This window comes from Brassica napus, chromosome A6, assembly GCF_020379485.1.
Source record: "Brassica napus cultivar Da-Ae chromosome A6, Da-Ae, whole genome shotgun sequence".
NCBI classification, from domain to species: Eukaryota; Viridiplantae; Streptophyta; class Magnoliopsida; order Brassicales; family Brassicaceae; genus Brassica; species Brassica napus.
This window is the reverse complement of record NC_063439.1, coordinates 18,849,841-19,093,947: the sequence shown is the minus strand read 5'-3', so window position 1 is coordinate 19,093,947 and position 244,107 is coordinate 18,849,841. Positions and strand designations below refer to the sequence as shown.

Below are 244,107 nucleotides of genomic sequence, written 5' to 3'. Positions count from 1 at the left end.
CTCACGTTATTTTGCCCATGGCTATGTCCTGATCAGACACTTAGCATAAGGACTACACGGTCGCGAGTCACCTATGCCAAAGAGCATTGACCGGCCAAACAGAGTGAATCTTCTCCTTTTCCCGACTAACGCGTAACGGATTAGCTACCCGGTTACTCGATCGTCACTAAGAAAACGGATGAAAGAACCTTCCACTCTTAAAATCAGTCCCTTGTTTTCGAAATTTGAATACTCACTTAGTTGTAATCTCAAATCGAAAATTGCAAGGAGACCTGAACGAACCCTTTTAGCGGTTTTTGTTTCTCTATCTACTTGCAAAGGCTAAGATTCAGGAAATTTAAGTTTCTAGCCGAGTATATCGCGAAACTGTAAAGATAACTGAAACATTACTTAGAAACAGCAAGTACGGATACATAAACTTAAGAGCGTGCTTAACACAGCAACTCGCCGATTAAAAAAAAAAAACATATGTTTAAATCGTACAACAACAAGATCTGTAAAAGATCACATCCACAGAAGAAAATCAGGCCGCAGAGTCTTGGTCATCTTCACTCCGTGAGACAGGGGGGTCGATCGTAGCGCCTTGATCGCCTTCACCTTGCAGAGTTGAAGGGTCAGCTGGAACCGAGTCTTCTACCTGGGTAGCCGCATCTTCCTTCTCGGCTCCTTCGGGAACTTCTTCCTCATTAGGCGGCGGCAGCAGCGTTGACGTCTCCGCGGCTCCTGCTCTGTTGTCCTCCTCGTCCTGCTCATCACCTTGCCCTTCAGAGGAAGAACCCGATATGAGAACGGGATCTTCGATACCCGCGTTCTCAGTTACCCCTTCTCGAACCAGGGTGTCATCCGACTCGGGAGCATCTTGTCCAGAAAGCCCTTCCAAATTCCCTTCCTCTGGGCGCTCAACAGAAGCGGCTCTCCTTGAACCCTCGACCCGTTCAGTTGGAGCCGACGTAACGTCAACCATGCGTTCATTGGACGCGTCCTCTGCGACTTCGCGCGAAGTGATGAGTTGAGAAGCGATCTCTGGCCTGATTAAACCGGCGTTCGACCCATAAGGATCAAAGGCTGATCTGAATCGATCATCCACAAACCGAGAATGGAGGATTAAGGGAGAAAGAACGAGGTCGCTATCGGAAAGCGTGTCTACGCGGAGCTTGTTAGCCTCAGCCTCATGGAAATTTTCCTGCTCCTTGAAGATGTCGATCATCTCTTGCGGGATTACTGTACCGCTTTCCTTTATCATCTCAAGGCACTTCCTCGTTCCTGAAGCCTGTCCGTGTAGGTTCTTCGCCTTCCCAAAAGCTTCCAAACGAGCAACACGGTCTCGTATGCGATCAAAGCAACGACCAGCCTTCTCGGACATAGCTGCTTCAACTCTCTCCCTTTCACGAGTAACCTCCAAGCTTCGCGAGTCCTTCAGGCGTTGCCTCTCTCGAATCAATTTCTCCACCGAGGCATCCCTTTCTTGAAGAAGCTCGGCCTTTTCTTTTTCAAGAGCCGCTGCAACTTGCTCTAAACGAGCCTTCTCGCTGACCAATTCTTTCTTCGCCGCCCTATCAGACTTGAGCTTGCCTTCAAGCTCTTCAAACTTTACTCAGAGAACCTCCTTCTCCTTAGCGGCTTTTTCATTGGCTTTCTTATGCTCGGCTCTCACCCTCTCGATAACCTTCAACCTAGTCTGCGAAAGCTTCTCCGCCGCTCCCAGCTGAGCCATCGTTTGCTTCAAAGTACTATCGTACTTCTCAACAAGGAAATTCATACTCCCGTCGCTCTGCGAAATAACGAATCTAAGTTAACAAATAACTTAAGTTAAAACCAACTAAGCTGGAAGAAGGAGAAGGACCAATGCATTACCCTTTTCCTCGCAGAAGCAGCGTCGAAATACTCGTTCTTGAAAAAAAGGTCGTCCAGCTGAGGCAACTCTCTCGAGCTACCACGGATCTGACGAGTCAGTTCAGCGCATTGAAGAGGGTTGAGAATCAAAGGAGTCTTCTCGTTGTAAGAAAACTCCACACGATCTGGAAACTCAATCCTCCCTTTCTTCACCAAAGAACCCCCAGAACGAAAACCCGTCCTAGTAGCAGAATCGAGAGCAGACCTCTCGCTCCCGGCAGGCTCGCTTCCGGATCCACCCGCTTCAGCCGTTGAAGCGCCTTTCCTTTTTCCTGAGGAAGTCGGAGGGGTCGCATCGTCTTCTATAGCAGCAACGGAAGGATCCGCCCCTGTAGGAGATAGGTGCGGCCCCGCCTCCGTAGACCTTTTCTTCGCTTTCTTCTTTGGGCGAGCCGCGGGCTCCGTTTCAGCCGCAGCAGCCTCAACAGCTTCATCCGCGACGCCCTCGACCGACACTCCTTCTCGGACCATGGGCGGAGCGACTTCCTCGCGGGGTCTCTTCTTCCCCGCCTTCTTCTTCTTCGTCCTCGAGCCATCAGAAGTCGCGTCAAGAGAAGCCGACTCGTCGTGCATAGCTTCATCAGCACTTTCACCTCGAGCCTTCTTGGTCTTCTTCTTCTTCTTTGAGCCTGAGGCAGAAGGCTCCGCAACAGTACCCGCGTTATGAGAATCAGAGGCACCACTCTTCGAGGCCCCTCCGTCATCATCGACTCGAGCACAACCCGAGTTAGTCGACCCGGAGGGACCAACATATGTCAATTTCCTCGACAGCAATTGCAGTTTCCCCTTTAGCAGAGGACTCAAGTCTGGCACTCCTTCCATGTTTCTAGCCTTGTTCAAAAGCTTCTGTTGCTTGCGGGTAAATAAAGAAAGACGCGACTTACGGGGACCGACTACACACGGAAGTCTCGATTCCCAATCAACTGCCAAAGATAAAAGTTTAAGGTTAGAGAATCACAGAACCTGGCCTCGACAAGTCAGAAGAGTTTTAGGAAAGAAAACAACAAAGTCTACCTCTAGCGATTCTAGCTTGTTGGCGACGGATCCACTCGACTAAGGTCCTCCCAACGAAGATGACTGTGTGCTGCTATCGCTTGCGCACTCTCAAAGAACTTCTCCGGGTAAGCGATCGTATTCGGGTGACGGACTGCACAAAAAGAAAGCAACAAAGACAGTTAGCGTTGTCGAGTAAAGAACAAACAAACTAAGAGATCTCTACCAAGTTCTTTATTCCATAAAACGCGGTAGTCGTCCCCAGGCGGCTCTTCAAAAGCATGTTCGTCAGATTTGACGTAGAAGTACGCACGCTGCCAGTCCGGCGTCTTGTTAGGATGCCCAGTCAAAACATTGTAGCTCGCACGCATTTTCACCGAGAAAATCCCATTCGGCTCCGCTTTCGTTGAGGTTAGCTCTTCAAATACCCTCACGCTCATCGAGATATCCAGCTCCGCCGCCATAACCATCAACATCACGGCTATGCGTATCGATCCATTCAACAACTGAGAGATAGCAATATCTCTGCGGAACGCGTACGACGTAATCAACCGAGGAATGGGAAACCAGAGCTTGGTCTGGTCTTTGAAGTAAGACTCGTATACACATTGATATCCCACCGGAGGCGACCAAGGACGCTGTTCGGTAGAAGGGATAAGATAAGTAACACCGGCGCCGCCACATCGTATCAACAGATCCTTTACGGTCTTGTCGGAGGAGCAGGAGCTAAACACGTTTTCCCACGACTGAACCCGCGGATCACGCAGCACTTCGGGGGGAAGACGGGGGAGCTCTTCAAAGATTCCGCCCGGATGATAAATAACAGGATAGCAGTCGATCTGGTCGTAGGGAATATTCCGAACCACAGGGAGATGTTCCGGTCGGTTAGAACCAACTACTCGACGAGCTCGCCTACTGGACCCTACGACTGTTCTAAGCGCTTCAGAGCCATTTCCAACATCGCCTTCAAGGCGTCCTTCGCCCTCGACATCTTCCTCGTCTTCAAGGCGTCCTTCTTCCTCTTCGCGAAACTGTCGATGGGCGTCGGCGACTAAGAGGCGTTGAGAAAGACTCATATTCTCCGTATCTCTAAGAGCATCTCGATGAATCAACTCGAACTCGTCAAGCGGATTACCATCTGTGTCTTTAGCCGGACTCGGAGAATCAGCGATATCTTTCCCTTTTTGTTCGCGAGACAATCTACTCTTCGAGGCCATGACTGTTGACTCGGGGACGACTAGATCGGAAATTAAAACAAATCACGCTATCCTAGAGACGTATCTAGAGAGAGAAAGTAAATCTAGAGAGAAGGGAGAGAAAGTGGAATACCTGAGCTTGCAGAGAAGAATGACGGAAGCAAAGAGGAAGAGCCTATTTATAGCAAAAACAAGGGCACGCCCTCCGAAGCGCAATCATTAGGTCTACAGAAGCCTAAATGGGCCTCAAGGGCCGCCTAAATACCCAAAGGCTTACTCGTGACGGTTCAGTTTCTCGCTCGAACCGACTTTTAATCAAGGCGCTCTACCAAAATCAATCCCCGATTTCGGTATAAACCGGTTTACTAACGCAAACCGGTAAAATCGGCTTAACTTCTTACACGAGAGAGCGCTATGACCGAGTTAAAACGTGTCTCCACAACCTCGACGAGTAAAACAGGTCATGAAGAAGCGCCACTCTAAGCGACTAGAAACGTCGATCAAACGGCATACGACTAAACACGTTAGGACCTGTTATCCGAACGAACGTGACCCACAAATTCACTGAGACCGCTACGCCGCTCACAAGTGAACTGGGGGGGACTTATTGTAGGAGATGGATTACATCCCTCCACAAGGTCCGTCAAATAACAGGCCCTAGCCCAATAAACTTAGCTAGTTTAGTCGGCTTAGCGGCTAGAGGTGTTGACCCGGCTCCAGAGTACTTTTAGCCGATCAGTCAAGCCGATCGATGATACTCGGCTTAGAGGGAACAGTGCCAAGGCCCGCATACTCGGCCTTTGGCGACAGGGCCCAAAAGACAGGGCGATTAGGGCATCACAGACAAGAGTACTATAAGAAGGGAGGAAAGGACAACGAGAGGAAGACTTTTGGACAACTCACACACTAAGCGGCTAGATTTAGGGTTTCCTAATCATCTCTTTGATCTTCTCGCTTAAACCTTCGACTTTGTCTCCTTACCTTTCATCAGTCTTGTAACCCATTGTTTTGATTCTAATAAAAACGTCTTTAATCACCCTATCTTAAAGTTCATCTTTCTAATCAGCTGAATCTCGTACAAACAGTTTTCAGAAGATTACTTAACTTTTAACAATGCTTAACGAGTATTGGATGAAATCATACTTATGACAAACCTATAAATAGACACTGCACACAATAAATAAAATATCTAATCAATCAAATCAAAGAAAAAGGGTTCAAATAAGAGAGTTTTTCCATGAGAAGGCAAAGAAAATTCACGTGCGAATGAGAACTTGCGGAGTCGGCACGGGAAGCGACAAAAACATTGGTGAAAAAGAGCATTGGTGAAAAAGAGAGTGGACACAACACGATCGTCCTTTCATATCGTGCCATGTCATCTCTTTTTAACACGATTTGTGTTGTACGTGTACTATTTTCCTAGATGTTGATGTTGTCCTAATTACGAGACATGTCTCAGTAGGCCTTCTCAAATGATCAAATTCACACATTTATTGCAATTGCTATACATTGTCAAATCTGCAACAACAAAAAACTTCAAATTTTGTGAAACTGGAAAATAGTTAGACTGGATTGCATAGTGTGCTAGCCTGCTAGGTACTTTGATTTGACCCGAAACGTAGCCTACTCGCTATATCGTATACAGTACTAATAATAGTCTAATACTATAAGACTAAGTTAAGACCCGCATTTTGCACAAAATAAATATTATATAGTACTTCCTCCTTTATTTAAATATTCATATTCTAGAAAAAAAAATTGTTTCAAAAAGATGCATATTTTATATTTTATTTAACAAAAAAAATATATTTCCAATGTAATTTTTGTCAACTAATAGTGAGAAATTGTAAAATTCAATGACATTAATTGCATTTATTAAAATATTATTGGTTTAAAAATATAAGAAATATAAAATTACAAAAAACTATGCATTTATAGTGAAGTTTTAATATGTTTTATTAAAAAATGTGAAAATTCTAAAACATAGATCTTTTAGGAACGGAGGAAGTATAAATTAGTTTTACGTATTATATTTTCTTTTTCATATTATTAAATAATACATATATATTGATAATTAAAAATTCAGTAAATATTACGTATATGATTAAATTGGTACAAACATATAACTAAATTTTATTAATTCAAACAAACACTTTTTTCTATTTTATATGATATAAAATTAAGTTTTAATGATATTAACATATATAGTATATTTTTAATATTGATATATGTTAAATAATATTTTGTACGCATATTTTTTTTTGATAATTTGTATTTTTATAACAAATATCACCGACCGATAACAATTTTTTTTGTGGGATGTTTAATAGTTTTAGTCATTTATAATTTTAAAAACATTATGAAAAGTTTTAAAACTAAATATTAAGTTGTTAATAATTGTTCAAAGTTTTTATCAAAAAAAAAATCAAAGCAAATTTTGAAATTAAAATACATATGTATTTTTATATGGTACATAGTTTTTTTAAACAATATTAATATATTAATATTTATTAAATGACACTTCTTATTATCTAATTTTGTAATCATTTATATTTTGTTATAAAAACATTTTTTAAACCATGGATAAAAAAAAAATAATTTGATATTTTTGAAAAGTTTAGTCATTTATATTTGTTTTTAAAAAAATCCAAAATATATAATATACAAAAAATCTAAATTTTCTATATACTTATATAGTTAATGTAGTTTATTAATTTATTTTAATAGGTTAAAATTTAAAAAATGATAGAAAATAGAGTAATTTTTATCAAATCTTTATTATTCAAATTCATTAATTGTCATATATATTTTAGACATATTTGGCAATTCTGTTATTTTTATTTAAGGAAACAATGAAGAATATTTATAATTAATTTATGTTTAGTTTAATAAAAAACTTATTATATATTTTGATGTACCAAAATATTTTTCTACGGATTCTAAGAATGATTGTGGTAACGACACATGGTTACAAAAAAATATTGTAATGCTTCTCTTTTAATATATTGGAGATATACGTTTGTATTTTGCGAAGTATTTATCTTGCTGAGTTAAAACATGTATTTTTTGCTATATCAATGTCAATATACAATAAAACTTCTATAAATTAATAATGTTGAGACTACACTAAAACTATATTTTTTTATTAATTTATAGAGATATTAATTTATCGTTATACTAATTGAACAAAAAATTCAATTTGAAACTATAAAATTATATTATTTTTTAGAGAGTTTTAACGTATATTAATTTATAGATTATTAATTTAAAGAGGTTATATTGTATATGCATTCATATACGATATACAACGATGATGATAAAATCTTTAAAAGAAGGATATTAATAATTGTCGTATTTATGGGATAGTCAACAAAGTTGGCCGAGTCGATAGTATTCTTAATTCGTTTCACAATTCTATAAATATTCACGTATGTTAAAATGAACATTCCCCTCTAGTTCCTAAATTTGACTTTATGAAAGGGTTTTGGCCTTATGGTGAGATTTTGTAGGCCGACTGACCCACTTTGGATCATCGTGTTTTGTAATATTTCCCTCTTTATGTGATTAGTATTATAACACATCGACACATGTTTAAGATAAGTATTGAAATGATGTTTCACGGAATAAACCATAGCCAAAACTATATAGTTTGCAAATTCAACGATGACGACTTTAACATAAACTATCAAACTATATATTTATGGTTGGTCATCAAAATGAGTTTCTAAGACCATCTTTAACGCAGAACCTTAAGAGGTTCTTAAAGATAAAAACTGATTTAATTAAATGAAAATTAAAACAATAGGCAATTACCGATCCTTAGTAAGGGATTTTGGTAACCGCTTTTAAAGGGGTTTTTCGAACACGTGTAAGCACAGGAAATTTTCTATTTTTTTCTCTTTTCTCTCTTTTCTTTTCTCTCTGTTCTTTCTTTCTCGACTTCTCTTTTGGCGATTGAAACCGTCCTCACGGCATCTCCTCCGGCTTCTCTGGTCTCCTCCGGCTTCTCTGATCTCTTCACGGCGTCTCTTTTTCTCCATTGAGAATCACAGGTTCGTCCACTTTTAATCTTGTCTTAATCCTGGTCGACTGATTGTGATATCGATGATTTAGGGTTGTGGTTTGTCTTAATTGGTTATCTTCTTAATTAGGGTTTGTAATTCCTGTTCCGGGTTTCATCTATCTCTTTGTAAGATATGAATCTATGGTTTATTTGAGAGAGTTCTGCTTGCTGTAAGAAATGTTTGCAATTGAGACATCATGGATATGTTTGATTACAAGTTCTAATCTTGTTGTTGTTTTTATGGTTTAGAAGAGATTGAGATGTCAACACCAGCAAGGAAGAGACTTGTGAGGGATTCCAGGAGGTTGCTGCAAGATCCTCCTGCTGGTATCAGTGGTGCTCCTCTAACAACAACATCTTGCTCTGGAACGCTGTCATCTTCGGGTAACAAAAAAAAAACACTTGCTTTCTTTTATGGTAAAACCTATGTGTCTTGTCTAGATTCTAATCATTTGTCATTCTCTGTTTTTAATGGAAACTACAGTCCAGATGATACGCCTAGGGATGGAGTTGAACAGAACTTACAGAACCAATGGAGTCCCATCTATGTATCTCTTTCTTTGTCGACAAAGCCGTTGCTATCATGTTGGATATGAAGGTAACATCTTGTTTTTTTTGTTTGTTTGTGAAGAGAGGCATTGCTAGAAGATACAAGAGTACGATTTAGGCATTGTTATTGTGTTACATGTAGGTCTGAGTATTGAACTGTTTTGAGTAACACTCAAAGTCCTATGACGAAAGTGAAACATAATAGAAGTTAATCGGTGTCAGTTTGAGGTGTGTGTGTGTTATATTTTTAACCGTAGAGTGCCAATCTTCCTTCTATAACAGGTTGATATCATATAAGATGTTCAACAGAAGTCAAAAGGCGTTCATTCAAATCAAAAGAAGTCACGAGATTTGTTGTATATATTTGTTGTATATGCAATTCACGAGTATTGTCTGTATGTTAGATACATGTTGGTTTTGGTTCTTCTCTCCTTCTCTATATAAAGTTGTGATTCACCAAGCATTTTATTCACACAGTCTCATTATCTCCTTCTCACCAAACAACTTTCATTATCTCTTCTCACCAAACAAGTTTCATTATCTCTCTTTGATCACAAATATTATTCACAAATGTTTTTTTCAGATTATTTTCGATTATTGTACTAATCTTTATTTTTATGTTGTTTTTCAAATCTATGTTTTAATGTTATCTTTTAATATGTTTTATTTAATAAATAAATTTTATCTTTTAAAAAAATTAATAATTTTTTTCTAAGAACCTTTAACTAAGAAACTCCCATTGGACCATTCAAAATGGAAGTTTCTTAACTTAAATTCTTAGGTTAATTTTATTAATTAAAAATTATTAAGAAACCCATAAGAGGTGATAGGGATAATCATGCTCTAATTGTGTAGAATAAGCAAGTGAGTTTCTTGGTTTTTTATTTGAATTTAAGTCGTGTAGTAATACAGTCATAGTACAGAGACGGTATTTTTTTGGGTCTTTATTAAACAAATAAGCTAAGTCATGGTTAGTTTTATCTGTATTTGGTGGAAGCAATCATTTACTTGTTTGTACGGTACTGGCATGCCCGATAGTGAAAATGTCAAAGCAAAAAATTAAGCATAATAACTTCAAATCTAAGTTTGGATCTATATGAACATTTTCAAAAGATAAAGCCAATTTTTTTATTTTCATATCACTCAACAACCCACCTATTTTTTTCTGCCACTCAATCATTCGCCACATCTTGGTTGAATATATAAAAAAGAACAAACATTGCTTTAGCTTACTATTATTTTGATCGAAATGGTGGCTTCTGGTTACATAGCTTAGACTATCTCCAATGGTTTACTCTATTTTTTACTTTAAAATAGAGTAATTTTATAATAGAGTTTGAGTTTGCTCCAATGATACTCTGTTTTAGAGTGATGAACAAAAAAAAAAAATTACTCTATATTTGGAGTAAACCTATTTTTCACTCAATTATAGAGTGAGAAATATAGTACCATTAGAGCATTTTTTACTTTAAACTCTATTTTAGAGTGAAAAATAGAGTGGGGTTGGAGATGCTCTTAAACCCACGTACGTAGCCATGATAAATCTATATATTTTATTGTGATGTATATTTCTCAACAAGTGGCTGATACAAGCTAATATCAAAACTATTAAGAACATGATTAACTTCGGTTTTTTAGTTGAGATTTTTAATTATGATTTGACATTTTTTATTTTTATTTTATACTTTTCGGGTAAGAGACAGTTCTTATATCTCTTATTTAAAAGACGGTTCTTTGCCTTTTTAATTAAAATCTAAGAAAAGTTAAAAACCATCTTTTAACCGAAATTAAGAACTTTAACTAAGAGAGTGAAGTTAATCATGATCTAAAACTAAAAGGAAAAAAGGCAAAAATATGTCATTTAGACTATTATATTTATATCATAGTAATATGTGTCAGTGTCAAATTGTTGTTATATTGTTACTATTGGCACCGGGTAAAGAAGAATCAAATAAAAATCAGCGAAGTTGTATTTTATTTTTCTTTTGTCAACATCAACAAAGTTGATATATTAAATTTTAAGTAAGGATTAGTTAGCCTTTATTAATCAATAAAAATGTGACGAACTCTGAGATTATCGTGCCGTGCATCGACCGCACACTTTTCCGTGGATGATCAAGTCACAAAACCAACCCCCCTTACATGTATCAGTCATATAATACGCCATACTCAATTACCATCATGTCATATTCATCAGTCACCACCTTATCCCTGACACTCAAGAGTCCACTTTCTTGGAATCTTCCCGATTTATTGTGACGAGAAATCTACAAAGTTAGGCAATAATCAATTCAAAATAAATCCATCGTCAACCGTCTAATTTATATCGATAGATATCGAAATGTGACTACTAAAAAACATAAACCAGATTTGTATATCATTCGAATTGATTTTGGTATCAGTCCGGTACAGCTCGGTTCTATTTGAGAAACGTAATGGGCCTTTTCGAAACAAGCCCAAATAATTTAATCAAAAGCCCAGTATGAGTTTTCTCAAGCTATCAGTTGTTCTGGTAAATGTAAAAGCGCGAGGAAGAAGACGATCGCTTGATCTTGAGAGTGATGACAAAAGCTTCGAAACGTGTTCGTCATCCCTTACGATAAAGACTATTAAAATAATCGAGAGCGAAAGAGCAATTCCGATTACGACTCTGTCTTTTCTACATAAAGAGACGAAGATAAAGATCACAGAGGAAGTGAAAAGACTATGGCTCTGAAAGGGATTCTCGGTTTCGAACACGGGATAGTTCAGGCGCCGTTAGGACCTGATATCTCCGGTCCGGAGCTTGTAGCTGCCGTCGCTAACGCCGGGGGGATCGGTCTTCTCCGATGTCCTGATTGGGTAATTGATTAACTCCACAAATGTTTTATTTCCATGGCTTGCTGATTAATATAATGATTTGTTTTGATTGTGAATTGTAATCAGGAGTGTCCTGATTACGTGAGAGAGATGATAAGGAAGACAAAGACATTGACTGATAAACCATTCGGGATGGGTGTTGTTCTTGCGTTTCCTCATGAGCTCAACGTGAAGACGATCTTGGAAGAGAAGGTTGCTGTGTTGCAGCTTTATTGGGGTGAATGTTCTAAGGAGCTTGTTGATGATGCTCATAGTGCTGGAGTCAAAGTTGTTCCTCAGGTAAAAAAGTGTAGAGATTCATGTAAAGAGTCTTCTTGGTTTCCTGATGGATGATCTGCTCAGTTCCACATTGATCTGGCTCCAAGTTGGCTCATCGATCTTGGGCATATGACAAAGTCATTTGGGAAGAGATTTTAACTAATACATAATATAAATTAGCTTCTAACCTAAAACTAGTTAGGGATAAGTAGATTAGTTAATCTATCTTATATATTACTTAAAATCTCTTCCCAACTTCAGATATGAGAGACTTTGTCTCTAATAGGATCAACAAGTCTGATCCTTTAGTTACATTTTTAAGGTGGGGAGTGTTGAAGAAGCTAGAAAGGCTGTTGATGTAGGAGTAGACGCGATTATTGTTCAAGGGCATGAAGCAGGAGGGCATGTTAGTGGGAAGGTAAGCCTAGTTCTCTACAGTGTTGCATAGCTCTTATTTTAAATGTTTGATATCATCAGTTTTCTTCTTCTTCTTCTAGGATGGTCTCTTTTCACTGTTACCAAGAGTAGTTGATCTGGTTGGGGAATGCGATATTCCGGTTATCGCTGCTGGAGGGATTGTGGATGCACGTGGTTATGTTGCGGCCTTGTCACTTGGTGCTCAAGGTGTCTGTCTAGGCACAAGGTGTGTGTGTGTTCTTCTTTTTCACAAGTTTGGTAAGCTTACATGAGTTTGTTTGGGCTGAGTTAGAGGATTTGCTTTGTTTAGGTTTGTGGCGACGCATGAGAGCTACGCACACCCAATATACAAAAGGAAGTTGATCGAATATGAGAAAACCGAATACACAGATATCTTTGGACGAGCAAGGTGGCCTGGTGCACCACACCGTGTTCTGGAGACGCCTTTCTTCGATGACTGGAGATCTCTTCCTTCCCATGAAAATGAAGTCGACCAGCCTGTTATTGGACGTTCTACCATACATGGCGTAGTAAGTTTCATTTTAATAAGGTTTCCTTTTTCCTTTACTCTATGGTCTTGCACTGATGAAACAAAGGGAATGTCACCACTACAGGAAAAGGAGATAAGACGATTTGCAGGAACTGTACCCAACATGACAACAACGGGTGACTTAGAGAGTATGGCGATGTATGCAGGCCAAAGCGTAGGCCTCATCAAAGAGATTTTACCGGCTGGAGAGGTAGTGAAAAGTCTTGTGGAAGAAGCTCAGCTTCTGATTCTCAAAAAGTTCAACAATGTTGCATGATGCACACAGTTGCAGTATCATATCGTGAGAGAACAAAAACTTTACTGCTTTTGGAATCTGATGTGAATAGTATATCATCTTAGTATAATAAGGTACCCCTTCTGGATATCCTGTGTTGTTTGCTGTCGATAGAAATATAGTGTTCTTACTGTGTACTTCCTTGTACAACCCATATATAGCTATTACAGTCTTCTCCACACATCTTTATTCATATTCAGTTTCTATAACTAATCATGGGAACCTCGATAGTTTCAATAGCTTTATTTATTAAAAGAAGAGACTTTGTTGCAGCTGTATGCTACAGACATATCATTACATGATTTATACACATAGATAAAGATGATGTATGCGTAGTAGTTATTTGCAGAATAGGTGACAGCCTTCAGAGCACAAACTTTGTAGCATATATGTCGAATTCCTCTGATGATGTTAGCAGTGGCTCCTGCAAGCAACTCAGGAAAGAAATTCAGAATAATGCAAAGTCTCTGACACTACAAGTTTTAATTACATACCGCGGTCTCTTCAGGGCTTGTGTAGTTCTCATCCCTGGCGAGGCGAGACTGGGCTTCTCGTATTGCAGAACACATGAGGTTAAGCAGGTGACCGTAGGTGGGTGCTGGTCCAGCTGTCTTCACCGCCTTTATGAAGCTATAAGTCATAGCTCCTGCGTTCTTTCCCGTGAAGACCTAGCAACCACGCAATGATACATGTAAACATACAGAGAGGTATTTTAAGATGATGAGATTATAAAAGTTTCTTTAAACATACAGGAGTGTAACCACTGGCTTCATGATCATCACAAGCACTTAAACAGATAGCTGTTCCACCATTTGTTCCTTTGTAAGTTCTCCCTGATGTTTGACGTTCCCATTCATAAAAACCATTCCTGATTTTTCATTTACACACACAGAGAGGTTTATTCTCAGATTCGGTCAAGTAGAAAGTATTGTTAGTGTACCTTTCCATCCTGCAAACGGATGGTAAATCAAGGACTGTCCCGCTGTTACATGCGTCGATGACAGCATGAAGCTTAGCTCCATGGACGAGCGGCCTCACGAGTGTCTTATTAATCTCGTCATCGATGATTTTTCCTTCTGTCTCATGGTCTAAAGGGGCCAAAGCTTCATCTTGACCATCAACTTCGTCTCCGTTGTAGTCTTTTTGCTGAGATCCATGACCGGAGTAATGGAACACAAGCGAGTCCCTTGCTCTGTTTCCTTCAACTAACCATCTCATCGCCTTTCTAATGTTTTTCTTCGTTGGTATTCGCTGCGGACTGGCTTCATCTTCTGCAACAACAACAAACACTCAGGACCGGTTCTGGGCTAGCTAGTTAATGAAACATTCGTCTTCGCCTCCAAAAAGTTTTTTATATAGACATGCTCAAAAAAATAATTGAATTTTTACTAGGATTTTTAAGAATGTTTCAAACCCCTAAAATTTTAGATCTGGCATCATCTAAATAAGAATAAAGAACTTGGCTGTAGAGAACTGGAAGAAAGAACTACCTGTGAGCATGAGAATAGAGTCAATAGGGAAACCCATTTGTTTAACCAAGAAGGTTCTCATGGACTTTGCATCACTGATGCAACCTTCCAAGCTATAGCTTTTCCCCTTATAGTCCAGGCCGCATATAACTGCTCTCTTCTTCCCAAACGGGGAAGGAAGAGGCTCGAGAAGCTTCGGTGGTGGTGGTGGTTGAGCCATTATTTGTTGTTGCGGTTGCTGTTGCTGTTGTTTATGCTGTCTCCTCGGTGGTGGTTGAGCCATTATTTGTTGTTGCTGTTGTTTATGCTGTCTCTTCGGTGGTGGTGGTGGTGGTTGAGCCATTATTTGTTGTTGTTGTTGCGGTTGCTGTTGCTGTTGTTTATGCTGTCTACGTAGCTGTTGAATCCCTTGAAGCACGCGGTTCGCACCACGCGCTATGTCCACGAGGGAGGAGGAGAGCTGCGTGACGGTATGGCAGGTAGAGCATTGGATGGAACTGACCCCAGGTTGAGCCGACATCCATCTACCACAACGGCACCGTACATCTCTCCGGCTAGCCATGACTGAGGTTTGTTTTGTCTTGTGTTCTACGTCAAATGCATGTGAGTGATGGGTTTCTTATATAGAAAGTTTCAGGTTCTTTGGGTGTATTGGTAGCCATCGATTGAAAAGAGTTGTGGAAGGTAGATATGGCCACGTAGTTAGATCAGTAGTTATTCTTATGCTTTCATGTTGCTATGTGAATCAATTCGCAAACGAAATATTTCAAATATAATATACTAAACGGAATATGATTCTTTGAAAAAAATGTAATCACTTGTGTTGTGTTTTTTCTTCAAAATATTCTAAAGTGTTTTGTGGGCTTTAATTTGACCCATGAGAAAGTTGACCATCAACACAACCCAAGTTCGAACGAGACTATCAATGGTAGGACATGTCACATGTCCCCCATATATTTCATTCCGAAAACAAGTGAATCAAAGTCAAGTCAAGAACACACTAGCTGAATCATAAAATCAGATTGGTTATGGTGCAATATTCATTTATTTGGATTTGGTTTGCTTTTGATGTGTTTTCTTTACAAGCCGACAACATGTGATGTTGGAATATTGAGAAAACCCCATATGACACATAACTAAAGAGCCGTTAATGTCAATGAACCAAATATAAGCCAGAATTCATTTAAAATGGCATTAGAATCGAGATCCTTTTTGAGTTGATTTGAATTCTTTCAGTACAATCACGTACTATACCACCAAACGTTGCTAAACCGGTACAAACCAATATCGGTACGATTCAATTGGATTGTAATTTCCTCTTTCTGATTAGCGCTACTTTTCTTACAGAAGGGCATAATTGTAATTAGCAATAAGTTATAGGGCCGAGTATAGCCCCGTCTCTTTTAGGTTTCGTTATTTCACAGGCCACAAGGAACCTAATCTCACTCCCACTTTCTCCGCCGGCGGTAAAACCATGTCGCACTTCGGAAGGTCAGGTCCGCCGGACATCAGCGACACCTACTCTCTTCTCGTCCTCAACATCACCTTCCGTAATCTCTCCCTCTATTTATCTCGAACTCGTTGTAACTGTTCATGGTTATCGTGGTTTCTGAGAGATTTAGGGTTTTGTTCTGTTGTTGTGTAGGTACGACTGCAGATGATCTTTATCCTCTATTCGCGAAGTACGGGAAGGTCGTCGATGTCTTCATCCCCAGAGATCGAAGGTCCAATTTCGTTTTCTCTCTGTTATAATGAGAAATTAGGGTTTCGTTTTTGTCTCGATTTAATTTGAATCAGCTCAGTATTGTTATGTGATTTAGGACTGGTGATTCGCGTGGTTTTGCATTTGTTCGATATAAGTATAAAGATGAAGCTCACAAAGCTGTGGAAAGGCTTGATGGTAAACTATCAATATCTTTTTCTTTTTGTCCTTGGTGAGTTTATGTAATGTTCAGTTTCATTAAAGGTTAAGTTTTTTGTTTCAGGACGAGAGGTTGATGGCAGAGAAATCACTGTTCAGTTTGCTAAATACGGCCCTAATGCAGAGAAGATGTAAAGCTTCTTTCTTTTTGTATTTGATTATTAAGAGTTTCTTAGGCTTATTGCCATTTGATTTTGGTGTGATTCACCATTCCTTGTTTTTGGACTGTGGAACTCAGTGTTTCATACATGTAGAAGGTTCTTCTTATACTTATCTTGATTAGTTTGTAATTATCGTGTTTCAGTTCAAAAGGAAGAGTTGTGGAACCACCTCCAAGGTCACGAAGGTCAAGAAGCCGTAGTCCTCGAAGGAGCCGTAGCCCTTATAGACGCCGTAGTCCTAGGAGAAGCCGCAGTCCCCGCAGGAGGTGAGTGATGTGAATCGCTGGCAGTTCATCTTATATTACACTATTACTCAGATTGACTTTTGTTACTTGATTGAGCAAATAATTTCATCCTAACAGTGTACGCCTGAATAATCCTACATTAATTCTAGGTCCCGAGATGATTACAGGGAAAGAGACTACAGGAAGAGGAGCAGAAGTAGAAGCAATGAAAGGCGTGATAGGCATCATGACAAGGATAGAGATTATCGCCGTCGTAGTAGGTCTCGTAGTGCCAGCCCTGATGACAAACGCAGAGTCAGAGGCCGTTATGATGATGAGAGGCGCAGTCGCAGTCGCTCCTTGAGGTCTCTTCCTTTTTTTTGAACTTATTTTTCTTTTACATGATTTTTCCCACGCTATGTAAAAATGATTCTGATTCCGACTTTATAATTTGCAGTGCATCTCCTGCTCGCCGCAGCCGCAGCCCTATAAGTGCCTCCCCACTAAAAGCCTCTCCTGAAAGGCGAAGCAAAGAGAGGTCTCTAACTCCTGCTTCCCGCAGCCGTAGCCCAAGAAGTCCTTCCCTGGAAAAGGCCTCTCCTGAGAGGAAGAGCAATGATAGGTCCCCGTCTCCTCGGGACACAGCTCGTAGCCAATCTCCTAATGCGGAGGTGGGCTGAAGGCATTCATAGCTTTATAAATAGATCACCAATGTAAAGTTAATTTCTGAATTGTTGTGTTTGGTTATATCACTTGCAGGAATGATCGCATGCTTGTGAAGGAGACAGTGTATCAAAACATGTTTTGCTTGTATTGATGATGTTTCATCTTTCAAGCATGGGAACTTCTATCCTCTGTAGTATTGGTTGAATTTCCGTAGGTGCTCTAAACTACTACTGTGTGTTTGTTTCCTGCTATCTTTCGAGTTTAGTATCTTGAGACTTCCTTAGTTGTCTATGTGCAAGGGTTACTGTATGAGATTTTAAATCTTTAATTTACTGTGGTCTTCTTTGTTTTTGTTTTTTGTCAAGTTGCTAATTCCATGGCTTGTCTTGAATTTTTCTAGTCTGGTTCGAGAAAAGAATTGACTTGGGAAGATGGCACAACCGTGTTGAGATTGTAGCTGTTGCTGCTGTCTATGAAACTGTAGATGATTGATGTCTTGATCGATGTTAGATGTGTCATGCTTGATGATAGATGCCGGTTTCAACACCCTGATGAATCTACCCTACCGTATATAGTTAGCATCTTTGTCTCACACTTGTTGTCAATACTAAGAAGGGTTTGGTTAGTCTATTGCCCTGTGTTTGAATCCAGTTTTGAAAATTAACTTAATCATTATCTTCGGTCGTAAATCCACTTTCATTAACATCTCTCTTTCATCGAAGGTTTTAACAAAAAAAATCTTAATTTAATACAAATAAGAGATCACAAAGGCTACGTATAACATCATCGCTGTGGTTACTGGTTAGTCGATGGTGAGATAAAGAAGCTGCGTAAAGTCCAATCTTCGAGTCTCATGGTAAAAAGTCTTATACTTATTTGGCCAATAAGTTAACCAAATAGACCCTTTAATCTCCCATTCCATTCTTCTCCCCATTGCTCCTTTACCAATCTTCCACACCACGCTCTCTCCATACTCATCCCCTGCGAATATCACTCCTCCTCTCCTCGTAAATGACCTATAAGCCCTCGCGTACCTATCCTTGAACCAAGACCTTGGGCTCATTATCGAAAACCTCGACGGCTTCGTCGTGAAAACCTCTCTTCCTCCAACGCTGCTGTCGTACAAGATCCAGTTTAGATTGGCCGTGTAGCCGAGCACGGACTGCTCGAACTTCCATGGGGTCATTGTCATGGTCGAGGCTTCTCGTCCAGCTACTCTTAGGCCTAAAGAGTTTGGTGGGTCGAACGAGCCTTCTATAGACCTCTCGACCTCGAATTCTCGTCCCGGGTTGTTGGATGATTTGCTGACAGACACGCTTATGAAGTCGGTTTGGAGAGTGGGAGTTATTTGCAAAGAGATCCTTGATGGGAAGTGCTTCTCGTGTTCCCCTGCTCCTTTTCTCGACATCAGTCTCTCGTTTACAAGCTTTATTACATCGTATCTGTATATGCACAAAATATTTTGTCACTTGCGAATGTTTCATTTAAAAAACTTTGGACAAATCTCATAAATAGCAGTCTTTTTAGTTTTTTTTTTGTCAAAGCACAGTCTTTTTAGTTATTGTTACAAAAATAGTATTCAAACATAAAAATCTATAGAATGTCATTTATTAGTCAATAAAAACATTAAATTACTCTACATCCAAAATTCTTAATCTAATCTTATCTCCTAAAAAATAAATTTGAACTTAATCACTAAATCCCAAAATACAATATATAAATAGATTTATTTTGTATATTTTATTGAATGCTATTTTGAGATTTTTTTTTCTGTTTTGCGCTATCTTTTGAACAAAACTCTGATTTAATGCTATTTAACGGTATTTTTCAAAAAAAAAAATTACGCCATTTTAAGTGTTAAGACAGTAAACTAGTATGCACCTGATGTTGTCTATCTTCACGATCACGTCGATCCACTTGTCTCTAACTACAACTTTATGATTGAACTGCATCACACCTTCGAGCTGATTAAACTTGAGAGAGAACAACAATCTCGAATCAGCTCTAGGGTTGCTCGATCTCTCCACTTCCATGGCTTCAATAGGACAATACAATTGCACTTTCCACAATCCATAAGTCGAAAAAGCGTAAGAGAACAGAGGAGTTGTCGTGGTCGTGTTACTCCGATTATCCTTACGCTCGATGATCCAATTTGTAATCGCTAGATTGACTGATCTCATCCATTGTTCTTCTAAATTAGACCCAAGAAGCTTCATAAGAGATGTTGTTGCTTGCCTTGCATGACAAGTAACCAAATGGTTCCTCAGGGTGATCAGGCAGTTTTCACGGAGATATAAAGGAGCTTCATAGACGCAAACGAGGAACGAGAGAGTGAGGATCACTGTATTGAAGATGTCTTTAAGACCATTGATCATCGAAGGATCAGGCTTAGGGACTTTGATGGTTGAATAATTGGAACAATTAGAGGTATAGGTTAAGATAGATTCGACAAAACCGAAGAGTAGAGAGGTGATTGTTTGTTCATCAAAAGGGTTTGGTGAGTTTGGGTTGATGCTAAGTTCTTGTTTAGAGGTCCATAGGTACAAAGGAGGATGGTTATTGGATTGGACAATGATGGAGAAAGTGGGGATTTTAGGGTTAGGGTTTCTTTGTGCTATGAGATTTAAGGTTGAATTTGGGAAATCAGAAGCTGAGTGACAAATACAAAAGGAAAGAGAAGTTGTGTTCCATTTGGTGATTTGGGGAATGTTTTGTATCCAAGGGAATACATCAGGGAACTCCTCGGACATCATTTTTTGGTTGTTGTTGTTGTGGGTTATGTTTTGCTTGCATACACACACATATTATATAGAGAGATGCTGCATGGGCTTGAACATATTGTTGCAGTTGTAGAATTTTGGCAAGAAGCAAAATTGAAGTGATAAGCTTTAAATTTTGCTAAAAGTAGAATAATAAAACTTTGTTGGAATATTAAATCTATGCATGGTTTGGATATACTTGTCGTGAATAATTATCAAAACTATCACTTCAAGAATTTTTTTTTACGGTCTCACATTCTATTTTTAGGGAGAACAATAGTATCTTAGTAGTTTCACCAGATACTGAATGCTAATATATATTATTTTTTGTTTTGTTAATTTCAGTTATTAGAAATGAAGCTTTTAAAAATTATACGGAAACTTCAAGCAAAAAAAAATATATACGGAAACTTAACATTCTTCGATAATCTTTTTCTTTAATTGATTACGATAATAATATTTGCATGTCAGGATTTTGATTGAGTTTTTCTTTCTGAATGATAGAGATATGGTTGATGTGCCATGCATGATTTGCATGGCAAGAGACAAGAGTTGACTAATAACCAGAAAATGAATTTCAGATTCTTTTCATAATCATTTTTTTTTCTTTCTTTCTAATCAACAAAGAAAATTTGTAAGAAAATAATTATTAGCCGCACATTATTTCAACCACTTCCGCAGCGTCAAGTAAACAACAATGGATTTTGCGTTAATTTACTTTACGTATTCCTTTGGTTCACCCTTATCTAGTCATCTGCATGGTAATTTTAGTTATAATCCCATTCCCCAACTTTTCATTACATTTCTAAATTTAGCCTTTGAAATATTAGAATACTATCAATATGCTTATACTGCTACAGTGTATATTTCTCATTTTTGGGAATTTTTCTATACTATTTGGAGAATATCTTCTCTTTTGATACAGTAAGATACTTTACATGCCAGGATACGATCAGAAGTCTAGAAAACTCTGTTTCGTTTGGTATTTTCTTTTTACTAAATTTAGTAAAACCCTTGGAACTATATCTAATCTATATGGATTTCTAGAAAATTAGATAATCTAAACACAGGTTTCTACCAAAAATTAGATAATTTAGATAGACATCCACACGCTAAAGCCATCCATCATTGCTTATACTTCCTCTTTTGTTTCTCTTATTCTCCTTTTGGGATATTAGATAAGAAGTTGCGGATCTTCAGCTGTCAAATTAACGCAGTTTCTTGCTCCACACGGCTGGAGATGCTAGTTTATGAATCTGGCATCCTACCATTATCCGGCCATACGTGTTTCAATTCAGGCCAGATGAGAATCGAAAGCATCAGGCACATTATAGGCCCATCCCATGTCAAGTTCAGTTCTTGGTTAAATGGGCAAAATATCATTTTGTAATATTTTATCTTGCAAGAGGAGTATCATTGTCATACATAAACTGTCTCACAAACTAAGCTTACAAAATTTCTACAAGTGAAAAAACGCATCATCCACTCACACCGCCTTTTTTCCCAATCGCTCTTTTCCGCCAAGCGTTTGGATTATAGATTCCAAGAGCTTAATCTCGTTATCGCGTTTGGATATCTGTTCTTGCATACCTCGGAGCTCTTCCATATGCAGCTTGAAAACCTCTGAAACATTAGTAACAAAACAGTCTTCGTTGAATATCATCGACCCAAGAAGCGCATTGATAATTTTAAAAGTTATACATACTTGTGGTGTTTTCAAGCTCTTTTGTAACCTCTTGGGCACGTAATTCAGCAGCTTTTTGAGAAGACTCAGCGTGGCGTTTCTCAGAACGAGCATGAGCAGCAGCTGTAATAGCAGCATCTAGTTCTCTTTCTAGTGTTTGTACCCTTTGCTCAAGTACCTAAAACAACACACAGGCAAAAATGATTGCACTTGGATATTTCATGGTGAAGCCTCAAAAGGTCGAGCCTTTGATAATTTGGTGATTATTAGCATCATCAGTAGACCACAGAATCATAGAACAACAAGACTTGGTTTAGTGCAATTTGGTGATCAAAGCACAGAGATTCTAACTTCCTAGCTCATATGAGTTTCCAGATTCACCATCTTATGCAATTCTAGATAAACACTATTATGAATCAACCCAGCTAATGAATCAACCTAGCTAAGATCAGATCACATGATCAAATCATCAAATAACAGAGGCAATCATGATCAATCAGATCGAATCATCAAAATCCACGAAACAAGGCTTTAACGGACCTTGATTGTTCGAGCTTGTTCGGAGACTAGAGAAGCTCTAGCGAAAGCGTCCTCTTCAACGAAGACAGCTTTCTTGAGGAGAAGCTTCTGTAGAGAATCGAGATTCGAAGCCATCTCCGTTATGTTCTCTAACGATCCCTTCCATCTATCCTCCCTCCCTCCGATCTCCTCCTCCATCGGAAGAATCAAACCGATCTCTCTCTGAACGATCAGCCCAATCTAAAGATTCTTTGGGCTTTATTTTACTTAAATAACTCCAGCCCATTAAGTACAGTACTAAACTTCAACCAATAAGAAGAGAGCACGAGTCCAGCTTCGAGAACGTACCAATGACGTGTACCAATGGTAACACTGGAACTGATAGGATCACACGCTGCTCTCTCGTCCACAAGTTCTGATATTAAACTCAGCCCGTTTAACCTTTTGATTGAGTATCCACGTGTCGAAATCAAGGTCACTTGTCTTTTGATTCTCCCGAAACAAAATCATTATTCTAATTAAAAAAATTGTAAAAGAAAAAAAGAAGAAGAAATTAGGAAGCCTTCATCGTCTTCTGCCCAACACTACTGCTAGGAAGGAAAGTCATCTACACAGTTTCTTTTAGATCTGGAAGTCGATACTATCGCCAGTAATCTAATCTTCGTTCTGGTTAATTATTTGATCGGTGAAGTTTCGTTGGAGTTGCTAGTGGGAGCATCTGTGTGCAGGTGAGTGTATTTGGTTGAGAGACTCTAGGGTTTTTGATCCTTATTACGTTTCGGTTGAATTTTAATTTGAATTCTTGGTTGTTATGCGCAATGATTGGATAGCAATCGCAGATTTGATTTTTTGTTGCATTTAGTGACTTAGCTTTCATTTAATGCTTCAAAACTTATGAAGTGTATACTAGATCATCATTAGCAACCAGAAAATAGGAGAATCGATTGGGAGAATCTATGTAGAGTTTTGAGTCTTTTGATAAATGATGAACAATTGGGAAAGAATATGTGAATTTTAGGGTTTAGGATTACCTTGAGATTTTGATGGGTTTTGAGGTCTGGATAAGAAAGATTTAAGTCTTTAAAATACGAGCTGGGTTTCGATATCTTCTGTTATTGGAACGTTCTTCAGCTGTTTAATATCTTATGTTTCTTATCCAGAAGACCAGTTCTAGTTGAGGGGGAGTTACATGTTTTTGCTATAGAGGTGATGTGTCGGGGTAATGTGCATGGTTTTTAGTGGTGATTTAAAAGAGTCTTGAAGTTGGGAGGAATGTCGGGCTTGTGCTTTGATCAGGTGAGTTGTGTCACTATCGTCTTAATTGCATATTTTTTTCTTCTTCTTCTGGAAATGCATCATATGGTCTTGTGATGTTGGCATATGTCAATATTTATTCGTGAGGGGTGACATCTGTATAGGCTATGAGATGTTGATCACTTGCAATATAGGGCCCTTTGTTTAGAGTAGCGCATTGATATAGCCGAAAAGTTCATAGCATAGCATATACTATTCTTCATCCCTGTATCGTTTTTCTCTTTCCTTGCTGATTTTTGTCTGTGTATCACTGAAGAGTTTGCTGCCATGTTGCTATCCTCATTTGAAGTTCTCGATATTAGATTGGTATCTTGCTACCATTGCTTCATGCATCTCTCTTTTTGATAATACTCTAGCACTGTATTTCATAAAATACTTCGTGTTATCGCTGCCACTTTGATGTGTTCTGTGTTCAGGTTTGGGAATTCTTTGTTATTCCAATTTTTCCCTAGCTTTTTTTGTTCGAGTTGCTAATTGGTAGCTGCGTTCTTTTCCTATCTTTTCAGCTAGACAATAATATATCAGAAGAATTTCATGGTAACGATGATGGTATAGTGCCAAACTCGGGGAATGAGGCTAGTAGCAGGAAGAAACAAAGACATGAAGATAAGGGTAGCGACAAAACCCACTTAAAGAGTAATACTTTTATCAAGAAGAAGGGCGATATGTTAGGAAGAAACCCTTGGCCTGAGAACAATCGTGCTGTCTCTCCGGTGTCTCGTGACGCGGGATCAGACAAAGATGTTCAGGATATGCAACTAGAGGATGCAAAGATCTCAGATCATGGTTTCAACGGTGGCCACGTCAACGAAGCTGAGAATTTCTGCTCTGCGGATCCCATGTTGTGTGACAGTTCCACTGCAACACATGATGGCGTGTATAATAACTATTCCGTCGACAACATTCCAGATGCTGAAAATAATCTCAGTTTTTTGAATAGTGGAGATAAAGAAAGCAATGATCTCTTCTATGGCTGGGGTGACATTGGAAATTTTGAAGATGTGGACAATATGCTTAGGTAACATTTAAAATATTCTCTTTGAGAAATTATGGTAACACATGGGGGCTCATCCCTTTTAGGAAAACGTACTGCACTGAGCTTACACTTGTTTTTTTGGATGCAACAGGAGCTGTGATTCAACTTTCGGGTTGGAGAGTATTAATAATGAAGATAACCTGTGCTGGTTCTCTTCTGCTCAGCCAAATGATGATACACAAATCGCGATGACAGATGATATAAAACCAGACACAATGGGGAACCAAAGAACCCCTTTGTTGCAGGTTGAAGACTTTCTGAACAATAGTGAATCCAACCATGGTGTTGAAGATGAATATGGGTATACTGCTGTCGGCGGCTCGACTCAAGGAAACTCTTCAGAAAACGTATATGATACAAGTATGCAGAAGAAGGATATATTGATACTGGATGAAGAGGTTAGTCAATTTTTTTTTATATTTTACATATTTCTTCCTTGTCTGATGACGTTGGCTTCTTACTACATGTTTGGCATACATTGCATGTTCTCAGTTAGTTCTTTAGATATGGCTTTTTGTACGATAAGACTAGTAGGTTTTCTATCAGATAAATATTTCCAGTGCTGAAGTCTTTGATACTCTTCCCGAAATTCATATCAATGCACTTTTTTTTGTTTTTTTACAGGCTAATCTTGAAAAGAAGCAGACTGGTGATCTTCATAATCTTGATGGGTACTCGGATAACAGTTTTACTTTACAGCACAGCGGTCTTTCCAGTGAAAAGATGGACACAAATCAGTATTATCCTCCCTCTGCATTCCAACAACCAGGTGTTCCTTACTCGCATTTCAGTTTTGAGCAGACTTCAAACCAAGTATCAGCATGTGAAAGTAATTCTGGTATCAAATCTGAGAACATACCCAATCCTTCCTCTGCTTCAAATGAGTCATACACATCAAATCAGGCACAATCTGTCGAGAGCTTACAAGGTCCAACTGTTGATGATGATCGGTGTAGGAAGGGATTGGAGAAGAGAGTGAGCTTGCAGGCCGGGCAAGATTTGCCTCCTTATGCCGCAAGTACCAGGAAGAGTAGTAAGACAAACCCCATGGTGTTTCCTGATGCTGCTACTATCCAAAAGATCGGGCTCGAGGATGACCACAGAAAAGTTGCAGCTAAAGTGGAAACATCAAACAAGCTGGAAAGTTCCTGTGTTAGCTCTGTAGTTGATGACATTTCACTGGAAGCAACAAGTTTTCGCCAGCTTCAACAAGTTATAGAACAGGTACAATTTGTCAATAGATAATGGATGATGTAACGAAAACAATTTTATGAGTTCTGAAGTTGATTGGTAAAAGTATGATATAAACTTACGTGTACATTTGTTTACTTTGTTTATGTGCACTCGCTTGCTCCAGTTGGATGTTAGGACGAAGCTTTGCATAAGGGACAGCTTATACCGATTGGCAAAAAGCGCCGAGCAGAGACATCACTGTATGGATCCAAATGGTGGAAACAGACAGGTGAAAGGTGCTGGCTCGCATCTCGAAAATGGTGAAACAGACAAGTAAGCACCAGTTTCATACTTCTCCAGTATAGTCTTCCTTTATCTCCTGTTATGTTCATCCAGTAGATTCTGTCATTGATGTCTGTATTTGTTCTTATTCAGGTACGTGGGATTCTTGGATATAGAAACCGATACAAACCCGATAGACCGATCCATAGCTCATTTGCTGTTTCATAGACCCTCAGACTCATCTCTTTCATCAGATCACGATGTTCTCTCCTATAAATCCCATCCCATGGTAACTTAAACAAACACTTCTTACGCACAGCCATTCAGACTTGTAAACTCTGTCGCATAGTGCCTCATTTAGTCATCATAATCTCCACAGATTCCTCAGCCCAACAGTAGTCCGAGCCTGAGGATTGAGAAAGAAGAGGAAACTCAAGGAGTTAGAACCGAAGCTGTGGCAAGTGACAACAAGTAGTGATGTCAACTGAAAACTGGCTCTTTCACTGCTGAATCAATCCAGATATGGTTGTTCCAGTTAGTTACAAAAGTCCTGACTGTTTCTTCCATTAGAATCATGGATTTTGTAACGCAGTTAGTTACAAAAGTCCTGACGGTTTGGATTCCATTTCGAATTTGATACGCTTGGTTGCTCGGGTATTGAGACATGTTCATTACCTTTGTCGTATGTTCTAAGTTGTTATTAGAGAGGCACATAGCCATTCTGTAGATAAAGATGTTTTAGTGTCTCTTTTTTGCAATGCTATAATCACTCTGCTGTGTTTCTCTCAACATTAATTACTAAGAAACTTAAGGGTTTTCACTTCCAATAATAGTTTTGAAACATGATGGATTTGGATGGAACAATGTAATAAAAAGAGAAGACAGTTTGGTAACATTCTAATCGAAAGTTTGCCTGAGTTGCATCTCAGTTTCACTTTTCCAAGAAGCGTGAGAGGATTGACCTCTCATTCTTTTGCTCTTCTCTTTATCTTTGATCGTCGAGCCTTTCTTCTTTGCGTCTACGTCCGGTAGTGGCCGGTCACCACAAAGTGGGCATACCATTCCTCTCGCGCTTGTATATGTTTTTGGTACTCCACACTGCAGACACATCCTAAACACAACAAAAGAAACACTAATCAAGCTCTGATTTTGCAGTATGAGTTGATGAAGAGACAAAGGGGATATATATTCATATACCTTAAGAGATCTGCAGCTTCTTCTGCATTTGGATTGGTTGCAGTAGATATCCGTTTTTCACCATTCTCTGAAGATGGTGGTGCATCAATATCGTTTCTGACTCTCTCATGGATCCCAACAAGTTGAGGTTTTGCTTCCATGACAACACCTATAAACCAATCGATAGAGACAATAACCCATCAGTGTTAAGATAGCTTTATAAGCAGAACCCAGAAAACCAAATTAGAACTCAGTTCCTGGTTTTCTAATGCACAACGTTTATGCTTCAAAGTACCCTAAACAAGCCAAGCTTCTAAAAAACTCAACCTTTCCCATCTATTTCGGGTTGTGAACCTAAACATGAGAACGTGAAAGGCATTGATGTGTACCTTAACAATCTAACAGCATCAAAAGATGAACCTTTTCATTTTTGTAATAACGAAAAAAGCTAGAAAGATGCAAACAAGTGATGGGTAGGTACCTTTAGGTTTAGCTTTCTTCTTTTTGCGGGTAATACGCTTAGCATGCTCTGCATCTCTAGCTGTAGCTTCTTCATCCGCTTCTGTGCGGTTGTTTAGAAACTCCGGTGGCCCTGATATCTGCAAAATCATTTCACAGAAGTAAACCAAACCAGTTCACAGACTTGCAAGGCCAATGAACCCTAACAAGTTTCACTACAATAGGATCTCTCTTAATGTTCAAACATAAACCTAAAATTCAATTTACAGATCCAAGTAACTATTTCTTTTAATCCACAACGACTAGTCGAAATTTAATGAGTTTTGGGGTGAGAAGATCAAAGAGAATGATGACCTGAGAGAAAACGTCGTTAGCTGAAGGAAGGCCAGAGTCTTTGGCGGAGTTGGATGCAGAGAAATCGAACACTGAAGAAGAAGATCCGTATCTCTCAACGCCATGATTCTCGTCTTCTTCGTCGGAGTTCTCGTAATCCTTCTCCTCTGCATCTTCTTCTTCTGCAGAAGAATAACCTTGGAGCAGCGTCAAGCTCATCTTCGAAGATCTGTCGTCTCTCTAAGAGCCGCAATATCGAAAATAAGAGCAACTTTTGTTTATTTATTTATGCATTCCAATTCTCGGTTTACATAAAACCAAACCGGAAATTAATAACCAGTCATTGTCCGGTTTAGTTAGAAATAGTTATAAACCGATTTGGTCTGCTGCTGGAGAGGCAAAAACCTTGAGATGATAAGAAGCTTGCGGTTAACCTCTTTGCTCTCTGCCGCTAAACCTCTCCGCTCTTTTGCTTGTTCATCTTCTCCGGCGAGAGAGACACCGCCATGCGCGTCGTTTGCAGAGGCAAAATCCACACCATCCCCAAATTCTCTTAGTATAACTCCACCCAAAACTCCACTATTCCTTAGAAAGCCGTCGCACGCAGCTCCTTTGTCGGAGGTTTGGAAATGGCACGACTGGGCGAAAGATCTCGCCTCCTCCGTAGAGGTTTCTTCTCCCAAGGCTGAAGATAGCCTTGACTCTATCCTCCTCCTCCGCGAGCTGAAATGGCTAATCGAAGACTCGATCGAAGACAATCATCCGGTGATTACCAGAACGGAAACAGAAGGAGAGAAGAATGTGAAGCTGAGAGCGTCGTTGGAGGAGCTATACGATCTATGGCGTCAGAGGATCGAGAAGCGGCGGCCGTTTCAGTACGTGGTGGGATGCGAGCACTGGAGAGACCTGGTGCTGTGCGTCGAGGAAGGTGTTCTTATTCCGAGACCAGAGACGGAGGTGATCGTCGATATGGTTGAGGAGGTGGTTACGAGAGACGAATGGTTTAAGAGAGGGACTTGGGCCGATCTCGGAACAGGAAGCGGCGCGATTGCGATCGGCGTTGCTAAAGTATTAGGTAGCTGTGGGAGAGTTGTAGCTACAGATCTCAGTCCCGTGGCGATCGCTGTCGCCGGAAACAATGTTAAAAGATACGGCCTTGAGGTTAGTAGGTTGGAGAGATTCTGAAACATTCTTTGAGCTTTGGTTTGTTTGTTACGATAGTGATAACGTTTTGGTTTGTATCCAGGGAGTGATTGAAGTAAGAGAAGGGTCTTGGTTTGGGCCTTTGAAGGATGTTGAAGGGAAGCTTGTGGGGCTTGTGAGTAATCCACCGTACATACCGAGTGATGACATTCCAGGTTTACAAGCTGAGGTTGGTAGACACGAACCGAGACTTGCGTTGGATGGTGGTGTTGATGGGACTGATAGTCTTTTCCATCTTTGTGATGGGGCTTCTCGGATGCTTACAAGCGGTGGCTTCTTCGCTTTCGAGGTCACTCCCTCTTAATAAAAAAATCCTTCACTATAAGTAGATGCACTATGTCTTAATTGTATTAATAATCACATGATTCACCATGAATGATGAATCTTTTGGGCGTATGATGATGCAGACTAATGGAGAGAAGCAAAGCAAGATGATCGTAGATTACATGACAAATGATCTCAAGAACAGTTTCTCTGATGTGAAGATAGTTTCTGATTTTGCTGGAATCGGTCGGTTCGTGACTGGCTTTCGTCTATGAGATTTAACTCTACTCGCTGTGGTGCCATTTCCCTATAATATTTGTGTACTAATTTGAGCTACAAAATGTATGGAGTTGTGAAATTATTTTTTCCTCAAAATCATGAACTGAGTTCAACGGAAGAATCTTCTTTGTTTGTCAATATCAAGGAGTATAAAAATAACAGCTTTTCAAATTGATAAATCGTCTTAGTATAAAATCATTGCCTCATTGGTAAATAAATGACTTGTGATTATAATTGTAATACGAATGTGGGCTTTAATAAGGCCATAGTAGTTTAGATAAGCTTGTAGAGGTGGCCCATTTATGCTTTATATAGTTCATCACTCAGCTTCCAGAATTTAGGTTTTTTAGCAGAATCGATTTCACGTAAAGCTCCCGCCGCCTCCTTTTACAGGTTCGTTGATAGCTCGGTCCTTCTGATAACGTTTTCGTTTTCGCAGCGCTTCTTTCGATCTTGGATCTTTCTTAGTGTCACTTAAAAGTTCGTATAAGCTTTGCGTGATGATTCTGGAGTCTTAGTTTCTTAAATTTTTCCCCATTGTTCCTGCTGCTCAATTGTCTATAGCACTTGTAGAACATTTTTCTGACTTACGGAGTCTGTGGTGCAAGAACAATAGTTATTGGTTAATTGTTGATTTGATCTTTGGTTGATATGGGGATCTTAAATATGCCACGTTTCTGTGAATGCAGAATGGATTCTCAGATCAAGCACGCCGTGGTCGTGAAGGTTATGGGGAGAACTGGTTCTCGTGGTCAGGTGACTCAGGTTAGAGTCAAGTTCACAGATTCGGACCGTTTTATCATGAGGAATGTTAAAGGACCGGTGAGGGAAGGAGACATCCTAACTCTTCTCGAGTCCGAGAGAGAAGCCAGAAGACTCCGTTGATTCATATGCCATTCTCTATGAAAGTGTTACCATGATCTACAGTTGCCCTCTTATGTTTCTTAACCTTATGGTTGTCTTTTTGTCTAAGAAATACTCTGTTTTAATTACTTGAATTTTGTTGAGACAATGTTTGAATCGAGAAATGAATCTTTTTTCATGCATTAAACTTTTAAATCGGTAAAATGTTTAGGTGGCAACATTTATCATCTATGGTATATCACACAATATTCTAAAGCTTCTTCATATATATGTGTACTAAATAGTAGTTGAACTTTTGATTAACAACCGCATTACATATTTAGTAGTTGAGATCAATCTTGGAGGCGTTGCATATGTTACATTAATCTCACTCTTTCTCTCTTTCACTCTGTACTCACAAAATAACTTACAAGTTAGAACAGGAGGTTTAGATTCACAAAATATTGAAATTTATATTTTCAAACATAAAATAAAGACATGGCCTGTGGTATAACAAACCTCCACTGGATTAATAAGTGTAGGCTTGTTTGGGCTTACGTTTAAGGAGAGCAAGCCCATTCAGTGTTCCAAACAAAATAACGCGGCAGGCCTATCTGGCAGCAGCTGTAAATTATAATAAAACGAGAATTACCAATTTAACCCTCTTTCTACGCGGATCTTGCGCCTTTCTATCTCAATCATCTCTCTCGTTGATCTCTTTGACAACAACACAGAGATAGAGCCAATCACAAATCCTTCCTCCTGGTTAGTCGATTCTCATTTTTGCCACATCGTTATCGTTACGGCTTTGTTATTATCAGCTTCGATTTCAAATTTGATCTGTTGATTTATGTTTGATTCTATTTGATTCGCCGTCGTTATTTTTTTTTGTGTGGGTTTGTGATCTGATCTCGTATTGAAATTTATATAATATCGCATTGTGGAGATCTGACTGACTCGCATCATCACATGGTTGATTTTGATTCCAATTCGACTCTAGATTTTGGTGGCGTTGAGGAGACATCATCACAATGTCAAGCGTAGAGGATGCGAAAGAGCAAGGGAACCTCGCCAATGAAGCTGAAAAGTCAATGCCATCATCACAGCAAGAGGTATCCCATCACACACAAAGCATAATAATCATCAATTAATAATAATGATGTAAACACTTCCTCTTGTGTGGTAGGAGGCTGCTGTAAAGAGCAAGTATGGAGGTCTCATGCCAAAGAAACCACCTCTCATTTCCAAGGTATGTTTATAATTTTATTCACCTCTATTTGTGAGTGTGTATGTTTCTGAGATGTGTTGTTTTTTTAATATAAGGACCATGAACGAGCATACTTTGACTCAGCTGATTGGGCTCTTGGAAAGGTAAAAACTTTGTTTCCATGAGTTTTGTTCTTTCTTTCTTGTTATCAAATATCAGTAATCTAAAAATCGGACCTAAACAAAACGATTTTCTAAACGTTCAAAAATTAATCTAGACATCCGACTAATCAATAATCCCATATAAAACGCCTATCTATCGTCTAGCAATTTATTAAAGATTTCTCTATGGTTGATGTTTTTAAAACAGCAAGGTGTTGCGAAGCCAAAGGGACCCTTAGAAGCTCTTCGTCCCAAGTTACAGGTAAACGTGCTTCTACCACGTTTCAGCTGTGTTTGTTTTTTCCTTTATGCCGGCTGTATCTTATCTCAAGTTTTTTTTGTCTCCATCTCCTACAGCCAACGCAGCAGCAGACGCGTTACAGGAAGTCTCCATGTGCTCCATCCGTTGAAGGTAATTATTTTCTTTTTTTCTCATCATATTCAAAGAAGACTAAGGACTTACTGTTCCATCTCGTTGCTCTGATATTATTACAGATGGAGGGGCTGCTCAGGGAGAATGAGTTTCCGACAACGAGGAGTAGAGGCCAGAGAGAGAGAGAGAGGGAGAGATATGGATACTCTTTATGTAATAACTTTGTTATAATCGGTTATTGTCTGTTCATTTGAAACAACAGATATGTTTTTCAATAAATCTTAACTCTGATCGCATAGCGTCTCCAATTGTTATAGTTCTAGCCTTTCTGTATGGAATCTCCGATTATACCTTAATGTTGTTTATGAGAAACCTTCCGCGAAAGACCTAAATCAGGGCAGTCTAATAACAAGTTCAATAGAGCTGTTGAAAAAGATTTGAATATAAAATATATAAAAATTTGAAAAGAATTATATAAATTATGGTCTAAATTTTTAATTTTTTTAGGTGTATTGCCAAATTTAAGATTTTATAAGTTTAAAAGTAACATTAAACATGTATTTATACTATTAAAAGAGAAACATTCTGAAAAAATCTACTCATAGAAGGTTGTTGGACCCTTTCATTAGATTAACATTTTTTTTGATATTCTCTTATTTATCTCAAACAATAAGTAACTCAATATTCAATAACATTATATATCATACCATTCACCTATTTTTACTCCTTCTATGAGTTAATTATATAATTTACAATATTTTTAAACGAGAATATACTTGCGAATTCACATTATCATTAAAATTATTGAAGATTTTGTCATTCATAATTGGTAAGCCCCATTCTCATCTACACAAATCTTACGTGTAGATGACAAATCAAATAGTTTTTTAAGTTTTGCGTATTATTATAAAATATATGAGAATTATAATCAGTTTTTTAAAAAATATTATCAAAGTTTTCTAAGTTTTTATCGGGTCAACCTGTGTCGGTTCACAGGTTAATGGCATGATTTTTGGTTTTATCAGATTTTTAATTAATAAGTTTTCCTTAAATCTGAATTTTGTGAAAACATATCAGTTGGTATAATCATGATAGAATATTACATGAAGAATATAAGTCAGTCCATATTATATACGGCCACCAGTTTACTGGTCCAATTGCAGGTCCGAATCAAATATGAAAACAATGCTTATATCTTAATTCGTCAAAGGAGTTAAATCATTTTCAAAAATAAAATATTTTTTTCGTACCATTTCAATGTTTCACGATTGGTTTCATTTTTTTGGTTCTAGAGATATAAGATTTGCTCGATTATTAATGAAAGTCAGTTTAATGTAGGTTTTGTTTTTCTTCTTCATTTTGCTACAGCTTAGTTCGCGGTTTGGGACAAATGTACACAAACCTATACACTATATATATTATGTAGAAATTCATTTAAATATATATTTAATTTTGAAAACAAACCCGGTCAAAATCTAGTGTATACTATTAAAAGGGAATCATTCTGAAAAAATCTACTTAAAAAAGTTGTTGCACCCTTTCTTTAGACTTAAATATTTTTTTAGTCTTATCTTATATATTTGTAACAATAAGTTAGTCAATAACATTATACCATAGATTTGCCTATTTTTAGTCCTTCCTTTTTTTGACCATATATATAATTGACCAAATATTTTTCTAAGATTACTTTAGTAAATTTGCTAACGTATTATACAACATGGTTTGGTTGACTAAAACACGAACCAAAACAATAATTGTATCAGCTCTCCAATAAATTCTTATGTCACCCGTCATTTTAACAGCTTGAGTAATGTATTTACGTTCATAAAATGCATACATATAATCACATTGTTATCACATTTTGATTCATTATATAAGTAGATTTCTATTTCTATAGTTTTAACATGTTAGCATCATACTATATGGGTTTATCTGGTATAACACACACTACAGTATTCCTATGTTTACTTTGTTTTCTAAACGATGATAAAACTCAAAAAAAAAAATTGAGATCAACAGAGATGATTTGAATAAACTGTAAAAAAGCTCATGTTGGTATGATATGGAACCAATCGTAACAGACCATTTAACTACAATAATTTAATATAAAGCTTAAAATCTACTATTACCTTACTTATTGATCAAATAATTTTTCATAATTTTCAGATGATTGAATATTTGAATTTAATTGAGATTTTTAGATATGATTTGGATTTTATTTAAACTAAGATTACTGGATCTTACCAAATGTCTAACAACTTTGGTAAACGTAACTCTAATAATATACTTGCATGATCTCATTATTTTTCAATATACAGAAGCATAAAATATATGTGAAATATAGTCTCATATTCATTATAAATGAAATAGGCCAAAATATACACATATAAACTTCAAACTACCACAAAGTTTCTATAATTAGTGAAGATTTACCACGGTTTAGTATAAAATTTAAAGAAGTTATTGTATCATGAAAATCAAACAGGCTTGGACATTTTACCCGGACTCGAAAATCTGAAACCGGAACTGATTCAAAAATATTCGATCCGAAACCAAATCGAAAATTTAAAGTATGTATTGGATCGGAAATTCTTCTATCCAAAAGAACCTGAACCAAAGAAAAAAACAAATTGACCCGACGTGATAAAAACCAATTAATACCTGACTTGAAAAGATGAATATTCAAAGCTATGATTTTTTTTGTGTTCTATTTTCTATATTTATTTTATGATTTAGTTAAAATATATTTTTACAAACAATCTTTGTTATTATTTTGTGACATTTTCAAGTAATCTGAAGCTTAAAATGTAAAATCTAGAGTTTAAAAATATTTTATTTTAATTATTAATAGTTTATTTAAAGTTATTTTGTAAAATTTTAAATATATATAACAAATTTCAACTAATTTTTATAGGGTTTGGGTATATCATGTACTTTTAAGATCCGAAAATACATGAATTCAATATGGATCCGAAAATTAAGAGTATTGTACATGTATTTTAATTATAGACCAGAACCAATCCAGACCTGAGAAAAACTGACCCGAATCCGAGAAGAACCGACCCAAACCCTAAAAAAAATTATGAATACCTATTGGATCCAAATTTCTAGGATCCAGACCCGAATTTTTTTGGACCAAACCCAACCCAAGACCCAAACGTCCAGACCTAAGTTTATGAATGAGCATCCAGTACTAGTCAGTTCTTTAGGGTATTAGAGTTTTGAATTTTTGGGTAGGGTTCGAGACGGTCCTCTCAGATACAGTTATGTTCAGTTATTATGTATATGAACCTGGAAATAACCAAATAACTAATGTATCTTAAACATGTTTGTCATGTTTGTAATACTTGAATCGGCCTGATTTTAAAATATAATTAATATATATTTACATTCTGGATATCTTAGAATACGCATTCGGTTTTTGGTTTAGGTCCTGTAATTTTTTTTTCTTTTTTTTAAATCTGAATTCTCCGAGTCCTTGACATTTAGATCCAATTAGGTATTTGAAATATTTCCGGTTATGGTTCAGTTTGGTTCCTTTTGGAATCGAGTCAGTTCGAGTCCATAATTCAAATAACCCTAAAATACATGTAATAAAGGTACATAATAGTCTAGCTCAATTTGGATATTTAGGAGCAAAAAAATATATTTTAAGTATCCGAAAAGCCAAAAGACGAAAAATATTAATTCATATCCAACTATTTATAACCCAAACAAAACGAAAGCGCGAGGTCAAAATCTAGTATATATATAAAAGGGAGAATTCTAATTTTGCCAGAATTTGTAACCATTTTTAAATTTTGTGATGAAAAATGACTAAACTAAATCTCATAAATTTTTTATAAATTTTTATAAATTCAATCCACTCCTTAAATACTAAAATTTAAACCTAAATGTTATGATATTTTTGATTGAAGATATTCTTAGAAAGTGATGTTCACTTTATTGTATTTCAAACAATTTCTCATAAAAATATTAGCCTTTAAAACTATTTAATTAAAACTATTGTTTAAATACCGTTAATACTATTTTGAACAGGGCCTAGAAATAATTTTAGACATCATTGGCCTAACTATTTGATGTATACAGGTTAAGTTTCATCGGATTAGGTAACATTGACAAAGTTTATAAGATAACTATAGGGAAATTTGGCTGTATAACCTTCAAACAAATTATAATTCATTCTATGTCTAAATACCCTAATACACCAATACACCATGCATCTTTTATATAATAATACTACTATGCCCTCTTACACAACCGGTAAAACCTGTAAACTAAAAAAAAATTAAATTAATAATACTTACCTTACACACATACAACGTGGCCTTTGGAGAATCACATACCTTGTAGAACGTGGGTTGTTTCTTCTCCATTTTTGATCCACTGTGTAACCACCAAAACCATTTCTGGAGTAGCTTTGCCTATGAGATGCCCATCTGCAATGACTCGCTTCGCTACTGACAAAAAGCTTTGCGCATCTGAAATCTATGGAGTCGCCGACAACGTAAACGGCACCGCCGCAAGGTTCGTCAACTCTTCCTTCAATCACCTTAATCTTTTCGGTTTACGAGGCGGTTACATGTACTATTCTCACGGATGTTGCCAGTTACACATATCTTTCTCGCTGTGTATATCCTTGAATTGATCGGAGAAGATGAACAGTTGTTGTAACATTGTGTTCTATTCTATTTTATGCGTATAGAATAGAAATGTAAAACAATATGTATTATGAATGTTTTATTCATGTTATGTAATTTAAAATAGTCTGTTACTATATGTATTTATCATGTATCGTTCCAGTTGATGATTAATAAAGAAGGTGTTATTTTCTTCACCAAGTACTATACTATGTATTTTTTTCCATTCTATTTGGGTTTAGAGTTTATATTTGGGTTTAGGGTTTAGTGATTAAGATTTAGGGTTTAGTATTTGGAAGGTGGGGTTGAGGTTTGATGGTGACCCTATCATGTATCGTTCCATTTGACGATTAATAAAGAGTGTTCTATTTTGTTCACCAATATGTACTATACTATGTATTTTGTTTCATTCTATTTGGGTTTAGGGTTTATACTTGGGTTTAGGATTTATACTTAGGTTTAGGGTTTTTACTTGGGTTTAGGGTTTAGTGATTAAAATTTAGGGTTTAGTATTTGGAAGGTAGTGGTTGAGGTTTGGGTTTAGTGATAGCCATAGTATTTAGGAGTTGGGATAGTGTTTAGTATTTAAAGATTATGGATGTGGTTTTAGTATTTCTATAATACTTAGTGATTAGGGTGATTAGTGACTAGAATTTAGGGTTTAGTATTTAGAAGGTGAGGGGGTATGGTTGGGGTCAGCGTTAACTTCTTTCATGCAATCATAAACATTTTATAGTTTCACCAATATGTACTATGTTATTTATTTTGTTCCATTCTATTTAGATTTTGTGTTTATATTTGAATTTTGGTTTATAGGTTCTTGCCTAGGGTTTAGATTTACTAAGTAAATGTTTGGGTATAGTAAACCATATTATATACATTCTATTTGGGTTTATACTTCTTTGATTAGGGTTTAGCTTAATCTATTTATTTAGGTTTAGCGTTTAGGGTATATTTGGATTAGGGTTTAGTGACTAGAATTTAGGGTTTAGTATTTAGAAGGTGAGGGGTATGGTTGGGTCAACACTAACTTCTTTCATGCAATCATAGACATTTTATAGTTTCACCAATATGTACTATGTTATTTATTTTGTTTCATTCTATTTGGGTTTTGTGTTTATATTTGGGTTTAGGGTTTATATTTGAGTTAGGGTTTAGTGATTAGAGTTTAGGATTTAGTATTTAGAAATTTATATGTTTTTTTGGGTTTAGGGTTTATACACTTTTTTTTTTTAAATTATGTTTCTATCCGCTCATTCTACTTCATATAGTAAATAAATATGTTATAAGTAAATTTGTGACATGAGTTCTTTTACGTGATGTGTTTGTAAATAATAGTGATTCATTATTGACCAGCAATAAGAAAATTTTGGGTGGATTAAATTGGTACGTGGCTGCATGTGTTTATATCAAATAAAGTAGTATTTAATTTAATCTTTACCCTACGTTATTTTGACCAAGTCATATCTAGCAATACAATATTACCGGATGATTACAGGAAGAAGGGGCAGAACCGGATAACAATTGGCATAAATGATAGATATTACATTACGTCAAAATCAATGCTACTCACTTAATTTTGATGCCAAAGTTGGTTATTCAGCAAATTAACCCTTAACTATAACTATTAATTGAAAAACTGATGTTAATGTTGCGACGACGTTGGAATCATAAGGCGACGTAGCAGATATCTTTTTTCGTGTAACTGTCGTAGCAGATATCTTCTCCATGCAAATTGAGAAGTATGGTGGTATATGTACTTTCTCTCACTATTTTAAGATAATGATACTTGTTTATATCTTATTGAAGATAAATGGGTTGAGCTGAGCTCATTTATGAAATATTTGCTTCACGAATTTGAGTTAAACTGAGCAACTTAGCTCACTTTGAAAACTCTAACTATGCTAGAGGTGTCTCTAAAAGGAGAATATCTCAAGCAACTGATTTTCAGACACTAAATACATAGTGTTAAGAAAATGCATATGTAGTCAGAAATTTATCCTATCAACTCATTAGACATCATGCATGGTTTGAAAAAGGAATAGCACGTGCTTAGTAATCAAATCAAATATATATATTTTCCCTGGAATACACAAAGTCAGCTATTTCATCAACTTTGTTGATAGGCATAGAATTGCTGAATGAAAGCCGCACAATATAACACACATACGTTCGCAGATATTATAAGTAGTTACTTGCCAAATATATTAAATCCAAAATATTGGTATACATCCATATATATACTATGTTCATTGGAACTTCAACACACATGATGTCAAGAAAGCGAAAATATAGAAACCGGAAGATAAGGAAGATTTGGTTGGATATGGAAATCGGAGAAGTTTCACCGGAAGATACTTCCAAAACTGTCTCACTAATTGCCGGATTCCACAGTCGGTGTCCGACTTATCTTATGATGTCTTAGTCTTCTCAAAAGTCAGCTTCGCAAAAACATCATTACTATTCGTAATTTATTGTATTTATCTTCAGTACATGTATTTTGGTAAAACTTTATGGCCACCCCGAAGGCTAACTTATCAGGAAAGACATATATATCATTTTTCTTAAAAATATATCAATTATATTATTTTTCTTCTTTTTCTTAGCATATATATACGTTTTCATTCAAAATTTTTAAATGATAATTATAACCAGTTCAAGATTCAAATACAAACATCAAACAATAATCAATAGTTTGAAAGAATCGTGGAACTCTTGATCTTGTTTCTTTGGTTGGCAAAACGTACAATATAGTAAAATAACGTATATATTTAGTCAAAACAACGTATATCGATGACCAAATAAACGATCAGTATTCAGAGGAATACAAAAATAAGGCTCATAAGTTTTAGGATATATATATATATATATACTAGATTAAGATCTGCGCCTTGCGCGGAATGAATATTATATATATAAATTATTTTATATATTATATGTTTATAACATATTATGAAATAATAAATATATATTAAATAATTAAATAGTCATTATCTAATACTTATATAATTAAATTAGTGCGAACATATAAATAAATTTTATAAATCGAAAAAATATTTTTTCTATTTGATATAATATATAATTAAATTTAAATGATAGTAACATATATATGGCATATTTTAATATTAATATTTATTAGATGATGGTTTTTGCTCATATTTATTTTTTATCATTTGTATCTGTTATAGCAAAAAATCTAATTAGTGATAATAAAATTTTCACTGTGGGATTAATGGTTTAAGTAATTTATAATATTTTAAGAAATTAAGTTGTCAATATTTTTTCTATTTTTTTTATCAAAAAAATGTTCAAAGTAAATTTCAAAATTAAGATATTTATGTATTTTTATATGGCATATAGTTTAATTTAAAATAATACACATATTTATATATCTTTTATTTTTGAATACTTATTAAATGAGACTTTCAACTTATATTATTTTTTAATTATTTGTATCATGTCATAACAAAAGTTTTAAATTATAGATCACAAAATTTGAATGTGAAACTTTTAACAGTTTTAGTAACTTATACTCGTTTTTAAAAATTCAAAATATAATATAAATAATTTTTTTAATTTTTATTATATGGTTACTATGATTGTTTAATTTATTTTAATAGCTTAAAATTAAACAAATATAATTATAATACACACTTATTTTTATCAAATCTTTATTATTCAAAATTATTAATTGTCATATATACTTTAGCCATATTAGGAAATTCCGTAATCTTATTTAAGGAAATAATGAAGCACATTAATAATATATTTATTGTGGTTTAATAAAAAACTTATTATATATTTAGATGGACCAATCTATTTCTCTAAAGATTCTAAGAATCATTCTAGTGATGACACGTGGCTACAAAAAAATGTTGCAATGCTTCTCAAATAATATATAGGGGATGTCCCTACACTAATCTTTCTTTTAATTACCAGAGTAGTGTTCGATATTAACCGAAATTTTCTCCCTAAAACAATCATTTTCTGGTGGCAAGTTTGAAAAAACAATCATTTTCTCAACCATGTTTTAATAGTTATATTCGCCAGAATATATATTAATAGTTAGCTAAAAACATCTATACTATTAAAGCAAAATACTTCTTATGAATCTACCCCTGAATTTTTCTATTAATTACAAAACATTTCATTCCCTTTTTTAATTGTCTTAATTGTTTTAAATATTTTTCGAAAATGAAAAGTCCAACTAATTTGCTACTTACATTTTTGTTTTTTAAGCCCATTAAATCGTTTTAAATCTCATTTTGTATTCAAAGATTTACAGAATCAAATCAAATAAAAAGAAGATCCCCCAACTTGAGGAACACGCAGAAAAATATTTTAACTGTTTGACATGATAATTGAATTTTCCAAAAACTAATATTAAAATATAGAGATATTCGATTTTAAAGAAAAGATCCCCCAACTTTCTCCCCAAGTTTCTCCTAAAACCTAACACCTCGCTTTGAATCCGATCAATATTATAAATAGGCAACACCGATTTTCTATTCAAACCCACACCTTCGAACAAACCAACAGGATCTACGTAGGATAATATAGGACAAACATTTTTATTTTAATAATAATTAAAAAAATAAAGAAGACAATATTATAAAAATTGACTATAAACAAATAAAAAATCTATTAAAATATAGATTCGACAAGTATTTATTAATTTAAATGAAATTTTAAAAAGAAATGATTCCACACTTTGAAAGCGCGGATCAAAATCTAGTATATAACTTAAACTATAGAAGTCAGAAAATCTACAGCTACAGTATGTAACGAATGAAGGAGTTAACATTTACACAAACTAATAAAATAACGAATGGATAAGGTTTTGCATTTTTTTTTGGTACTACTTTAAATAAATTAAATATAAAAAACCAGGACGAGTTAGTTTGGTGGTAAACGGCTTGTGGTTGCAAGTATGGACCCAGATTCGACTCGCACTGGTCACTAGGAAATTTACATGTGGACTTGCTCTGGCGCCCGAAACCAGAAACCGTTGCCTGACCATGACACACCCTCAGATGTGCGTCCGTGCCACTAAAGGGAATTTACATGCGGACTTGCTCTGGTTAAGTTTAGGTTGTTTTCGCATTGAGCTCCACTTGGAGACCAGTCCACTTTGTTATGGTTCGTTCTCATCCTCTAATTGATATCCACAAACTGTTAACAAAAAAAAAAGATATCCAGAAATTAAAAATGGATGAATCCTAATTACAAACACTATGCCCTTATTTAAGTATAATTTTTGTAACAAATAAAGTAGACTTGAACCAAAATTCAAAACTCCTACGTAAACAATACTTATACCACTACATATTCAATCATTCAAGTTCATAGAATGATCAAAGAGAACAAATCCAAAAGAAAATGCTTTTAAAGTCAACGAGTGGCCCAGCTAATACCGCACTGGCCCAAAACAGCACGCGCTTTCGGAGTTTTGAATATCTCACAAACAACGTCGTTTTATCTAATCCACAGCTAGTGTTCCAAAAAAAAAAAAATCTAATCCACAGCTCCACACAGACACTAGCAAACACTAAAAGCCGGTTTGGTTGACTGACACGTTATTCATTGACTTGTCAACTCCTTCTATAAATAACACCCTAAAACTTACTAATTCTACTCACTCAAAACTAAAAAAACACACTTGATCTTCTCTAGCTAAAAACCCTAAAATATAAACATATCAAAGATGAATTTTGTTAGATCATTGTGCGTTTTCATTACCTTCCTCAGTTGTCTAGTCATCTCGGTCCATGGCCAAGCTGCCGCAAGGCCCGGTCCTGGTTCTGGCACGAGGATAGGGTTTTACTCAACCACATGTCCTAACGCCGAAACCATTGTCCGAAACGCCGTGACAGCTGGATTCAGCTCTAACCCTAGAATCGCACCAGGAATACTAAGAATGCATTTCCACGACTGCTTCGTCCAAGGCTGTGACGGTTCCATCCTTATAACGGGAACTAACACTGAGAGAACAGCCGTTCCGAACCTCAACCTCCGTGGATTTGAAGTCATAGACAACGCCAAAACCCAGCTCGAAGCTGCTTGCCCTGGAGTCGTCTCTTGTGCTGATATTTTAGCTTTAGCCGCTCGTGACTCCGTTGTCCTCGTAAGTTCTAATTAATTAGTAACGTTGCATGCAGTTATATTATTTTATTTGTAACTTTTAAGTAACGTTTTTTACGTGCATGGAATAATTTTCATGCAGACAAGAGGAACAAGTTGGCCCGTACCAACCGGACGTAGAGATGGTCGAGTTTCTTTGGCTTCGAACGCTAATAATCTCCCTGGTCCCGGTGATTCCGTCGCCGTTCAACAACAGAAGTTCTCTGCTTTGGGACTCAGTACCCGCGAGCTCGTCGTCCTCGTCGGTCAGTGGTTTACATTTTACACAATCCAAGACCTATAAATTACCAAAAGTTAACGTTAAGAAACTCTTATATGTGTCCAATTTTTGCATAGAAAGTTTTATTTTAAAATATAGAAAATGAAAACCTTATCCGAAAAAAAATCATCTGCGACTTTTAACAACAACGTATAGTAAACCAGTTGTGTAATTTTAACAGGAGGACACACGATCGGAACAGCGGGGTGCGCTACATTCAGGAACAGACTATTCAACAGCACCACAGGCCCTGCGGATCCAACCATTGACCCGACGTTTTTGGCGCAGCTTCAGACACAATGTCCCCAAAACGGTGATGCCAGCGTGCGCGTTGATCTCGACACCGGAAGTGCAACTACTTTTGACACATCCTATTTCAACAACCTAAGCCGTGGCCGTGGAGTCCTCCAATCCGACCAAGTCCTCTGGACCGACCCCGCAACTAGACCCATTGTGCAACAGTTGATGAGTCCTAGAAGCACCTTCAACGGTGATTTTGCCAGGGCAATGGTCAGGATGAGTAATATTGGTGTACTTACTGGGGCTAGTGGAGAAATTCGTAGGGTTTGCTCCGCGGTTAATTAAGTAAATTATTAAAACAGTGGTTAGTCATGGATAAACTTTCATGGCTGGCTAAATACTTGTTTCTATTATGATTTTAGTTTCAATAATAAATAAACCAATAGAAAACGACATAAGAAAAGCCCAAAAGTGGGTTGGTGAAAAAATGTATCTATAAGATGTTTGTATTCGATTTCTTTTGGCTTTACTTGGTGAAATTAGTAAAATGTCACTTCTTCACAAATAATTGCATGACTCGTGATGAGTTTGGCTCTATTTTGTATTCTTATATTTTATAATTTCCGTTAACCATGAGTAGACTTCCGAGGGTAATGCTCATGTACCACCAATGATTTAACTGTGGCTAGATAAACTGGCTAAGCAGAAAAATGAGATTTATCTAAATTTAGATCATTTACGAAAGTACAATAAATATGGAATACAATTTGACTATATAAAAAATGAAACAAGGCGTCTGATACTTACTTTTCTGTATTAGATTATGTATATTTTGCTACATGTTCTCATGGATTTTGAGAGGTAACAAGGTGACGAAAAATAAATGAGCGAATTAAACCGAAACCAGACTACCACATCTAATGGCATATGTATCGAAAGGTATAGTCGCATACACACATTTGATGTACGTATACTTCAAAAATGATGGGTTCTTAATTAACTTTTTATGCTCATCAAATTTATTAAAATAATGACTAGAAAACATAGTTTAGTGTAGCTTTGGTGTTACGGTCCAATTATGCATACATGTTGAAAAAAAACAAATAATCAACTGTTAAAATTCTGGTCAAATATTCACCCCTTATTAATTTGCAAATATGTTAGTCAATTAATCAGGATCTTTATAATTTTGAACCCCCAATTATTTGTTGCGTTATCAAAATTTATGAGCTCTTAGTGTGTGTTTTTAAACACTTTATGAGGTCTTAGTGTGTTTTGTATCTGTATTTAAGTGGATGTATACGCATAATTTCTATTGTACCCAATGTTACCCCCCAAATATCATTACATTCATGGCGGTGCACATAACAAACTAGTGAATAATGTCAATGATTCGTTAAACTCTCGTGTTCCAGTCTTCTCAAAGTAAAATAGATAGTTGATTGGGCAACCAATTAAGGATTTATATTTGATTAGTGTATAGTTGATAAAAATAAATAATTATTTGTTTTGCAGACAAAAGAAGTTTAACTTTATGACTTTATTTACTAATGTAAATAATAAAGCAAAATAAAGCATATTAGCCAATGCAACAACAACAAACAAAAGAGACAAAAATACAATATATTAAACCATATATAATCATGAATTTGAGCATATCTTTATCTTTGTCACTGACATTTTTTTGCAATGCAACTGTTTAATAAACTTTGGCAATCCTACAAGCTATTATAGTTAATTAATATGGTACATGTACGTGTATTAATTAAGTTTGACTGTGTTATTAAGTGAATGCATTAGCTGTATTGATGTAGACCGAGCAAGCAATTATTTTCACACTTCAAATGATTTATTAGATTTTTAGCTGATGCCTTCTTCACTATATAAGTTGTCCTTAAATTGCATATGACTGTAATTTTATACATAATTAGTGTAGGTTTTTTTTTTTGGCAGAAATGTTAAGATAAAGAGAAAAGGTAAGATGGCGTGGTACATGACTCACGAGTCTTGTCAATATTTTGATTCGAAACTAAAACTTCCAAAACATCTCGAGTAGAAGACAACATCCGTGTAAATGGTCTATTATTTCAACGATTCCATTTATATTATATTGTTTCAATTCCTATTTCCTGTTTTGATAGAATAAAATAGATGCCACAATCCAATCGAGTAATTGATTCTATCAAAGTTCCATATCTCCACTCCACCACCGCAAAAATACATTATTTTTCGATCTTTGATTATAAGTATACAAGTCTTTTGTCATCTAAAATATTATTGATCAACTTAAAATATAAAGGTAAGATACAGAAATAGGCAAATGAATATTTTGATTATTATTTTTGGTGAAATATCGATTTAAAAAAATAACACTTCATATAAATGAAAGTTTGAATTTGTGATATAATTAAGAAAATCAACTTTTCGTAAACAACCAATTTTTTAATTAAGTAATTACAAGAAAATTTGACAAAAACCCGCCTTATTCACCACACGCTCCTATTTTTAATTATAGATCTTCAAATGCAAGTAATACTTTTATACGAGTATGAATTGTAACAGCTAAAGAACAGATCCAGCTTAAAGTCCGAAAAAAAAAAGAATCATTTTTAATACAAAACGTAAAAGGACGTAGTATTATTCCGTAGACAAACATTCGCTAAGAAGACAGATTGAAAGAGGTGTCCCACTCTTCTAGTCAAATATTCATAATATTTAACTTAGTTCGTAATTCTCATGCACTGTGCCTAAATTAACGCCTAGTGATCATTCATTAAAATATAGTGATTTATATAAATCTTCACTAGACAGTTATGATATTCTTAAATTGTGAGTATATGTATATCAAGACAACTACACAAAAGATACATACTATATTAACTGCTTTAGTTTGTGTAAACACCGATCATTGAATTAGATATTTATGTGTTAAGGAAAAATAACATGTGAACAAGTTGTTTGTATTAGTCTTATGTATCCCCCATAATGCGTATTAATATCGGTTAGAAGAAATAATTTAACGGTGGAAAGCCATGCATGCAAGATTTTTTTTTTTTTTATACTAACTTCACCGTCTAATGTTGGACGTTCGTGATGATAAAACTAATTCACTGACCACTCTTTTGTTGCGGTTCAACTAATACTATTGTTTTCCCATAATTTACCTAATAAAGCCATCGGCCCCAAAAAAAAACTAGGTAAAAAAGAAGAAGAAATTCACAAATCTAAATGTAGGTAGTTAGGTACATACAAGGACCTTATTCATATATGCTAATATTAATTATAAAACAAATCTGTTACAACGATTATAAAATACAATATCGGTAAAACGTAGCTCCAATTAGTTAATTAATGTATTCGTAGCCCGGCTTTGTTTACTCATTTACAGCCACGAATCTATTACTCTTTTCCAGTATAAATACATAAACCAAAATCTCAAACTATATAACACAACATATCCAAAGTAATAATCTGAATTGTTTTCACAAATATATATGAATCATCTAGTTAAAAACTAAGAAGAAACTAATATATATGGCAAGTGTTACTAATTTTAACCCCCACGGTGTTTTCTTACCGTTATTCCTTGTCCTGGCCGCAACAGCAACCGCAACCACAAGACCGTACACATTCCTCCCAAGGCCACGGGTCGGGTATTACAGTAGTGCATGCTGGAATGTAGAATCGATAGTGCGGTCCGTGGTCCAGTCTAACTATTTCACAAATCCAGCCAATGCTCCGGGCATTTTGCGTATGCATTTTCACGATTGTTTCGTCCGTGGCTGCGACGGTTCCATTCTCCTCGACGGACCTAACTCTGAGAAAACGGCGATTCCAAATCAATCGTTGAGAGGGTTTAACGTTATCGAAGAAGCTAAGACTCAGCTTGAGATCGCTTGTCCTCTAACAGTCTCTTGTGCTGATATTCTCGCACTAGCTGCTCGTGACTTCGTCGTTCTGGTATAACCTATATTTTATTTTATATTTTAAGTCTAACTATTATTTATAACTTTACGTAACCTAATGGAAGTTTGATTATGCATGAATAGACAGGTGGACCATGGTGGCCAGTTCCATTAGGACGACTCGATGGTAGGGTTTCATTAGCCTCGAATGTTGATTTGCCGGAACCTACAGACTCAGTTGCGGTGCAGAAGCAGAGGTTCGCTGCGAAATATCTTAACACCCAAGATCTAGTTGTCCTTGCTGGTACGTAAATAAATTTAGTTTAGGCTTCTCCTAGTTTCAATCCTAATTTTTCGATTTTTTTTAATTTGAATGTTTTTTTTAATATTAATCCATTATAAATACCACATAAAGCTTTTACTTTTCTTTTCTAAAAAAAAAAGAATTGAATGATATGCATGAAAGTGTAAATTTTAGGGTAATAAATTTATTTAGTTTTAGATTTGCATATAACTTTCAGGTTCTATCCATTGGAGTTCTAAATATGAATGTGTGTATGTATATATTTTATATATATATATACATATTCATATTTAGAATAGAACACTCCATTGGAGGTGCTTTTACTCTTAACCTCTATATGTATAGCCCATATAGAACTAAGTATGTGTTACATGTGTAAATAAATTTATATATAGTAGCATGGTATATTGGTATAGATTTAACAATATTTCACAATTTATTACATCTTAATTAAGTTAAGCTAGAATTTATAAAATACGTTGTATAATGTATTGCAAATTACACAATTTGAAACTATCTTGAGATACACTCCAATTTACATAGTGGGTTTTGTGTATAAACAGCCGGACACACGATAGGAACGGTGGGGTGTGGTGTGTTTAGGGATAGGTTCTTCAACTACAAAAACACAGGAAGTCCTGACCCAACCATCAACCCGAATTTCGTCCCTCAGATCCAATCTCAATGTCCTCTCAACGGCAACGCCGCTACTCGTGTCGCGCTGGACCTGGGAAGTGAAGGCCAGTTCGACACTTCGTACCTTAACAACTTGAGGTTTGGTCGAGGTGTCCTTGAGTCTGACCAGGTCCTATGGAATGATCCCGAGACTCGTCCCATCGTGGAGCGGTTGCTGGGACTACGGTTTCCGTTTTTGCTGTTTGGACCCGAGTTTGCCAGGTCGATGTCTAAGATGAGTCTGACTGAGGTCAAGACCGGTTTGGATGGGGAGATTCGTAGGGTTTGTTCTGCGATCAATTGATAAAACATAAAGGAAACTATTATGATGTCATAAAAGTAATAAATAAAACATGGAGATATAAAGTTCAATAGACTCTCCAGCTTTCCAAGGATAACAAACAAATAATGATTAAGCATTTTCTAGCATGATTATAGTGTTTAATTACGTCGATGCATGAATATGAGGAAATAAGTGTTACAGAATCATGTTACAAAAAAGTGTTATAGAATAAAACTAAGGAAATAGTTTTGTAACATCCGTGATATATGAAAACGCTTAGGAGAATTGATTTGGCTACCTATGTTACCAAAATCGACTTATATTTTTTGTCAGACATCCGTTTATAATTCTAGAGTTAAGCGTGTTTGGACTGGAGTAGTGAAATGGTGGATGACCTATCAGGAAGTGATTCGCGATACCGTGCGAGTGAGGCAAAAGCACGGAAAACAATCGGTGATTGCAAGGTCAGTAAACAAGAATTTTGGACTTTGGAAAATTAATGCACCACCCACCCGTCAGATGAAATAGGGCCCACAGGCCGAGTGAATGGGGTGGGTAGCCATTAGCCGTGGACGGTCGGGCCGTTACAAGTTTCCTTTGATTAGTCATGTACAGTAAAACATCTATAAATTAATACTCGATAATTTAATAATCTCTATAAATTAATAAATTTTGACAATTCCAACTTGGGCCAGTTCAAAATTTGACACAAATCGATAAAATAATAAGATAATATTTTATAGAAAATTCTATATAAATATATGGCCCCATTAAAATTGTAAATTAAAAATTTATATGTATACATATTTTATATAAGTAAGAAACTATTATTATATCGTTTTTTTATATTCACACTAAAATTATCTTTATATTTTCTTAACACTTAATAAATTTTTGATGAGATTTAGTAATATTATATCTCAAACCACATTTAAGTTCTAGGAAATATATATTATATACACCAAATAATATAATAAAATTAATATAGATGTCAAATCTCAAAAAATAAAAATTAATTTATATGCACTAAAATCAAATATTTTTCTTAACTAATAAATATATCTTAAAATAAAAAAATCTAAATAATTTTTTTTGTAAATTAATATCTTTATAGATTAATAAAATTTTAAAATCCCAACATTATTAATTTATAGAGGTTATACTGTATATATTAAAGTTGAAGCACGGATTATGATTCATTACACTTTTCAAATTTATATTTTCTGTTTATCTCCAATTTTAAATGAAACTGGAGTTGAATATAACTTATAAGAAGATAATAGAAAATATGTGAAAGTCAATAAAGATATAAAGAATCAGTTTGAATTCACTGTACGAAAATGAATCTAATCATTAGTGGAAAATGATTAATGGAATAACAATAACATAGTGGTTGACTTTGATAATAAAGAAAAAGCGAGTCAATGATATCATGGCATCGAAGTTGTCACTTGGTGGTTTCATTAAACAAGACATCTCTTGTCAACTTCGTTTAAAAAAAATACATGCATCTCTTGTCAACTAAAGGTTGTATATGCTTTTTCTCTCTTCTACCGGCTAGTATAACCTTTTCCAATTAACATCATACATTTATCATAGTTTTAAAGACCTTGTTTATCACTAATATTTTTAAAAGTAAGAAGTTATCTATGGATTTAAATTCATTGTAACACAAAAAAAAACTATATGTTCGTGATTCTGTTACGTACAAATAGAATTCTACAACAATTACACCATTTTTGCCTGAGTTTCGTAAGCTTTGTATAAAATATTTGATTGATAACACATTCAAGAGGAATAAGTGTTGAATTTATGAATGTAATAGAAAGTCGACTATACAACTATGCATACTTCGTCAAAAGGATAGTAAGATAATGATGTTTAATGGCATAGACTTGGTCCTTTTCAATATACCGGCTAGGCTCATAACATTTTCGAAATGTTTTTTTAGTGAGATTTTTATTTGGTTATTATATCTTAACAAATGCAGAGTTCCGCAAAAAACAAAATGCAGTTAGTTTGGTTGATTTTAAATACTGATTATATTGACCGACATTTTCATATTCAATTTAAGTTAATTTACTACGTTTTAGAAAGAAAGAAAAAGTGTAATGTGGTTTTATACGTGAGAATTATAATCTATGATCAAGAAAAAATATTCAAGCTGATTGAAGACCATTACTTCGATCTAAATACTGTACTTACTTAAACTAAGTAAGCATCACTACACAAGCGGGATCGAGTGGTATTGCGAGTTTGAAAATGTGTTAAGCATTTTGGGACACTAAATTCAGATTTATTCGTTTTTGTGGAGGTATGATATGGATTTATGGTTCCCATTACGTATAATCGGATCTGTCTGTCAACAAATTTCTAGAGTACTAGTCGGTTGGATCGAAATCCAACCAGATACTTCTATTATAAAAAAAGTTAAACTAAGAGGATGGTTGGTTGTGGTTGTGGATGCTCTGGACAGTCAAAATTTAGTCTAAAGTTATATATGTCAACCAATCAAACTATTTTTTCTTTAAAAAACTCGCATCAAAAAAATCTCTGCAAAATCAAAATATAGCTGTATAGAACTTTATTTTCAGAACAAAATTTTAGTACTTTAAAAAGTTACAGCAATGAAAACTACATAAAATAAATCTACGGATTAAATTCTACAATAAAAAATATAAAGTTACAACCTTTACTAATCATTCCCTAAATATACAAGTTTTTTTGGGGTGCACAAGCAGGCATACAAGTTGTTTTTCAAAGTTAAGAAAAAAAAAAAGTTGTTATTTAACGGTCACACGCGTTTTATCGTCATCAGGAAAAAATAATTTCGTCATAAGAAAATTTACACATAAGCAAACCAGCTGTCAGTATAATATAATGATTGTATTCGTTTAATTACTTTAATCATGGGAAGTGATTAACTACTGATTAAAGTCATCATTATCGTATTCTCTTCGTTTTGTAGCCTACCCATGCACGCACTTCTTCTCCGATAAGTTGAAAGATTCCATGGCGGTGAATACTTTTAGATTTTTAATTCCTCATAGAACTCTTGTTTTAATTTTAAAATTAGCATTGAGCAAGTATTGAGAAATTAATATTTTAATTTCAAAATTTCCATTCAATTTTCAAAACAGATTATAAATTATTAAAATATTAAAAAACTCACACTAAAAGTTTTGTTATTCATAGTTTAAAAAATTTGTTAAAAAATACAAATGATCACAAAACTATATAATTAAGAAGTTTCATGTAATAAATAGTCATATTAAAAATATGCTATATATCCATATTAATATTTTAAATTTATTTACTTACAATACAAAATAGAAAAAATAATTGTTAAATGTATTTACCACAAAATGATTTTAAATAAATAAAAGTGTTTTCTGTAATTTGTGTATTTGTGTCAATTTAGTTACATATGCAACAGTTAATAGTTTGTCAATTATTCAATATATATATTTTTATTTTTTTTCATAATATGTAAAAAACGTTAAACAAATAAAAATACATAAAACTAATTCTTATATAAAAGGTTCATTCCGTATAAGGCGCGGATGTTAAACTAGTATACTATATTACTAAGCCAAAAACAATATTAAGAAGTTAACTCAAAACTATTATAGAATATAAATTTAATCATTTTAAAAAGTCAACTATACCCTGTACAATTTCATTATCATTACCATGTTCTGACCAAACACTCGAAAACTATATTATCGCAACGCAATAATTATACGTACAATTTATCTCCATATGATCGGATTATAACTATGATTTTATCAAAATTTTGAATCTATTATCAATCATTTATAACTTAAAGCGAAGGCGCTTCGATATATCAAGGATACATAAACAATGAAAAATGCATAATATTTGTTCAAAAAATGCATAGTACATATATGTTAAATGGACCGACTCGTCAAAACCAGAATGCAACTAATTATTATTTCATGATTAACTATAGCAACTTATAATAATATAACTCCCATAAAATTCGGCGTCGCGTGCCGAAGTTGATCGTTGCAATTCTTATTACCAAGACTTTTTTTGCCTATAAATACTTACCCTTTAACACCAAACTCAAACACGCACAACAAACAAAAACAAAGCTCGAATACTTTCTTATACATTAATTACCAAACAACATACAAAATGGGTCGCAGTTATACCTTACTATTCATTCTAGTAACGATTTTAGTATTGGTTGCAGCTGCAACTGCACAAGGAAATCGTGGTTCAAGCCGTGGAGGTGGTGGTCGAAGACCACGTGTTGGGTATTATGGCAATAGATGCCGAAACGTAGAGTCCATCGTGGCTTCGGTGGTTCGAGCACATGTCCGGTCCAACCCGGCTAATGCACCCGGGATTTTGCGTATGCATTTTCACGATTGCTTTGTTCGTGGCTGCGATGGCTCAGTTCTCCTCGCTGGTAATACTAGCGAGAGAACCGCCGTTCCAAACCGTTCATTGAGAGGGTTTGAAGCTATTGAAGAAGCTAAGGCTAGGCTTGAGGTTGCTTGTCCTAGAACTGTTTCTTGCGCTGATATCCTCACCCTTGCTGCACGCGAAGCTGTTGTTTTGGTAACATATTTAAATTAATTATATTGGTTTAAATTGTCACACGCACGTATAAACATATAGTATCTAACGTATTTTGTGTAACCGAATGCAGACCGGTGGTCAGGGGTGGCGAGTGCCATTGGGACGTCTGGACGGCCGAATCTCGCAAGCCTCAGACGTGATCTTACCCGGACCGTTCGACCCCGTCGACAAGCAGAAGCGAGACTTCGCTGCTAAAACTCTCAACACAATAGACCTCGTAACTCTTGTTGGTATGTTTTCATTACATTCAGCGAGTATAAAAACATTCAGTACTAGCTAATAATGCTAATATTACGAGTTTTGGTTTGACTAGGCGGACACACAATAGGAACTGCTGGTTGCGGTTTGGTAAGAGGCAGGTTCTTTAACTTCAACGGCACCGGACAACCCGACCCATCAATCAATCCGAGGTTCGTACCATTGGTTCAGAATCGATGCCCTCTAACCGGAGACGCATCAGCCCGAGTCGACTTAGACGATGGTAGTGTTGGCAGGTTTGACACATCGTTCCTAAGGAACGTGAGGTCAAGCCGTGTGGTTCTCCAATCCGACCTAGTCTTATGGAGGGACCCCGAGACTCGAGCCATCATAGAACGGTTATTAGGCTTACGCCGACCATCACTGAGGTTTGGAACAGAGTTCGGGAAGTCGATGGTCAAGATGAGTCTTATAGACGTTAAGACAGGATCAGATGGGGAGATTCGTCGGGTTTGCTCTAGGATCAACTGATTAAGAATATGAAAGCACAACAGTGTGGTTTGGTTTTAATCTATGATGGTTAATGAATAATCATTTGTTTTATACAATAAGTTTGCTATATCATCTTGTGGTTTGATTGTTACGTTACGAATATTCAAGTGTAAGATTGTACTTGTAACATGAATGTATTATACTCTAAGATTGTCATTTATTTCTTTACTCGAGTACGGAAGGTATTTGCATGAACGAATTATATAAAGAAGAAGACGTTTGATTACATTAGATGAATGAAAACTAATATCAGTAATGATTATCGATTCATAATTAAATATGTAAGTTAATAACTAATCAAGATTAACCAAAACATTAGATGATTATATATTATATGGTTTGGTCAAATGCATGAATTCAATATGTTGGATTCCGATTTCCGGCGAAGTTGCAATCACTAATCATGATCCATTGTTTAATTACTGTATCGTAACTACTTAGGTGATAATTGTTTCAGTGATTTTTAGTTTTAGTTTTACTTTTTGGTTTTTAGATTTTAGTTTTTGGTTTTTAAATTTTAGTTTTTAGTTTTCAGCTTTTAGTTTTTGATTTTTGAATTTTAGATTTTGATTTTGGTTTTTGGTTTTGCTGTATTTTTTTATTTTCAAAAATTAATCAATACATTACTTTAAAACAATACAACAAAATAGCAATAAATATTTAGATTTTACAATTAAAATTAATCAAAAATACTGTGATTATTATTTTAAAATTAAATACAATAACATATTTAAATTATTGTATTTTTACGAAAACATATTATAGTAAAATATAAATCATAAAATATATATTAATTATGCAAAAATCAAAATATTAAATTTCGAAACTACTTAGAATTTTTTCTTATATAAATTATTTAATTTTTAAAACTTCAAAAGAAATATTTTTTCTTATATAAATATTATAAATTATACAAAAATTAAGTACATAGAATTTTGAAACTAATTATAAATTTCTTACATAAATTATTTATATTTTCTTAAAGTTCAATGGCAATTTTTATATTTCAGGATTATACAACACATTTTATCCATAAAACATATTATGTTCTTATAATTTTTTTATATTTTTATTTACAAATATGAAACACAAATTAAAATATTTCACATTTTAAATTTAAATGATATCTAATGTACAAAATATTTTATGATAATTTTATTTTTATGAAAATATTAATTATTAATTATTAATGAATTAAAATGTAGTAGTTTCTACAAAAAAAAAATGAAAATTTGTTTTTTTCATAAAAGCTCACAAAAGTTGGTTTTTGGTTTTTCTTCATAAATTGGTTAAACTTTTCAAAAACTAGTTTCCCTAAATTTTAGAGCATCTATTTATTGAAAATCTTGATTGGCAACTCAAATGGTTTTTACAAAAACAAAACAAAAACCAAAAACTTGATTGGGGTGACGATTGTTTTGTTGGTTTTTAGTTTTTGGTTTTTGGTTTTTAGTTTTTGGTTTTTGGATTTTAGTTTTTGGTTTTTAGTTTTTGGTTTTTGATTTTGCAGTAGATTTTAGTTTTTTGAAAAACTTGATTGGTAATTTTAGATTTTGGTTTTTAGTTTTGGTTTTTGCTTTTAAAAATAATAAAATATTAATAATAATAATAAGTTTATTATGGAAAAATAAGAAAGAAGATACTATTATCAAAACACTCTCCAAACTTATTAAAAAATTATTGTAAAACAACAATATCAAACATAAAATAAAAACTATCTTGAATCCCACAAAGATGCAGAAATTTACTTTATTAACATTCAGATATTTTATGATAGTTTTATCAAAATTAAGTTTTGTTATAATTAGCATAGATGTAATTTACTCTATTAAATAAAAAAAATGTGACCATCAGTTTATTATTTGATCAAATATTTAAATAGCGTCATAACTTTAGTAAAACTATGTTGTGTTATAATTAAAATATATGAAATATGCCTTAGGTTTATATAGATGTGCTCAAGAATTATTATTAGTAATCAAGCATGAAAGTGCCTTAAGTATTAGCCTAGTGATTTATCTATTTGGCTCACGTGCGTTTACCAAAACAAATGCATCGCACGTGGTATATTTTGTAATAATAAATAAATGTAACAAAAATTCTAAGCAAAAACTTGAATAAACTGGTTTTTGGCTTTTGTTTACAAATGAACAGTTATTTTAAAAACTAGTTTTCCTAGATTTTAGGAAAGCTACTTTTCAAAAAGCTTGATTGGATGAAAAATAATTTTTGGTAAAACAAAAATCAAAAACTATTCCAAAAACTAGAAACAATCAACCTCTGGATGAAAAATGGTTTCTACAAAAACAAAAACCAAAAACTAAAGCAAAAACCACAAACAATCAATCTCTTAGTTAGAAAAAGACTTTTTTTAATTAGTGTTTTTAAGTAAAATCCAATTTAGTCGAGGCATGAATTTTCATCTTGCTATTGCAAACAACTATATAGTATACACAACATTCACGTGTAATTAGATATCCTGATCAAACGGGGACGATTAAATTCGGAAACTACAAAGGATGACGAGTCAAATCGTAATAGTGTAATCTCTTAAGATTTATAAATTCACAATTTTAGTCTAAATATAGCCGGATCATAAGTATTCGGTTTTTGGGTATTTCGGTTTATAAATAGTATTTTTAATATTTATAAATATATAAATCATATTATAGAAATTTGGATATCTATTCGGTTCTTGCTTTGGTTTCAATTTGTTCCGGTTTGGTTTCGGTCCGGTTCTGGTTCTTAGATTCTAAATATATAAGATCCACTTGGGTAATTGGTAGGATCTCGAACCAAACATTTTTTCGGTTCGCTTCGGTTCTTCGGTTTCCAGATTAATGTACCCATGCGTACGTTTAAATTTAAAGATTTTTGAAATTGAAACTCCTAAATGCTAAGGAGAACTTATTGGATTAAGGACTTCAGAAAATTTTAGGTTTTTTTTTTCTTCTAAATCCTCTCTTATTGAATAATAGTATTTATAATTTCTATCAAACACCGGGTTATTGGATACAACATTTGTAGAAATTCCGTTAAATTTTCTCTTATTGAACAACAAATATTTTGTAAAAAATATTCATCAAAATTATTTTGGATTACTACAACAGATTTACATTTCGAATCCAATTAAAAAGAATACCACCTAAAGAGATGAATTTTATTTTCAAAACAACTAATTCATTTTCTTCGTTGACAAGAGAGCATGGTGCAGTTGGAAGAGAAGCAACTCAAACTTTATTTATTGTCGTCGATCTGAGCCCGACATAGCTGTTGCAATTGATTCCGTTGATCGATGAAAAGCCATCAAATATCGTTGTACTGCCAAATAATGTGTTCATTCTGGTTATGCATACACATGGATACAAACCAAACATTGTTTCATACACAGCTCTGTTAAATGGAATGTGCTGAACATGGAAATCGTTAAGAGGCAAAAGAGATGAGAACATGAGTGAAGAGCAATGGTGGAGTGCAAATTCTATAGTGGATTTCGTAGGGAAAAGAACCGTATGAGGCTTGTGATGTGGTAAGAGAAATGGTGTAAAAGGTTTCTTCCTAAACTCAGTTGAAATTAATTTAAACGAATGACCAAAGCCCACAGCTGAATGAGCAGAGTGTATACATGAATAATCAGAAGGTCTGAGAAAACATTTGATTACTCAGAAGCCCACAGCTGATAGAAGTTGGAACTTTAAAGAAAATGGTAATATAGGGCCAAGTTACGTGGGCGTCCAGCTACGGCCCAATCATGCTGATGTTATGATAGCGCCAGGTTACGTGAGTTTCGAATATGTGATCTTTACACGTGTACCAATCACCAACCGGATACTTTTATCTTTGGGGAATAAGAATTGATGCTTCTAACATGCGATGGAAAATCATTCTAGATATAAGTTATAGATGCATGTGTTGAGGTGAAGAGTAAAGAATAAACATACATATGTCATTTATTATTCTCTACCTTCCATATTAAATATTCGAACAAGAAAGTCTTTATTTAGAGTTATCATGAAAACTGAATAACGTTTTTTCAGTGTTTTGAAACCCGACCAGACCCGCAGTTGAACGGATAAATCCAGTGATCCAGAAAAAAATCTGATTTGAGTTTTATGAAAAATCCAATATTTAAAAATCCTCAAAAATTCGTAAAAACCTACTAAAACCCGGAAACTAGTACCGGTTGAACCACCGATTGAACCAATAAATAACTTTTACTCTTTTTTTAGTTTTTAGATTATGTTATATATTCTAAGTTTTTAATTAAAAAGTTAGGTGCTGAAAAAAAAAGTTAGGTTTTCCTATTTCAGTTTTATATTTGTGATTTTTAGATTTTGATGAAAATTTTTCACTATGCCACCTAAAGAAAATGAAGTGAACAATGATAGAGAGAACCAAAATTAGTTGATGTGATTTGATGTTAGTTTATTTATTTTATTGATTATTTATTACAATGATCTTTTACTTTTTGTTTATTTTGAATTTGAAGTTAATTTATTATTCACATTAGATATTTAAATATTTGTGAATTTTATATCTTGATTTTTCAGATGTCATAACTCTTACTTTATTACAGAAAACTTTAAATAGTCTAAACTATTTTTTTGATATTATGTATGTCAAATGAAAATAAAAATATAAAAATATAAAAACTAAAGTTAAGTATTTGCTTAATACTTTTTAAACATAAAGTATATACATATTCAAACTATTATTTTATATTTTAAAAACATTTAGAAAATATTCAACTTTATTTTTATATATTTATTTTCATAGCTAATATATTATTATATAAAAAAATTAACTGATTTATTAATTGATTTATTAACCCGCGGTTCACCCGCAGTCGATCCAGTGACCCAACGTCCCTGTAAGTCATCCGGTTCAATGTCCGGGTCGGGTTTAAAAACATTGCATTTTTCTCTATTTGTTGCATTTAAATAAAAAATAGATCTACACCAAGTGAAAGTTCTACAAACTAAAAATTTAAATGGTCTAAATATAAAATACACACTTTTTACCCAAAAATGAAAATAAATTAACTCTACACTAATTTCCGATTCAATCATTATTTTTCAATATATATATCTATATTAATAAAGTTGCCCAGAAACTCTACTTAAAGTGCCACCTCATCACACCCTATTCCTTTTGCCGCCACGTGTCAAAGAGGGAAGAGCTTCACTTTTTTCTTACGGGAGAGTTTGGTTTACGGGAGAGTTTGTTTTTTTGGGCTTTAGTTTTTAAGAAGAAAAGCCCAATCCAGTATTCATGCTGCTATGTTTACGTTTACTTATGTTTTGTTTTTTGAAAAGAACGTTTACTTATGTTTATGTATCCTATTATGTTATTTCTCTTTTTTCCTTAATCAGCTTCTTATTTTGCATTATGTTTTAATAATATCTATGTGAGGTTTCCTTTTTTACTATCATCATTTTATAATAATAGCATTACATTGTCCCTTAATACATTCGTTAATGAAAATAAAGAAAACAGCTTTACGATCAAGAGTAGAACCAAGACCTAAGCTATCTTATACGTACACATACGAACTTGAAAACCAGGCCTATGGCAAATCATAATTCGTTGATCATAAAGTTATAATCGAGATGACAAAAAAAAAATACAAAATCAAACCTGGCAAAAAAAATTTGGATTATAAGACTATAAAATTTTACAGACGTAATAAACAAATTAAATATAATATAAATATGCACATGCGCTATTTTACTCATGATACCCCGTTTATTTAATTTGATATCCCGTTTATTTAATCTTTTAAATTGATACCCCGTTTATTTAATTTGGACTCCAAACAAATACAAGTCGATGCATAACCACAATGTTTAAAGATTATATTTTAAATCACCTACCACAATGATACACACTTTATTATCAGAATTAAAATTACAAATACTCATTAAATATTTCCTACAACAAACCGAAACTGTTAATCAAATTACAAAATAATATTTTAACCAAACTACAAACAAAAAATATTAGACTTTCCGCGTCCTTATCACGTTTGCCTATGATTTTACCATGCATGGAAACTTAAGAAAACTCATTAAACGGTTTATGCGCATGGGCTCAAAACATGTGTTCATTTTCTGATACTTAGCCTAAAGCTGATTTTTATAAATTAAAACAACCTAATAATAACGTGTACTAAACCACCAAACTTGATTTAATATATTAAGCCCAAAACGGGTTTCTTCTATGCATTTTACTTATAAAAATTAATCTTAGTCATTCAAAATTCATAAACAAAATCTAAGATTAATTACTTATAAAAGCTAATCTTAATCATTCAAAATTCAAAAAAAAAAAACAAATCCATTAATCTAATTCTCATATTTTTTAAAAGATAACAAAAGATAGTCAACACCAAATTTAAACTATACATGGAATCCAATATATACGAAGTTCAAATGATTATCAAAAAAATATAAAACAGTTACTATCAAATAAGCATACTTTCCGAAATTACTTTAAAAAAAATCAATTACAAAGACAAGATCACGTCAAGCAATAAACATTGCTCAACATATATTTATCAGACCAAACCCTTGCCACCTACATATAAACTCTGAAACTTCCACAAGCATTAACCAGACGAAAAAAACACTCAGATCACAATGGCCGGAAACAGAGATCTCTCTAACCTCGAACTCATGCCAATTGATATGCAAACAGAAATCATTTCACGTGTAGCAAGGCACTCCAGGAGAGCAGTCCGCAATCTCTTGGCTGCGGTTCCTCCTCTTGCCCGCTCCGCGGCAGTTCCTATTGTCTATAGGAACCTCAATATCCACCCGTTAACCGTTCATCCACAAGCTGCGTTACAAAGGTACCAAAGTCTTATAGAAAATTGCCTCGCAAGCGGTAACTTGCAAGCTCATTACGTACGGGGGATACAACAATATTTCCACCACCAAAACGTCAATGGAGGCTTGCTACATCTTCAGATCGCAGCAGAAGGATCGTACGAAAAAGTTGTTTACCTTTATGGTGTAATAATGCTAGCTAAGGGAGAAACGGCAATTGGACAAGCAATGTTAGATACCCTTGGATGGAGACAAAGCAAAAACCGAGCTGACAGGTGCTGGAGAAGGGTCAAGCGCTCACTCCATGGAATAAGAGTCACAAGACTTGAGTCTTACATGACTGCTTACCATAACACAAGGGAGACCATCGCATGCCACATAGACAATATTCACGAGCGATGTGATACGTGCTACTGTTATGAGCAATTAACAAAGTTTGTTTACATGATGTAAACGAACAAAACGTTTGCAACTGAGAGAACCAAGCATTCCAGCCTCTCTTTTTTTCATGTTTTATTCCTTACTTTTCATCTAAGTTATTTCCATTTAAACTCTATCATTTATGTATTTTGATTTTAAATAATAAATTATGATTAGTGAAAGTTTCTATTATTATTAGAATTACCAACAGTTATTATATTAGGTCATTATCGTTTGCTTAAAGAGAATGAAATAAGGTTTTACTTCTTCGTCAAGTCATTGGAATATAAACAGAACTCTTCATGTTATTATTCATTTGACGTTTGTTTCAACCAGACAAATTTAATTCAAACATTATCTAATTTTTCAAGTTTCATTAATCATCAAAAGAGAACAGAAGAATATCTATCCCTCAACGTATATTTAACTTTCAAAAATGAAGTCAATTCAACACAAACAAATAACTTCAAAACATGGCTATATCAAACACATAAGAATTACATCAAAATACAACCGCCCCGCCCGCCACTAGTATATAGATATATTGTAATAGTGTTTATAAATGGACAATATTGGAAAAAAAGTATTTTGGGTTTTGTTTGCTCAGCAAAAAAAAGAAAGGAAATAGAGATTCATTTATACGTTTTCCCATTGTTTGAAAGTTAGCAAATTTTGTCAAAATAGATCAAATAAATAAAGTTACATATAGTACTAGTATAATAAAAGCATCAAAGGCAGGAAAGATGAAAGGGCAGGTCTCTTCGAATTTAGACCCCACCACGATCACGCATCAATACGAAATGCATGACACGTATACAAAACGTCGCCGTGTTTCGCGCAACACCCAAAGCAACCGACATACAAATTTGCCCTTGACCTTTCTTCTTCTTTTTCTATTTCACTCTCTCCAGATTCCACAACACTTCTTCTTCATCGAAACTCCTCTCTCTCTCTGTCTTTTACACCTCACCAAGAACACACGAAGAGCAAGAGAGAGAAGAAACCCACAATGGCCACTTCCTTCTCCGCCGCGACGCCTTTTGTTTTCATCCTCCTCCTCTCCATCTCCTCCGTCACCGTTCACGGCGCATCTCACCACCACACGGCGGCTCCGGCTCCGGCTGTAGACTGTTCGACTCTCATAATCAACATGGCGGATTGTTTGGACTTCGTCACGGCCGGAGGCACGTCGGCGAAACCGAAGAGTTCGTGTTGCGCGGGGCTTAAGACAGTGCTTAAGGCTGACGCAGAGTGTCTTTGTGAGGCGTTTAAAAACAGTGCTGCTTTTGGAATCACCTTGAACATGACCAAGGCTGCTACACTTCCCACCGCATGCAAGCTTCATGCTCCTTCTATTTCTAACTGTGGATGTAAGATCTGTTAATTTGTTAACCCTTTTTTTTCTCTTTTTCCTTAGATCTCTTCTGATTCTATAGATCTATATTATTATTGTTAATTTTTATCAGTTTCTTAGCTCCCCTTATTTTTAGTTCATTTAAGGATTTTTTGTGAATAACCATCTGATATTGTTTCGTTGATAGATTAACATTATTTTTGTTTTGTTTGCAGTGTCTATGACTCCTACTGTGGCTCCAGGTATTTCGTCTTTCTTCTTTATTCATTTTCATTTTTCTTTGTTTTTTACTCTTCATTTTTGTCTCATGCAATGTTTTTTTCTGGTTTAAATGCCAACTTATAATCATTTTTTTGTTTTATTTATAAATTGAGACCATTTTAGAGATGCTAGCTCATGAAACATACAAAAGTTTGTGTGGTTATAAATCCTATTAAAAGATAAGACTTAAGATCAGTTGTCGATATGTTGCCTGCACTTGTAATGTTTTGTCTGAAAGTGAGCATGTTAATTGTAGTTGTTGAGGTGTTTATGTGTTTGAAGTTACTTAATTTTGGTATCAATAATGTACAGGTCTTGCTCCAGGAGGTGCGGTTGCTGCTGGACCCGGCGCAGCTGGAACAACCCTAGCTCCAACCCCGTCTCAAGGGAACGACGGATCTTGCTTGATTCCGATCTCGCTCACCACCCTATTTAGCGCTTTATTCTTCGTATTGTTCTTGTCTCGTGTGTAAAAGAGCCTGCGCCTTTCTCACCATCTATAGATTTGGCTTTATGATATGCTTTAGGGTTTTTTAAGACTGAGCTTTGTGTCTTGGAGTGTCTTCTGTTTTAGACAATTTCGGGTTTCTGCAGTAGTTTTACTCTCTTAATTTATGTTATTATTCTGTCGCACATTGGTCTTTTATATTAATGGTATCTCTCATTCCTCTCCTATGGATGACTGATTTATTGACAATTTGCTGGTTTATTTAAAAGATGCATTGGGTCATTTGGTGGGAGCAATATATATAAGAAGTTATTGGTGCGAAAAACTATATGAATTTATGATGAGATATGATTCATACATTACGCAAATGAGGTCAACCCAAAAGCTTGATCGTCTGAACAGAGTTTTGCTTTGTCCAAAAGAAAAAAAAAAAAGAATTAAGAGTTTTGTTAAATTGCATAACGGAGAGAGAGGTACCATATTTTTTATTTCCAAAACATATTTGAAATTTCTTAAAACAAATTATTTGGTTTAAATTTTGTGAAATAGTACTGTTTTATTTATTTGTAGCATTATATATAGCTTTAATTTTTTCAAAAACTTTTCTTTTCGGCTCTAAATTGAACTGATTAGTAGCTTTCTTTTTCCTAAAATTACTCCGTGTCTTGATGTGAGATTAGTTACTTAGCTTATCAGATTCAAAATTCAAAAAATCACATGTAATGATTTGTCATCCGTCCGCGTGGACGGATCCACGTTTTATAACTTTCCCACACGAAAATTTTCAACTTTCAGATTGCGCGGACTTTCCAGCGCACGTTAGTTCCCTTCCCTCACCAATACAAAAATAATACACTATAGTTTTAATAAAATAAATTAAATAAATAACTAAGGACCAAAATTTAAATAATTTTAAAAGTATTGCGAACAATAATTACTTTCTCCTCTCTCTCTCTCTCGTTGTCTGCGAACAACAGCCAAGGACGACGACCGTATCCACCACGACGACCGCTTTCGGCAGAGACGACGGCGATCGATTCTCGCCGTGTGGCTACTCGTCTCTTCTCTGCTTTTGAATTGATTTTTTTCTCCAAGCAAGCTATCTCAGAGAAGACGAAGAAGGGATTGTTAATTCGAATTAGCTGATCGCTAGATTCTAAGGTTTGATCTCGCCGAAGATCCAGATCGCCTCCAGTTTCCGGCGATTGGATTGAGTAAGACACTAGGAATCTCTGTCTCCTGTGGTTCTTCGCGATTAGGTTTGCTGGCATAGCATTGTAAACCCCGATATTTGAGCTTCTGAGAGAAGGCGATTAGGTTTATGAGTGAAGAAGGTTTACGGATAATCCCAGGGTTTAGTTTATATCGGAGAGAGAGAGATAGATACTCTGTTTAGGTTAAGAATCTCCTGGATCTGGATGATTTGCGTCTGCGAGCTAGGGCTTTTTGCATTTGACTGATCATCAGCAACGAAAATGTCGATGGGAAGGTTTCTATCTCTGGTCAGAGGAGACTCGGCTGAGTCACCTCGTGAGATTACCACACACAGTAATCTCATTGGGGAGTCAGGTTCTAATGGCTGGCTTATTAGGTTTTTCGATTCTGCGTTCTTCTGCGAGTGGATTGCTGTTAGTTATCTGTACAAGCACCCTCATGCTGGTGTTAGGGATTACTTATGCAATAGGATGTATACGCTTCCCTTGTCAGGTATCGAGAGTTATCTGTTCCAGATTTGCTATATGATGGTGCACAAACCGAGCCCTTCGCTTGATAAGTTTGTGATTGATATCTGTGCTAAGTCATTGAAGATTGCGCTGAAAGTGCATTGGTTTTTGTTGGCTGAGCTGGAGGATTCTGATGATAATGAAGGTATTAGCAGGATTCAGGAGAAGTGTCAGATTGCAGCTACTCTGATGGGTGAGTGGTCTCCTCTTATGCGTCCACAGAATGAGGTTTCAACTCCTGGGAGCAAGAATCAGGTCCTAAGTAGACTGTTGTCATCGAAACAGAAGCTCTTCTCGTTGAACTTATCTCCGCCTTCCCAGAAGTCTTTGTCGTTCTCACCGTCGCCAGGGAGAAGCACGCAGGATGATGGTAGTCAATTACCTTCTGAGGATAATAAGATTTTTAAGAAACTTATCCCAAGTCCTAAAGTTAGAGATGCTTTGATGTTTAGAAAGTCAGTTGACAAAGATGATGAAGAGAGTGAAAAGGAAGGATTCTTCAAGAAGCTCATGAGGGACAGCAAAGGTGACGGTGATGAGCCAACATCTAACTCGGAGGGTTTCTTTAAGCGCCTTATGAAAGACAATAAATCAGAAGACGAGGAGATAACAAACAGTTCTGAGGGGTTCTTTAAGAGGCTCTTAAGTAGTAAAGGAGAAAATGAGGAATTGACATCGAGTTCAGATGGGCTGTTTAAGCGGCTGTTACGAGACAATAAGGGCGATGAAGAGGAACTGAATGCAAACTCAGAGAGTTTTTTCAAGAGGTTATTACGGGAGAATAAAAACGAGGATGAGGAGTCAAATGCAAACTCAGAAGGGTTCTTCAAGAAACTATTCCGTGACAGCAAAAACGAGGAAGAGAAAGGTCCTAAAGCAATGGATGATGAGGACAAAGATGGGTTTCTTAAGAAACTTTTCAAGGATAAATCTGATGACAAAAGACAGGCTAATGAAAAGAACGAGACGAATGGAGCAGTGCTTGCTGATGATAAACCTGGTGAAGAGGATGAAAGGGAGGGTTTCTTTAAAAAGTTCTTTAAGGAAAAGCCTGACGACAAGAAAGACATTGTCAAAGCTGATGACGGGAATGAAAGCGAGGGTGATGAATCTCCAGAATTTTCTCTGTTCAAAAGATTATTCCGTATACACCCAGAAGACGCAAAACCTACTTCAGAAAATGGAAATACCAGCAATGGCTTAGCTGAAAGCAGTCCTGGGACGGAGAACTTTTTCCGTAAATTGTTTAGAGACCGTGACCAGTCTGTTGAAGATTCTGAGATATTTGGATCAAAGAAACACAAAGAGGTTTGCTCTCATTTGACTTGCTCGTTATGTTTCTGTCATCTGCACTGTCCTTACATTCGCCTTTGTTCCGATCCATATCTACAGATTCATTTGTCAAGATTCTTGTAGGATATAATCATATATCTCGACTTTTTGTGAAATTTTCTTGACGCAAATATTAGCTGAAACAGGGTGTTCTCGACTGCAATTGATTACTTATCTATGCGGAAATTCTTTACTGCAATATGTGTTTGATTCTGCTCATACCAATCTTTCTAAATGTAACCATTGCAGAAGCGGCCAGGTTCACCTAGACAGCGGGATGATACTCCATCTGGTAAGCCCCCACTACCAAACAATACCGCATCACACTTCAGGAAAGGGGCTTACCATGAGTCGTTGGAGTTTGTACAAGCGTTATGTGAAACATCGTATGGCTTGGTAGATATTTTTCCCATTGAAGATCGGAAGATTGCTCTTCGGGAGGTGATCATTTCTGCCTGACTTTCCATTTTTATGACTAAGTTTCAAGTGTTAAATTTAAGCAACTGACTATATTTCTTGTTTCTTCCGTTTGGTTTTAGTCTCTTGCAGAGATTAACTTTCATTTATCTGAAGCTGAAATCACCGGAGGTATTCTCTTAAATTAGATCTTAAGGGATATCATTTGGAGGTTTACTTTACTTGTGTAACTCATATCTCTTGAGCTGGCATACATTATCTCGGTCACGTATGCTTTTCTCTGAGAGAGTATGTGAAAACATTTAGCCCGTTCTATATTGCTGAGATCTACATCATGTTTCTTGTCTTTAAAAAGTAGTATCTCCTCTGTATCATATTTCTGTTGTCCACACAAGTTCCACGTAGGGTAGATGTTGGTCATTGTCTTGTCTTGTCTGATTAGATTTTCAGAACATAATACAGTCGTTCCACCCTTGTTTGGAGATTTTTTTCCTCGTTCTTGGTTCTCTTTTATCATTTATCTTATATAGGATTTCCTTTGACCTTGAGACAATCATGTGGTCCAATCCTTTTAGCATATACACTTCAACCTTTGGAAGCATTTTTGGGTTCATGTATTTTTCTATCATCTACATTGATTGTGTTGTGGTGACTGTCTTTGTTATCAGATACTCATTTTCTTTCCAATAACCTTCCAGGAATTTGTTTTCCAATGGGGAGAGGAGTTTATCGTGTTGTTCATATTCCCGAAGACGAATCCATTCTTCTGAATTCTAGGGAAAAAGCGCCGTACATGATCTCCGTAGAAGTTTTGAAAGCAGAAACACCCAGGTAAATATAAAATTTCTTAAATGTAATCCTTGTCTACTTATCTATTACTTTTACTAGGAAGTCATCTTCTTTTCTATGCCCCATTATTAGTTCCAAGTGTAAAATTATACATGATAATACTCACTTTGTTCTTTTTTCTGAAGTTTGTTGTGGCAATGCTAAAGATAAATCTTATAGGAAGTTACCATCTTTTCTTGGTTTCGTTAATCGTATCGAGTGTAAAACGTACATGATAACACTCTCCCATTGCTCTATTTGTTTTTGGAATTCGTTGTGGCAGTGCTAAAGATACATCTAATTCCCAGAAGCTTTCTAAAGGGGGCATTCCATTGGCCAACGGGGATGCATTCTTGCAAAAGCCACCTCCATGGGCTTATCCACTGTGGACAACTCAGGAGGTTTATCGCAACAGTGCTGACAGAATGTCGCTATCCACTGCCCAAGCAATTGATCAAGCAATGACTCCCAAGTCAGAGGTGAAGGTGAAGCTTGTCAATGTGAGCCTCTCAGTGGAGAATTGTACTTCAGCTCTTGCATCACTGAGTGATCCATTTGATGATGTTCTGTCTGAGGCCCCCAGTACTGGTCTCAACACTGATCTTGAGTGGGTAAGGGTGGTCGTGACGGCTGACCCAGGACTTCGAATGGAAAGTATTCCTGATCCAGCAGTCCCACGTAAAAAGGAACATCGTCGTGTTCCAAGTACTGTTGCCATGGAGGAAGTAAGGGTGAGTGCGTCTTAATTGATAACTTATAGACGGCAATTACCTGTATGTTTTCGCCATTTGAATTCTATCTGATACATGATGTCTCTTTTTAGTCATTGAATTGTTGCAATAACTCTGATGCTCAATTCATTTGAAATTTTTGTGCTTGTACGTGTTGTTGTTCTTTTCATTTACTTAGAAAGGTACCAAGGTTGGAAAGCCATATTGCATGTTTTCTGTTTGGTGTTGTTTCTACCCGTCAGTAACTTTTAATTTAATCACTTATGCAGGCTGCTGCAGCGAAGGGAGAGGCACCTCCAGGCCTTCCTCTCAAAGGGGCTGGTCAGGAGGATTCCTCAGATGCACAACCAAGGGTAAATGCGTGTTTAACAGATCTTTCTTTTCCCGGTCATGTTTTAAATGTTGAACAGTCTATTCAATTTTTTTTTTGTGATGTTCACCAGGCCAATGGCGGAATGTTAAAGGAAGGGGATGCCTTATCAGGTGAACTTTGGGAGGAAAAGCGAGAGAGAATTCGTAAAGCTTCAATATACGGAAAATTACCCGGTTGGGACCTGCGTTCTGTAAGTGCTGCATAAAGCCTTTCCATTTGTCTTTGATACTTGTGTTCTCCCTATCAAATATATTCCTCTAAATAGTTCATTATTGAACTTAGAATAGGAATTTGTATCAACTAGCCCAAATTTTATGTTATCCGGGGCTTTACCTTTATCTTCCTTGTCTAGAGGACTGTACATTTGTAACTCCTGATTCCAGAATTTTTTTCTTTTGAATAATATTATGCTCCTGATCATAGCGTCTAGTCTTTTAAACCTGCAACAGTGTACTGTGTAGACATCAAAATAATAACTAATGCAGGAGTCTTTGCTAACACTTTGAAAGTCCCATGATAATCTTCTGCTTTTGGTCTCTTTCCATCTGCATTTGAATATATTTTTATTTGTTGACATTGAAAAGCTGTTGTCAAAAGCGTTAGATACTTTACTTGCTTAATCTTGACTGTATTGTGTCCTTGTGTGTTGACCATTTTTTCCGTGTGATATTCCTTTCTACCCCTATTTTTAAAAGGCTTAGCTCTTCGCAGATCATAGTGAAGAGCGGTGATGACTGTCGGCAGGAACATCTTGCTGTGCAACTCATTTCTCACTTTTATGGTGGGTGATACTTTCTTGTATCTACTAATGTCTGTTAATAATTTAATATCCTATTTCTTAAGGATTATTTTATATGGCTTTCTAATTCTGTTATCTAAATAGTGAATTGTCTTCTCTGTGTGCTAGACATATTCCAGGAAGCAGGTCTACCCCTCTGGTTACGTCCTTATGAAGTTTTGGTTACATCTTCGTATACTGCCCTTATAGAAACAATTCCAGATACGGTAATTATGTAAACCAGAACCTCGTTTAGTTACGTTGTATCCTGTCATCGATCTGTTTAAATTGAAAGCGTATGTAATAAGTTCCATTTTCCCTTCCTGCAGGCTTCTATTCATTCTATTAAAAGTAGATATCCCAACATCACGAGCCTACGTGATTTCTTTGCTGCAAAGTATAAAGAAAACTCTCCGAGTTTTAAGCTCGCCCAGGTAACGAACGTACTGCCAACATAGATCTTAATATTTAATTCGACCAGCAAGTGGTTATTTTCTTTCATGAATTTGCTTGACTTTAGTCTGTTAAACATGTTATCTTTGAAGCGGGAGAGGTGCCGGATCTACATAAAGTGCATTCTTGAGAATATTAGTTGCATTGGATTTTTTAAGCTAGTATCTTTTGTGGATCATTCTAGGGAAAGAACATGCTTGGTTCAAACTCTTAGGAGTTTTATTTACGTATATTAAATGACCCATTCTTACTATCTTTTGTTGTATGCCATTTAATATATTAACTTCCGAGCTGGCTTCTTTTGCAGAGGAATTTTGTTGAGAGTATGGCCGGATATTCTTTGGTGTGTTACCTTCTGCAGGTACATGCCCCTTCTCTCAGTACATTGTTTATTCATTTAAGTGCGTTGTAAACAGAGGGACTTATAGGTTTTACATGTACTCATGCCGTTCATTTGCTTCATGAATAGCATGTTTTGCTATTTTAATACTCATGTGCCAATGGTTTCATTTGTTTTAGATAAAAGATCGTCATAATGGAAACCTTCTCTTGGATGAAGATGGTCACATCATACACATTGATTTTGGTTTTATGCTTTCGAATTCTCCTGGTGGTGTGAACTTTGAGAGTGCTCCGTTTAAGTTAACACGTGAACTTCTTGAAGTAAGATATTCATTCATGGTCTAATAATAAACTGGATTTTCGTTTCCACAGATTCTTTTCTACTTAAATTTCGTCCAAACTTAACACTTGTCACAACTAGGTCATGGACTCTGATGCCGATGGGGTTCCAAGTGAGTTCTTTGACTATTTCAAGGTATCCGCGTTGCTCTCCCTCTCGCCTTTCAATTGTATTACTTCTGTCTTTAGCTATTTTGTGGAAGAGGAGTTTCTAATTGTCAATTGTTCTTAGGTGCTGTGCATTCAAGGATTCCTTACATGTAGAAAGCACGCTGAGCGAATTATTCTCTTAGTTGAAATGCTACAGGTATCATAATCTCATGCTTCGTTTCTTTATGAAATCTGAATCTTTTATATTTATATAATATGGCAACAAGCTCGTGAACTACATTTTCTGGTATTGTCTTGATTAGGACTCGGGTTTCCCTTGCTTCAAAGGTGGTCCACGGACCATTCAGAACCTAAGAAAACGGTTCCATCTAAGCTTAACCGAAGAGGTAAGAGTCTTTGTTTTATGTCTGTTGAACTCAACTTTTTGCATGATCCACTGTTGGTAACATTTTTTTCTCTTTTTCTTTTTGATTCGGTTGAATCACGAAACCAGCAATGTGTCTCTTTGGTGCTTTCTCTCATCAGCAGTAGCTTAGATGCTTGGCGCACACGGCAGTATGATTACTACCAAAGGGTCTTAAATGGAATATTGTGATGTTCCTTTCCATTAGCTATTTCACAGAGCGAACCAGCATAACAAGGGGTAAAACTCAAAACATACATTGGTATGTTGGGTTAAAACGCCTAATGACCATATGCGTTTTTGAGGAAAACCCTTTTGTCATAGTTGTAGCGATCAGAATCCTTCCAGAGGCAGAAAAAGCCTTTCACCTGAAGAGAAGCGATCAGCGTGTGTGCGCGCACGCGTGAATGGTAGAAGAAACTAGTCACACGTGTGACGTACACGTAGGAGAGAGAAATCACACTCTGTACAGAATGATTTTTTTGCTGAGGTTTGATTGTTTATCTTTACTTTGCTTACTACTTGCAGGAGAAAAGCAAAAAGGCAAAAGCCTATCTTACTTCCAAAAGTTTCTAAACAAAACCCTTTTAGAGAGAACAAGAAAGGGTTTTATTTTTATTTTGTTTTTCTCCCCTAGTGAAAACTGATGATGTGATATTATTGTATAAATTGTGTATTATCTTTTGTTAAGTTAGAATCTGAGCAAGAACAAAATATAGAACATATAACATATAGTTGAAGCTTTACCAAGATGTGTGTTACTTCAGAGCGTCTATCCCTCGTAGTTGCTGAAATATATGAACAAACATTTTAAGGCACTTCATCAACAGAACATTATAAATAACATTTTTAGAGGCCGTGATGAGGATGATACACGTTAAGACTATCTAAATCTAATTAAAATGTGTCTGAGGATTACACACGTAAACATTCTCTAAAAGACTCTATCTAAGGAAATATTCTTGCTGTACACCTAGTTAACTTTTGAGTAAAGATTGGTGGTAGCTTCGTCAGTGTGTTTCCCCCCATTTAACATCTAAGCTCCTTCATTTCCTTTACTAGGCCAGACAACCTCACTAATCCACATTTTCTTATTTAACATTATTTTTCCTCCGTATATCGTCCTTTTTTAAAAACAACCCCCATATACGGATTTTTTTTTTATCTGGTTAATTATATTATTATAAATTATGAAAATATTATACATCATCTAGGTGTATAAATCTTTAAACCTTGACCCCTAGACCACGGTACAATCCCATACGGTACAACCTCGTATACTAATCTGGAATCAATTTCTTCCAAGGTTATGGAACGTTTTTATGTACATATAGACATTGTGAAACGTACCGTTTAAAAGTTTTATCAAGTTTTTGAGATGAATAAAATAGCATAGAAAAACAATTAATCGTAACGTAAAGACTTATATTTTGTGTGTAAACGAACCAATAATCAATTTGTTAAAAAATTTAGTTTTTATTTTAAGAAAGTATTGTGGACGAAAGGGAAAAACTGAGGTGAAGTCATCGGGCCAATGAGGGAAAGTCATCGGGCCAAAAAAAGAAGAAAAAAAGTCATCGGGCCAATGAGGGGGATGTGCTCATTTGTCTCTTTATTTGTTTCTTGATTACAAGACTTTCCTTTTTAAAACACTCATCATGCTATATGGTTTAGATAGATATTTTACAAAAGTACTATAACTTTATTTTATAAACTGATGACAATAATAAATAAGCATCATTTTATATAACTTATCAACTAATATACATTGAATTTTAATCCAATTATATAAAAACAATAATACTTAGTCAAGCTTTAAAAAAATAAGATTAGCATTTGGAGTATAGTACTCATTTCCAATCTAATTTTTGTTTTAAGATGCATCTTTTTTTGTTTGTTTGACAAATCCTTTTCTTGGATTGACAAAACCCATAATTCATATACTAATAATTATAAAAATTCAGTTACAAAAATAATAATAAAAATGTTATAGCTTAGTGGAGGTTAGTACGTAACACACGAAAACATTCACTCTTTTTTCTTTTCTTTTCTTATTTTTTTTTGCAAAATGAAACCCTAAACTTTCTCTAATAAAACGCGTAATTAGATGTTTATAAACCCTAACAAGACACAACACTCTCTCACTCCTTCTGGCTTCTCTTTCAAGCTACTCTCTCTCTCTCTTCTCTCGCTCCGACCACCAGTTGTCTGTTCCTCCGGTTCTTCTTCTCCACGGGTGCGATTTCGATACTCTTTATCTTCTCTGTTTTTTTTTTATGATCCGAGTGTGATCTCTCGTCTTCCTTACTATCAGTTTCCAAAGATTTTACTCTGCTTATGATTTCTGGGTTTAGTCTAAAGTGGACTTACACTGTTTTTATAAGAGATTTCACGATCAAAATCGACATTCTTAGTTATTTTCTAGGGTCTTGCTGAGACATCATCTTCTTGTTGCTTAAAATCAAAATCGAATTTTGCAGGGTTTTAGGGTTTATAAGAATTAGTTTGATTTTCTCCAAGTCTGCTCGTTTAGTGACACTTGTTTGAAGCTTATTGTCTTACAAAGTTGATCAGTTTATGCAATCAAAAACCCTAGATGTTGTTGTTCCATCAAAATGAACTTTGCTTACTAATTAAGTTTCTCTTCTTTTATATGTACGTGTTCAATGTCTAACAAATGTTTATTTGTTTGTTCTCTTCATATTACACATCAGATGTCAGTTGATATCTGCAAGAAGAATCCATCGTGCGACTATGGTTATATGAGCAAAGGGAGAGCTTGTGTGTGGTGTTCCTTCTTCAAACAGTAGACTTGGACTTAAAACCCTGCAAAATTCGATTTTGATTTTTTAGTTTCTCTGCAATGGGGAAAAATAGCTTGGCACCTGGCTTTCGGTTTCATCCCACTGATGTTGAACTTGTAAGATACTACTTGAAGAGAAAAGTTCTTGGGAAAAAGTTCATGACTAATGCCATTGCTGAGGTCGACATTTACAAGTTCGAGCCACTTGATTTACCCGGTAACACCTTAAACTCTCATGCTTCTTTTTTTTTTAATTTCTGTATGTGGTTTGGTTACTCATCCAACTCAAAAAGACTTTAAATCTCTTTTACAGAGAAGTCATGCTTAAGGACAGGAGATCTAAAGTGGTACTTCTTCTGTCCGAGGCTTAAGAAGTATCCCAACGGCGGCAAGGCAAACCGTTCTACTGAATCTGGTTACTGGAAGACCACAGGGAAAGATAGAGACGTCACTTACAATGATGAGGTCGTTGGGAAAATCAGAACTCTTATTTTTCACTACGGGAAGACGCCTCGTGGGGAACGTACTGACTGGGTCATGCATGAGTACAGACTTGAAGACAGAACATTGGAACAGAGGAATATTCCTCAGGTAATGAATCTTAATTAAGCAATTTTTTTATGTTTTAGTTATAAGACATAGTTAAAATATGTTTGTTGTTGTTGTTGTGATCTGCAGGATACTTATGTGATTTGTAAACTCTTTAAGAAGAATGGACTTGGACCAAGGCATGGATCTGAATATGGAGCTCCGTTTAAGGATGAGGATTGGAGTGATGAGGAAGATATAGAGAGTCTTGATCCTGGTCCTAACAAAGAAACCAGTGTAGTTGCTTCCGCATCACACTCACATCGTCCTGAGGATTGTATCACTGGAGTGATATCAGAATCTTGCGTCGTCTCTGATGCACCGCAACTAACTGCCGCCACAGTGCTTCCACCTCTAGCAAGTGATGTTGTAGCTCACACTCCCTTGTCTTCTTCTTCTCCTCTTCTTGAGGTTCCTCATGCAGTACAAGATGATGATGACTTTTATTCTATGCTGGATCTCTTTGTTGTTGATAACGACGAGTCTTTACATCTTGACGGACTCAACAACCAGTACGAGGTAACTCTTTAAATCATACTTTTAATGAACCAAGATTAGTCTTTAAATTTATAATGATCTTAGTGGTTGTTGATCTGTTGTTTAAAAGGCTGAGTATTCTTTTAAATTTACAGGTGAGACAGGAGACTGAGGTTCCTGTTGTGGAGGAAGCTCATGTTTGCTTAGAAGATGTCGATATGAGCTGGATACAAGACTTGAGCGATGAGCTATTCGTAGGCATAGAGGAACTGATTGAGCCATCTACTCCTCCGGCTGCTCAGGGCGGTCATCCTGGTGACTCATGAGTCTATAGTCAAACTTAAAACCATTGCTGTTTTGAGAATCCTTGTTGATTTGCTGGCATGGAAACAGAGACCAAAAATTTGTGAAGCTTTAACCAGAATGTTTATTCTATCGCAACCTCTAGTTTGCACAAATTGAGAAACTAAACCATGACTAAGTAGTAGTATTAGCTTTTTTTTTAGCAAACTCCGTAATAGTAGCTTAAAACCATCAGCTGTTGAGATGTCGAGCTAGCTTCTATGTTGTGTTGCCTTAACTAGCATTCATCATCATCATCATCTATGTATCCGGAAAAAATCATTTGAAATTATGTATTTCTATGGATTCTTAGCTTTAAATCAGAATGCCGCATTACACTATCATTAGTCTGAAATCAAAGGCTACAAAGATTATTTATATTGAAAGAATTGGAATTTTCATTAAGTTGTTATGTTTTTGCAGTTATATGCAAATCCATGGATTTTTAGCTTAAATGGTAAAATATCATGAGTCTGTAATCAAAGGATACAAATATTAAATGTAAACGAGTAATTATAATGGGTGTACAGATGCAAAAGAAAGTTTCATTTCGAGAAGCAGACATAACGCCGTCGTTTCCTTCATCACACCACTATCCACGTGTATTTTTGGAATAGATCGAATTTGCGTTATAACCGAGGGTCATTATGATGTCAAATAGAATATAGGGATGTAAATGTAAAGCTACGAAAGTTAGAAGGGGTCTTTTAGAATTTATGCTTTTTTGTAATTGAAAGCAGACGACTTTTCTTCATACTTGTCCGATTAAATTAAAAAATCCTTTTTATCCTCTCTGAAAATCGCAAACGAACAATGACGAGCCTCGTCTTCAACACCCCCTGGCTTAGGGTTAGGTCCTTACCGGAGCTCGCTCCCACCTTCCTCCGACGGCGTCAATCTCCACGGCGATGCTTCTCCGTGGTTGCGTGTTCGTCGCCGGGCAGCAACGGTGGTGACTCTGTCAGAGTCCGTTTCGCGCCTTCTCCCACTGGTAATCTCCATGTGGGCGGAGCAAGGACTGCTCTCTTCAACTACCTCTTCGCTAGGTCGAAAGGAGGGAAGTTTGTGCTGAGGATTGAGGATACGGATTTGGAGAGATCAACGCGTGAATCTGAAGCTGCTGTTCTTCAGGATCTCCAGTGGTTAGGTCTTGATTGGGATGAAGGTAAGGTCTTTACTTCATATGCTGAGCTAAGACACTAGAGTTTTGTGTAATTGAAATTTGGATTGAGATTGCAGGTCCTGGTGTTGGTGGAGACTTTGGTCCTTATAGACAATCTGAAAGGAATGCTCTTTACAAGCAATACGCAGAGAAGCTTTTAGAGTCTGGCCAAGTTTATCGATGCTTTTGCTCCAGTGAGGTTGTTGTCTTAAAATTCACTTAATAACGTGTTGTCTCTATAGGGGTTTTGACTCTGTTGTTGGCTTTAATGTTTATTGTAGGAGCTTGTAAAGATGAAGGAGATTGCGAAGCTAAAACAGTTGCCTCCGGTGTATACTGGTAAATGGGCAACCGCTTCTGATGCTGAAGTAGAGCAAGAGCTAGAAAAGGGAACGCCTTTTACTTACCGGTTCCGTGTGCCGAAGGAAGGCTCTTTGAAAATTAACGACTTGATTCGTGGTGAGGTACGTTTTTGTGTGTCTATCTCTCTCTGTCAAGGGTTTAGATAAGATTTAAGTTGAAACCTTTCGTTGTGATCTTGTAGAAAGGTCTATCTATTGATGTATTGTTATTGAGAATGTGTGATAGTGTCTTGAAGGTATCTTGGAACTTGGATACTCTCGGAGATTTTGTGGTGATGAGGAGTAATGGCCAGCCTGTTTACAACTTCTGTGTTACGGTAGATGATGCTACCATGGCTATTTCACATGTCATAAGGTTAATACTCCAGTGTCTTTTCCTTTCATAACATTTTTGAATGTGGTCTTGATCAGAGACCTTAAATTTCATATCAGGGCGGAAGAACACTTACCGAATACATTAAGGCAGGCTCTAATTTACAAGGTAAGCACTAGTAGCTTATGTCTGTTTCTTTCAGTTGCTCTACGAAGTTATGTTATCCTGAAGATATAGGAAAAAATAATTTGATTTAGTGTTGTCGAATCAATGGCAGGCTCTGGAGTTTCCAATGCCTCAGTTTGCACATGTTTCTCTAATTCTAGCGCCAGATAGAAGTAAACTATCAAAGCGACATGGGGCAACTTCTGTAGGCCAGGTGTTTGAAGCTGTTATTTGCCTTTACTTCACGTTTGATTCATAGGTGATTCATCATCTAACTTCTGCGTTACGTTGATAAAACAGTACAGAGAGATGGGGTTTCTACCTCAGGGAATGGTGAACTACTTGGCGCTCTTAGGTTGGGGAGACGGCACTGAAAATGAATTTTTCACACTCGAGCAACTTGGTAAGTCGTTCTTGTTTGACTATAACTTTACAGTGCATGATCTTAGTTTATCTTCATCCTTCAGTTTTCTGACTTGAAGATTGCATGTTTGTTCGTGATTTGCAGTTGAGAAGTTCTCCATTGAACGTGTCAACAAAAGTGGTGCGATTTTTGATTCTACAAAGTTAAGGTGATCATAGAATTTGTTTAGCTGTATGATTAATCCGATCTTCTTCTTTTTTATTTGCTAATAAAATAGCTTCGATTTTGCATGTCTATAAACTGGAAGATGGATGAATGGTCTACATCTGAAGGCACTTCCATCTGAAAAATTAACAAAACTTGTTGGTGAGCAATGGAAGAGCGCTGGCATCTTAACGGAGTCTGAGGGAAGCTTCGTAGATGTAAGGTTTCTAGTTACGGATTTAAGAACAAGAGATGTTTTCTGTATAGACTTACGGAGCTTGAGCTTATTGTTGGAAGTGCAGGAAGCTGTGGAGCTTCTCAAGGATGGGATTGACGTGGTGACTGATTCAGACAACGTACTTTTAAACTTGCTTTCATATCCTTTGCACGCTACACTGGCTAGGTAACTATCAAACCGTTTGATCATCATGCATTGCCTTGTTCCTTTCAATAAACCCTTCTTATGGATTTTGCAGCCCTGAAGCTAAGCCCGCCGTTGAAGACAAGCTTCATGAAGTAGCAGCCAGCCTCGTAGCTGCTTATGACAGCGGTGAGATTCCAAGCGCTTTAGCAGAAGGACAAAGTGGTTGGCAGAAATGGGTGAAAGCCTTTGGCAAATCAACGAAACGCAAAGTTAGTCATCTCTCTGATCCAGTTTTATACCAGATAAAACATCATCTCTCTTAAAAATGAACAAACCTTTACAAGAGATTGTTCTTGGTTACAGGGGAAATCACTTTTCATGCCACTACGTGTGTTGCTAACGGGTAAACTCCATGGACCTGAGATGGCCACTAGTATTGTTCTGATTTCCAAAGCTGGGAGTCCAGGTATTGTGGCTCCTCAGGCCGGGTTTGTGTCCATGGAAGAACGGTTTAAGATCCTTAGGGAGATGGATTGGGAAGCTTTGAACAAAAGCGAGAGTGTACCTCTTGAATCTACCGCCGCAGCATCTACCTGAGAAAGTTTCTTAATCTGCGTTTTAGTTGGTGAAATGACCACCCCGAAGATTGATTTCTCGTTCATTTGTAGAGTATTTTGTTCTTGATCAAGCTTGCCTTTTTTGCCTGAAGTTAGGAACAAACCAGAGAGCAGAAACATCTTAAAGCCAGTTTAAATTTGCTTTCTATGCTGTTTTTTCACATTTGTTGTTTAATTTGTTTTCATTCTCTTAAGATAATCTCACAATGATGGAATAATCTCTTTTAGAAGCACAATTTGTTCGGTTCTAAAAATCGGTATTGGTTATAGCTGAAATGATAATCTTAAAATCCGATTTAAGTGGTTCAAAATGGCTTAAACTATTTTAAGAATCAGTTTAACATGGTCTAAATCAATTTAAATTGGTGTAAATCTGTAAGTTTATATGATTTCTGTTTTTTTTGTTATAATTTATCAAAATAATTTTATAAATATTAAACAAAAGCCAAAATATTGAATTTAAAAACCAAATATATAATAAATAAACTAATAATTCCGTATAGGTTCTGAATAATCGCTAGATCTATATAAAGATATCTAGATGAGAAGTGGGGACTGAAGTGAAGCTAATAATCACATAAGCACTTGAAAGAGAATCTGGAAGACTAAAAAAACTTTAAAAGCGTCAAGTTTTGTGTAATAACTTTTGCCAATAGGACTGAAGGGATATCTCACCTTATCCACACTCCAACCACAATCCCTTATTTCATTCACGTCCACGTCATCATCATCCTAATACTAAAACATAATTTCCTCCTTCTCCAGTCCACCAATCAAACCCCCAAAAACTCTCAATGGCAGCCATGAACTCAAGTGTTCTCACCTCCAGCTACACAATCTCTGGTGCTGGCTCAGTAGAGCTAAACCAGAAAGTGGGTTTGGTGAGTTCCTCAGTTGGGTTTGGTCAGAAGAAACAGACAATTCCTGTGATCAAAGCTCAAAGAGCTGGTGGTGATGATGTTGATGGGTCTGGTGGAAGAAGATCCGCCATGGTGTTCTTAGCGGCTACACTCTTCTCCACTGCTGCTGTGTCTGCTTCTGCTAATGCTAGCGTCTTCGATGAATACCTCGAGAAGAGCAAAACCAACAAAGTAAACTCTTCAAACATTTTATGAATCTTGTTGACATCTCTAAAGAAACCTCTTTATGTAAAGTAATGGGTTTATGTTGAAATTTGTGATGATAGGAACTGAATGATAAGAAGAGATTGGCAACAAGTGGAGCAAACTTTGCGAGAGCATTCACTGTCCAATTCGGAAGCTGCAAGTTCCCTGAGAATTTCACTGGTTGCCAAGATCTCGCCAAGCAAAAGGTTTTTTCCTCTAAAACTTAACCTCTTTTCATTCTTTCCTTGGGAGGTAGTTAATCTTTTAAAGAGATGTTAATGTTCTTTTGTATTTGCAGAAAGTCCCATTTATCTCTGAAGATTTGGCGTTGGAATGCGAAGGCAAAGACAAGTTCAAGTGTGGTTCCAATGTTTTCTGGAAATGGTGAAGAACTCTGTTGTTTGTTATCCAATTCTTATATAAACCCAACAATGTATCTCCCTTTATTCATCAAAGTTTTCGTGCCCATTTGAATCTACCAATTTAACCTCTAATTATGTATTATGAAAGATTATTATGCACACATAGATAGATCACTTTGGATGAGAATCAAGTATTAACATTAACAAAACAAGACCTCAAGAAAGTTCTGCATCTTCAAGACGAGAAACAAGTGCGAGTAGTACAGACAAACGACTCAACTCAGACTTAATACACTAAAAATGGGAAGAATAACCCTAAAAGACGACAAAAAGGAAAAATGATATAACGAGTTAATAAGAGTGTGTGTGTGTGTGTTTACGTACAAAAGCGTGGGGACTCAGGACTAAGTTTGTTCTCAAGCGGCAATAGCGTAAGTGAGAGTTTGTACATCTTCGGGTCGCCAAATTGACTTTTGAACAGAAAGCAAACCTTCTTTGCCTTTAGAGTAAGTCATATGAACTTCCCATTTCATTGCTTTCACCATTGCTTCCACTTCTTGTACGGTTTTTGCATCGTCTCGGACTATTAGTGTCCCTTCCGGTCTCAGAACCCGATCCACTTCCGCAACAATCGCCGTTAGATTGCACCTGTAAGGTACAAAAAAAAGAGGAGAGATTGTTTAGTTAGTTATCATAAACATAGACTCTGTTTCTTACACTACAGACCTTTGTTTGAGTTTGGACAATAGATGATCAGCGTGAACGAGATCGTATGATCTCGGATAAGTGCTGAAAGATTCACACCAGTCATGGTAGATACCGAAGAGTCCTCGTTCATAGATTATTGCTAGTGTATCTGGTGAATCTATTGGAACCACATTCATCACCCACACTTTCAAGTCTCTTAGAGCCGCTGCAAATCTGCAAATAGAACCAAACCACACAAACATTAAAGATGCGTCTAAAATCGGTTCTAATGAAAGACATTATGTTTTGTTTTGTTTTGCTTTACCCTCCATAAACGGCTTTCATGTCCATGACATTTCTAACAGATGCCCAGTTAATTCCTAGACCATTAAGGTATGATTTGGTCACTACACGTTTCCAGTGCTCATAATCAGCGCTGAAATCATCTGGTGCTGCTTTTCCATAAACTCCGGTCTGGGAACTTGATAACCAGAATGGTGGTTTCTCTAATCTCGCTGGCCACTGCTCGGGCCACTGAGATCCACGCTGCGTTGTGTCTTCTGGTGCTGTGTGCATGCATGCTTCAAGTGGCACCTTCCTGTAACAAACCACACCCAATAAACATGTATGTGATACAACGTACACTGGCTGATTCTTTTTAGCACGGTACCATATATTATAAAAGAAAGGCCTACCAAGATGCATTCGGGTCATCAGAGTCCGCACATATCGGAGGTTGCTGTTCTGATCTGCTTTTGTAGCATTCGTTTGAAGTGGGCTTTTTGTAAGTAGCTACACCAACTCCGTTGATTTTGTCCTTGTTGATGGATATGAGTTCCCAACACATTTTCTTAGTGAGTTCAGTCATAGCTGCAAAATTGGCCAACATGAGGTAGATGTGAGAAAACATGTTCAGAAAAATTATAGATGGAGGATAGCGTTTTTCTACAACCTTCCCATATTTCAACATCTTCGGTCTTCTTCTGATAAACTGGAGTAGCAGACCACACAAAGAAGCCACCGGGTCTCAATACACGGTTAAGCTCCAGAAGGAGTTTTCCACCTGTCCATGTATAGTGGACACAAACATCAGATAGGTAATAAAGATTTCAAAGAATTTAATAGAAACAGATGGTTAAGATCCGGGAGGAGTTATCCATTCAAAGCTACATGCATGGCGGTTATGCCACTTACCTTCTATGTGCCATGGCACTCTACAGCGAGCACAGTGAACAATGTCAAAGACTCTGCCAGGGAAAGGTAGCCTTGTAGTGCCCATCACCGCAGAAATGGCGGGAATGCCTCTCTCAAGAGCAAATTGCACTTGAGCTTCATGTTCATCTTTAGGCGCCAGGGACATGGTGGTCACGTCTCTGTCAAAGAGGAAACCTCCAAAGCTTGCAACACCACATCCAACATCCAAGACCACTCGAGAGCGTTTACCCCAAGAAATATCAGGGACAGACTGTAAAGCAGATTTTTCATCAGAAGAGGAACTCCATAAGCACAAATATTTACCCCTTAAGCAATCAAAGTACAAACCAATTCACATTATTTAACACAATAAGGGAGTAGAAAACAACTGGATACATATAAGAAACAACGGGTAAAAAAAGGATTATATTTTAGAGCAGTAATCCAATTCAGACGTTCTAACAACAAAATTACCAACCTCCTGTATAAAGTCGATGTAATGAAGAGCACCATGCTTGAATTGGGTTCCTCCTCCAGGGAAAGTTAGAAACTCACCGGTAACTTTAACCCAATTTTGATGCCCCTTATACTCAGCAAGCTTGGTATGAGGGACGTTAGTGTACCAAATCTGCATAAACGAGAAATATTTGTATTAGTTTTTTTCACAGATTATAAATGATAAAGTGAACAAAGTCAGCAGACCTTTTCTCGACTTTTGGGCCACTCAATTGGCCGCTTGTATCCTTCAGGCAAAGGAACAAGGCAGGTGGGTGGGGTGACTGGGCAATGCCTCTCACGATGCTCATAATGTTTAGTAGTCTTAAGACTCTTAATGGCTTGCACATTATCGAGACAGGGAATGTAATCCGGTCCGGCAGTTGTATTGCAGAGTGTCCATTTGAAATCAACTTGATCACCAGAACCCTTCTGAGCTTCTTTCTCATTTTTGGACTCCGTTGCCTGGGTTGTAAATGAACCATTTTGTGCGGTAGTTTCATTCAGTAGCTCTAACTGTGCCACAGGAGGCGAAAGATCCCCTGATGTCTCGTTTTTAGCTATACTCTCTTGCTCCACAATTGTCTCGGTGCTTTCCTTCTCGGTCTTCGTTTCAGCTCCTTCATTGCCTGTTTTGGTTTCTTTATCACCTTTTGCCTCTGTATCATCATCACTGGACTTTTTCTCACTTTCATCAGCTGTAGTTTTCTTTTGGTTTTCACCAGACTCGTTGTCCTCCGTCTCGGGTTTGGTTTGGTTATCATTGGAGTCAGGATTTTCTTCATCTGGGTGGTCTTTCAAATCTTTTTTCTCACCCAAATCACTTCCATCAAAACCATTCTCTGACTTGGACTCAGGATTTTCTTCATCTGGGTGGTCTTTCAAATCTTTTTTCTCACCCAAATCATTTTCATCACCATTCTCTGACTTGGAGTCATCGTTTTTATTTTCCCCACCTTCGGTCTCACTTTTTGTCTCGCCAGATGAAGCAGTCTCTTCTTTCCTCTCTTCCTGGTCCTCTTGTTTGGTCGAACTCTCATCACCAGATGAAGTAGACTCTTCTTTAGTTTTCTCGTCTTTCTTCTCTTCTTGGTCCCCTTGTTTACTCGCGCTCTCATCACCAGATGAAGTAGGCTCCTCTTTAGTGTTCTCTTCTTTCTTCTCTTCCTGATCCCCTTGTTTGCTCGAGCTCTCATCACCAGATGAAATAGGCCCCTCTTTAATTTTCTCTTCTTTCTTCTCTTCCTGGTCCTCTTGTTTGCTTGAGCTCTCTTCACCAGATGAAGTAGACTCTTCCTTAGTTTTCTCTTCCTGGTCATCTTGTTTGCTCGAACTTTCATCACCTTCAGGAAAGCTTGCATCACCATCTCCTTTTTTTTCCTCATTAGGTGTTTCACCAGCTGCCTCTTCAGACTTCTGGACATTACCCTCCTCCGCAGGCGGGGTCATCTGTTTCTTTATCCCATCATTGGTGTCAAGAGAAACCTCATCAACGTTCTGAGCGGGTCCAACATAGGAGGATGTCATCATCCAGATCCCGACTAAGCATAGGGCCACAAACACAACAACAGTCACAGTCGAACAGTAGTTTGAGGAGGGCCTCCTGTTATCTAACCTAGTGTACCTTACTTGTGCCATGATTCCAATAACAATAGACTACAACAAAACGTGTACACACGCCTACACAGATAGAGAGAAACAAGGAAACACACATGTTAGGCAAGCAATCAAAATCATATCCTGAGAGATATCAAGACAAGGCTACGTCAGCTACTATATAATATTTCTTCCAGATGCATAAATCAAATCGGCGAGGCCTTGTGCATGTTTTTTTTTTTTTTTTGATCAATCCTTGTGCATGTTTGTTTAATTAAATTCTGGATAAGAACGAGTTGAGATGTAAACAGAGATCGAAACAAAGGTAATGTCACCCAGATCTGCTTAAAGCTCTGGCGATTACAGTTCAAAACACATATATATAGACGAACAGAGAAGAGATTATCGCACGGCCACATAAATCTTCAAAAGAAACACACTCAAGAAGTTACTCCGGCGACGAGGAATAAACGACGCCGCGCTGAGATCAACTTCATCAACAACAAGAAACCTATAAGCTTGATGACGAATGAAAAAAAACAGCAGATCTCCGTATAATAATCATTGTTCTACATTATCGAGATCATCACTAAGCAAATACAAAAAAAAAATCACAGAGTGAAAAAATATGAGGAATGTGTATAAAGCGTACCTGATACAGGCGATAAGCAATGTGAGAAGGCGAGAGAGAAGGGGGAATCTGAATCTCGAAATTTCAGCTAGGGAGCCATTTTCCGTCAGTTTCTCGGGAAAATTCGAGAGGTTTTTGAGATTTGTGAGGAGAGAAGTGTATTATTTATATAGTAGAGATATTTGATTTGATTATGAGTTTTGATCTAAAAGTGTTTATTTTTAATTTAGATTTCAATTTGGAGGGAAAAATACTTATTTTAGAAAAATGCTTGACGACGATTAGTCGCGGAGAGAAAGAAGAGAGGGAACTACGGAGCAGGCGTGAATTTAGTAGTGGTCGAAAATCTATTCAAATCTTCTTTTTTTAGATTATTTTGGTTATGTTTAGTCAATTGCTTATTACACAACCTTAACCATATTTTTGTATATTAACCAGAATTGTATATACTCATCATATGATAATAATATTTAACAAAGCAAAGCTGTTTTTTTGGTAAAAATAAAGCAAAGTTGTTGTGGGGTGGTGTTCCTTATTATAGCATGTTTTTAGCTAAAAGTAAAATCCACACTTTTTGACCGGGTGATTGTGGTCGAGTGGTAAGGAGACGGGGCTGAGACACCAACATGTTTCAGGTTCGATCCACCTGCTGCGCGAAACTAAGTCACAATTATCCTGGTCACCCAACACGGATATGGGCCCATGCTTTAGGGCCCATTTGAATACCCGGAGAGAGGGTCTATCCGTGGGCTGCACCTCCCCTTGGGGATTAGTCTGGGCCTCTCCATGGGCCTGGGATACCCCCAGGTTAATCAAAAAAAAAAAAAAAAAAAAAAAAAAAAAAAAAAAAAAAAAAAAAATCCACACTTTTTTAGCTTTTCTCTTTCTTTCATTCATTTAATTTACTCTTTCGTCTTGGTCACCTCTTGTGTAGATTAATAAATTTCCATTTTAATTAACAAACACAAAACGCAGCTACGTTATTTGAACAATTAGAATTGAAAAAAGACTTGTGGAAATTAACAATCTAGCCAGTTACAAATTATCTAAATTTGATCGTTTAAAAAATGAGTGTTTATCCTTTTACGACTCTGTTAACTATTGACATGTTTTACTAATTTTCATGTGACGTATAAATTATACTACCAAGTTTCAATTACTAATATGTTCCAGCGATCGCTTTTATTCGAGTGAGGGTTTGAGCGTAGTAATTTGGATTACCTCATACAATCATTTTGGCCGTGAAAACGAGTGAAGTAAAGACTAAGGAGGCGAAGGACCAATAAGCTCTAGAGACTGATCCCTTTAATCTCACTCAATGTTGCCAAACTTATTTATTTAACTTGAGAGGGGAAAATTGATTCCGTAAGTTACAATCACGATCCCTACAGTTTCTTAATTTCTTTAACCCGCAGAGACCCAAATGTTCACGTCTTTGCTTGTTTTATAACCTACTATCCCATGCAGGCATGTGCTCTGTTTTGCTCATCTTTGATACACTTTCCTCACCTAATAAAAACGACATCTTATCTAAAACTTAACTTTATGATCTATGACATATCCAGATAAGTTAATAACAATGTAACGATAGTATAAAACTATTAACGATGTTTTGAGTATATTTTGTTTTTAATACGAGTGTTGCCGGATCTGGTGGATCTTAAACGAGCATGCTACCGTAAGAAAGTGGACAGTGAACGTAGCCATGTCGGCAGTGCCGTGCGAAGGTTTTTGGAGGCCCGAGGCGAGTTAAAAAAATTTTACATGATTTTTTTTTGAAAATATTTTTATTTAAATTCGAATTATATAAAATTTTTTTTTGAAAAAACATATATATATATATATATATATAACACTAAAAAGTTTTGATATATTACCTTAACATTTTCTAAATTTTATGCACCAGACTTTTATAAACTAAAAACCAAACTATATATTTTTAGCGTTTTGGATTGAAATGTTGGTCGCTGCTAAAAATTTTAATATTAGCATTTAAATTAAATACAATAAACTATATATTCAAAATATTATAAATTTTTAATCAAATTCTATAAATATATAAAATAAATTTAACTCATAATATATACAAAGAAGACAAATATGGATCAAATATTTATAGTTAATTTGAAATAGAATCTTTATAGTTTTATATAAAATATTGTAAAATTGATCACAAATTAGTTATTTTAAACATAAGTCAAATTTAGAATCAAATAATAATAAAAATCTAACTAAAAAAATACATTAAATATCATGTAAATTTTTTTTTTTTGTAATTAGGGACCCTAAAAATTTTACAAAATTTGGGGGCCCTAGGCGAATGCCTTTTTCAATAGGCTGTAAGCACGGCTCTGCATGTCGGTGTCTCATGAAGTTTCCAACATGTCAAAGTAGTGCACAATAAGTGATACAATTGTCAAGGCTCATCAAGTCTTTTTTTTTTTCGGAGCTTTTACTTTTTTTTAGCAATTGAACTGGTGAACTTTAGTTTCGTGTGGCCTGTTTTTTTAATACGAGCCCCAAAATACGCTCCAATTAGTGGTGCGTGAACACGGTTATATCTTTATCTGCATATTGCAACCTCCATAGTTTTGGCCTTTGAAAGCTTCGTCAGATTATAACTTTGTTTTTTTGACAGGCATCGCTTAGTTTTGAATGTAGTTTAAACATTGCCAACATGTGATAAAACAGAAAAAAAAAACAAAAAAGCGTCGTCCAAAAAACAAAACAAAAAAGTGAATAGATTTCATCTATTTATTTTAGTTAATATATATTAAATCAAATTGTATAAAATTAAGAATTTTTTTATTAAAATATAAATTGGATAATTATCAAAAAGTAAAAGTAATTAGTATTTCTACAAATTTTAGATATTAAAAGGAAGAAAAATTCTCTTAGATAGTTTTTTTAGTTTATTTTCACAAAAATAGATCTCAAAAAAAAATGACCCAAATAAGTTTTATTAAATGGTAAATATGCATTTATACCCAAAGATTAATTAATCTAGACTTAGGTCATTTTTGGTCATTTTATTTTTTGAGTGATGTTTTTGTGACAAAAACTTAAAAATGTTTACTAGAGAGAATTGCCCCTAAAAAAACAAATAGTATTATGATTATAATTTTATAACTTTTTAAAAAATTTCATTAAAAATTTAGTGATAAAAATTATATAATTATAAAAATTTAAACTAAAAAGTATTCAAAAAATGTAAAATATAACTATATTTCTATTTACACTATCATATTATTTAATATTATACCTGAATATGTTTAATTTAGTGATGATGTATGATTTATTACTATATTATAAAAACTTACATAAATATAAATATACATTAAATATAGATGTACATGTCATAGTTCACTTCAAGATGTGTCATATTTTTGTAAGAAGCTATGTCATATTTTTTTTTCCAGGAAAAAGTAATTTATTTCATTCAAAAGAAACACACAAGAGCCCACATGAAAATGGCTACAAGAACCCACACAAGAGTGACTCAAAACATAAACTCGGAGATAAATGAACAATCTCCATCCACAAAAGCCCACATAAAAGCGGCTACTTAAACCCACACCGGGAAATCTTACAATACCAAAAAACCAAAACCGACACTAATACTAGATAAGGGTAAGCAACCCGAGCGAATGAAGATTTTAAACTTTTGTAGAGGCCAATGATCGGAAATTGCCGCTGCTGCTGCCTATAACTCGCCACGCGGAAAATTTTACCTCCTACACCACGACTTATCGATGCTGCTACACGCACGCCAAACGATACCGCCCAAGAACTCAAACCCTGTGACTTCATGACACGACAGGAAGAACCGCTACACGGTCCACATTGCCTTCAGATAATGGTGCGACGCACATCGCGCCCACTTACTCATAGATAGAAGCCAAGACATAAACTCAACTAAGACGAGGCCTTACCATACGGACCCTCCATAACCACTGCCTGAGAACCGAAAAAGCAATCACTGCACCCACCACTCTACGAATAACCTCTGCTAATCCAACTCTCACCATGCTTTAACACTACCACCACTAACGGATTGATGTTAGGAGTTTTCAAGGCTCCTAAGACAAATGTTGTAGTATAAAAGATTGTCGAACCAGTTCTGAGAGATATCAAAGCACCGAGAATGCAAGTAATCACTTAATCTAAGTGCAACCAATGATTTAGATGGGTTTTTAAACTATGACTGATTAACAGGAATAACTAAACGATACTTTCTTAACTATTGGAAAAGAGAACTCATGGATATAGGGATTAGACCTCGGGTGATCAAGTTTCGAACTAAAGATGGCAAACGATCAATCAATCTATTAACCTTAAGCTTAGACCCAAACCTAAACAAACTCTATGTCAAGATGAATGTTCATTTACTTAACACAATTCAAGCATCAAATGTCTTTGGTTGAATATATGAAAGCAATCATTACTAACAAGTCTATTAGCTATCTTAGCATCTTTAACAACAAATGTCTTTGGCAAAGTATGCTAAAAGCCTAGGAGAGTTGTCTCGGGCATTTCAGCGAACACCTTTCGGGGGAGAAATGCCTAAGGATCAACAACTGAGTGGCCAACTCAGAAGATGCTTTATGTTCACTCTACTAGCAAGGAAATATGAATGATCTACACTAAAACATCCTAGTTCTAACCTAATCACCCTTAATCTCCCTAACCCATGAATTCAAAAGGTGATTACTCACTAATCTCCATGATTCCTCTTAAACCCATGGTGGATTTCAGATTAATCATGTAGAGAAACACAGAAAATAAATAAGAACACAGAATTTCAATAGTAAACTGATCAATTGATTCAAAGAGATGACTTTCCAAAGGTTTTTGGTGGTTTTTTCTAAGAACAAAGATGATCTCCTCCTGGTGGCTTACAGAGTAATAAAACATAGGTTTAGAAAATAAAAACGTGCATAATGAAATGACCAAAATGCCCTTGAGAAATCACAAGTTCGAGCAGAAATAGAACACGCAGCGACCTCAGCCCGTCGCTCCGACAAGTCGCTCCAGGCTTCGGGAGCGACCTCGCTGTGTCGCTGCGAGAGGTCGCTCCGGGCTTGTTCTCGCGTCTCCGGGTGATGAACACGCGAGCGACTTCTCCCTGTCGCTCTGGTATGGTCGCTCCGAGCTACGGGAGCGACTTCAGCACGTCGCTCTGGAAGGTCGCTCCGAGGTCGAAATGCGTGTCTCCGGACGTGAAAACGCGAGCGACCTTTTGCAGTCGCTCTGGATGAGTCGCTCCGGGATGTGGTGCACAGCGACCTCATGCCGTCGCTCCGACAAGTCGCTCCAGGCAGTGCTCGTCCAAAGACCACTCTAATCACCTCCTTTTGAGCTCCAAATGCACCCAAATGTCTCCAGAAACTCCATGTGGTACTCAAATACCTGATAGAGACATATGTATGCAAAATGCAATCCAGACATGGCTAAATCCTAATCTATATGATGAAAATGCACATGAATAAATGGATAAAACAATGTAAATATGCAAGATATCAACTCCCCCAAACTTGTTCTTTTACTTGTCCTCAAGTGAACTTTCTAGAACTTGCAAGGAGAGAGGTTTGAAGGTGGGAGCTCATAGCCAAAAGAAACACAACTAGCAAATATAATTAGCACACTCTCTTATTACACTCTAGCTTCTCTAGGCCTATCTCAAATCCTTTTGTCCCTACACTCATCATCAAGCATCCACACATTCAAATCAACCAACTCTCACATTCATTAAGCACAAAACATCAGGTGAATTCTTGCAAATGGTCCGTTGGTCCAAGTCACTTGGTTGGGTAAGGGAAGGCTTTTATTCAAGTGATTCAAGAGGTTCAAAACATATAATCTTTAAGGTGGTTTACTCTCAAAACAAGTAGCCTTAACATTGCACATAATATATCTAAGAAATGGACCAACTCATGCATACAATGCTCAATCTCCATTGTTCTACCCTTTTCCCAAACATACAATTACACAATCATTCCCAAATGTCAAACCCAACTCACATCTCTCACCAAAAGATCATAAGAACTTTAACTCTTTCTTTTTGAAATCTACAAGGGATTTTTTTCTACAACCTCAAAACATTTCTTAGCTCCCAACAACTTTGCTAGCCCCCTTTTCTTTCTTTTTTTTTTTTTCGATTTCTTTTCCTTTTTTATATTATTTTTTTTTTTTTTTTTTTTTTTTAGGTTGGGGGCCAAGACTTTTCAAAACTAGAGCTAGAGGTTCTCTACTTATCCCAGAAAATCAATTCACTTAAGCACAAAGAGTCTATCCTTTTTATTTTTCATTTCTCCCAAATCATGATCACAACACTCACCCTCCCACCTATAGCTAGACAATACAGTGCAATCTAGCAAAAATGTAGATCAAGCATTGTCGTTCCCGATACTCTCAACATTATGCGCATGTAAGACTTTCCGAAGAAGGCCTCACTCATCAAACAATGAAAGCTTAAAAGGAAGGAAAGGTTTTGGGAGTGGTCTACCACTAGAGTGTGTCAAAAAGATTGGCATAAAAGATGTGACAACTCAAGTGTGTATAGCCATGACTCAGTACACAAGGGACCCTAAGCAAGAAGCATTAAGTTCATTCATTTCAAATAAGGTTGTAGTTGGCTTCAAAGACTGAGTTTCAGCAATCAATAAGTTTCAAGAAGAGTTTTCAAGGCTCGCAACATACAAGTCTTTCTGAGAGGTGCGTGGCTACTCAATGGTGCAACGTAGTGTTCTTTACAAGGCATTTAAAATCATTGCTCCCAATGCAAGTGAATGCAACCTATATGCTCTAGACTCTCCTAATGGTGCAAATGATGCAAACTAAATGAAAAATCTTTTTTTTTATGCAAATAGGCGTGCTATGCATGACTCAAATGAAACACAATCAAAGCAAACATGATCAAATGCTTGGTACCTCCCCCAAACTTGAGTTACACAGTCTCTGTGTTGTCAAAGAAAGAAGGAGATACCGAGAAGAAAACTAATATGCAAAAATGAAATGGTATATACAAGGGAGTGAGAAAAGTACCTCCTATGGATAGTAGGTAGGGGCAGATGCCCCAGCATCGTCGTCGTCAGGAGGGAAGGTGGTGTAGTAACCACCGGATGCTGTACCGGAGCCTCCATACCATGGCTGGCTCTCGACCTCGTCAATCTCATCCTCACTGTCTGAAGAAGCGAGGGATGGGGATTTGTTGCCGGAAGTGGAAGGTTGAGTGGGTGGATTCCTCCACTTACGCTGAAGCTGCGCAGCAGTGAGGGGGAAACCAAGAGCATCAGGCGGGGGTGGGGGCTGGGGGTTTGAGGTGTTCGCGAAAGCGAAATCGGCTGAGCTACATCCAGCTATTCCTCCCCTAGTTAAAACATCAGCTACTTTCTTCATGAACTTTGCTGAAGTCTTTGCCTGCTTCTTCACAGTCTTGCTGAGTGCCTTGCACTTATCCTTCAGCTTTTCTATCGTTCTGTCCTGAGCTTTGTTCCACCTCTGGAGACGACCAATGTGGTCATGAGCATCACGGAGAGCTCCAGGAGGAAGGACTCCGTCATGGGGCTTGAAGTAGTAGCGCGGAGGTCCATAGATATGCTCAGAGGTGTCTGCAACAGGCGAGTCAGGTTGCGTAGGGACACTCCTTCTCTTTGATGGAGCTGCTTGAATTGGATCGAGAGGTCCGTGTTCTCCGAGAAAGTACTCCTGGGGAATGTTGAAGCTGACAGCTCCAGGTATCTCTAAACTTGTGAGACTCCGGTTTGGAAGAACCACCTCGACTGGCTTGCCCTGCAAGTAGTAGTGGTAGACGTAGTCGTTCCCATACATTCCACTGAAATAGGTGGCTATCCTCAAGTAGGTGCCATTAATGAACCTGGGCCCCGCTGCGTCCTTTCCCAAGGGAACATTCAGAAATTGGAGCAGTGGTGTGATCATTCCGCCTATCCCCATCTTTGGGCGCGAATCAGTGGTGTACCACGCCCAGTCTCTGTAGTGTTCGAGACGGCCCACGAAGAAACTGACCATCCCAAATGTAGCATAGATATCAGTGCTGGGAAGGGGTAACACTCCAGGTTGAGTGTAGGGACGGATAGCCGGGCAGAGCAGTCGCATGTCTTCCTCAGTAACCGTACCAGCTTGCTTCCGTGGGTAGAAAGCATGGACTAGCAATCTGTGGAGGTATCGTACAGACGGGTGTCGGATGTGTGAGTTCTTGTCAGCCCCTGTGGAGTGTCTGTTTCCAGTGATCAACTTCCAAAGCTCTGTGGGAAGGTTCTCACACTTGGGAAGGGAGTGGTCTTCTAGGTCTTGGAACCCCATGACCCTCCCAATGTCTTTGAAGTTCATGTTGTACTCTCTTCCATTGACCTTGAAGCTGATTTTTCTCCATCCTTGCCTCACATGCGCTGTGTCGTGGTAAGTGACCACAAGAGAGGATAGGAACTGACAAGTGACATCCTTGTAGAAAGGATAAGCCATGGTGAGGAGTTTTGGCATCTTCAAATGTCCCAGCATCGCCTCAATATCAGATTCTAGGCCCAACTCCTTCAGCAAATCGAGGTCGGCGAACCTGGTTGGAGCCCAAGTGACCCCATTCTTCAAGTGATCATACAGGTCTTCTACAGATGGAGTTTTTGCCCTGTCTCGATCAACAGCAACCCCTTTGCCCTTTGACATCTTGGCTTTCTTCGTAGGTGCTGGCTCATCATCACTCTCAGTTTCACCTTCCTCATGGGTGGGAACTGCTACACTTTTCCCTGCCCTCTTCTCGTGTTCTTTCGATTTCCTTGCAGCCAACGTCTGCTGTCGCACAGTCCTCTGCGTCCTTGAGCCAGTTGGCTCGCTGGTTAAAGCTTTTCCTCTTAGTGCAAACTCTTGACTTTCGGCTTCTTGCCTCTCAGCTTCCAACCTGCCCTTTGTCTTCTTAACCATTTTCACCTGAAAAGTTACAAACTTGGAAAGGGATAAGTAGATGGAAGTGAAGAAAAAGAAGACTTTGCAAGCGAACATTTTGCAAGAATGAACTTAACAAATGAATTTTTCAGTTTAAACTCAAGTTCAACACAATGCAACAATGTAACATCTTAACGCATCTAGTGCACCCGCAAACACACCCAATTAAGGTCAAATTCGAAAAACCCCCAAATCCATGAACCCTAATTTTGCCAAAGTGCAAATTAAACTCAATTTTACAGTTAATTCAACAACCCAACATGATAGATAAGCTTTCCCTAGTCTATTTCACCACAATCTAGCAAGAAGAGGACCAAATTTCGACTTTCAAATTCTAGGGTTCATGGACCTACGAATTTGAATTTAAAAACTCAATACATTGCTCTGGATGAAAGGAAATGGTGAATGGGTGGTGAGGAATAGACTACAGGGGCGAAAACTTGGATTTAGAAACAAGAAGTAGTTGATTTGGGTGAGAATTGAGAAAGTTTTGGGGATTTTGGTGTGGATGAGTTTGAGAGAGTTTGTGAGTTTGTGAGAGGAGGGGAGGGGGATAGAGTTGGAGTCGCAGGGTTGGGGTAGGTTTAGGGTCGTCCGGTTCGGTTTAGGGTGGTCTAGGGTCGGTTTACTTGAATCAAACCGGGGTTTAGAGTTAGGAAACTTACCTGGACCGGGTCGGGAGCGACGTGAGGGTGTCGCTGGGAGAGGTCGCTCCCGCGTCGTTTCCTCGCGTCGCGAGTCGACGAAATCGCGAGCGACCTTGGAGTGTCGCTCCGGAAAGCTCGCTCTGAGCTGGAGCGACTTGAAGGTGTCGCTCTAGGACGTCGCTCCGCGTCAGTTTTTGAGCTCCGTTTCGTCGAAAACGCGAGCGACTCCGAGGTGTCGCTCCCATAACGTCGCTCCCAGCTGGAGCGACCCTTCGACCTCGCTCCGAGACCTCGCTCTGAGGCGATTTTTTCTCGATCCGACGACGAAAACACGAGCGACCTTGTGGTGTCGCTCTCGAAACCTCGCTCCCAGCTGGAGCGACCTCGAGGTGTCGCTGTGAGACCTCGCTCCCACGCACGACTCCTGCTCAAAACTGAACCGATCAGTACCTGCACACAACTTCTCTCCTCTTTTTTTTTTTTATGCAAAAAGATGAAAAATGAAAATACCAATGCAATATATACAAGGATACGCATGGGACTTCCTCCCAAGTGAGCTTGTTTAAAGTCCCGAGCTTGACTTTGCCTCCTTTTAGATTAGGCCGGGGTAGGATCAGACAGTGGAGTTGAAACCCCATCTTCCTCTGGTGCAGTAGCCATGTAGAGCTTAACCCTTTGTCCATTGACTGTGAAGTCTCTTCCATCAGTGCTCCACAAAACTATTGCTCCATATGGTCTAACCTCCTTGACCTTGAAAGGACCGGACCACCTTGACTTAAGCTTTCCTGGAAACAACTTCAGCCTAGAGTTGTAGAGAAGAACTTGGTCTCCTTCTTTAAACTCTCTCTTCAGGATGTTCTTGTCATGGAAAGCCTTAGTCTTCTCCTTGTAGATTCTTGAGTTCTCAAAAGCATCCATTCTTATCTCATCAAGCTCGTGTAGCTGAAAGAGCCTTTTCTCCTTGGCACTCTTGATGTCAAAGTTCAGCAACTTTATTGCCCATAGTGCCTTGTACTCAAGCTCCACTGGCAGATGGCAAGCTTTCCCATACACTAGGTTGAAAGGTGTGGTGCCCAGTGGTGTCTTGTACGCTGTCCTATAAGCCCAAAGTGCATCGTCAAGCTTATTGGACCAATCCTTCCTTGTAATCCCCACAATCTTCTCCAGAATAGATTTGATCTCCCTGTTAGAAATCTCAACTTGGCCACTTGTTTGGGGATGATAAGGAGTTGCCACCTTGTGCTTCACACCGTTCTTCTTGAGAAGTCCCTCAAGCAGTTTGTTAATGAAGTGGGAACCTCCGTCACTGATTACAACTCTTGGGACTCCAAACCTTGGGAAGATGATGCTCTTGAACATCTTGATTACAACTCTAGCATCATTGGTGGGGCTTGCAATGGCTTCCACCCATTTGGAGACATAATCAACAGCCACAAGGATATATTTGTTGCCAAAAGATGATGGAAATGGTCCCATGAAGTCAATACCCCAGACATCAAACACTTCAACTTCAAGGATTGGATTTTGAGGCATCTCATTCCTCTTGGTGATGTTTCCTCTTCTTTGGCAAGAATCACATTTTGAAACAAAGGCTTGTGTATCCTTGAACATGTGTGGCCACCAGAATCCAGCTTGTAATACTTTTGCAACTGTCTTGAAGGTGGCAAAGTGTCCTCCATAGGATGATCCATGACACTGTGCAAGGATCCCATCAATCTCCTCATTTGCAACCACTCTCCTATAAAGCTGATCTTTGCAGAGAATGTAGAGGTAGGGCTCGTCCCAGTAATATCTTTTCACATCCTTGTAGAACTTCTTCTTGGCATAGCCTACAAGATTCAAAGGCTCTCTTCCTGTGGCTAGGTAGTTAACCAAATCAGCATACCAAGGTTCTTTCTCTTCTGTTGCTTTGACCTCTTCCAGCTTCCTACCAGTCTCACAAACTGCTATCACTGCTTCGATAGCCATGATCTGCTCTTCAGGAAGTCCTTCGTCAATAGGGACACCAGACTCTATCCTCAACCTGGACAAATGATCAGCTACTCCATTCTCAACTCCAGGTTTGTCCTTGATCTCCATATCAAACTCTTGGAGCAAAAGGATCCACCTCAAAAGCATGGGTTTTGCATCTTTCTTGGCCAGAAGGTGTCTCAAGGCAGCATGATCTGTGTAGACAATGACTTTAGACCCAACCAAGTAGCTCCTGAACTTCTCAAAGGCAAAAACAATTGCCAGCATCTCCTTCTCTGTTGTGGCATACCTCATTTGAGCATCATTGAGGGTTTGGCTGGCATAGTAGATCACATGGGTTTTGCCATTTTTCTTCTGCCCCAGAACAGCTCCCACAGCATAGTCACTGGCGTCACACATGATCTCAAAAGGGAGATCCCAATCAGGTGGCTGGACAATTGGGGCACTAACGAGTTCGCCTTTCAGCTTCTTGAAAGCTTGTAGACATTCCACATCAAAACTGAAGGTAGCTTCCTTGCACAGCAGCCTGGTCAAAGGTCTAGTGATCATGGAGAATTCCTTGATGAACCTCCTGTAGAATCCAGCATGACCAAGAAAACTCCGGATGTCTTTCACTGTCTTTGGTGGAGGCAGACCAACCATAACATCGATCTTGGCTTTATCCACCTCAATCCCCTTCTCTGAAATCTTGTGTCCTAGCACAATCCCTTCTTTGACCATGAAGTGACACTTCTCCCAATTCAGCACAAGGTTGGTATCTTCACATCTCAGTAGGACCCTGCACAAATTTGACAAACAAGCAGAAAACGAAGATCCGTAGACAGAGAAATCATCCATGAATACCTCCACAACATCCTCAATCAGATCAGAGAAAATTGACATCATGCACCTTTGAAAGGTAGCTGGAGCATTACATAGACCAAATGGCATCCTTCGATATGCAAAGGTGCCATAGGGACATGTGAATGTCGTTTTCTCTTGATCATTGGGATGTATGGGGATTTGGAAAAATCCTGAGTATCCATCAAGGAAACAATAGAATGGGTGATTTGCAAGTCTCTCAAGCATCTGATCAATAAATGGTAGTGGAAAATGATCCTTTCTAGATGCAGAGTTTAGTTTTCGGTAATCAATGCACATTCTATGACCTGTGATGGTTCTTGTTGGTATCAATTCATCCTTGTCATTCTTGATCACAGTGATACCACCTTTCTTTGGTACAACATGCACAGGTGATACCCATTTAGAATCTGAGATAGGGTAAATAACACCAGCATCTAGGAGTTTAAGAATCTCTTTCTTTACAACATCCTTCAGGTTAGGATTTAACCTTCTTTGATGCTCGATAGAAGTCATTGATTCATCCTCAAGATGTATCCTATGCATGCACAAAGAGGGTGATATCCCCTTGATGTCATCTAGTGAGTAACCTATTGCCTTTCTAAATCTTTTAAGTGTTTTCAAAAGTTCAGATAGCTCATTTTCAGTAAGTTCACTACTCACAATGACAGGGTAAGTTTCATTAGGACCAAGGAATGCATACCTTACACCATGGGGGAGAGGTTTAAGCTCCACTTTAGGTGCCTTAAGTTCACTCCAGTCATCCTGCTGGTTGTCCTCTTGTTGAGTGATTGAGACTTGTTGGTGAAACATCTGTGGAAGCTCCTCGTACTGGTTCTTACTGAAAAACGCCTGGTGCGAATCCAGCATCATCCCATAGGCAGTACTCTCCAGGTTCTCAATCACCTCAGCCTCTTTCTCTACAGTTAAAGCATGCTGTAGAGGGTCCTCTAGTGACAACTCTTCAAGGAGTTCATCAGCAAGGGCATCCATCTCTTCGATGTAGAACACTTGTCCTTGAACTGTTGGCCTCCTCATTACTTCCTTGATGTCGAAATGCAGAACGTGCCCTTTACCCAGATGGAGATCAATCTTGCCTTCTTTCACATTAACAATAGCTCCTGCTGTGGCTAAGAAAGGTCTTCCAAGGATTAAAGGATCTTGAGCTTCTTCACCCATTTCAAGCACCACAAAGTCTGTAGGGATCTCATAATTTCCAACCATCACTGGGAGGTCCTCTAAGATACCCACAGGGTACTTCACTGAACGATCAGCCAATACCAGAGAAAGTCTACACTTCTTGTACTGAGTGAAACCCAGCTTCTTAGCAACAGATAGGGGCATCAAGCTGACACTAGCTCCCAAATCGCAGAGACATCTATCAAATACCATAGGCCCAAGAGCGCAAGGTAATGTGAAGCATCCAGGATCTTCTAGCTTCTTTGGAATGACCAGCCTCTGAATGATAGCACTGCACTCATGAGTGAGAATCACCATGCCCTCCATCTCTTTCTTCTTTGCAGCTACAGCATCTTTGAGGAACTTGCTGTATTGAGGGATCAGCATGAAAGCATCTATAATGGGCATTGTGACTTGGACTTCACTCATTTGCTTGTCAAACAAAGCTTTGTACTTCTCTAGCAGCTGCCTCTTGAATCGACCTGGGAATGGAAGCTTGGGTTCATAGGCAGGAGGAACAAAAGAGTTTTCACTTGCAGGAGTGACGACTTCACCATCTTTAACTGTTTTCTTCTCTTCTCCAACCTTTCCTTTTCCTTTTGCTTCCACTATCTTTTCCAAGATCTCGTCATTGATCTTCTCATCAACAATCACCACTTCATCATCTATGGTGATGGCAACCCCCTCACTTTGTTTCTCAGCATCCTTGGTGAGAGTTCTCTGAGGTAACTCCTTACCACTCCTGAGAGTGATAGCTTTCATGGTTTCCTTGGGGTTTTGCTCAGATTTACCAGGTAGAGAACCTTGTTGGCGATTTTGTTGAGTGTTCATGGCAGCAAACTGGTTCTCCAAAGCTCTGAACTTGTTGTTGAGCTCATTGTAGCTCCCATCAATCTTTGAGTGAAGATTCTTCAACTCATAGCCAACATGCTTCTCACTTCTTGTTTGAGACTCCAGGATTTGTTTCAGTAGAGCATCAGTGCTGCTGACTTGAGGAGTGGAGGTAGAGGGATTAGATTGTTGTTGGGAAGAATGGTTGCCCTTGTTGTTGAAACCAGGAGGAGGGTTCTGCTGAGGTTGATAGCTGCCTTGCTGATTGTTCCGAGGCTGATAACCACTCTGCTGGTTGTTGGAATAGGACTTCTGTTGGTAGTTGTTGTACTGAAAGTTGGGTTCTTTCTTGTACCAGCTACCATTGTTGTTGATGAAACACAGCTCTTCCTGACCTTCCAAACCCTCAACTTCATGGACAACAACTGGTGTCTCTTGGCTTGGGTTGCCGACAAAGTGCAGCTGCTCTTGGGTAGCTTTATCAGCAAGGAGGATGTCTATCTTATCCTGTAGAGCTTTCAATTTCTTCCTCGTTTGCTTATCCTCAGTTCTACTGCTTCTGTCGTGGTCTCCACTGTAGACTGCATCACTCTTAACCATGTTGTCAACCAGCTCCTCTGCATCCTCCTCAGTTCTCCCCAAGAAGAACCCATTACTAGCTGTATCCAGTCTGGCTCTGTACTTAGGGAGAGCACCACGGTAGAATGTGCTCAGCAAGCTCTCCTTAGAGAAACCATGGTGTGGGCATTGAGCTTGGTAGCCCTTGAATCTCTCCCAGGCTTCACTGAAACCTTCCAAGCCCTTCTGTTGAAAGCTGGAGATCTCGTTTCTCAGCTTAGCAGTTCTTGAAGTAGAGAAGAACTTCTCCAAGAATGCTTTCTTGCAGTCATCCCAAGTGGTAACGGAGTCGCTGGGTAGAGACTTCTCCCACTGACGTGCCTTATCCCCCAAAGAGAAAGGGAATAGCTTGAGCTTTAAGGCATCTTCGGACACACCATTGGTTTTTGACAACCCACAGTAGCTGTCGAACCTGTCCAAGTGATCAAATGGATCCTCTAGAGCCAAGCCATGATACTTGTTGTTCTCAATCACGTTGAGGAGTCCTGACTTGATCTCAAAGTTGTTGGCTGCCACGGCGGGTGCTCGGATTCCCAATCTATGACCATGAATGTTGGGACGGTCGTAAGTGCCAATGGGGCGAGCTGCTCGCTGTTGGTTAGGTGGACCATTGTTGTTAGCGCCATTGACGCCTGCATCTTCTTGATGAACGTCTCCCATGTCAGTGTTCAGTCTCTGATGTTCTTCTTCTCTTCTCTTTCTAGCACACTCTCTCTCTAAAGCTCTGATGTCTGCTGCTCTTGGAACTAGGTTTGATGGACCTCTGCTCCTCAAGTTCATACACCTGTAGATTAAAGGGAGGTGAAGAAGAGTCAGTAACAAAATAAAATAAAAATGACTTAGTCTCAAGCAATTGACTAAATCTCAATGTTCAAATCTACTCAGAATTTGGCAACGGCGCCAATTTGATGTTAGGAGTTTTCAAGGCTCCTAAGACAAATGTTGTAGTATAAAAGATTGTCGAACCAGTTCTGAGAGATATCAAAGCACCGAGAATGCAAGTAATCACTTAATCTAAGTGCAACCAATGATTTAGATGGGTTTTTAAACTATGACTGATTAACAGGAATAACTAAACGATACTTTCTTAACTATTGGAAAAGAGAACTCATGGATATAGGGATTAGACCTCGGGTGATCAAGTTTCGAACTAAAGATGGCAAACGATCAATCAATCTATTAACCTTAAGCTTAGACCCAAACCTAAACAAACTCTATGTCTAGATGAATGTTCATTTACTTAACACAATTCAAGCATCAAATGTCTTTGGTTGAATATATGAAAGCAATCATTACTAACAAGTCTATTAGCTATCTTAGCATCTTTAACAACAAATGTCTTTGGCAAAGTATGCTAAAATCCTAGGAGAGTTGTCTCGGGCATTTCAGCGAACACCTTTCGGGGGAGAAATGCCTAAGGATCAACAACTGAGTGGCCAACTCAGAAGATGCTTTATGTTCACTCTACTAGCAAGGAAATATGAATGATCTACACTAAAACATCCTAGTTCTAACCTAATCACCCTTAATCTCCCTAACCCATGAATTCAAAAGGTGATTACTCACTAATCTCCATGATTCCTCTTAAACCCATGGTAGATTTCAGATTAATCATGTAGAGAAACACAGAAAATAAATAAGAACACAGAATTTCAATAGTAAACTGATCAATTGATTCAAAGAGATGACTTTCCAAAGGTTTTTGGTGGATTTTTCTAAGAACAAAGATGATCTCCTCCTGGTGGCTTACAGAGTAATAAAACATAGGTTTAGAAAATAAAAACGTGCATAATGAAATGACCAAAATGCCCTTGAGAAATCACAAGTTCGAGCAGAAATAGAACACGCAGCGACCTCAGCCCGTCGCTCCGACAAGTCGCTCCAGGCTTCGGGAGCGACCTCGCTGTGTCGCTGTGAGAGGTCGCTCCGGGCTTGTTCTCGCGTCTCCGGGTGATGAACACGCGAGCGACTTCTCCCTGTCGCTCTGGTATGGTCGCTCCGAGCTTCGGGAGCGACTTCAGCACGTCGCTCTGGAAGGTCGCTCCGAGGTCGAAATGCGTGTCTCCGGACGTGAAAACGCGAGCGACCTTGTGCAGTCGCTCTGGATGAGTCGCTCCAGGATGTGGTGCACAGCGACCTCATGCCGTCGCTCCAGGCAGTGCTCGTCCAAAGACCACTCTAATCACCTCCTTTTGAGCTCCAAATGCACCCAAATGTCTCCAGAAACTCCATGTGGTACTCAAATACCTGATAGAGACATATGTATGCAAAATGCAACCTAGACATGGCTAAATCCTAATCTATATGATGAAAATGCACATGAATAAATGGATAAAACAATGTAAATATGCAAGATATCACGGATTCAAGAAACCCACCAACACACTAAGGAAAATTTTTAAGGACCAAGCTATGACAGTACACCAACTGAGAACTAACAACAACAACCAACCAACACAAATACCACAAAGACAAGCCACTAACACAGACAAAAATAACAACAACAACACCGAAACCAACAACAAAGACAACAAGACCTAGAACTACGACACTCAGGATTGAAAGACAGCAGGCAGCAGCAAAGGGAATAAGCTGGAACGATACCGGCGGGATGAGACTCCGTCGAAAGACACCAAGAGACAGAACTTCTCACGTGCCACCACCTCACCTCCTACACTGGTCCTTCAAACAATGGATAGAGCTATAACACACCGAGGCCGGTGAGAGAAACATCTTCAACAGATTCACGTGCCGCCTAACGGAGAGGAACACCAGAGATCTACAAAAGGAAAACGAGATCTGACAAACCTCAAACCTTAAAAACCGACTCCCTGAACTGACCAACCTTACACGCCTCGCCGAGACTCCAAAGACTGACGAACTCCACAACCGAACGAAACCTCATGAGCAGATCGCTGGAGAAGTGATGTCGTAAGAAACCAGAGCCCCTTGCATCTCGGACGGAGGAGAGGAACCAGAAGCAGAGAGCAAACAAAGACGAGGACTAGAGGCTAGGAGAGACGCCTCCGACACCGTCTAATCCGGCGTCGGAGTAAGACGGAGGTTTCTATTGTTGTTAGGAGAGAGAATTAGTGTGTAAAACTTTACTGTCTTTTTCTCGTGTAAAGAAAATCCAGTTTGACTGAAGCTATGTCATATTTTCCTAATAAAAATAACCAAATCTTAATTGCTCCCAAAATAGTTAAAAAAGGCAAAACAAACACATCAATCGTACAAAAGGATAATTGTTTATTGCCGAACATGTGAGTGATCCAGTCTCCACTAATCACTCAGAGGTGGATTCGTAAATTGCACTCTCTCCAGATCTACAGACTTCACTGGAAGATCCGATCATCAACCCGTTTATCCGGTAAAGCTTCTATCATCTTCTCGCCTAAAATTCGGAAATTCACGAGCTCGAGCTTTTGTTGTTTTTACCTTTACCATCTCAACCGTCAGAATTAGAGACTTGGATATGAGAACCCATTTGATCAATTCTCAAAAAGATTAAACCTTTTTTGTTTTGTTTTGCTTTTGGAATGATTCAATCACAGGTCCCTTCAAGGACCTTGAACTTCAACAACAGAGCAAAGGACCTATCTTTGTTAATGTTATCTCTCGCATTCAATCTACTAAGATGCTTGGTGGTAAAAGTTACATACTCAGAGGCAGTGTATCACTTGCCTTGGTCACCCTCATCCTTTTGGTGATTACCCTCCTCGTCTCCGAGGATAACCCGCTTCATACTTCTCTCTTTGATGTTAAACGTCAGTTCACAGCTTCTTCTTCTTCAGGTATACTATTCTCATTTATGTCTTCTCTAATCCAGTAAGATAAAAATCCAGACTTTTAGAACTCAACTTATTACATTTTGTTTTTTTCTTTGTTGTGCAGTTTGTAACTTTGCAAAGGGGAAATGGGTTAAACACAAGAACCGACCATTGTATTCTGGTTTTGAATGCAAACAGTGGTTGTCAACCATGTGGTCCTGTAGAGTAATGGGCAGGCCAGATTTCTCATTTGAGGGTTACAGGTGGCAACCGCAAGGTTGCAACATGCCACACTTTGATAGATTCACCTTCTTGAAAAGGTATGCAAAGATTTTTCTCCAACTTCTTCACTGAGTGATTCATTCACATGGCCTTCTTCTTAATGTAATGTATATAGATTGGGTGTAGTGGAGCAAGTTCTTAAACGTTTACTGCAGCGTTTTCTTTTCTTTTCTAGAATGCAGAATAAGACGATAGCATTTATAGGAGACTCGTTGGGACGGCAACAGTTTCAGTCTCTCATGTGTATGGCCACTGGTGGTGAAGATAGCCCAGAGGTTCAAAACGTGGGATGGGAGTACGGTTTGGTGAAACCCAAAGGAGCTATTCGTCCTGATGGTTGGGCTTATCGGTTCCCCACCACAAACACAACCATCTTATACTATTGGTCAGCTAGTTTATCAGATTTAGTACCCATGAACAACACTGATCCACCTCGTCTTACTGCAATGCATCTAGACCGTCCACCAGCGTTCATGAGAAACTATCTCCACCGTTTCGACGTATTGGTTCTAAACACAGGTCACCACTGGAACAGAGGCAAGATCGAAGGAAACCACTGGGTGATGCACGTGAACGGCACACAAGTCGAAGGAGAGTTTCTCAAGGACATCAAAGAGGCTAAAGATTTCACAATACGCAGCGTTGCGAAGTGGCTAGACGCACAGCTTCCGTTGCATCCGCAGTTAAAAGCTTTCTTTAGGACGATATCTCCGAGGCATTTTAGAAACGGAGATTGGAACACAGGTGGGAACTGTAACAACACGGTTCCTTTGTCTAGAGGAAGCGAGATCACAGGGGATGCTGATGGATCGGTTGATAAGACGGTGGAGAGTGCTGTGAATGGGACAAGGATCAAGATTCTTGACATAACTGCACTCTCTGAGCTGAGAGATGAAGCTCATATCTCAGGGTCTAAACTCAAACCAAGAAAACCTAAAAAGGTTAGTAACGTGACGTCCACTCCTCCGATTGTCAACGATTGCTTGCATTGGTGCTTACCTGGGATACCTGATACTTGGAATGAACTATTCATAGCTCAGATTTAAAGTACTCCAACACCATTCATTACACACAAAGTGTAGTTCAATGTATTTGGCTCTGTTATAGAAATTTTTGTTTTTTTTTACATTCTTTTTAGGAGAAAAAAACAAAGGCTACAGTTTGTCATACAAATAGTGTTACAGGCAGCGTTTGCTGCGGTTGAGGATGAATCACGTTTGATAGTTCTGCACTCGACTGTTGTATACTTGTATTAGTCCTGCGGTTTTGAAATTTTAGTTAGTTCAGTTCAATTCGGCAGATTTATTAAAATCAAATTGAACTAATCGAATTAACCAAAAATTCGAATCAAACTAACCAAATTTTTAACTGAAATCGAACCAAACTAACCGTAATCGAAACTAAAACTTCGGTTGGTCTCAGTGAAACCCAACTTACGAGGGCTAACGTAATAGACGTAATTAGTTAGACCAAATTAGTTTCCTTTTTTGCTTTTCATAGTTTCCTTAATCTTACATAGTTAGTCCAAATTAGTTTCCTTTTTCGCTTTTCATAGTTTTCTTAATCTTATACATAGTTAGTCCAAATTAGATGGTCCCACAAATCAAGAAATTATTCAACTTTATGGAAAATTCTAACGGAAAAAGGAAATATGTAAACGCAAAGAAGATTAGGAACTATATAATAAACGTAACTCAGGTAGTATTAGGATAAATGCAGAAACAAAAAAAAAGGAAATAAGCAAAAAGCCCTACACTAGTATAAGTACATCACTTGTTACCACCTCTTCATTCGTTCACTCATCGTAAACTCAAAGCCGCTCACGCTACAAGAACGCAACAAAACAACAATCATGAGAAACAGCAAGAAGAGACCACGTCCAAGTACGAGGAGTCAGGGAAGACCGTCAAGAGACTTGTTCTATCAATCTCCGACTGATTATTCGGATGAAGAGACTCAAGGAATCTTCGAGTTCATGAAGAAACTGAAACAGGCCAATGATGAAACATGCATGTTCAATCGATTCTGCTGTGCGATCGAGTGTTATCGATCTGGTAGTGGAACCTACATCAGTCTCAAAAACCGTCTTCTTTCGATTCTCCGTGGTCACAAAGGTTTACTCGACGAGTTCCATCAGCTTAAGTCGAGTTTTGATTCTCCTGTAATAAGAAACAACGAGAAGAAAGAGAACATGCAATCAGACGTGGGACGCACGGTAGGGTTCTTGAAGAAAATCGAAGCCCTAGGCGAGAGTGCGTACAGAGCGTTTATTGGTGCGTTAGCGTTTCCCGGCGATATCGAGATTCTGGTTGAACAACTAGACGTGATTCTACGCGACCACACGTCTCTAAAAGAGGAGTTTGAAACGTTCTTAGTCGATTCCCGTTTACTCGAACGCAAACGCGAAGAAAGCGTGGAGGTGACGCCATCGTATCAGATTAGACCTGAAGCTGAAGAGGGGTCTTCTTCCTCCGGTGGAGTTTTAAACGAGAAGTACTATTTGGTCAGTCCGTATGATCCGGAGGTCGCATGGCAGAAGAAGCACCAGCGCTGCCTCAACAAGAAAAGGAATTACCTTGAGGACAAGTACATGAAGGAAGACATGCTCATGGGTGACATAGCTGCGGTTATTAGGTTTGGTAAGGATGCCTTGAAACTCTCTGAGAAGCCGCCACTAGGATTTAACAGAGTCTTGGATTGGTTTTGCGGAGGTAAGGATGTACCACAAGAATATAAGACACATCCGAAACGTGCGGCAATATGTATGTTACCTATGTTGCAGAATACGCATGAGGAGATGACAAGGGCGAAAACAAGTAGGGTGATAAGTGTCTATAACCGTGCGAGTCAGAAGGGTAATGATAAGTAGTGACGAGAGTTTTCTTTTATATATTAGGTATGCATCTCGTTTATGTTTTAATAGAGCCTCTCCCAGGTTTCATGTATAATATTTCAAAACTGTGAGTGATTTTTAGTTTAAGATAGTGTAGCTTTATTTTTGTTATGAGACGTTGAGGGATATTAGTTTTCTTCAACTAGTTTAAATATCAGACTTCTTCATGGAGAAAAAGACCTAATGATATCAGTTTACAAACTTATGTAAACTAGCTTTGGGCAAAAATACCGGAACCGAAAAACCAAACCGAATGATCTAAAACTCTAAAATATCCGAATGGTTTCAATATTTTCATATCTAAATAATCGAATCGGAATCGGAACCGAGAACTGAACGGGTACCCAAATATCCGAAAAAACAAGTTTCAGCTTTTTAATATAAGGTAAAATATCATCAACCCCACTTCGAATCCGGGTTAGACATGAAGAGTGAGAATATTGTTACTACCAAACCACGTAACTTTTTATATACTCTATTATATTATATATATATTGTATTCTATATTAAAATACAATAAATACTTCTAAAATTAGTACTTTAATGACTCTTAACTCTAGTTAGATCGAAGAACATGTAAGTGTGTAACCACTAGACCACTTAAATTAACATGTTAACTAATATATTTATATATATATATATATATATTTGATTCATATATTAAACATGTATCCGAAACCGAAGCGAAACAAAACCAAGACCGAACCGAAACTGAACCGAAATCTCATAAATACCTATTGGATATAAAATTGATTTATCTGATATACCCGGAACCGAATAGTTCCTACTCGAAACCAAACCGAATACCTGCATTGCCAGGTATCAAACTATTGGTTTCAGTAAAAAAAAAAAGAAGCGGAACTACCCAAGTATTGGACCAAACATTTTTTTGGTTTAGTTCGGTGAAACGTTGGTCGAACCGAACTATCTGAATCCCAAATTACCCAATTACCTGAACACACGCACGCATATACGTTTGATTCGGTATGAAACTTATGTAATGGTTACCATCTGGTTGTAACATCAAACCAATCTTTTTAGAAACTACCAAACCGGTACGGATTAAACAGTTAGTATTTAAATGGCTTTTATAAACCGGTTTAAGGGAGGAGGCGACCTTCTTTTTTAGACATGGCGAGTTTCGAGGGATTCGAACCCGTATTCGGAGAAGTCGTACCCGAGCGTTCGGATCCGGGTTCGGGTCTACTCCGGCGGTGTCTCTTCCACGTCTACGCTTCCGATTCGTTACACCTCACCGTCCATGTGACGGACTTTATATCCGGCGCCTGGGAGACGATCCTCTCCGTCTCGCAGCTAGACGATATGGTTCGTTTACTCTCTCCTCTTTTGATGAAGAAAGCGAATATATCAATGGCTTGTTATTTTGAAACAGAGGGATAGTGTGGGCATTGGTGGCTCGTGGTCTGAGTTCCTTGATTACACTGTCGCTTCTTTGAAATCCGAAAACGTGAAGCTTCTACTTGGTGATCATTCTGTTTCAAAAGGTAAAACTTTTTTAAGCTAATTGTCAAATTTGAAAACTTTATTTCACTTATGCTTGACTTTGCAGTACTTCAAGTTGAAGATGTTTACTTTATTGAATTCTCTGGGGCTTAATCTTACTGAATCTACCTTTTCGTACTAGCTTGATCTCAAATTGAAGATGCTGCCTTCATGTTTCATCACGTACTGTTTATTAGGTGTAGAGAGTGCGAGATTAGTTTCTCAGAAGGCCAAAGGAATGCCTCGCATAGTAGTTACTCTAACGAAGATGGCTGAATCATCTGCTAGTGAGGCGATGGCAACTCTGTCTCTCGAGTTGTTCAGATCATTCAAGAGAAAGCAACACTTACAAGGTATATATATATATATTCTTTATCTTAACTCTGATGTACCTGCAGTGAGACCAGAAACTGATTTACAAATGATAAATCTCAAAAACAAAGATGACTCTTATTTTGCCATGTAAAGTTTGAGATTAACCTCTCAAGGTTCTATTCTTTTGTTTTTGTTTGTGCTTTCAGGGGAAATGAGCACTTCAGCTGCGGCAAACGATGAAAAGGTAGCTTTGGTCTGGAAGTTCTGTCTTTCTAAAAACAATTCGTGACACTGTTCCTTCTTCCTTACCTTAGTTGAAAAATATCCTCTGCTATGTGATCAGGATAAGATGGACTCTACCCATAACCAACTAGATGTTATGGCTCCATCAACAGATCACCGGCAAGACTCTCCCGGTTAGTCCTGTCTGTTTAACCACATTTACTCATTTTTTTCCCCAATTTACAAAAGCTCATATTTAAACAATGATCATCATTCATCAACATCACCGGTTTTCACCTTGTATTGTTTTACTGCAGCCAAGCAATCTGCCCGAGAAGCTAATACAATTAAGCCTTCTAAACGAGTACCTGCTCACCGGAGGTTTGTACATATCTTTGTCTCCTTAAACCTCATATGCAACATTGGTATTAATATCTCGATAATCTTGTCCTAAAAAACAATCTACGGTTTTTGCAGAACCCGTAAACGAGGTGCTCTTCTGCAGGACTCGGATGAAGAGGACGGCTAACGCTCTGGATCTCCTGGGGAGTTATGCTTAATGCTCATTAATTTCCCAGGTTTTTCTCCTCGTTGGGTGAATGGATTTGTGACATTACATGTAACGTTAAAGTAGCTTGCTAGTGGACTCATATTAGAATCCTTCTCTGCAAGATAACGAATAAATAAATTGAAATCTTGCTTAGTGTCATTATTCATTCTTGTAGTGTTTCCTCCAAGCACAAATTATTTTCATATATGACGTTTCCAATATATGAACAAACTATACACACCAGTTACCAGTTCAGACATATACAGATAGAGTACAGTTTCGGTTGTGCGTTTCAGAAATGAGCTTCTCCTCTTCCATGGCTTCTCTGACTGCCTTCAAAACGCATGGCTTGAGTTTCTTGGTGGTAACAATGATCCCCGTTTTGTGGGCAAGATATTTTCCTTTCGAGAAGTCCAGAGACTTCCCTGCAGCATCGCAAACCACGCCTCCAGCTTCTGCACAAGGTTATATTTTGTTCATTTCCCTATTTAACCCGTTGCAGTATAATGTGAATCAGAGCTAACAGTTATCAGTGTTAAAAAAAGGGTTTCTATGATATACCTGTTGTGATGATGAAACCAGGGGCATGGTCCCATATAGTCTCACGGTGTCCACTGAGAGTGAAGCGCAAGTATATCTCTGCGTCTCCTCTGGACACTGCTGCATACTTTGCTTGGCTATCCATCCTTACCGGTGATGCTGTGATCCCAAGTTTCTGCTCAAACCGTAAACAGACCGGTTTACTAAATAAGAATCCTACTTGGTTATGAGGCACACTGTAATACAAGTAAGCTAGATCTCACCTTGGCAATGGAACTATGGAGGGGAATTGGTTTGTGGTATGATTCTAAAAATTTTGCTTCTTCAAGATTCTCATTGCTACTCACTCCTACCTGTCAACACAGCTTTCACTTTCTTTAACACTTATCCAAGCGTTGCAAGATTATCACACGGTTCAGCTTTGGATAAGGTAAACGATACCTTCTGCGGCAGAGAATTGCCTTCGAGAGGTTGCACGTAGGCCCCTGAACCAGATGTAGCAAAGAAAAGACAGCCAACATTCTCCTTGGAAGACTTATCTGTCTCACAAACGACAGAAGCTAAAGGAAGATTCGGACAAGCCATGACACCAAGCACCACCTTGCCTTCCACAAGCAACGCTAATCCCACAGCGTACTGCTCTCCTCTCACAAATCTAAACAAGCAGAGAATCTTAGTACTGAGAAAGGTAAAGCATAGCTAAAGATATTGATTACAAAGGAGATGTGTTACCCTCTGGTTCCATCAATAGGATCAAGAACCCAGTGGTAACCACTGCAACCACCTTCCGATTTACCGCAGTCTATAGCGTTCAACACATCTTCTGTGGATAGAGGAGGACAGTATGCGTATGATTCCTCAGAAGCTAGAGTATCTTTCACAAGCTTCGTAATACCTTCTAGAAACACCTCACTTCCCTTCTTCCGCAGTTCTCCGGTTTCCTGCAAGAATATGATAAAAACATTTAACACTTATAAGACATCTGATTAACGATTGTATTTTAGAGTTACTGCACACCTCTTCTGCTACTAATGAAAAGGTTTCAGGTTGGAGCTCCCTCTCTAATACAATACTAACAAGAGCTTGTGACCCTGAAGAAATAAATCCATTAATGGTAGAGTTAAGTGAACCTTAACTTGAATTTGAATTCAAGAGTGTGCAAAAAGCTGAGGTACAAACCAAAATCAGCTGCAGTAACCGGAGTTCTGTCGGATTTTGTCCATACTTCGGATTGCAACAGAGTCTTCTGTACTCCCTGCCTCATTCATTTAAATACAGGTTTGGAATCGATTCTAGCTCCAAGTGATGATTAATTCAATGATAGATGGTAACACTTTCTTACTTGGCTGAGACGAGCAGCTAGAGAAACGGCTTTCTTTGCAGCGGCTAGCTCTTTCTCGTAAGACATTTTACAAAGCTTCAAGAATATATATTCGCTTATGCTATATATGAACCCATTCATAGACGTTTGTCTGTACATATATATATTCTTTTTCCATTAAACTGCAGATTATTACGTCTAAAACGGAGATTGGTGCCAACCAAACCGTCTTCCACGCAATGACATAACAAGTTGACGTTTAAAGAAACTTAGAAGATAGAATATGTAGTATGAAAGGTTTTTCTGTATGGGGTCATCATATATTTTAATAAAACTCCTTAACAAGACAAGAGTTATCAGTAATCGTTAAACACTAATCAAAGCGGCTATATTTCAACTAGTCTTCTCCCTATATGCTTAAACATTTATACAAGAAACTTCGCAGAAGGTTGTTATATTCGTTTCATAATTATCAATTTGATTCTTCTTTCTTATATGCGAAAGGTCCTTTTTTTAATTTGTCTTTTTATAGTACCTGACAGTAAAAGAAGCATTGTCTTTTTATATTCCCATGCGTTGCAATCAGTTAGCTACATACGCATTTCATTTTCTCCCCAAGATTTAGTTAACTTCACACAATCGCCCCTAAAAGTTTTTCAAATTACATTAACATAAACAATTAGGAAAACTATACTATTCAAAAGAGGATTAGTGTTTTATTATATATCAGAGCTTGAGTTTTAATCTTTTTTTTTCAATGATAGTAGTCTGTGTGAGAAAAGCACAGAGAGCGTAGACCCCAAAGGACAACAATAACAAGGTATATTACAGTTGCGTGTCAGTGAAGTTTCAAAGAAGCAGCTTTCTCTTCTTCCTCTTCCTCTTCTTTAAGTGATTCCCTCACCGCTTTCAAAAGCCTTGGCAACAGTTTCTGCGTCGTAACAACGATACCTCTCTTGTAATCAAGATACTTCCCTTTCGAAAAATCCAATGGATTCCCTGCTGCATCAGTCACTTTGCCTCCAGCTTCTGAAAGATGCAATTCAAGACGAACGTTTGTGTGATCGTTCATGAACATTGGAGAGCAAAAGCTAGTCAGATAAGAGGTTTAAAGGGTGATTGATTACCTGAAACTAGGATTGATCCAGCGGCGTGATTCCATATTGATTCGGGTCTAGCTTTGCGGGTGAACCTCAAGTACACCTCTCCATCACCTCTAGATAAAGCTGCATACTTTGTCTGACTGTTGATCTTAATTGGTGATTCCTTTATCCCCAGTTTCTGTCACAGACACAAGCAAACAGAGTCAGACTCAGACCGAAACACGAGAAGATATCTATACGAAGAATGTGAGGAAGATGTTTACCGTAGCAATGGTGTTATGGATAGGGACAGGTGTGTGGTATGACTCAAAGAAACTCGCTTTAGCCGGATCATCATTGCTACTTACCTCCACCTGATAGCGTACGAAGAGAGTCAATCACATTGAGCAAAACATATAGAAACATAGTGTCTCTCTGAGTAGGTTTTACCTTGACAGGAGGAGAGTCGAGAGCATTGAGTGACTGGACATAAGCCCCAGTGCCAACCGCGCCAAAGAAAAGGCAACCCACTTTCTCAGGTGAAGACTTGTTTGCGTTAATACCAGCAGCAGTAGAAGCCAAAGGAAGCTTGGGACAAGCCATTACACCAAGCACTACTTTGCCTTCCACCAGCAATGCTAATCCTATTGCATACTGTTCTCCTCTTATAAATCTACACAATTTGGGAAATTCAAGGGTCGTAAGTAAAGTTCTCTGACTACAAATACTCTATGGCAGTTCAGTAATGTGTGTATTTAACAAAAACAAGAAAACAAATACTACAATTCTGAGACTGATTACAAAGAAGTTGCAATACAAATCCAATTACTAGTAGCAAGTAACTCTAAATGGCATTAGTGACTAGATACTTTTCCTTAGGGGAACATTTGAACAAGTAAGAGGACTCACCCTCTGGTGCCACCAATAGGATCCAAGACCCAATGGCGACCCTTAGGACCTCCTTCTGATTTGCCAGAGTCAATGGCGGTGAGGACATCATCGGAAGACAAAGGAGAAGCAGCGTAGGATTCATCAGTGGCAAGAGTATCTTTAACAAGCTCTGTAATACGTGCCAAAACTGTCTCAGCAGCAACTTTCCTAAGCTCAGCAGAATCCTACACACAAATTAAAGTAAAAAAGAGTCATAAACATGAAGAAAAAACCAGCAATATATATATATATATATCTTGTTTGCAGATAGGCACCTCTTCAGCCACTAATGAGACAGGTTCATTCTTAAGCTCCCTTTCAAGAACAATGCTAACCACAGCTTGAGACCCTGAAAGAACATTCCTTTGTCACATTTACGAGCCAAAGAGAGAGAAAGACAATGAAAAAAAGGTTAAGCCTTTGCGAACCATAATCAGCAACAGTGACAGGACTATCATCTGATTTGTTCCAGACGTCAGACACCAACAGAGATTTCCTCACTTCCTGGAAAAAACAAAAAAAGAAGATCTGAGTTAAAGACTCATAACATCAAGTACGTATCAAAGATCATTAGAAAATTAATCTGCACAATTTATAATCCATCAAGATTCAAGATTTCAAGACTCAAATATCAGTTGACGATTTTCCAAGGAAACAACCAAAAAAAGTCGCATCTTTTCTACAAAGAGAGAGTTTTTAGAAGAAAAACAAAATCTGACACGCATCATCGCAATGTCAACCATATAAAATGAAAATAAATCTAGAAATCAATCATGTAATGATCATCAAAGACGATAGTGATCGTACGTTGCTTAGGCGAGCAGCGAGAGAGACGGCTTTCTTCGCAGCAGCAAGCATCTCATCATAAGACATTTCAAACACTAAAGAGGAAGAAAGAAGGACGAAAGAGAAGAAGATACTCTCTCTCTCTCTCTCTGTGAAAATCTCGATTCGTGACGATATATGAACCCAAAAACCTCTCGCGACTCTGAACCAACTTCTTCGCAATTTTCACTTATTTATTCGTCTTTAATACGTGAATATATATATATACTCATTCTTTCTTTATTAAATTCTCATTTTTTTTTTTTTTGGGTATATATATAAAAATATTATTTTCACATCTCAACCGTTGTAGAGAAGACTAGTCCCCTACCGTTGAGACCATGAAAGTTTCGCTCACGTTGTTTATAAATTCCTTCTCTTGTTTTATTCACAAATTTTTTTACATAAATTTACAAATTCGCCTACTATAAATAAATAACTGTTTTCTATTATTATATTCTGCAAATTGTAAAAAGCCTTATCTTGTAAGTTACAATCCAGATGCATTTATATTTAAACAATCCAATAATGAATTGGTCCAATAGAAAGATATTTTTCTTTAGAAAGAGATATTTTTTGAAGTAACAAATTGTAAGCTCAGTATCCTTTAAACAGTTAAATATAATTCTTCCTTTTGTAGGTGAGCATAATATCATGTTACGTTCTCTGTCTGGCAAGAAATAGTATTTGATTGTTACCTCTCCATTTTATATATTTACCAAATTATTTTGTTTAGCTTGACCTTTTTAAAAAATGCTTTTACTCTAAAGTTTATGCTTATTTTTTCTCTTTGCAAGGAACGGTAAAGAGGGAGAATAGGTTCCTTCTTTCATTTTTATAGTTAATTAGAGAGTAGTGTCATCTTAATAATTGACGATACTGCAAATTGCTTGCTTATAGTACGTTGAATATGACATGTGAACCTTTGTCCGGATCTCGTCAATTAGAGGTTGTGTCACTGTTATCATTACCACATAAAAATATCTTCACTAACAGAAGGATTATCAATAAAATATACCATTCACATTAAAAAGCTTGCGTCTAGTACTTAGCTTATACTCGTTCATTTTTATTGTTTAAGTTTGACCTATATAAAACACATGACCGAACGAAAACGAATCCTTCATCGTGAATGGGAAATTATTTTCGGGAATAAAATCTAGAATTTCAACTTTAATCTTATGGATTAAAAGATACTACAAGATAATTATTATATATTTATACGGTGTTTAATAAAAACAGTAGCATGGAAAGATTCTGCCAACGCGCTTACCCTTTTTTATGAAGATGAGAAAGTAGATAACGCGCTATAGACACGTCGGGGACCGTAAACCTTAAAAGGCCTTTTCTGCCTCATAGTGGCCCAAACTAAATACTCTTGATCATGTTGCACTCGGCCCATATTAGACATTTATAAATGTTTTATTTTAAAAAGAAAATCGAAGAGATTCTCAACTACGTAATGAAAACATGTTTAGTTGTAGTGGTGAAAGGAAGTGAAACAAGAGTTACAGCAAACACAGAGACACTACAGAAGAAAGAATCAGAGAGATGAAGAAGCTTTCTCTTGCTCGGCAATGGAGTCACGAACTGCTTTCAAAAGCAGAGGCATAAGCTTCTCATTAGCAACGATGATGCCAGTGTCCAAATCAAGATACTTCCCTTTCGAGAAATCCAATGGCTTTCCACCTGCATCCGTCACGATTCCACCTGCCTCTGTGCTCCCAAAAGATATTGCAATTCATAATCAAAATCACATTCATAAAAAAAGAAAGAGAAAGGCTTTATTATAATGTTACCAGTAACAACAATAGCACCAGCGACATGGTCCCAAATCTTTTCACGGTAACCTTTATGAGGAAACCTTAAGTATATAGCACCATCTCCTCTAGACAAAGCTCCATACTTTGCCTGGCTATCTATCCTGACAGGTGGCGCTTTGACACCAAGTTTCTGTATTATATACCAAAGAGATCATCAGTTAGTTACTCGCTGGAATCACATGAGAATGTAAGGGAGAAGCCGCTTACACTGGCAATGGAGCTGGATAAGTCGTGAAGAGAGTGAGCTCCTTCAAATGACTCGAAGAAGGATGCCTCTTCAGGATTCTCAACGCTAGATACATGTACTTTGACTGGTTCGGATTTCGAGTCTAAGGGCTGCATGTATGTCCCTGAACCAATCGTAGCAAAGAAGAGGCATCCGATTTCGTCTGAAGAAGAAGAGTTCTTGTTTCCTGCTATGGATGTTAATGGCAAGTTTGGACAAGCAAGCACACCTAAAACTACTTTCCCTTCCTCGAGCAATCCTAGTGCTACCGCGTACTGATCTCCCCTCAAAAATCTAAAAATTGAAAGCTTATAGATTCAAGAACACAACATCTGATCTTTGAGGGTAGATAGTTTTGAAACGTACCCTTTGGTGCCATCAATAGGATCCAAGACCCAGTGGCGACCATTAGGACCACCTTCAGATGTGCCACAGTCAATGGCTCTGAGTAGATCATCTGTGGTTAAAGTAGAGTCAATGGCTTTGGTTAGATCCTCAGTAGCCAAAGTGTCGTTAACGAGTTTCGTGATGCGCTGAAGAATATCCTCAGAACCATCCTTGCGTAGATCCGCTGAGTCCTGTAAACATTATTTAAAAGACAATGTGAGTCATCAAAACATAAATAATCAAGATAAGTATTTGTGAGAGAGACATACTCACCTCTTCAGCGACCAATGAAAAGGGTTCAGAAGTGAGTTCCCTTTCCAAGACTAAGCTAACAACTGCTTGTGAACCTGAAAACTCAAAAACAAGGTCAGCTTCATTACACTAGAGATACAACAAAGACAGTGTTACTTGTAAAAACTAACCATAATCAGCAACGGTGACTGGACTTTTATCAGATTTTGATTGAACATCCGATTGCAACAAAGCCTTTTGAACTTTCTGAAACAAACCAAATAAAATAAAAACACATTCTTTTAGAGAAATTCGAATCGAAATTGGGAAGATTACAAAATGGGTTTTCGAAAAGAATCAAACTTTAGAATCTGGGTCATGATTGAATCAAGAAAAAGAGACCTGACAGAGACGAGCTGCGAGGGAAGCAGCTTTCTTAGCAGCGTCAAGCTCTTTCTCGTAAGCCATGGATGAGACTACTCTTAGAGTAACAAACGAAGGAGACGACTTCCTTCTCAATACAGAAACGATAGGGTTCGGTGAATATCTGAATCTCGAAACTGATGCGAATGTGTGAAGCGGTGCCTTTGCTGTTCGAAAGCAATTTATAGATGACATCTCTCTCCTTTTCAACGAGAAGAAGATAAAGTGTCTTCACATTTTTCTAATTGCAATCTGACAGTCCATTATTATTTTCAGAATTTCCCGTATATACCCTCGTACTTATTTATTCTCTTAAATTAAACCCTAACTTTTATTTTGATGATAAAAAGACCATAATAGCTCTCCTTGTTAAGGCGTTCATTTAGTACCAAACCTGAAACACCAAAAGCAAAGGGTCAAAAACGAAAATCAAAAACTTTGACGTTTATAGATTGGTGGTTGTTGTGCTAATGGAGATCGCACGTGGATGTTGTGTCTGAAACAAAGTGAAGATTATAGGTGAGTGAAGATTTATAAAAAGCCCAAGATGATCAAAAGCCCATATCTTATTAATCTTCAGAGACGAAAAATCTGGCGACGGCTTGGCCACTATATCCACATGGATACTCTTCATCTAGACATTTGTTTAACAAGTTTGGGTTTTGGATATTTACATGATTAATGACCAAGAGACCAAAAAAAGACCAGACTTTTCAGATTTGATGTCGTGTTTTGAAAGCAAAGTTACGTAGTGGTTATTTGCGGGCGCAAGCAAAGAGGTCATGTTTCACTACCTTTCAAGATGCAAACAAACCTGCTTTTATGTCTTCTTTCTTCTTTTTATTCTCTACAATCTCCAATAAAAGTATTATTCTACAAAAAGTCTTCTTGGTCTACCTTCCACATACTCAAGGTTTATATTATATACTTCCTTTACTTATATATCTATTATTATGAATTTACATATATCCTCACTTTTGAGTCATTTCTTGTGGAGAGAGCAGGTACTTTCCAATGAACAGATACAATCAACGTAATCAGCAACCTTCTTTTATTGCTGATCATTTCCACAGCTTGGATCAGGTTTCCAACTTTCTTTTTTCTTGATTTCTTTATTTGTTTATTTATAGTTGATGAAGCAAAGTAGTAATGAATTCATAAGACGACTTCTTTTTTTTTTTACTAGGTGATAACTTCTCTGAGAGAAGCTGGACTTGAATCCTCAAACTTGATTTCAGGAATTGACTTCACCAAGAGCAACGAGTGGACAGGTGATTTAATAATATCTACATGTTGATAAAAGGTGATTTCAAATGGTTTTAGTGTTTGATGTTCTGACTCTCGTTGCAGGAAGACACTCATTCAGTAGAAAGAGCCTTCACGCCATTGGTAAAAGACAGAATCCATATGAGCAAGCAATATCCATAATTGGCCGTACATTATCTCCATTTGATGAAGACGACCTTATACCTTGTTTCGGCTTTGGAGATGGTTAGTTTCTTTATCTTTCAAGACGAAGATTTTTTAAGAAAAAAAACTCTAAATGGTTTTATTATATGTATTCTTCCTCATGTAGTAACAACACGAGATCAATATGTATTCAGCTTTTATCCTGAGAACAAAAGCTGCGATGGATTTGAAAACGCAGTTAAAAGATACAGAGAGATTGTTCCACATTTGAAGTTGTCCGGTATTTGTGTCTACACACCAAGAGATCGGGTTTAGTTTCTGTCTTAATCTAAAACATTTATCATTTTGTTTTCCTCTCTCGCTCAGGTCCAACCTCGTTTGCACCGATTATTAATGCAGCCATCGACATAGTGGAGCAGAACAATATGCAATACCATGTTCTTGTCATCATAGCAGATGGTCAGGTCACTAGGAATCCAGATTTGCCATATGGTCGGCTTAGTCCACAGGAAGAAGCTACTATGAACTCCATAGTGGCAGCTAGGTAAACAAAAAGACTATTCAATAAGCTCAGATTCATGGAATCATGGTTTTCTTTATACTAATGTTGTTTGATATATATAATTTCCAGCCATTACCCGTTGTCCATCGTCTTGGTTGGAGTAGGAGATGGACCCTGGGACACAATGAAACAGTTTGATGACAATATCCCTCACCGCAAATTCGATAACTTCCAGGTAAAGTATTACAAACCTAGAATAGCAATCTCATTGTTTTTTTTATGTGATATGATTGATGATAATTGCAATACTCTTTTGTTTTCACAGTTTGTGAACTTCACAGAGATAATGTCAGAGCACAAAGACGCAGCTAAAAAGGAGGCTGCTTTTGCACTCGCAGCTCTGATGGAGATTCCTTTCCAGTACAAGGCTACATTAAGTCTCGAGTAAGTGGAGCACAAGTTTGAATTTTGGGGGAATTTACCGTATAATTATTTTTTATAGACTTTATTGCATTAGATTCTTGAAAAGTTGGCAACTTTTTTTTTTGTCAAACTAAACTGACTTTTGATTGTGCTTGCGAACAGTAGAAAACAAGTGCGTGCTTCCCGTTTGCACCACAAGCCACTCCCTCCACCACCGGAGGTTATAGAGCGTGACAATGCTGTTAGAGCAGTGCCAAATCCAGTAACAGAAACTGCAGAGAAAAGTGAAAGAACGGCTCCAGTAACACAACCGGTATGCCCGATTTGCTTGACGAAACCAAAGGACATGGCCTTTAGCTGCGGCCATACTGTAAGTGAATATATGCAAATATATTGAAAAATCTTGCTTGCTCCATAAGCAAGATCGATTTTGTGATATCTTTGTGACTTTTTGTTTTCATATGAAGACGTGCAAGGAATGCGGTGTCGTTGTCAAGACATGCCCAATGTGCAGACAACCTATCACAACGAGGATAAGGCTGTACACTTGACTCGATGAGGCAAAAGCCCATATGGTTTAGGCAGCTAAGCTCCATGTCCATACTTTTGTGTACCATATTGAATAGTTCAACCAGAAGAATAATAAAAACCTAAAATCATGTGCTGTCGTAGTTTGTAATAACCGAAAATTCTTAACTTGACAAAAGAATGCGAGAAGAGTTTTCTTTCTGACAGTAATAATCAACAGCTACGCACCAAGAAGCAAAAGAAGTGATCTAATGAAACGGAAACTTACAAGAGCAAAGAAACAATCGAAGCTAAGAAAACTTAGAAGCTCCAACGGTCGAGTTGTTGCTTGGCTGTGGCCATGTCTTTTTGTGCTTTCATTCTCCGGTAAAATATTGGACAATCTCGACTGTCAAAGACCAATAAGAAATCCCAAAAAAAAAAACAAGTTGGATCAGTATCAATTTACCTGTGACAAAGACACAAAATTAATGCATATGTCGATGATATAGAAGCAAAACCTGGTGCACAAGACATCTTGGTGAAGAGAGCCTTGGCATTCCTGACACTGTGTCCACAGCCTTCCAAAGAGCTCTTCTAGGTCCGACACTGAGTACAAATGTTTTTCAGAACATTAGTGACGGATCTAGAAGTTTATACAGAAAAAAAGAGGAATATGTAGCTTACCCTGTGACACGTTTTTGCAGTATAACTCGGCTTCTCTTCCCTTGCAACGTGCACACAATGTTCCAGTGCTGGTTGAAGTTAAAAGCAAAAAACTCGATAAGAAGATCCCACATATACAATCAGATAAGCTAGAGACTAAAGGGACAAAGGAACTAAATGATGAGAAACTTTGAAAACACAGAATCAAGTAGAGCTTGCAGGATCCTAATATTCCTGAAAATTTACGTAGGATATTAACCATAAAGTACCTGATCGGCACTTTGCAGCCAACACAGCTCAGTTGTTTCTTGGCAAATCTCATTATGCCGCTGTTCGAAGGAGTAGTAATTGATATTGACCTCATGTGATCTCCATGGAGAAGTTCACTGCTAGCGTTTTTTAAGACCGGGTCAAAAATCCTAAGAAGCGGCTGAAAACAACATCTTCTTTAACCTCCCCGCACCAGAATAAAAAAGTAGATAAAGAAACTTATAGGCAATCCCCATTTCTAACTTACCTTGCTAATCTGATTCTCTAGGTAATACTTTGGGTCTATAGGGATGTTATTCTCAAGTACGTAGATCGGATCTTCTGACTTTTCATAACCCTATTTGGCATCAAAATGACATAAGTAGGTAGAATAGAAATGATCTCCACATCTTGCAGAAAAGATAAAGTAAGGTTGATATGAAAGCTACCTTGGCACCTTTGGCTGCTGTAATAATAACATATGGTACCCGGTCGCCAACATTTGGCGCTGTAGCAGCATCCCTCTGTCAAATTTCACATGATAGATCATCAGACTCTGTAAAACAGAATAATATCATATATTCACAAAAACGTGAATGAAGGAAAAATATCCCTGCACTTGTGCACCTACTAGATGACACTTAAAGAATCAGATAGGTATTTTAAAAGCCAAAAACAAAATCAAACTTTAGCATTTTTCATTTTTCAGTTTGAGGGTGTATGTCAATGTGATGCTGAAACTAGAGAAAGTAAAGGAATGAAATTTCCCCTACAGACGTCTTATTCATATATTTTGATGATGAATGGAAACTAGTCAAGACTTATGTTAAACGCTAGTCAAGAGTTATGTTAACATGTAGATTAAGAAACACTAAATAATTGCAAATCATAGATAAACAAAAAGTGATAAAGAGTAACACAAACCTTACGCATGCGTTCAGCAAGCTCACCATGAGCTGATTTAACTTCATAATCATCTCCTGTTTTAGTTAGACCCTATGATTTGAGAAACGCATCAGTAGCATATAGGTCGATTCCAAAAGACTGCTAAAAATGAATGCTTTACAATCAGATCTAAAGACTTCTAATGAATCAAAGCATCACTAATTTGAGCTTCCTGTTCAGTAGCCTAACAGTTAATAATCGGGGGAAACATAATTTTAAAGAATCTCATATGTTTCTTGGTTCCAGATAAAGCGAAAACATATCAATGTTAAAGGAATGCCATACCAAGCAAAACATATTAATGTACCTTAGTAATCACCAAAAGTGATAAGTCGATACGGTTCATGAGAAGATCCGCAATTGTATTTTTAACATACTCAGCTGCGCCTTGAACATCTCTATCGATTAGTATTTTGTTAAGACTCTCAGTGACAAGGTTCTTAACCAGTAAACAATTATCCCTTCGTACTGTCTCGATTCCCTTGGTGTCCATTTTGTCAAACTTTTGAGGATTAGTCCACACCAAACCAGCATACCTCTTCTTGTTGATCAGCAAATATGGAAAATAAACCTTCTCAAACTCCAATTTGATAGGCTTTACGACATCATACAAAATCAAGAAACGAAAAACGATTAGCCTGTTAGAATTTGCATTCAAAATATCATGTAATCTTCCAGACCTCCCATGGATTAAAGAGAAGTTTACAATATGCTCCTAGCAAAACTAATCACTCACTTTGATAAAAGTTCCACTAATATATTCTGCAGCTTCCTTCCCCAAGGTCATCGCAGCTTCTACATCCGGTACGCCAAATTGCACCATGACTGAATCCGTGTCTCCATAAATGACCTAATACATTATTTGTCCATCAAATTCAAAAAAATCTAAGACCAAGTTTATGCTTCAGTCAGACTTTTCAATAACACGATTTAATCAATTGAAAATGTACCTCTGCATTGTATTCATACCCTCCCAATGTTGTGAATTTATCTTCCACGAATTTCTTTGTTTGTTCAATCATCTGACGACCTTCAAAAAGATAGACATTCATCAGATTAATCATAGAAAAGTACGTGTCTACACAATTTGTAGCGTTCACAAATGAAATACCATAGCTAGTCACGCTTGATGATATTTCTAAGCAAGGTAACTGCCCAACAGTGGCTCCTGTAAACCCGTAGACAGAATTTGCACTGATCTGAGACAACAACAGAAAAGGATAAATTACAGGGAAATATTTTTCATAATTTCCGAAAATATTAATCAATTTTCCTGAATGCGCAATATAAATAAACTGGCAGTAAGAAGTTTACCTTTAATGCCAATTGTCTACCATCTAAAACAGCCTTCTCAAGCGGATCCTTAGCCTCCTATTAGACAATACCAGTTTTGCTAGTAATTGTTAAAAACTGCATATAAGTATGCACATATGACAAGAGTTTCTTCAGAATCACAAGTAACCTTTAAATCTGCTTTAGCTCTTTTACGGGCAGTAATGAGCTCTTCAAGAATCTCTGGAAGTATACCCTGAAATAAATTATTCGTTTTGCTCGTAAACTGATGTATTTCCTGAAGAAAGTACCCAACAGAATTTGAGAATAATCAATCCAAAAAGTGGCAACCTTTTGTAAACTTTGCTTAACAAATGTTTCCCCTGATGGAGTTTTATTGATATGCTCAGGTGGAAGATTCAGTTTGCGCACATCTTCAGGTGTCACCTACAAAGATAAGAATATGGGAAATAATTATCGCAAATTAGTAAGATGTATGAACAAAGGATGATAAAATAAATAAAACTTAAAAAGAAAATGCCTAAAAAATTACCAAGGTGCAGTAGCACAAATTATATGCCATCATAATTGACGGGTACAATGAAGCAAAATCCAGAGTTGCAATTGGCTTTTCATAGAAACCTGTTCTTGCTTCTAGAACCTGGTTATCATTTTAAACATCCAGAAACAGATCACTGCCATGTGCTTTCTCAAAATATAGAAACTAATACAAACGAGAGGAAGAAAGTAAATGTTACACCCGTAAACCAACTTACAGTTGCGCCTTCAAAAGTTCCTTGTTCAGACCCTGACTGTTTAGCATTCGGAAGAACCATGTTCTTCTGTTTAGCTTTCCTAAGAAGCTGAGATAGAACCTAGAAACAAAATGTTGCGATACAAAATATCAGTCACCATACTCAACTGATATTTAATCCAAGTGTCAGTTGAGACCTACCTTGATACTCTGTCCTCTAGCAAGAAGAAAAGAAATAGGAACACCAGTCACACGAGCCATTTCGACATAATTATATATACACATCAGTTTGTCGAGAAGCCGCTGAGGGAGATATGCATCCTGTAACAGCAAAGAAGATCGTAGTTAAGTTTTTACATTTTCATAAGATTCAAGTGGTTGACTATTAACAGAGAAAAAATAACTGAGACCATAAATAATGAGACCACCTAGTTTCTGCAATTAACAAAATGATCCCTAAAACAAAAAGGAAAAATCTTGTGACAACATGCAATAGGATCTTAAGCTAATAAGACAAGCCTGAAAACTACTTAGAAACTCTTCTATATGTCTAACAGCAGGCAATGCAACAATACTCCAGAATAAAAAAAAGTAGGTACCTTCAAACAATAAACAGCAAGACGCCTCCTGGTTTCCGCATTCCCATTCTGAAGATCGGTTATTATAGAATGGTGGACATCCTCTTTCTGTAGAAGACAATCATGTTAGCCACACAGCAAAAGGGAAATAATCTAAAAGTCTAAGCGTGATTACTCATTTCACCTGCTCGGATAGAAAGTGAGCTGAGACAGAATTCAGCGAATAGGAACTTAATTTGTGGTCTCTGTGAATAGCCTGCAACAAATGAAAGAAGGGGTAAGTTGATGTCTTTGCAAGGAACTACAAGTAAGAAATCTAAGAAGGGATCAACAAAAATAATATGCCCGGGACAGGAACCTGAAAAAGGTCAAACTGAAATCGTCCTTCAATTGTGGTCTCCTTACTTTCCCTTGTTCCTTGTTGTCTGAAACATGGTACGTGTTACTATGGGAAGTAATATATTAAGCGAACTGAGTGTAGAGAACTCATGAGCCACGAAAGGGATGAAGCAGGGAAAATGATGGCAGTTTGCAAGAACCAGTTACTCCTACATTACCTTGATGAAAACGTTGAGTCCCTCATCCGGACCCTACTGTTCTTTACACGACCAAGAAGAGGAAATTCCTCGATTCCCAGTGCTGCAGCTCTCTGAGAATCAGAAAACAGCATATTTTCCAGGTAAAGATTCGTGATATTCATGTACCATTCAGCGCAGTAGAACATATCAACATAATACATAGAATGCTCAAGAAATGTAACAGCACGCTTCTTTTAACCAGATGATCCGAAAATAAAAAAACAGAGGTCAATGTTCAAGTACCTCAATCAGATAAGGTAAATCGAATTTGCAGATGTTATAGCCAATGATGATATCAGGATCAACATCACGAACAAAATCCTGCAACCAATACATCTTACCCATCAGCAGAATAAATGCTTCACCAAACCCACCACAAAATTCCAGTGCCAACATAAAGTTAACTAAATCATTTACCGAGTCCTTCCGGAAATTTTATATTATAGAAAGGGTAAACTGTAAGAGAAAGATGGTAATGAAAGAGGTAAAACGAATTACCTTCCAAGCTAGTAAGACCTTTCTTTCTGTTTCAAAAGACATAACATCTACGCCTACGATTGGAGCACATGAGTTAAGAGTCATGACATTGCGTATAAATGGTTGATCCTCTCCCTGAAGAGTTACAAGATTGGCTATCTAGAAAAGCAATGAGAATGTTGTTTTCAGAGGGATGATATCAAAGGGATCAAATATTGAGATACAAAATCATAGCAAAAACAGCTAACCTGGATCACAGGATCATGCTTAGCCTCTGGAAAGTGTCCTTTACGACCAGCACACTCAATATCGAAACTTAGCACACGGAATGGAGCCATTTTTGAGTATTCACCTTCTGGAGCATGACTGATCAAATCTGAGTACCTTAACCCCATGTTAAAGAAAGTGATGACATAAACTAGAATCTGTTACTGTGACAACACACAATCTTGCTTCGAAAAGGAAACTCAGAGAACTAAGATGAGGATACAGGCAATGAAACTCCAATTGGCAGTAAGACAAAGTCCTTGCGTCCTTCTTATATTTCCCAGCAGGCACTTCGATCCAGTTTCCTCCCACGATATCGCGGTCAACCATGAAACGGAGAGCAAAAACAATATTGCTCTCGTAAGTTTGGAAACTCTTCATACCCAGTCCATCAATCTGTATGCCTCTATCAAGGATGCCTGCCAATGTAATAGTTGCATTCAGAACAAAAGAAAACAAGTAAAGCAGATAGTAGACACATAAAGCACAAAACATTTGGAAAACCATACCGCGACAGCTAGCCACCATAGTCGGTAACGCAACAGTAATCTTGAGAAAAGTTTGGGACTTTTGCTGTTGGTAATACATAATGCTTTTCTTTTGCACCATTTCTATATGACGTACGAACTTCGGAACGTTGGCATTCTTATTGGATTCCCTCATCCTTCCCTGAATTAATCAATGAATGTTAAGAAAAAAACTAGAACAATCTCCGAGATTTTGTTTGGGCTTCAAAGTAAATAATACCTCAAGACTCTGATGGAAACGAGAGATATCGTCAGGACCCATGCCATGAGGGCAAGCAATGTAAAAGTAAGGCTCAAACCCATGAACAAAGCAACACACACTATGACCTGGAAACACAACAGTTCATGAATACGCCTCTCTATTTACAAATCGCGTCAAGAATGGTTAAATAGATACCTTCTCTGGTTACCCCGAAGATCCTGATGACTGCAGCTTGCCCAGAGGAACCAGGTAAAAGCTCCTTATGAATCTCTTTGATTACATAATCAATCTCCAACTGCTGAAAAACTAAGAGCACAAAAATCGAAACAATTAGCACTTCCCCAGCAATCGAAGAAACCCTAGAAAAATTAATTCAATTTTAACGTACTGATACTCTGCGAGTTCGCTAGATAAGCGGGTGAGAGAGGAGGCCGAGCCCAAGTGGATGAGCGTGCGGATAGGGCTTCACGCTCCTCCATATCGCGAAGGATTAGGGATTCCTCGTCGATTTCGTCGACGAACACATCCTCGTCAACGAATTCGTCTTCTAGGGTTCCGACGACTGGGGACGGTGACGGAGTACCCGTGGCGCGGTGTTTCCCCGGGGGTAAGGTAGTCGACGGAGGCGGTCGCTTTTTGGAGTTTCCCCCTCGATTCATTGTTCGATGCGCGGGAAAATTAAGATAGAGAGAGGAAAGAGAAAAAGTGCGTTAAGGTCTGAATCTCTGAGAGATGAGAAAGGGGGTGAGGGCTTGTAGTACCACTACGATTCCCGCCAGTTTTAAGGGTTTTTTACTGTTAGATTAAGACATCATAATTAGAGATGTCAGCCCAATCCGTGACCCGCGGGTTCGGCCCATGTAAACCCATCACGGGGCGGGCTTGGACAAGTCGTTTGATGTCCAGGAATTTGCGGGTTTAGCGGGTCTAACCCAAGCGGGTTTGCGGGTGGCCGGGTCATAACCCGTCACGGGTTAGCGGGTTCGCAGGTTGTCCGCAAATTAATGGGTCAGTTCTTCGTCTTCTCTTACTAGATGCATCAAACCGATTCTAACTTTGATCGCCTTCAACAGATTTCATGTTTGAGCTATTGCATGCAAGAGATTCGATAAGATCAGTGATTGCAAGCCTTCGATGGAGATTATGTCCGTCTCCTGCAGAGATTAGAGAGTTAGTGTTTCCTCTGCCTTATTCTTCCCTCACAAGCTTTAAATTGTCAAGCCTTCGATGGAGACTATATCTGGTCTCGTTTACAAGGTTATTGCTTTGCTTTGCTTTGCTCCCTCAGAAAGAAAATATGTCTGAATGTTATTGTTTTGGTTCAGCATTTTGGTAAAGAGATCATAGCTAAGGAACTTAACGTCGACCAAGATCACCCTGATGTCCTTCGCTTGTTTCTAGCTGTCTACAAGAGCTTCATGGAGGTATCATTGTTGCCTTTCTTTCTTCTCATGCATTTTTTTTTGTTTAATGTTTCATCAACTTCAGGCGATTGATGCTGTGGATAATGGAATTAATCGGTATGATACTGATCAGCCTCCGAGATATGTGAACAACACGCATTTGTCTTCGAGGGTTGGAAGGTTAAATCTTGATTGGATAGACCCTGACCAGTCCCAGGAGAAGGAGAATGAGGCTTTCAAGCTTGCCATGGCTCTTGCTGGCAAAGAGTTTCTCCAAGTAAGACTTCTCTGTTCCAAGTGTCAGTCAGGTGGGTGGTTTCTCAAAGCTAACTTGTGTATTTTACTTTGCCCTGTAGAGTTTAAGATTTCACGCAAGGTCGTGGTTGTCGGCTCGATCAATCGTGATGCAGTGTCTTGAAGAAAGATTCAAGACTGACCCTAGTGGCGAGATCATGGAACTTAAAAACTTCTGCCCTGTAAGTGCTTTCACTGTCCATTCCTCTTGTCAATGCTACTCACAGTGATGATTCTTAGTTATTGGTTTGTATAGATTTTGGTGATCATGTTAGAATAAGTTTGCTTTGGCTTGGTTCTTAGTAAGAATTTTTTCTGAATGTAAAGTTTTTGTTGTGTGGAATCTGGATTGATAGCCTGATAGGAAAAGTATATATACGATGTCTAGCTATTATAAATATGAATTCAATACTTCTAGTCTTGATTCTCTTGAAACTTGAAAGCTTCTGTAGTTCTGTAGTAACTAGAGGTTGGACTGATTAGTATTTACTAATGTCTAATGATTAATAAATTAATGAATCATTAATTCATTAATTAACTAAAAACCTAAATGTCTGCAGCCTTTTTTTTAACCTAATAGTTACGTTTACGTAACCACTAACCACGTTTCCTGAAGTCTAAAAGCAAAAAACTGCCCTTGAGTTTTGACTGCAACGCGATCTCAAAGGCTGATTCAGAAGGGAGCTATGGATTCTGGGGGTTTCTCAAACTTGATGTCAATAGATTTTGAGACACAGGGAGTTCTTGACGCTGCAAACGCTGAAGCAGAACGTACCAGATATAATGGATCTCAGCCATCTCAATCTCGTAGAAGGAGAATCATTGATGTTGAAGATGAATCAGATGGTGATGCCATGGAAGATGATTATGAACCAGTAAAAGAGAGGGTTTCTGCCAATGCTGATGGCTATCTAAATAAGAGAAAGAAACAGCAGGTTCAGGCTGAGGGTGATAATGACAAAGGGATGTCATCTAAGGCGCAACAGAGAAAGATGCATAAGGGAAAGGGTGATCATGGTGGAAAAGGGAAGCCGCAAAAGAAGAAACAAAAGACTGCTGATTCTGAAGACGAGTCAGGTGATCATGATAACGGAAAGTCACCGGCTCAGAAACAGAGGAGACAATACTCACCTGTGTGGCAAGATTTTGTAGTGGTTACTAAGAAAGATGGCTCTGAAAAAGCACAATGCAAGCACTGCAAAATTGAATACGCACATGACTCTCACAACAATGGGACTAATGTTATGAGACGACATCTACTGAAGTGTAATCTTAAGGCTACGACTGGTGATGTTCGTCAGATGGTGCTCAATGCAGAAGCGAAACTGCAAGCAAAGAAGTATGATCACACTGTTTTTCGTCAGATGGTAGCAAAGTGTATCATTCTGCATGATTTACCATTTTCATACGTTGAATATGAGAGGGTCAGATCTATTTGGACATACTTGAATGCAGATGTAAAGTTTATCAGTCGCAACACAGCTGCAAAAGATGTTTACAAGTTCTATCAGAGTGAGACAGATATTCTGAAAAAAGAATTGGCTACTCTTCCTGGAAGGATTAGCTTTACTTCTGATCTGTGGACGGCAATCACACATGAAGGTTATATGTGTTTGACAGCACACTACGTAGACAGAGACTGGAAATTGAAGAACAAGATTCTTTCGTTTTGTGCTCTACCGCCTCCACATACAGGTTTTCAGCTAGCTATGAAGATTCTTAATGAACTGGAAGAATGGGGTATTGATAAAAAAGTGTTTTCAGTCACACTTGACAATGCTACAAACAATGATTCTATGCAAGATATCTTGAAATCTCAGCTTGTGCTGCAAAATGATTTGGTCTGTGATGGAGAATTCTTTCATGTAAGATGTTCTGCGCATATCCTCAACCTTATTGTTCAAGATGGACTCAAAGTAATCGGCAATTCCTTGCATAAGATCAGAGAGAGTATCAAGTTTGTCAAAGCATCTGAATCTCGTGAGCTGCTCTTTGCTAAATGTGTTGAATCTGTACGTAATAAAGAGAAGGCTGGGTTGCTTTTGGATGTTACCACAAGATGGAATTCAACATATAAAATGATTGATATGGCCCTGAAGTATCAAGCAGCGTTTGGTCATCTCAAACTGATTGAGAGGAGTTACAAGTTTCACCCAAGCGAGGATGAGTGGAGAAGATTGAAGGAGATGTGTGATTTCTTGAAGCCCTTTGATGAGATTACTCGCCTCATGTCAGGATCGACATATCCTACTTCCAACTTGTATTTCATGCAAGTGTGGAGAATTCAAAACTGGCTGACACAGAATGAAACAAGTAGAGATGATGTTGTCCGAAGAATGGTTATACCGATGAAGGAGAAGTTTCAAAAATATTGGGAAGAAGTCAGCGACATCTTTGCTATGGCTACAGTTTTAGATCCACGTCTAAAACTAAAACTTGCAGAGTTTTGTTTTGGTAAAGTTGACAAGAACTCTCTGGAAAGAAAGATGAAACATTTGCGTGAAAAACTGCAGACCTTGCTTAGCGCCTATGAGAAGAAGGAAACATCGAATTCTCCTTCTGCAGAAACACATGAAGCTGGTCCAGACCAAGTTGCAGGGGATAAAGAAAGTGGAAATTTCAGCAATTATGATGTGAGTTTGCTTTTGACTCTGATTTTTTTTAACTCTCTCTTAAATAGTGATTTAAACAACACCTTAAGAACATATAATACTTGATTTTCAGGACTTCTTTTCATTCTGCAAAGCAAATGTTGTTGTTAGTGGAAAATCACCACTGGAGATATACCTCGAAGAACCACCTATAGACGGAAAGGTGTTTGCGAGTTTGGATATCCTGGACTATTGGAAAGATAACTCGAAACGTTTTGGTGCATTGGCTTTAGTGGCGCGTGACCTTCTTAGCATACCTATCACAACCGTAGCTTCTGAATCGTCTTTCAGCATTGGGTCCCGAGTTTTGAACAAATACAGAAGTCGTCTGCTACCAAAACATGTTCAAGCACTGATATGTAGTCGAAATTGGTTAAAGGGATTTGAAGCTTACGAAAATGGTAATATTTTTTTTATTATAACAGCTAATTATGTCTACTATAATGCTTCTTGGTCTTCATTATAGTTAGCTAACTCATTTTGGTTCAAATATGTAGAGGAAGATGAAGAATATGTTGATGATGAGACATTACCATCCTTTGAATCCATTATCGATGAAGAAGATGACGCTTGAGGAGAATCGTTTTATTAGTGTTTCAGTTTAGCTTGTTGGTTTTCATATTCCATTTAAAATTTTAAGTTTGTTCACTGGAATTTATTTGGTGTTGCTCTTGAACTACTACAGTTTGTTGCTTTCATGTTCTTTACGTTGATTTATTGGATTTATGTTTAGAGAACTAACATGTTTTTTAACCTGCAAATCAAATGTTATAAGGAGAATAAACAGGTGCGCTTCTTTCTTACGAGTTGACAAAATTTAGACTTTGTCTTCTGAAATAAGCATGTGCGTTAGGTGGACTGATTCCACGTGAGAATATGTGTAGTTTTTTTCTGAGTTTGAATTTTTCCTACCTCACGTAGGAAACAAAAAGGCACAATTATAAATTAACCAAGATAGATATGAGCAAAGGTCAAAACAGAGACCCTATTAGTATTAGTATTATTAGACATTGAGCAAAGCCGTCATAACACGTTTTTTTTTTGTAGGTAACCCGCGGGTCGACCCGCAAAAAAAGTAAACTAAGCTGGACGGGCTTGGACAAGACATTTCTGGCCGCAACCCGCCACGGGCCAACCCGCACGGGCTGATGAACTGACTGAACCGCTGCGGGTCTGTCCATATGGACGCGGGTCAATCCGTTTGACAACTCTAATCATAATCATGGTTTTTTTAACCTTATACAGTTATACACTTATACTCTATGTCAAAAAGATTTTATTGACTTTTCATGTAAATCGAAACTATATTCGGTGCGTGATTGCTTTGAGAACGGGCTTGTTTCGGCCTTTCAAAAGGAATTGGAAAGGCCCGGCCCATATTAGTGGTTCACTGTCGCAAACGCTAAAAAACGCAAGTTCCGCGGGCGCGTTGCAGTGCACGAGAGTCTCCCTTTGTTAGAGACCAAGTCAAAAACAATTGTTTTTTTTTTCTTTTTTGCGTTTCGCCTGTTGAATTTAATCTTCTGTACTCGAACTTTTGCTTTGTTCTTTTTTATAAGTTCTGTATCATATGACTTTTTTTTTTTGGCTAAACTATGACATTATTTCTGAATGAATAAAATTAATTCAACCAAAAAAAATCGTTTTTTACAATATGCAGCCCAAAGTTGAGATCTATCAATAGCTCAACACTTAGCCAACAAGATTATATCATAACAACACACCCCAACAGAGAATGAGTTCACCATCTTTCGATTGCCCTTTTAAAAACCCCTTCCTTTCCTCATCTGTGCAAGAGCCGCGCGGGGTTCGAGGGTATGTATCATATGACATTAATACGAACGATTAAACGAATATGCTCTAGAAAAAGACTAGAATAGCACTAAACCAGTTTTTGTTCTCAAAGTAGCACTCAAGGCTTAAAGTCACAAAAATAGGTTTCATTAAAGATGTAAATATACACTTTTAACTCTTGGATTAATTAATCCAAAGCTTAGGGTTTAGAGTTAAGGGGTGGTGGGGTTTTGAAATTATGGTTTAAAATTTTATAAAAAATAAATACTAAAATAAAAAATAAAAATTTTAAAAACAGTTTCAAAAAGTATTTTTAAATTATAAAAAGAAAATTTGAAAAAAAATAAAAAAAAATTTCAAAAAAAAAATTTCAAAAAAAAAATATAAAAATTTCGAATCTGAAAACATATAATCTGAAACTATAAAACAAATTTCTTTTTTTTTTTTTTTTTTTATTTATTTATTTTTATTTATTTTTGTTTGTTTATTTAATTTTAAACCAAGGGTATTATTAGGGATATTTTATCCTTTAATGAATGTCATTTTTGTGACTTTCTCTTTCTAGTGCTATTTTTGAGACATAAACTTCAAAATGTGCTATTATTGACAATTGCCCCTATTATAATACGGTAGCCCGCGCCTAAAACAATCCAGCAACCAATGAAAAATTTCAAAAAATCAAATTAAAAGCATAATCTGAAAAAGAAAAAAGGAAAACAATATTTTTATTACCGTTAAACAGCAGATACGCAGCCACTCGGCATTCATTTTTGTGTATTGGAACTCTCAGAAAATCTTTCAAATTTCAAAAGCTCCCAAGGAAAGGCGGGATTCTCTCCTTTATTAGTACAATCCATTCCATCATCGGGAGACGCAAACACATCTCCAGAGAACAACAGGAGGCACTGTTGCGATGGCGGATAACACGACCAGCACTAGAAGAAAGCCTCAGAGCTTGAACGATCGTCACTATCGTCTCCTCCAGGATCTCTCCGCGCCTCCTAAACACGCTCCTTCTTCTTCTTCCACCCGTACGATATTCATTCCCTCTCTCTTTCTTCGATTGTTTGCCTCTTGTCTCCGATTCGATTCTTTTTTTTAATTTTTCAGATGAAGAAACGAAGATAAAGCTCGCGGGACGGCGTCGTTTATGCAAGGCCTCGGTGAAGGAAGATGTTTCGGAAGAAGACGACGATCCTGATTTGGCTGATTTCGATTCCCCAGGTAGTTTTCAACTCGATTTTAGGGTTTGTTCTTATTAGCTTTAACATGAAATTAGGGTTCTTCCAAATCTGGGTTTGTATCTTTTCTTTGATTTTCGTTAGATAAGCTAACTCGAATGCGTTTGTCTTGCATATGATGTTCGAATCAGGTAAAGTAGATACACCACTGGAGAGAGCTGGAACTGGGAACAAGTTCACACCTTGGGATGAGGAATCGAAGGAAGCTAAGACAGAGGTGGGTGACTTGCCCAGCTTTTCGATGATCACAGACTTTGGTTCTCCCTCACCTCATCTTGAGCCAAAGGAGGAAAGGCATGGTGGTGGAGGACAGAATGAGATTATGGATATTTTGGATGATTTGACCTCTAAGCTTGGGACAATGTCTATTAAGAAGAAAAAAGATATCCAAAGCAGTGATTCTGAGAGTGTTAAACCCTCATTTTCCTTGATATCGGATCTATCTGAGTCATCAAGTAAAGCTGGTGCTGATAGTCTCAGTGACAGGCAAGGGAATGTTGGTTTTTCAATCCGGGAAGAGAAAGCTAGTAATGTGTTTGCAGGAGAAAGGGGGGAAAGAGTTTCAAACGTTGGAAAGCATCAACCTTTTTCTGGTCAGCAGCACTATGTTGCTAAGTCTGAAGGGTATAGACCGGACTACAATCTTGACCGTGGGAAGGGAAAACTCGAAGAAGTCGACCGAAGTCTGAAGACGACTAGACATGTAGAGGTCAGTGAGAAGCTAAGATCAGTGGGAAGGTCGAATGCTGCTAGGCTAAGAGACTTAGACGACGATGATGATGATGATTGTGTTGTGTTGACTGGTAAAAAGGCGGCTGAAATGAAAATCCATCTTGAAAAGCCTACAAAGCCAGCTCGGAGTCACAACACTGCAACACATGCTTATGAAGAGAAAGTGTCGGAGGATGAAGGGTCCATCACTTTCACTGGCCCGAAATCTTCTTACACACTGCGTGGGAAGATTGCAACAATTTTATATCCACATCAGAGGGAAGGGCTGAAGTGGCTCTGGTCATTGCACATCCAAGAGAAAGGTGGAATACTTGGAGATGATATGGGTTTGGGTAAAACTATGCAGGTAAGGGAATTTGCAACCGGCACTTTTTTTTTTTTTCGGTAATAATGTAACTTTGCTGATTTGGTTTGATTTGCATTGCAGATATGTAGCTTTCTTTCCGGTTTGTTCCACTCGAAGTTGATCAAACGTGCTATGATAGTGGCACCAAAAACCCTGCTGCCTCACTGGATGAAAGAATTAGCTACCGTGGGACTTTCACAAATGACTAGGGAGTAAGATCAGTTGTCTCTCATTGTTATTTACTGAAGTGTAAAGATACTAATATCCTGTTATTTATTTGTAGTAAATATTGTGTTTCTGATTTTTTTTTCTTCCTCTTTATAGATACTACGGCAATTCTGTAAAAGCCCGAGAGTATGATCTCAACCACATTCTACAGGTACCTGTTCTTTCTTCCATTGTTAGTCTGAGAGGTATCACTAAGTGCCTTAACTATGCAATCATCTTTCATTTGCATTTTGACTTGATTTGGTGACGAGAAGATCAACAAGGAACTTGTATGGAAATTTATTTGCTCTATTGTTAAAACTCAATTGCCTTAAACTGTTACAGCCTATCCTATTTATCTGTGTTGCAGCACTGTCCATATTATTAAGCTGAGAAATATTTTATCAGTTGTTTCTTGGTCTTGTTCTCGTCCAGATAGTTGTTTTTTTATTGTTTGAAGTATGGGGTTTCAAGCTGAGATATCTCTAACGTTTGTAGGGTAAAGGTGTTCTTCTTACGACTTATGATATCGTGCGGAACAATACAAAGGCTTTGCAAGGTTATCAACTCTATACTGATGATGATGACGAAGATGACATCAAATGGGACTACATGATTCTGGACGAGGTAAGGCATATTAATCTTTTGTTATTTGTGAGGTCTGCATTTTGATCAATTAATCGCTGAGAGGCTATGTGTTTTGACCTTTTTTCAAGTGGTAACATAGTGTTGTATTGATATTGTCTATATTTCTAGGGACATCTTATTAAAAATCCCAGCACACAAAGGGCCAAGAGTTTGCTTGAGATTCCAAGTTCCCACCGTATAATTATAAGTGGTACACCAATCCAGAATAATTTAAAGGTATTTCACGTTGGTCAATGTCTTTTTATCTATGAATATATTATTCCAATGCTAATGACGTCGACTGATTCCATCTTCTTTTTATTTATAGGAATTGTGGGCTTTGTTCAATTTCAGCTGCCCCGGGCTCCTTGGTGACAAGAAATGGTAATTATCTTCTCCCTAATCCATACATGGCAGATTACATATGCTAGCTTTGTATTTAATCCTTTTAAGTTTCAACAGGTTTAAGGACAATTATGAGCATTACATTCTTCGTGGAAATGACAAAGATGCCTCTGATAGAGACAAGCGAATAGGCTCAACAGTAGCAAAGGTGAGGATTTCATTAGTGGCTATTATTTTTTCGGACAGTAGCTGAAGATGTTTTTATTAGGTTTTGTAACTTCGGTGCTTCCTCTTATATTAGCATGCCTTGTGAATCTAGCTCTTTTCTATATCACTTTTCACCTATTAGGCAGAAAATGAAACGTCTTCAATGGTAGTACCTGTCTACCATGTTTACAATCTCAATGCCGATGTCTGTCTACCATTTTTAGCATGAATCAATTATACATGAAATATAGCAAATATTGAAGTTAGTAGTCTTTTCACGTATCAGTCTTAGTCTTGAACTCTTTTGTGAGATTGCATTTTGTGTGTGATATTGCTACCGAAGGTACACAAGCTAAGTTCCTCCGAAAGAAGAAAATAATCTATCAATTCGCTTATGATCTTACTATTACCTTGTTTACCTCTTTTTGATTAATAGAAATTGAGGGAGCATATTCAACCTTTCTTCTTGCGGCGCCTTAAGAGTGAAGTCTTTGGTGATGATGCCACAACCTCCAGACTTTCAAAGAAGGATGAAATTGTTGTATGGCTACGGTTAACAGCTTGCCAGGTTTAACTCCTTAACACATTAACGTAGTCGTTGGTCTAATATTTTCAATCAGACAGACTCACTGATACTTACTTCTTTGTGTTGCAGAGGCAAATATATGAGGCTTTCTTAAACAGTGAAATTGTTCTGTCAGCTTTTGATGGTTCGCCATTAGCAGCTCTTACGGTAACTTGAAGCTCTATTCTTGTTTTATTTTTTAAATCAAGTATAAGCTACGTCTTGTCTTATCCAGTAATATTATGGTGATGATTGTTAGCCTTGTCTTTTTATTTAGTTTTTGAATTTTGAATTTTCTGTAGATTTTAACTTTTCAAAGAAAGTATGGTGACATTATATTTTAGTTTTTTGTTTTTTCAAACAAAATGAAGTTATTAAAAATAAAATATTTCTTTTAAAAACAATAAAATACAAAATATTATTATTAACACTAAAAATAAATAAACATATTACAAATTTATTCAAAATAATAGCTATATTTTAAAATAAATTTAATTTATATCTCTAGAAAATTATACAACTAGTAGTTAAGATTTAAAGTAAAAATAATAGCTATCATTTGAAAATCAACGTAAGAAAAAACCAGGAAAACTTAGGTTTTTGTGTGAAAAACAGTTACTTGAAAAAAACTAGTTTCCCTATATTTTAGGGAAGTTATTCTTTAAAAATCTTGGTTGGTTGAAAAGCAAAAGCCAAAAACTACTAACAATTAACCTCTATATAAACGTGGTCTCAATTTCAGATATCTATCCATTTTGCTTAGGCTATATGTTACTTGGGAAAATGGTTTCCTTTCTTCTGTGTTTTAATGCTTCAAACATATATTTCTGTTACAAATCTTGTCTGTTCAATATCTGGGAGCTTACATTGACTGTTTTGTTATAAATAGATTTTGAAGAAAATATGTGATCATCCGCTTCTCTTGACTAAGAGGGCTGCTGAGGACGTCCTCGAAGGAATGGAATCAACATTAACACAGGAAGAAGCAGGCGTGGCAGAGAGATTGGCTATGCATATTGCAGACAATGTGGATACAGATGATTTTCAGACCAAGAATGACAGTATCTCTTGCAAATTGACATTTATCATGTCACTACTGGTTAGATCACATATATGGTTCAGTTGGTGACATTCATTTTGATGCTTTTCTGTTCGACTGACATTTTGTGCTTCGGGTTTTGCTCAGGAAAATTTGATTCCAGAAGGGCACCGTGTTCTAATCTTCTCCCAGACACGCAAGATGCTAAATCTCATTCAGGTTTGCTCCCAACTTCACCCTTAACGATTATCCTTGAAATTTTATGGATTCTTTACAGGTTGCGTTTGGCATTTTCAGGATTCTCTTACTTCCAACGGTTATAGTTTCTTGCGGATTGATGGTACAACAAAAGGCCTTGACAGATTGAAGACTGTTGAAGTGAGTTTTTCTAACATTACATTTCATTTTGAGTTTAGTTATTCCCTCTTGTCTTCATGCTATCACAGTTCTTTTAAACCTTAATCTATTACAGGAATTTCAAAGTGGTCATGTGGCGCCTATATTTCTTCTCACATCTCAAGTAGGTGGTCTCGGCCTTACTTTGACAAAGGCAGACCGCGTGATTGTGGTTGACCCGGCTTGGAATCCAAGGTACTTCCTTGTTTTGAAAACTGTTTGATATTCTTACTCTATTGAAAATATATGTTCATGACATAATTTTCTGATTTCTGTACAGTACTGACAACCAGAGCGTTGATCGAGCATACAGAATTGGGCAAACGAAGGATGTCATTGTGTATAGGTTAATGACCTCAGCAACTGTCGAAGAAAAGATTTACCGAAAGCAGGTCTGTTAGATTTTTTTTTCTTTTTTCTTTGGTTAGCTGAGTGATTTGATATGATCATTTTGTATGATGTAATGCCAATGGTATTTGCTTTTGTAGGTTTACAAGGGAGGCTTGTTTAAAACCGCGACTGAGCAAAAAGAACAAATCCGCTATTTCAGCCAACAGGTTTAGTCGCAGTTCTGTTGTCAATGGCGGTCTAATTGTTATCCTACTTTCTAATCGTTTTACCAAAAAAAAATTTTTTGTATATCTCAGGACCTTCGAGAACTTTTCAGTCTTCCTAAGGGAGGATTTGATGTTTCACCTACACAACAGCAACTATACGAAGAGCATTACAACCAGATCAAACTGTAAGGAAATCATTGATTCTGATAAAAGAGAAAAGAAAGTGTTCTGAGTTGATTCACTTTTGCTTGTTTGTTTCTGTAGAGATGAAACTCTGGAATCACATGTTAAGTTCCTGGAAACTCTGGGTATAGCTGGAGTGAGTCATCACAGCTTACTCTTCTCCAAGACTGCTCCTATTCAACCTATACAACAGGACGAAGTAGAAGAAATAAGGTGAAACTTCTCTTTCCTCTTATTCATAAAACAGAGTAGACTTTCTTCATCTGCACATCCTGATTATGATTATTTCGTAAATATTTGATGCAAAAAAGGAGAATAACAACATCATTCGTGGGAGGTCCATCAGCAAAATCTTCACAGGAAAACATGATCAATGGGTACATCCACAACCTTTTGTCAAATTAAACTGTTGTGTTTTGAAAAACTTGTTTCTGTCAGGGCTGTGTATGCTTTCAAACCAAAGGACGTGAATTTGGACAAGAGAATCAACATTTCTCCAATCGATGAGAGTGAATGGTCGGAAAGCGAGATTAAAGCAAGAATCAGTAGACTATCTATGCTATTCCAGAACAAGGTAAAGACATCATCAACCAATACTTGTTATGCCAATGTAATATCTAGTAAAGCTTCAGGTTTCTCTAAGTCTTTGTTTTTGGGTTTCATATGTCGCAGAGTATGGTCGCAAGTTTACCTGACAGAGGAGCGAAAATACAGAAACAGATTGCTGAATTGACTCGAGAGCTAGAAGAAATAAAGGCAGTAAAAAGCAACGATATGCCTCATCAAGTTATTGACTTGGAGGATATAAGCCAGAAGATGCACAAAGGATTGAATCTGTTGGAGTAAGATGAGAAAAATGCGATGACCAACGTACGCTTTATTGCTATTTTTTTTGTTCCTCGCCAGATCTTTGATTGGTTGAGGTCATGAGTTGACAAGTCAATTACCAAATGACTTGTTGCTCAAGCTATAAACGGCTATTGATATTTCTCCGGTGTATTAAACCAGATTTTTTTCTTTTCATCTTGAGCGCAGACCGTAATCAGTAAAACGAATATTTCAACACCACATTATATAAATCTGATATTAAATTTCATAATTATTGAAGAAAATCTAATTTATTAGTAACAAATTTAGGTGCGAAATTTGGGTTTCAAAGGAAAAATAAGTGTACAATTTGTTTCATGATAATGTCTCAAATGATGGGTATATGTGTTACGTCCCCTATATATTAACAGAAATCAAAATCTCGAAGTCTATGGTACAATATTGTTATTCTTGTGAAAAATCCAAACATGCAAATGAAAACGTTGTAGATCTGTATTTGTAGGAAGCATAATACGTGTAGAATAAGTAATAAATTTAGAGAAAATGTGTAATTAAATACCAAACTATCTCAAATTCTCCAAAACAAATACAAACTTTTCATTAACCCAAATAAATCACAAATTTATAATTATTGAGCCATATTGAGTACAAGTTTTCTCACTTTAATTTATCATCTAACCTCCGTTTGATATTAACGGTTAATGATGTGGTGTCGTTTTAAGAATAGAACAAAAACCTAAAGAATCAAAAACGATACTTCTAATATACACGTACTCTTCTTTCTCTGCTCATTGTAAAACCCTAACTCATCTGGTCTTTCTCTTTTCATTCATGCTAAAACTCCATATCTATCTCTTCTCCAAATTGTTATCATCTCTTCTTCTTCCTCTCCTTCATTTTAAAACTGCAAATCGTTTTTTACTATCATGGTGATAAGGAAAAAGCTTCCACTACGTCGAAGAGAACCTGAACCTCAACCTGTTGCCGAAGGTGATGAAATACGGTCGGCTGTATTTATAGACTATGACGGAGATGAGTGTGAACCTGTACCCGGTGATGATTGTGAGGCTATTGTTGATGATCCTGCTGATGAGATCGAAGAATATGAGAATGAGGTTTCAGAAGAAGAAGGATGTGGCGTACAAACTGAAGAAGAAGCTTGTGAAGTTTTCTCATCCCACTTTGGAGATGTCGCAAGTAATGATGGAGACGAAAACGATGACAGTGGAGATGATGATTGCTGGAATGAGGATAATACGCCTGATCCTGTATCATCTGATGATGAGGAAGAAGATGCGCGAAGGGAAGCTTGTGAGGATGCAGCATCAGCCGATGAGGTCTTAGCATTGGGGAAGACGTTTTCGTCTGCATCAGAGTTCAAGCAAGCTCTTCTTAGGTATTCTCTGAAAACAAGATATGATATCAAGCTATACATATCAACACAAATGAAGCTTGGCGCTGTTTGTTCTGACACTGAGTATGATTGTCCTTGGAGAGTGTATTGTTCATATGAGAAGAGGAAACATAAACTGCAGATAAAGGTTTATGTTAATGAACACGCTTGTATACGTTCTGGTTACTCGAAGATGTTGAAGCCTTCATCAATTGCGCAGCTGTTTGCGGAAAGGTTGAGGGTGAATCCTAAGCTTACAGCTAAGGAAATTGGTGAAGATATCAAGAGAACATACAACTTGATTGTTACTGAAGACCAATGTCAAAAAGCTAAGACTAAAGTCACAAGAGAAAGAAGAGCAAGCCATGAAAAACACTTTTCTCGAATCTGGGATTATGAAGCAGAGCTTCAAAAGACTAATCCGGGAACCATAACTGAGATAGTGACCATTCCTGGGCAAACACCAAGAAGCAAGCAAAGGTTTGATCGTATCTACATTTGTTTTGAAGCACAACGTGCAGCTTGGAAGTCGACTTGTAGACCGATCATAGGACTAGATGGTGCATTTCTAAAATGGGATGTGAAAGGCCAATTGATTGCTGCTGTGGGAAGAGATGGAGATAACAGAATTGTGCCGATTGCGTGGGCAGTTGTAGAGATTGAAAATGATATTAGTTGGGCATGGTTTGTGAATCACCTAAAAGTGGATTTACAACTCGGTGATGGGAGCAACTTCACATTCATATCCGATAAGCAAAAGGTAAAGATCTTGGTGTACTTTGATTGTTTTGGTAAACTCGTATCTTACATGTTTTTTTTGTTTGAAAGGGTTTGGTGAAAGCTGTTCACCTCGAACTTCCCAATGCAGAACATCGTATGTGTGCGCGACACATTCTAGGAAACTGGAAGAGAGACAGCCACGACCCACAACTAGAGAAACTGTTCTGGAAAATAGCCCGTAGCTACACCTTAGGAGACTTTACAGAGCATATGAATGCATTGAAGAGCTACAATCAGCTAGCACATCAAACTCTACAAGCCACCAATCCACATACATGGTCTCGAGCTTACTTTAAGGTTGGTTCTTGTTGCAATGATAATTTGAACAACCTGAATGAATCTTTTAACAAAACCATTCGCGAGGCTAGGAGAAAACCACTACTTGACATGTTAGAAGATATTAGGCGACAATGTATGGTACGCACAGCAAAAAGATCTATCATGGCTAACAGATTGAAGACTAGATACACAAAGAGGGCACATATTGCGATAGAAACTGCTATAGCTAAGTCTCAAGATTGTATTCGATACATGGCTACGGGGGATGTTTACGAAATTGACTATCATAACGGCTCGTATAGCGTTGACATGGGTCTGAAAACATGTGGTTGTGGGATGTGGCAATTGAATGGAATTCCTTGTAACCATGCTGCTTGTGTGATAACAGCAAAGAAACAGAAAGTAGATGACTATGTTTCTGATTATTACACTACCATAAGATGGAGAAAAACTTATGAGTGTAGTATTAGGCCTGTGGAAGGGATGAAGTTATGGCCTATGCTGAACAGGTTACCAGTCTTGCCTCCACCAAATAGGTTAGGTAACAGAGGAAGACCAAGCAATTATGCCAGACGGAAATGTGCGAACGAATCATCCTCTTCCTCTAGTAAAACCAAGTTAAGCCGTGAGAAGCGTGTCATGACATGCTCCAATTGTAGAGAAGAAGGACATACCAAGCCGAGATGTTCAAAACCAAGCGTTCAACCTGAACCTAAACGTCCAAGGGGCCGGCCAAAGAATGATCAGGTGCCCTTTTATTGTCTGTCTGATTTTATATCAATATCGATTCTAGAAAATCTCAAAATTTTATGTTTTCTATTAGGGAGGATCACAAGGTGGATCACAAATTGGTTCACAAGATTGATGGTCGTATGATGCATCTGATTTTTTTTCTTTCGTTGTTGTTTTTATCTGTTTCAAACTATCATGTGTTGCTGAGATATTCCTGTTTCCAAGAGATCGTTACTTATCTTGTCAAAGTTGGATTCCTTATGTTTTATGAAAACTATTTATGTGTCCTTTTGTTACTGCCCTTTGTGATGGTCTTTCTTTGTATCAGTTGTAAGGTTGGCTTGCGTAACAAGTTTTGAGTTTCTTATTTTCTTTTGCATCTTCTTCTTATTCTCAGAGCATAATCGTTAAACAAGAACAAAAACAAACCAGAAAGCTATTGTTATTGCATGTCAGTTTGTCATTACGAGAAAAATGTCACACTGAAATTAACAAATACAATTCGTGCATGTCCAAAAATGACAGAAAAACTTTTAAAAGAAAATAAAAGTCAATTTGCTCGTGCCGGGAAACACTGCTTCTTGAGCTTCCTCATTCATCTCTTCTACTAGAGATTCCTTGGTGTCCACGTATCTTATGTAGTTCAAAGTCTCCTCAAAGAATGGTTTTCGGATTGTGACCAGTAAAACCACTCGAACATATATAAAATCCTTAAACTGTTGCAGGAAATAAAATTATAAACAAAAATATATTTCATATCTAGCAATGTCCAAAGAGAAAAGAAAGAAGAGATAATTAGTTTAGATGGGAGATTATTTGCAGAACGAAAGAGAAGACAAAGAAGACATGGTTCTAAAATGGATTAAAAGTATCAATTTGAAATTTTTAGCTTTTTGGTCTATTCTCAAATGACATCATATCAACAAACGGAATATTAGATGGAGATTTAACGGCAAATTAAGTTGACCAAAGGTGTACCTAATATAACCCAGTCAATATAAGTTTGTGATTTATTTGGGTTGATGGAAAGTTTGTATTTTTTTTAGAGAATTTGAGATAGTTTGGTATTTAAATACACATTTTCTCAATAAATTTATATTTTTTTTGTAACTGTATTTACAAAATTGTGTTCATAATAAATTCTTATCTCTAATTTCTTTAACTAACAAAGAGAATATGCCATGAATATTGATATATTGTTTAAGTATCCGAATTTAAATGATATATCTTTATTATTATTTACAAATTGATTTTTCACATTCGAGTTCTCACATTAAAAAGTAGAACTGATCGTTACTACCCTTAATAAATAATTAAAAAAATTTATTAGATTTATAATTTATTATTGATTATAAATTAATATAATAGAAATTAGCAAAAAAACGAATTTTAATTTAAAGTAACAAAAATTAGGACAATTCTCATAAATAAATCATAGGGGTGGGCGTTCGGGTTCGGATCGGATATTTCGGATTTTCGGGTATTTCGGTATAGAGGTGTAGAACCCGTTCGGATATTTCTGTATTTCGGGTCGGGTTCGGATATTTTTAGTTCGGTTTCGGTTATTTCGGATCGGGTTCGGATATTTAGATTTTGAAGAAAAAAATGAAAATTTTCATTTCTCAAATTTCTTGTATTTAAATATATAACTTCACTTAACTAATTTTTTTATTTTTTAATAGATTGAATGGTTAATAGATTTAGACATAACATTTTCAAACTAAAAAGACATTAATTTGGTTATTGTTTTTAAATTTTGGATGTAACTTTTTGTTAATTGTTGAAATAAAAAGTTTGACATGAATTTTAAGTGAATAGCAAATCATTTTCTACGTAATTGTATGTATATCATTTGAATTTAAAGTATGTGTAGTATCAATATAAATATTTTATATAAAATGAAAGATGTAAACTAAAAATATAAGGTTAATTATACATATGTTTGGTTATTTTCAGATATCCATTCGGGTTCGGATATTACCCGTTCGGGTTCGGATATCCAATCTCTCCTAATTCAATACCCGTTCGGATATTTTGCTACTTCGGTTCGGATTTCGGTTCGGGTTTTTCAGATCGGGTTCGGGTGCCACTTCGGATTTCGGGTAAAGTGCCCACCCCTAATAGATCATTTTCAAGTTTTGGTCACAAAAATAGACCACACGAAAGAAAATGACCAAAATGTTTCATTTAATAGGTAAAATGACACTAATACCCTAAATATATATAAAAAAATTTCTGTTTTAGATTAAATATTTTCAAAAACGAACTTTCTTATAATTTTTTTTGAATTTTTTTTTTGTAATTCGAAAATACTTTTTCAAACTATTTTTAAAATTTTTGTTTTAAAATTTTTAAGATTTATTTTCTATTTTATAAAATTTTAAACCTCAAACCCAAATCCACACCCCTCAACTATAAACCCTAAGGTTTTGATTAGTTAACCCTAGGGGTATAAATGTATAATTACCTTTTTAATGAAACATTTTGTTCATTTTAATTCTTTTTTAGTGCTATCCTACAAAAATTGTCTAAAAATATAAAAAATATTTTTTTAAAAAATAAAAGATAATTCATATATTAGTTGTGTTTAATGATCAACTAGATTTATTCATCATATTATCATTATCTAACAATATTATCTATTATGTTATTATCCAAAAATTACTATATATTATTATGTAAAAATATTTTTATTTTTATTTTATTATCTAAAATTAATAAAAATAAAAATAAACTTATATATTTATTAAATTTTAAAAGTAAAATTGTTAATAAATTACTAACATTTACTAGTTTTTAGAGATCTGCTAGATCTCTCGTAAGCAAATCTTCTCTATTAAAAGAGAAGTACCATTTTTATCTATTATATAGAAGTCTACTAGGACCATTTCATTAATCACATAATATGACATAATAATTAATAGGAATATTAATAATAAATTAATTTTAACTATATATTTGAATTTTATTTTCAGTTATAACAAAATCTGTTGAGAAAAATCTAACAAAATCCTACTAAATTTTGAAATAATTTTTATTAAATATTGCATTAATGAATTTCGTAATTATGTAATATAATGCTTTCATTTAAATAAATTATCATCTACCACTAAAACGGGTTCAATTTGTTAATCATGTGAGATTTTTTTATACAAATGAAGTTATTAACATATGTTAAAAATTTATTTCTACAGCTATATATTTTCAAAAATCATATGTTGAAAAATATTTTTTATTTGATTATTTGAAATTATGAAAACTTGAAAACGTAATAAAAAAAGTAAAATGTATTAAACAAACTCCTATATTAATAAAATAATAAGAAATCTAAACAATAAAATTAAAATGTTATAAAATATATAACACTAAGATATAAATTGTATATTTAGATTTATATAATAATATCAAAATTAAATATTTATAAAATAAAATATACCCGCATGATGTGCGGAATAAACTCTAGTAAGTAATTAAAAGGGTGGGGTAATGATCATCTATAGATGTATGGAACGATCCATGGTTCCCAATCACTCGTCCGAGACCAGCTAGTAAAAACCAACACAACTAGTACCCATACTTCACCGTGGATTCTCTCATTGATTCTATTTCGGGAACTTGGAATTCGAAGGCACTTCAGACTTTGGTGGACCCAGATGATTTTAAAATTATAGAAAGCATACCACTGAGCAGAACTCAGATAGTATATAGGGATGAATCATTTCATAAACAATGGAAAATATACGGTTAAATCAAGATATCAGGTAGAACGGGTTTACCAAGACAGGGACAAACCACCATTAATGTTTGGACTCACGGTTGATGCATTGAAGGCGTTTTGTTGAAAAATGTGGTGTCCACCAAAGATAAAATATTTTCTATGGCAATTGGTGACAGAGTGTATAGCAATCAAGAAGAAGCTGCAAGCGCGGGAAATACATGGGGATATACGTTGTGCACGGTGTGGAGTCGATGAAGAATCGATAAACCATGTGTGTTTTTAATGTCATCCAGCACTTCAGGTTTCAGATCTCTCAAAGATACCTTCAAATCTAGCTATTTTTCCAACAAACTCTCTCTTCACAAATATGGATCATCACTTCTGGAGAGTTTTCCCGCGATGGATGATCGTCAAGTTTCATGGATACTACGGTATATTTGGAAAGGAAGGAATAATAAAAATTTTAGTAGTCTCGACATTAATCCTATGGACACGCTTAACTTAACAGAAGCAAAATCAATATTTTGGGCTCAGGCACATATATTGAACGAACAGAGGAATGTACGACACATAGAGAATACGACTCTACCTGTTTATCAAAAATTGTTCACGTTGAAACATTTTCTAATTGTGCCTTATGGACTTGATCTGCCTTTAAGGAGTAATGATGTTCTACTACTGGAGATTTACATTGAGCATATGACTCTGTCAAGTTAGACGTGATGTGAATATGTGAGGAATATAGTGGTATGCCTCAGAACATGTTCTCATGAGTCATGAGGTTCCTAGACCTTTTCCTTCTCAGTTGTTATTATATATTTTGCATCTTCTTGTTTTGAACTCAATCTTTCTATCTTCACAGATCACTTGTGTCATATTTTGCTTCTAACTGGAACTACTCTGCATTAGATGTTCATCCTTCCTCTATATACCTCTGTTCCAGCGAGAAACCTTAACAAATTCATGACTTATCCAAAGATTTTAGGTTACTATATCCTTTGTTCGATAATATAATATTTCTAGTATCTTAATGTTTGATTATCTGATCTATACAGAAGTCAGAAGATCTGTGATAATTTTTTTTGGGTTTCCTAGGGCTGCTGGTGTAAGAGGGCTTAACTAAACTCTAATTCCTTGATACGGTTTAAAAGTAAACCAGAATTACAATTTCTATTCATATAGAATCTTAAACCGAACTGGAAATGCTTACAATTTGTATCCTTAAAACCGAACTGGAAAGAGAGAAAAAAAACAAGTGGAAAGAACGTTGTATACACAAAGCAAAAAAAACATTCAAAAAACAATAAAACATTTTCTACTCTTCACAAACACAAAGAACACAAAGTCAATACTCTGGTGGCCTCTCTACAAGAGCTCTTCACTCTTTCTAAACTGACGCATTCTTGAAAACCTTAGAAAAATCCATTACAAATTTACACACAACTTGCATCGTCAAAACAGCTAAAATCTAGTTATTAAACTATTAATTAATTATTAGTTGAAGCTGAAGCTAGCAGTGCGGCTCCATCTCCCTTTCAAGTAGTCCTCAACGGAGATACTACTAGCTTCAGGGCTACTATCGGAAGCTGCATCATCTTCCAAATCAAGCAACGCAAGGTTTATGTGTGATTCTATGTTTGTCAAGTACGCCGTTGCATCTTCTGAGGCTTTTACTTGTTGCTTTCCCCATTCCGTTGCATCTTCATCGCCTTGTAATATCTTTACCACCTGTAATTTAATAATGAATTAACATCACCCCCCCAAAACAGAGCAATTAGAAGCAAAGAAAGTAGAGATGTAGCTTACGAGGCCAATTTGTGGACGGTCATGAGGTGCGCGTTTAATGCATAGTGTAGCAGCTAACAAAAGCTTCTCGATTAGATCATTACTGCTATCATCAGCTTCTAGACTTGGATCCAGTAACTGAGCAAACTTGCCACTCTCTAGGATTGGATTTGCCTGGGAAAGAGATGCAGTTTAGTCATTTCAAAGAGTAACATTGCTTCTCCCAATGGCATAATTTGCAGGATAGAAAAATGTGAAAGTTATGGACTACTATGCTTACCCACATGACAAGGCTCTCCTGGCCTTTAGATTGGTCAACGCAAATTGGTTTTCTACCCGATATGAGCTCGAGCAATACAACACCAAACGCATAGACATCAATCTTGTCGGTTACTTTACCGTGCATGAAGTATTCTGGTGCTAGGTAACTGTCAAAAGAAACGTGAAAGTTTAATGAGGATGATTAATAGAGTGATGATGGTTATCAGGGAAGGACTAAAGATACAAATTAAATACCCAAATGTTCCCGCAATACCCCCACATGACACATGCTGTGCAGCACTTGAAGCCAGGCTGGCAAATCCGAAATCTGAGAGCTGAACCAGTAAATAATTTCAGTGTCAGTCACAAAAATTAAGATCAATTTTTTTTTTCATTGCATCTGTGAATGAACACTAAGATTGAGATTGAAATGTATCAGTCGGTACCTGTGGCTCAAAATCATCTGCCAGAAGAATATTAGAAGATTTGACATCCCGGTGAATCACTTCTGGATCATGAGTATTATGTAGATAGTCTAACGCCTCTGCAACACCCACTGCCACTTTATATCTCTCCAGCCAGCCAAAGGTGGCGGCATCCTTTCTATTACCTGAACCAATAAATGAGAACAATCAAGATAGATAATTCAAATGAGAATCCAGAGGGAATTTGAAAATGCAGTTTATATACCATGCAGGTTTTCTTCAAGGCTTCCTCGTGGTACATAGTCATACACCAGCATCAAATTATTGTTCTCAAAACAGAAACCAAAGAGTGACACTATATTCTTGTGATGCACACTTGTAACGACTTCAATTTCCAGTATAAACTCTTTCAACACATCCAGACAAGGCTTCAATGCTTTGACTGCCAGTTCCCTCCCATCTGATAAGTCTCCTCTATAAACATAACTATTACCACCTTCTCCAATCAAGTTATCTGGAAACAGAAGAAAAAAAAAAGATGTATCCATTAGCGAACTCATGCCAAAACCAAACCCAATGTTAGAACAAGGAAAGGGACATACCGGATGCAAAGTTTGAGGTAATTGTCACAACTTCATCGTATGTGAACAATCTACACGTGGAGGAGTATTTTTCATGTAGACCCTCCAGCTCCTCCGGAACGTTGTCTGATCCAAGGCAGGGAGAAAGAGGAGACAGCATATGCTCAGAACCAGATCGTGAAACGGAGACGTCTTCACCGTCGACGCTAGAAGAGCAATCTTCATCACAACCAGAATCACTCCGTTTCCTGTCAAGATACGCTACAGCTTCTGAGTTTCGACCCCTTAGCCTCGAAACCCACTGAAGCACAGCCCTCTTAGCAGAGACTTTGGTCCAGCTACTTCGTTTACCGTAAAACCCCCGGAAGAAATGCCAACCTTGTCCTGACTCAGTCTCGTTCGTTTGTACTGGCACTAAAGCCAAGGAATTGTCTACACCTGAGCTTTCAGTAGACTGTAATGATGAAGTGCGACTAGGTTTTGTACTCCAGCGTGAGCTCGTCCTTGCAGGGCTAAAGCTGTTCACAATCTTTGCCGCTTCAATAGCAACGTTGGGTGATCCACAGGGAACAATCATGTGTGGTCCATCTACACATTGAAAGCACAAAACTTTCTTTATCTAAACAGAGAACAAACCCAAGTAATCATCTAACCCTTAACATACCATTGTTACTAGGCACCCTCCGGAACATAATCTTGCCACTCTTAACAGCGAAAACAGAGACATCCTTGGCAAGATTCCTAGCGCAGTACTTAGCTAAGGAAGCTGAAGAACGGATCGTGTGATGTCTCTTAGAAGAACCAACGATTAAACTTGCTGCTCCTGAGGATTTCACCTCCTGAACAAGAACTTTCCTCGCTGACTTCCCTCTGAAAACCTTTAACTTTAAATCCACCTGTTTACAAACATCCAATCGAATTTTCACTAAACCTATCCTCAAAGTTTCCACTTTTATAAGAATAAAACGAAACATGCCTGTTTTAAGTTGCAGAAGCTTTCATAGACACCAAGCATAGTGTCGAAAGTCCTCACCAGCGAAACAAGCGACGTTGAGCCTTCTGCACAACAATAACAAAAATAAACATAAATTAAAAAAAAAAACAAAATAAACAGAGAGAGAGAGAGAGATCTAAAACGAGGTAGAAACCGAGAGAGTAGTCGAGAACGTGAAGAGCAACGATTCGATCTCCGGGACGAGCTACATTCACTAAAGACCACGTTAGCACCTCTCGGCTCCATTCGTCTGGCTTCACCCCGATTATCACTAACGCCGAACCCTCCGCATCTGACGCCGTCGCCGGTTCTTCCACTCCTCCTCCGCTAGGTGTCATCTCTTCTCTTAGCGATTCACTCACTCTCGCACACTCTCTCTATCTCTCTCGCTCTATCTAAGTAGCAAATCGCTCTCTCTCTCTCTCTCTCTCTCTCTCTCTCTCTCTCTCTCTCTCTTTCTCTCTATCGTGTTTGTCGTTTTGCGATTAGGCAAAGAGGAGAGAGCGAATCAAGTTAACTGTCTCCGGGAGAAAAGTGGGAAATAGAGAGAGAGAGAGCCATGTTTTTGTGTCTTCTGGTTTGAATGAATCTGAGCCGTTGATTACCCTCTTGATCCGATCATGACTTTAATTTTTTATTTTTATTATTAATTTTAATTAATTAAGCACGAGCGAATAATAATGAATGGTTAATGGACAACGATATCTTCCATTCTCTCTTTTATTCCGCACCCAATAAATATCTTTTCCTATATATCTCCCCCACTTTATTTATTTTCCTTAAAACTTTTGATTTTTACTATTTTTTTTTAGTTATTAGTTTTATCATTTTAGCTTTCATTAAATGTCATTTTCGTACATGTCTCATCGCCCGAAAATATTCATGCATGTTTCATATTCAGTCAAGTGTGTAGCCACGCCTCCATTCTTTTATTTCTGAATTAAAAAAAAATCAGCTAAAAAGTAGAGGACATTAATAGATCCGTCCGTGAAGACCAAAAATGTCTCTGTTATATTTGGTTTGATTTGATTTTGCTTTGTATTTTCCCCCAAACATTTTGGTAGGTATTGTCAAATCATGTGTAAATATTTCTGTTCTATCTATGTAGCTGATATTGAATATAAAAACAAAGAAAATTTGTTTTTAACAACAACTATATTGGTGAGATGTTAACTTTGTGATTAAAGTTTATTTGGATGGATTAGAGACTGGTGCAAAGGTTTTCTTAATGCTTTGGAGCTACCACGAGTTCAGTTTTATGTGGTAATCAAATGTTAATCATAGTAAATATGTTAACAACCCATTTAACATTGGGATTTGGGAACGACGAAGCAAAACTACATTTTATTCCTTAGATTATGTCTCAAAAGCATCACTTAATTATTAACTTACATTATTTGCTCCCAGTCATATAAAAGTGTATGATGGAGTTAGGTAAAAAAATTCTGCATATCAGCCTTCCACTAAAGATATCGCACTGGTACTGATTATTAATCAAGAGACGAATCCTAAATCTTCTTTGTTTTCTTTCTGACGTGACCGAATCCTATGTCTAAACAGTATAACAACTCTGGCCATTTGTTAATGTTGAAGTTTGGGTGTGAAAATAGCTTTTGCATGTTATCAGTATCTCGCTATCACATTACCATCGTGATTTAAACCAACGGGATGAAACGTAAAAATAGAACCCAGCAGCTTATTAGTATCGCTACAACTTTTATTTTAAAATTGTTTTGGAAGATAAGAAATAAAATACCTTTCATGGTGTACTAAAATAAGTCTAATTTGACTCGAATCTTTGATTTAAAATCATATCCCTCGAAGGTGAAGAAGACCACGATGAGATATATAAAACAAACAAAATAATAACCAAAGAAAATGGATCCACATTAACTCACTACAACATACAAAATCATTATAGATGAGATATATAATCTGGTGAGCACGATTTAGAATAGCACGTGAAATATAATATTTTGAGAAATCCAGCTAACCGGGATCTACGCAAATCATGATTTCCAGAGCAAAAGTGGTAGTTAATTATTACTATTGTAGTGGTCATTAACTAAGAGAAACTACAAACCTAATTACTTGAAAAATAATGTAATTCACAAGTACATCGATAATTTTTGTATAATTATGAGCAAAAGTGGCCGCTAATTATGAGGGTAGTGGTCACTAAACAATAGAAACTATAAACCTAATCACTTGGAAAAACCATTGTATAATTTCATAAGTACATTGATAAATATCATACTAAACTGTGAACCAAAGTGTCCGCTAACTATTATTGTCGTTGTCGTTAAATAAAATAAATTATAAACCTAAGAGCACCTCCATTAGTGAACCCCATGAAAGGGATTCACAAAGTATTTTTTTATTATTATTTTTTTGTTTGATTTTTGTTTAAAAAAAAAAAAAAAATTTCGGACCAATCGCGGGCTACCACGTGCGGTGAGGCCTGCGCTACAGTGATGAATCAGGTTTATTGGGAAGAGGTGGAGAGAGACAAGTTCATCACTATTTATTATTTTAATTTTTTTTTTTTTTGGAATCTTTGTGAACTTCCCCATAAGTTCACTAATGGGGTGCTCTAACCCTTAGAAAAATCATGTATAATTCACAAGTACATCGACAACTTAATTAGTATTCAACTATGATTAAAGTTCATCCAATTAACTGTGTTGACCCAAGACTGAAATCCAATGTTACTATGACAAAACTTATAGTATTATATATTACTCCCTCTGTTTTTAATTATAAGTAGTTTTACTTAAAAGCACAAATATTTAGAAAGTTGTTATCTAAGAAAATATATCATTTAATCAATTAATTCAACCAATTATAAAAAGCTTAACATTATTTTATTGGTCACACAATATCTAATAAATGAAAAATGTGCATTGAAATATGTAAACTACTTATATTGTGAAACAAACTATTTTTGCTAAAACTACCTACATTTAAAAACAGAGGGAGTATTCGATTAGAATTTACGTAGTAGAAAATTATTTTTTGTTTAAAGAACGTTGGTCTAGTAAAGACAACTGCAAATATGTTCTTACCGTTCAAGTCCAAGGATGTTGGTCGGGTTCACACTAATAATTCATACTAAAATATACAAAGTAAAGTAGCTTTACTAGAAGTTACCGTTAGAGTTACGATTAGGGTAAGCGTTGGCAAAATGTGAAGGATCACCACATGAGAAGCACCTTCTCCCACTCACTGGCTCTCCAGTCGCAGAGACGAAGCTTGTTCCACGGCCACGAGCACCGTAGCGTCTACCGCGTCCACCACTATTATAGCCTGTCGTCTCATTTCCAGTACCGTTGCTGATGCTATCTTCCCATCTGTCACAAGGCATTATAAAAGGCGAATTTAGAGATTCACAAGAACAATTAAAATGTATTAATAAATAGAAGCCGTGAGTCATTAATAAAAGGCGAATTTAGAGATTCACAAGAACAATTAAAATGTATTAATAATTATGGAAGCCGTGAGTCATGGATTTTTTACGCGAAGAAGTTGCAGCCTTGTGATGGACATGAGAAGAACTTCCTTCCCATGTTTGTTGGCTATACGAAGGGGAGATGGTGTTCCGCAAGTGTTACATGAAAACATTAGTTTCATCTGCATTATGACAAATGAAATTCACATCATGTCGATAAGGAAGATTTGATCTAGACGATTTACTTGATATATATTTGCTGTTACTTAATGGGCCGGCCCAAAGTCTGTTTTTATGTAAGGCCCAAAATTATTAGAATGTTATCTTTCGAATATTAATCAATATAGTAAAGAGAGCGACTAAAATTATAATCCCACTATACAATATGGTTTATAGACTATGGTTTAAGCGAATAATGTAGAATCGGTAAGAGAGAGATGACTAAGATGATGAATCTCTCTCCGGAAACAGTCTCCCTTCTCCTCCTCATCGCTCTCCTCTCGTCGAGTCTTCTACTTTGCTCCGGCGATTCAACCACCGTCGAGGATGAATCTCCGCCGACTGTATGTATCATCGGAAGCGGGATCGGAGGCTCATCCGTCGCTCACTTCCTCCGTAACTACTCTGCATCCACAAGCTTGTATCGATCCCGGATCCTGATGTTCGAGCGTCACGAGAGAGTCGGCGGGCGCATGAGGACCGTCACCGTCTCCGGCGATACGTTCGAAGCCGGCGGCTCGATTCTGCACCCTAAAAACTACCACGCGCGGGACTTCTTGAAGAGGTTCAATCTGACGGTTCGATCGCCGATGGCGATCGAAGAGTCTAGCGCGGTGGGAATCTGGGATGGGAAGAGGTTCGTATTCAAGACGTTCGGCTCGAGCGTCAAAATTCCGTTTGTGGATAAGATCGTCTCTTGGTTGAATGATGTGTACATGTTTGTGCGTTACGGGCTCTCACTGTTGAGAATGAGTAACTTCATTGAGGTAACCTAATGAAAATGATTTTTCCTTCAAATGTCTACAACCACCCCGCACCGCAATTAACAATAACAAAAATCTCTACATATACTATATATTTATACGTTTTTATAACTGTTAAAACCACCCCAGTTGAACGGCTTGTCCTGCACCGCTCAAACCGCAATCACCGTTGGGAGCCTTAGTCTTGCCTATGTGTGGACTTGTGTTAACCATTGTTTAATTAGACGGTTTATATGAGATTATTGATTAGCCGGTGTCTAAACCGATTTTTTTTACCGTTTAGGCCTATTTTCTAGAAAATTGGTTTGGTTTAGGTCGAATTTGCCAACTAGGCACCTATTTTTAGAACACTGGTGTTAACTGGTGTGTACATTCTATGCATGTAGAGTATGATTGATAACTTCTTGAAGTACTATGAAAGCCTAGAGTCAAGACCTGTCTTCGACAGTGTTGAAGGGATGCTTAAATGGTCAGGCTTGTACAATCTCACTAAGGTCACTCTACAGGAGAAGTTATCCGAAGCTCAGCTATCTCCTTTGTTAGTCAACGAGCTTGTTACCGTGAGTCATTCTACTCTCTTACTTGCGACATGGTTCCTCTGTTGACAAAAAAATTCAATTTTTTTCAGGTTATTACGAGGATAAATTATGGACAGAGTGTACTTATCAGTGGACTAGCAGGTGCAGTTTCTTTGGCTGGTTCTGGTGGAGGTTTATGGTCTGTTGAAGGTGGGAACTGGCAGATGGCTGCCAAGCTGATCAATCATTCGGATGTTACCTTACACCTGAACGAGCAAATCGAATCCGTTTCACACCTTGGTGACTACTACGAGCTGAAGTCCGCAAAAGGAAACAGCTTTAAGTGTGATGTCACGGTGGTTTCCACACCGTTAGACGAGGTGGATATTCAGTTTTCACCCGCGATCTCGATTCCCAAGAGGGACTTACAGCACACACACGCAACATTCGTGAGGGGACTTTTAAACCCTGTAAGTGTGTCAATCATTGTGGGGTTGATGATGAACTGATGATGATTTTGTTTGCATCTACAACTAATTCTTGATGGGTTTTTTATGTATAAAGGGATACTTTGGGATGAAATCGGTTTCGGATGTACCAGCTTTGGTGGGAACTCTTGAAGACCCTCTAATTCCATTCTCATGCATCTCGATTCTAAGGAAATATAGTGCAACAGATATGACATACAAGATGTTTACACGACAACCAGCATCAGATTCATTGCTTGATGAGCTCTTCAGGTAGCTACATCACACCCCGTGTCAGATTCATTACTAACTTAGATCTCTTCAGTTTCATTTAGACTTGCTTCTCTTCTTCATGTGACAGTGCGAGAACCGAGACCGTTCGCATAGACTGGGGTGCATATCCTAAGTACCACGCTCCTGAAGTTTTTGCACCGTTCATATTAGATGATCATCATTTGTACTATGTGAATGCTTTTGAAAACGCGGCTAGCACGATGGAGACAAGTGCAGTGGCTGGTGAGAATATGGCGAGGCTAATAGTTTCCAGATTCAGGACAAAAGAATCATCATCATCATCACCTTCGTCCGACACAAAAAGCTGTAGCTCTGGTCTGCACTCAGACATGTGAACAAACTTATTATCTCCGCATGAACAAGGTTTTTGACTGTGGTCTTTGAAGAATAATATGCTTTGATGTGTATATAAAGAAAGAACCAAAAAGCTGTAAAAAGTGTAAACTATGCGTTGTTTGTTTTCAGTTATTGATTGAGACCATTATCATGAAGTTTATAAGAGTTGTGAAAACAGAATTCCACACTATACATCACATAGAATCAATCAATATACATCACAGAAAGGTATCAGGATTGGTTTCCACCGGTTGGGCTTGACTCTTCTTGCTCTTCTCTTTCCTTGAGAAACTTATGGCACATTACAGTACCAACAAAATCAAACAATCCATGTTTCAGAAGCTCCAACCTCTCAGAACTTTCCATATGTGAGAACCCAAACTGCTGAGTCCAAGTGTGCACATCATCTGCCAAAGCCGGTAAGACCAATCTACGAACTCCAATTTCAGACATTTGCTTCTCCAACTCATCCATAAGTGCTCTACATATGCTACTTATCCTGTCATAAGAATCTCTAGTCTGTGTCGCCAACAAAGGGATCTCAGCTACATCTTTGCCAACTCTCATTGCCACCACAATGATAGGGTTATTATTCCTCTCAACTGAAAACGTGTAAAACTTGCGTCCCACGCCATCTGAGTCTTTGCTGAATATCAATTCCTCAACAAGATCTCTCCCAGAGAAACGGTCAGGTGTAGGCTTAAACGACCGTTGAAGCATCTTAACAGCAGAATCCAGCTGTTGTTGTTCACCGTCATTAGGAACTCTGATCAAACTCCAGACCAAACCCTCGTCGCCTACTAATGCAATCTTAGTTCCTTGGAGTTTCTGAAGCGCGGAAAAGACACTGCTGCATTGTGAACTACAGAACCATGGCAAATCAATTAAAGACTCAGGTGGTTCAAGACAACTTCGATGGCATCTTCTATGGCATTGCTCACAAGTCAATAACATGCTGATGATTCCTGGTGTTCTCCTTTGATTACAGATATCGCAGCAGCAACAAGTACAGAAGAACCAATCCTGTTCATCGGGAGCAATCGACGGCAAACCGGAGCAAGCAGGGTGAAATGACGAAGGACAACCATTGCATAGAAGCAAATCATCTCCACCAAGATGACAAACACAACACACATCACAGTTCGTCCTCTTCGATTTCCCAAACCTTGGCGTTGGCGTTAGCTCAGCCTCATCAGACGTCTTCTCCTGTTCGTTGAGAATCTTCTTGGCCAAGTGAGAAGAGCGGTTCTTGTCCCGTGCCGTATCACAAACCTTCGTTCTCTTCTTCTTCGGTACACCACCGGAAGCAGGCGCTTCTTGGTTATCATCTTGTTCTTGAGTACTCGAGTCGTCGTCGTCTTCATCTTCGAGACAAGCACCACAAGCTGTAACTAAAGAGTTATACCACTTACCCTCGGGAGATTTGTAGCGCAGCTCTCGTGACGCCCCTTTGCGAACGTAAGCGAAACGCCAACCGAGAGCAGAGAGATGCTTCTTCGCCTTCGTCGAGAATTGGTGAGCTCCTTTCGTCGTCGTCTTTCCTTCTTTTGCAATGGACAGCCATTTTCGGAGTGATTCTGGATTCATTTCCGCTTCTACAGTGATGAATAAAAATGAGTCCTCCATCTTCTTGGAATCTTTCCAAGACTTTACTTATGATAGCTCTTTTTTTCTCTCTACTATGTAGGGTTTATGAGACGTCTCTGTTCATAGGGTTTATTTATAATTTTTTTTTTTTAACTCTTGTGATATTTTATAAAATTAATGATAAATCACACAACTAGTAGAACCAAAACAACAAAAACAAGAACATATCTAACTCCACGCAGCCGACAATCAAACGAGAGTTTCCATAGAACCTGAATAAGCACGAGCTGAAACCATAAGAACTAGAGACTTGAGGAAACCACAAACTATATAGGCCGAAACCACAATCTCAGCCCTGAACTTTGATTCCTCCAGCCGCCACGAGACGCGGTGGTGGTGAGACGAGAAGGAGACGCGGTGGTGGTGAGACGAGGAGGAGACGCGGTGGTGGTTAGATGAGAGAGGCGTTGAGAGAGATGGGAGAGAGGCGTTGAGAGAGATGAGAGAGAAGAGATATATGAGATATGAGAATGAGAGGTTAGAGTGGAGAAGAGAGAATCGGGAAAAAAAAAAAAAGCAGAGAAGGAGATGATATGAGATCTGTTGTGAGAGAGGGAGGGAGGGAGGGAGAGAGAGAGAAGAAAAAAATAAAAATAAAATTGAATAAATCTCTACCTTTAGATCTAAGTTAATCCAATGGTTAAGAGTGTGATCTATGTATTTGAATCTGATTGGCCAGAAATTTTGTCTTTCTTTTTCTATTTTTATTTTTGTTTTGTTCTTAAATATTTGATAATTTGTTTTCTAAGTAAATTTTCTTAGTTATATCTTATATAAAATTTTGTATTTTCGAGTTTATAATTTAAGTTTAGAGTTTTCTTTTTTGAACATAATAAGTTTATATTTATTTTAAGAATTGATGTTTAAGTTTGAAAATATTTGATTAATATCAAGACTATGATTTAAGATTTTGGATCAGAGTATGAAAATATTAGATTTGAATATTAGATCTAAGATTTGTAGTTAAATTTTTCAAATTTTAGTTTTGAAGTTTATATTTAGAGTATTGTATGTATAGTAAAGTTTAGTGTAAATGGAATATAAAGTTTTGAGTAAGGGGATTTGGGTTGAAGATAAGATCTAAAAGTAAAGTTTAATATTTTAAATTTTAAAATATAAGATTTTATGTTTAGATTTATGATTTGGGGTATAGTGTTTATGTTTATAGTTTAGGGGTTGGAATATAGTATTTGGGGTTTAAATTATGATTTGAAATTAAATTATGAATTTAATTTTAAGATTTAAGTTAAATTATGAAAAATAATAGAGTTTTAAGGTTTATATTTAGGGTTTAAAAGAATTTTAGGGTTTAGGGTTTTAAGCATGTACAAAAAAAATCGTGGCATTTCGTGGCTATTTTATAAAGACCTACAAAACATTTCGTAGCTAAATCGTAGCAAGAAAATACTCTTTATAAATTGTCTTTTTTTCCTTCAATCTTTGATGATTTGTTTTGTAAATAATTTTTCTTACTTATATCTTATTTCAAAATGTATATTTTGTACTTTGGAATTTAAGTTTAAAGTTATTTTTTAACATAATAAATTGATATTTATTTTAAGGATTAATATTTAAGTTTTGAAATATTAGATTAATATCAAGATTATCATTTGGTCATCATTTAAAAAGTTGTATGTTTACACAGAATGTATAATTTATGTTTGAAGTTATGATTTAGGATATAGAGATTGATTAAAGATTAAGGATATGTGGTTAGGAAATTATAGTTAGATCAAGAAGATTAAATTTTAAGTTTAATTTTAAGATTTGAAGTTATAATATAAAAAGATTATAGTTTTAAGGGTTGTGTTTAGGGTTTAAAACCATGTTTAAGGTTTAGGGGTTCAAATAGCTTTTCTTAGCATTATAAAAATGCTATTATAAGTCTTTCGTAGTTTTATTAAGCCACTTAAATAATATTTTTGGCGCTTAAATCTAAATTTCCACTAAGTATTGGTGAAATGATGATTTTATTTTTTCCGCTCACGTAATTCTTAAAATAGCATTAATTAAGTGCTATTTTAGGTTTTTCTCTATCATAGCGTTTATCTAATGCTATTATATAATACGGAAATTTCTAAATCATCTACGATAGCAGTTCAGTAAAACGTGCTATAATAATGTGCTATCAATGTAGACTTTTTTTGTAGTGTTATGAACTTTTATTATCATTTTTTGTCAGAGGTTTATCACATAAATCTGATCAGTAAAGGCCTAATCGCAATAGACGATATGATCCATCATCAAAGCCATCTATTCTGACCCAAAGGTGTATTCAATATATGTACTATGTTGTTGTTCTGCTTGAGGTTGTGGAGATATGTACTGCCGGAGTGGAAGCATGTGATAGAAAGGTTTCTTCTTGTGATTCATTATGTATACTCAAGAGATATCAAAACGAAGAATGGAGTATATCAGAATGCTGACGGAAAGTTGGCCAAGTGGAAGCTTATCAGGACAACATGGACTGAGTGCGTCTGCTGAATCATAACTTTGCATCGCCTTTTCTGGTTCTCAAAACAAAAGATTGATCTTTTGATGATCAACTATTATCTTAGAATTTTGAAGAAATACAAGTAAGGGCTGAAGAATCTAGAGGATGGGCTGAGGTCCGCTAAGGATGTTTCAGTTGCCAATGGGTTTGCGAGTGAGACGATATAGTCTAGCATTTTCACTTTTGGAAGTATCACTTTGATGAAGAAGCTGGATAAGAAACACCAAGAGTGATACAAAATAAGATTCTTAGCGAATAGTTTGGGCCTATTTCTGGTGATACTTTGGATATGGAGATAATGCCACTGTCCCTACATTCTCCTTAAATTTCAGGGAGGAATTAAGAAGGAGCTGACAAGGAGGTTATGAGATTAGGAGTTGAGCTTTCGATATTTGTGGCTCAATCCATGTTCTTGACGTGTGATGACATTCACATTATTTGTGGTTCTGGTATAAGTTATGAAGAGAAGCAAGAAGTGTCTTTTGTCATGATAGTCCCATGCTGGAAAGGATGATTAACGTCATTCATTATGTCTACTTCAAATTTATTGAACCCAAGAATGGAGTATATCATATTAATGGCATGTCAGTCCTGAGACTGGACATATTAACTTTGTGGAATTATAATTATGTAATTGTATCTCAAAATATCCTTGTTTGGATTCTCAGAGAGAAGCAATATTTACATGTGACTGGGATTTTATGTCTAGTATTGAAGAACAGCTGAAGCAATCAAAGGAGAAGTTGAGGTGTGGGAAGGCTGTTTCCGAGGCTAATGAGATCAGGAGGGAAGCGATAGAGTGTAACATTTTTGGTTTGCGGAAGTCTCTCTTTGATATAGAATATAACGAAGCAACACAGACTCTGAAATCAATAAAAAATGGGATTCTTCACGACCTATTTGTCCCTCAACAGAACCAAGTAGCCCCACAACCCAATTAGCTACTACTAGTTTCTTGTTTCCTCTATCAGATTGGAATAATTCATCAGACAAATAAAATTCTCTAGCTTTGACATGTTACAACCAGGCAAATCTCAAAGTTTCGAGTAAAGAGTTGTATAGTAACCAAAATCACGATCAGTCATCCCTTAAATGTATAATTTGGGTTAGCGATTCACCTTGATTGACGAGTCATGCTTGCAAAAGATGGAATGACGCCACTTGTAGAGCTGCTTTTGCTGCAGATATGTGCGTTTGACAAGATTATAGATTGTAGACTGAATCTTTTTTCAGTTTAATATAAATGTCAAAAAAATATACATTTTCAAAAAGAGACCACAATTCAAGCTATCGATCACAATCTTTATTCATAACCACCTCCTGCAGTATGGTAACCGATCTAGTAACTCATTTCGCTGTAGATTCATTTGAGCTTACCTCAAGACAAGGGAGTACTAATATAGTGCCAGAAAAGGTGATTTTTTCATAGATTAAAACTTAAAAATAACAATCTAGACCTTGATAGCTATGAATTACGAATATTAGCTTTTTATTCAAGACATCTTTCTTTTAGGATAACTAGTGGCGGAGCCTCCGCGCAAGCGCGGGGTCATTGACGGAGTTGTGCTCTATCTCATGTATGCAAGTGAGATATCATGTTAAGTTGCGTTTTGCTGTGGTCACTGATTTACTTACACGCTTGCACGTTGGTTCATTTGTTTGTTGTTTAAGTGTTGTTTTGAATAATGTTCATGTTTCGATATATAGGTGGTTTTTTGTTTTGTTGGAAAAATCAAGAACGTAAACCATATAGCTTTAAGACGGGCACTTCATACCAGACACAGCGGATACAGCTCAGTAGCATCTCAAGATACTTAATCAAAAACCATATCAAGTCATGTCATATGTAATTCATACACTTTGTACCAACAAAAGTATGTTAATATAAATTTTTATTTAGCCAAATAAAACTAACATGTATTTTAATTTTTTAGATGATATTTATCCTTAATCTCAAGTATTGAGGAAAAAATAAAAAATAATAATGAAACATGTGATTAATAAATAAATATCATTTTTAAATAAAGTTTAAAAAATAAAAGAATATAAGATATTGAAAAATTGGAAAAAAATCTCTGTTGCATTGTGCATACGTGAGTTGAGTTTGTTTGGGCATTTAGGACTAAAAAGGAAGATATATTATTGCTAGAAAACTAACTGTTTTGTTTTCCCGACGGTGGGCCTGAAAGTCCAAATCCATATGACGTAAGTGAGGCGTTTTTCGTGAATTTGCCGGCCTTGTGTATGTCGGAATAGCGTCTGATTTTTCTCTTGTGCCCAGTGGCGAAGCCAGGGCAATAACAATGGGGGCACGTGCACCCATAGTTTTATGACAATAAAAAAATTTGTATGTAAAAACACAGAGATTCAGCTAGAAAATATGGTTAATGTCCTCTTGTGCACCTCCTTGATGGCTCAAGTTGGATCTTCTATATAATATATTTCGTTTTATATTAATTATGCACCAACTAAAATTTTTTTCTACATTCGCCCCTGTTGTGCCTGTGTATGATTGTGTTCTTTAGTTGGTGTAATATATCTATTAAGGTAAGGTTTTGGGTTATTGTTCAGAATTGCTTACCTTTGCCCTTTTGTGTTTCTCTCAACTCACTGATTTTCTTCGACATCTTTGCCTTCATCATCAATACCTACATAATAAAGTTGGAAATTGTTAAATTGCTGTACGTGGTGTATAGTTTTAGTTGAACTTAATTGTTATCCGTTGAGTTGATTTTTAGTTCAGCTGACTAACATGTATGTATATGTATGTTATAAATTTGTTTTTGAATGGTTAGCAGGGGGGAGAGGTGATCGCTAGTAGAATAGGTTTTACTTTGTTAATATTATTCATAGACACTCTCAGTAATAGAATATGTTTTACTTGGTTAACTTTATTCATAGACTTAGGATAGCACGCTCCTATACAAAAATTTAGTTAACTACCAAAGACATAACTCTCAGAAATGGTTAACTACCAAGCACTCTTCTTTGCAGACAAAACACATAACCTGTAATATAAAAGTAAGATTTATATATAAGGACACAAGTCAGCTACTGGGAAAGGGTTTATCAAGTAGGACAAGTAAGTCCTATTATTTTAGCCAAGTAGACAGCTTTCAAGCAATTAATGTAAAATTCCAAGCCGAAAAACATACAGCACGACTCCTGGAATTCGGGAGCTCTCGAACAAATTTCTCAAATGCATCTAATCTGACTTTACCCTTGATCTCAAGCAACATAGATCACTCTTTTGTAGTAGTCTTTTGACCACTGTCCAAAGAAAAATATCAGATTAGTAAATATGATATGAGTGAGTGTACATACTTTGACATAAAAATCAAATGTCCTATAATGCGAATGAGAAGCTTATAACATCCCCCATGCAGCTGAGAAACGGTGTAGTAGTATAACATCTTAGATCAGTCAGCAAAATGAAAATGTTTCAAATATGCAAACCCAACTTTGGAAATGTAGATGAAACAAAGTAGTGAGGTAGGTTTGCTATCACTAATGGAACCTTTGATTACAAACCTTTTCAGAATGCCGATGACAGAGATCACATAAAAAACACTCAATTGGAGGAAGAGACCCAGTGGCAGCATGCATCTCACCATCTACTCTGGCACCGTTAATTAGTGCAGAGCCACCACTATAGTTGCTCAACTCATTTTTGACTCCCAAGTGTTTTCTTCTTAATGTTCTTTGGTCGAGACCAGTTAAGCGAACTTGATCCAACAGAGATCTCCACTGAGCCACTATCGGCTCCATTTCCACTTGGAACTCTCATTTGTGTGTTTTCCTTACCAAGCTTCTGATATCCACCTTTGTGTCCTGCAGAACAACCAATTGAGCCATCTTGAAAACAAATCAATATAAACTAATATACAAAAAAAAAACTATACAATAATGCACTAATAATACTGAATCAAACATGATCAAATTTAGTCTCAGCCACTTACCAAGCAAATCACATAAAAACTGTAGACTAATATACATAAAAACTATACACATATACATAAAGAATATACCTTTGTCATCTCCAATGAGCAGCAGCACGTTTGTGATAAAGAGATATCTTCATCATCAATTTCTATGGTTGTGAGTAATTCTTGATAATTGTTTCAAAGGGCCTTGTAGCCGCATACCCATCTCTATCTCCTTTAAAGCTTTCTGCTTCCTCTCCTTACTCTCCTTTTCTTCTCCCAACTTCGACTGAGGTTCATGATCCAGTTTTTGTTTCTTCTCTATCTCAGGCTCCTTCCTTGGAGGCACAACCATCTCATCCTCCCTGATCCATCGCTGCTTCACCTGCCTGAATCCTGAAATTAACATTCAACAAAATTCCAAAAGTTGCATCACTATCTAGAATTTTAATTAAAGTATTGAAATTTTGACGGTGACTATGGATCTCCTACCAAATATTTATGAAATTAGGCTGCTTAAAGGAAAAAGGACCTCTAACTGAAGAATCTGTCGTTAGTTTCTTCGACATCTCATGGCATTAGAAAGCATCCCCAAATGGATCCGAGACGGCGTGTGGACTCGACCCAAAATCTTGAGCGTCTGCCAAACATGATTGTATCGGTGCGTTGCTTGGATCGATTATAAACGTTGACGACATCATAAAGCTGATTCAATCCTATCTGGGTAATCTGAGAATCAATGCTCTGTTGTAACAACGTTTGTGGATTTGAAGAAGAGGAGAAAGAAGAAATGGAGAAGAATAACTGAAAAGGCAAGAAAGAAAGGGTTAAGTATGTGATCTAATTTAAAGCAGCCAATGAATAAGAGAACATAGGTTTCATTTTTCAGATTGGGAGAAGACGAAAAGATCGAAATAGATGGAAATATCGATTGGAGATATTTGTTTTGAATCGAATAATTTGATTATTTGGCTTTAATAATTTTGTGGGACCCATTGAGATGAATAATTGCCTACGTGGATAGGTTTAGGAGAGACTAAAAACCCTTGTTCAAAAACGCGCCCGCGTTGCTGATTAATCGACCGAGTACTCCCAACTCGTGACCTTACCGTGGCGAATAGGGTCTCTTCGGTGATGCCAGGCGGTGCACCGAGTTTTGTCCGCGTTGACCGATTTATAACACAAATCACCGAGTTAATTGTCAAACCGATTACTTTTTTTTTTTTTTTTTGGAAAAGGGTTTTCATTAATATTTTTTTGTTTTTTTTTTTTCAACAGAAATTAAATAAAGCCCAACTACAATCCCAAATGGGTCCAATTAGACAAAACCTAGAAGAGTAACAAGCCCAAAAGAGCCCAGAAGCTTGCGAAAACCCTAGCTCCGAGCCTCACCCTGTCACGATGAAGCCGCCACGCCGGAGATCAGGAGACCGCTGATGCCAAGACCAGAAACCGACCTCCGCCATAAGTGCTACCGCCTGGATAGAGAAGAACTTCACCGGAAGGACTATGCAGGGACTAGGTGAACGCCGGAGAAAAGAACAGAGAACCCAAGAATCCGAGAGCCAAGCAGATCCAGTCCAAAGACCGTTGCCGTAATCAGCCGCCTCCGGTGATCTCTTTCACGCCTCTCCGCTGCCCTCAAAACGGAAAGCTTACTTGAGGCACCGGAAGTTCATGCTACCATATCCCAGTTCCGCCTTGAAAACCATCTCCTCACCGAGAGCCACCACCCCCCTTCACAGATCTGCTCCACTCGACTCCAAGAAGCGAGCTCTGACCAGATCTCCACCGAAAACCCCTGAGGAAGCGATGACCTAACTCCGTCCTCAAGAACTAGGAAACGCAAAGAGCCGCCGCCATCGATCTGACAGAAACCGAACCACTCACAACTTCAAATCTGAATCGCCACCAAGTCCTCTTCTAGATCTGTTAAATCGCGGATACAAACCCAGGCAAAAAGAAAAAAAACAAAAAGAAAGATGCCTCTCACAATCTCACGGTAGAAATTGGAGAGGGAGGTTGAATCGATGGCTTTGTGGTCAGGAGAGAGAAGAGAGGTTTTTTTTCCTGGAACGATTGTCCTTTTTCGTAGTCTTTTAAAATATTATTCCCTAGTCCCTAGCTAAGACATTATTTAAAAAGTGATTTACCACCTATCCTTTTTACAATCATTTTCACACAGAAAATGACATGGTTACTAAAATTGATGACACGGCTTATGGCTAAAAAATTGTCAAACCGATTACGTTCATATATTTTAAACACACGAAGCCCAGAACCCTTTTTGCTATTATACTGATTTCATTTATTCGTCGGGAAGTTAAATAATTGTATTTCCACAGAAAACTATGACTTTGAGAACTATCAGCTTCGTTTTAAAAGCAATTCAAGTGTTTTAGTCCAAAATAAATTGAATCAAGTTCTTTTCTCATATTATCTTTATGTTCTAAGGCAAAAATCTTTTGAGCAACTGTTTTAAAATACAGATTTTCACAGGGGAGAAGATGAAGTTGTAATTACCAATTCGCCCTCCATTTATAACTTGAAGTGTGAACACATAACCCAACACGCCAACCACTGCACCAGCTTCAAATTACTCTATCCAATTGATATTAACATAGACATACCAATTTTTTTACATAAACATGTATTATAAATGTAAAAGAAACATGTATCATACATAAAAATGGAGTATAATACATATAAAAGTACAAAAAATTCTTTCCCGCGTACTCCCCGATTTTTTTACGTTTTTTTAATAAATCGCTAGGCCTAGGTGTGCCGCACGCGTAGCGCCTAGCGAGTTTCCGAACAAGGCTAAAAACTCTTCTATGGTCTGGGCTGAAATTACGGTTTGTTGGTTGCTGATTTATTTTTTATTGGAAGCCCAATCCGCCAGTGACGTGGCAGAATGAATGGTTGAGAATATTTTGCTTATGTGGCATCCTTTAGAACATCCAAAATTAGCTTCTTTTATATAGTGGGATGTATGATTCGTTGTTCACAAGAACTAGAATAAGGGAATCAAAAACTGAATATGAATTATCATCCCATTGATCTCTCTATATCTCTATGGTTAAAGATTTATCAAGAGGTAAAGTTCCCAAAGATGAATTAGAGACTAATTAGATTCTTCTCTCGTCTCACTCTTGTTTAAGGGAGCTCTGCTTTTGTTTTTGTAACAAAGTGACTGTTATATATTGTCGATTGCAAACGAGAAATCGAATATTCTCCAAAATCGTGAATGGATAATAAAATTGTTTTTGTAAGAACAAAAACCGAAACCGTTTTAAAAAATTAGAAACAATAAACACCCAAATTTTAATATATTACTTAGCTCTCATCATTATTTTTCCTCTCTACTCACTCAAATCTCATATGATATAGTTGTATTCTAAAATCAAGAAATGAAATTAGTAACTTGTTTACCTTATAACAAACTATACTCTTGTGATGGGCCCAAATATTATATATTTAGTAGAATAACCTAATCTGCTATTATTATATTATTATCAGTTCAAAGGACACCCTTGTTACTGGCCTTGTTTTTGGCCCAATAACACCTATATCCATTTTAAAGCCCATAAGAAGTCTTTCTATGATGTAAGTGGTAGAGTGAGAGAAAGAAAACACGCCACGTGTAATTAGCAAGTCAACCATCTCCTTCCCTATTCGCCGGCGAACACACTCCTATTTGAGCAAACCCGGTGAGAATGTCATTCGATCTATCTCGTCTCTCCCTCACTTCCTCGCCTCGTCTCTCGTTTCTCACTCGCACTGCTACTAAGAAAGGTAATATAATCTCATGAGAATTGATGTGTGGGTTACTTTCTGTTCAGATGTCTAGATTCTCTTAAGCTTTGATTTCGACACTGATGATGATGATTCAAATGTTCCGTCTTTGCTCAACCCAACGCCGCGAAATTGCTTACTTTACAGGATACGTTAGGTGCTCGATGAAGTCGTATAGATTATCTGAACTTAGTTTCTCTCAAGTTGAGAACTTGAAGGCACGCCCTCGCATTGACTTCTCTTCCATTTTCACCACTGTAAGCTTTCTCTCTTCTTCTTGCTTAAGAGTTTCCCACTTCTCTCATGCGTTTGACATTAGCTTGTTACTATCAGGTTAACCCAATCATCGACGCTGTTCGTAACAAAGGAGATACTGCTGTCAAAGAGTAAGCCCGACTGATTCTTTTTTTTTTTTTAAAGATAGAAACCATCTTAGCTTGGTTATCTTTCAGGTACACTGAGAGATTTGACAAAGTCCAACTCAGTAAAGTGGTGGAAGATGTGTCCGAGCTTGATATCCCTGAGGTAGTAGATTGACACCGTTTTACATAGAAATATTTGAATGATCTTTTGATGTGTAGTAAATGAGTTTCCTTTCTTCTGTTTGTGTTCAGCTCGACTCCGCAGTTAAAGAAGCATTTGATGTTGCGTATGACAACATTTATGCGTTTCACTTGGCTCAAAAGTCAACTGAGAAGAGCGTTGAGAATATGAAAGTAAGTCGATTTGGTAAACCTATTTAGCTACTCAAAGTATACACACTAATCTTCACTCGTTTCGTTTTCTTAGGGTGTCAGGTGTAAAAGGGTGTCGAGATCTATTGGTTCTGTTGGTCTTTATGTGCCTGGTGGAACTGCTGTTTTGCCATCTACTGCTTTGATGCTTGCAATTGTAAGTTCTCTTCTGTTCAATACTTTTTAATTTTTTTTTCTCATTCTTCTTGTAGTTGTCCAATAACGTGGTCTTCGTATTTATTTAATTTCCTCTCTCAGCCTGCTCAGATTGCTGGATGTAAAACAGTTGTCCTCGCAACTCCACCAACTAAGGAAGGAAGCATATGCAAGGTAGCACTCTAGCTGATTTTGTTTCTGGGGATAATATTCCGTATTACTTACGTTTTTTATCTCATCTTGCTGCTGAGCTGATAAGTGTGTGTTTCTTGTTGATGCAGGAGGTACTGTATTGTGCTAAGAGAGCTGGTGTAACTCACATACTTAAAGCTGGTGGAGCACAGGTGTGGTTGTGTTAGCCTTTTCACAATTTTTTTTTTCATGCTGGGGATTCTTCCTTATTTGTCAGATTTTGAAATTCTCCATTTTGCCTTTGCAGGCTATAGCTGCCATGGCCTGGGGGACTGATTCTTGTCCCAAGGTATAAATAGGGTTTATGATATGGCTTAGTAGCTTATGTCAGACATTTTCCAGCCAATTACTGAATTACACATAAATTTGGTTTTGTTATTATTGGCAGGTTGAGAAGATATTTGGTCCTGGGAATCAGTATGTTACAGCTGCTAAGATGATTCTTCAAGTAAAGATATCGTTCCTCTATATCTTTTTGGTTCTAATTTGGTTAGACTACTCTTCATCATTCTGGAAAGCAGAAACAAAAAAGGAGATTATGAATCGTATTGGATCGAAATTTTCCTCTCATCTTGTTTTTGCTTTCCTTGCTTCAGAACAGCGAGGCAATGGTTTCGATTGATATGCCTGCTGGCCCTTCAGAAGTTCTAGTAATCGCTGATGAACATGCTAGTCCAGTTTACATTGCAGCCGACTTGCTTTCTCAGGTATTTCTCTCTCACTGGCCATAAATTATATCTTCAGTTTATCTTTCAATATAGCACATTCTCAGTTTAACAAATCAAGAATGAGTTTGTGTCTGCCTTATTTCTTCTTTTCTTATCGAACCTGCTATGGTTTCTCTGCAGGCTGAGCATGGTCCAGATAGTCAGGTTGTTCTTGTTGTTGTAGGAGACGGTGTAAATCTCAAAGCCATCGAAGAAGAAATTGCCAAACAGTGCAATAGCCTTCCTAGAGGAGAGTTTGCTTCAAAAGCCCTAAGCCACAGCTTCACAGTATTTGCTCGAGATATGATTGAGGTACCCTCTCTTTTACTGTCACACTGTTACTAACTCAAAACAGCATGTGTAATGTAAGATCACCATTTGTTTCTTAATCCTCCAGGCAATAACTTTCTCAAACCTGTATGCACCTGAACACTTGATCATCAATGTCAAAGACGCTGAGAAATGGGAGGGACTGATCGAGAACGCAGGTTCTGTCTTCATAGGGCCGTGGACTCCAGAGAGTGTTGGTGATTACGCCAGCGGGACAAACCACGTTCTTCCAACGTACGGGTATGCGAGAATGTACAGTGGCGTCTCTCTCGACTCTTTCCTGAAGTTCATGACTGTACAGTCCTTGACAGAGGAAGGTCTGCGTAAGCTTGGTCCCTATGTGGCTACTATGGCTGAAATCGAAGGTCTAGATGCACACAAGAGAGCCGTCACTCTCAGACTCAAGGATATCGAAGCCAAACAGACCCAAACAAAGTGAATGAATGCCTGCTTTCATATTCAAATGGGGTGACATTGGTTTGAAGTGTTTGAAGATATAATAAGTATAAGAATAATATAAGAGATGTTGTAACTCTTTGTCATAATCTGCAATTTCTTTCAATTTTGAAACCTGAATCATTTCACGTGTAATATCATTGAACCAAAGAGTAGTTAGTGAGGTGGACTTTCGACGAAGACACAGTGGGTTCCACAAAAACTTTGTTCTTTACAAACGACAAGGACTTCAACATTGTACAGTAAACTTCAAGAGCATTACAAAGTGCTTAAAGAATGATATAATCGTTTGGTGATCAGTTTCTTCTAGCTCAAGCTGGCAAAGGTTCTTCGAGAACTGCAGAGGGAAAGGAACCGACCAAAACATGTATGAGTTTAGCTCTTGCAAATCTAAAAGACAATCACAAGGAAAAGAATGAAAGGGAAAAACCTTTTCTCTTTGTGGCTGATTCAGCTGGTGTGATCTCCGCATTGGAAAGGATAGGTTTTTTAGTTGGTACATCTGGAAGATGCAACTTCTCAGATTCTTGGGGCTCAGTTGTAGGCACATCAGGCATCTCATCCACAGCAAGCTATAAACAAAACATACATCATCATGAGTCTCTCTCTATCTCCCTATATTAAAAGATGATAACAAACAAGTTTGTTTTCCGATTTGACCCATGAAACATACCAGACTTTCTAAGTTGTCAAACTCTGCTAATATCTCTTCTTCATCCTCTGCTGATAGTTTCTCTCCCAGTATAGCATTCAGCTCCTAACATCCAAAACATGTTAAAGAGTCAGAATCTTGACAACATGATTGATTATAGGGGATTTCAAAAGTGAATATAAACATTTTCAAAAGAGGAGATTACAAACGCAGCACATAAACGATACAAACAAATACAAACTTTGGACTCACATCTTGATAGGCTTTAGCATCAGCAGTATCATCCATAAGTTTCTGAACATCATCGAGGTCTACCTCGCTTTGAATAGCTTTAATAGCACTGCTACCCTGCTTTAAGCTCTCAAACACTGCCTTTTGCTTGCTGGTAAGTTCAATATCTGCCAACTGAATCACAAGAAAAGTTTGAGCTATGTCACTATAGGTTTCAAAAGAGATGATGCTGTACATAAACAAGACACAAAAGTGAAAAGGGCTTAAAAGGAGAAAAAAGTCTTTACTTGTTGTTCAACATTGATGACCCACTGATCAACTTGCTTCAGCAACTCTTCTTGCGTCCGTTTCTTCCTCAAAGCTAACAAAGCCCTCTCCTTTCGATGTTCGCGGATTAAGTCTCTTGCAGCTTGCTTCTCAGCTTCAATTACTTTCTCAAGCTAAATTTAGAAACGTCAAGAAGATGGGTTAGTTAAAATGGAAAGAGCCAATAACTCAAAAAGCTTGAGTCTTTTTCTCATCAGCAGTACTAACAATCAAAACCTCCAATCTCCAATTCACTGTTCTTTAGACTTTGAGAGATTCTAATGAAACAAAACTACAATGGTTAAACCTGTTTGATCTCAGTTTATCAAAATAAAAAAAAAAGGACATGAGATTGGATCAAATCGAAAACCTGCTGCTGGTAGTGGCCGAGCTTGCGTCTCTGGGTTTTGAGAGAGAGAATCGCCCGATCAACGTCCGTGATCTGAGGTTTCTTCACGAACAAATTCCCCATCTTTCGTCACTTTTGCAATCCAACTATGAAGAAAAAATCAAAAGATTACAACGAAAAGAAATATAAATTGATTAGTCTCCGAAGAAGGACGCCGATTTCAAACCCAAGTCCTCCACAATCTCTCTCGTCTTCTTTCTTTCTCTCTGCGCTTTTCAGTTTTGATCAACAAACAGAACAAACCAAAGGGAAAGGCAATAACCGGATCCACAATAAAATCTAAATCGAACCGATCTAAACGGTTTGGGTTTCATCAACGTAACCAATAATTAAAAATCGAACCGAAGTTTATTACAAAACGTGTGATGCGGCGAGAGCGCGGGATCGCAAAACGCAGGTGCAGCGTCCCGACGAGGTCGGTTAGCTTCTAAAAGAAAACCGGTCGGTTTGGGATCGCGAGTCTAGTGAAATTTGAATCCTTTGGCTGGTTAGTGCTTTAATAAGCCACGACAAAATTTAAAATCTCGACGACGGGACTCTCTGAAGAGAGGAGAAACCGACGTATCTATCTAGGTCCAAGATCGGAGCTCGGAATTGTCTTCAACGCCGTGAGCTTCTCACTTTCTCCATTTGTGTGTTTAGATTTTGATTTAGGTAATTCAACTACTTAGCATGATTAGATTTTGAGCTTGCTGCTACTCTGGTGAATCTAAAGATGTTATTTTTCTTTTTATATGTTCTTATGGATGGAACAATGAATGATTGTTATATAATAAAGATCTTCTTTTTCCAGAATCAGTGAGCTTGAAGTAAATGCAAAACATGTGCTAGATCTTCTTCTTCTATGTACGGTTTCGAAAAAGAAGTGCTTACAAAATACGGTGACATGTGTACCGCAAATGCTTAGGTTGCTTTGAAGGTCTTCCTTTGGCTTCAGTTATTTCAGGACGTGTCTATACAGCACACGGTGGGCTTTTCCGCAGCCCTGTTGTGCCTAAGAGAGCAAGGGGAAAGAAGAACCATCGCGTGCTTCGTCAAGAGCCTGAACCGAGCTCTTTGAAGCTAGGTACTTTAGATGAATTGATGCAAGCTAGAACATCAGTTCTTGATCCTCCTTGGGAAGGTTCCAACTTGATTCCAGGAGATGTTTTATGGTCTGATCCTTCATTGACTCCAGGCCTTTCTCCAAAGGAACAGAGATGCATTGGTCTTCTTTGGGGTCCTAACTATACAGAAGAGTTTTTGAAAAAGTACCAACTAAAATTAATCATCAGATCACATGAAGGTCCAGATGCTAGAGAGAAGAGAGCTGGCTTAGCTGGTATGGACTTAGGATATACAATAGATCACGATGTTAATCTGGAAAGCTTATCACTATCTTCAGAGCTCCAGACTATCCACAGTTCCAGGTTCTTAGGATATACAATTGATCACAATGTTGAATCTGGAAAGCTTTACACAAAAGAAAAATGGAACCAAATCTACATCAGTTGTTTTATTAAAGTTGAGACTCGCTGTAACGTTTTACATACTTTATGGATTGAATCTTTCAAGGAAGTATAGAACAGATGACTTGTTCAAGAAAAAGAGTATAGAACAGATGCTGGTTAATATACTAAAGCTTAACCAGCATCAGTCTCAATTTAGTTCTTTAGTTTCTTATATTTTTTTTACATAAACCGAACTAACCGGAAACCAAATCTAGGTAAATGTAGGAAAGCTAATCTCCACGCTAATTACGGCGACAATCCACAGATAGTGGTGAGTCTCTTTGGTTTAGTTTTTAGTGAGATAGTTGTAGAATAGGTAGTAGTACATTGATAGTGTCGATTGATTTGAGGTTTCAACTAATGATTGCAGAGTAGCTGATAAAGTTGGTAAAGGATGCCTCACAGAACACGGCCATTGATGGGGCTGTTGCTTTTCACAGGAATAAACGCGGTTCTGGTGCAGACCATTACTCCAGTTTATGACTTTGTCTGCTTCTTGCCTTACTGGGAGAAACGGGTATGTATGTTTGTCCTAGAGTAACTTTGGAGACATACTTCTTATATTCATAGTAATAATTATGCTCTATTTCTTCGTATATTAATTGTTCATCTCCAAGTAACATCTAATGTGCATTGCTTTCTCTTCACTTTATGTTCTTGTGGCTGAGATATTCGTTTGTGTATATTCAAGTCTAGCCTAAATATTGAGGACTGTAGATCAGATCAAACTAGCATTAGCGTTGATTTGCTTTAGCTGCATTCTGAATGATATATTTGGTTCTTACTGAAAGATAGTAATAAGATGTGGTTGATGCCTAGCTATCTTCTGGTTCCTTAGGCTGTTTACTCTACTTTAAATCATTTCTTGCAATTGCTGTTTACCTTTTTCGATTTTATCACGGGCTGCTGAACTAATAATGTATCATTTATTTTGTCTAAAGAGAGAACGAATCCGGCAGGGGCTTCAAGCAGCTTCATTGTCAGTTGCCGCAAACTCAACACATAAAGCTACTACTCAAGCATCTGCTAGATGATTCTCTCCATGTCATTCATTTTCTAAAATCACGAGGCATCCAAAGTACTAACGCTTAAAGATGATAAACTGTCCTCTCAACAGATAGTTTCATCACTCATCCAAATATTCACATGATCTTCCCCATACCTCAATTCCAAAAAGGTTAGAACATTTTGCTTGCAACCCTTGAATGTTAGTTAAACTCGATCGACACACTTTTGTCTTTCGATAAGATGTTTTGAAGAACCTGAATCGGTCTGTTATATTTGCCAAAATAATGTCCAAGACGAAAGTGGTTTTAAAGTTTTGAGACATAAATATACAAAGACTCGTTCCCCCCATGTGGGTGTTGGTTTTGAGTCTTTTGACTGTACTTTGTTCATCGACAAACTTCGACATGTACTCACCTCAATGTTTTTAATGCTTTCATGTGCATAAAGTTAGTGTCACAACAATAATAGTTAAAACTTCATCTCAAGCCTAAATTATTGTAAATATTAGAAAGAAAAAGATAACGAAAAACATATGTGTTGTGTGATGGAGGCGAGACCATTCTGGAAGAGGTCACAACAAAATGTCGCAATTAGAGACTATCTTGATAATCTGGAGTTGTGTCTTTTTGACTTTAATGCCATAATCGGACAATACCTATGAATTATGATGTATCAGGCAATGCAATAATGTCTTTGTTCAATTATTTTCCAAACTAGAGATGTGACAACTTGTCACTGACAAGCATATAAACTTGTGTTTAAGTCGATGTGATGATAGCCGGTGGATATTTAACTGTATCCATAGTTGCATACTTTAAGGTTATGTGTATCCTATCCAATCAAACATCTTGTCACTCATGTAATTTCTTTGACTGTTTCAACAAAACACAAATATAAAGATAATTTGAATTTATATTTGGAAGTTTTAGGCTTTTAAGTTTATGGAATATATATATGGGTAATTTGAACTAGGGATGGGCAAATTACCTATAAAACTTGATCTGATTCGTTATTTATTTTGATTCGTTTCAAAAATTTTAGATATACGTAAAGTTTCGACTCAAAGCAAATAGAAAAATATGATATTTGTAAAAAATAAAGCAAATCACAAGTTTTATTTTTTGTAAAGCCGGATATTCGATTCGATCCGTATAGATATATATATGTAATGTAATTGTATATACAAACTATTATATCTATACATATTTTATGATATAATTTGGTTAATTTTTTTTATTTTAAGTTGTTTTTTCAAATTTTTGTTTCGGTTATTGCATATCTAATTTAATTTTTATATTGAGTCAAATGTTAACATATGAGTTTTCCTATTAAGTTTATTAATATTGAATTTTGCTTTATAATTTATATTTAAAATGTTAGTTTTTCATATGATATTTTTATTTTTATTTTAAATTGATATTTTAAAAGTTTTTAATTTAATTTTAATGTCATATATTATCTTTTTAATTTTTTGTAATATAATTGGCGAATCGAAACGAATATTTAGAAATATTCCGGACGAGAATTTTTTGGATCGAAACAAATCATAAATATAAATATTCGTCTAGGACGGAGTAAATCACGAATACTGAAACTTTTTCGAATATCCGCTCCCTGTCCACGCATAACTTGAACTGGATTGTTTTGGTCTTAAATTTAACAAAATGTAGCAAAAGTTACTTTTCAGAAAAAAGATGGATACTTATTTTCAGGTTTATACCTTGATCGCTAACAAAATTAGAATACCTAGAACTGTAGACAAAACTGAATATGTCATTTGGAACTCACAAAAATATTGACTAGCTTCTACACTTCCACACGTATGCATGACTCATACGGTCTTACAATCTATATGCGTTACGCGTGTGAATGTCCAAACATGTTCACACGATTAATTTACAATCTATGTGATATCAGTGATCCTGAATTTGTGTGGATATGTATGTAACGAACAACATGAATTAATTAAATGGTTTATAATCATAAAAGTTAGGGATTGATGGAATGCATAAAAATACAGCTCAGTTTCACAAAGAAAAGTTGAGCACTACACTAGACAGAAAAGTCACAAAACAAACAACGATTGAAAGTTGAAACGTATAATGTCACGTCACAGGTTAAGCAAAAAAAAAGAAAGTAAGTTACTTCTTAACCCGTTACTCTTTGACATTTTTGTCAAAAGGAATAAAGACTTCAAAGAGTTTCGCATCTTTAATACAGTAAGGAAACGGTAGTGACTAACAATAAAAGACAAGTAAATTAGTTGAATCAATTCTAAAACGTTTTTTTCGTTCTCAAATTTCCCATCAAAATTTGAAAAAATTGAACGGACAAGAGGGATCGTTAATGCGGAGAGAGAGGTAAAAAATGAAACGCTGAATTAAAGTATTAAACTTACCGGTGATGTTGGAATTATTATGTGAAGAGGGACCCCTATGCAATTAAAGCCTCAGTACTAGCTTCTACACCTTTCTCTCATACACGACAAGTGGAAAACAGATTACTGTGCAGTTAAATAACAAAACTATATACTATAATCATTTTACAGTAAAAACACTATTAGTATTATTACTGTCATTATGCAATTCGAAATTAATTAGTTTACAAAAAAATAAATAAATAAAATTATTAAAAGTTAAAAAATGCAATTTTGACATGTGCAAAAGCACCGGCCATGGCGCCTTTATTACCAACCATCTGCTACTGCTCTTACGGATAGTGAAAGAGAAGCTACCATTTTTCCAAATTTTATCACAAAAATATTATTTTCGATATTTTCTTTACATAAAAAAAAATATCTTAGAAAGAGAAAGAGAGAGACTGTGATCGATGGCGGAGGAAGAGATGGTGGCTAGTGATGTTACAGCTCCGCCTCGTAAGGTTCTCATCATATCCGCTGGTGCTAGTCACTCCGTAGCTCTTCTCTGTACGTCTCTCACTCTTTTCTTTTTTCTTTCCACTAACTTTTTTGTCGGTTACAAAGGATATGTTCTACACGGATTCTCTTGATCTGACCATTTCTACACTCTAGATATGAGCTTATAGTTTATTTTGTCTCATGATAGTTGGATGTTTTGATTATTGTAGCTGGGGACATTGTTTGTTCATGGGGCAGAGGAGAGGATGGACAGTTAGGTCATGGAGATGCGGAGGACCGACCTTCTCCCACTCAACTAAGCGCCTTGGATGACCACCAAATCGTTTCGGTTACCTGTGGTGCTGACCACACGGTTGCTTATTCTGAATCACGCAAGGAGGTCTACAGTTGGGGATGGTTTGCTTCGTTTCCTGTCTGGATTTTGTTTTAAAATATATACACTCATTTGCACAGACTATTAAGCCTTCCTCCATGTGTGTCTTTATTTTGGCAGGGGTGACTTTGGGAGATTAGGACATGGGAACTCTAGCGACTTGTTTACTCCACTGCCTATCAAAGCACTGCACGGTATTCGTATAAAGCAGATTGCCTGTGGGGATAGTCATTGTTTGGCTGTGACTATGGATGGAGAGGTGCAGAGGTATTTTACTCTTACTTACCTATTCTTCTTCATCTTGTCAATGCTTTTCCATCAGAATTTGGTTATGTCAATACCTTTCAACTGTGATTTTATATATTTTTGGTTATTGTGTACATTCTTGTCTTGTTGATGACACCATATCTTTTTCACTTTTATGTATATAAAGCTGGGGGCGTAACCAGAATGGTCAACTTGGCCTGGGTGATACAGAAGATTCTCTAGTGCCTAAGAAGATTCAAGCCTTTGAGGTTTGTGTTCCCTATATATTCTTCTAGTAGCATAACGTTAACATCTTTGTTGTCATTGTAGCTTCTTGAACTTACCAAAGACAGCATGTGCATTAAAATTGAGTCAATGTTTGGTCCCTTTAAGCAACTTGCTCTTCTTAAAGATGCTAGTATTACTAATTAAGGGTCCAAAGCTGGTGGCGATATATTCAGCTTATAGTTTAAGTTAGCATATGTAGGATTGGTCACTAATAAATAGCTGTAACTATCTGCTAACACAACACAAATACATGGTAGGGTCTAGAAGATTTAACGTCGGAGACTGTAAGTTTATTAGGTTGGTTAATCCAGAGTGTTACATCAACACTTCGAAATTTGGTAATGGGTGCAGGGAATACGAATCAAAATGGTTGCGGCTGGTGCAGAACACACTGCTGCGGTGACAGAAGATGGTGATCTGTATGGATGGGGATGGGGACGATATGGAAATTTGGGATTAGGTGACCGCAATGACCGCTTGGTTCCTGAAAGGGTTACCTCTGCTAGTGTAAGAAGCTATCAGACTCTTGGTTCTATAACACTATTATACGCACCTGCTACTTGTTTAAAATTACATTTGAAACTCAGTATACATAAAATAAAACGAAGTTAGTTCAATGAGCCCATATATGGTTGTGGGAACTACAATTGTAGGGTGAGAAGATGAGCATGGTTGCTTGTGGATGGAGGCACACAATAGCAGTTTCATATTCTGGAGCATTGTATACTTATGGATGGAGCAAATATGGACAGTTAGGACATGGGGACTTGGAAGATCACCTTGTTCCTCACAAACTGGAAGCGCTGAGCAACAGCGTTATCTCCCAGGTTTACCTAGCTAGGCTTTAAAAACCTCTATATATGTACATCTGAAATTATCAATCAGATAGGGATTAATATTTGGATAATTTTCCTATGCTAGCTGCATGAACAAAGTTTCTGATAGTTACTACCTACTGAAGAAGACTTATCTCGTTGTTGTATATGTATGTTTGTGCTGGTTGTGTTCTTCTGGCTCAACATCTTCCGAACCTTTTTTGGTTTTTTTTTTCCCTTCCAGATCTCCGGAGGTTGGAGACATACAATGGCATTGACGTCTGATGGGAAACTATATGGATGGGGTTGGAATAAGGTCAAGAATGTCTTATCTGTTGTCTTTTATCTAGAACACACGCTATGATGTTCTAAGCTTTCATCTACACACTCATCTTAGACTTTGCATTCAGTTATGTTATGCATGCACGTGAATATTAAGTAAAATTCGACAAGACTTTGTTAGCAAGACATGCAATGCATACTCACATTGAATAGGACAAGCGTCTAATGTACTTTTCGTTTTAGCAATGCAGTTTGGGCAAGTAGGAGTGGGCGATAACTTAGATCAGTGTTCTCCTCTGCAAGTTTGGTTTCCCGACGATCAGGCATGCTTCTTATCTTACAATGACCCCTTACAAGACTTTAGCCAGATGTCCTGTCACACTCTTTTCTTATATTCACACAAATATCTTTGTGGAATTTTAACAGAAAGTAGTTCAAGTCTCATGTGGATGGAGACATACATTGGCTGTGACTGAAGGAAATAACGTATTTGCTTGGGGAAGAGGTACAAATGGACAGCTCGGTATTGGAGAGTGCCTTGACAGGTAAAAAGTTGTTAGATCATCTAAATATGTTTTCAGTTGCATATATGCCTTTTGGTTTTATGACTATTGATCTTCTGTGTGGTTTATAGGAACTATCCTCAGATTATAGAAGCATTGAGCGTTGATGGAGAAAGTGGACAACATATAGAGTCTTCTAATTTTGATCCATCTGCAGGTTAAAAATTACCGTTAAACTATTCTTGAAACGGGTACAAGTGAGCTAATATTATCAATTACTCCGTTGCTATGTTGCAGGGAAAAGCTGGGTGTCACCGGCAGAGAGATATGCAGTTGTTCCTGATGAAAAAACTGTGAGCTTCTATTTTTCTTCTTTCTTCCTAAGAAGCTCTAATACAATTAAATTCGTCTTAGCAAATGGAACAATTATAGTTTTTTTTTGGCATGTGCTGACATCAGTAAACGATAGATCACCGATGCTCATTGATGATGGAGAATATAAGTGTTGAATAATTGGTATTGTTTTTTTGTATGTCAGGGACAAACGGATGGTTCAAGCAAAGGCAATGGAAGTGATATGAGTGTCCCCACAAACTGATGTCAATTGCGTGTGTTCGATTTTGAGTTTTTTTTTTTTTTTGGGCCTCGAAAGGTTTTTTCAACGATCTCTATTGGTTTTGTACACCACGTACGTCTGGTCTAGTTTGGACTTTGCTTCTTTTTTCGTTGTTGTTTAGTTCGTCTCTTTATTTTAACCATAATAATGTCTTACGAATTATGTGGGTTTTTCTTACGATTGCACTTCTGATCATGCATGTTCCATGTTCTATATATTCTTTTAAGCATCCCGACAATTAGATTATCTAATGAAATTTGGAACTAGAGAAATTAGTAAACATGTCATATATCCGCTAAAACATTCCTACTATAATATTTTAAGTGCATCGTTGAAAATCTTCTATTTGAGTGGATTCTCTTTAAAGAGCAACCATCCAAATTGGTGCTTTGAGTGTTTCTCTTTATGTGCGCGCGGGTTACTCACTCAGTTATTCGAAAATTGATGTCACTTAGATAGATTCGATTCCATGTTATGTTTAGTACCTTCTTTTTTTTCAGTTCCATGTCACATCTTTTAAACTCTCTGAAGATTCTTCCTGTCTCTTCCACGAGTGTCCCTTCCCACATTTTCTTATTTTGTTGTATTTTTTTTTTCATAAGAAGCCAAGAAAGTGGTCTAGAAATTTTCTTTTCACCGACATATGTTCTATAGTATGCCAATGTTAAGTTTAATTTGTTTTATTTAAATTTTTAAGAAAAAAATAACACACAATTAAATAATTATGATTTGTATTGTATTATATGTATGTTCAATTTATATATCTTATCAAGTCTCAATAGTTTATTTCTTTGAATGCATGTGGTTGACAACAAATCAAATTAACAAACTTTACGTCGATTATAAATTCACAACATATGATATGTAAATGAATTACGTAAAGATTAAATTATACGAAAACAAAGAAGCTTTAACATTATTCACATTTCACCAAAATGAAATATGTTAACGATCAAATTTTTAATCGTTTGTTTCTCTCCTCTCTTTTTTTTTCATCATCGATCGTCGACATGGTTTTGCTTAATAAGTAGTTTTGAACGGCTTGTAAACCTTAAGGTCAAGCATTACTCCGACGACTGAGCCAACTCCGGCGACCACTGTAACCACTAAACAACCACAGCTCAACATCTGTAGACAAACCCACTTCATACTCCACCTCTCAACTTTCCTCTGTTTTATATACATCTCCACGGGAAAATAAACCGTCAAAGGCCAAAACGCTAACGCTCCCAATATCCCTACGACGTCGTTGAAAAACGGCATAAGCATAGATATCACAGTGGTCAAAACCACAAAACAAGACCGGAAAACTGTTCTGAAAACGTTGACTTTGTACGGTGACCTTACTCCAGGGAACCTGATTTCGAATTCCTTGGAGACCAAGTCACTATCAGGAAACCTAGCAGCTGCTTGTTTTTCGACAAACGCGAAGATAGGCTGAGCAAAGACTTGGTAAGCTCCTACAAGGTGGACTACAATGGCGGCGTTAGCCACGTCGAGGAGCCAAAACGGATTGTAGAAACCGAACCCGGTTAAGAGGTTTCCTGGTGCAGCATCTCCAAAAGCAGCATAGCCCATGCAACCACACAGCATGTAAAACGTCGTCGTCACGGCAATGCTTATTCTTGTGGCGTTCTTCATCGTTTTTGATTCAGCTGGTGGAGATCTTACCGTGTCTTGAATCTCGATAAGGACAACAGAATATGAATAAGCAAAGGCAATGTCTCCAAGTGCTTGGAACGTTCTCCATATCTTCTGTGTCTGAGTCACTGCTCCGATGCTTATCCCAGTGAGACTTCCCTTGAAGACTCCATTTGCTGAAACCCAATTAACACACTCTGGTTTGTTTGTAGAATTTTTTTTTTTTTAATTCTTATATGGAAAGATCTTCAAAAATAGTACTTCATCCTAATTCCAACTCTTAAATACTAAACCATAATCACTAAATTCAAATGTTATATATTTTTCAATTTTTATATAAATATTATTTTGTAAATTTGTCTTTTATGTGCTATTTTGAGATTAAAATGTCATTTTATTGCTATTTTTGAATGTATTTTTCATCTTTTCTGAAAGTTTTAGTTGTTTTTTTCTTTGATAATTTGGGGTATCCGAACGCGAATACCCGACTAATCTCCTAGGAGGCGGTCCACCGGTGAAGGTGAAGGCGAGTAAAATCTAGGTGATAAATTTCGAATCCGCGGCATTTAGCACATTTCCGAGTCCACTGTGCCACTCGGTCACAGCCATGTGGTTAGATTTTTTTGTTATTACCTGCAACCTGAATGATACCGAGAGCTAAACCGATTGAAGAGTATGTGAATGACATGATGGCTGCAACTGTGGAAAGCCACCAAATCTGGTCAAAGTCTTTGATCGTAGAGAGCAAGATCTCAGTCACACCAAACATGATCATGTACGGATTGCTTGACATGTGACATGGGTTCTTCCCTCCGCTCTCGTGGAAACAGTTGGATCTCTTGATAGCCCTAAAAAAAACACTAGACTTTTAGGGTTTTGTCTTATTATTTATATCAAAGAAACTTTCTTAAAGACACTCACATCATGCTTATAGATGATGCGATAGTGTACCCGATCGTGGTACCGAAAAGATTCAAGAACTGCATCAAACCACAAATCTTGAACCGAAACCCACCTATCATAACACATAACCGGACAGAATAAGGCATAAGAAAGCAAAGTAGAGCAGAGTTATTCTGCTTTACAAATAGTCATTTTAATATATTTTTTTGTTACACAAAAATAATCATTTTAAAATTCTAACACAATTATTTTATATTTCAGCATTAGTATTAATTACAAAATATTTTGATTTAATGTTAATTATTTTATAAATTATTAGTTGAAAATAAATATAATTTTCCTAATTATTAAAAGCATAACCGAATTTTTAAAATTTGTGGAAAAATATCAAAATATCACTTTATAAAACATAATGAATGGTTTATAGTACCGAGGATTGATTGGACAGCATCCATGTAAGTATAGTTTCTCTTTCCGGAAACAGGATCTCCGGTTCTGTAGCAGTCACTGAGAAGAGTAGTAGAGTAGTAAGTGACAAAAGAGAACAAGAACATCACTGCAGGACCAGCGATCCAACCAAGTTGAGCTATGGCCCATGCCAGCGAGAGAACACCAGATCCAATTACAGCGGTTAAAATATGCGCACTTGCGGTCCAAACCGTCCCTGAAAAAGATGTATATTCACCTATTATCATGGCGTCACTCTTTTTACGTACTCTCTAAGCTAGAATCAACCATTAGTCCATTACATAGGTTTATATATTGTTACTTTACCTGATCTCTTAGGTCGACCATCGTCATCGAAACATTTGAAAGCTGGTCGAGGAACATCCATCTAGGTTTTAGTAAGACGTTACAAAGAGAGTCAATATTAGTTCGAAATACTGTTATAAGTAACGATATTTGGGGGTAAATATATATTTTCTAAGAGAGAGAGAGAGAGAGAGAGTAGTTATAGAGTACCTCTTCTTTTTGAGCCTTGAGAATAAGCAATGGACAAAGAAAGAAATGCAAAGGAGATCGGTGGTGAGAGCAATATTGCTGCTGCATTTATGATTGTTTTGGGTCATATCTTTTATAAGCCATCAAAAGTGGAGAGAAGAATCTTTTCTTATTTCTTCGGAACACGAAATTATTATTTATTATTTTTATATGCAGTTGATCTTGTCGACTTCGGAACGAACGCAATTAATGTTATAGAGTGGACTAGCTCAAAAATACTATATTACATGAACTAAATTTGAAATACATATCAATCATATGTTATGACCTACCATATAAACAACTTGGGACGAAAATTTAGTTTCAAGCCGACGAAATTATTTTTTACATGTAAAATATGTGAAATTCATGAACCACATAATAAGCCTACACATTTTATATTATTGCTTGTATGATATGCTTATTGCTATTAAGGGCATCCACCATGTCTATATATGATCTGAATTAAAAAAAATATAAATGAATTAAATTTGTTTGTGGTGCATATATAACATACATTTTAAAAGAAAAAACAGTTTGTTACTAAACATCACATTTGTGATTCTCTTAATGAAAATATAGGCTATTAATATAATCAGTATTCACAGTATTATTACATGCGAGTATGTATATCAGTACTTGTACATCAATGGCCGGATGCTAAAACATTTGTCATAAGTATACATATATATTTGCATGTGTCGGACGATGAATAAGAAAACTACTAAAAGCATAGTATATGGTTTTCTTCTCCTATATCTCCCATTCTTTGGGTGTGTGTGATATAACGTGTACCCTTCTTCTCAAATGTTTTCATTCTCTCTCATCAATTGCAAATATCATGTAATCGCTCAATAGATCATTCATCAAGATTCTTGATTCGCAAAGGACATTTCGAATACTTTTTTTGAGTATTGAACATTTCGAATACTTCGTCCTACTCTTCTAATGCATGTGATTGCATGGGTTGATCAATTTCTGATCCTATACATTTTTTACATCGCTGATGATTAAGTCTACTGAATGATATATATGTATTTAGTTAAGAATATTATATAACATGAATGAGCTAGGAAGACGTACTGACATAAACATATATATATATATCACAAGCGAATAATATTGTCTTTCGTCTAAGTGTACAATATGTATATAAGTATGTCAACTTGGGACATTTTTAAGATTTATTTTGATTCCTCTATTCTTTAGCGAAAGATACGTAAAAAGAAAAAGAATCAAATGCTTGTTTTACACCTCCATACCCTGGGGTTCGACCTAATCCCTCAATAATTAACAAAGCTCATTCTTACTTCAATTGCTTCCGAGTAGTAGGCTATATTAAGAACTAATGAATAAAATAAAATATATATGTACTAGGCCAATAGTATTATTGGTTTAAACGAACAAAATAAAGGGACAATGCATGATCAGAAGAGAATCGAATTTGTCATGCAAGTGAGCTATTATCTATAACATTTTCAAATTTTAAAGAGTATCTTTGATGAAAATTTTCCAAAAACTCCTTTTGAATTCAAGATTCTCTTATTTTATTTATTATATTCACCTACATTTACATTCCTAAATCCTAAATGTATTAGTTTATGTATAATTCGAGATTCATGAACGGAATACTGTCTGGAAACATACATATGAGGTTAAGGTATCTAATTTTATACCTACGAAAATTAGATAGTTACGTGACTCTTGTTACACGAAACTTTAGGCGTCTTGTTTTACCTACACGAATCTAACACTAATAGCGGCAAACTTTTTTTTTTGGTAAAAAATAGTGGCAAACTTTATACACCCAAAACCTGTAAACAGTTCAAGTTATGTCAAAGTTAACTGAAGACAATCAAATATAGCCCACAGAATCTGATTAATTTTCTACAATTTTAACATTTTTTTACTTTGAAACGCAAATGAGAATAAGACGACGTTCGTTGTCCCATTCACATCCTTGTTTTTCTTATCTGAAAGCCTGAAACGTAATGCTTGAATGTAGAGAAATAATATAGTTAGCAGCAATGAAATATTTGATTATCTAGCGTAGATGTTTTGGGCAAAACGAAAATGATTATGGATAGAACGGTCTGACTAAAAGACAATTCGTTTTATTTTGAAACCATGGCATTATGAATTATCAAAACGCTAAACTCTTATATCAAAGATAAACAACGATGCAAGTGACTTTCAATCTGCTTAGGTCTTACAACTACTAAGTCTAAAACTCCAAAAATATTTTAAGAAAAGGTAATATGCAAATTCGTCGCTGGTAAAGCACATACCGGCCACGAGCATAAATGGTTCAGTCACAGAACCTTTACGGTCCAATCTTGGTCCACTCGGACACCTGGTTTGCGGATAGTCAAGACCTTTGTACCAGAGGAAGCTACTAGTCCACCCATTCGCAATGGTCCCATCTCAATCTCGGCCTTCTGATTCAAAGGTTCGACCAGTGCAGACTTCGGACCTGAGGTGTGTCCTAAGAGTATAATCCTGTCGATCGAACATTGGGAAGAGAGTCTAGCGTGAGGAGGAGCTAAGTTCGTTGATGTAAGAACACCATTGGAGAAAACGAAGCGGCGGTGGATGTAAGAGCCTCGCCTGAACTCCAAGCTTTTTCCATCGTCGATGTAGAGTTCACCATCTGCTTCTTGTGTACTGTTCAAAGCTACCACCTGAATAATAATAAAGATTGCAGATCGTTACCAACCAATCACAGTTTAACTTTCTATGGATCAAGTTATATGACTATGTTCCCTTGGTGTTTCGAAGTTGGATCACATAGTTCGTCATTGCATTCAGTTACTGAGATGCCTTTTTCTTACAAATTACTATTCCCTGGTCTAGTTATTTATTGAACTGCTAGCGGATGACAAAACACTGTGATAATGGAAGAGTTGAACGTACCAAAGTATAAGGATCATTGTCCATTTGAGAAGAACTTCGCCTGAACCGGTCTTTCCTCGGGATAATAGTTCCAGCCCTTTGAAACGCAGGAATGCTTTCTTCCGGAGCATCCATCTTGTAAGTCTTGCCTCCAACGTATGTCTTTCCGTTTCTCAGGTCATACCATGATGCTTTGCCAGGCAAATACACGGAAGCATGTGTTGTTCCCTAATTTTGTATATATACGAGAAGTATGTCACTGGTCTTCAGAGATGATTCATTAAGTAAATAGACGAGAAGGCGAAATAAATCAGTAGAAAGAAGCGCTCGAAGTACCTTAGTGTAAACTCCTTGCACTAATAGAGCATTACCGACCATGAAGGCTTCATCGTTGCTAAAAGTAGCTTCATCTTGTGGGAATTCCATCCATAGCGGACGTACAACTGGCACACCCGTGACATTTGCTTCTCTAAATAACGTGTAAAAGTATGGGAGCAGCGTGTATCGAGTGTGTATGGCATCTCTCATGAGTTCTGTATTCCGTTCACTGAAACAAAATGAAATTGATTTGATTCCAATAAGACAGTGCGAAATCAATGAGCCAGCAAAACAAAAGGCAGAGGGACCTCTGGACCACCGTTGCAACGCCTACTTGACGAAACTAATGGGCTAACTATTTATAAAATTAACTGACTAGACGGCAACGCTTGTATCTACTTGTCAGATGCATTTCAGTCTGCTTATTAATGTAAAACTGATATCCTTTCTATGTTTGTCACAAACTAGACCTCGAACGTTTATACTCGGATAATAAGTCTCGACGAGAAACAAGGACTAAAATCTTACCCAAACAACCAAGGCTCTCGTCTTTTGGTGTCATGATGAGCATGACCCCTGAAAAATGGATAGTAAGCACCGACTTGGTACCACCTAACTAGTAGTTCTGGTTCAGGATTTCCAAAGAAACCACCAATATCAGCTCCTACAAAATAACAGAAAACTTTCATTAGATTTGAGATTCTCCAGCAGGATTTGAGTGGATAATTTCCCTGTACCTGAGAATGTGATTCCAGTTAGACCAAGTGTCAATAACATTGGAATAGAGACTCTAAGGTGTTCCCACTCGGCTGTGTTATCTCCAGTCCAAATTGCTCCGTATCTTTGAGTACCAGGAAAGATTGCTCTTGACAATACAAAAGGCCTATCTTTTCCTTCTTCACGCATAACAAGTCCATCGGAAGTTGCCATGTGAAAGTAATATCCATAAGCGTTATGAACTTCCCTGTGTTCAACACCACCAACATGTAATGCATCCCTTGGCATAGTAACCTATTCAAAGAAAGAAATCCAGTCAGTCTTCATCCCAGTGATAACCTTTTTCCATGAAAATTCAATGTGGGGAAAACGTGAACTTTCTCTACGATAAGTCGATACCTAATAAACCAACAAACGTGAAAATAAGCAACCATAGCTTACACTTAGAAGTCACAAGGATGAAGATTCAATGCAATATTTAAATAATAAAAAGGTGTCGGTTCATGGCAGACTAGTGATGTGTAAAATAAAATAAACAAACAGAGTTCAAACTTATCCAAAATTACGATATAGGCAAACAATGAACCGCAAACCCAATTAATACGAGATCTTGAGCTACACAGATAATAGAAAAACAATAAGGTAACAAGCAAAGGCCAATAAAGACAGAATGTTATACCTCTGGACCATTAAATACGGAAGGCTCATTCATGTCATTCCATATGTACAACGACGGAGTTGAACCAACATAGTTCTTATACGAGAATCTTCCACCCCACCATTCCCTAATCTCTGGACTCAACATATCAATGTAAGATGATGAACCAGGCCAGCACCAACCATCAAAGTCCTTTCCAGAAGAATCCTTAACATAGTATCCCATCTGAGTAGCCTCCTTATGCAAAAAGTACGAGTCATCCCTCTTGATATGAGGATCCACAATGGTAACCATCCGCCTACCCTTTGCAGCCAATTTCTTTTGCATCTCCTCTGGATTCGGAAACAACGCACTGTCCCACGTAAAGTATCTCTTCCCATCTGTATGCTCAATGTCAAGCCAGAGAACATCATAAGGAATGTCATGCTCGTCGAATTTCGAGTCCACCTGCGCCACATCCTCCTCATCTTTATAGTTCCACCTACATTGGTGATAACCAGTAGCAAACAACTGAGGCATCGCTGAAGTACCAGTCACACTTGCATACTGTTTCACAACATCCTTAGGCCCAGGCCCAACGAAAAAGAATGTATCCACAATCCCCGCCTCACTCATCCACAATGTATCAATCCTACTCTCACTAGAAGGCAATGCAATACCACTCTCTGCATCCCACCCGTTAGCCAAAACATCAATCTGCATCTCCGCAGCATTCAACCAGAAAAATCCCGAAGTTTTACCAGATTTCCCATGTGAAACCATGAATGGAATCGATCCGTAAAGCCCAAACGGTGATTCGTGATCGTATTCAAAGACATCAAGATTAAATAGCCTATAAGGTTCAGACTCCTCAACTCCAGGACCCTTGGTAGGCTTCAAGGCGAAGCTAGTAGCGTGTTCAGGTATCCCATAGACGAAACTTGAATCATAAAACGAAACGTCAAAGCTAATAGACTGAGAACCATACGGTCTCGAATCTGTATGAGTCCTAAACTTCTCTTCCCAGTTATCTCCCTCAGCTTTCTTCCTCAGCTGCTCAAAATCGAATAAGCCGTGAGAGTTCAAAGACACTACGCGACGGCGATCACCTGATTTCTCGCGGACGAACACCTCAAACGGCTCGTGACGCACCACCGCCTCGTAGCCATCGGATACGTAGATTACCGAAGACGGTGTAGCGTCTCCGGCGATCGTCTCCGTGGCTACTTTCTGAAGCCAGATCTTCTTCTCATCGAACTCGGAGACTACCACGTCTGGAACTCTGAATCTCTTCTTCGGCGGATTCAGCGTGTGGTCCTCATCGATCCTGAGCCGCACGATCCCGTCGGCGTAAACGGAGAGAGAGAGTACCAACGGCTTGATCTGATCCTCGTCGCTTTGGTTAGCGATTTTCGGTAGGAGCTTCGCTACTAGATCTCCATCGGCGATGGAAACATCGCTTGCGATGAGTGAACACGCGCCGGGAGCACGGGATCGAGCGCGTTTGCAGAATGGAGTTTGATCGCAACTGCGAAACTCCTCCTTCTTCCATGAAAGTGCTGTTTGTGAGGCGAAGCAGATCAGAGATAGTACAAAGAGAAGAGATCTCATTTTGGTTCCTCGTTCATGAAATCTCTAGATTGAGGAAGAAAAACACTGAGGGTGAGGTAGGAGATGATCTTTCCGGGTCGGATATAGCCCGTGCTTAACGGCCCATTTAAGGCCTTTTAATATTAAATTGGGCCGTTAATAACACTGAGGAAGACGATCTTTTCGGGTCGGGCATATCCACCCGAATACCCGACCTGCTATCAGATAACAGCCCATTTAAGGCCTATTAGACACGTGTTATTCATAACCCGACCCTAACCCGATTTACAAATCAGGGTATTTGAGTTTTCGGATCTCGTCTTCTTCAAACTAAACCCTAATTTGGAATCGTCGCGAAGGATGATACCGGAGAAGACGATTGTTACATCGGAGACTTCAAAGTCGTCTCCTTTAAACCCTTCGTCTACGCGGATTATCTGCCATGTCTGTAACAAGCAGTTCGCGCAGTACACGTGTCCTCGCTGCAACTTCCGCTACTGCTCTCTTCCCTGTTACAAATCCCACAGTGTTCAATGCACTGAATCCTTCATGAGAGAGAACGTGGTCGACGAGTTGCGGCAAGTTCGCTCCGATGATCAGACGAAGACGAAGATGCTCGAGATTTTGAAACGGTTTCACGAAGAAGAAGAAGAAGAAGACGATGACGATATCATGACGGATGATGGTGAAGGTTCGAGTTCGACAATACCGGAGGAAACTATTCAGAAGATTCTTGCCGGAGATGAGATCAGTTTTGATGATCTGAGCTTAGAGGAGAGGAAAGGTTTCCAAAGAGCGTTAGCTTCTGGAGAGCTTAGCAAAATGATTGAGCCTTGGGATCCTTGGTGGTTAAGCTCTTCAGCTCAAAGGATATCCCTTGGGGCTCAAGGTAAACAATTGGTACAATGCGTTGAAGAGGAAGATGATAAAGAAGGAACCTTTGTGAGTGACATACCTCGAGGGCCTGATGCACCTCTGATGTCACTAAGCAAGCTTAGCTCCACGAAGCCATCTCCGTTGTTGGCAATCCACTTGGTTGATGTTTTATACAGTTACTGTTTTACTCTTCGTATCTATAACGGAGAATGGCAATCTGATTCGTTAGGGGCAGCGACAATGGTGCTGAGTGTTTCATCAGTGTTGGGTCAGAATGCACAACCTGGGACTATGAAGGAAGTGTTGTCGTTTTGCTTGGAACAGACATGTTCGTCAGCTTATAAAAGCCTTGGCGGTGGTCTGAAATTCGGGTTGAATCTGGTTGATGATGTGATTCATTTGCTATCTCTTGGCAATGCAGCTCTGGTGTGCTTGCTCTGTGACCTCCAAAGGTTGATTCTTGGTGCACTACAGGAAGTGAAATCATCAGGGCGTGATCTGAAGAAGAAACTAAAGCTTGCTGACAGGAAAGTGTTCTTCATGATGTGTTGGGTCAATGAGCAGACTCCGGAAGTGTGGCAAGCGTTGGAATCATCGGTAAGGGCAGAGAAGAACTCGATTGTTGAGCTTAACGATTACAAAGGGTTTCAAGACGTGAAGGAGAAAGTTCATACCCGAAAAGGCGGTGTGGTGATTGAAGAGATAGAATGAGTAAAATGTAGTGAATTTCATGTGAACAATGCTCAAGTTATAGCTTCATAGTGTAATCGAAATCTTGTTTGTTATTTTGGAACTGCAACAGAGAAATAAAGACAAAAATACAATCTTTTCTTTCGCTTTCATGGTAACATCTGAATCCAATTGCAACTCAGGTTCATGCATTGTTCTATAACTTCTTGTTCAAACTTCCGTGACTTTACGTCTCGACAGCTTTATCTTCGTGGGATAGCCACCTTTCTCCTCGAAGATCACAAGCTCATTCCCGGAAGACTTAAACCATGATCGTGGAACATGATACCTAAGCCAAAAGCCAAAAGCCAAGAATCAGATTTGAACAAAAGAGAAATGTGAAAAACGAAAGAAGGAAGGCTTTAATACCATCTTTGAGATGGCTCTCCACATCCAGTGTTGCATTTATCCGGCATAAATTTGCCTCTGTAGTCACATTCTTTAACGCATTCGTCATTTGGAGCGTTCTTTCTAGCAATCCTGGGCCAGTATCTTCCAATCTCTTCACCGTTTAGCCAAGCCATGCCTTTCCCCATACTGATCATATCCAGCCCAACTGGTTCACTTCCAGAAGGTGGGTCTATTATAACCTACCAAAAGATTCAGATCTTTTAAAGACAGGAAACAACATTTGATCCTCTCTACAAACAATCTTGGATCATGCCAAAGAGTTGCATTACCTTGTACCAAGTCAAAGGTTGTTTCTTGGGAGGTTTAGTAGTCACGGTCCATTTGACAGCCCCAGAGTTACCTGGCTTGAATAGACCTAGCTGCTCTCCTTGCACGCCAAGCTGCAAGATTTCAAGGAAATAGTATTGAAGTACTAATCTAACAGAGAATCACTCAAGGAGACATGAGAGGTATCTAGGTAGAGTTATATAACCTTGTAGGTCCATTTGGTATGTGTCAAGTTCAATGTGCCATTGTTAAGTCCTTTGATTGAGACGCTTGTAAGTCCGGCTGGAACCCATTCATAGAAGGACCCGGCATTCTGTACCAGAAATGAACCAAATGTATGAGTGAGGATGATGACGCATAACCACAATTATAATACTTAGAAACTTTCTGTTTATAGAATTACCGAAAGACCAACGGTCATGCTAAGCAGATCAATATTGTTTTCTCCCGCTTTGAGAGGAACTGATTTCTTGAGTTTGAAAGGCACATGAGTTCCATTCCCTGTCGCAGTTCCTGGAACCCAGTAGACACATTTAAGCGCAATCAATTAGCAACTCGAGTGTAAGCACCAACCAAAAGAACCACAGACAGTTTTGAACCTACCTATGTATTCTTTGTTAATGAAAATATGAAGAGTATGGCCCTTTGATTCAATAAAGAGAACCGGGAGAGTTTGCTTCTTGAGAAACCCTTCATTAGCACTGATTGTTATACTGCAAGAGATTGGATATAGTTGCTTCAGGTTCTTTCTCAAAAGGCTTTTCCGGGGTATTAACAGTAAATACTAACCTTGTTGTGTACCAAAGATAGTCAGTTGTGTCCTTTGTGGTGTTGATATGATCAACAAGTTCATTTTTCACAAAGTCTGCTTCCCCCCAGATACCAGGTTTCTCTGAGAACACTTGCCATTTAAGACCTGATGAAGACTTCAAATCTTCAGGTAACATTTCTACCTTGGAGGACTTCGCAGTTACCTTTGCAGTGTTGAAAACCTCGTTTTTGCAGTCAGGTAGAATGCTAACTGACCAAGCAGGTAAGTGGTATGTCATGTTTTGAAACACAGCCGTCTTATCGTTTTTATCATCAGAGTTTGACAGAAACGCAGCGCAGCTTCCTGAAGAACTTGTGTACACATCAGCCTGAAAATTGAAACAATGAACCATCAGAAGGAACATTTCGACAATAACAGAAGTGCTTTGTTACGGAAATAGTCTACCTCGAGTGAAGGGCCTAACGAAAAGTTTCGATGCTCGCCACCGATCAGCATGTTTTCAGAGAGCATTATAGCTTTATGGAGATTCTTAAGGTGACCCCATTTTGGTAATCTTGGCAATCCTAACAAAAGGGACAGAAGCAAAACATAAGTCATAATCACTAAAGAGCTATCTCACTAGTCCATAGTGATCTCTTTGTAACGCAAACTCACCGTACTCATCGATTGGAGCTTCATAGTCATAACTTGTTGTGATGAATGGACCTCCTGAAGTACGTCCAAAGTTTGTTCCTCCATGATACTACACAACAAAAAAAAGCTACATTCAGTTTACAAGCTAAGTACGTTGCTCCTCTTGAAGAAACAAACTAACTAGTATTTACCATGTAGTAGTTGTGAACACTTCCACCTTTCTGGAAAAAACGAGCAACAGAGTAAGCTACGTCCTCTGCTGGTCTATGTGGGTCTCTGCCTCCAAAAGTTTTAAACCTTTAAGAAAAAAAAGAATGAGAAAAGACTCTAAAGGTAATGATAAAAGGGACAAATTGATCAATCTTGTTACCATCCAGGCCAGTTCTCAGTCCATATCTTGGGTTTGTCCGCTGTATTAGGTGTGAACTCGTCACAGTAAAAGCCATTGCAGGTACTAATCTGCAAAAGTTAATACGAGAAATCTATCAAGACCCGGCGCATATACACTTTAACGTGTATATTAGATCTTGTGTTTCAGATGTGGATATAGACTTTATACCACAGTGGCAGGAGCATCCCATTGCTGGCACATCATCCATGGAACACCAATGTTCTGTGAAACAGCCATAGAAGCAGACCATTGAGCATACCGCTTCCCTCCTTCCCCATAATCACGCTCATAATACCCATACTCGTTTTCCACCTAATGAAAAAAATCACATTGTTAAAGAACAAATTATCAAAACAGAATGATGCTGAAGTTTAATAATGTTTTGTCATATCTCTTAACCTGAGACAAGATTATTGGACCACCCTGTGGTGCGAAAAGCTTCTCTTTCTTCAGAAGGTTTACTATATAAGTTGTGAAACTCTCCATGTAATGCTGAAACAAAAATACACAGAGAGAATGAGTTTTTTTTTTCTAGTAACAAAGAAAACAGAAATTTTGTCATGTGTGTGTTTGATACCTTCCATGGCTCGTTATCTTGCCTGAAGACTGTTCCTGGCACATAATGCAGCCAAACCGGAACTCCCCTATTAACCAACAAGAGTTTCAATAACAAAACAACATATCTACAGGGAAAGATGCTGGAGAAAGAGCATTACCCGAAGTTCCACTCAGCAGCAACAAAAGGGCCAATACGCAGGATCATATGCATTCCAGCTTGCTGAACAGTCTTGATGAACTTCACTATATCATACCGTCCACCAAAATAATACTACAAAACAAACAACGAAAACCGGATCTTGATTAGCAAAAAGGATTTGATGATGGACACAAAGCTCAACAAATACACTAACCTTCCCAGGAGAAGGCTCATGGCCATTCCAAAACACATAAGACTCAATTGCATTGCAGCCTCCTTCTTTTGCCGTTTGAACAAGTGATGGCCACATCTGCAATATAAAATCTACTTCTATCAGCAACAAAAATTCCCAAGAGAGACATTTTCCAAATCAAACTACAATCATTGCTAATAACTCAACTCATATTCGATCAAAAGCTCGAAGCTTTATTCTCTTAAATGTACAAACCAAAGAAAGAACAATCAAAACAGTATAAGCATAGAGCACAAATCTGAAAAAAGCTTCGAACTTTGGCATCAGCAGACTCAAAATCAAGTACTTGAGAAGAAAAAAGAGGAAGAGGAGTCAGTCACTAACAGCTGGAACACTTCTCGGATAATGAATGGCGGCGGAGATAATGAGCTGGCGGCGACCGCCGATAGAGAGAGAACGGTGGTCATAAGTTACATTCCCCGTTGCAACAGCTTTCAACGAGAAGAGAAACACAATCGCCAACACCAGAATCGCAGGTGAAGCAATGCTATTAGTAGCTCGCTTCATCTTCTTTGTCTTGTAAAAAAGACTTAAACCCTCTTTTCTCCGGTTGAGAGGGAGAAACAAGATTTATTATCCCTTTAAGAGCTTCCCAACAATCTTTCTTGGTTTGTGTGAGAGAGTGACCAAATCACTCATCAGTGTGAACTATCGTTATTTATTTTTTTGTAGATTCTCTTATTATTATAAATATTTTTTTGACTTATCTTATTAATGTACATGTCAGATTACATTTACAGGAAGGAAAAAAAAACACGATGATCTGTGGCGTGTTCGTAGCGTGGCCCTTGAATAGACAATCGTCATGGTCCCTTGGATTAGTGAAGAAGTAAAGTAAACTTCAAGAGAGAAACAGATGCGAGAGAAAGCAAAATCGTTACACCTTTACCATAATTTTTAACCAAATTTGACTTTTATACAAAAGGATCTTTAACCTTTTCTTTGTTACGTAAGATCAAACAATCAACTTTAGACGTTCATGAAAAAGGCTAAAAATACTTGTTATATTTTTTGTACTAAGATATGTAAATATGTCTATTACTTATTTTAACACCAAAGCAAACATATCACATGCACTGAATAAATGAAAATGGATACTGCAGATATTTTATTTAAACACAGATTCTCAAATCGCTCCTCTCCGACCAATCCACGTTTTCTGGCATCTTCGTGTCTCCACTTTCATCTAGCCATATGTAAATAATTTCATAGTAGAGCTGTTTATATTTTGAAATGCTTCCACTGGTTGAGGAACATTGTCATTATACAACTCGTGTTTAACTCAAATAAACACTGAACATTCTACTTTTGAACATGTTTCATGTTACGAAATTTCATTAGGAAAGTTCTTGTTTTGAGTTATAAGATTAAAGTATTTATACAATAAGTCCCAACAAATCGAATGCCGAAAGAATTAAAAGTATTAACTTCAAGGGGTCCATGTCCCCGTGACTCTGCTTCTTATCAACCCACGCGTTACTCAGGGAGCGTGAATAAGACGGGGCAAAGAGTAAAAATATCGTAAGAGTGTGCGTGTCTTCCACAATTAAAACGGCGGGTGAAGTTCTGTGAATACTGGTGTCGGTGAAGAGACAACTGGATTCGGCGGACCGACGAAGTGTCAGGATTCAGTTAGATCTTTTAGTACTTTGTGATACGAGGCGAGATCGGTGGATATTTCTATTTTATTCCATTTTTTAATCTCTGAAGAATATAAAAACCATGTTAATTCTTTTATATAAACCTTAATAAATTGTTAGTGGTGTGTGTATTGTTTCTTTTGTAACACTCTAGTTTGTATTGTATAGTCACAGTATTTTCACTTAATCAGTGTGTATATTCACCAAAAGATTTAGATCATCGATATAAGATTGTAGGTATTAAGTTGTGTTGAACTTCATACAACTTATATTTGATCACTCAATTGAATTTATTGATCACTTTGGTCCAAAGAACCCCCCAATTACCAACAAAACAAATGTATAAAAAATATTCAGGACAGTTGAGACTGAGATTGGTTCGAACCAACAACCGATATTGTATTCAAAGATATCCCAAGAGGATCACCACCTTCCTCTTCCAATACCACCAACAAGTTTCCAGATGGTTTCAGAAACGCTCTTGGAATATGATATCTGCATCAATCGAAATCATATCCAACAAAAAAAGATGTTCAGTTAAAATTTAAATTATTCAAAATGTGTAAGTGGTTACTGATTTAAAGGACCTGTGACACTTACATAGATTGAGAAGGATGGCCAGAAGGAGTGAGAAAGGAAACCCAATAACGACCAATGCTTTCACCATTCACCCACATTTCTCCTTTACCCATACTCTCCATGTTAAGCCCCACCGGCCCATCTCCACTCGGCGCATCAAACATCGTCTGCATATAAAATAATTTTACATATTTGTCACACACTCACCCACACGTATTGATAAAATTATAGTATTTTACAAGTATATACTACTGTATATAGGCATACCTTGTACCAAGCGAGAGGGTGATTCTTTATGAGTCCAGCGTTATTGTTGCTCCACTTCACTCTCTTTAGATTCCTCCATTGATGTAACCTAACCTTTTCCCCAAGCAAACCCACCTTCACAAAACATACATGTTAGGTTATGTATCAACACAAACACATTCCTCAATCAGACTCATGACCATAGACGGTTTTGTTATTTTACCGAGTAACCCCACTGAGATCTACTCAGATCGATGGTCTTTGTCCCGTCGCAGCTAATTTGAGCTTTGGTTAGTCCATAAGATTTGCTCTCCATGTAAGCTCCAGAGTCCTTTTTATTTATATGATATGATGAGGAAAACGTGTTATGATATCTCTATGTAATAAAAAGAAAGATTAAACCGGGTTTTGGTTAAAGCAAATGCCGTACCGGTAGACCAACCATGCCGCTGAGGATTGAAATGTTGTTTTGTCCATTGATTAAGCTAACTGGAACTTGGAGTTTAACCGCCCTTATGTCTCTGCTTCCATGGCCAGATCCTGCAAAAAGAACACACGTCCAGCTTATTTATATATATACAATTTTAACACATTAATAACCAAAATATATATTAACATATATCGTCCAAGTCAATTTTAAATCAAAGTTTGTAAACACATTCCCCTTCCCGCTTTCAATAGTTAAGTACCTGCTAGTGCATTGTTGACGAACACATGAACAACATGTCCTGATGACTCGATGAAGAGAGACGGCTTCGTGCAGGTTGAATCCCGCTTAAACCTTAAATTCCATGACCCAAAACTGTGTTAGAAATGAGAAAATGAACATTAGAAATGTAAATGAGAAGTAAGTATTTTATATTTACCTTAAAGTGTACCAAAGATAATCAGTTTTGTCCTTAGTCAACTTAGTATGTTCCAACAAAGTATTTGCCCTCAAAGATGTGCCTGAGAAGGTTGGGATCGTTTCTCTAAACACTTCCCATTTGTCTGGAACGTTGAACGTATGAACCGGCGTTGTAACTCTCATGTTCTTGGGCACATTCACCTTTAATCGATAATCATTGTCAAGCCGGTATATATGCTTAGTTAGCCGTTAATTACCACTAGTATATAATATCTGAAACTTGTCAAATAAGGAATATAAAGATATACCTTTGCTGTTTCATAGATTAGGGTTTTACAATTCTGAAGGATGCCAATTGACTTGGGGCGCAAGCTATACGCATTATTTCTGAACTGTATTTGAATGACTTTTCTCCCGTCGTTGTTCACCAGAAACGCGACGCATCCACTTCTTGCATCTTCAAAGACATAAGCTTGTTGCATTGGTCCCAAGGAGAGAATAGTTTGCTTCCCATGAAGCAGAGGATTCGCGGTTGATTTTATAGCAGCGTGAAGCTCCTTCAAATGACCGTACTTTGGCTGCCTCAAAAGACCTTCAAACACAAAGCAAGATCAGAATAAGGTTATCGATTTGCAAAGAACCGGTTTAAGAGCTTTAGATCGAACCGTATTCATCAAGAGGAGCTTGATCATAGTATCCTGTGATGAAATATGAAGATGAAGTCCTTCCAAAGTTTGTTCCACCGTGGTACTGTTTAAAATTAGGGTTGGTGAATGATGAGTTCTTGATGATCATATCGAGAATAAAGATCAAAATTTTATATTACCATGTAGTAGTTGATGAAGCTTCCGTTTTTCGCAACGAAAAGAGCTGCGTGGTAAGCAATATCCTCAGCAGATCTAATATAAGGTGGTGCTCCATAAACCTGAAAGCTGTTTTCATAACAAATAAAGGAGAAAAAGAGTTAACTTTTGAACAAGAAACAAGTTGAAATAGACAACGAAGTAAACCCTTACAAAGATGTCCAATCCTCAGTCCACATTTTCGGTTTATTGGGTGAGTTTGGTCCTGGAAATGTCTCGCCGCATCTCATTCCGTTGCACGTGTTGATCTACAGGTTGAGATCATAAACATCGTAAAGAAACAACAAATTAAACATTGCTCTTAGATAAGTAAACGGTACTAGGGTAAGGGTACCAACCACTGGATCAGGAGCATCAGGCTGCTTGCACATGATCCATGGCACTCCGGTCTGGAGCCCTACAGCCATTTTAGCTGCCCACTTGACGTACGATGCTCCTTTCTCACGAAAAGCCGCCTGCACGTTTCCGTACTCGTTCTCGATCTATACGATTTAAACCACAGTCCACAAGAATGTTAGATTCGGGTTAATTATGGGCTTCCAACTTAAAACCAATTGGCAATTAGTGGATTGGCCCTAACCCTTTATATAGTAGTAGATTAATTCTTATATATCCGATGTGAGATGTTTCTCATCAATACCCTCCCTCAGGCTCAGACATCTAGGTCTGAAGCGTGGACAATGTGGGAATAACATCCACAGAGGGCCCAACATCAGTATAGTAGTAGTAATTGTAGTAAATTAGGTCAAAGGATCTTATCGCTCTAATACCATTTTAGATTCGGATTTATTATGGGTTTCCAATTCAAAACCAATTGGCAATTAGTGGATTGACCCTAACCTTTTATACATTACTTAATGTCCCATTGATTTTCCAATGTGGGCTCTGATACGATGTTAGATTTGGGTTTATTATGAGCTTCCAACTCAAAACCAATTGGCAATTAGTGGATTGACCCAAGTCCCTTATATATTACTCAAGTCTCTTTCATATATCCGATGTGGGATTTTCTCTCCAATACTCTCCCTCGAGATAATGGTGCGTATAACCATTAATCTCACAGAATCCATCATACCCCCTCCGAAATCATGCTTTATTTTCTAGCGATCTCGGCGGAACTGCCTTCTATGGGCCATCAGCTAATGGGATGATCGGGCTACTGTCCGGGCCGGATTAATGGGTCAGGGTATTGGGCCCGCTCTGATACCATGATAAGTTTTCTGGGCTTCCAATTTAAAACCAATTGGCAATTAGTGGATTGGCTCTAACCCTTTATATAGTAGTAGATTAATTCTTATATATCTGATGTGAAATGTTTCTCATCAATAAAGAACCCAAACAAACATCATAATTAGAAGCTGAGGACATGTCTAGATCTTATATTTAAGTGGTCTAAGTTTTTTTTTTTTTTTTGTCATCATGGTCTCTAAGATTTAAATGTTTATAAACATCTTTACGTTAATTTTCGTTAATTCTTTTGACAATTTAGGAGTCATGGTACAAATGTATAATAGTTCTTTAAAATTTAAAATTTGGAACCTAAAACGAGTATATCATCCAACTTTGCTTAGAACAGACCAGTACCATGAATTCGTGCTCTCTATCATACAAATCAAAACAAGTTCTAATTAATTCAAAGTCAGGTCCAAGATATGGTAAGTCATACCAGCTTTAACCGGATTTCTAATTTTCTCTATTTACATAGAAGAGAGCGCAGCAACTCCCCCAGTAATTAGGAACCGGACTAGCTGAGGAACCATGAAGCGGCTCATAACACTGGTTTAAAAGTCATTTGGTCATGATTGGGTTGCATTTCTAAGCATTTGTTCGTTTTAGCTAATTAATCCTACTTGACATTGAGATGAACAATAACGAAGATAAGTACCTGAGAAAGAATGATCGGACCTCCTTGAGACGCATATAAGCCTTCCGATTTCAACAAATTTACGATCTTACTCGTGAATCTTCTCATGTGGAACTTGAATGGTTCGTTGTCGGTTCGGTATACCATACCGGGTACATCCCGTAACCAAAATGGCAATCCCCTGATTAACCAAACGGGTTGTCAAAATTATTAAACAAAATTTTCAATGTTACAAACTAAAAAAAATGTTTGAATATATTAGTACCCGTAATTCCATTCAGCTTCGATGAAGGGTCCAATACGTAGGCAGACATAGAGACCTTGCGATCTAATTTCTTTAATAAACTTCACCAAATCGTTTCTTCCGTTAAAATCATACTGCATTGTTCATTATTATTGCAATTAACTATGTTATTTTTATCACATAAAAAGGTAACGAATCTTAAAATTCACTGAGAGCAATTAAATAAATGGATAGACCTGTCCAAGCTTAGGCTCATGGAGGTTCCAGAAAACGTACGTATCAATCACCTCGATGCCTCCTTCCTTTGTCTTCTTTATCAGAGACGGCCACATCTGCAAACAAAGAGGATAATTTTATTAATTAACATACTTTAAATAACGGATTATCCAACTAATTAACATGTTAATACATTTTGCAAAGAAAATGAGATTGGCTGTCTTTGGATCCCCATTGATTAAAGAATTTAAATGACATAAGATTTGTTCACGTGATTTGTGTTAAAGTTGTCAAAGACCAAATGATAGTAAGGTGCAGAATCAATGATCATCACATGCTTTTTAATACTAAAATATTGTTATGTAAGTTGACAACAAAAACATTATTGTTATGTTTGGACATTTTGACCTTTTATTTGATATGATTAATTATTCTCTTACTTTATTTATGGAAACCATGAGAAGAACATTAAATGGAGCACATTGAACGGATCTGTGTCTAATTAGTTTCAGATTATGAATGAATTAATACGCAATCTATTGTATCTGTGTATACTACATTACTACTACACTGGTAGCTCTGGAAGTACAAAAAGAGTCAAAGAAGTAGAGACACTGACAAGAAGTTAGGAGGAATCTATAAAAAGAACGGAAACTGTGTCGTTTTGAGACCCGTGACATTTATTTTCAGTAAAGTTTAGTCAAGGAATAAAAAAATGTTGTGTTAGATGAAATCTCTGTCTTAATCTTGATAGTGAGACTAAAAAAACTTGTGAACTGAACCATACAAAAAAATATATGATTAAAATTTATTTGACAGAATTTTTTTTCCTCCATACAGAGTACATCTTATTTTCAATATTTTAAATTTATTTATGTATATTATATATAACCGCTAAAAAGCAAAAATAATAATCACGTACACGGCAAAACATTTGTGATGCGTGTATATTGGTGTTGTGCGTAAAATTGGTTCCCACTAGATATTAGTTCCATACTCAATTATGAAACCAAATTACCAAATATGTAAATATTTCTTAATTTCCTCAAAAAGTTAATTTCTTTTCAAGGAAAAAAAGAAGAAGAGTTCCTTGTTTATTTCGCCGAAAATGAGTCTCTTTTTTTTTTCTTTTTAAAAAAGACGAAAATAAGTCTCACGCAACACAAAGTACATGAAAACCGAAAACAACTTAACAAATGTAAAGGAACCCGTGAAAGAAAATTCAGTTACAAAGTTTTGATATATATACAGAGAAGCCATTATTATATATATATAGGTTTATAAAATAGGACAATCAGATAAAACAATCATTTCGTATGAGCAATATTTTTTGGTGAAATTTATATATATTTATAGTAAAATATTTAGCAATATTTTTTTTCAAGATATATGTTAGCAATTCAAGCAACCTAGTTCGCATATAATTTGAGATATTTTAAAAACTCTTTCATATATATCCAGAAATTAAATGTTCGATTAATAAACTTGATAGCAAAGTTTTGTCATATTACATCAATTGGTCCAACCATTAGTTTCTTAACGACCAACCATTCTCTTCTGTTTTACATTTGCCAAAAACATTATATGCATATATCACATTACCACATTTGAATATATGTATACACAGTTATTATCATATGAACATTCATATACATATGATGAAAAATATTTACCTCGGGTGTGCTGCGAGGATAATGAATTGAACCGGAGAAGAGAAGTTTCCTCTGCCCATCGATAATCAAAGAACGTCCATCGTACGTTACTCCCTTCTCTGCCGTAGCACCGCCGGCGCCAGCTGCGGAGAGAACAAGAACCATAGCCAGAATAATCCAACACGACCCGCACCGACCCGACACCATCCTCTTTCTCGTTTCTCTTCTGCTTCCTCTGATGTTTGTATTACTGTTCGAACATGTGTGTGTGTGTGTGTGAGTATATATACACATCAAGCATGTGGGTACACGTTTTGGCTCATTATATAAATCCAAGAACAGTTTATGATTAGAATACAAGTGTAACTATAATATGCAAGCGTTGAATAAAGATGAGATTTGAGATTTGGGAGCTGTATATATGTATATATAGTATGTGTACAAATCGACTGGACTGAAATAATTGGGAAAGTTATGGAGCATCTCGTAAGATTATATAAGCCTGGAAAACTGCAATATGCTTTTCGCCTTTGTCTTACGATTCTAACAACATATTACTAATGTGCCCTTCTAATTAGACTAGTGTTTTTTGTTCCTTTGTTAAATGCAGGATGGTAACATGCTAACATATCAACCACACTAGTACAAACCACCAATCTATATATGTGTAACCGAAAGACTAGCTATATTTATATAGACTATTCAAGTAACTAAATTAAATTACCTTATAAATAAACAAAAATAATCTCATAAAGCATCCAAACAGTTTGATGTATTTATTGACTATTGAGAGACAAATGAAGATCATAACAGTGGTACTAATTGCCTAGGTGATACTTTTGAGTCATTATGTGAGCCAAAGGAAAAAAAATGTGATTGGAAAGTGATTAGTGACTAGCTATTAGTAGTGATGACAAAAAAAAGATTAGAAGTAAGGGGAGGGTTATTTCGTCAATACCATAATTCTGGGAAAAAGCTGAAACCCAGATAAATGATTCGTGGGTTTAGCGTATACGACACAGAAATTGGAACTTGGAAGTCAGGACTTGCACCAGCACAGCCTTTACGTAATGATAAAAGGGCTTTAAATGGGTCTCAAGTTTTTCGTAAGGCCCATATATTAAAAAGGTAAAAATTATAGAAAGAAATATTACATCCTACTATATAAAAGGAACTAAATTCAAGGCTTTTGAGACTATCCACCCCAGCCAAAATATTCTCATCCAAAAAGAATTAAAAATAAATGTCATTTAGAAGATAATTAACTAATATAAAACTTTTGATATTTCTAAAAATTTCAAATTTGTAACTGCTAATTTATTAATAGAATCATATATCTATATTGAATTATGTTCTATTTTTAATCGTTACTTTAAGAGTAAATAAATTATTAATTTATAATATATATATATATATAGTTTATAACTTTATATTGTAGTTATAAATAAAGAGAAAATAACCGGGAAAGGTGAAGAAGCTCATATAAAATTATGTAATTAAAATGGTAAAATGGTGAATATGATGAAGTGAATCTAAGAAAATTTGTTGTACAAATTATGGTGATTTCTTCGTCCACTATAATGATTTAAAATAATATATATATTCATATAAATAATCCTACTATATAAAAGGAACTAAATTCAAGGCTTTTGAGACTATCCACCTCAGCCAAAATATTCTCATCCAAAAAGAATTAAAAATAAATGTCATTTAGAAGATAATTAACTAATATAAAACTTTTGATATTTCTAAAAATTTCAAATTTGTAACTGCTAATTTATTAATAGAATCATATATCTATATTGAATTATGTTCTATTTTTAATCGTTACTTTAAGAGTAAATAAATTATTAATTTATAATATATATATATATATATATATATAGTTTATAACTTTATATTGTAGTTATAAATAAAGAGAAAATAACCGGGAAAGGTGAAGAAGCTCATATAAAATTATGTAATTAAAATGGTAAAATGGTGAATATGATGAAGTGAATCTAAGAAAATTTGTTGTACAAATTATGGTGATTTCTTCGTCCACTATAATGATTTAAAATAATATATATATTCATATAAATAAGTCAATATTTGTTGTTTTTTTTTGTAAGATGTTAAGATTATCATTTTCTGAAAGGTTACACTGATCCAAAGAGATTAGTTTGTGGAGCTAACCAAACGAGGATTATAGTGTTTACTTTGGAAAAAGTAATAGGTTGAACGATAGATGGCGTGCGTGTTTTTTCACATGGAAATCTGCACATATATTAAAATTGTAAGATTTGAATCATAGAGAAAATATAGTGTATATGACTGAAGTTGATTCATTCCGAAACTAAAGATGGCTAAAATTCTTCTTTGTCAAAATACATAGATGTGAATCTTATATGAATAGAGTTCTCAATTTCTTATAGCAGTGTAATAAATTCCGTGTGTAAAAGAAAAAAAATGTTATATAAGTGAAAACAAAAATTATGATTTTTTTCTTGTGCCTATAAGCTCTTCGCAATTTGAAGAAGAAAGAACATATTGTGTGAAAATCTTTGGCTCGGTCAAATTTTATCGAGTTGTTTATAAAACTGTTGTTATATGATTCATGTAAATTTTCAGTGTTGATTTAAAAGCCCAAGAAAACCCATCTATACTGACTTTTTGATTTTTTTCTGTGATTTAAATTTAAAAAAGATAAAACTTTCGATAAGTTATGTAAACTCAGAACAAGTATTTAACTTTAGAAAACATTTACATGTTTCAAACTTATAATATATACATATATAATGTTTAAAATTATGTATATAAAACCTGTATAAAATGTGCTTAAATATGTTTCTCTTCTTTAATGTGTTAATTGTACTATATATAACATTATTTTAAAATTTCAAAAAGTTTATGTCACATACAAAAACCATCAATAAAAAATATAATTCTCCATCTACAACCAGAAAAAAGAAAAACTATAAACATATAAATTTAAATTAAGAAAAACTAACATTGGAAAAACAAAAAAGTAATGTAAAAGAAACAAACCGACAAATAATATTATAAATAAAATAAATTTATAAGACACAATCCGCGCGAAGCGCGGAAAAAATCTCTAGTTTTAGGTAATAAGGGATTCATTGAAATTGCCTATGTCTATATAAAGCAAGTATTTTTTTTTAATTTGTGTATTTATTTTGTTTAATTCAAGTATATATAGTAGAAGTGAATCTATAAGAGTAAGCAAAAATTTATATAAAATAAATTATGAAGTAAAAATAAAAGAAAACATAGACAATTGAATTATTGTTTTCATAAAATAAATTATAAATATAAAATAAAATGAAATATAAGCAATAGACTAATAAAATATGAAAGAAACAAAATATAAGGAAGCCAAATAAAAAAAACTGAGAAAACCACAACTACTCTGAAAAATGTCTATAAAACTCTTTGTTTGCAATCCTATTTACCCGTGATCGTTTAGACCATAATACATTTAACATAAATAAGATTGTTGAAACTTAAATTAAAATCGATGAGAACCATTTCAATGGTTAGTCCACCAGCAGCAGAGTATTGCTTCCACAATCGAGCAATACTCACCCTCACCCTCGACATTGTCTTAAAGGTTCCAAATTGGCAACAAAGTTAAAGCCCGCCATGAGTGAGAGTCGATGTTCGTAAAGTTGTTTGCGAGAATTTTTTGGTAACGATGTTTTGAGATGCAGAATTTGGTGAGGAGATGTTATAATCGGCCACATATTTATATACCGGAGAGTCTGGGTCTAGGGTTTTCTATTTTTATTTGAAATCGCCATAAATATAAGTAATATTAACTAATTAATAAAGAATAAAGTACTCTTCGATTCTATTTCGAAACTTGCCTTATCACTCTATTTGCAAATTGATCTTTCAAAATCAGAAAAAGTTATATTCTTATTTTTAATATAAAGAAAGAAATACCTTTGGGGATTGATTGAAAAAATCAATCAATCTCAAATCAATAATCAATTCCGATTATAAAAGTTCTCATTTTCCGTCGCAAACATTGTTTAGAAATTTGAGGTCAACTCCTATAACATGGTATATTGAGAGGAAAAAAATATATTCGGTAATTACACTTTAACAAAGGAAGCCTTTGTTTGAAAACCAAATTTACATTTACGTTTGAAATATTGTATCATAAATTCACCTAATTTGTTTTTAATCACGCCAAAAAGATTGCAATCACGTTATATAATTTGAAAGATTACCTTTTTCTTAGGATTCGTGTAACAACAATATCATAAATTCACGAAGTAAAATTTACTTGTATATCAAACAAAAAATATTGCATTGAAGTCGTGTAACAATAATTCCACTTTACTAGGTGATAACCCGCGTCTTGCGCAGGGTGAAATACCTAAAAGATTACATGTTTGAAAAATAAAATTGATGAGTGTCCTGTATATATGAGAACATGGTACAAAATTAATAAAGCATAGACCAAATGACGTATAGTATGTTGATGTTTTTATTTTACTACTAGGTCCGTGTCCGCGCTACGCGCGGATAATGTGGTTATGTTATTTTCTTTTTAAATTTATATAATATATGATATCATTTGATAAATTTGTTCTAAAGAATTTACAAAGTTTTGAGCTTGGATAGTAGGTATAGATCCGGTTGTACCTTTATTAATGGTTTGTTGATGATTTCCTTTGGCCAAAGTTATATTTACAACACATCATTCATGTAAGTTCAATATCTGCACAAAATTTTGGAAGCGAATTTTTTTGAATATATCAAAAGAGAATGAGAAATAGATCATACATACTGATCTGAAGTGGTTTGTGATTTTAATTTTCAAAAGCAAAAAAAATATCATAAGAAAGCATGCAAACAATATAACTTTAGAAATAGCATTTCGTATGAGACTAACACAATAAAAACCTAAAAATCCTTTAGCTTCATTCTAAACCTAACGATCAAGCATTTTATTATATTTTTTTTAAAGTTAAAAGTAATACACATGAAGGTATGTCCGTTTGTCGAGTGTAGACGATTGTATCATGGAATATCTTATAGACATAAATGGAAAATTGTGAGATGATGGTTCGAGATGGCCCTGATCTGTTAACAAATATGAGTTTAGTTAAATTTGCAACAGAGTGGTTGTATGCTGGTTAGTGATGTTCACTTTTCTTTTTAGTAGTGAATATGCGATTGCATGTTTTATAGATTCATGATAACCTTATTTACTGTGTTTTGTTTATGGGCTATATAGCTGTGTTTTACCTTGTTTGTAGAACCACTGCCTGTACGATTTTATGCATGCGGAGGTGAGTTTTGGCTTGCCTCACTCATGATGGATCTCCAATGCATTCTCTATTCGTGGCTTGTTTGTCCCAAAAAGAAGATATTTCGGTAGTATAGATGGTGGATCTGTTAATTTCTCTGGCCCTTATCTTATGGTTAGTGTCTAGATTTAGATGTTAATGCTCATGTTTTGGTGAGCTATGACAAAGAAATGTGTTCCTATAATTGATATGATTCTAAATATAGTTTAATCAAATTATAACAATGATAGTAATTAAGCACGTTTTTGATTGGTCAAAATTTTAAAATATCTGTTTACCTTATTTTTAACAAAAAAACGTAATATGTCAACATAATTTTTATTACGCTGGCTTGAAATTTTTGGTTGCCATTTCTTGGATACTATTACATTGATTGATATCCTATCCATGGGTTGCATATATTTTATTGTTTTTCAGTTCATAGTAATGTATGGTGTGTATATCTGGTGAGTGTATATATGTTGGATCGTTCTGGTATTTGAGTTTTCATGTTAAAACGATATACTTGGGTTCATATGACTATTTTTTTTTGTAATTAACTGTTTCAATTTGCATATATATAATGTAATGTATGTTTTCGTTGTTTACTTTTCCGTAAAGATTTATTTTTGGATCATAGGCATATTAGTACGGATTTTTAACTATATTTTTTTTGTGACCTACCTTTTTTCATAAACCTTTTTGTAAATTATAAAAATAATAGGTATGCATATTTTTTTTCCTTTCAAATGTCGTTTTGATCCCCAAAATACTTAGGAACAAAAGTCTTCATCCATGATTTCCTATAACCTTAGTTTCATGAGATTTACTCATTAATTATATGCCTCATTAGAAACTGAAGCTTACCACAGATGGCTTTGCCGATTGATTATATAAAGAAGAGTACATGAACTGAAAATAATGACTGAAAATCATATAAATGTAACATATATGTTCATTTGTGCGCGTGTAAGTCTTGTCTAAAAAAGTAACATGCAACTGTTTTTATTCCCATTTTTAATTGTTTTTTTCTAAAACATAGATTGGTTATAAGTTATAACCCATGTTCAAAAAGGCGAGTAGCCGTTGTTGTGGCCGGAAATTTGTGCGAGGATGGATTTTAAAACTCATGTCTTGTTGATTTTTCAATTCATCTCAAATTTCAATATGATATAATAAAGTAAAGTGTGGAGAACTTGTCCTCATAAGCTTGTGTTTGCGTTGTATGATCACAGAATTTGATTTTCTCACATAATAGTCTTGATGACTGATGTTGCTTAATCATAGCTCATGCCTCCAACAAAGTATGTGCTCTCTATGTGAATTCAATACTGCTTGCATTTGAAAAAAAAACAGAATATGTTGTTATATGATGTTATCGGCCTTAAGTCAGTGTGTAAGAACATATACTCTCTGCTTCTGAATTTTTGAATATAAGGAGACTGAATACTCTAAAATATTTAGTATATAGACACAGGAGAGGTCCTGAGATGTAAATCAGAAAATATACTTGCTTGAAATTACTTTGTTTAAGAACTCTGATCCTAAATTTTACTCTATATAAGGGGAGTCTCGAATCTAAACGCTTAGTGTATCAAACAAAATCTCTTTTAATATTTTTCTTTTGTCCACCACCAAAGAAAACTCTGTTAATCACAACCCCTCCAGCATCGACAAATAATCGAGGAGGTGAAAATCATTTTATAGTTACTTCCCTTATGAGACCTCAAATGTTCAATCACAACCTTCTTAGACTATTGCGGTCTCCTCATTTACCCAACCACCCACTTTTCAATTGATCTTCATCTTCTTCCTTAGCCTTCTAGCCATCACTCTTGTCTTTAACAACCACAACCACAACCGACTAAGCTGCAACAGATGAATTTTTTTTTTTTTAAACAATCACTCTGCAAAGCTGAATCTGATACAAACAAATCGACCTTTAAAGATTATTCACAGAAATAATGCTAATGAGAAGACCAAATAAAATCTCAACTCAAGAGCAAAGGGCTTCTTTACCTTTAAAAATTCCTGAAGAGCATTAGTTTAGATGAAACTTGAGTTCAAGCTCTTGGTTCCCTCAGCTGTGGCCAATGCTCCAGCTTCCTCACTGATAAGATCCAATATTTCTTCCAGCGTCTCTTCTCCATCCAAAAGCTCTAAATCAAGATTTTTAAACAATCAGGTTGAGGAAACCATGCATTACAAAGCAGGGGAGGTCGTGTAAACTTACCGTTCTCCCATCTCCCATGAGAAGAACCTTCTCACAAAGAAAAACCTTCTCTCTCTCTCTCTCTCTCTGATGGACCATAAGTCCACAAAAACACAGATTTCTACGAATAAACCAATCACAAGTTCTTGTTTCCATGTTTCATGTTATAAAAAAAAAAAAATTCTCAGTGGTATTGAATGAAAGAGTTATAAAAGAAACAAAGAAGTAGTTGGTGTACCGGTGTTAGCTTCCGTGCTGCGTTCCTGTCCGTGTGAGCCTGTTCACGTTTGGCTGCTGCTGTGCGGATCTCCTTCTCAAGCTTGGTTGGGTCTTGCGTTGCTTCAGACCCAAGAACCTTCATCAGATTGCTCATTTTCACCTTTGCTTTTGGTGGTTCAAGCAACCCTTGTCTGATCATCTCCTGTTTCTCCTTTTCTTATGCCAGACGCCTCTGGGTTCGAAGTTTCTTCTGCTCCCTCTTTGTCAGTTTAAGAGGCTGGGGTGGTGGAGGCGCTGCCTCTGCAGGTGGCTCTATGGGACGGGGATGCTCTATGTAATGTGTGAGTTTTTCTGTCTTCAGATCGCTATCGGTAATGGTACCATCATCTATGTCGCCATACACGCCATTTGTGAGGACAGCTGCATCCCTGAAAGACAAACAAAACTATAAGCTAAGAAAACCCATTATGAACGTACACAGAAAACTGAGACCAAACCAGCACGGCACAAAGCCACCAGTTAACTATTTGGTCTGAATCGAAGAAAGGTAACTAAGTGGTTCACAATAATAAGATGATTCATTGTTACCATATTCTAATAGTAATCACCCTGGTGCTGATTACAGAATAATACAAACTATCAGAAGTAATAGGCGGCAAACTAATGAGCACACTAAGCCAACAGTCAAAGAGATCAACAACTCCAATTGTAAAGAAATCCAGAAAGCTTTCATTGCTTACAACTATATTTGGTTGAGAGTGATTCTTGAGAAGCTTCAGTTCCTCCTCCAGCTCCTGAATATGAGATTCAATAAGCCAACGTAGGAAAGTCATGAAGCAATCAGCTGACTGTAGAGAAAGAAAGAACCAACTAAGAACATATGATGAAAGAGATAGGGTACCACAATATTAACGAAGAAACATGTTCGTCTATTAGCAAACCTGAGTTTTTTTCTTGGAGGTGATGCAATCAGAACCTGGAAAGAACAACTAAAATCACGTTCAATCAACAGCAACAATCATTAGAGTCAAAACCAAAACAAAAAGTATAATTATGTGAATAATCAACGAAGTAAGATGATAGGTTTTACTACATATATTTAGTTTATTGATTATCAAAAACTCATAAGAGGTATAAAACGTGACGGAAAAAGGGAAAGTAAAGATTGACTTGCAGAGAATGATAACAGTTCTGAAAATCCAAAAGGGAGTCAACTAATTACATGTTTATCTGCGAGAAGCTCTTGGTATTGACATTAATGGCAATTGAACATGCAAGAGAGAATAAAAACCTAATAATCCCAATAAAGGATGAGTGGACAACCTCTTGAGAAAACGGCAAAGATGCAGATTGTTGAAAGTAAAGTAGGAAGACAAAATCAAGGTTAGCCAGAACGGAAAAGGGGAGTAAAAAATCAAGAACTGCAAAAACTTGGTTGGGGAGGTGAGGGTTCGTGTGTATGGCCCTAAATTTATAGCTAGTGGTTGATAAATATCATAAAACGTCTGGATTTGAAGGATGAAGAATCATAGAGAGGTGGAACGGAACATTGAAAAAGAGTTTAAAGATCACTGATTGATCATAAGTGGCTAAAGTAACGTGAAACTCGGAAAACTCAGAGATTAGAGAAGATGAAGTGGAAGAGTCGAGGGGGAGAGAAAGGCAAGTTTGAGACAAATAGGTTTTGGGCTGAGGATGGGCAAATTATATTTTTTACAAAGCCCAGCCAACGTGCCTTTTCTAGCTCAATCCCTTTTATATGACGTGGACGAATGCTGCTCTATGAATGGTTAATTTTTCAATCCGACGTGTACACCTTTAGAGGGCTTAGTATCCTCCTTTTAGAGCTTGATTGGTTTTCCCGCTATCACCCGCAAACGCAGCTTTTGCGATTGGTAGCGGTTGACAGCGTTTCGAAACAATCATACAAACCGCTACAAATCGCTTCAAACCGCTCCAAACCTCTTAAAATCAAAAGCTGGTTCCAGTTAGCGTTTGCGGTTGCGGGCGGTTGCGGGAGGATAATTTTTTTTTCTTTTTTTTAAAAAAACCATATAAATACAAAAATAAAAATAAAAATAAAATTTTTAAAATGGAATTATAAAAATACTAAAATATATCTATTATATTTTAATTAATATTATAAAATTTTAAAATAAAAATATTTTCTATAATTTAAAAAATTTAAAACTATAACTTTGAAAATATAATTTACATATTTATTATAATATTATAATTTTTGATATTTTTATAATTATATAAAATGTAAATATTGTTAATTTATTATTTAACCGCTGCTGTATTTGGTAGTTAACCAGTCATAAGTATCCCGCAAACGCACCAATTTCTAACCGCAGAACCAGTCGTACAAATCTCTTAAAACCGCTAGAAACCGCAACCACCCGCATCCGCAAACGCCCGCAGCCGCAACCGCAACCGCTGCGTTTGAACCAGTCAGACCCTTAGTATAGTTTAGACTAGGGATTAACCCGGGCTACACCCGGGCATTTTTATTTTTTTCTAATTTAAGTTGTTAAATTATTTATATTTAGGTTATGATATATATTTATATAAATGTTAAGATGCATGTCATAATTAAAATTTATTTTTAAATCTTAACACGTTAAATTAACATATTTTTTACTATTTAAATATTTTTTGTAATTTTGTTGGCTATCTAGTTATCATATTTAGCAAAACTATCTGTTGAGTGTTAACAAAAATGTTTTAGATATTAAATTAAACTGTTGAGTATTTTCGGATCGACCACATGCTCAACAATCAATCGATCCGTAAAAAGATGGTCGATCTCCTTGGCCAGGTAAGTACAATTTTAGCAAAAATATTTTTGATTTTCAGATATTAAGTATATAACTATTCTTTTTTAATTGTATTTTTTGATTAAATTATTGTATTATAATGTTTATGTAAATATTTTTTGTGATGTTTGAATTTGTGTTGTCCGTATACTTAACCTAGGTGATATTGATGTTTAACAATTTATTGTTTTCTGGAAATAGAAAATAATGATATATTAAAACGTATCTAATACTTGTTAAATGATAGTATAATATAAATTATATCTATTATTTGAAAATAACCATTTGTTGTTTTTTATTTTTTTTTAAAATCAGAAATTATTTTTATTTAAAAACATTATTCATATATAATATAATAGTTTAAGTTTGGAAGATTAATCTATATATATAAATTATGTATATTTTTAAAAAAATAATTTAAGATATTATATATTGAGTAACTGAGTAAAAGATGAATTTCTTATCTTGGAAATAAAATATTTATATTTTTGTCTTCATGTTATACTCACCAATCCATCATTGATATTTATAACTCAGTATGTTTTTAAAATAACTTAGTTTTAAGTAATAAACAAATTTAATAATTAAATTCATCACCTATAATGTTATATAAACTATATTTGAAAACTCTTTAAAATTATGTTTTAAGCATAATATTACTATTATTTAATTTAAGTTATTTTAAGCATAATATATGCTAAACCAACTTAAATTATATTTACAATAGGACCATCCTAAACGTGTTAATAAACCAAAAACAATACTAAACCAACATGAACCAATACCTGATTCGGCGTGGAAGGAAGTGTTTCGGGATAAATGCTTGAATGGTTATTAACTGTAATAGTTTGATCATGAAATAGTTAGTAAAGTTGATATGAGTCTGTAAAGTTGATGACAAAAAAAAAAAAAAAAAAAAAGAAATAGTTAGTATGAATATTAACAATAAAATGATGGATTAGATTAATTTAAATTTGTAAGAATACCTTTGAGTCTATGAAAAGCAATTCAATTCCCATGAATAAGTTTGGCTTTTGGAAGTTGCGGGTTTCCCAACAATGAATCCACCTAACAAAAAATTCGTTGTTATAAAAAAATCTCCTTCAAAGTCATTAAAGGTTTTTGGGACGGCAATAGTTGATGGTGGAACCATTTTTTTGCTCGAGTGCTTTGAAGTTTTCCTTGATAGTATGAGGTTGATGTTGATGGAATAATGAGTTTTGTATGGACTTTCTTGACTCCCTCTGTTTCAAAATACATGAAGTTTTAGGTTGGGACACAAATATCAAAACACTTGTTTTTTATCTAAAAGGTATCACTAAAATATAAATTAAAAATTATTCAACCAATCACAAAACATACTACAAAATATAATTGGTTACACAGTTTTTGATAAAGTTAAAAGATACCTTGAAATATGAAAACATCATCTATTTTGAAACATCAAAAACTCTCTAAAACATTATCTATTTTGAAACGGAGGGAGTACATTTTAATTTTTTTTGTTTAATGTGGTATTTTCATTTTTATATAACTTACTACCATTTTAAGATATATGTACCTTTAAGATAGATGTTTAAATCTTAATGTACTTTTTCCATTTTTTAAAAATGTTTATTTCCATTTCTTATATTTTTTATTTACGTAATATCTATATTTTATATTTTAAAATAGATATTTAAATCTTAATGTACTTTTTCCTTTTTTTTAAATTGTGTATTTACTTATATTATATATTTTACATTTTAAGATAGATGTTTAATGCTTAATGAACTTTTTCCATTTTTTTAAAAAAAATTGTGTATTTACTTATTATTATATATATAATTCATATATTATAGATTTACATATTTACTTATTATATATTTTCCTGTATATGTATTTTCATTTCTTGTACTTTTTATTTACTTAATATCTCTATTTTACTTTTTAAGATAGATGTTTAAATCTTAATGTACGTTTTCCATTTTTTTAAATTGTATATTTCTATTTGTTATACTTTCTATTTACGTAATATCTATATTTTAAATTTTAAGATATATTTTTAAATCTTAATGTAATGTTCCATTTTTTAAGTTGGGTATTTACTTATATTATATATTTAATTTTTATTTATATTGTGTATTTCTATTTCTTATACTTTCTATTTACTAATAATTTTATATTTTAAGATAGATTTACATTTTAAGATAGATGTTTAAATACTAATGTATTTTTTCTATTTTTTTAAATTGCGTATTTCTTTTTCTTATACTTTCTATTTGCGTAATATCTATATTTTATATTTTAAGATAGATGTTTAAATCTTAATATAATTTTTTCCATTGTTTTTAAGTTGTGTATTTCTTTTTCTTATACTTTCTATTTACTTCATATCTATATTTTACATTTTAAGATAGATGTTTAATATTTAATGTACTCTTTCCATTTTTTTAAAATTGTGCATTTACTTATTATTGTATATATAATTCGTATATTTATATATTTATAATATTTACTTATTATTTATTTTTCTATATATTGTGTATTTCTCTTTCTTATACTTTATATTTTATTAATATCTATTTTTTATATTTTAAGATAGATGTTTAAATATTAATGTATTTTTTCATTTTTAATGTAAAACGGCAATGTTTTAAAGAAGAACTTGGATATTAACAATAAAATGATGGATTAGATTAATTTAAATTTGTAAGAATATCTTTGAGTCTATGAAAAGCAATTCAATTCCCATGAATAAGTTTGGCTTTTGGAAGTTGCGGGTTTCCCAACAATGAATCTACCTAACAAAAAGTTCGTTGTTATAAAAAATCTCCTTCAAGTTCATTAAAGGTTTTTGGTATGGCAAGAGTTGATGGTGGAACCATTTTTTTGCTCGAGTGCTTTGAAGTTTTCCTTGATAGTGTGAGGTTGATGTTGATGGAATAATGAGTTTTGTAGAGACTTTCTTGATGTAAAACTATATATATATTTTTTTGTTTAATATGGTATTTTCATTTTTATATAATTTACTACCATTTTAAGATAGATGTACATTTTATTTAATGTACTCTTTCCATTTTTTTAAAATTGTGCATTTACTTATTATTGTATATATAATTCGTATATTTATATATTTATAATATTTACTTATTATTTATTTTTCTATAAATTGTGTATTTCTCTTTCTTATACTTTATATTTTGTTAATATCTATATTTTATATTTTAAGATATATGTTTAAATCTTAATGTATTTTTCTATTTTTAATGTAAAACGGCAATGTTTAATAGAAGAACTTGGACAAATAGTCAAATAATTATATTTATGTTTTTTCTTTTTTTATAAAATGGTAATGTTATATTATGGAGATAAGACATTTTTTTAGTGAAAAATTATAATCTTAATACTCCAATGGTAACTTCAATTCTCCATTAATACCTGAAAATCTTGTATGCTTTAAGAATCTTGCATTATTTATGGCAATTAAAAAATGAATTTATGGCATCTTTTATTTTCGTTATTTTAAGTTTTTATGTTGATTTTCAAAAAGAAAAAATAGATGATATATACGACGCTTGACAAATATCAAATGAATAACATTGAATGACACCCAGATACGTTACCTTTTTCTTACCTCCCTCTTTTGTATTTTACTGCAACTAACGTAGTCCTAAGTTTGAATAATATAAAAAAACATTGAATGACACTTAACTTTCTTATTAGAAAAATTAATGTAATTCTAAGTTTTACTAACATTGACTAACATTGAATGACACGTATCCGGTCTCCTCGACACGTGGACCAGCTGAAGTCGCCGGGTTTCTCCTTCTCGAGGCTGGGTTTGGTTTCAGGCCCATTGGTTGGCCCGTTGTTTTTTCTTGTTTACTGTCGGATTTGTAGTTCTTTGGGCTTCGGCCTTGTAATTGGGCCTGGCCCTATCTTCTTCAATATTAAAAACATTGACGGAAAAAAAAAAAGACTAACATTGAATGACACTTAACTTTCTTATTAGAAAAATTAATGTAGTTCTAAGTTTGACTAACATTTACTAACATTGAATGACACTTAACTTTCTTATTAGAAAAACTAGTTCTATGTAGGTAATTTACTGTTGAAAAATAATAATTTCCTTAAGATTATATAAATGACAATACATGCAAGAAAATTTATTTTATTTCAGTATAACACTAGATATAGATGATATATGACAATTGAACTAATATTGATAATATTATTTTTCCTATTTATTATATTATATTTTACCTCTTTAAGATGATCATTAAATATGTGAAGATTTTTAACTTCAAGTCAGAACACTATATATGTATGGCGAATTGACAATAAACCAAACATCACATACTGTTTACAAATAAAGTAAACAAAGAGAGAAATACATTATAAGATCATCTAAAGCCAAACAAAAATGATTTCAAAGACAACTTTCATATACCTATTCATGTTCTCCCTTTATGCTTTGCATCAATGTACGTATAGGTTTCTTCATATGTTATCAATTGCCTTCTTTTCGATTAATTTGGAAAAATTCAAGCCTGTGGAAAGGCTTACACTAATTTTAAGGAGAGGTGAATCCCATATATGGATTCTCTCTCCAGGTATTCAAATAAAACCTAAAGCATGATCTTATATCTACATGATCACAAGATGAAGTGTAATGAAGTATTTTCGAACCCGGATTACTTAGCTCCTAGAAATTCATCTACCACTAAACTATCACCTTGTTGTTGCAGCTATACCAATTGTCTCTTTATTTTTTTGTCATTGTTAACGATTGGCAAATGTGTAGTTACACAATTGGATGCTGGAGAAATAGAGAGTTCGAGCAAGATAATTCTTCCTCCAAAATGTGTCCCTTACATTTGTTATGGAGTGAATTGTTGGTGCTGTAAGAGGGATCCAGTGGGCGATGGTCAATGTTTCAAAACCCTAGAAGAATGCAAGTCCAATCGCAAATGTCCTTGGCTGTAACTGGTTGTTATTAAATGGAATGTACGGGATGAAAGGAATTAAAAATTTTGGAATACTAAAAATGGAATGACAGACAAAATAGAATAAAAACTAAAACTAGTTAATTCCACTCATCCCATTCATTCATGAACATTTTTTGCAGGAAATAAAAAGAATAGATTTACAAAGGATTTGGCTGTAACTGGATTGACCATTTTTGGAATGGAATGCTTTGGAATGATCAATTCCATCAATTCCATAAAAAAATTTACCATTTAACATGAATGGAATGGAATGCTCATTCTATCAATTCCAAAAATATCTATCCAAAATATAAAGTAAAATATTCCAAAACAGTTTTGATAAGGAATAGATGGAATGAATTCATTCCATTTTTCTACTGCATTACATTCATCTTATTCCATTCCTTTATATTCCATGTATTCCTTTTTTGATTTACCAGTTACAACCTTTGTTCTTTTGTTCCATTCCAAAATTAGAATGTATGGAATTGGTTTAAAAAGGTTTTTATGCTAACTGGTAAATATTTCATGGAATTCAATGGAATGATGCATTCCAGATAAATTTATCCCACAAATAAGCATTTCAGTTGCACCCCTTATCTAAAGTTTTAAGTTTTATTGTTTTCTGTTCAAAACCATATGAATGTAAAACCAATCTTATAAAACTATTTCCATTCAATATATTATATAATATGAATTTTTATTCTATCAAATATTGTTTACACAATATTTAATAGGCGATTCTTCCTTTTATGCACCAGTATAAATATTATAAAGTAAATATATCATAATAATGGATAAGTATTTTACTTTTAATTTTAAACCAGTTTATGTTTTCTATATAATTTATATTAATAATGTTATGTTATTTCAATTAGACAAGTTATTTTGATATGTAATATCTAGTCGATTTGGTTATCACTTTAGTATATTAGATTGCATCTACTTCTCCGAATCTAACCATAATATTTTTTATTTTATATAGATTAAGGTTTTTAATAATGTAATATACATCTAGGAAGATTTTTCTCTTAGATATGTAAATAAATTTTATTAAAATTGTGTGTAACATAATTTAACATGTTTGACAAAATAAAATAAAAATAAGATGAAGTATTAATTAATTCAAAATTACATAAATAAATAGAAAGATAATATTTTGAAATTTCATGTACAAATATTTCATAAAATAATTAAATTTTAATAATTATTTAATATTTATTTTCTTATTAATATGTTTTTAGACATCTTGTAATTTCCTTGTATAAAACATATAAATATTACTAAAAACAATATGTTTTTATTTTAATTGACCCTTTGATTTTGAATAATATAATATTTATATATTTCACATAAAAATATCTAGAGATATACTATTTAAAACAAATATGATGTTTATGTATTTGTGTTGTGATTATAAATATTTTAGTTAACTAATAATTATACAAACATGAATACAAAATAAAGTGTTACATAAAAAGAATACAAGATCTCAATAATAATGATTACAAAATATTTCAAGGGAACTAAAGAATATCGATTTATATTTTTTAAGTTATTTTCTGTAATTATCTAAGAAAATAGATAGATATAAAAACAAGTAACTTGACAATATATTTATGTTGCTTAAGATTATCTAATAAAGGAATTATTATTTTTTAATCTAAAGATTATTATTTTTAACTTTATTTAATTATGAAATCACATTATATATAAACATTTGTTTTTAGTTTGTCTTTATTATAAATGATTCCTGTTATCATATATGAGATTAGTATTTTGAAAAACGTATAAATGGAACATCATTAAAATTTTGATTAAGGAATTATTTAATACAAAGGAAAATAAATTTTAATAATGGTAATTACATGTAATATTTTAATTCATTAATGGTATCTGTAACTAACAGTTGTAAAACCTAACGCCACCACAACAAGCACAAATTTGATTTAAATTTACTTTTATTTTTTAAAAAAAATCCTTTTTATTGTATATGTTATTAATATTTGAAAAATGAAATTAAATGAAAAATATAATTAACAGATATTATGTAACAAAAGAAAATAAATTTCAATAATGCTAATTACTTGCAATATTTTTGATTCATCAAAGGTATCTCTATAATTACTTATCGTAAAAATTAATGTGAAAGCGACACATAGGAAACTGATTTCAAAAATAGTATTATTAATTGTCAATAATTGTAATTACGTGTAATATTTTTATTCATTAAGGGTAATTTTGTAATTAGCCATAAAAAACTAACATGAATGAAACAGTGCAAAATTGACTTTTAAAATAATATTACGGATATTTTTTTGCAAAATATTATTTAGAAATATTACTTGACTTTGACCCTCCGCAGATATGTTATTTTAGTTGTAATATATAAAATATATACTTGTTTTCAGTTAATACATGTTTGTATATATATGACCTTGTCCATATTGTCTTTAGTGGCGAATGTATGTAGAGGACTATGGGTGCAATTGCACCAACTCTTTTTTTTTTTAAACAATAGTTTTGTAAGGAATTTTGTTTAAATTTTGCCATAATTTTAACCAAAACACAGTTGTGCATCCGTTGAAACTTTTATTATTCCACCTTATTTCTGTACATTTATCATGTTAGTCTGGATATTTATAGATCTAAATTGGAGTTTGGCCAATGTTATACAACAAAGAAAGTCATAGAGGAAAGTCTGTTTCATTGATTTTTTATTGCTGAAGGTAATCGCATCGAAAAATTCTATTATCGAAGAAGATGGTTCGGAAGAAAGCTTCTTTAAATTTTTATTAGTATAGATTTATATATTTATAATATTTACTTATTATTTCACTACAAGAAAACACAAGTTTTACGAGGGCAGTTTTCCTCGCTAATTCGTCGTAAAAGCAGTGTTACGACGAATTAGCGAGGAAACCCGTTTCGTCGTTATATGTTTGTCGTAACGCATATATCCTCGCTAAATCGTCGTAAGTTAGCGAGGAAATAATTTCGTCGTAAAAGCGAAGGAGGATATTTCGTCGTAAAGACCACGTAAAGATTCCTCGTAAGGACGTCGCTAATTTTCCTCGTAAAGACCACGTAAAGATTCCTCGTAAGGACGTCGCTAATATTCCTCGTAATTACCACGAAAATCTTTCCTCGTAAGACACACGTAAATAAATACTCGTAAAATTGACGTAAATACCTTGAAAACTTTCCACGTAAAGAAAACGTAAAAACCTTGATAGATTTCCAAACGTTTCCTCGTAAAAACCACGTTAAGCTTCCACGTAAAGAAGCCGCAAAATTAGCTACGAATTTACTTCGTTTCATTGTTTTATAGAAATATAAAAAATTATAATTATAAATATAATTTAAATTATTAATGAAATTAAAATTCTAAAAAAATCAAAACCAAAATATTTTATTTATAAATAAGTTTTGAATTCATAATACAATAACCGAAATTAAAAAGAACTTGGGTGGTCGTTAATTAATCGCCTCGTAGAATTCATCACTCCTCGCCTGAACATCCGCCTCGGCATGTGAGTCGTCGGTCGGTGACTGGCCTGGGATAGGATTTTGTTGTCGCATGGTCCTCAACAAAGTCGCCCATTCCGGATTTGTGGCCGCTACAACGTCCAAGAAGCCCTCGAGTCCACCCATACGAGATCGCAGCTGAGTAGAATCTCTACGCAGCTCAGTAGACTCTCTACGCAGCTCTTCGGACTCCCTACGCAGCTGAGCGACTTCATCATCCCGTCGCTGAACATAAGACGATGTCGCTATCGGAACATCGTTGACGGAACCAATCCCCAACGTCCGTCCCTTTTTTTTAGGGACAACCTTAAAAACAAAAAATAAATTTTGTTAGTAAAAATTTAAAGTTAAATTAAATGAATATTTAAAAAAATTAAAATTTTAGAAAATTTACCTCCTCGTAAAGCTTATCCACTTCAGGTGTGGATAAGGTGACGGGTAATCCATCGGTGGACTGTTGGGTCAGCTGGGTCTGGCGTTCTTCAACCCGAGCAGCCAAATCGTTGTAGATTTGTTCGGACTTGCCATCTATAAATCGGCCCGCCTTGTTCTTGTGGGTCCTCTCGTAAAGTTGCATAAGAGACGGGAATTCTCCCGTCTCTTTGGCCTAAAAAAACATTTAAGAAAGTTGTTAATTAGAATATATATATAAAAATATACTAAAAATTTAATATAATTAAATTTTTAATTACCATTTCCAAACGGACACCAGCGTGAGGTTTTTGGCCCGTAGTGTGAAGCATCGGCCCGTTCCCGTGCTCATCGACTGTGTTACGGGAGTTAGAGCAAGACTGGGCGATTCTAATGGAATCAGGAAGACGCCAATATCGGATGAGGCCATCCCAGACATCCGTGGTGAGCTCAGCGGGTTTGCCACGCTCATACCCCTTCACGATCCAGTCACCCTTCCAGTTGGAGACCGTGTCCAACAAGCGAACTTTCGCCTTCGCTTCAAACTTCTTCCTCACCCTCTCAGTGATCCCGAAGGCCCAATTATATTTTTGCTGTTGGAAAAAATAATTTCTAATTAGTTTTTCAGAAAAAAATATATATATAAATAATTAAAAAATTTAAAGATATATATTTAATTAATAGAACTTACAGCGTAAATTTTGAACCACGTCTTTCTGACGTAGTGGGGCGTCATTTTCCAGTTCGGATGTGCCATGGAGAAGTAACCTTTTATCGTGTCGGTTACGTCCGATGCAAGACATCCGTCAATCCCCCACCTGAAAAATACAAATTTAAAATATCAATTATTTTTTAAAGTTATAAAATAATTTAAAAAGAATAAAAAAATAATGAAACATACCATAAAGTTCCGTCCGGTCGGTCGGGGTCGATGACTGGTAAACCTTCTCTGCCTGGCAGACGGAGAATGTCCTCTACGGTGTACTGCGAGTAAGGAGCACTCGGAGGCACCATCAAATCGGGATGAATCTCGGCCGCGGGCATCGGAGGTGCCGGCATCGTAGGAGGCACAGGAGGAGGAGGCATCTGGGGAGCACTAGAAGAAGGAGATCCAATGACTCTCTGAGTGTACTGAGTCTCGGGGACAGTCTCCTGACCCGAAGAACCGGGAGCTGAAGAAGACGACGGGTCTAAACGACTACCCGGCTCTCCGAACATCTCTCTGTAATGGGCAGTAAGTCTACCTTTTCGAACCTGAAAAAAAAATTTAATTTTTTAAATTTTCGTAAACATATACTTCCCAAAACTATCCACCTAATCAACACTAAATAACATAAGATCCGTAAACCTATCTAAATTCCCTATACTAACCACCTAATCTATCCTAAACTAATCAAACTAGAGAGGAATTAGGGAGACTTACCATTGCTACGAATTAGGGAGGAAGTGGAGAGGAAGTGGAGAGGAAAGACGGAGCGAGCTCGCTCGGGATATATATAAGATTACTTGTCCTCGTAATTTCCTCGTAAACTTACGAGGAATTACAGAGGCCCGCGTTTTCAGTTACGACGAAATAGCGACGAAATACAAAGGCCCGCGTTTTTGTTAACGACGTTTTTACGACGAAAAGGGTTACGTGGAATTAACGAGTTAACCAGTTACGAGGAATTAGCGAGCCTTTATTTTCTATAAATACCCACAACTTTCCTTCTCAAACCACCCACACAAACTCACAAAACACACCCTATCTCAAATCACACTCCTCACCAAAATACTTTTCAAATTAGAAATATTTGAAAAAAAAAGAAGAAAAGAAGATATTAGAATTTATGTGGGTGAGACTTAAGTCTCGCCACATATAATTCCAGTATCTTTCTTTTTTTCTTTTTTTCTAGTTTTTATACTCCCGCTTTTCACCAATTTAGAAAATTTGGAAAAAAAAAGAAGAGAAGAAGATATTTGGAACTCATGTGGTCGAGACTTACGTAAGTCTCGCCAAATGTGATTCAAGCATCTTTCTTCTCTTCTTTTTTTTAGTATTTTTTATATTTTCGTCGTAATATCGTCGTTATTTTACGACTCTCTTACGACGATTTTGGCTTACGTGGAATTAGCGTGCCCCGCTTTTTTAATTTCGTCGTAAAGTCCTCGTGGCCTTACGAGGTGTTTACGACGATTCTGTCCTACGTGGAATAAACGAGTGCCACCTTCGTCATTTACTTTACGTGGCATTTACGTCAATTTAATTTACGAGGTCTTTACGACGATTCTGTCCTACGTGGAATAAACGAGGATTACGTCGTACATTCGACGTCAGGTTACGAGGAATTAACGAGCAGTACGTTTAAATCCCTAAAATCCGAAACCCCAAACCCCAAAACCCCATATTCCTTATCTTCTACTTCATATATTCCAAACCCCATCTTTATTTTCATTCCAAACCACAATTCCCACATTTACTTATTTATAAAACAAACTCCCACAATTTCTTATTCATAAAACAAACTCCCACATTACCTTATTCATAAAACAAACTCTCACATTACCTTATTCATAAAACAAACTACACAAAATCAAATACATCAATCGGATACATCGACATTCTCGTCATCACTAGAAATATCATCATTTTCATTAAACTCGTCTTCTACAGCTTCGTCTGTGGCATCATCGGTAAGATCTTCGTATTCGTGATTATGCGGATCAATGAGAAGGATGTCATCAACTTCTTGTTCAGGTTCCTCGACTTCATTTATCTGTTCTTCTTGCAATGGTGGTTCTTCTCCACTGATGATTCGTCCTCGAGGTGTAACTTTGATCACTGCTAACCAATTTATACCCGAATCTCTCATCCGAGGGTATGGAAGGAAGCTAACTTGGTCTGCTTGTGAAGCTAAGATGAAAGGCTCGAATTTGTTGTACCGACGTCCACCGTTGACATCAACTACACCAAATTTGTTAGACCGAACACCTCTGTTGACGACGGGGTCAAACCATTCACATTTGAAGATGACGCATTTCAGCTTCAGTATCCCTGGAAATTCGACTTCAATAATCTCCGTCAAGATCCCGTAGAAATCTGTTTCCCCTTTCACACATATTCCATAGTTACTGGTCGCCCGCTGTCTACCATACTCATATGTGTGAAAAGTGTAGCCTCGTGTGAAATACATCTGTGATGTGGTGACCTTTACAAGTGGAGATTGAATTACTTCGTGTAACCACTTAGGATAATCTGCATCGTCGTCATAATCAACCTGCAAAAATAAAGAGAACATTAAAATACAAATCATGTATGAAAAAATAGTTTGAGTTATAATACCTGATTCCGCAACCACTTAATGAAGTGCTGATCTTTCCTTTTGTCTACGTCACTTGTGGATATACCAGGAAATGTTTCTTCGACTTGAGAAACAAATAGGCTGTAAAATTAATCACATTTCATAGGAATGAATCTCTTGCAATTATATAATTAATTATATGTGTTTTGAAGTGTCCATATATGTTACCTTTCAAAATAACGCATCAATGGATCCTCGCAATTGAGTAGAATATAGGTGTGTGCACTATGAGCGTCTTGTTCACTCGACCACCAAACCTCTTTAGACTTCCCACCGAGTCGTCCAATCTGGCTAAAGATCTCTGGAACACCAGCAACTGCATATGTTGGCGCAACTCCACCATCATCATATCTTCTTGGAGCTCTTCTACGGGTACGTACTTTTGACGCAAAGTAGTACGATGTGAAGTGAGAAACTTCTTCCGTCAAACTTCCAGCAATTATAGAACCTTCAACTTTGGCGAGGTTCTTTGCTTTTCCCTTCAAATATTTCATGGCTCGCTCATACTGATACATCCATCCGTAATGTACAGGTCCACGAAGCAATGCTTCATATGGGAGGTGGACAGCTAGATGCTCCATGACGTCAAAAAATCCAGGAGGAAATATCTTCTCCAAGTTGCACAATAAGATGGGAATGTTCTCCTGAAGCTGTTCTACAACTTCTTCTTTAAGAGTGCGTGTGCTCAGATCCCTGAAAAATGCTCCAATGCCTTTTATATTCCAAAAACAATTAAACACATTGTTAGTCGTATATTATTTTGAAAACTAGACCGTTATAAAATTATTGTGATATAAAACACTACGAACCTGCAAGTGCTTCATGTACGTTTGTTGGAAGTAGCTCCGCAAATGCAAAGGGCAGTAGTCGTTGCATAAAGACATGACAATCATGACTCTTCATCCCAGAGAACTTTTGACCCTTTTCAACACATCTAGAGAGATTTGAAACATACCCATCGGGGAACTTCACTTCTGATGCCACCCAGTTGAACAACACCGACTTTTTTTCTGAAGACAGTCTGAATATCGGAACAGGAACTTGTCCATTGCTTTTAATATGTAACTCGCTTCTTGAGCAAATATCCGGCAAGTCTAACCTCGATTTTATGTTGTCTTTTGTCTTCCCTGGGACATTCAATATTGTATTCATGATGTTCTCAAAGAAATTCTTCTCTATATGCATCACATCGAGGTTGTGTCGCAGAAGAAGATCCTTCCAATATGGCAACTCCCAAAATATACTCTTCTTGTGCCAGTTGTGATGAACACCGTAAGAATCAGGCATATTACGAGGGACATGCCAATTACCACCCCAACGAACTGTTTCGTTAGCTCCGTAGTAGTCGATTTGTGCTTCAATTTGTTCTCCAGTTAGATATGGTGGAGAAGTGTCTCTCACAACCCTTTTGTGCCTAAACAAATTCTTGTTTCTTCGGTAAGGATGGCCAATGGGAAGAAATCGACGATGACAATCAAACCAACTTGTCTTCCTACCATTCTTCAGTTGAAACGCATCTGTCGTTCCATTACAATATGGACAAGCTAATCTTCCATGTGTAGTCCATCCAGACAACATCCCATATGCAGGAAAGTCACTTATGGTCCACAAAAGCATAGCTCGCATCGTAAAATTCGTCTTCGTTGAACAGTCATACGTCCTCACCCCTGTTGACCACAAATCCTTCAACTCTTTTATCAGTGGTTGTAGGAAAACATCCAGGGACCTTTTTGGATGGTTCGGACCAGGTATCAATATCGTCAAGAATAGCAACTCCCGTTGCATGCACATCTCCGGTGGCAGGTTGTATGGCGTAAGAAAGACTGGCCACAATGAATATTGTCTCCCTGACATTCCGAACGGACTAAATCCATCTGTGCATAATCCGAGATACACATTCCGGCTATTGCTAGCAAAATCCGGATGTACTTTGTTGAAATGTTTCCAGGCTCTTGCATCTGATGGATGAGTCATCTCACCATCCGTCTGAGTATGCTCGGCATGCCATCTCATCTTTGCAGCAGTCTGCTCTGATTGATACAATCTTTTCAATCTGTCTGTAATTGGTAGGTACCACATCCTTTGGTACGGTACCCTATTACGTCCCCGTCCTTGCGGTTTGAATCGTGGCTTCTTGCAGAATCGACATACTTCTAGCTTCTCATCATCTCCCCAATAGATCATGCAGTTGTCGATGCAGACATCTATCATCTCCGAAGGCAACCCAAGACTATAAACTAATTTCTGAATCTCATAATAAGAATCAGCAGACACATTGTCTTCCGGCAAATACTCTTTAAACAAGTCCGCCCATTCGTTCATGCAACTTTCAGGTAGATTGTGATCAGTTTTAATATTCATCATTCTAGCAGCCAACGACAATTTAGAGAGACCTTCTCTACAACCACTGTAAAGTGGTTGATTCGCCGCGTTTAACATTCCGTAAAACTTTTTTGCATCTATATTAGGTTCTTCATCTTCATCATGAGCTACGAATGCATCAGCTACCATATCATGAACTCTATCATAATCTACCATCTCCTCCTGATGGTAACTATGTTCATTATGCAAATGATGATTAACCGGTTCTTCCTGAAAATTGCTATTACTACTACTAGCTTCATTCTGATCATAATTATAACCTTCCCCATGTTGAAACCAGATATAGTAATTTGGCGTGAAACCTCTATTTATTAAATGCTTCCAAACATTTTCACGGTTTGCCAATTTCGAATTGTTGCATTTCCGACAAGGACAGAACATCTTACCACTTTCTTGGGCGAGCGGTGTTGAATCTGCTTGGTGCATAAATGTCTCCAGCCCCGCAAGGTATTCTTTCGTCACTCTCCCGTTAGCATCTCTATGCATATACATCCAATTCCGCAACTCGTAAATAGTCCCAGAGCCAGCCATTTTTTTTTCTTTCACGTTTTTTGTTGTTGGTGTGTTTAAAATGATGTTCCAACATCCATATTTATAGAAAATTTCGAATCTGGTAGTTGTAATTTTACTATGAAATTACGACGAAAATTAATTGTATGGCCAAAAAAAAAACGTGAGCCACCTACCAAGTTGGTGGATTCAAAATTTCCTCGTTAAGTACACGTAAAATATTTCGTCGTAAAGCACTCGCGAAATTTACGTGGCTTTTACGAGGAAAAATTATTTCCTCGTAAAAGCCACGTCAGTTTACATCGTCTTTACGACGAATTTTTTTTGTCGTTACCTTACGACGAAATAACGATGCTTTTCTTTCTCAACGTAATTTCCTCGCAAAATCAACGTTTTTTTACGAGGAATAGTTTTCCTCGTTAAACTTCCTCGGTAAAGATACGTTTTCTTGTAGTGTTTATTTTTCTATATATTGTGTATTTCTCTTTCTTATACTTTATATTTTGTTAATATTTATATTTTATATTTTAAGATATATGTTTAAATCTTAATGTATTTTTCCATTTTTAATGTAAAACGGCAATGTTTAATAGAAGAACTTGGACAAATAGTCAAATAGTTATATTTATGTTTTTTTTCTTTTTTTATAAAATGGTAATATTACATTATGGAGATAATCCGTTTTTTTAGTGAAAAATGGTAATCTTACATATGTTTAATGTAGTTTTTCTATTTTTTTATGTTGTATGTTTACATATTATTGTTATTTTTAAATGTAAAATGGTAATCTTACTTATGTTTAATGTAGTATTTCCATTTTTATGTTTTATGTTGACATATTATTTATTATTTTCGAAATTATATATAATATTTTTTTTTACAAAATAGTAATGTTACATTATGGAGATTAACCGTCTTTTTTTTAGTGAAAAATGGTAATCTTACATATGTTTAATATTGTTTTTCCATTTTTTATGTTGTATGTTTACATATTATTTATTATTTTCAAAATTATATATAATGTTTTTTTTACAAAATAGTAATGTTACATTATGGAGATAAGACATCTTTTTTTTAGTGAAAAATGGTAATCTTACATATGTTTAATGTAGTTTTTCTATTTTTTTTGTGTTGTATGTTTACATATATTTATGTAAATATTTTTTGATGTTTGAATTTGTGTTGTTCGTATACTTAACCTAGATGATAATGATGTTTAACAATTTATTGTTTTATGGATATAGAAAATAATGATATATCAAAACATATCTAATACTTGTTAAATGATAGTATAATGTAAAGTACTTCCATTATTTGAAAATAACCATTTGTTGTTTTTTTTTTAAATCAGAAATTATTTTTATTTAAAAACATCATTCATATATAATATAATAGTTTAAGTTTGGAAGATTAATATATATATATATATAAATTATGTATATTTTAAAAAAAATAATTTAAGATATTATACATTGAGTAACTGAATAAAAGCTGAATTTCTTATCTTGAAAATCAAATATTTATAGTTTTGTCTTCATGCTATACTCACCAATCCATAATTGATATTTGTAACTCAGTATGTTTTTTAAAAATCTTAGTTTTAAGTAATAAATGAATTTAATAAATCAAATTCATCACTTATAATGTTCTGTAAACTATATTTGAAAACTCTCTAAAATTATATTTTAAGCATAATATTACTATTATTTAATTTAAGATATTTTAAGCATAATATATGCTAAACCAACTTAAATTATATTTACAATAGGACCATCCTAAACCGGTTAATAAACCAAAAACAATACTAAACCAACATGAACCAATACCTGATTCGGCGAGGAAAGAAGTGTTTCGGGATAAACGGTTGAATGGTTATTAACTGTAATGGTTTGATCATGAAAGAGTTAGTATGAATATTAGCAATAAAATTATGGATTATATTAATTTAAATTTGTAAAAATATCTTTGAGTCTAAGAAAATCAATTCAATTCCCATGAATAAGTTTGGCTTTTGGAAGTTGCGGGTTTTCCAACAATGAATCAACCTAACAAAAAGTTCGTTGTTATAAAAAATCTCCTTCAAAGTCATTAAAGGTTTTATGCCACGTGTCATCTTTCGGAAGAAGTTTTTTTTGCTTATGTGGACGCTCTATGGAGCCTCAAAAGGTCTCTTTTATTAGTATAGATTAGTAATATTAAAATGTAAAACTATATTTTATGCCACGTGTCATCTTTCGGAAGAAGTTTTTTTTGTTTATGTGGACGCTCTATGGAGCCTCAAAAGGTCCTTTTTATTAGTATAGTTTTTTTGCTTATGTGGATGCCCTATGGAGCCTCAAAAGGTCTCTTTTATTAGTATAGAAATGTTTTTTGACTTTTTTTATAAAACGGTAATGTTACATTATGGAGATAAGCCGTCTTTTTTTAAGTGAAAAATGGTAATCTTACCTATATTTAATGTAGTTTTTTCATTTTATATGTTGTATATTTACATATTATTTATAATTTTCGAAAATTAGTAATATTAAAATGTAAAACTATATTTTATGCCACGTGTCATCTTTCGGAAGAAGTTTTTTTTGCTTATGTGGACGCTCTATGGAGCCTGAAAAGGTCTCTTTTATTAGTATAGACTAGGGATTAACCCGGGCTACGCCCGGGTATTTTTATTTTTTTCTAATTTAAGTTGTTAAATTATTTATATTTAGGTTATGATATATATATTTATATAAATGTTAAGATGCATGTCATAATTAAAACTTATTTTTAAATTTTAACACGTTAAATTAACATATTTTTTACTATTTAAATATTTTTTGTAATTTTGTTGGCTATCTAGTTATCATATTTAGCAAAACTATCTGTTGAGTGTTAACAAAAATGTTTTAGATATTAAATTAAACTGTTGAGTATTTTCGGATCGACCACATGCTCAACAATCAATCGATCCGTAAAAAGATGGTCGATCTCCTTGGCCAGGTAAGTACAATTTTAGCAAAAATATCTTTGATTTTCAGATATTAAGTATATAACTATTCTTTTTTAATTATATTTTCTGATTAAATTATTGTATTATAATGTTTATGTAAATATTTTTTGTGATGTTTGAATTTGTGTTGTCCGTATACTTAACCTAGATGATATTGATGTTTAACAATTTATTGTTTTCTGGAAATAGAAAATAATGATAAATCAAAACGTATCTAATACTTGTTAAATGATAGTATAATGTAAATTATATCCATTATTTGAAAATAACCATTTGTTGTTTTTAATTTTTTTTTTTTAAATCAGAAATTATTTTTATTTAAAAACATTATTCATATATAATATAATAGTTTAAGTTTAGAAGATTAATCTATATATATAAATTATGTATATTTTTAAAAAAATAATTTAAGATATTATATATTGAGTAACTGAGTAAAAGCTGAATTTCTTATCTTGAAAATAAAATATTTATATTTTTGTCTTCATGTTATACTCACCAATCCATCATTGATATTTATAACTCAGTATGTTTTTAAAATAACTTAGTTTTAAGTAATAAACAAATTTAATAATTAAATTCATCACCTATAATGTTATATAAACTATATTTGAAAACTCTTTAAAATTATATTTTAAGCATAATATTACTATTATTTAATTTAAGTTATTTTAAGCATAATATATGCTAAACCAACTTAAATTATATTTACAATAGGACCATCCTAAACGTGTTAATAAACCAAAAATAATACTAAACCAACATGAACCAATACCTGATTCGGCGTGGAAGGAAGTGTTTTGGGATAAATGCTTGAATGGTTATTAACTGTAATAGTTTGATCATGAAATAGTTAGTATGAATATTAACAATAAAATGATGGATTAGATTAATTTAAATTTGTAAGAATACCTTTGAGTCTATGAAAAGCAATTCAATTCCCATGAATAAGTTTGGCTTTTGGAAGTTGCGGGTTTCCCAACAATGAATCCACCTAACAAAAAGTTCGTTGTTATAAAAAATCTCCTTCAAAGTCATTAAAGGTTTTTGGGACGACAATAGTTGATGGTGGAACCATTTTTTTGCTCGAGTGCTTTGAAGTTTTCCTTGATAGTATGAGGTTGATGTTGATGGAATAATGAGTTTTGTATGGACTTTCTTGACTCCCTCTGTTTCAAAATACATGAAGTTTTAGGTTGGGACACAAATATTAAAACACTTGTTTTTTATCTAAAAGGTATCACTAAAATATAAATTAAAAATTATTCAACCAATCACAAAACATACTACAAAATATAATTGGTTACACAGTTTTTGATAAAGTTAAAAGATACCTTGAAATATGAAAACATCGTCTATTTTGAAACATCAAAAACTCTCTAAAACATTATCTATTTTGAAACGGAGGGAGTACATTTTAATTTTTTTTGTTTAATGTGGTATTTTCATTTTTATATAACTTACTACCATTTTAAGATATATGTACCTTTAAGATAGATGTTTAAATCTTAATGTACTTTTCCATTTTTTAAAATGTTTATTTCCATTTCTTATATTTTTTATTTACGTAATATCTATATTTTATATTTTAAAATAGATATTTAAATCTTAATGTACTTTTTCCTTTTTTTTAAATTGTGTATTTACTTATATTATATATTTAATATTTTAAGATAGATGTTTAATGCTTAATGAACTTTTTCCATTTTTTTTAAAAAATTGTGTATTTACTTATTATTATATATATAATTCATATATTATAGATTTACATATTTACTTATTATATATTTTCCTGTATATGTATTTTCATTTCTTGTACTTTTTATTTACTTAATATCTCTATTTTACTTTTTAAGATAGATGTTTAAATCTTAATGTACGTTTTCCATTTTTTTTAAATTGTATATTTCTATTTGTTATACTTTCTATTTACGTAATATCTATATTTTAAATTTTAAGATATATTTTTAAATGTTAATGTAATGTTCCATTTTTTAAATTGGGTATTTACTTATATTATATATTTAATTTTTATTTATATTGTGTATTTCTATTTCTTATACTTTCTATTTACTAATAATTTTATATTTTAAGATAGATTTACATTTTAAGATAGATGTTTAAATACTAATGTACTTTTTCTATTTTTTTAAATTGTGTATTTCTTTTTCTTATACTTTCTATTCGCGTAATATCTATATTTTATATTTTAAGATAGATGTTTAAATCTTAATATAATTTTTTCCATTGTTTTTAAGTTGTGTATTTCTTTTTCTTATACTTTCTATTTACTTCATATCTGTATTTTACATTTTAAGATAGATGTTTAATATTTAATGTACTCTTTCCATTTTTTTTAAAATTTTGCATTTACTTATTATTGTATATATAATTCGTATATTTATATATTTATAATATTTACTTATTATTTATTTTTCTATATATTGTGTATTTCTCTTTCTTATACTTTATATTTTATTAATATCTATTTTTTATATTTTAAGATAGATGTTTAAATATTAATGTATTTTTTCATTTTTAATGTAAAACGGCAATGTTTTAAAGAAGAATTTGGACAAATAGTCAAATAGTTATATTTATGTTTTTTTTTCTTTTTTTTATAAAATGGTTATGTTACATTATGGAGATAAACTGTTTTTTTTTAGTAAAAAATAGTAATTTTACATATGTTTAATGTAATTTTTCCATTTTTTTTCATGCTGTATGTTTACATATTATTGTTATTTTTAAATATAAAATGGTAATCTTACATATGTTTAATGTAGTATTTCCTTTTTTTATGTTGTATGTTTACATATTATTTATTATTTTCAAAATTATATATAATGTTTTTTTTACAAAATAGTAATGTTACATTATGGAGATAAGATGTCTTTTTTTTAGTGAAAAATGGTAGTCTTACATATGTTTAATGTAGTTTTTCTATTTTTTTTATGCTGTATGTTTACATATTATTTATAATTTTCGAAAATTAGTAATATTAAAATGTAAAACTATATTTTATGCCACATGTCATCTTTCGGGAGAAGTTTTTTTTGCTGATGTGGACGCTCTATGGAGCCTCAAAGATAGATTTACATTTTAAGATAGATGTTTAAATACTAATGTACTTTTTCTATTTTTTTAAATTGTGTATTTCTTTTTCTTATACTTTCTATTTGCGTAATGTCTATATTTTATATTTTAAGATAGATGTTTAAATCTTAATATAATTTTTTCCATTGTTTTTAAGTTGTGTATTTCTTTTTCCTATACTTTCTATTTACTTCATATCTGTATTTTACATTTTAAGATAGATGTTTAATATTTAATGTACTCTTTCCATTTTTTTAAAATTTTGCATTTACTTATTATTGTATATATAATTCGTATATTTATATATTTATAATATTTACTTATTATTTATTTTTCTATATATTGTGTATTTCTCTTTCTTATACTTTATATTTTATTAATATCTATTTTTTATATTTTAAGATAGATGTTTAAATATTAATGTATTTTTTCATTTTTAATGTAAAACGACAATGTTTTAAAGAAGAATTTGGACAAATAGTCAAATAGTTATATTTATGTTTTTTTTTTCTTTTTTTTTATAAAATGGTTATGTTACATTATGGAGATAAACTGTTTTTTTTTAGTAAAAAATAGTAATTTTACATATGTTTAATGTAGTTTTTCCATTTTTTTCATGTTGTATGTTTACATATTATTTATATTTTTAAATATAAAATGGTAATCTTACATATGTTTAATGTAGTATTTCCTTTTTTTATGTTGTATGTTTACATATTATTTATTATTTTCAAAATTATATATAATGTTTTTTTTACAAAATAGTAATGTTACATTATGGAGATAAGATGTCTTTTTTTTAGTGAAAAATGGTAGTCTTACATATGTTTAATGTAGTTTTTCTATTTTTTTTATGCTGTATGTTTACATATTATTTATAATTTTCGAAAATTAGTAATATTAAAATGTAAAACTATATTTTATGCCACGTGTCATCTTTCGGGAGAAGTTTTTTTTGCTGATGTGGACGTATATGGAGCCTCAAAGATAGATTTACATTTTAAGATAGATGTTTAAATACTAATGTACTTTTTCTATTTTTTTAAATTGTGTATTTCTTTTTCTTATACTTTCTATTTGCGTAATATCTATATTTTATATTTTAAGATAGATGTTTAAATCTTAATATAATTTTTTCCATTGTTTTTAAGTTGTGTATTTCTTTTTCTTATACTTTCTATTTACTTCATATCTGTATTTTACATTTTAAGATAGATGTTTAATATTTAATGTTCACTTTCCATTTTTTTAAAATTTTGCATTTACTTATTATTGTATATATAATTCGTATATTTATATATTTATAATATTTACTTATTATTTATTTTTCTATATATTGTGTATTTCTCTTTCTTATACTTTATATTTTATTAATATCTATTTTTTATATTTTAAGATAGATGTTTAAATATTAATGTATTTTTTCATTTTTAACGTAAAACGACAATGTTTTAAAGAAGAATTTGGACAAATAGTCAAATAGTTATATTTATGTTTTTTTTTTCTTTTTTTTATAAAATGGTTATGTTACATTATGGAGATAAACTGTTTTTTTTTAGTAAAAAATAGTAATTTTACATATGTTTAATGTAGTTTTTCCATTTTTTTCATGTTGTATGTTTACATATTATTGTTATTTTTAAATATAAAATGGTAATCTTACATATGTTTAATGTAGTATTTCCTTTTTTTATGTTGTATGTTTACATATTATTTATTATTTTCAAAATTATATATAATGTTTTTTTTTACAAAATAGTAATGTTACATTATGGAGATAAGATGTCTTTTTTTTTAGTGAAAAATGGTAGTCTTACATATGTTTAATGTAGTTTTTCTATTTTTTTTATGCTGTATGTTTACATATTATTTATAATTTTCGAAAATTAGTAATATTAAAATGTAAAACTATATTTTATGTCACGTGTCATCTTTCGGGAGAAGTTTTTTTTGCTGATGTGGACGCTCTATGGAGCCTCAAAGATAGATTTACATTTTAAGATAGATGTTTAAATACTAATGTACTTTTTCTATTTTTTTAAATTGTGTATTTCTTTTTCTTATACTTTCTATTTGCGTAATATCTATATTTTATATTTTAAGATAGATGTTTAAATCTTAATATAATTTTTTCCATTGTTTTTAAGTTGTGTATTTCTTTTTCTTATACTTTCTATTTACTTCATATCTGTATTTTACATTTTAAGATAGATGTTTAATATTTAATGTACTCTTTCCATTTTTTTAAAATTTTGCATTTACTTATTATTGTATATATAATTCGTATATTTATATATTTATAATATTTACTTATTATTTATTTTTCTATATATTGTGTATTTCTCTTTCTTATACTTTATATTTTATTAATATCTATTTTTTATATTTCAAGATAGATGTTTAAATATTAATGTATTTTTTCATTTTTAATGTAAAACGACAATGTTTTAAAGAATAATTTGGACAAATAGTCAAATAGTTATATTTATGTTTTTTTTTCTTTTTTTTATAAAATGGTTATGTTACATTATGGAGATAAACTGTTTTTTTTTAGTAAAAAATAGTAATTTTACATATGTTTAATGTAGTTTTTCCATTTTTTTCATGTTGTATGTTTACATATTATTGTTATTTTTAAATATAAAATGGTAATCTTACATATGTTTAATGTAGTATTTCCTTTTTTTATGTTGTATGTTTACATATTATTTATTATTTTCAAAATTATATATAATGTTTTTTTTACAAAATAGTAATGTTACATTATGGAGATAAGATGTCTTTTTTTTAGTGAAAAATGGTAGTCTTACATATGTTTAATGTAGTTTTTCTATTTTTTATGCTGTATGTTTACATATTATTTATAATTTTCGAAAATTAGTAATATTAAAATGTAAAACTATATTTTATGTCACGTGTCATCTTTCGGGAGAAGTTTTTTTTGCTGATGTGGACGCTCTATGGAGCCTCAAAAGGTCCCTTTTATTAGTAAGGACTACGGATTAACCCGGGCTACGCCCGGGATTTTTATTTTTTTCTAATTTAAGTTGTTAAATTATTTATATTAAGGCTATGATTTATATTTATATAAATGTTAAAATACATGTCATAATTAAAATTTATTTTTAAATTTTAACACGTTAAATTAACATATTTTTTACTATTTAAATATTTTTTGTAATTTTATTGGCTATCTAGTTATCATATTTAGCAAAACTATCTTTTGAGTGTTGGAATAAATGTTTTAGAGATTTTATTAAACTGCAGAGTATTTTTGGATCGACCACATGCTCAACATTCGAATGATCCGTAAAAAGATGGTCGATCTCCTTGGCCAGGTAAGTATAATTTTAGCAAAAATATCTTTTATTTTCAAATATTAAGTATATAACTATTCTTTTTAATATTTTTTTAATTGTATTTTTGATTAAATTATTGTATTATAATGGTTATGTAAATATTTTTTGTGATGTTTGAATTTTTGTTGTTCGTATACTTAACCTAGATGATATTGATGTTTAACAATTTATTTTTTTCTGGAAATAAAAAATAATGATATATCAAAACGTATCTAAAACTTGTTAAATGATAGTATAATGTATATTACATCCATTATTTGAAGATAAACATTTGTTGTTTTTATTTTTATTTTAAATCAGAAATTATTTTTATTTAAAAACATTATTCATATATAATATAATAGTTTAAGTTTTGAAGATTAATCTATATATATAAATTATGTATATTTTTTAAAACATAATTTAAGATATTATATATTGAGTATCTGAATAAAAGCTGAATTTCTTATCTTGAAAATCAGATATTTATATTTTTGTCTTCATGTTATACTCACCAATCCATCATTGATATGTATAACTCAGTATGTTTTTTTAAAAAACTTAGTTTTAAGTAATAAACGAATTTAATAAATTAAATTCATCACCTATAATGTTCTGTAAACTATATTTGAAAACTCTCTAAAATTATATTTTAAGCATAATATTATTATTATTTAATTTAAGTTATTTTAAACATAATATATGCTAAACCAACTTAAATTATATTTACAATAGGACCATCCTAAACCGGTTAGTAAACCAAAAACAATACTAAACCAACATGAACCAATACCTGATTCGGCGAGGAAGGAAGTGTTTCGGGATAAACGCTTGAATGGTTATTAACTGAAATGGTTTGATCATGAAAGAGTTAGTATAAATATTAACAATAAAATTATAGATTAGATTAATTTAAATTTGTAAGAATACCTTTTAGTCTATGAAAAGCAATTCAATTCCCATGAATAAGTTTGAATTTTGGAAGTTGCGGGTTTCCCAACAATGAATCCACCTAACAAAAAGTTTGCTGTTATAAAAAAATCTCATTCAAGGTCATTAAAGGTTTCTGAGACGGCAAGAGTTGATAGTGAAACCATTTTTTTGCTCGAGTGCTTTGAAATTTTCCTTAATAGTGTGAGGTTGATGTGGATGGAATAATGAGTTTTATAGAGACTTTCTTGATGTAAAACTATACATTTTTTTTGTTTAATGTGGTATTTCCATTTTTATATAATTTACTACCATTTTAAGATAGAAGTACATTTAAAGATAGATGCTTAAATCTTAATGTACTTTTTCCATTTTTTTAATGTTTATTTCCATTTCTTATATTTTTATTTACGTAATATCTATATTTTATATTTTTAAATAGATATTTAAATAATAATGTTTTCCATTTTTTAAATTGTGTATTTACTTATATTATATATTTTACATTTTAAGATAGATGTTTAATGCTTGATTAACTTTTTCCATTTTTAAAAAATTGTGTATTTACTTATTATTACATATATAATTCATATATTATATATTTACATTATTTAATTATTATTTATTTTCATGTATATGTATTTCCATTTCTTGTACTTTTAATTTACTTAATATCTCTATTTTACATTTTAAGATAGATGTTTAAATCTTAATGTATGTTTTCCATTTTTTAAATTGTATATTTCCATTTGTTTTACTTTCTATTTACGTAATATCTATATTTTAAATTTTAATATATATTTTTAAATCTTAATGTAATTTCCCATTTTTTAAATTTGGTATTCACTTATATTATATATTTACTTATTATTTATTTTTCTTTATATTGTGTATTTCTATTTCTTATACTTTCTATTTACTAATAATTTTATATTTTAAGATTGATTTACATTTTAAGATAGATGTTTAAATACTAATGTATTTTTTCCATTTTTTTAAATTGTGTATTTCCTTTTCTTATACTTTCTATTTTCTTAATATCTATATTTTACATTTTAAGATAGATGTTTAATATTTAATGTACTCTTTCCATTTTTTAAAAATTGTGCATTTACTTATTATTGTATATATAATTCGTATATTTATATATTTATAATATTTACTTATTATTTATTTTTCTATATATTGAGTATTTCTCTTTCTTATACTTTATATTTAGTTAATGTCTATATTTTATATTTTAAGATAGATGTTTAAATCTTTACGTATTTTTCCATTTTTAATGTAAAACGGCAATGTTTAATAGAAGAACTTGGACAAATAGTCAAATAGTTATATTTATGTTTTTTTTTCTTTTTTTAATAAAATGGTAATGTTACATTATGAAGATAACCCTTCTTTTTTAGTGAACAATGGTAATCTTACATATGTTTAATGTAGTTTTTCCATTTTTTTTTATGTTGTATGTTTACATATTATTGTTATTTTTAAATGTAAAATGGTAATTTTACATATGTTTAATGTAGTATTTCCATTTTTTATGTTGTATGTTTACATATTATTTATTATTTTCGAAATTATATATAATTCTTTTTTTTACAAAATAGTAATGTTACATTATGGAGATAAGCCGTCTTTTTTTTAAATGAAAATGATAATCTTACATATGTTTAATGTAGTTTTTTCATTTTTTATGTTGTATATTTATATATTATTTTCTTAAAATAAAAATGTAAAATGGTAATCTTACATATGTTTAATGTAGTATTTCCATTTTTATGTTGTAAGTTTTACATATATTTATTATTTTCAAAATTATATATAATGTTTTTTGTTTTTTTAGAAAACGGTAATGTTACATTATGGAGATAAGCCGTCTTTTTTTTAAGTGAAAAATAGTAATCTTACATATGTTTAATGTAGTTTTTACATTTTTTTATGCTGTATGTTTACAAATTTTTTATAATTTTCGAAAATAAGTAATATTAAAATGTAAAACTATATTTTAATGTCATGTGTCATCTTTCGAGATAATATTATATATTTACTTATTATTTATTTTTCTTTATATTGTGTATTTTTATTTCTTATACTTTCTATTTACTAATAATTTTATATTTTAAGATTGATTTACATTTTAAGATAGATGTTTAAATACTAATGTACTTTTTCCATTTTTTAAAATTGTGTATTTCCTTTTCTTATACTTTCTATTTGCGTAATATCTATAGTTTACATTTTAAGATATATGTTTAAATCTTAATATACTTTTTCCATTGTTTTTAAGTTGTGTATTTCTTTTTCTTATATTTTCTATTTACTTAATATCTATATTTTACATTTTAAGATAGATGTTTAATATTTAATATACTCTTTCCATTTTTAAAAAATTGTGCATTTACTTATTATTGTATATATAATTCGTATATTTATATATTTATAATATTTACTTATTATTTATTTTTTTAAATATTGAGTATTTCTCTTTTTTATACTTTATATTTAGTTAATGTCTATATTTTATATTTTAAAATATAGTTTTACATTTTAATATCAATTATTTTCGAAAATTGTAAAAAATATGTAAACATACAGCATTAAAAAATGGAAAACTACATTAAACATATGTAAGATTACTATTTTTCACTCTACTAATAAAATGGAGCTTTTGAGGCTCCATAGGGCGTCCACATCAGCGGAAAAAATTTCTCTCGAAAGATGACACGTGGCATAAAATATAGTTTTACATTTTAATATTAATTATTTTCGAAAATTGTAAAAATTATGTAAACATACAGCATTAAAAAATGGAAAACTACATTAAACATATGTAAGATTACTATTTTTCACTTTAAAAAAAAAGACGGCTTATCTCCATAATATAACATTACCGTTTTATAAAAAAAAAAATTATATATAATTTCGAAAATAATAAATATATGTAAAACATACAACATAAAAATGGAAATACTACATTAAACATAAATATGTTTGACTATTTGTCCAAGTTCTTCTATTAAACATTGCCGTTTTACATTGAAAATAGAAAAATACGTAAAGATTTAAACATCTATCTTAAAATATAAAATATAGACATTAACTAAATATAAAGTATAAAATAGTAATCTTACATATGTTTAATGTAGTTTTCCATTTTTTAATGCTGTATGTTTACATATTTTTTACAATTTTCGAAAATAATT

General features: G+C 35.6%; 43 protein-coding genes, 4 long non-coding RNA genes and 1 other non-coding gene across 57 annotated transcripts; 30 read left to right on the top strand and 18 right to left on the bottom strand.

Annotated features, from left to right (window-relative positions):
* The first annotated feature begins 7,955 nt into the window (after positions 1-7,955).
* LOC111202022 lies at positions 7,956-9,162 on the top strand. Its single transcript, XR_002654953.2, has 4 exons — positions 7,956-8,134; positions 8,395-8,529; positions 8,630-8,743; positions 8,977-9,162. It is a non-coding gene; the product is annotated as an uncharacterized LOC111202022 (long non-coding RNA).
* Positions 9,163-11,201: 2,039 nt separating this feature from the next.
* On the top strand, positions 11,202-13,265 carry LOC106348070 ((3aS,4S,5R,7aS)-5-hydroxy-7a-methyl-1-oxo-octahydro-1H-indene-4-carboxyl-CoA dehydrogenase). Its single transcript, XM_013787718.3, has 6 exons — positions 11,202-11,535; positions 11,620-11,832; positions 12,134-12,229; positions 12,309-12,454; positions 12,539-12,758; positions 12,843-13,265. Exons 1-6 carry the CDS (start codon positions 11,401-11,403, stop codon positions 13,032-13,034), a joined length of 1,002 nt encoding a protein of 333 aa, XP_013643172.2. The 5' UTR covers positions 11,202-11,400; the 3' UTR covers positions 13,035-13,265.
* Positions 13,266-13,280: 15 nt separating this feature from the next.
* On the bottom strand, positions 13,281-15,116 carry LOC106348068 (metacaspase-3-like). The gene is made up of 5 exons (XM_013787717.3): positions 14,543-15,116; positions 13,993-14,323; positions 13,803-13,920; positions 13,547-13,720; positions 13,281-13,476 (listed from the first exon to the last, which is right to left on the bottom strand). Exons 1-5 carry the CDS (start codon positions 15,081-15,083, stop codon positions 13,417-13,419), a joined length of 1,224 nt encoding a protein of 407 aa, XP_013643171.2. The 5' UTR covers positions 15,084-15,116; the 3' UTR covers positions 13,281-13,416.
* A 795-nt stretch (positions 15,117-15,911) lies between these two features.
* Positions 15,912-18,196, top strand: LOC106348073 (serine/arginine-rich splicing factor SC35-like). 3 transcript variants are annotated; one of them, XR_001270867.3, is made up of 9 exons: positions 15,913-16,071; positions 16,167-16,245; positions 16,342-16,421; positions 16,507-16,573; positions 16,747-16,869; positions 16,998-17,192; positions 17,285-17,498; positions 17,587-17,703; positions 17,894-18,196. XR_001270867.3 is itself a non-coding variant. In XM_048781946.1 (8 exons), the coding sequence occupies exons 1-8, from the start codon at positions 15,996-15,998 to the stop codon at positions 17,590-17,592; spliced, it is 822 nt and encodes a 273-aa protein (XP_048637903.1). In that variant the 5' UTR covers positions 15,912-15,995; the 3' UTR covers positions 17,593-17,842. The 3 variants fall into 3 exon arrangements, 2 of the variants coding, with proteins under 2 accessions (XP_048637903.1, XP_013643180.1); XM_048781946.1 differs by lacking the exon at positions 17,894-18,196 and having other exon boundaries at positions 15,912-16,071; positions 17,016-17,192; positions 17,587-17,842; XM_013787726.3 differs by lacking the exon at positions 17,894-18,196 and having other exon boundaries at positions 17,587-17,842.
* On the bottom strand, positions 18,174-20,293 carry LOC106348072. The gene is made up of 2 exons (XM_013787725.3): positions 19,375-20,293; positions 18,174-18,935 (listed from the first exon to the last, which is right to left on the bottom strand). Exons 1-2 carry the CDS (start codon positions 20,244-20,246, stop codon positions 18,296-18,298), a joined length of 1,512 nt encoding a protein of 503 aa, XP_013643179.2. The 5' UTR covers positions 20,247-20,293; the 3' UTR covers positions 18,174-18,295.
* A 1,327-nt stretch (positions 20,294-21,620) lies between these two features.
* LOC106348075 lies at positions 21,621-22,695 on the bottom strand. Its single transcript, XM_048781947.1, has 3 exons — positions 22,477-22,695; positions 21,958-22,114; positions 21,621-21,875 (listed from the first exon to the last, which is right to left on the bottom strand). Exons 1-3 carry the CDS (start codon positions 22,651-22,653, stop codon positions 21,739-21,741), a joined length of 471 nt encoding a protein of 156 aa, XP_048637904.1. The 5' UTR covers positions 22,654-22,695; the 3' UTR covers positions 21,621-21,738.
* Positions 22,696-22,932: 237 nt separating this feature from the next.
* BNAA06G23320D (protein LNK1) lies at positions 22,933-27,049 on the top strand. Of its 3 annotated transcripts, none has more exons than XM_013787719.3 (8): positions 22,936-23,183; positions 23,616-23,751; positions 24,276-24,787; positions 24,897-25,203; positions 25,430-26,029; positions 26,163-26,311; positions 26,414-26,549; positions 26,640-27,049. In XM_013787719.3, the coding sequence occupies exons 2-8, from the start codon at positions 23,728-23,730 to the stop codon at positions 26,733-26,735; spliced, it is 1,824 nt and encodes a 607-aa protein (XP_013643173.2). In that variant the 5' UTR covers positions 22,936-23,183; positions 23,616-23,727; the 3' UTR covers positions 26,736-27,049. The 3 variants fall into 3 exon arrangements, with proteins under 3 accessions (XP_013643178.2, XP_013643173.2, XP_013643174.2); XM_013787720.3 differs by having other exon boundaries at positions 22,980-23,183; positions 23,619-23,751; XM_013787724.3 differs by lacking the exon at positions 23,616-23,751 and having other exon boundaries at positions 22,933-23,183.
* A 6-nt stretch (positions 27,050-27,055) lies between these two features.
* Positions 27,056-28,508, bottom strand: BNAA06G23310D. The gene is made up of 4 exons (XM_013787727.3): positions 28,250-28,508; positions 27,918-28,035; positions 27,458-27,605; positions 27,056-27,371 (listed from the first exon to the last, which is right to left on the bottom strand). Exons 1-4 carry the CDS (start codon positions 28,445-28,447, stop codon positions 27,158-27,160), a joined length of 678 nt encoding a protein of 225 aa, XP_013643181.2. The 5' UTR covers positions 28,448-28,508; the 3' UTR covers positions 27,056-27,157.
* A 111-nt stretch (positions 28,509-28,619) lies between these two features.
* Positions 28,620-31,017, top strand: LOC106348077 (release factor glutamine methyltransferase). The gene is made up of 4 exons (XM_013787730.3): positions 28,620-29,389; positions 29,475-29,720; positions 29,839-30,367; positions 30,664-31,017. Exons 1-3 carry the CDS (start codon positions 28,640-28,642, stop codon positions 29,968-29,970), a joined length of 1,128 nt encoding a protein of 375 aa, XP_013643184.2. The 5' UTR covers positions 28,620-28,639; the 3' UTR covers positions 29,971-30,367; positions 30,664-31,017.
* Positions 30,665-31,017, top strand: LOC106351918 (40S ribosomal protein S28-2). Its single transcript, XM_048781944.1, has one exon. It carries the CDS (start codon positions 30,665-30,667, stop codon positions 30,857-30,859), a length of 195 nt encoding a protein of 64 aa, XP_048637901.1. The 3' UTR covers positions 30,860-31,017.
* A 431-nt stretch (positions 31,018-31,448) lies between these two features.
* Positions 31,449-32,854, top strand: LOC106351919. The gene is made up of 7 exons (XM_013791633.3): positions 31,449-31,582; positions 31,818-31,929; positions 32,004-32,066; positions 32,141-32,188; positions 32,394-32,447; positions 32,543-32,597; positions 32,681-32,854. Exons 2-7 carry the CDS (start codon positions 31,849-31,851, stop codon positions 32,704-32,706), a joined length of 327 nt encoding a protein of 108 aa, XP_013647087.1. The 5' UTR covers positions 31,449-31,582; positions 31,818-31,848; the 3' UTR covers positions 32,707-32,854.
* A 9,982-nt stretch (positions 32,855-42,836) lies between these two features.
* Positions 42,837-44,433, top strand: LOC106348078 (peroxidase 71). The gene is made up of 3 exons (XM_013787731.3): positions 42,837-43,322; positions 43,422-43,584; positions 43,780-44,433. The coding sequence occupies exons 1-3, from the start codon at positions 42,903-42,905 to the stop codon at positions 44,181-44,183; spliced, it is 987 nt and encodes a 328-aa protein (XP_013643185.1). The 5' UTR covers positions 42,837-42,902; the 3' UTR covers positions 44,184-44,433.
* Positions 44,434-45,501: 1,068 nt separating this feature from the next.
* LOC106351920 (peroxidase 70-like) lies at positions 45,502-49,694 on the top strand. Its single transcript, XM_013791635.3, has 3 exons — positions 45,502-47,798; positions 47,888-48,047; positions 48,611-49,694. The coding sequence occupies exons 1-3, from the start codon at positions 47,373-47,375 to the stop codon at positions 49,024-49,026; spliced, it is 1,002 nt and encodes a 333-aa protein (XP_013647089.2). The 5' UTR covers positions 45,502-47,372; the 3' UTR covers positions 49,027-49,694.
* A 3,381-nt stretch (positions 49,695-53,075) lies between these two features.
* On the top strand, positions 53,076-54,530 carry LOC106351921 (peroxidase 69-like). The gene is made up of 3 exons (XM_013791636.3): positions 53,076-53,595; positions 53,687-53,846; positions 53,930-54,530. Exons 1-3 carry the CDS (start codon positions 53,167-53,169, stop codon positions 54,343-54,345), a joined length of 1,005 nt encoding a protein of 334 aa, XP_013647090.2. The 5' UTR covers positions 53,076-53,166; the 3' UTR covers positions 54,346-54,530.
* Positions 54,531-61,004: 6,474 nt separating this feature from the next.
* On the top strand, positions 61,005-61,646 carry LOC106350443 (F-box protein At2g35280-like). The gene has a single exon (XM_013790327.2). It carries the CDS (start codon positions 61,005-61,007, stop codon positions 61,644-61,646), a length of 642 nt encoding a protein of 213 aa, XP_013645781.2.
* Positions 61,647-62,467: 821 nt separating this feature from the next.
* On the top strand, positions 62,468-63,898 carry LOC106348079 (non-specific lipid transfer protein GPI-anchored 31-like). Its single transcript, XM_013787732.3, has 3 exons — positions 62,468-62,983; positions 63,183-63,209; positions 63,541-63,898. Exons 1-3 carry the CDS (start codon positions 62,623-62,625, stop codon positions 63,699-63,701), a joined length of 549 nt encoding a protein of 182 aa, XP_013643186.1. The 5' UTR covers positions 62,468-62,622; the 3' UTR covers positions 63,702-63,898.
* Positions 63,899-64,589: 691 nt separating this feature from the next.
* LOC106348080 (phosphatidylinositol 4-kinase beta 1) lies at positions 64,590-72,197 on the top strand. Its single transcript, XM_022688437.2, has 16 exons — positions 64,590-66,708; positions 66,982-67,173; positions 67,272-67,320; positions 67,848-67,980; positions 68,261-68,708; positions 68,978-69,061; positions 69,152-69,271; positions 69,793-69,862; positions 69,989-70,086; positions 70,189-70,293; positions 70,620-70,673; positions 70,832-70,975; positions 71,076-71,129; positions 71,226-71,300; positions 71,407-71,490; positions 71,598-72,197. The coding sequence occupies exons 1-16, from the start codon at positions 65,152-65,154 to the stop codon at positions 71,697-71,699; spliced, it is 3,369 nt and encodes a 1,122-aa protein (XP_022544158.2). The 5' UTR covers positions 64,590-65,151; the 3' UTR covers positions 71,700-72,197.
* A 1,432-nt stretch (positions 72,198-73,629) lies between these two features.
* Positions 73,630-76,058, top strand: LOC106347959 (NAC domain-containing protein 82-like). The gene is made up of 5 exons (XM_013787594.3): positions 73,630-73,743; positions 74,222-74,527; positions 74,624-74,901; positions 74,989-75,417; positions 75,531-76,058. The coding sequence occupies exons 2-5, from the start codon at positions 74,371-74,373 to the stop codon at positions 75,699-75,701; spliced, it is 1,035 nt and encodes a 344-aa protein (XP_013643048.1). The 5' UTR covers positions 73,630-73,743; positions 74,222-74,370; the 3' UTR covers positions 75,702-76,058.
* A 391-nt stretch (positions 76,059-76,449) lies between these two features.
* Positions 76,450-79,504, top strand: LOC106347958 (glutamate--tRNA ligase, chloroplastic/mitochondrial). Its single transcript, XM_013787593.3, has 12 exons — positions 76,450-76,882; positions 76,957-77,078; positions 77,161-77,343; positions 77,478-77,596; positions 77,674-77,722; positions 77,832-77,933; positions 78,020-78,122; positions 78,228-78,291; positions 78,391-78,505; positions 78,590-78,690; positions 78,764-78,920; positions 79,015-79,504. The coding sequence occupies exons 1-12, from the start codon at positions 76,531-76,533 to the stop codon at positions 79,246-79,248; spliced, it is 1,701 nt and encodes a 566-aa protein (XP_013643047.2). The 5' UTR covers positions 76,450-76,530; the 3' UTR covers positions 79,249-79,504.
* A 326-nt stretch (positions 79,505-79,830) lies between these two features.
* LOC106348084 (photosystem I reaction center subunit N, chloroplastic-like) lies at positions 79,831-80,868 on the top strand. The gene is made up of 3 exons (XM_013787739.3): positions 79,831-80,359; positions 80,455-80,580; positions 80,673-80,868. Exons 1-3 carry the CDS (start codon positions 80,063-80,065, stop codon positions 80,760-80,762), a joined length of 513 nt encoding a protein of 170 aa, XP_013643193.2. The 5' UTR covers positions 79,831-80,062; the 3' UTR covers positions 80,763-80,868.
* Positions 80,666-85,640, bottom strand: LOC106348083 (probable methyltransferase PMT26). Its single transcript, XM_048781941.1, has 9 exons — positions 85,361-85,640; positions 83,320-84,792; positions 83,096-83,245; positions 82,618-82,888; positions 82,376-82,486; positions 82,119-82,293; positions 81,749-82,021; positions 81,463-81,657; positions 80,666-81,384 (listed from the first exon to the last, which is right to left on the bottom strand). Exons 2-9 carry the CDS (start codon positions 84,748-84,750, stop codon positions 81,153-81,155), a joined length of 2,838 nt encoding a protein of 945 aa, XP_048637898.1. The 5' UTR covers positions 84,751-84,792; positions 85,361-85,640; the 3' UTR covers positions 80,666-81,152.
* A 14,852-nt stretch (positions 85,641-100,492) lies between these two features.
* LOC125576049 lies at positions 100,493-100,599 on the top strand. The gene has a single exon (XR_007314583.1). It is a non-coding gene; the product is annotated as a small nucleolar RNA R71 (small nucleolar RNA).
* A 2,939-nt stretch (positions 100,600-103,538) lies between these two features.
* LOC106348085 (protein trichome birefringence-like 14) lies at positions 103,539-105,663 on the top strand. Of its 2 annotated transcripts, none has more exons than XM_048781938.1 (4): positions 103,539-103,750; positions 103,935-104,172; positions 104,270-104,470; positions 104,608-105,663. In XM_048781938.1, exons 2-4 carry the CDS (start codon positions 104,018-104,020, stop codon positions 105,476-105,478), a joined length of 1,227 nt encoding a protein of 408 aa, XP_048637895.1. In that variant the 5' UTR covers positions 103,539-103,750; positions 103,935-104,017; the 3' UTR covers positions 105,479-105,663. The 2 variants fall into 2 exon arrangements, with proteins under 2 accessions (XP_048637895.1, XP_013643194.2); XM_013787740.3 differs by having other exon boundaries at positions 103,935-104,174; positions 104,275-104,470.
* Positions 105,664-108,395: 2,732 nt separating this feature from the next.
* LOC106347954 lies at positions 108,396-110,158 on the top strand. The gene is made up of 7 exons (XM_013787588.3): positions 108,396-108,651; positions 108,719-108,830; positions 109,026-109,181; positions 109,350-109,387; positions 109,487-109,559; positions 109,683-109,746; positions 109,843-110,158. Exons 1-7 carry the CDS (start codon positions 108,457-108,459, stop codon positions 109,892-109,894), a joined length of 690 nt encoding a protein of 229 aa, XP_013643042.2. The 5' UTR covers positions 108,396-108,456; the 3' UTR covers positions 109,895-110,158.
* LOC106348088 (SAL2 phosphatase-like) lies at positions 110,046-112,179 on the bottom strand. Its single transcript, XM_013787741.3, has 8 exons — positions 111,798-112,179; positions 111,635-111,710; positions 111,473-111,546; positions 111,188-111,396; positions 110,897-111,110; positions 110,719-110,808; positions 110,477-110,630; positions 110,046-110,370 (listed from the first exon to the last, which is right to left on the bottom strand). The coding sequence occupies exons 1-8, from the start codon at positions 111,933-111,935 to the stop codon at positions 110,168-110,170; spliced, it is 1,158 nt and encodes a 385-aa protein (XP_013643195.2). The 5' UTR covers positions 111,936-112,179; the 3' UTR covers positions 110,046-110,167.
* Positions 112,180-112,470: 291 nt separating this feature from the next.
* Positions 112,471-114,861, bottom strand: LOC106348090 (probable SAL3 phosphatase). The gene is made up of 8 exons (XM_013787743.3): positions 114,596-114,861; positions 114,217-114,292; positions 114,064-114,137; positions 113,768-113,973; positions 113,309-113,531; positions 113,143-113,232; positions 112,904-113,057; positions 112,471-112,805 (listed from the first exon to the last, which is right to left on the bottom strand). Exons 1-8 carry the CDS (start codon positions 114,659-114,661, stop codon positions 112,615-112,617), a joined length of 1,080 nt encoding a protein of 359 aa, XP_013643197.2. The 5' UTR covers positions 114,662-114,861; the 3' UTR covers positions 112,471-112,614.
* Positions 114,862-116,016: 1,155 nt separating this feature from the next.
* LOC106348091 (SAL1 phosphatase-like) lies at positions 116,017-117,943 on the bottom strand. Its single transcript, XM_013787745.3, has 7 exons — positions 117,683-117,943; positions 117,472-117,547; positions 117,323-117,396; positions 117,029-117,240; positions 116,644-116,956; positions 116,413-116,566; positions 116,017-116,329 (listed from the first exon to the last, which is right to left on the bottom strand). The coding sequence occupies exons 1-7, from the start codon at positions 117,896-117,898 to the stop codon at positions 116,157-116,159; spliced, it is 1,218 nt and encodes a 405-aa protein (XP_013643199.1). The 5' UTR covers positions 117,899-117,943; the 3' UTR covers positions 116,017-116,156.
* A 512-nt stretch (positions 117,944-118,455) lies between these two features.
* LOC106347950 (E3 ubiquitin-protein ligase RGLG3) lies at positions 118,456-120,765 on the top strand. Of its 3 annotated transcripts, XM_013787581.3 has the most exons (10): positions 118,456-118,616; positions 118,708-118,786; positions 118,890-118,974; positions 119,054-119,194; positions 119,280-119,393; positions 119,480-119,657; positions 119,745-119,850; positions 119,941-120,059; positions 120,201-120,408; positions 120,506-120,765. In XM_013787581.3, the coding sequence occupies exons 2-10, from the start codon at positions 118,718-118,720 to the stop codon at positions 120,587-120,589; spliced, it is 1,104 nt and encodes a 367-aa protein (XP_013643035.2). In that variant the 5' UTR covers positions 118,456-118,616; positions 118,708-118,717; the 3' UTR covers positions 120,590-120,765. The 3 variants fall into 3 exon arrangements, with proteins under 3 accessions (XP_013643035.2, XP_013643036.2, XP_013643034.2); XM_013787582.3 differs by lacking the exon at positions 118,456-118,616 and having other exon boundaries at positions 118,617-118,786; positions 120,204-120,408; XM_013787580.3 differs by lacking the exon at positions 118,456-118,616 and having other exon boundaries at positions 118,621-118,786.
* Positions 120,662-127,820, bottom strand: LOC106347949 (DNA polymerase delta catalytic subunit). Its single transcript, XM_013787579.3, has 29 exons — positions 127,449-127,820; positions 127,256-127,366; positions 127,079-127,185; positions 126,841-127,000; positions 126,555-126,750; positions 126,313-126,448; positions 126,086-126,223; positions 125,831-125,908; positions 125,567-125,658; positions 125,368-125,434; positions 125,194-125,265; positions 125,031-125,117; positions 124,633-124,752; positions 124,454-124,552; positions 124,231-124,338; positions 124,029-124,124; positions 123,868-123,933; positions 123,720-123,776; positions 123,517-123,604; positions 123,356-123,435; positions 123,142-123,255; positions 122,713-123,000; positions 122,385-122,456; positions 121,910-121,984; positions 121,729-121,818; positions 121,481-121,641; positions 121,233-121,300; positions 121,067-121,154; positions 120,662-120,954 (listed from the first exon to the last, which is right to left on the bottom strand). The coding sequence occupies exons 1-29, from the start codon at positions 127,717-127,719 to the stop codon at positions 120,867-120,869; spliced, it is 3,273 nt and encodes a 1,090-aa protein (XP_013643033.2). The 5' UTR covers positions 127,720-127,820; the 3' UTR covers positions 120,662-120,866.
* A 220-nt stretch (positions 127,821-128,040) lies between these two features.
* On the top strand, positions 128,041-129,207 carry LOC125610130 (MYG1 exonuclease-like). Its single transcript, XM_048781940.1, has 4 exons — positions 128,041-128,317; positions 128,386-128,484; positions 128,549-128,740; positions 128,820-129,207. The coding sequence occupies exons 1-4, from the start codon at positions 128,288-128,290 to the stop codon at positions 128,985-128,987; spliced, it is 489 nt and encodes a 162-aa protein (XP_048637897.1). The 5' UTR covers positions 128,041-128,287; the 3' UTR covers positions 128,988-129,207.
* Positions 129,208-129,443: 236 nt separating this feature from the next.
* Positions 129,444-131,982, top strand: LOC125609984 (zinc finger BED domain-containing protein RICESLEEPER 2-like). Its single transcript, XM_048781617.1, has 3 exons — positions 129,444-131,390; positions 131,482-131,809; positions 131,906-131,982. The coding sequence occupies exons 1-3, from the start codon at positions 129,444-129,446 to the stop codon at positions 131,980-131,982; spliced, it is 2,352 nt and encodes a 783-aa protein (XP_048637574.1).
* A 1,973-nt stretch (positions 131,983-133,955) lies between these two features.
* Positions 133,956-140,715, top strand: LOC106347948 (protein CHROMATIN REMODELING 24). The gene is made up of 22 exons (XM_013787577.3): positions 133,956-134,233; positions 134,313-134,426; positions 134,575-135,521; positions 135,603-135,733; positions 135,846-135,900; positions 136,227-136,355; positions 136,485-136,592; positions 136,684-136,739; positions 136,818-136,908; positions 137,344-137,475; positions 137,563-137,640; positions 138,362-138,571; positions 138,659-138,730; positions 138,809-138,889; positions 138,984-139,102; positions 139,188-139,299; positions 139,396-139,464; positions 139,555-139,649; positions 139,729-139,860; positions 139,959-140,024; positions 140,086-140,221; positions 140,320-140,715. The coding sequence occupies exons 1-22, from the start codon at positions 134,116-134,118 to the stop codon at positions 140,491-140,493; spliced, it is 3,225 nt and encodes a 1,074-aa protein (XP_013643031.2). The 5' UTR covers positions 133,956-134,115; the 3' UTR covers positions 140,494-140,715.
* Positions 140,716-141,401: 686 nt separating this feature from the next.
* LOC125609983 lies at positions 141,402-143,792 on the top strand. Its single transcript, XM_048781616.1, has 3 exons — positions 141,402-142,628; positions 142,697-143,674; positions 143,751-143,792. Exons 1-3 carry the CDS (start codon positions 141,402-141,404, stop codon positions 143,790-143,792), a joined length of 2,247 nt encoding a protein of 748 aa, XP_048637573.1.
* A 4,883-nt stretch (positions 143,793-148,675) lies between these two features.
* LOC106348042 (protein kinase STUNTED) lies at positions 148,676-151,977 on the bottom strand. The gene is made up of 10 exons (XM_048781936.1): positions 151,578-151,977; positions 151,406-151,488; positions 151,094-151,325; positions 150,451-151,017; positions 150,114-150,362; positions 149,870-150,033; positions 149,679-149,758; positions 149,443-149,590; positions 149,184-149,336; positions 148,676-149,105 (listed from the first exon to the last, which is right to left on the bottom strand). Exons 1-10 carry the CDS (start codon positions 151,759-151,761, stop codon positions 148,872-148,874), a joined length of 2,094 nt encoding a protein of 697 aa, XP_048637893.1. The 5' UTR covers positions 151,762-151,977; the 3' UTR covers positions 148,676-148,871.
* Positions 151,978-155,238: 3,261 nt separating this feature from the next.
* Positions 155,239-157,624, top strand: LOC106347946 (farnesylcysteine lyase). Its single transcript, XM_013787575.3, has 5 exons — positions 155,239-155,857; positions 156,241-156,414; positions 156,483-156,842; positions 156,937-157,112; positions 157,201-157,624. Exons 1-5 carry the CDS (start codon positions 155,309-155,311, stop codon positions 157,466-157,468), a joined length of 1,527 nt encoding a protein of 508 aa, XP_013643029.2. The 5' UTR covers positions 155,239-155,308; the 3' UTR covers positions 157,469-157,624.
* LOC106350408 (increased DNA methylation 1-like) lies at positions 157,469-163,887 on the bottom strand. The gene has a single exon (XM_013790296.3). The coding sequence runs from the start codon at positions 159,093-159,095 to the stop codon at positions 157,701-157,703; it is 1,395 nt and encodes a 464-aa protein (XP_013645750.3). The 5' UTR covers positions 159,096-163,887; the 3' UTR covers positions 157,469-157,700.
* A 353-nt stretch (positions 163,888-164,240) lies between these two features.
* LOC106367595 lies at positions 164,241-166,486 on the bottom strand. 3 transcript variants are annotated; one of them, XR_007340144.1, is made up of 5 exons: positions 166,066-166,486; positions 165,639-165,929; positions 165,142-165,441; positions 164,766-164,880; positions 164,241-164,258 (listed from the first exon to the last, which is right to left on the bottom strand). It is a non-coding gene; the product is annotated as an uncharacterized LOC106367595 (long non-coding RNA). The 3 variants fall into 3 exon arrangements; XR_007340143.1 differs by lacking the exon at positions 164,241-164,258 and adding an exon at positions 164,561-164,618; XR_002653898.2 differs by lacking the exon at positions 164,241-164,258 and having other exon boundaries at positions 164,598-164,880.
* A 2,629-nt stretch (positions 166,487-169,115) lies between these two features.
* LOC106347943 (histidinol dehydrogenase, chloroplastic) lies at positions 169,116-172,026 on the top strand. The gene is made up of 13 exons (XM_013787573.3): positions 169,116-169,328; positions 169,476-169,585; positions 169,662-169,714; positions 169,781-169,853; positions 169,943-170,044; positions 170,118-170,219; positions 170,321-170,392; positions 170,500-170,562; positions 170,658-170,699; positions 170,799-170,858; positions 171,007-171,117; positions 171,259-171,429; positions 171,515-172,026. Exons 1-13 carry the CDS (start codon positions 169,250-169,252, stop codon positions 171,884-171,886), a joined length of 1,410 nt encoding a protein of 469 aa, XP_013643027.2. The 5' UTR covers positions 169,116-169,249; the 3' UTR covers positions 171,887-172,026.
* LOC106347944 (vacuolar protein sorting-associated protein 20 homolog 1-like) lies at positions 172,024-173,753 on the bottom strand. The gene is made up of 6 exons (XM_013787574.3): positions 173,463-173,753; positions 173,074-173,226; positions 172,808-172,960; positions 172,577-172,660; positions 172,334-172,475; positions 172,024-172,240 (listed from the first exon to the last, which is right to left on the bottom strand). Exons 1-6 carry the CDS (start codon positions 173,562-173,564, stop codon positions 172,215-172,217), a joined length of 660 nt encoding a protein of 219 aa, XP_013643028.2. The 5' UTR covers positions 173,565-173,753; the 3' UTR covers positions 172,024-172,214.
* Positions 173,754-174,013: 260 nt separating this feature from the next.
* LOC106414521 lies at positions 174,014-176,429 on the top strand. The gene is made up of 4 exons (XM_048781935.1): positions 174,014-174,155; positions 174,295-175,262; positions 175,362-175,508; positions 175,933-176,429. The coding sequence occupies exons 3-4, from the start codon at positions 175,386-175,388 to the stop codon at positions 176,023-176,025; spliced, it is 216 nt and encodes a 71-aa protein (XP_048637892.1). The 5' UTR covers positions 174,014-174,155; positions 174,295-175,262; positions 175,362-175,385; the 3' UTR covers positions 176,026-176,429.
* Positions 176,430-178,661: 2,232 nt separating this feature from the next.
* On the top strand, positions 178,662-182,195 carry LOC106416071 (ultraviolet-B receptor UVR8-like). Its single transcript, XM_013856908.3, has 12 exons — positions 178,662-178,925; positions 179,087-179,273; positions 179,371-179,517; positions 179,684-179,765; positions 180,136-180,291; positions 180,438-180,611; positions 180,844-180,915; positions 181,133-181,204; positions 181,308-181,426; positions 181,516-181,601; positions 181,682-181,737; positions 181,923-182,195. The coding sequence occupies exons 1-12, from the start codon at positions 178,829-178,831 to the stop codon at positions 181,980-181,982; spliced, it is 1,308 nt and encodes a 435-aa protein (XP_013712362.2). The 5' UTR covers positions 178,662-178,828; the 3' UTR covers positions 181,983-182,195.
* Positions 182,196-182,763: 568 nt separating this feature from the next.
* On the bottom strand, positions 182,764-185,623 carry LOC106351886 (amino acid permease 4). Its single transcript, XM_013791604.3, has 6 exons — positions 185,508-185,623; positions 185,319-185,379; positions 184,975-185,208; positions 184,563-184,656; positions 184,275-184,489; positions 182,764-183,817 (listed from the first exon to the last, which is right to left on the bottom strand). The coding sequence occupies exons 1-6, from the start codon at positions 185,592-185,594 to the stop codon at positions 183,021-183,023; spliced, it is 1,488 nt and encodes a 495-aa protein (XP_013647058.2). The 5' UTR covers positions 185,595-185,623; the 3' UTR covers positions 182,764-183,020.
* Positions 185,624-187,665: 2,042 nt separating this feature from the next.
* On the bottom strand, positions 187,666-191,758 carry LOC106347941 (probable glucan 1,3-alpha-glucosidase). The gene is made up of 6 exons (XM_013787571.3): positions 190,132-191,758; positions 189,473-189,746; positions 189,264-189,399; positions 188,754-188,964; positions 188,439-188,645; positions 187,666-188,206 (listed from the first exon to the last, which is right to left on the bottom strand). The coding sequence occupies exons 1-6, from the start codon at positions 191,698-191,700 to the stop codon at positions 187,838-187,840; spliced, it is 2,766 nt and encodes a 921-aa protein (XP_013643025.2). The 5' UTR covers positions 191,701-191,758; the 3' UTR covers positions 187,666-187,837.
* A 205-nt stretch (positions 191,759-191,963) lies between these two features.
* Positions 191,964-193,383, top strand: LOC106347940 (zinc finger HIT domain-containing protein 2-like). The gene has a single exon (XM_013787570.3). The coding sequence runs from the start codon at positions 192,040-192,042 to the stop codon at positions 193,264-193,266; it is 1,227 nt and encodes a 408-aa protein (XP_013643024.2). The 5' UTR covers positions 191,964-192,039; the 3' UTR covers positions 193,267-193,383.
* On the bottom strand, positions 193,264-197,369 carry LOC106347939 (beta-galactosidase 10). Its single transcript, XM_048781933.1, has 17 exons — positions 197,033-197,369; positions 196,670-196,765; positions 196,475-196,587; positions 196,336-196,402; positions 196,158-196,250; positions 195,927-196,070; positions 195,738-195,826; positions 195,559-195,664; positions 195,389-195,476; positions 195,179-195,297; positions 194,752-195,101; positions 194,566-194,675; positions 194,366-194,475; positions 194,168-194,275; positions 193,965-194,075; positions 193,654-193,874; positions 193,264-193,573 (listed from the first exon to the last, which is right to left on the bottom strand). Exons 1-17 carry the CDS (start codon positions 197,213-197,215, stop codon positions 193,456-193,458), a joined length of 2,226 nt encoding a protein of 741 aa, XP_048637890.1. The 5' UTR covers positions 197,216-197,369; the 3' UTR covers positions 193,264-193,455.
* A 1,250-nt stretch (positions 197,370-198,619) lies between these two features.
* Positions 198,620-205,342, bottom strand: LOC106347938 (beta-galactosidase 6). Its single transcript, XM_013787568.3, has 16 exons — positions 204,881-205,342; positions 203,228-203,323; positions 203,013-203,125; positions 202,769-202,928; positions 201,222-201,365; positions 201,037-201,131; positions 200,847-200,952; positions 200,686-200,770; positions 200,329-200,612; positions 200,040-200,221; positions 199,863-199,954; positions 199,604-199,713; positions 199,397-199,504; positions 199,195-199,308; positions 198,949-199,094; positions 198,620-198,843 (listed from the first exon to the last, which is right to left on the bottom strand). Exons 1-16 carry the CDS (start codon positions 205,151-205,153, stop codon positions 198,702-198,704), a joined length of 2,250 nt encoding a protein of 749 aa, XP_013643022.2. The 5' UTR covers positions 205,154-205,342; the 3' UTR covers positions 198,620-198,701.
* Positions 205,343-211,701: 6,359 nt separating this feature from the next.
* Positions 211,702-214,657, bottom strand: LOC106377155. Its single transcript, XR_001275750.3, has 5 exons — positions 213,532-214,657; positions 213,331-213,438; positions 212,393-213,018; positions 212,179-212,318; positions 211,702-212,028 (listed from the first exon to the last, which is right to left on the bottom strand). It is a non-coding gene; the product is annotated as an uncharacterized LOC106377155 (long non-coding RNA).
* A 5,045-nt stretch (positions 214,658-219,702) lies between these two features.
* On the top strand, positions 219,703-220,486 carry LOC125610129. Its single transcript, XR_007340142.1, has 2 exons — positions 219,703-219,875; positions 220,196-220,486. It is a non-coding gene; the product is annotated as an uncharacterized LOC125610129 (long non-coding RNA).
* The last annotated feature ends 23,621 nt before the right edge of the window (positions 220,487-244,107 follow it).

Bases quoted from the DNA above. Each gene is read 5' to 3' on its own strand.
- LOC106348070 (XM_013787718.3), top strand. From the start codon at position 11,401: ATGGCTCTGAAAGGGATTCTCGGTTTCGAACACGGGATAGTTCAGGCG. The intron at 12,455-12,538 runs GTGTGTGTGTGT...TGCTTTGTTTAG, and splicing joins GGTGTCTGTCTAGGCACAAG to GTTTGTGGCGACGCATGAGA. The intron at 12,759-12,842 runs GTAAGTTTCATT...TCACCACTACAG, and splicing joins GTTCTACCATACATGGCGTA to GAAAAGGAGATAAGACGATT.
- LOC106348068 (XM_013787717.3), bottom strand. From the start codon at position 15,083: ATGGCTAGCCGGAGAGATGTACGGTGCCGTTGTGGTAGATGGATGTCG. The intron at 13,721-13,802 runs GTATGTTTAAAG...CGTGGTTGCTAG, and splicing joins AAGCCAGTGGTTACACTCCT to GTCTTCACGGGAAAGAACGC. The intron at 13,477-13,546 runs GTATGTAATTAA...AGTTGCTTGCAG, and splicing joins CAAGCCCTGAAGAGACCGCG to GAGCCACTGCTAACATCATC.
- LOC106348073 (XM_013787726.3), top strand. From the start codon at position 15,996: ATGTCGCACTTCGGAAGGTCAGGTCCGCCGGACATCAGCGACACCTAC. The intron at 16,246-16,341 runs GTCCAATTTCGT...TATGTGATTTAG, and splicing joins TTCATCCCCAGAGATCGAAG to GACTGGTGATTCGCGTGGTT. The intron at 16,422-16,506 runs GTAAACTATCAA...TTTTTGTTTCAG, and splicing joins AGCTGTGGAAAGGCTTGATG to GACGAGAGGTTGATGGCAGA.
- LOC106348072 (XM_013787725.3), bottom strand. From the start codon at position 20,246: ATGATGTCCGAGGAGTTCCCTGATGTATTCCCTTGGATACAAAACATT. The intron at 18,936-19,374 runs GTGCATACTAGT...GTGCATATACAG, and splicing joins GTGAAGATAGACAACATCAG to ATACGATGTAATAAAGCTTG.
- LOC106348075 (XM_048781947.1), bottom strand. From the start codon at position 22,653: ATGGAGGAGGAGATCGGAGGGAGGGAGGATAGATGGAAGGGATCGTTA. The intron at 22,115-22,476 runs GTCCGTTAAAGC...GTGTTGTTTTAG, and splicing joins AACAAGCTCGAACAATCAAG to GTACTTGAGCAAAGGGTACA. The intron at 21,876-21,957 runs GTATGTATAACT...CTAATGTTTCAG, and splicing joins AGAGCTTGAAAACACCACAA to AGGTTTTCAAGCTGCATATG.
- BNAA06G23320D (XM_013787719.3), top strand. From the start codon at position 23,728: ATGTCGGGCTTGTGCTTTGATCAG. The intron at 26,030-26,162 runs GTACAATTTGTC...CGCTTGCTCCAG, and splicing joins TTCAACAAGTTATAGAACAG to TTGGATGTTAGGACGAAGCT. The intron at 26,312-26,413 runs GTAAGCACCAGT...GTTCTTATTCAG, and splicing joins GAAAATGGTGAAACAGACAA to GTACGTGGGATTCTTGGATA.
- BNAA06G23310D (XM_013787727.3), bottom strand. From the start codon at position 28,447: ATGAGCTTGACGCTGCTCCAAGGTTATTCTTCTGCAGAAGAAGAAGAT. The intron at 28,036-28,249 runs GTCATCATTCTC...ATGATTTTGCAG, and splicing joins CTAACGACGTTTTCTCTCAG to ATATCAGGGCCACCGGAGTT. The intron at 27,606-27,917 runs GTACCTACCCAT...ATTGGTTTATAG, and splicing joins GAAGAAAGCTAAACCTAAAG to GTGTTGTCATGGAAGCAAAA.
- LOC106348077 (XM_013787730.3), top strand. From the start codon at position 28,640: ATGATAAGAAGCTTGCGGTTAACCTCTTTGCTCTCTGCCGCTAAACCT. The intron at 29,390-29,474 runs GTTAGTAGGTTG...GTTTGTATCCAG, and splicing joins TTAAAAGATACGGCCTTGAG to GGAGTGATTGAAGTAAGAGA. The intron at 29,721-29,838 runs GTCACTCCCTCT...ATGATGATGCAG, and splicing joins GTGGCTTCTTCGCTTTCGAG to ACTAATGGAGAGAAGCAAAG.
- LOC106351918 (XM_048781944.1), top strand. From the start codon at position 30,665: ATGGATTCTCAGATCAAGCACGCCGTGGTCGTGAAGGTTATGGGGAGA.
- LOC106351919 (XM_013791633.3), top strand. From the start codon at position 31,849: ATGTCAAGCGTAGAGGATGCGAAAGAGCAAGGGAACCTCGCCAATGAA. The intron at 32,067-32,140 runs GTATGTTTATAA...TTTTAATATAAG, and splicing joins AACCACCTCTCATTTCCAAG to GACCATGAACGAGCATACTT. The intron at 32,448-32,542 runs GTAAACGTGCTT...CATCTCCTACAG, and splicing joins CTCTTCGTCCCAAGTTACAG to CCAACGCAGCAGCAGACGCG.
- LOC106348078 (XM_013787731.3), top strand. From the start codon at position 42,903: ATGAATTTTGTTAGATCATTGTGCGTTTTCATTACCTTCCTCAGTTGT. The intron at 43,323-43,421 runs GTAAGTTCTAAT...ATTTTCATGCAG, and splicing joins CTCGTGACTCCGTTGTCCTC to ACAAGAGGAACAAGTTGGCC. The intron at 43,585-43,779 runs GTCAGTGGTTTA...TAATTTTAACAG, and splicing joins CGAGCTCGTCGTCCTCGTCG to GAGGACACACGATCGGAACA.
- LOC106351920 (XM_013791635.3), top strand. From the start codon at position 47,373: ATGGCAAGTGTTACTAATTTTAACCCCCACGGTGTTTTCTTACCGTTA. The intron at 47,799-47,887 runs GTATAACCTATA...ATGCATGAATAG, and splicing joins CTCGTGACTTCGTCGTTCTG to ACAGGTGGACCATGGTGGCC. The intron at 48,048-48,610 runs GTACGTAAATAA...GTGTATAAACAG, and splicing joins AGATCTAGTTGTCCTTGCTG to CCGGACACACGATAGGAACG.
- LOC106351921 (XM_013791636.3), top strand. From the start codon at position 53,167: ATGGGTCGCAGTTATACCTTACTATTCATTCTAGTAACGATTTTAGTA. The intron at 53,596-53,686 runs GTAACATATTTA...AACCGAATGCAG, and splicing joins CACGCGAAGCTGTTGTTTTG to ACCGGTGGTCAGGGGTGGCG. The intron at 53,847-53,929 runs GTATGTTTTCAT...TGGTTTGACTAG, and splicing joins AGACCTCGTAACTCTTGTTG to GCGGACACACAATAGGAACT.
- LOC106350443 (XM_013790327.2), top strand. From the start codon at position 61,005: ATGGCCGGAAACAGAGATCTCTCTAACCTCGAACTCATGCCAATTGAT.
- LOC106348079 (XM_013787732.3), top strand. From the start codon at position 62,623: ATGGCCACTTCCTTCTCCGCCGCGACGCCTTTTGTTTTCATCCTCCTC. The intron at 62,984-63,182 runs GTAAGATCTGTT...TTTTGTTTGCAG, and splicing joins TTCTATTTCTAACTGTGGAT to TGTCTATGACTCCTACTGTG. The intron at 63,210-63,540 runs GTATTTCGTCTT...AATAATGTACAG, and splicing joins GACTCCTACTGTGGCTCCAG to GTCTTGCTCCAGGAGGTGCG.
- LOC106348080 (XM_022688437.2), top strand. From the start codon at position 65,152: ATGTCGATGGGAAGGTTTCTATCTCTGGTCAGAGGAGACTCGGCTGAG. The intron at 67,174-67,271 runs GTGATCATTTCT...GTTTGGTTTTAG, and splicing joins GGAAGATTGCTCTTCGGGAG to TCTCTTGCAGAGATTAACTT. The intron at 69,863-69,988 runs GTGGGTGATACT...TCTGTGTGCTAG, and splicing joins ACTCATTTCTCACTTTTATG to ACATATTCCAGGAAGCAGGT.
- LOC106347959 (XM_013787594.3), top strand. From the start codon at position 74,371: ATGGGGAAAAATAGCTTGGCACCTGGCTTTCGGTTTCATCCCACTGAT. The intron at 74,902-74,988 runs GTAATGAATCTT...TGTGATCTGCAG, and splicing joins AACAGAGGAATATTCCTCAG to GATACTTATGTGATTTGTAA. The intron at 75,418-75,530 runs GTAACTCTTTAA...TTAAATTTACAG, and splicing joins GACTCAACAACCAGTACGAG to GTGAGACAGGAGACTGAGGT.
- LOC106347958 (XM_013787593.3), top strand. From the start codon at position 76,531: ATGACGAGCCTCGTCTTCAACACCCCCTGGCTTAGGGTTAGGTCCTTA. The intron at 77,079-77,160 runs GTTGTTGTCTTA...TGTTTATTGTAG, and splicing joins GATGCTTTTGCTCCAGTGAG to GAGCTTGTAAAGATGAAGGA. The intron at 78,123-78,227 runs GTAAGTCGTTCT...CGTGATTTGCAG, and splicing joins TTTCACACTCGAGCAACTTG to TTGAGAAGTTCTCCATTGAA.
- LOC106348084 (XM_013787739.3), top strand. From the start codon at position 80,063: ATGGCAGCCATGAACTCAAGTGTTCTCACCTCCAGCTACACAATCTCT. The intron at 80,360-80,454 runs GTAAACTCTTCA...TTGTGATGATAG, and splicing joins AGAAGAGCAAAACCAACAAA to GAACTGAATGATAAGAAGAG. The intron at 80,581-80,672 runs GTTTTTTCCTCT...TTGTATTTGCAG, and splicing joins AAGATCTCGCCAAGCAAAAG to AAAGTCCCATTTATCTCTGA.
- LOC106348083 (XM_048781941.1), bottom strand. From the start codon at position 84,750: ATGGCACAAGTAAGGTACACTAGGTTAGATAACAGGAGGCCCTCCTCA. The intron at 83,246-83,319 runs GTCTGCTGACTT...TCGTTTATGCAG, and splicing joins GGCCCAAAAGTCGAGAAAAG to ATTTGGTACACTAACGTCCC. The intron at 81,658-81,748 runs GTAAAGCAAAAC...TTCTATTTGCAG, and splicing joins ATGAAAGCCGTTTATGGAGG to ATTTGCAGCGGCTCTAAGAG.
- LOC106348085 (XM_048781938.1), top strand. From the start codon at position 104,018: ATGCTTGGTGGTAAAAGTTACATACTCAGAGGCAGTGTATCACTTGCC. The intron at 104,173-104,269 runs AGGTATACTATT...TTTTCTTTGTTG, and splicing joins TTCACAGCTTCTTCTTCTTC to TGCAGTTTGTAACTTTGCAA. The intron at 104,471-104,607 runs GTATGCAAAGAT...TTTCTTTTCTAG, and splicing joins AGATTCACCTTCTTGAAAAG to AATGCAGAATAAGACGATAG.
- LOC106347954 (XM_013787588.3), top strand. From the start codon at position 108,457: ATGGCGAGTTTCGAGGGATTCGAACCCGTATTCGGAGAAGTCGTACCC. The intron at 108,831-109,025 runs GTAAAACTTTTT...ACTGTTTATTAG, and splicing joins TGATCATTCTGTTTCAAAAG to GTGTAGAGAGTGCGAGATTA. The intron at 109,182-109,349 runs GTATATATATAT...TTGTGCTTTCAG, and splicing joins GAGAAAGCAACACTTACAAG to GGGAAATGAGCACTTCAGCT.
- LOC106348088 (XM_013787741.3), bottom strand. From the start codon at position 111,935: ATGTACAGACAAACGTCTATGAATGGGTTCATATATAGCATAAGCGAA. The intron at 111,111-111,187 runs GTAACACATCTC...CTGCTTGTTTAG, and splicing joins CCTATTGATGGAACCAGAGG to ATTTGTGAGAGGAGAGCAGT. The intron at 110,809-110,896 runs GTATCGTTTACC...CTGTGTTGACAG, and splicing joins GCAATTCTCTGCCGCAGAAG to GTAGGAGTGAGTAGCAATGA.
- LOC106348090 (XM_013787743.3), bottom strand. From the start codon at position 114,661: ATGTCTTATGATGAGATGCTTGCTGCTGCGAAGAAAGCCGTCTCTCTC. The intron at 113,058-113,142 runs GTAAACATCTTC...TGTCTGTGACAG, and splicing joins TCCATAACACCATTGCTACG to AAACTGGGGATAAAGGAATC. The intron at 112,806-112,903 runs GTAATCAATCAC...TGCATCTTTCAG, and splicing joins TGGATCAATCCTAGTTTCAG to AAGCTGGAGGCAAAGTGACT.
- LOC106348091 (XM_013787745.3), bottom strand. From the start codon at position 117,898: ATGTCATCTATAAATTGCTTTCGAACAGCAAAGGCACCGCTTCACACA. The intron at 117,397-117,471 runs GTTAGTTTTTAC...TTGAGTTTTCAG, and splicing joins AGTCACCGTTGCTGATTATG to GTTCACAAGCAGTTGTTAGC. The intron at 116,330-116,412 runs GTAACATTATAA...TTGGGAGCACAG, and splicing joins TGGTGCTATTGTTGTTACTG to AGGCAGGTGGAATCGTGACG.
- LOC106347950 (XM_013787581.3), top strand. From the start codon at position 118,718: ATGAACAGATACAATCAACGTAATCAGCAACCTTCTTTTATTGCTGAT. The intron at 119,394-119,479 runs GTATTTGTGTCT...TCTCTCGCTCAG, and splicing joins TCCACATTTGAAGTTGTCCG to GTCCAACCTCGTTTGCACCG. The intron at 119,658-119,744 runs GTAAACAAAAAG...TATAATTTCCAG, and splicing joins AACTCCATAGTGGCAGCTAG to CCATTACCCGTTGTCCATCG.
- LOC106347949 (XM_013787579.3), bottom strand. From the start codon at position 127,719: ATGAATCGAGGGGGAAACTCCAAAAAGCGACCGCCTCCGTCGACTACC. The intron at 124,339-124,453 runs GTAAGTTGGTTT...AATGATAACCAG, and splicing joins GAACTTTTGAAGGCGCAACT to GTTCTAGAAGCAAGAACAGG. The intron at 121,985-122,384 runs GTTTGTGTTACT...GAAATTTGACAG, and splicing joins TTGCTGAACGCATGCGTAAG to AGGGATGCTGCTACAGCGCC.
- LOC125610130 (XM_048781940.1), top strand. From the start codon at position 128,288: ATGGAGACTATATCTGGTCTCGTTTACAAG. The intron at 128,318-128,385 runs GTTATTGCTTTG...GTTTTGGTTCAG, and splicing joins TATCTGGTCTCGTTTACAAG to CATTTTGGTAAAGAGATCAT. The intron at 128,485-128,548 runs GTATCATTGTTG...CATCAACTTCAG, and splicing joins TCTACAAGAGCTTCATGGAG to GCGATTGATGCTGTGGATAA.
- LOC125609984 (XM_048781617.1), top strand. From the start codon at position 129,444: ATGGATTCTGGGGGTTTCTCAAACTTGATGTCAATAGATTTTGAGACA. The intron at 131,391-131,481 runs GTGAGTTTGCTT...CTTGATTTTCAG, and splicing joins GAAATTTCAGCAATTATGAT to GACTTCTTTTCATTCTGCAA. The intron at 131,810-131,905 runs GTAATATTTTTT...TCAAATATGTAG, and splicing joins ATTTGAAGCTTACGAAAATG to AGGAAGATGAAGAATATGTT.
- LOC106347948 (XM_013787577.3), top strand. From the start codon at position 134,116: ATGGCGGATAACACGACCAGCACTAGAAGAAAGCCTCAGAGCTTGAAC. The intron at 136,356-136,484 runs GTAAGGCATATT...CTATATTTCTAG, and splicing joins ACTACATGATTCTGGACGAG to GGACATCTTATTAAAAATCC. The intron at 137,476-137,562 runs GTTTAACTCCTT...TTTGTGTTGCAG, and splicing joins TACGGTTAACAGCTTGCCAG to AGGCAAATATATGAGGCTTT.
- LOC125609983 (XM_048781616.1), top strand. From the start codon at position 141,402: ATGGTGATAAGGAAAAAGCTTCCACTACGTCGAAGAGAACCTGAACCT. The intron at 142,629-142,696 runs GTAAAGATCTTG...TTTGTTTGAAAG, and splicing joins TCATATCCGATAAGCAAAAG to GGTTTGGTGAAAGCTGTTCA. The intron at 143,675-143,750 runs GTGCCCTTTTAT...GTTTTCTATTAG, and splicing joins GCCGGCCAAAGAATGATCAG to GGAGGATCACAAGGTGGATC.
- LOC106348042 (XM_048781936.1), bottom strand. From the start codon at position 151,761: ATGACACCTAGCGGAGGAGGAGTGGAAGAACCGGCGACGGCGTCAGAT. The intron at 151,018-151,093 runs GTATGTTAAGGG...TTCAATGTGTAG, and splicing joins GAGGGTGCCTAGTAACAATG to ATGGACCACACATGATTGTT. The intron at 150,363-150,450 runs GTATGTCCCTTT...TTCTGTTTCCAG, and splicing joins TACCTCAAACTTTGCATCCG to ATAACTTGATTGGAGAAGGT.
- LOC106347946 (XM_013787575.3), top strand. From the start codon at position 155,309: ATGACTAAGATGATGAATCTCTCTCCGGAAACAGTCTCCCTTCTCCTC. The intron at 155,858-156,240 runs GTAACCTAATGA...CTATGCATGTAG, and splicing joins GAATGAGTAACTTCATTGAG to AGTATGATTGATAACTTCTT. The intron at 157,113-157,200 runs GTAGCTACATCA...TTCATGTGACAG, and splicing joins TTGCTTGATGAGCTCTTCAG to TGCGAGAACCGAGACCGTTC.
- LOC106350408 (XM_013790296.3), bottom strand. From the start codon at position 159,095: ATGGAGGACTCATTTTTATTCATCACTGTAGAAGCGGAAATGAATCCA.
- LOC106347943 (XM_013787573.3), top strand. From the start codon at position 169,250: ATGTCATTCGATCTATCTCGTCTCTCCCTCACTTCCTCGCCTCGTCTC. The intron at 169,586-169,661 runs GTAAGCTTTCTC...TGTTACTATCAG, and splicing joins TCTCTTCCATTTTCACCACT to GTTAACCCAATCATCGACGC. The intron at 171,430-171,514 runs GTACCCTCTCTT...TTAATCCTCCAG, and splicing joins TTGCTCGAGATATGATTGAG to GCAATAACTTTCTCAAACCT.
- LOC106347944 (XM_013787574.3), bottom strand. From the start codon at position 173,564: ATGGGGAATTTGTTCGTGAAGAAACCTCAGATCACGGACGTTGATCGG. The intron at 173,227-173,462 runs GTTTTCGATTTG...TTCTAAATTTAG, and splicing joins TCGGCCACTACCAGCAGCAG to CTTGAGAAAGTAATTGAAGC. The intron at 172,661-172,807 runs GTGAGTCCAAAG...TTTGGATGTTAG, and splicing joins ATGCTAAAGCCTATCAAGAT to GAGCTGAATGCTATACTGGG.
- LOC106414521 (XM_048781935.1), top strand. From the start codon at position 175,386: ATGCCTCACAGAACACGGCCATTGATGGGGCTGTTGCTTTTCACAGGA. The intron at 175,509-175,932 runs GTATGTATGTTT...TTTTGTCTAAAG, and splicing joins TGCCTTACTGGGAGAAACGG to AGAGAACGAATCCGGCAGGG.
- LOC106416071 (XM_013856908.3), top strand. From the start codon at position 178,829: ATGGCGGAGGAAGAGATGGTGGCTAGTGATGTTACAGCTCCGCCTCGT. The intron at 179,518-179,683 runs GTATTTTACTCT...ATGTATATAAAG, and splicing joins ATGGATGGAGAGGTGCAGAG to CTGGGGGCGTAACCAGAATG. The intron at 179,766-180,135 runs GTTTGTGTTCCC...TAATGGGTGCAG, and splicing joins AGAAGATTCAAGCCTTTGAG to GGAATACGAATCAAAATGGT.
- LOC106351886 (XM_013791604.3), bottom strand. From the start codon at position 185,594: ATGCAGCAGCAATATTGCTCTCACCACCGATCTCCTTTGCATTTCTTT. The intron at 185,209-185,318 runs GTAAAGTAACAA...CATCTTTTTCAG, and splicing joins TGGTCGACCTAAGAGATCAG to GGACGGTTTGGACCGCAAGT. The intron at 184,657-184,974 runs GTACTATAAACC...GTGTTATGATAG, and splicing joins TGCTGTCCAATCAATCCTCG to GTGGGTTTCGGTTCAAGATT.
- LOC106347941 (XM_013787571.3), bottom strand. From the start codon at position 191,700: ATGAGATCTCTTCTCTTTGTACTATCTCTGATCTGCTTCGCCTCACAA. The intron at 189,747-190,131 runs GTATAACATTCT...TTCTTTGAATAG, and splicing joins CCGTATTTAATGGTCCAGAG to GTTACTATGCCAAGGGATGC. The intron at 188,207-188,438 runs GTACGTTCAACT...ATTATTATTCAG, and splicing joins ACAATGATCCTTATACTTTG to GTGGTAGCTTTGAACAGTAC.
- LOC106347940 (XM_013787570.3), top strand. From the start codon at position 192,040: ATGATACCGGAGAAGACGATTGTTACATCGGAGACTTCAAAGTCGTCT.
- LOC106347939 (XM_048781933.1), bottom strand. From the start codon at position 197,215: ATGAAGCGAGCTACTAATAGCATTGCTTCACCTGCGATTCTGGTGTTG. The intron at 196,403-196,474 runs GTAATGCTCTTT...GTTGGTTAATAG, and splicing joins GCTGCTGAGTGGAACTTCGG to GGGAGTTCCGGTTTGGCTGC. The intron at 194,276-194,365 runs GTAATTCTATAA...TTTCTGGTACAG, and splicing joins GCATGACCGTTGGTCTTTCG to AATGCCGGGTCCTTCTATGA.
- LOC106347938 (XM_013787568.3), bottom strand. From the start codon at position 205,153: ATGTGTATATATACTCACACACACACACACACATGTTCGAACAGTAAT. The intron at 200,613-200,685 runs GTTCGATCTAAA...TTGTGTTTGAAG, and splicing joins AGCTCCTCTTGATGAATACG to GTCTTTTGAGGCAGCCAAAG. The intron at 199,955-200,039 runs GTAAATATAAAA...ATGGAATTTAAG, and splicing joins TATCTTTGGTACACTTTAAG to GTTTAAGCGGGATTCAACCT.